General features: G+C 38.8%; 2 protein-coding genes across 3 annotated transcripts in view; one reads left to right on the forward strand and one right to left on the reverse strand.

Annotated features, from left to right (window-relative positions):
- Window positions 1–57,005: 57,005 nt before the first annotated feature.
- On the forward strand, window positions 57,006–179,352 carry INTS9 (integrator complex subunit 9). Its single transcript, XM_058550428.1, has 17 exons — window positions 57,006–57,277; window positions 91,304–91,431; window positions 100,073–100,133; window positions 103,660–103,722; window positions 107,519–107,658; window positions 115,667–115,753; window positions 137,500–137,620; window positions 138,416–138,550; window positions 153,660–153,771; window positions 157,196–157,376; window positions 161,267–161,327; window positions 165,560–165,731; window positions 168,823–168,947; window positions 171,017–171,184; window positions 175,129–175,227; window positions 176,437–176,574; window positions 178,607–179,352. Exons 1-17 carry the CDS (start codon window positions 57,269–57,271, stop codon window positions 178,781–178,783), a joined length of 1,977 nt encoding a protein of 658 aa, XP_058406411.1. The 5' UTR covers window positions 57,006–57,268; the 3' UTR covers window positions 178,784–179,352.
- An 11,467-nt stretch (window positions 179,353–190,819) lies between these two features.
- EXTL3 (exostosin like glycosyltransferase 3) overlaps window positions 190,820–288,358 on the reverse strand; it is a 129,000-nt gene continuing 31,461 nt past the window's right edge. For both annotated transcript variants that reach the window (XM_058550430.1, XM_058550429.1), the window contains exons 2-7: window positions 236,604–236,695; window positions 232,392–235,020; window positions 219,371–219,498; window positions 211,965–212,109; window positions 206,522–206,650; window positions 190,820–194,006 (exon numbers count right to left, since the gene is read on the reverse strand). In XM_058550430.1, the coding sequence (XP_058406413.1) occupies window positions 193,797–194,006; window positions 206,522–206,650; window positions 211,965–212,109; window positions 219,371–219,498; window positions 232,392–234,539 (2,760 nt within the window). In that variant the 5' untranslated portion in view covers window positions 234,540–235,020; window positions 236,604–236,695 and the 3' untranslated portion in view covers window positions 190,820–193,796. The remainder of the gene's footprint in view (window positions 194,007–206,521; window positions 206,651–211,964; window positions 212,110–219,370; window positions 219,499–232,391; window positions 235,021–236,603; window positions 236,696–288,358) is intronic.

Here is a 288,358-nt window from a genome sequence, read left to right on the forward strand (position 1 = left end):
CTCTTAAAAAGTGACTCCCCAAATTCAACACGAGACTCCTGTAAAGAGCCTAACCAAGGCAGGATACAGAGAACTATGAGTTTTCCTGTCCTGGACCTAAAATTATCTGACTTTCTCCCACTACTCCAAAGTTACTTTCTGTGTATATTAAATTTGCAGACAAAAGTCTTTTGCATACTCATTCAAGAATAAGTGATTAAACACCTATGATGTAACTGAACCAGGCTTCCATTTTTCCCAGGCTTCCCTTCCCTAAACTCAGCACTCTTTTTTTTTAAAGCAAAAGTTTCATTTTTGCTTTGTTTTTTCTTTTAAGCAAATATTACTATTTAACATATATTTATTTTATTTGTCTATTATCTGTGTCACTATTGTCTATTATCTGTAGCTGCTCCTAAAGTAGTATCTGGAACATAACAGGCACTACAGTATTTGTCAAACTAACTGATGAACAGATAGAAGAGGGTGCAACATTCATATTCTTTATGGCTTCTGGAAAGGAGTCTCTAGGCTACTATACTTCACTGCTACATGATCTTGATGTTTTATCAACAAATACGATTAATCAGAAGAGCCACATGACTGCCACATGCCCTCTAGAATTTACTATGATACTCTAATACGAGAATTATAGGTTTTGAACACTTTAAGATATGTGGTGGTTTTTTTGTCTTTTTCCTTTTTTTTGGTGAGGAAGATTAGTCCTGAGCTAACATCTGTGCATCTTCCTCTATTCAGTGTGGGACGCCTGCCACAGCACGGCTCGACAAGCATTGTGTAGGTCTGAGCCTGGGATATGAACTGGCAAACCTCAGGCCGACGCACTGGAGTACGCAAACTCCACCACTACGCCACCAGGCCGGCCCCTGTGGTGGTTTTCCATGTTACCCTCAAACTGTTCCCTACTTTTCTGCATTCTAAAATAATTATATAACTTGAAAATAAAAATACACATTTCCCTATTACTAATAGTAGGTCACTGGTAAACTCTATTCAACTTTGCTATGAAATGTTAAGGAATACTTATCCTTAGGTCAGAGGCTGAGCTACCATCTCTGCCTATATATGTGGCCTCAAATATACTTGACTCCAACCATGGGCACCTTTATATCATAGTCAGTTTAGATGCCACTTCCCTGTGGCTTTATTATTTCTGAAAGAGTTGTAGTTGTATATACTCTGTAGTTTTTCAGATTTTTGATTCATTTAAGTTCAAAACACATCTATGGAGCAGCTACTGTTTATACTATACTATTTAGCATTCCCTACTATGGAAGTCTCAGGGTACTCTACTCCCATGGGGTTGTTACTGTTAAGTTACACGTGACTCTACTCCATTCTGTACAAAAATATTATAGCATGCAACACTTTCTCTCCATGTCAGTGTAGGACAGTTGTTCCCAAACTGTTATGCATCAGAATCACACGGATGTCTTTTAAAAGCACAGAATCCCTAGCCAATTGTGTACCTACCGAATCCAAATAACTGGAGGCAGGGGTCCAAGGATATTTTTAAATAGCTCCTGAGGTAATTCTACTTGGAAACTACTGGTTTAGAGGAAAAGAAAGAACTCTAATAATGCAATGCCATCTCTCTTGTGTAAAATACAATGTTTAGGCACAGACAATTTTGAGCATGATGTCACTCAATATATCTTCTATTATTTCCCATACCAAGCTGAATACCTAAATAAAATAAATTTAATTAGTTATTCATAATTAAGGTAAATTGGATAGCACTTAAGATATATCTACTTCAAGGGAATTCATATAATTAACATTGGTCAAAGCAACTCATAAATATTCCCAAACTAGTCTCTCTAACCTCTACTCCTCATCTTACACAGTAAGTACTTGCCCCAGCCAAGCAATTGTCTTAGCCCTTCAGAAATGGAATGCCTTCCTCCCCCCTTCCTTTCTACCAGCCTCAGTGACTCTTCTTTATAAGAGAGCAAACATCCTTTACAAAACTCTCTGCTAGAAGAGTACCATAAATATATGTGTTATACTATATTATAATTTGTATACAAATCTGTCTTTCTCTCCTGGACTGTGAGCTTCTAAGAGCAGGGATTGTTTCTGATCCACTGTTGTAGTTCCAGCTCCTACCAATGTGGTAGCAACATTGGAAGCAGTAAATAAATCCTTGCTTAGTGAAGAAATAAAAGAAAATGCCTATTTTCAAGTCTCATTCAAATGAGATAATTTTAAGGGTTCTGATCCTAAAAATTAACACCAAAAGATTCTGTTACTAAATTTAAAAATAATGCAATTGGAACATTTTCTAAGACAGCTGATAAGCATTTATTATGTACTATAAGCCAAATGCTGTGCAAGTGCTAAGGACAAAAAAATCAGCTTTGCTCTTAATAGGTAAGTAATATGAGTGTTCCCAAGTCCAAAAAGATATCCTGTCATTGGTTTACAATCTACATCCACAGTGCCCTTGGAGCCAAGCTCTGTAAGGACTGCTGATGCCCTTGAGGTAGCAAAAAATATTAGACTGAGAATTCAGGAGTTCAACAACTCCATGTTGCTTAACCCATGCCTGTTCTCCAGAGTTCACTACAACAGGAAAACTTACAGTTTGAATGGCAGAGTCTCCTATCATCATCATAAAAGCATAAAAATGCTTTTAAGAGTCTGTGTGACTATCATTCAAAAAAGGAACTATCCCCTGCACTAAAACAAAAACACACAAAACCATTCCTACTGGCATACATCTAGAATATTCTGATGTTAAAATATAACAGTTTACTCAGAGAACCAATCTACATGCCCTGATCTACTGCTCAAACATACATATGGCTTTGAAGCCTCTACGTAGAGTATATAATACACTGATAATTTCCAGAGCAAAAACTTGTGGTTCTGCCATTTCTGGAAGATGCAATATCTTCTTCCTCATTTTGCATTTCCTCTATCCCAGCAGTTTCCCAATGTTTAATAAATGAAATAATTATAGAATTGGAGTAAGATTACATTAAGCTAGACTAAGGTGAGTCATAAAATCTTATATTAAGCTAGAATTGATGTTAACAATGTTTTCCAATCATCCAGTTTACAGATGAAAAAAAAATCTGATAATAGGAACCAGAAACCAAGACTCCCAGGTTAGTGCTTACACTAATTTACCAACAAATAAAAGCAAAAATTCCAGTCAGTCATTCAGAAACGTAGGGTCTATTTAAATGCATATCATTTGAAGGTTTTGTTGAGAGTTCAGAATTGTTGTAAATGTGCAAACAGAAGCTGTCCATAGTTGGCCCTAGGCAAGTATTTCCTCTAGCAGGAGAAATAAAATTTAACGTATTTCAGGAATTATCATCTTAAGAAAAACCACACAATGAGATAATTGTTTGGTATCCACTTTCCCTATAGGCACTTCTCTATACGCCTCAATCCTGCAAGACCTTGTATTCATTCATTTATGCTTTCAACAAATATTTACTGAGCACATATTACATGCTAGGCCCCGGGAAATACAGCAAAATCCCTGTTCACATAAAGTTTACATTCTTGTGGTGAAACATAAGCAAATTAAAAAAAAATGTCAAACATACAATATTAAATCACGATAAGTACAATACAGAAAAATATAGCTGGGAAAGAATTTAGGGACTGTGGGTGGTGGGGTTACAATTTTAAATAGGGTGCTCAGAGAAAGCTTCAGTGAGAAAGTTAAATCAGAGTAAAGATCTGAATGAAGTTAGGAAGCAAGCCATGCAGATATAGAGGAAAGAGCATTCAAGACAAAGACCTTTAGGCAGAAATTGTCTGTCATGTTCAAAGAAGAGCACTGAGGATAATGTGGCTAGGGTTGCAGAAGCAAAGGGTAACATTTTAAAACATGAAATCAGAGAAGTAGGGGCTACTGGGAGGGCCAGATGAAAGAGGAACCTATAGTTGAAAACTGCTATTAAAAAATACTAAATATTATCTTAGCTAGATAGGGATTAAATCAATAGACTCACTAGGGATGACCCAACTTAATAGGAAATTTAGCATGACTTGCTAATGGTAGAATTTCTAATAATATCGACAGGTTAGTAGAGACATTATTTTTGGACATTCCCAGCATCCATTAAACTGTACCTCAGAGAGCATCATCTACTACTCTTATGACTAGCTTTGAAGCATCCGCTTGTCAATTTACTAGGAGGTGAGTGCTATAAGGAGGGTAAGAAGGCAGAGGATGAGGGAATTCATACGCTCTCCATTGCAAGAGAAGTGGAGAAATGTTTTACCTCCCATATCTCAAGAGGATATGCTAATATATAATTCAAAATAAGTAGACGACCAATCAGATAAGTTGAAGTCAAATTCCAGGGAGCCAACTTATGCTTTACTCCAATACTCGTAATACTGTAACCATACCAAGGACAACAACAGTTTCTTTTATTTTCCACATTCCCCACAGCCTACAATAGTTATTTTAGGGCCTGACATTTTGTATTGCCTGACTGAAAAGACATAAAAAGTATCTCAAGTCATGAGAAAAGGTTCTCCACCTGAGTTGGGGAGCACACAGCTTTCTCACACTCCTGTCTTTAAAAACCTGGGGCTGCAGCTAACCATCACATTTTCTCTACTTCTTTTGTTTATGTTCCATGATCTGGCCATTCCCAGCAATATCATGTATTCTACTCCAGAATCATAATGGCTTATCTCAATTTTTATCTGCTCAAGTCTCCATATATTTCAGGTCCCTTATTCTGAATTATTTTCCTCAGGTATCTACTGACAAGCTCATGAATTCTGAAACTATAATGACAATTATAAAGTACAATACACCATACAAATATACAGTGTTAATATTTTAAATTATTTGTTATATGCTACCAAATACAACTAGCTCTCAAAAGGCACCCTCTGTACTATAGATTTATATCTAATTATAGGTGGCAAGACTTCTTCAATCTTTGAAAGAATTTCCAGACTCAAATCAGTTTTAAATTCTTTTATATGATGCATAAACAGCATAAAAAATGTGCTAAATCTGGATCTCCTACTCTTTATTACTTCTTTTATATGAGTTAATATATAAATAAAAGATTTAAAAATATCTATCAAGCATATTCATATTAAATATAATCCCTATGAAAGGCAGAGAATAATTCAGTCTTAAAATTCTGAGCTTATACTTTAAGCCATTATCACCAAATACTAAGTATTAGATAACTTCAACATATAATTGATAGGTTGTCATTTTAAACTGAAATTTATAGCTGGAAAAATTCACTCTCTTTATGGTGAACTAAAACAAAACACAAGCATGTGCTAAATCAAATGGTACCAATTACCCTCCTTACCAGGTTCTTTTGTCTGTGATCTTCTCTATCTTACTTGAGACCTCTTTCTGCTGTATTAATGCCATGGTTTCCAATTGCCGTCCCTACCTCCATTCTTATTCTTGTTACACACAGGTAACAAAGTAATCTTTCTACAGTGCAAAACTGGGAGTAGGACGGAATAATATAAAGAATAAGAGACTTAAAGCAAGACTGTTAAACCTCAGGTTCTACCGCTTGTTAGTGGTTTGTTCTTGTACAAATGTCTTAATCTTGCTAAGCCCCAGTTTCCTCCTCTGTGAATTGTAGACAATGATATCTACCTCAAGGGATCATTACGAGGACTAAATAAGATACAGTAAAAAGGCTCTTAAAGTTGGCACCCAGAAATGTTAGCTGCCTAGCCCCCTTGTAAGTTTGAACCATCAATCTTTGAAAAAAGTTATCATATCCTAGAGAAAAACTGATTTAAGGAGAGTATCAGAAAAACAAAGTAATGGCTGGTATTGAGAATACTTGCTTTCTAGCAGGGGAGTTTATATGGAAAACTGAACTATGATGAGAAAGTAGTTTTGTGAGTATGCAGAAATCCCAAGGTAGGCAGATAGCTCTCAGCCAAGAATTGCTTGGACAAAGCTTGCTTCCCTCAGTAACTGCAAGGACTCATTGTCTCAAGTTTTTTTCCATAATTCAGGTTTTTTTAGTGCCTCCAACGAACCTTTTAATTACTCTAATTATAAATAAATGACTTTGACTACTTGAGAAAAAGCATCAGAGGCAGTAGTTCTAACTATCTTAAATGAATTACTTTTTATCTCCCAAAAGCTGTGTAATCACCTTTGATGGATTGGGGTGGGAGCAACCGAAGTCTGACAAAAGAGAGGGAAGAGGTGATATTGACAACTATATACCCCTCTCCAGTGGGAAATTCTGAAAAATGGAATAAAGAAATATGCTGTAGCAGAGCTCCACCAGGTAAGAGTTTTTGATCCAACGGGAATCATAATCCAATGTTCGGAGACTTTGGCTCAAGCTGTTAATTCCTCTTTCAATACGTCACAGAACAAACCACATTCAGAGAATATCATGAATGACTTCAGACAGAAAAACTCTTCTTGCTAAGCTTTATTATTTTTTTTTTGACTTTTTTTTTTTATTGATGTTTTAATGGTTTCTAACATTGTGAAATTTTGGGTTGTACATTTTTGTTTGTCCATCACCACATATATGACTCCCTTCACCCCTTGTGCCCACCCCCCACCCCCACTGCCCTGGTAACCACAGTCCAGTTTTCTCTGTCCATGTGTTGGTTTATATTCCACATATGAGTGAGATCATACAGTGTTTGTCTTTCTCTTTCTGGCTTATTTCACTTAACATAATACGCTCCAGGCCCATCCATGTTGTTGCAAATGGGACGATTTTGTCTTTTTTTATGGCTGAGTAGTATTCCATTGTATATATATACCACATTTTCTTAATCCAATCGTCAGTCGAGGGACACTTAGGTTGGCTAAGCTTTATTTTAATACTTACTAGTATCTATGATCATGTCCCCCTTGTCCCTTCAAATTATGACCAAGATCTAGAAAGAATCCTGGTACAGATCATGGAAAGAACACAATCAACATCAGTATTTTCTGCTCCTGGTTGCTAAAATTCTAACAGTCTACACCTCTAAAATAGAAAATTCTTGTTGGAGTCATAGGATATGGTGACTAAATGAATAGAAATAAGATATTAGAATCTCACAATTCTATACGTTGTGACTGGAAAATATCAAGGGTGAAGGAAATTCCAAAGAAAAGTTTTAGGAAGATAGACAATGATGATATGCACAATTGAATATTTAAGAATCAACGGAACATCTAGAGGCAATATCTAGCTGATAGAAGACAATGAGGCAATAGAATACGTGGGAGTCAGAGCTAGAGAAAAAAACCAAGGAGCTGCCTCTGTATGTACAATAGCAGAGGGCATAAACTGGAGGCTTAGGGAGTTGGATCAATCCCATGGATATATTTTATTTGGTCTACACAGTATTTAAAAGTTGGGAGACTGAATATAAATATAGAGGCTTTTGTTTTTATAGAAAAACAAACTGCAGCATCTGTCACCACTGAGTTTGTAATCCCTCATGTGCCAACAATTGGCTGGAGTTGAACTGCACTGCCCCTCTTTATATGAGGCATGCACCCTCCACTTCACCACAGTCCCTACCATCTCTAGACACTAAGTATCAGCTGCCATTTATCACTGAGTTTACACTGAGGTTTATTCCACGATAGAGAAATAATCCTTTATACTTAAGTATCTACGAAAAGTGTGAAAAGAAAAACTAAATCTATTTTTTTTTTTTTTTTTACAACTTGTCCACATTTATGTTGCCTGGGCACTGCCTGAGCAATCAACAAATAAAATGAGGTGGTGATAAAGCTAATTTACTAAAAGGAGGAGTCTAGAATATAAGCTAGAAATCAAAAACAAAACAAACAAAAAGACTCTTCAGAATTTAGTAACTCAAAATGTAGCAGGTTCCAAATTACATAACCTTTAACCTAGCAATTTCAGTTTTAGGGATTTAGCCTACAGATACACATGAGCGAAATAACTTATGTTCAGTGTTATTCTTTGCAGTATTATTTGTAATAGGAGAAGATTAGAAACAACCTACATGTCCACCATTAGGGGACTAGATAAGTACGTTACGGTATAACCATACAATGCAGCCATAAAAAATCAGGAAATTCCTTATGTGCTAATATGAAAGTCTCCAAGCGAAAAAAACAAAGAAGAGCATAGGATATATGTCACGTATGAAGGAGAAGGAGGAGGAGGAAGAGAGTAGGATAGAATATATATGGAACTATAAATAGATTTGTTTATACATGCATAAAGTATTTCTGGAAGGATACAGAAGAAACTGGTAATACTGATTCCCTCAGGGTGGGGAACTTGATGACTGAGGGATGGAGGTGCTAGGAGACTTTTACTGGATATATTCTTGTATCTTTTGAATTTTGTAGCAGGTAAATAGGTACCTAACTCAAAAATCAGTTTTTAAAAATGTAACAGGGTCGACAGAGCTGATTCCAAGTATGATGAAGAATTTAGTAACTATCAGAACTAATGAGCCAGTGACCTCCCTCCACATGTGTGGTTTTTCACCTTTTAGTTTCACGGATGATGGAAATTTCAGCGGGAACCTAGAGGAGGTTGAGAGGGTAAGCACAAGGAGAGTGAGATGACATAAGGACAATGGAAGAAATGGCATGGTATCTTTTTCCATCTGGCTCTATGAACTGGTTGGGGGGGGCTGGGCGGTAAAAGTGTAGATCGAAAAGATAAGAAACCTTTTCAAGAGAGACTGAAGCTGTGAGCACAAACTCTGCTGCTTTGGGACTTGCGGGAGTGGTGGGTGGGAGGGGTCGGTGGGGGGCAGGGTGAGGGAGGCAGCTCTCTAATTCAGCCCTGTACCTCCTGGGTACCCTGAAGACTGGCAGCTCTGAAAGCACTCAAGACAGCATTCCTGGCACTGCTACTATCCCTCACAGAGGACCTAGCAGCAGTAGCAGTGATAAGGGACCACACTGGGGTGGCTTGGGGGGATGGACTTCCCAGGGAGGCTGTGAGAAAAAAATATTCACTTTTGTTCCTGAATACATGTTATATTCCACTCAATGACTCCCAGAATACTTAAAGGAACTCTGAAGAGGGCTAGGGGTTTGTGTGAGCAGGAGAGAACTAAAAGCTATACTCCATCTCTAGATAGGTGATGAAGACTAGAAACAATTACGCTACAAAAATATAAAAGTATTATGTAGAAGAGTGAAAGAACAGAAAACAATACTCCGGCAACAGAGTCAAAAAGAAAGTCCTAACGGGCTTTTTTTTTTTTTTAAATGTGGGCTATTGCTCACTGAACAGGAAGCAGAAGAGAAAAAACATGAGGATGGCTGGAAAGAAGTTACTCAAGGCTCTGCTGGGAACCAACACACTTAGTTATGCAGTACCTACTTTCCAAAGTGAAATCTTTCAACTCCTTTAAAATGTTTCTTTTCTAAGCCATTGAAAGCAATGAGATCATGTTCTTGATTAAGTGCCAAGTTTTTTTCCCTGCAACCCCGGACGTTGAAGTTAAAAAGAAGAAAAATTAGAGGAATGAAAAAGGGTGAAGGTAGGAAGAAATGGGAACAGAAAACAGAGAGGGGGTGAACATAAATATATTTTAACAGGCTACTGGTAGAAAATTATGGAATAACCAAATACAGAGTTTGTTTTGAAAGTTAAGGGTATCTTGCCCTATTCCAAAAATACAACAAAGTATCGATTCAATTTATTTAACTCATGTTTTCCTATCCATTTTATCCAGAGTTAAAGTAACATACACAATCCCTTTATGCCTCACAACACATAGTATTAAGTAATTATAAACACACAGGTAAGTAATTTGTGAGAGATGGAGTTTGTACTAATACCATAGGGCTTGCTGGACCATAAAAAGAAAGGGATTTGAAGGTTAGTCTTAGACAATTTTGGTTCATGTTTTTCAAAGTGGAAATAAATGATATTCACTACCCTAAACAATGGATAGTAAGAGAGAATTTCTAAAATAAGAAGTCAAATGTACAAGAACTAGAAGTTAAACTCCATCTCGAAATGCGACTCCTATGGTTTACAGAATAAATAACAATAACACAGTCCATGTATTATGCTTTGTATCCATGACAGCGCCTTCTACTTATATCGCTAGCTATGTAATGTAATTTTATTTTGAATAGCACTTTATACTTTTCAAAGTATCCTTACATTTCTCATGTGATGTTCACAACACCCTGTGAGGTATGTATGCAGATTTCATTCAGTTTCAGATACCAAAACCAACACAGAAAGGTTAAGAGAAAACTTACAAGTCAGTTGTAAACCAAGGATAGAATACAAGGGTGCAGAACTTCTAGTCCAATGCTTGTCAAAGTAATGTCTGTTGGCTATTATTCATCTACCCATTCCGTATTTATTAAGCCATGACTGTGTTCCAGGAACTATAGGCAATAAGCATATACATAGGCAACAGGATTACACAGAAAATAAGAACAGGGCCGGCTCAGTGGCTTAGGGGTTAAGTGCGCACGCTCCGCTACTGGTGGCCCAGGGTTCGGATCCCGGGTGGGCACCGACGCACCGCTTCTCCGGCCATGCTGAGGCCGCGTCCCACATACAGCAACTAGAAGGATGTGCAACTATGACATACAACTATCCACTGGGGCTTTGGGGAACGAAAAAAAGGAGGAGGATTGGCAATAGATGTTAGCTCAGAGGCGGTCTTCCTCAGCAAAAAGAGGAGGATTAGCACGGATGTTAGCTCAGGGCTGATCTCCCTCACAACAAAAAAAAAAGAAAATAAGAATATACATAGTTTCCACCCTCATGGAGCTTCCAGTTTACTCAGAGCCATTATTTAAATAATTATACAAATACATGGCAAAGCTTCACCTGTGGTAAGCTCTATGATGGGGTATTCAGTGCTGTGAGAACATATAACACTGGAGAGTTGACCCAGGAAAGGAATCACTAGGAATTAATGATAGGCTAGGAAAGGATTCTCTTAGGATAAAGCTCAGATCTGAAGGATAGGCATCATGTACACAAAGAAAGAAAGGAAACACTAATTCTAGGCAAAGGCAACACCATGTGCAAAAGACCTACTGTAGAAGGAGCTACATAAAATGCAAGAGACTGAAGGAAGAGCTGTGTGTTTGAAGCAGAAGGCCTGACCCTCAACTTCCAAGGGTGAAATCAGGATTCCCCATGTGATCTTAGACACATTCAAGTTTGAGTGAATATTGCTCTAGTCTAATGATTGTTTTATAATATCTAGATGTTTCACTCTGGAATAGCGGGTGGATTGAAAAGAATCCAAAAATAAGGGAACTGCTATGTCCATTAAAAAGTTGCCAAATTATCTGAATTCCAGAGGGTGATATCACTCTTAATTTAGGGCATAAAGAGAGAATTTATAAAGGTGCTGACATTTGCCCTAAGCTTTGTTAGAGGTGGATTAAATTTCCATAGATAGAGGATAAAGAGGCTACTAAAGAAAAGAAGTGAAGAGACTGAAAAGATACCCCTTGCTGCTTCATAGGAGTGTGAATATTTTATTTTAACGTAGCCTTTCCTAAGTGGTACTTCAGAAATATCATGCCCATAATATCTTAAAGTTGCAGCAGTCTTGTAGCTTACAAAGCTTTAATTTTATACTCACAACAAATTCTAGTAGGTTCAAGGGCACACATTAATTCTTTCAATTTTGCAGATAAAGCCAGCTGAATGAGGTTGACTTGTGCAAGGTCACATTGCAACCCCTTCTCTTTCCTCTTAACATTATAGATTTCTGATCATCAGGATGTGGAACAGATACCAAAGTTTGTTATCTGAAATATGGGGAACTGACTAGGCCTGGGATACTAGACACATGAGAATTCTACTATGATACTTCGAGGCAAAAGCCAGTTATCTTCGCTTTAATTAAATGAAGGTAATATTAAAAGGCAAGTGGTCTTCTCAGACAGTGAGAGAGAGAAAGAGAAAAATGACAGAGAGACAGAGACTCAAATGAGGCACCCCTGATGAGACCTAATAACTGAGGAATAAAAAAAATCAACTGTGGATAAACAGCTGGCAGGGAGGGGCGACAAAACCAAACAAGCAGCGCAATATACTGAGGGACAAAAACAAACATGTAAGGGGAGACACACATCACCTTCAAACAGTACTTTCTAATGCTTTAAAGTGATTTTTCAGTTTTTTCCCAGGAGCCACCTTCAAGAAAACTCCTGATAATCACGCTTTGAAAATCTATGTTGTTCTTAGCCATCAAACACATTTATTCCTCTTTTCCTTTTGCACCACATGGAGGTCTAAATGATGCAATAAGTCTTACTTGTATTAATAAATATTAAGCCTCTACTTTGTGCAAAGTATTATGGAAAATACAAAAAGACAAGGTCTCTAGTCTCAAAGGTTTATTTTTTTGGCAACATCAGTACGTACAATCACCAGATGATATTCAAGAAAATGTATTGGGCTTTACTGTATTTTCATAAACAGAAAGGACTTTCTATTTCTACAGAACAGAAACTTTCAAAGCCATGAATAAGAAGATCCCATGCCACACTGAGACACATCCAAGGAACTGGGTGCCTTTGGCTTATGAATCTATCTGGCCTATAGCAAGTACTCTATAAAAGTGATAATGCTGTACATATAAGAATAATTTTCCTTAGAGTTAAAGTTGGCATAAAGTTGGCAAGAACAGAGGTTAGGAATAATTGCTAACTGCTAATGAGAAAAACAATTTCAATAAGTATGCATAACAAACAATAATAAGTTATTACCACAATCCAAAGAACTTAGGATATTTGTATAGAAATATTGACAGCCACTTCAAAACCTCCAGAACCAGTTTATAAATCTTTCCACCTCACCTATACCATTCTCACTAACAATCTTACATCCTTCCTCTTGTCCATCTCTCTCATTCTGTCCCAGTGAGACAGTCTGTGTGACTGAAAAGATGGTGGACTAACAACCGAAAAAAGGAAATCCAGAAGGAAGAAAACAGTGTTTTCTTCTTTTGATCTCTTCACTACTGTCTCATCTACCTTAATATAAAATGAAGAATAATATTGTACTTTAAAGTAGAGTGACAGTAATGTTTTCTATTTTTCTTGCCCCCAAATCCCTTAATTTGGCTTTTTTGAAAGTGGCCTTGGTTGCTGTTACTTTTTAACCCTCTGGTTCAGTGGCCCTCGAAAGGAAAAAGGTTCTTAACCTCTGTAACACAGGAAGTTTAAATTTATAATGGATGAGTCATAGATGAGTCTCTACAACCTAACTTCTGGATATTAAAAAACCCATTTTCTCTGTGCCAAAGACAAGTGGATTTGTGAAGCAACAGAGTCTGTCTCATTTGACAAGAAATCATTTTCTTTTTAGCTCAAAGCGCCTAATATGTTCTTGGGAACCACTTAACTATCTTTCATTTCTCACAGTGGATAATTACATGTTTTAAAGTACAGCTGGATCTCACTACACTAAAAAAGTACATGGAGGAAGTTTTCAGGCAAAAAGTACATTAATGACCAATTAGTTATATTATTATTATTATAGTTTAAATATATAATACACAGTATACATTTATAATGTTATGATATCTAGTCATATAATAATAAATGATGATTATTACTTATTATCTCTACATCTCTAGAGAATGTTTTTTCAATTGTTCATGAAAGTAATGCTGGTAAAAAGGATTGGCTTGGCATAAAACTATAGGACATACACAACAGTAGTGGGAGCAGTTCTTCCCTCAAGAGAAAATGAAAAATATATGACCATACCCACTTTTGATTTCCATAGTCAACAGGATTAGAAGGATAAACTGAAGATTATAGATCTGTTTATACATCTATTGAAACATTAGGGGCCAGCCTGGTGGCACAGTGGTTAAATTCAGCACACTCCGCTTTGGCAGCCCAGGGTTCATGGGTACAGATCCCGGGCGAGGACCTACATGCTGCTCATCAGGCCATGTTGTGGTGGCGTCCCACATACAAAATAGAGAAAGACTGGCACAGATGTTAGCTCAGGGCCAATCTTCCTCAAGCAAAAAAGAGGAAGATTGGCAACAGACGTTAGCTCAGGGCCAATCTTGCTCACCAAAAAAAAAAAAAAAAAAAAAAATTTTAGACTCCCCTTAAGAGATGATAGTTGGTTATGTGAAAAAGACAGGTTCTTTCATATTTACCATTTGTTAAGGGGAGGAATTAAGGATCAACTAAATATAATAACAATAATGATGATGATGATACATTAAATAAGAACAGCAATAGCACTCTATGTATTTTCTTATATCTGTTTTTTTAATTTTATTTATTTATTTATTTTTCCCTCCAAAGCCCCAGTAGATAGTTGTATGTTATAGCTGCACATCCTTCTAGTTGCTGTGTGTGGGACATGGCCTCAGCATGGCCGGAGAAGTGGTGCGTTGGTGCGTGCCCGGGATCCGAACCCGGGCTGCCAGCAGCGGAGCACGCGCACTTAACCGCTAAGCCACGGGGCCGGCCCCTCTTATATCTATTTTTTTTTTTTGACCATCATGGTAATCCTATGAGGTAAGCATTAATATTACCATTTCACACACACACAAAAAGAAAAGCAAGGCTCAGAGAATGTAATAAAACACTAAATAATTTAGTACACTGTATCTTTCACAAGTGTCAGAGTTAGGATTATATATAACACGATTCCAACTCTAAATTCAGCACTTTTTCTTCCATACTATGCTGGAGTGATGGACTGTAAAATTAGTACTAATTACACCCATCTCAGGATGCACGGCTGTTTGTAATGTGACCTTATTGCTCTTTAGTCATGTCCTTCAAAGAAAGTTTTAAACTCTGATTAAGTAAAATTTATCAATATTCATTCTCTTTTTGTTCATGTGTGTTGGGTCTTCTCTAAGAAACGCTGCCTTAGCAAAGTCACATTTTCTTCTACGTTTCTTCTAGAAGTTTTATAATAAGTTTCACCTCTTAGGTTTAGGACTATAAATCCATTCAAATTAATTTCTGAATATGGTATGAGATAAGGGCCAAGGTTCCCCAACCCCCTCCATTCCAACCCATAAGGATATACAATTCCTCCAGCACCATTTGCTCAATGAATTGCCTTGGCACTTTTGTCAAAAATCAATTGACTATAAATGTGTGAGTGTAGAAAGACTCTGTTGTGTTCAACTGATCTATCCTCATGCTAACACCACACTGTCCTGATTACTATATCTTTATGGTAAGTTTTAAAATCAAACAGTGTTCATTCTTCCACTTGCATTCTTTTTGTTTTTAATGAGTTATTGTAGGTCTTCTGAATTTCCATGTAAATTACAGACTCAGCTTATCAAGGTCTGTAAAAAAGCTTCCTAGCGTTTTGATTGAGATTGTGTTGAAGCTATAGATCAATTTGGGGAGAACTGGAATTTTGAAATTATTGAGTCTTCTGATCCATAAACATAGTATACACCTCCATTTATTTAGGGCTTCTTTATATCAGCAGTGTTTTATGGTTTTCAGGATCAGGTCTTGTTTACATTTATTATTTATTCCTAAGTATTTCATTTTTGACATTATTGTAAATGGCACTGTTATAGAACTTCCACTTTCCAGTTGTTCATTACTAGTACCAGAGAAGGGTATACAGAGCTAATAACGATTTCTGTATATTGACCGTATATCCTGTGATTTTGATAAACTGACTTAATAGTTCTAGGGGCTTTTTAAAAAAATAGATTCCTTAGAATTTTCTATAAACATAATCAGGTTGTCTGTGAATAAAGACAGTTTTGTTTATATTTTTCCAGTCTATATGCCTTTTATTTTCCTACCCTACTGCACTGGCTAGGAACTCCAGTACACTGATAAACGGAAGTGGTAAGGGCAGAAATTCTCGCTTTGTTCCCAGTCATAGAAGGAAAGCATTCAGTCTTTCACCATTAAGTATGATGTTAGTTTTAGGTTTTTGGTAGATACTCTTTATCAGTTAAAGGAAGTTCTTTTTTATTCCTAGTTTGCTGAGTTTTGGTTTTTTGTTTTTAAATCATGAATGGTGTTTTTCTGCATCTATTGAAATGATTATAGTTTTTCTACTTCATTCTGTTAATATGCTGAATCACACTGATTTTAGAATATTCAACCAACCTTACATTTCTTGATATTACATTAGTCATGATATGTTAACTTTTTATTATACTGCTGGATTCAATTTGTTATTTTATCATTTCCTCATATTTTAATAAGAATTTCTGCATATGCTCCTGAGGGATACTGGTTTATAGATTTCTTTTCCTGTCATGTCTTTGTATTGCTATCAGAGTAATACCGGCTTCATAAAATGAGTTGAGAAGTGTTCCTCTTCTCTTCTATTTTCTGAAAGAGCTTATGTGGAATTGGTATTATTTCTTCCTTAAATGTTTAGAAGAATTCACTGTGAAGCCATCTGACTTGTAGTTCTCTTTGTGGGAAGGTTTTTAACTACAAATCTTAATTTCTTTAATAGGTATAGGGATTTTCAGGTTATCTACTTCTTCTTGAGTGAGCTTTGATAGTTTGTGTCCATCAAAGAATCTGATTATTTAAGTTGTCAAATTTATTGGCATAAATTTGTTCATAATATTCTCTTATTATTCTTTCAATGTTTGTAGGATCTGCAGTGATATCCTCTTTTTTATTCCAGATATTGGTAATTCTGTCTTTTCCTGATCAATCTGTCCAGAGGTCTGTCAGTTTTATGAATCTTTTCAAAGAACCAGCTATTGGTTTCATTGATTTTCTTGCTTGTTTCTATTTCACTGATTATCGTTCTTGATTCTTTCCTTCTGCTTACTTTGGGTTTATTTTGCTCATCTTTATCTAGTTTCTTAAGTTGGAAACTTAGATCACTGATTTGGTACTCTTTCTGGTTCACAGGTCTCTGAATCAAGAGTTCCTGCACCAGAGGAACTCAACGTGAGGAGCTTTATTCACATCTGGACCTGATGCAGATCAAGAGATCTTGGACTTAGTGAGTAAGGCTGCAATCACGTTAAGACTTTTGGGAATTTGGGGAGAGGATGAGTATATTCTGAATGTGGAAGGAATACAAATTGCAGTGGCCAGAGAGCAGACTGTGGTAGATTATTTTCATACATGGTCATAATTGCTCCTTTGCAATGTGACTTGGCCTATCTTCCCATCAAGAGAGAGGACTGAAATCTGACTGGACTTGGACTTGCTCTTACCAACAGAATGTGATGGAAGTGAGGTTATACAACTTCCAAAACTAAACCTTGAGTGTCTGATAACTTCTACTTTTCGCTTTCTTAGAGAGCTGCCCTGAGATTACTATGTAAAGAGGATGGCTCAGTTTATCGGAAGTTAAGAGGCCACACAGAGGAGAACCAAGGCATGCCAACCGACAGTCAGACTATAGGCAAGGCCACCTTGGACCTTAGGCCTAGCCAAACCTTCACCTAAGTGGAGCCACATGAGAAAGTCCAGGCAAAACCAACAGAGGAACAGCCCAGCCAACCATCATAATCATGAGAAATAATAAATCCTTGTTTTCAGTCACTAAATTTTGAAGTAGCTAGTTAGTCTGTAATAAACTGAAACTACTGAGAACTGATAGAAAAATAGACGAAAAGATTTTTCTCTTTAAGGGGTTGATAATAAGAGAAAAATATAAGGAAGATGAAACTCAACTGAAATACTGCTATACCTACTCTTTAAAAACCACAAAAGAAAAAAAAATAAAAATAAAAAAAGGAGGGGTATGAGTAGGAGAACTTAAATAAAGGATTCCCATAATTTATACATTAGCTTTACATCATCTGTCAGTGTCTGCTAACCTCTGTTCCCTTTAGAAAACAGAGCTTACAACCCATTCTCAATGGCAGCGAGAGTGATCTTTTAAAACTATAATGCAAATCATGTTACACTCCTATTTAAAACCCTGCAGTGGATTCCCAGTGTACACAGAATAAAATTTAAATTCTGTACCATGATCTACACTGCCTTATAAGATTTGGCCTCTGCCTTTCACTCCCCACATCCTAGGTACAGTTGCTTTCTTTTTGATCCTTGAATACCCTAAGCTCATTCCTGTTTTAGAGTCTTTAACTGTACTCTACCTAAAATATTCTTTTCACAGCGGGTTTCTTATTCAGGTGCTAATTCAAATGTCACCTCAGAAAGACCTTTCTTGACCACTCAATTTAAAATACTATATATTATCATAACCTTGACTTATATTCTTCTAGAACTTACTACTATCTAAAATTATTTACTTGTTTATTTGTATATCTGTCCTCCTAGCTCTATCAAAGTAAGGATTGTTTCAAGCTAGTTTATCATTATATCGCCAGGACCTCAGTGTTTTGCACAGAGGAGGTACTTAAATACTTGTTTTCTTAATGAATGAATTATGTAAAGCTAAGGTTTTAGTTTGGGACTGGCACCCCATTCTCACAGGGGAAAGGATGAGAAAGACCAAGTTCTCCATTAATGGAGAACTAAGTATTTTGAAAGGTACAAGAAAAGTATTAGATTATTCAATAAGTTGTCACCCTTAACTAAACAGGGTCTGTGCTAGCACAACCCCAACACTTTATGCTATAGACCAGGGCTATGTGTGAGCACATGACAGTAAACTAGTGTTTCCTAATTAGCTCCTATGACAGAGTTTTGACTGTAACTTTCTTCATAGGAGAACTGGAAACACAGTTTAAACCTGAAAGCGAAGTTTCAAGCTTGTTGGAGAAAACGAGGTAAGATACCTCAGAGCCTCTAAAGAGGACTCTTGAGGACTGAGATATCACTTTTGCTGGAAACAGCTCGAGTCTGATATGGTAACTCTCCCTTTTTTGGTGGAAGGCATGAGAAACTTATATATGTCCATCAGTGTGACAAATCCTTAAACATATTCTCAGCTTTGCTTATGTGATTGCTCCCACTGGAAATGTTACATGCAGGATTTTTCATCTTTTCAAAACCAATTCCACCTCTCAAAGTAATAGAAAGCACCACTCAAAATGGCTTAAACTACAAGGACATTTACTATTTCACGTAACAAGAAGTCCGAAAGATAAGGCAGCTTTGGTATAAGTTAATTTAGAAGGTAAATTTGGTACATTTACAGACCACTGCTGTAATGTTAGACATATGACTATTAGGAAACTAATCTACACACTACTCTTAAACTGATCTGTGCATGGATATATATTTTGTTAATTTTGAATGGTCTTTCCAATCATGTATAAACTCATTTCACATGAAAATGACATTGCTGACAAGAAGCTCACTTAAAAATCATTAAATTCTGAATTTCTTTCAAAAATATCCAATCTTTCAATAATATCCAATCTTTCAATCAAAAATAGTGAAGAGAGACAGATCACAATAACCAGAGAGATCACAGTTATACACCAACGTGCTTTTTTGATAAGATGTGCCTTCATTAGATAATGTCAACTAGCTTAGCTATTTCTTTAAAAAACAAAAAAACTCCGGGCACATTCCTTATTTAAAAACCAGAGTCTAAATTATCAGTCATTGGGTTTCAAAAGCAAAGCAACCATTTCAATATTTTTAGGTCATCTTAGAAGAAAGCTCCTAGGAATACTTAAATCAAAAGGTCTCCAGGAAATCCACCTGATCAAAAAACAGGTGGATTTATTTGTTATTGTTTATTTACTAAGATAAGAGTGAGTGATATATTCAAATGGCACTTTCTCCAAAAAAGCCAGCAGCAAGAACTAGGATTAATTCTTTGGGAGCGCTGCAATACTACTGGGAAAGAAGAGGATCCATTCCATTGCTGGGTCAAGCAGCCTAAGTAATTTTGGTCCCTCAAGAAGGATTTCCATCTGTGCCCACAGGGAACACCAGGAACATCTTTATTGTATTATGGAAAGAGAGGCAGACAGACTCTGTAATGAGAGATGTTCCATTCTCATGGGGATACACTGAATGTGACAACAATGCAGAGGTAAAAAATCATTGAAAAACTCTGTTATAAAGATGACACATGACATCATATTCAGTACAACACTATGTACTGAATATGATAACATTTCTAGCTGTGGGGAAATTTCATGCTGCAACCTGAATTTTTGAGAATTTTTTAATAAAAGGGTTGTCTGGAATGTGACATCCTGGACTGATGAGATCTATGTAAGTTCACAGGGCAGCAAAGCAGCTGTATTTCTTTTCTAAATCTTACTACAGAAATAATCATAAAGTGGAACTGAATATTATTTAATGGCCAAATAAATGTATGCATAAAACTTTACATAATTATATAACTTTTGGTAGACAGGTTAGCAGTTAGATGCAGAATGGCATCTAGGTTCACAGGAATTCAGTAAATGAAGCTTACTACTTTGGACATAAAAAATGTGATAATCACTTATACGTAAATATATGAAATTATTTAAGTGAAAAAAGGAAAAAAGCGCGACTATGAGTAGCTAAGCCAACCACAATTAGCCAGGATTCAGTAAGAACTCTCAGAAAGAAACTCAGCAAGAACTGAGTAAGAAACTGAATAAGAACTCTCAGTAAGAAAATTCAATATTAAAGTTATTTCAAGTCTTTCATGTGATCTCATCAACAATTATTTACAGTAAATTGTATTTAACTGAAAGAATCAAGGATGGGGTCCTTGCTAAATATTCTGGTTACTTGAGAATTAACTTGAAAGCAACAATATTGCATGGTAGCAATACTGTATCACTGACAATCTTTCTAAAGTATGTCAGTATATTTTCATTCAATAAGAATATTGTAATCTAGATCTTTTGAATATTTAGGTACTTGCTATTGTGTGTATCTTCAGAAACAGGTAAAATCTGTATCAATTCCTGGATCCCCTTTGAAAGTTCTTTGTCTCAGTTTCCTTCCACTTTCCCAAAAATTCCTAGTTTATCTGAATTTTCCTCTCAGTTTGCTGCTTTATGCTCACCCACAAAATTTCTTTTTGTCACCTCAAGGCTTACCATCTTAATTCTCCCTCTCTGTTGCGTCCTTCCTTCCTTTCCTGCCTCTGGTTTCCTTCTTTTTTTGCCATTTGCAGAAACTTAGTGTGCACATCAATCACAGAAAGCTAGCTAGATTGTCTCAATGTAGCACCTAACATACAATTGAAAACTTCTGGTCTTCACATCTTGCCCACTATGGCCCTGCCATTTAAAACAATACTGCTTATTGGGAGCTTTTAATTACTTGGGACCCAGGTGGGGATTCACTACACTTTTTGTATCAGAATTTCTCATGACTGAATTCAAACCAATTTCCTGAAGCAATTCATGAAAACTTTTAATATGATCGACAAAACTTGTATGTTGTTATTTTTCATTAGGGAAAAAGAGAAATTCATATTTTAGACATATATGTCAGATTCAAAGATTTTCATTTCTAAAAAGTTGTTAACTTCTGAGAATAAACAGTTCCACAGTATTTGGCAAGCATTCAACACACATGATTCTTCTTGAATTTCATTTACATCTACAATGCCAAGTGTATAAAAACACAAATTTGACGGTCATTGTTATTTCCTCTATTGGTATCACCTTGGTTATGGCTCTTTTAAGTAATTAAAAGCACAATTATAGAAGAATGTGGTGCTATCCTCATCCTAGCCAAATCTTAATGGAATGAGCAATATGGGACTACTTAAAGTGTAATACATCCACACAATGCAATACTTTGCAAATGTAAGTAAGAATGTGGAAGTTCTCTATGTACTGATATGAAAAAATTTCCATTATATAACTGTCAAATTAGATGATGAAAAGCATATATAATGTGCTACCTTTGTTGAAAAAGGAAATGAAATTAAGAGTATATATTTGCATAGAGAAATTCTAAAACGATATACAACAATCTAAAAACAGTGTTAACATAAGAAGGGGTGTAGGAAGAAACTTGGTGGTTGAGGGACAAATAGAGAGACCTTCCAACTGTCACTATATAACTTCCTACATTTGTTAATTTTTAACCATATGGAATATATTAGGTTTTGCAAAATAATCTAGCTTTACATCTCCTCACCTGAAATGAGATTATAAATTAATATCAAGTTCAATGGAAAAAATCACTTTTAGTTAAAATATCATGCTGAAAATCAATGTTCTAACAAAAAAGGGGGTTGGGAAGAAAGGGTAGCCAAATATTTCCTAAAAGGATTTCCGGTGACTCTCTCAATACCATATTATATTATATCATAATCATAAATCATTTGCCAATAATTTATATTCAAAATTCCCAGCTAGGTGCTGGATGACATATTCCCTACCCTCAAAACTTCTATAACCTAATTGTCAATATAATTAAAATACAGTTAAAAACAAACAAACAATAGTTTAAGGGAGACTATCCTAATGCCTAATGAGTGGCACAAACAATACGTGTTCCAGCTGATCCAAATAAGTGAATGATTACCGAGACTCAAGTAAATGAAGACTTCATAAAGAACTCAGGAATTAGATAAGCGGTAAGAAACGGAGAAGAGCATTCCAGGGAAGTGGAATTGCTGTAACAAAGATGCCAAGGGAGGAAAAAAAACACAAAGTATGCTCAAGGATACTGACTAGACCAGTTGACTGAAACAGGAGGCTGGTGAAGGTAATAGTGAGAGAAAAGGATGAAGTCTAATAACTATAGTAATACTTGATATTTGTACAATATTTCACTTATGTTATCTCATTTGATCACCAAAACAACCACATGAGAAAAGGTGGATTGTAGAGGGCACCTGAGTATCAGATTATAAATAGATAGCAGCAGTATCTAAGATGGTCTACTCCATCCATTAGAGAATAAAGAAACTGGAGGCAGGGAGATTTGTTACGCAAGTTCAGACGTAAGTTAATAAGGACCCAGGTTAAAGTGACAGCAGTGGGAACAGAAAGGAAGAAACTTATAAGACTATGGCGATAACTGTGGAAGAAGGTAAAAAGGCTACTAGGGATTAGACCTAAGTTACCAGGAGAATGATGGTATAATTGAGAGAAATACCTAAGTCCAGATGGAGAGAAGTTGTTTTTAGTAATAAAGAGTCTGGTTTCAGAAATATGAGAGTTTGAAGCAACAGCAGCACATCCAGTTTCTAGAGTCTCTATCACACATTCTGATGAGTGTATTCTAATTCCATCATCACCTAGCCAAGTGAGACATGTTTCTCTACCATTAGGCCCAAAGCCCATCATCCTCAAAAAGACTGCTGATATGGGAGGGAGGAATAGAGAGTGACTGCCTAATGGGTATGGGGTCTCCTTCGGGGATGATGGAAATGTTTTGGAACCACATAGGGGTGATCACTGTAAAACACTGTAAAGACACTAAATGCCACTGAATTGTACACTTTAAAATGATTAATTTATGCTATGTAAATTTCATTTCAATTAAAAAAAAAAGGCAGCTGAAACTAAAACCACAATGCCTTTTATCATGTTGCTAAAGGTCTATCCCCAGAATGCCCTGTACTTTCCTGCCAATTCACTCTACCTATGCCTCTCCAACTTCCAAACCATTCCAATGTGCCTCTAACATTGTCCTCAGCAATAACCAGGAAATTTTATCTTCCAACTTTTCTCTGATTGTATCTGCTTACTTTAAAACGAAGTCAGCTCTCCCCTGAGTATAATTCCTTGCAGCCCATTCACCTGGTGGCTGCTTTTGTGTGTGTGTTTTCTTTTTGTTGTTTTTCTCCTCACATGGTAGTTACCTCAGGGCCAGGAGGGGAAAATGGGTTTCCCTAGTCCCAATGTAACCTCCAGAAATCGCTCTTCTACCATCATATTAAAAAACAAATAAACAAAACAACACATTTCTTTGATGCTCAGGCCCTCTCAGCTATATTACCATCTCTCCCCTCCTCGGGGGGAAAAAAAGTACAGTAGGAAGAATCAACAGTGTGTGAGGCAGGAGATGGCAGTGTTTCACTGTAAAATGGGTAGTCCGAGTGCACCTCACTTCATTTCAGATCTCTCCTCTGAGTTTCAGACATAAATATCTAACAGCTCATGAAACTCAAACAGGTCCAAACGGAATGCATGAATGTTTCCCTCTCCCCAATCTTCCTATCCTAAACAAATAAGCCAAATAAAAACAATTGTCCTATTTCAGTATAGCAGTCCCCCACTTATGCACGATTTCGCTTTCCGCAGTTTCAGTTACTAAATGGAAAATTACAAAAATAAACAATTCGTAAGTTTTAAATTGCTCGCCATTCTGAGTAGAGTGATGAAATCTCGAGTCATCCTGCTCTGTCCTGCCGGGGACGTGCCTCATCCCTTTGTCCAGTGTATCCACTCTGTATATGCTACTTGCCCATTAGTCACTTAGTAGCCAACTAGGTTATCAGATCGACTGTCAAGGTATCGCAATGCTTGTGTTCAAGGAACCCTTATTTTACTTAATAATGGCCCCAAAGTGCAAGAGTAGTTACGCTGGCAATTCGGATACGCCAAAGAGAAGCTGTAAAGTGCTTCCTTTAAGAAAAAAGGTGCAAGTTCTCAATTTAATAAGGGAAGAAAAAAAATCACATGCTGAGGTTGCTAAGATCTATGGTAAGAACAAATCTTTTATTTGTGAACTTGTGAGGAAGAAAAAAGAAATTTGTGCTAGTTTTGCTGTTGCACCTCAAAGATGTATATAGGAAAAAACAAAGTATATATAGGGTTCGGTACTATCCACGGTTTCAGGCATCCACTGGGGATCTTGGAAAGTATCCATCAAGATAAGGGGAGACTACTGTAAATGGTAAAACCCTCCATGATGACTGTGAAAGCCAGAACTTGAAGTTATATTTGATACCCTACACTCTCTCACTCCCCCATTCAAAGTCTTGTCAATTTAATCTCCTAAATATTTCTGGAATCTGTCACTTATCTCCATCAAATGCCATCATAATCACCACCACTAACATCCAAGTGCAGGCTACCCAGCACCTTTATTTGATCAGTCCACATTCATCCTGCCACATTTCCCTTCCCACAATCATTCTTTACAGAGCAACCAGAGTAAGGTTTTTCTAAACATACCACTTCAGCATGCTTAAAACATTTCCTCTTAGGATAAAGACCAATTTCCTGAAGACATGTTACAAAAGTCCATGGGTAATCTGACCCCATCCTACCCTTCTAGCCTCACTTAGCAACACACCCATCAGATTTTTTTTTGCCTCTAATCATACTGACTGATCCTCATTCTTGCCAATCAAGTTACAAGGTTTCTGCTTCAAATGATTTTCTCTCCTCCCACAGACTGGTTAACTTCTACTCATCCTTCAGATCTCAGCTCAAGGGAAGCCTTCATTGACTTTCCAGACTATATCAAACTGGTACGCATAGTACCATGCAACTCTTCTTTACAGTAGTTGTTTACGGTAGTAGTATTTCTTTATAGTAGTTGTTTCAGTGGCAATTTTATATTTTTCATATGGGTTATCTGATTAAAGACTGTCTGTGCCTTGCAAAAACTGCTATTAAAAAATTAAATAGACTGTTGAATTCACAGTAATAAAGCCTTATCTTACAATGCGTACTCTAGTAAATTAAGAATTAAACTGAACGCCTCTCGTTAAACAGACAAAAAAAGAAGCAACATAATAAGGAAGAAACAGTCTAGATGGATGTCTGCAAAATAATGAGAGAAATTTTCACAAATAATTGTTAGGATTATGGGTGCTTTTAAGTCAAACCTCCAAGGTTGAGTCAACATTTCTGACTGGGTCAAGAAATACTTTACCTGAAATACTTTACTAAGAAACACATTTAATTTTCACCTATAGAACTCCACATGCTTTCAAAACATTTTTCCCATCACCACCACATAGCTGAAAGCAGGCAATAATTAATATAGTTTGCCAATAAAGAAATAAAAGAAAGTATTAAACAGTAACTATACGGCTCTAGTTTAAAAAGAACAAAACTAGGATTAAGAAGAACAACCTAGGGGGAAAAAGTCTTCTCTGCAAACCAGTTGGATCAAATATAAATTCTGGCTTACTCTATCTTTAAGGTATTACTCAGGGGCTCAGTTCTTAGTCACTGATGCAAAACACTGGACAGACTCTGCAGCTATCAACAATACATAAAGAAATTAGCAGGGCTGTGTTCCACTAAAATTTTATTTGTGGACAATGACATTTTCATGTTACAAAAAATTATTCTTCTGTTGACTTTTTTCAACTATTAAGAATTTTAAATTTAAAATCATTCTTAGCTCGTGGGCCAAACAAAAATAGGTGGCAAACCAGATTTAGCCTGTGGGCTGGTAGTGTATCAATCCATGGTCTAGAAGAAAAATCACTAATAGGACCGATGATCTGTTCTCTTATTTATATGTGATCCATGAACTTCACTGAACTTCACTTTCTTGAACTATCAAAAGAAAGGAACATTATAAATAAAAATTATCTCAAAATGGATCAAATACCTAAATGTAAAAGTGCTAAAACTATAAAACTCTTAGAGGAAAACAGGGGAAAATCTTTATGACACTGGATTTGGCAAGAATTTCTTGGGTATGGGGCCAGCCCTGTGGTGTAGTGGTTAAGTTTTTGCACTCTGCTTCGGTGGCCCCGGGGTTCACCGGTTCGGATCCTGGGCCTGGACCTACTTACTGCTCATCAAGCCATGCTGAGGCGGCGTCCCACATAGAAGAGCCTCAACTCTACAACTATGACTACAACTATGTACTGGGGCTTTGGGGAGAAAAAGGGAAAAAAGGAGGAAGATTGGCAATAGATGTTAGCTCAGGGCCAGTCTTCCTCAGCAAAAAAAGAGGAGGAGGATTGGCATGGATGTTAGCTCAGGGCTGATCTTCCTCACAAAAAAAGAAAGATCATAACCCATCATTTTGACATCAAATGATGACAAAGGAACTATGGAAATATATTTGGTTTAAATATGATCTAAACGTCTACAAAATGTTCATTTTACAGGGGTTTTTTTGTCATCACAATGTTATAGTCATTCAGAACCACTTAACTGTTATACATTACACTAGACTCCATAGTTTTCTTCTATATCTAGTCCTAGTCTAGTTTATCTATGACTAAGATATTCTTTAATTCAAGATAGGAAGTGAAATAAAATAAATCTCCACTTAAGTTAGTGATTTCATCTACCCTAGGTTCTCCATTATTATTATTTTATCCACTCATTATTTTATTTTATTTTTTTTAATTTTATTTATTTTTCCCCCAAAGCCCCAGTAGATAGTTGTATGTCATAGGTGCACATCCTTCCAGTTGCTGTATTTGGGACACGGTGTCAGCATGGCCGGAGGACCGGCGCGTCAGTGCGCACCCGGGATCCGAACCCAGGCCGCCAACAGCGGAGTGCGCACACTCAACCACTAAGCCACGGGGCCGGCCCTATCCACTCATTATTTTATAAAACTTCCAGTCTCGCAAGAGATAGATGAAGCCTTTTCTGAGACTCTCTTCTCAAAAATCAAAGCAGAGTAAAGCTTTCCTTCTCTTTGCCTCTATACCACCTTGGGCATATTTCTATTATGGAAATAATCACACTGCTCACTTCATTTACATTCCTATCTCCATCATCAGACAGTAAACCTTAAAAGGTTAGGAGATTGTGTTTCATCCATATTATCTTTCCTAAAACCTAAGCACAGTCTCTAGCATACTAGGTGCTCAATAAATGTTTGTTCATTAATTTCTTTGAAGAAATATTTGGGTGTGAGGGCAGTACTGATAAATGAATACATGATTACATAGAATCATTAAATAAGATAAAGCGCATAACATAATCCAACCATACAATATCTCTTTATATACTTTTTTTTCTCCCCAAAGCCCCCCAGTGCATGGCTGTATATCCTAGTTGTAAGTCCTTCTAGTTCTTCTATGTGAGCCACCACCACAGCACAGCAACTGATAGAGGGGTGGTGTAGTTCCAAAACCGGGAAACGAACCCCGGCTGCAGAACCAGTGAGAGTCCCGAACTTGAACCATTAGACCATCAGGGCTGGCCCAACCATACAATATCTTAACAGTTATATCTTTTCCAATATGTCAGCACAAAACAGTGATGGGATAAACTTCAAGGAGTGCCGAAATAACTTAGCCCCTTACACATATTTCAAGTACAAAGGATAGGATGTACTTAAACGATCCTCTCTCTCCAGAAAAAAAAGCCTAAGTTAAAATTTCACTGGCGTCAAGGTCACCTAATACCTATATCAAAGTAGCTACCAATCTTTGTTTATAACATCACTATGTCATTTAAAGAGTACATAAAAGTGGTATATGGTACATAATATACTTATAAAAATATTATTTCCAACTCTTATTTTGTATCAATCCTTTATTGTTTTGCTTAGAAAGGAAATTCCTGTTATGAGCTATAAAAACAAGAGAAAGAAAAATGATTCTTCAAAAAACAATTATGGTAGACATTGATAACTACTTATTCAAAATCTTTTTTCCTTTATTCTTTACTAACAAAACTCTGATGTTGTTTGTGGTGGCAATGGGAGTCATCAGACACCCTTTAGAGTAGAGGTGGCCACATAATATAGTTCTGGCCTATGAGATGGAAGTTAGAAAGAGCTTGTCAAGTCAGAATTGGAGAAAAAAGTCCAAATAAACATAACAGTTAAAATACGAAATAGCTCATTTATAGCTACCAGAGATTTCACAGGATTTATTCTAATTTTTTCAAATTAATAAACAAAATCACTTATTTTCTGACAAAATGTAGGTATTTGTCAACATAGTAATTAATATCACTCACAGAGCCCTGAGTATTTAACAGGTACTAAATCTATGTGCTTTTATACTAAGTAACTCATTTAACCCAACACTATGAGGAAGGTGACAGTATTAACTTATTAAAGATCACACAGCTTGCTAAGTAGCAGTTCCAGAATTTAAACTCAGGTAACTTAACTCCAGAGTATATGCTGTTAACCACTGTGCTCTGCTAATTATGTTCCAAACATGGCAATACATGTATGTATATAGGTATGGGTGTGAATTAATATGTGTGAGTATAACGAAATGTGTGTATATCACATCAGCTAATGTTGAATTTGAACACACAAAAAATTCTCATAATAATGAAATTGATAATATATTCAAATTTTAAGCAGATATTGCCTAGGGCTTTAATTTACCATAAATATGAAGGGCTTATTAGATTGGTATGACTAAGTCTGTCTTTGTCACAAGTGTATTCCAAGCCCCACCACAGTGCTTTGTTCATAGTAGGAACTTAGAGATTTGATGAATTACTGAATAAACAATATAAATAAAAGGTTAATATACAGATTTGAAACTAGACCTGTTGTCAAGTTTACCCGACTAATGTTAAATCCTGGAAGAAATATTTTTAAAATGCTGTATTTGTCCAAATAAACATAATTGTTTATTCATAAGCCAATTTTGTATGCAATACATCTCTAAGCCTTTAGAAAAAACACTTTGCTTGTTGTATACAATATTTAACATGAAAGATGTTTTTGCCTAAGGTTTTCATTTTTTTTTTTGGTGAGGAAGATTCGCCCTGAGCTAACATCTGTGCCAATCTTCCTCTATTTTGTATGTGGGATGCCTCCACAGCACGGCTGATGAGTGGACTAGGTCCGCACCTGGGATCCAAATCCACAAACCCGGGCCGCTGAAGCAGAGCTCGCAGAACTTTAACCACTCATCCACGGGGCCAGCCCCAAGGCTTTCAATTTTAAATTAAGGTAATGTTAACTTTCACCTAAATAAAATTTATATTTACAGTTACCTTTGAACTTTAAAAAAAAAGACCAGATTTTCCTAACAGTGATCTGTGAGTATTCATTTTACAAAAGAATTTAAAATGAGTTTTTTTAGCTTTACCTGTTCTCCCTTAGGGCATCTGCAACAAAATTTGGTATATAAAAATTCAAATTATTTACTACCTTTCAAGGACATGTTTCTGGCCAAAATAAAGTTAAACAGGTGTGTGTATTACTTTGACATCTAGAATTATTATAAACAGGTCATTCACATTGTGGATATCCTACAACTTTCTTTTTTTGTGTGTTGTTGCGCACCTGGCATCTGAACCTGCAAACCCTGGGCTACTGATGCAGAGCGCGTGCACTTAACCGCTGCGCCACCAGGCCGGCCTGACAGGGAAGTCTTAACAGGAACAATATGTATTAATAAAGAACACAAACACAGAATTGCTAAATATTTTGATTTACATTCTTGGCTCCACATTGCTACATTGGGAGAGAATTTATTATCTATGACTATCCCTCTGTCCTGAGGGGGTAAGAAATAGTATGCCTAAAGATGGTTCTCTTTGTGGCCATGAAAAGGTAGATTACCATTCTAGTGTTGTACTTTGCAAAAGAACAGCTGTACAAATTCAGGGATATCTTGTCCTACAACTTTCTTTTGCATCTATCTGCTACCAGGGTTAATCCTCCACTGTAAAAGGAAAGTTGGCTATGACAGGAACATTGAGCAAACAATAGTCTGTCTGTCACTTCTTTGTTGGTACTTTGGCCAAGAAAAATAAGTTCCTTATTTTTCATTTCCCTAATTTTTCAATTTAGAATTGATAGTATAAAGAAATGCTTTAAAAGTTGCTACAATGGATAATATCTTTAGAAGAAGCTCCTGCTATTTAAAACTGGATTATGACTTCAGTAGTCTTCACTGAATTCAGGTGCTTAAACGACTTGGTAACATATCATAAATACCATCAGCAGACCTTTTTTTAGTTATTTGTTATGTATCTGAACTCATGTCTCAGAAAATGACTATGTTTCTAAATGACCTTGACTCTACTACTTTTAGACACTTGATGCTAAGTGAAAGATGGAAGCATTTAAGCTTGGTGTGTGGGTGGTAAAATGATGTTTATACACTTGAAGCACAAACATGTCATCAGTTATGGTTTTTTGATAATGAAAGAGAAGACATCACTGGAGACTCTAAAGAGATTAAAAGAATAAAGTAAAAACAACTCTATGTCCATAAATTCAGCAACGTAGATGAAATGGACCAACTCCTTGAAATACATAAACTACTAAAAGAAATAACCTGAACAGTCCAACAGCTATTAAAGAAATTGAGTTCATAGTTTAAAAATACCCCAGTAAAGAAAACTCCAGGTCTGGCTGGTTTCACTGACTACAGGTGGCCAACTTGACGAAATGGAGAGAGTCTGCATTAAGATAAAGCAGAAACTTGAAAACCGTGTTGTTTACTACAGTAGCCACCAGCCATGTGTGGTTATTGAGCCCTTGAATTGTGGTTACTCCCAAGTGAGAGGTGTTCTAAGTGTAGAATATACAATGATTTTAAAGACTTGGCATGAAAAAGAATGCAAAATATCTCATTAATAATTCTTATACTGATTACATGTTGAAATTGCGTATTTTGGACATGCATACTGAGTTAAATGAAAAATACTATTAAAATTGTCATCTGTTTCTTTTTACTTTTTAAAACGTAGTTACCAGAATATTTAAATTTAAAAACGCAACTCGCATTATATTTCTATTGGACAGAGCTGCTCTAGGAAATCAACTTTTGCCCGAAGCCTTCCCTGACTGGATTTTTCAGATACATAAATGAATAAATTCCTTTTACAGTTTAAGTTAGCTTCTGTAGATCTTATAATTTTGCATCTTAAAGTACCCTAACTCACACTCTAATCCAGCAGTATTTCTTCTATTGCCACTTTTATATAAAAATATGTTCTCTAGAAATTTTCTTTGTAGTTCTTTCACTCTATTTGTATGTTTATAATGCACTCACTGGCTTTTACAAAGCACTTCATTTCCATTATAGGTATTAGAAGTATAACATTGTTTTCAAATAAAGTGGAATAAATTCTAAGCAAATAAGTAGGTTCTTACTGAAATAAGAAGAGAGAAAAAAGAAATTCTTACTGAAATGAAAACCACATATTCATTTATTAATTCAAACAGTACTAATCACCTGCTTAGGCTAGGGATATCAAATAGGTTTCACTGCCACACCATCTGTCATGGCTGTCTCTAGTGCTGTGGTTCAAAGGATGCTAGGCTGAACTTGATACAGATGTTTGTCATGATAAAGGAGAGGAGTGAAGGCATGTGTTCAGATATTCGCCTCCCCTGCAAAAACAGTTAATTACAAAAAATTAACTTTAATTAATAAGTTAAATTTCCCATTGACCATTCTTTAGTAGACAGGTTATATATTTGATCCCACAATCACAATTTAATTCTTAAGTTCATAAACATAGATTTTACTATATAACTTCCAATAATTTTCTAATATCTACTTTGACAATTTAGGTTTATAAAATTCTAGGTATTTTTAAACAGATTAATCTACGTCTAGGAATTTGAACTCACCTATCTCAAGTGGTTCTATGGATTTATAAGAAGGTTTTCTTTCTTTAAACAGATCTAAGAGTCTCTTATTCATTTAACAAATAGTTATTGAACATTTACTGTGTGTCAAGCACTGTGCTGTGTGCTATGAAGGTGTGTGTGGGGTGTGTGTGTGTGTACCTCTAAGCATGGTTCTTACGCCTATGCAGTTTGTAGTCAAGGGCGAAGAAAGACAAATAATTACAGTAAATTGTAATGAGTATTATTATAAGGAAAGAACAGAGTATTCCAGATGCATGTAAGAGAATGACCTAACCTAGTCCAGGGAATTATATTTAAATTGAAACATGAAGAATTAGTGGGGGTTGCCAGGTTGAAGAGTGGGAAAATGGGATGGTAAAATAGAAGTGGGAGGGAAAAGTGTCCTACTTAAATAGAATGTGGGATAACTGAGGCAAGAAGAAGTTTGCCCAACTGAGAAACTGAAAGAAGTTCAGTATTGCTGGAATATCAAACACAAGAAGAAAAGTAGAAATAAAAAATGCTAGAGATAAGTGGGTACAAATATCTTGGAGATCCTTATAATGCACACTAAAGAGCATGAACTTTATCCTAAGGGCAAGGGTTTACCATTGAAAGATTTAAGGAGTAACATTATCCATCTGGCTATCCTGTGGCAAAGGGGGCAAGACCAACACCAGGGAGTGTTATTAGAAGGTTTTACAGTAACCATTCTAGGCCATCATTGACCATGGCTTGGACCAGTGTGACTGTAGGAAGAAGAGAAAGAATTGGTGAATTTGGGGAGATATTTACAGTAAATAGAATTCTAGAATATGTGGCATGAAGAAGTGTCAGGGATAATCTCCAGGTTTCTGGCTTGAACAGATGTTTGATTTGGAGGTGTCATTTCAAGCAATAAGTAATACCAGAAGAAGAGAAAACTTGAGTGTTTCTAAAAGAGAAACCTTTTGGAAGTGCTGATTTTGAGATGCCTTTGAGACACCCAAGAAGAAATGGCTAGTTGGATATAAAGTTCTCTCTGGAGCTCAACAGAGAGGTCTGGGCTAGTCTATCAAGTGGTAAGTGAGGCTATGGGAATAGATGAGCTTGCCTACGAAGTGTGTAATGATAAGAATATAGGGCCTGTAGCAGACCTTTGAGGAACTTGAAGAATTTGGAGGGCAAGAGAAAGCCTCCAAGGGATTAAGAATAAAAGCCAAAAGACGGAGTTATCAAAGAAGTCAAGGAAGAACGTGTTTCAAACAAGAGGCATGATCACTGACAAAATCTTCAAACTAGAAGCCTGAAATTTCTCCATGGATTCTAGTTACATTGTGGAAAACAGTTTTGGAGATTAGTAAGAGTATACACCAGATTCTAGTGGATTGAGGAGTCCATGAAAGGTCAGGAAATGGAGATGAGAGTAGTGAATACTGTCTGTAGAGAAGAGAAGAGCTATATATATGGCTGAATTGGGATGAGAAAGTGAGATTGAGGGAGTTTTTGTTTTCTTTTTCTTTTTAAGATGGGAAACACTTGAGCGTCTTTAAAACAGCAATAAGAAATAGGATTTATCACTCATTAAGAAGCTTACAATGCCAAATATTCATTTCCCAGCTTCCTTTAGAAATAAAGCATAGGCAGATGTACCAGCCTCAGACTTTGAATTGGGAATTTGTGTCACAACAACCAGAAAGAACCTTCTTAAGTAGAGAGGACCACTGAAGCAAGATTAAGTTTAAGGGCAGCAACAAAAGTCAAGCAGTAGCATCACTGGTCCGGTGCCAGCAGCAGTAAGCAAGCAACAGTAATGCCGTCCTAACCAGCCCATACCTGTGGCTGTATCCTGGCTGTGGTTCCTGCCAGGGAACAGACCTTAACAGCTCTTCCCATTGTACAAGCCTGGTTCTCTAGTCTTCCTAGAAATGCTGAAAGCTTCCTAATATCTATTTAATAAATTTACTTTTAGCTTAAACAGCCAGAGTCAGTTTTTATTGCTCCAACTAAGAAAACTGACAGCTTGAGGAATTACAATAAAAGCTGATGTTTATGTCAATGGTATGGTGGCAATACAGCTTCCCCAACACACATACCAAGATATCTGGTTTGAAATAGTAACTCATTATTTAGCATTGCTCAGCAAGCATGTAGGGCTGAGGTACAGAGTTAAGGCACCCTGCCACTAATGAAACTGCCATTTCATTAGTCCTTGTGATTCTTTAAAATAAGGAACAATTCACCAAGAGTTGAAAGACTCCCACTTCAAAACCCATCATAAGGGAAAAAAAAGAAAAAAGCCAAAGATTAGGAGAAAATATCTGAAAATCGTATATCTGATAAAAGATGTGTATACAAAATATATAAAGAACTCTTTCAACTCATTAAGATGACAGAAAACCTACTTATAAGATAGCAAAATACCTGAATAAATGTCACAAAAGATATATGAATGACCAATAAACACATGAAAAGATGTTCAACATCATTAGTGAAATGCAAATTAGTACCACAATCAGATATTACTCCACTTCCACAAGAATGGCTATAATCAAAAAAAGAAAATGACAAGCGTTGGCAAGGATGTAAAGAAACTGCAACCCTAATACATTGTTGGCAGGAATGTAAAATAGTTTGGCAAAAAGTTAAACATAAATTTACCATCCAAGGGCCGGCCCCGTGGCTTAGCGGTTAAGTGCGCACACTCTGCTGCTGGTGGCCCGGGTTCAGATCCCGGGCGCGCACCGACGCACCGCTTCTCCGGCCATGCTGAGGCCGCGTCCCACATACAGCAACTAGAAGGATGTGCAACTATGACGTACAACTATCTACTGGGACTTTGGGGGGAAAATAAATTAAAAAAAAAAAAAAATTTACCATCCAAGCCAAGAATTCTACTCCTAGGTATCTGAGAGAAACGAAAACATGTTCACACAAAAAGTTGCATGCCAATGTTCACATAAGCATTATTCATAATATCCCCCAACCTGGAAACAACCCAAATATCCATCAGCTGGTGAATAAACAAAATGTGTTATTTCCATGCAATGGAATATTATTCAACAACAAAAAGGAATGAAATACTGATACACACTACAACATGGATGAGCTTCAAAAATATTATGCTAAGTCAAATGTCCAGAAAATCCATAATCACAAAAAGTAGATTAGTGCTTGCCTGTGGCTGAGGATCAGAATGGAAATTAACTATAGAAGAGCATAAAAGATCTTACTGAAGTGATGAAAATGTTCTAAAATTTTACTTACCCATTCATCAACTGATAGACATTTGGGTTGTTTCTACTTTTTCTATTACGAAAATGCTGCTATGAACATTTGTGTACAAATTTTTGCTTGAGCACCTGTTTTCAGTTCTTTTGGGTTTATACCTAGAAGTGATGTTTTGCATAAGGTGGCCTAAAAGTCAATGAACTGTGCAGTTAATACAAGTGAATATTATGCTATATAAATTATACTCCAATAAAACTGTTTTTTTTTTTTTTAAGTTCTCATGTCCCATTTTTTGGTCTTCATAGGAGGCCACTCAGCACTTTAGCAGGTCAGGCACCTGTATATTGTTGCAAGAGCAGTATTTGCTGTAAAAGAGAGCTTCCTAGCCAGGAATGATTCCTAATACACAGCTTTGGAACGTTTATATATTCTAGAACAGTAGTTCTCAAAGTGTGGTCTGCAGACTAACACCTATCTATGTGCACTGTTACTGTCTGAAACAGGTCCATGACTAGGTAATTAGAGAAGCTGAGAATACAGTCAGCCCTTCGTATCCGCCTGTGGGTTCTGCATCTGTGCTTTCAACCAACTGTGGATGAAAGGCCTACCATAGTTGAGTCTGCATAAACCATTTTTCTTGTCATTATTCCCTAAACAATATAGTATAACAACTATTTACATAGCATTTACATTGTATGAGGTATTATAAGTAATCTAGAGATGATTTAAAGTATACGGGAGGATGTGTGTAGGTTATGTGCAAATACTATGCCATTTTATATAAGAGACTTGAGCATCCATGGATTTTGGTACCCATGGGGTTGAGGGAGAAGTCCTAAAACCAATGCCCTGTGGATTCCAAGGGATGACTATATGTGTAGAAACTTCAGTAGCAATTTGGCAATGTAATATTATATCTACTGAATCTGATAATAAAATATTTGAACTCTTACCCTATATTTCTTTGGTTATTTTTTTCCCTTTAATTTTTCTAGTCATTCATTTTTATTGTATTTTACAAAAGAATCAGTCAGCCAATGATTAGAAACTTAAAAAAATGTGTTGCCACAGATAGCTTGAGGCAAAGCTACTTACAGGGCTTTTCCACTATTCTACAATTGCCCATCACATCCATCAGTGTAGGTCAAACTAATTTTTTTAAAAGCATGTCTCAAATGCTCCAACTACTCTGGTAGTATATTTAGCAATGCCAAATTTTAAGGCCTTCTGCATAATCCAGATTTTATTAGATGTTCATCTATTTTTCTGTTTTTATAAGTACATTTTCAAGTTTATAACGAAAAGACAAAAATTCAAACCATATATAATTAATGTCAACTTTCTTCCCTTTCTGTCAACTAAAAAATAGGTTTGAATTTGAAGAAAAATAAACTTCCTCTTTGAACTCAGATAAATTATGGTCCTAGGAAAGGTCTGTAAATCAAAACAAGGCAAGCTGATTATATTTTCATTTTAAAATAAAAGTACGAACCAAACCAAACAGCATGTTCCTATGGTCATTTGGAAAAAATTATATTTAAATCAGTATAAACCAATATCTGCACATTATACAACATGATGTCCCACATGTGTGTCAGTGAATTAAATCAGGCAATACAATGACCAAGCATACATATATTACTTAAGAGATCGCTAGGAGAAGAGATTCATAATGTAAGGGTCAGCAAATAGCTGAAAGACTCAGGACAAAAAGCAAAAGAGAAGCTGCCTAAGATTCCAACAGATATGGAGCAGCGTGTAGGCCTCCGAAGACACACAGCCAGGTACAGAGGCATATAACAAATCAGTGACTGCACAGATAATTTTTATACTACCTGGATGTGACTGTTTAGATAACGTATACTATGCAATAAAGTAATAATGAACACAAAAGAGAGAGAAATTCAATCTAGACCTATCTATAAAAAGAAAGTTATTCAGGGGCCGGCCCGGTGGCGTAGCAGTTAAGTGCGCACGCTCCACTGCTGGCGGCCCGGGTTCAGATGCCGGGTGCGCACTGACACACCACTTGTCAGACCATGCTGTGGCGGCGTCCTATATAAAGCAGAGGAAGATGGGCACGGATGTTAGCCCAGGGCCAGTCTTCCTCACCAAAAAGAGGAGGATTGGCATGGATGTTAGCTCAGGGCTGATCTTCCTCACATACACACAAAAAAGTTATTCAACTCCCCTAAGTGTCCATCACAAATTCACAGAATTTGAGCACAATGAATTAGAAAGTTTCAGTTGTCTTTGGTAACAAGTAGGACAACGGAGAGAATGTGAAACAGAGAGAAAGGAGATAAGTGACCTGAGTTCTACCCCAGCAATAAAACTTTAGAAAGAACATCTTTCTCCCTTCATTTCCTTATTGGACACAAGTGATAAACTAGATTACTTCTGGTCCCTTCCTTTCAAGGATTCTACATTACAGCTTGATGCAAAATGTCATCACCACATACCTACAATAAACTGCTTTAAAATGTTTACTATGCCTCTTCTAAATTGAACCCTACATATATGGTTCATTTGGAAAATAATCTTTCATTTAAAAGAAATTAATTTTTCCCCAAAAAAATCCCATTTAATTATTTTCCAAATAATTCTGCTAACATTTAAAATACATTTGAGTTAAAATTTACTATCTTGATCAGTTTGGAATTATTAATTTGATAATCCATTCAAAACCATCATTTTCAAATAGTTTTTCCTAAGACTCTCTACTTATGCCACTATGCTTAAAAAGGGAGAAGAAATGGATATGCAAAGTTCAAAAAGTTAAGATACTGAGTATTTTATAAATGTAACATATTTTATAAATGTCATGTAAGAAAACTACGTAAATACACAAATAAAGTAATTTTGATACAGTGAATTTTGTTTTCATGTAAGCTTGAAGGGAAAGAATGATTATTTTAAAAACTCTCATTAACTAAGAGTTAACCCAGTCATGCTGCTTTAAGGAATCTCTTATCCTTGTTTTACAGTTTCTCTAGATAAAGAAATCACGATTATTAGCACAAAGTACAGGGAAGAAGAGCTAACATTTTCTGCCAACAACCTCAAAAACAGTAATTAAAAACTTTAACAATCTATGCTAATTCAGCATAATCCTCTAGCTCTAAAAAGATTAACCATCTATTCAGGTTATACTGCCCACTGGGTGTTAGTTACTAGATAATTCATCTTGGTATCTAAAATGCTGGTTTCTGGATTTCTCTGATTAATCTCTGATTAAATTCTAAGTAACACCATTTTTATTAGGCAATGAGTCAGCTTGTACAAATTCATGTAGCCAAAATTACGCAGATATTATGAAAATTCATATAATCAAAGCTGAAAAAATGTGCTAGTAATACAGAGACTGGAAATGTGTTAGAATCAAGTTTTTAGTGAAAACTGAGATGCTGAGTTTCAGTATTTCAAAGAATTATAAGAAATGTTTTAGTAAAAGGCATGAGACTGGCTGATGAATTTTAATATGCAAAGGTCCAGATGAAAGTAATCCAGAAATACAGAGAACAATCATGGAAGTTAGCTTGCTTAAAACAGAGTTGTTAAATAGGATAGGGCCAGCTGGCAGTAGGCTTTGAAGCACAACACATATGATTTCATTAGACAGACTGGAATTCAGCAAAACAATTTAATAACTTCTAGATAGAAAGGGCTTCCTGATTATCCCAAATGCCCAAAGATCGCTAAAATCCTATCACCAAGGCACGTAAATCAAGAGTGAAGAACATTATTCTCTTTCAAAAGCCACCACTGGCATTGCCTCTGTCCTTTTTCCTCCAAATCCTACCACTTTGGAGCAAGACAAAACTCAATTGTAATATAACATTATCTTATGTTTGCAGGTTTTTTTGTCTGTTTTTGCTGTGTGTGTTTGGCTTGTTCATTTATTTAAGTGAGAAATAGTTTTCAGTGAACTTATTTTGACAACAGTTCTTTTAAATAACAAAAAAATTCTTCAGTTCTTTATTTTTCATATAGAAGCTCTTAGCCAACCTCCACTTAACCAACCATCACAATCAACCAATACCTTCTAGATTCCCCTTCTAAAACTGACATGGGATGCTAAAGGCTACTATCTCATACTGTGTGCCAACCAAGAGTAGATTGGCTTGTTCCCTCACTGCTCCTTATCAGTTGTTCTTGCAATTGTGGAATTTAATTATATATTATCTAAACCAACAAAATATGAGTATGAATAATTGTTTCTATGAAAATTAAGTTGAAATAGACGGAATATTTTGGACTAATAGATGATTTACTTTAAAAAAAGAAAATGCTATTGAATTAGGTGTGAGACTACTGTAAAAGACTTGGAGAAAATAAAATATTAAGATTTGACTCAGATTATATAAGTGTCTTTAAGGTTTCCCTTCATTTTAAAGAAATCAAAACTTGAAATCATAAGTAATACATTATAGGTATGGTTTATGCCTGGAAATCTGATCCAGAGTGCCAATCTGTGGATTCATACACCAAGAAAAGGCCTTGGCCCTACATCAGGGTTTCTTGACTGCGGCACAACGGACATTTTAGACTGGAGAATTCTTTGTTTGGGGGTGGGGAGGGAAGCAGTACTGTCCTGTACATCGAAATATGTTTAGCAACATCCCTGGTTTCTCTACTACCCACTAGATGGCAACAGCAGCACCCCACTCAGTTGTGACAAGCAACAATGTCTCCAAAACATTGCCAAATTTACCAAGGGGGTAAAATCATCCCAATTGAGAACCACTGCCCTGTATCAAACGATTGATCAATATGTGAATATGTACATTTACATATTTTCATTGAAGTAAAATGTTTAAGTGATCAGTTTTTAATGATTTTTACTATAACCAACTTTTCTGATTAACTGATCAACTACTAGCTCAAATTAAGTCATTTAAGATAGCTTTTTTTTTAAAATTTTTTGTTTATTGCAGTAACATTGGTTTATAACATTGTAAAAATTTCAGGTGTACATCATTATACTTCTATTTCTGCATAGATTACATCACGTTCACCACCAAAATACTAATTACAACCCATCACCACACACATGTGCCGAATTATCCCTTTCACCCTCCTCCCTCCTCCCTTCCCCTCTGGTAACCACCAATCCAATCTGTCCCTATGTGTCTGTTTATTGTTGTTATTATCTACTACTTAATGAAGGAAATCATATGGTATTTGACCTTCTCCCTCTGACTTATTTCACTTTGCATTAAACCCTCAATGTCCATCCATATTGTCACAAATGGCTGGATTTCATCGTTTCTTATGGCTGAGTAGTATTCCATTGTGTATATATACCACATCTTCTTTATCCATTCGTCCCTTGATGGGCACTTAGGTTGCTTCCAAGTCTTGGCTATTGTGAATAATGCTGCAATGAACACAGGGGTGCATGTACCTTTACAAATTGGTGTTTTCAAGTTCTTTGGATAAATACCCAACAGTGGACTAGCTGGATCATATGGTAGTTCTATCCTTGATTTTTTGAGGAATCTCCATACTGTTTTCCATAGTGGCTGCACCAGTTTGCACTCGCACCAGCAGTGTATGAGAGTTCCCTTCTCTCCACATCCTCTCCAACACATGTTGTTTCCTGTCTTGTTAATTATAGCCATTCTGACGGGCGTCAGGTGATATCTCATTGTAGTTTTGATTTGCATTTCCCTGATAGTTAGTGATTTTGAACATCTTTTCATGTGTCTGTTGGCCATCTGTATATCTTCTTTGGAGAAATGTCTGTTCAGGTCTTTTGCCCATTTTTTAATTGGGTTGTTAGTTTTTTTCTTGTTGAGGTGCATGAGTTCTTTATATATTTTGGAGATTAAGCCCTTATCAGATGTATGGTTTGCAAATATCTTCTCCCAATTGTTAGGTCGTCTTTTCTTTTTGTTGATGGTTTCCTTTGCTGTGCAGAAGCTTTTTAGTTTGATGTAGTCCCATTTGTTTATTTTTTCTATTGTTTCTCTTGCCCAGTCAGACATGGTGTTTGAAAAGATGTTGCTAAGACCGATGTCGAAGAGCGTACTGCCTATGTTTTCTTCTAGAAGTTTCAGAGTTTCAGGTCTTACATTCAAGTCTTTAATCCATTTGGAGTTAATTTTTGTGTATGGTGTAAGGTAAGGGTCCACTTTCATTTTTTTGCATGTGGCTATCCAGTTTTCCCAACACCATTTGTTGAAGAGACTTTCTTTTCCCCATTTGTTATGTTCTTGGCTCCTTTGTCAAAGATTAGCTGTCCATAGATGTGTGGGTTTATTTCTGGCCTTTCAATTCTATTCTATTGATCTGTGTGTCTGTTTTTGTGCCAGTACCATGCTGTTTTGGTTACTATAGCTTTGTAGTATATTTTGAAATCAGGGAGTGTGATACCTCCAGCTTTGTTCTTTTTTCTCAGGATTCCTTTAGCTATTCGGGGTCTTTTTTTGTTCCATATAAATTTTAGGATTCTTTGTTCTATTTCTGTGAAAAATGTTCTTGGAACTTTGATAGGGATTGCATTGAATCTATAGATGGCATTAGGAAGTATGGACATCTTAACTATGTTAATTCTTCCAATCCAAGAAGCACAGAATATCTTTCCATTTCTTTGTATCTTTTTCAATTTCTTTCAGAAATGTTTTATAGTTTTCAGTGTACCAATCTTTCACCTCTTTGGTTAAATTTATTCCTAGGTATTTTATTCTTTTTGTTGCAATTGTAAATGGGATGGTATTCTTAATTTCTCTTTCTGCTACTTCGTTGTTAGTGTACAGAAATGCAACTGATTTTTGTATGTTGATTTTGTATCCTGCAACTTTACCTTATTCGTTTATTACTTGTAAAAGTTTTCTGGTGGATTCTTTAGGGTTTTCTATACATAAAATCATGTCATCTGCAAATAGTGACAGTTTCACTTCTTCCTTTCCAATTTGGATCCCTTTTATTTCTTTCTCTTGCCTGATTGCTCTGGCTAGGACTTCCAGTACTATGTTAAATAGGAGTGGTGAGAGTGGGCATCCTTGTCTGGTTCCTGTTCTTAGAGGGATAGCTTTCAGTTTTTCACCATTGAGGATGATATTAGCTGTGGGTTTGTCATATATGGTCTTTATTATGTTGAGGTACTTTTAAGATGGCTTTTCTATGCTCAACAGGAAGAAAGAAAAAAATTTTCATCTTGAACTGGTTAAGTGCTAAATAAGATAGCTTTACTTTATATGTTATGATATACCCATTTCTTCCATATCTTTTCTGAGATCAAGGCAGAAGCACAGAATTACTGAATAGGTCAGAGTAGAGAGAGGAGAAGGAAAAAGCAGCAAAGGGAAAAAAAAGAAATTTAAGAAACAATTTCCAGATGGTTGGAAGAGCAACATAAAGAGAAAGCTTATTGCCTCTTGACTACATAGTCCTATTCACTGCAACACCAGTCAAGAGAGGTTCCTATGCATAAACTCCAGAAAGCTTAAATGTCTACTATTAAGTGAATGGTTATAGGAAATCATGATTCACTCATTTATGATGTTCAAAAGCAATAAGGTGAGTCTCTATGTACTGACACCACTCTATATTGTTAAATAAAAGTATAAGTTGGAGTATGATACAATTACATAGGTAGGCATTTGGGAATATGATTTGTGCATGCAAAGAAAAAGATGTAACAGTAAACCTACTTATTAATAGCATTTATCCCTGGTGTGTTGTATTTTCCATAATCACCACAACAATATTACCTTAATACGTGCTCTTCTAGAACCTTGCTACTCCCCCTATCAAGAAGGAGAGTCAGAGTCTGTGCTCCCTGCTCTTGAACCTGGGCAGGCCAGCATGACTGCCTCAATAAAGAGAATGCAGAGAAAGTAACATCGTGTGGTTTCCAAGGCCAGGTCATAAAAAGTGATACGTCTGGTTTTCTTTCTCTTTTGGGACACCTGCCTTTGGAGCCCTTAAGGTACCACCTAAGAAGTCCAGCTATCCTGAGCCACCTTACTGGAGAGACCACACAGAGACAGAGACATCTGCCTAGGAAGCCACAGCTGTCCTAGCCTTCAGCTGTTTGAGTTCTCCCAACTTGGGCATCAGACACATGAATGAGCTAGCCTTCAGATAACTCAAGACGACAGATCCCAAGTGAGAATCACTTAACTGAGCCAACTCCCAGAACCCTGAGAGAGAATAATAAAATGATTGTTGTTGTTTTAAGCTACTAAGTTTTGGGGTGGTTTGTTATGAGCAAGAGACAGAACACTGAGGTAGAATGTGTTGGGAAGAGGAGGCGGCATTTGTTATTTTATATATACTTTTTTGTGTGTATGTGTGTGTGAGGAAGATCGGCCCTGAGCTAACATCTGCCAATCCTCCTGTTTTTTTGCTGTGGAAGACTGGCCCCAGGCTAACATCCGTGCCCATCTTCCTCCACTTTATATGGGACACCGCCACAGCATGGCTTGACAAGCGGTGCATCGGCGCATGCCTGGGATCCGAATCGGCGAACCCCGGGCCGCCTCAGCGGAGCGCGCGCACTTAACTGCTTGCGTCACTGGGCCGGCCCCTTTATATATACTTTTTTATTGCTTGGATTCTTTTCTATGTAATAACTGTATAATTGCAATTTTTAAGCCCCTAGATCTCCTGCTGTTCTGGTAAAAAGAGGGAATAACTGAACTTATCTTCAGAAGACAGTGAATCTAAAATTCCTACCTATCATCTACTCAGACTATTCTTAACCATTGTCATTGGTACTAGCATTCTATAGCGAAAAGTATTTGTCAGAAACTTAGACTCGGCAATCTATTTAGTGCTAATTACTATTTTTGAGGGTAGATGAGAGAAATTACCGAACCAAGAATAACTCAGAGTTGAGTTCTCTTTCTGATCCTATCAAAACCAAACTGTGAACTTCCTAAACTCCAAGCCTATGTCTTACTCACATAATACGTAACCAATATTGGTTAGATAAATGAGAAGTAATAAATGAACTATGAAAATTAAAGAGGAGGGGAAAGAATGTAGAGAGGGATAAGCCAATAGGAGACTCAAGGACCTTACACCCCAACTAGGAATCCAATTCATACACATGAAACGAAAACTAAAATATTTAAAATGTGATATATCTTAAAAGTAAATACAAAAAAATTATCTACTAGTAACTGAATAAATAAGTGCAGCTTATATATGAAGTAAATGACTGATCCAAGTGTGACACAATTCACGGAAAAACATCTCCTCAGAGACAGAAGGCTTTAAATGGGTTTTGTTAAGAAGGTTTTAACTGGCAAGATAAAGATGTACAAACATATTAAGTGGGAAAAGTAGCAAATACCAAGAAATAAAGGCTGAAAACATACAGCAGGAAGAAAGGTAATTTACTTGAATGTAATAGAGAAAACATCTTTAGGAATAAGAAAATACGACGCTAGTAAGGAAGGAAAGAAAATGTTAGAGAACCTTAAAAAAGCACAGGGATGAAAAATTGGAATATAATGCGATTTGAACTGAGGTACAGTAACTTCTTCTTGACTTGATGAAAAGTGTTTGATGAAAATTCTTCTAACAGCTCTGTGCACCATGAAATAGAGTAGGGAAGAGGCAGGAAGGCCAGTTTTACTGCTGCAATCATCTCAGCAAAAAGTGATAAGGATGGCAACTATCAATGTAAAAAGGAAGAGAGTGATCTAAGAGATGTGACAGTGAAAGAATTAGCAGAACATTACTCATGAATTAAACGGGGGAGGAGGGAGAGAAGTCTGAAAAGGAAAGTACAAAAAGGGTGATTTAAACATTTTAAATCTAGAAACTCCAAGACCAGAGGTAAATTTTAACAAGAAGGGAAAAGGATGATGGAAGGAAGAAGACCTGGAGAGAAAATATTTTAACTACGAGGAAACAGGCATTTGCATCAAATGCAACTAAGGTCTACAAAAGGATAACTGAGGAAAAAAACAAATCAACGACTAAAAAATAAGTTAGCTAGGAAGGGATTACTTGCAACACATGAGAAGTCCAATGATTCAGGAGGGGAACAAATACTTTAGAAACAGAAGCACGGGGCCAGCCCGGTGGCGTAGCAGTTAAGTTCACATGTTCCACTTTGGCAGCCTGGGGTTCGCCAGTTCGGATCCTGGGCGCGGACGTACTCACGGCTCATCAAGCCATCCTGAGGCAGCGTCCCATACAAAAGAGCTACATCTCTACAACTATGATATACAACTACGTACTGGGGCTTTGGAGAGAAAAAAGAAAAAGAGGAAGATTGGCAACAGATGTTAGCACAGGACCAATCTTCCCCCCCCCCCCCCCCCGCAAAAAAAAAACAGAAGCAGAGGCCAACTAACAATAAGATAATAAGGTGTGCCTTAATCTGTGCCAACCACTTTACAAATATTGCCTAATATGCTCACAAGAATCCTATGATATGGGTACTATTATTTATCTCTAATTTATAGACCGAGAAACTGAGACAAAGCAAAGTTTACAAAAAGTTACAGAGTAAGTCAGTCGTGGAGGTCAGATTTGTACCTGGACAGTCTGGCTTCAAAGTCCATGTCCTTATCCAGCTCAGTACTCTAGGATTAACTAAGACTGAGAAGAATGATCACAGACCTAAAGGAAAGGTGAGGAATTAATTTAAAGGGCAAAATTTCAAGAGATGGCTGCTATACCAAAGTTCATACGGTGAAAAAAAAAACACCTCGCTTAATACATCCAGAAAACTAGAATAAAGGAGAATTTATTGACAAAAGGGGCAGGGGAGGATTGTCTTAAGAGTTGGTATGTGAAAATATAAAAGTTTAAGAAAATGAACTGATGATATAACCATAAAAGACTAGACATTTGGGGCATAATACTAACCATTACATATAACATCTAGAAAAACAGCCTAACCAAAACATATCCCATGGCACAATTTAGTGGCATAAGCAATTACAGCAGATGGATATGCAGTGTTTAACATAAGGCAGGCACATGTGAGGGAGGAAACATTCCAAGTGACAAACAGGCATTTAAGATTACCAAGCACTCTATCATAGAACCAAGCACACAGTAGGGTCTCAATAGGTATTATGCTATGTCTGTGCATTTTCCAAATGTTCTGAGGACCACATTAGTAGAATTACCTGGTATGCGTCTGAAGGACACATATTTCTGGGCCCATCTAACATTTTAGGATTTTGGGGGTGGAGCTCAGGAAAATAAAATGTAACACTTTTTCCAGGGAATTCTTTTACACAATAGTTAAGATGCACTGCCTTCCTCTGTTGGAGCCTAAGCATTAGAACTCTATGATTCCCCAGCTGTGTATCCCCTGTGGCTTTGTAACCTGACTCCTATATTCTAGGTTCTTTTGTTGCCTATGCTTGATTTTTGCTTATTTCTAAAATCTCAGTCTTGGTTTGGTAACATAGTCAAGACTTGGCTTTGGAGTCTTTAGCCCTGACGTCCATATCAACTCCAACACTGACATAAAAAAAAAATCTAGTTCCTTTCCCTGACATCATGGAGCTACTATTAAATATAACACATAGTGTTGACTGAATACTGGACTGACCCAATATGTCAATTCTTATGTTGCCAGATCTGTACTGAACAAGATGCTCACTACTACAGACTCCCCACCTGAATTCCTGTTTACTACCTCTAAAATAAGAAGGCGCAAACGTCCTGTCTTTGTCCTGATTTACCACAAAAGCCTATTAAAGATGAAAGATACTTTCTAAGAGAACAGTTGTCACCATATAGACAGTGTCTATGAGAATGTCCCAGTTTCTGGAATAGCAAAGGAGTGAGTTTTCTAGGACGTCCCCAATGATTAGACAAATGGTGGCCAAAAGGTTGTCTACTTGATATGAGGTAGAAATGAAAAAAGAGCCTCTCTATTCAGCAAGGGATACTCCTTGATAGCAGCAACTAGGATCCTGAAAGAATGGCTTTTGGGTACTTTCATGCTTTAGTAGATCTGTGATTCAAATTGTAAAGACAGAACATCCACGTCTCTAGTGCTACCTCTCTTTCCTTAATCCTGGCTAACGCTATAGTCCTACTTTGTCATCTTTCTGGTTTGCCTGAGGTGACTAACATAAAAAGCTAACACTAAATTATATTGGGAGACTTTTGCCATTTCCTGCAAATTACTTGATCCTTGAAAAAAAGGATTAAATTCAACTCATCTTTTTACCCACATAGTACCTAAACATGCACTGCTAGACTTGACATGCTTAACTGAGTGCCCTGTTCAACCCCCACAAGAGAATCCTCTTCATATAGAGCACCCAAAAGCACTGCCTTATATAAAAGGTGCCTTCCCCCTGTGTCCTACCTCCCAAGGTCATGGAATAGGTAAAGACATCTAATTTATGATCATGTAGTGCATTCAGATTTCTCTCTTGCCAAGTGAACTAAAAGAAATACACTGTCGCCACTAAGAGGGAAGCTTTACCAAAAAGAAAGAGCAGTTCAAGTGAGCACCATGGCAAACCAAATCCACCGGCAAGTCAAAGTTATGGAGAAGCAGAAACTATGAAAAACTATAGCAAAGCAAACAGAAGTGGAAGAAAGAAGTGACAAAGGTAGATGAAACAGATATGGAAAGAAGGTGAGACAAGAAACCATATATTCCCAGAACAAGAGGCAGAGACTAGCTTCTCAGATTCTTGACAGTTCTCCCATTTGCACAAGGTCTAGTTGTTCTTTATCAACCCAAAACAGCTGGATTCCCTACAACAACCTCTCCTTGAAGCCAAATAATTCCTGATTAAAGCGCTATTTTTTTTTAGAATATACACCAAGACAAATAAAAAGCTGGCAACAGATAAATCCAAAGAGAAAAAAAAAATTATACCAGGAAGCAAGTGAAATCTCAACTAACCAAAAAGTTCTCTAAATACGAATCTGACATCACGAAGTACCACGAATATCTATCATATTCTTGTCAATGAAACAAATTAAAATTTAATTGATGTCTTCAGAGTAAATTGTCAGTGTTGACAAAAAATTGTCTCAAACCCGGAGGAGACAAAAACCACATCATGTATCTTTTCTGTTAATATATTTGAAAATATTTTGTTAGCCTGTTTAAAGCAGACCTTTGTTGTTTGACGTCTGTAATAATCAGCAGGATGCTGGATTAATAGCCTCATCTTTGAAGACAGGCTTTATCACTCATACAGCTGATAAAGGGGAGGCAAAGGCCAGCCCTGTAACTAGCCTTTAAGCTAATGGTCCTTTCCTGTACCTAGACTAACAATTATATCCAGAACCCCTTTTTTCCCTGTAAAGAACCTTTCTCTGAGGACAATCTTTGGAGAGAGTTCCCTTATAACAAATCCAAAATAAAACTATGACATGAGCTCACAATCAATCTGACAAGCTTGCTTTAACACTGTCAGAGACCAAACCAATGTCAAATAACAATAATTTTGGTTATCTAATACAGATTCTAGCATACTTCCTCTCTGGCAAGAAATATATCACTTAAGTCTTGAATTAATCAATTAATTAATTTTTAAATTTATTATGTATGTATGTATGTGAGGGAGATTGGCCCTGAGCTAACATCTGTTGCCAATTTTCCTCCTTTTTCGCTTGAGGAAGATCAGCCCTCAGCTAACATCTGTGCCAATCTTTCCTCTATTTTGTATGAGGGTCACTGCCACAGCATGGTGTGATGAGTGTGTAGGTCTGTGCCTGGGATCCAAACCCATGAGCCTGAGCCACCGAAGCGGAGCACAGAACTTAACCACTATGCCACTGGGCTGGCCAAGGCTTGAATTCATTTAAACCCTACACATTTCATTTAGAGACATTTTCAATGTTATTGTTAACTTTTACTAAAAAAGTATAATAGTACTATTATAAACCTTCAATTAAGTAAAGCTTGCCAATTTTTAAATTCTCCTAACAAGACAGTTTAATTGGAATTTTCCATAAAAACTTTCAAGATATGCCAAAAGAATTTCTGAACTCTACAAAAGGCAAAAATAGTGAAATTACTGATCCAGTAATTGGTATCCTCCTTAGTTATACTGACAACAGAATTTATGAATAAGAGGTGAATTATTCAATCTCTGTGGTAACAGAATAGTTCGGTATCATGATTGTGGTAGTGGTTACAGAATCCACACGTGATAAAATGGCACAGATATACATACACACTGTACCAGTTTTAATATTGTCAAATGTCCATGTCACTTTCCCAGCTTTAATATTGTACTAAAGTTATGTAAGATGTAACCACTGGGGGAAACTGGGAGAAAGGTACAAGGCCCTCTCTACTATTCTTGCAACTGCCTATGAATCTATAATTATTTCAAAATTAAAAGTAAATAAATAAGCAAACAACTTATTAGTTTAATTAATGATAACAAAAATACCATATATAAAAAACAATTAACCTAAATACCTTGTTTAGCAGACTAGAAAACTGAGACCTAACCAGGTAATACACACAAACTTACACGGTCAATAACAGAGTGAACACACTTACTTAGCTGTCAACTAAGATATTCTATTTCAGAAAATGGAACTTAAAATTGGAAGTAACCAATAACTTGTGCTCATTAAATAATTACTTGTTTTAGGAAAGAAGATCAGATCAGTTGATGCCTGTGCTGCACCGAAATATAAGCAATATATTTTTTAAAAAATTATTATACTTTATTTAAAGGAAGGAATTTTTTTGAGGGGAAAAAAATCTCAAAGAAATTTATTTAGCCTTATATCTACCACCTTTGGAGGAAAATGACAGTTTATTGAAAAGCATGATACAGTATTCCAAATAAAGAAGAACATGCCATTTTTTCAGAGAGGTCTTCCTCAGACAATAGAATGTACAACAACTATTCTTGTCCTGAGTGGTTCTAAACTGCTACTATGTAAAACTAAATATAGGTTATCTTTGACTCCAGAAAATGGATTTTCAACCAAATATAGATAATATTCAGAACAGCTACTTTCAAGTTCTCCACAATGAACAATTATGTTCCATGAAGGCAAAGGCTGGTTAAATTAGTGGTTGGAAACTACAGTCATAATATAGCCTCCTACAAAAATTACATTCTTAAGTCTGGACTGATACCTTAGTTATCATCCTGCTACCTCTGTACAATAGTTTTAGGTAACATTTATCCTTGTGAGGCTCAGTTTGGGAAAAACAGGAAACTCTTTCTCCTCCTTGGGAGAAATGAGACACAGATATAAATCACCATATGGAAAACCACCTGAAGCAGCAGAAATAAACTAGCCACCCAATCTCAAGTATAAACATTAGTATGTAAATAAAACAGACGTTGGTCTCAAGTGGCTTCCAGATCATATAATGCAACTATTCATTTGTCCCAATAGTATTGTAAATAAACCACATACCTGAAATGGAGCAAGAATTCTGACTTGTGGGAAAAAAGTGAAAGAAACTATAGAAAGTTAATAGGTCTTTAATGAAGTTAGGTAAGAAGATAAGAAAAGTCATATTAGCAAGAGAAATCTAGGTTAGAAACATAAAAATGTATTAACAGGGATAGGAAAGTGAACTTTTAGATTATACACTGAATTAGGCAATAATCTAACTATTATTACTTTTTATTTTGGGAGAAAAAAAACAGAAGCCAGAGCAACAGAATATATTATCATTCTCTATACAGAAATATGCTTTAAAGTTCACAATTAATTCTTTACTTTTGACTACACTACTAACAACTAAAACCCTCATAGACTAATACCCACCCCTCCTTATCTATGCTAAAGAGTGCTTGCTTGGCCTACCGTAGTTTGGCATGCCTTTGGCATCGGGTCTGGGATTGATAAGGATAAAATCTTAGGCAGGAACCAGAACATAAAATATCTGATACAATATGATAATTACAACAGTTAACATTTATTATATGCCAGAAGCATTCTAAGGACCTAACAGCATTCTAAGGGCTCACAATAATCCTGTGAAGGATAATTTATTTCCATTCTATAGATGAGGAAACTGAGACACAGACAGATTAAATGGCTTAGTAAGTAGCAGAGTCAGGATTTGGACACAGGTGGAATGACAGTTTGGATTTATCTGAAAGACTAGGGACCACTGAAGGATTACAGGCAAAGTACGGCTGACAATCAAATTCGCATTTTATTTTAGCAAGATCTCTCAGGTAAGAGTGAATAATGACTAAGGGAAAAAAACTGAAAGCAGGAAGATTTGCTAACAGACTGATGTGGCAAGACAGAAATGATGAAGGCCTGAATTAAGAGAATAGCAACAGAATGAAAAGAAGTGAATAGATAGATACAAAAGATGTAAAGTCAACCTGACTTCATGATTGGAAGGGGAGAATGAGGATGATTCCAAGGCTTGACTGCCTAGGCCAACCAGACAGCTTCACATTTTAATCATACTACTTGAACAAAATCTTAAAGTGCAGAGCTTAGTCTTAAATCATCCTCATTTCAGTAACAGACTCAGCATTTGACTTTCCCCTCTTTGAAAAATGTGACTATACATATTAAAACTACTGTCGCTTGGCAACTCCACACTGTTTAATATGCATACAGTAAAGAGAGCTATTAAAATGTTTTTTGATGAACCACATTCAGATCCTCACTGCACATAAGATGGACAGAGAAGCTACAGGAGAATATGTGGAATTTAGTAAACATTCTTGTCATAATCTTCACTCAAATAGACTACAATCATTTTATCACTTAAACGGAGAGATCTGTGGACACCTGTTTTAAAATTCAAAAAAAGTAAAATAACTCATAACTTCAAAGCTAAATTGACTACTGCTCTTCCTTCTCCTTTTGTTTGTAAATGTAAAAAAACAAAAAAAACGCTATCCTTACAGCCCAAGTCAAGGATTTGTAAAATGCTGCATTAGAATTATAATAACCATTGGAAAAACTTACTGTAACTTCAACCTTATTACCACTGTAAGCGTAAAACTATGCTAAAGCCAGGGCCTTCCAGTAACTAAATGCTCTTGGAAAGTGTCCAAGACAATGTTATGGTAAATATCCAACTTGTTTCATCTAAAATCAAGAAAAACAAGTTACCTGAAGCACTAGATTATGTTTAAGTAGACTCTAACTAAAAGTTTTACATCAAATAATCACTTGGAAAAATCTTTACTCTGTACTTATGATGGGCTCTAAGACCAGTAAGGGTCATCTGGGGAGATAGCCACACCTAGGAATCTAAGTCACATATTACTTAATACTACTTTGAGAAACATTTTAATCCCAATAGCTTCCATTTTGAAAGAAATAGATTTTGGCAGAATCTGTTAAAATAATGGTGTAAAATGTGCTGGTGGTTCTCTGGTTTCTAGCTTGAGCCACTGCTGAGAGTCTCCTGTTATTTGTGGTTCAGATTCCTTTTTTACAGGTTGCATGTCTGATAGATATTTACCAATTTCAGCTATAAACAAACATAAAGGCGCTTTATATATGTGAGTGCATACGTGAACGTACATACATGACACTCTAGACAAGCTGTGATTTCTACTTAAAACAACTTTTTTATAAATTGAAGTTCTACTAAATTGAGAAGTAAAAACCAACAGTTAAGAGAAAAACCTAGCCAAATAGCAAAGGGAGCTATAAAATTAACTCTGGAAGCCAAAAAACCTAAATAAAGCAGGTTCATAAAACAAACCCGACAGATTTTCACTCAGCACTTACAAGTTTATAAATGTTTACGTTTTTAAAAAGTTGAGTGGTACACCAACTTTAATTTATGAAAAATGACATCCTGTGATAAATTTCTAATTCCCAAGAGAAATAATTCAAGTTTAAAGATCTGAATACAAAAGTAATTGAAGGAAGAGCTGTAAAGAAATGAACAGAAAAAGTAAATGTGGTTTTACAGGAAACATGGAAGCTTTCTGAAACATTAAAAGTGGAATGGACTGAATATAACACACAAAAGACCCAAAATGAACAAATTAAGCATAAATATTCCTAATGTGTTCAACATCTACTGAAATAAGCAATTCCATTCCACTCCATACTTGCCACAAAAATTGCCATAAATTGGTTACTTCTATTTTTTTAAATGATGAAACAATGAGAGATTTGTTGCAATATATTTTATAACTTACCAATAGTGAGCTATTAAGTTTCTATTAGTGATGCTTCAACTAAGGATTTGCACTAAGATGACTGAAATCTGTTCGTACAGCAGTGAAATTGAAGCCTCACTAAAGACATTCAACATAAAGCTGACCCCTAAAGGCTCCTTGATGCACATTTGCAACCACAGTAGCCAGGATATGCAGTACACTAAACTAGCAACAGATTGGTTAAAAACTGTTTGGATTTTCAACTTCCCATAATACAGGCAGCATTTTTAGAAGCAACTGTATTAAAATAAATACGTCTTTCACAGTTACGGGATGAAATTTTAAGCTGGACAGGCACCAATGCCCTGATTTTCTACTTTTTTCGTAAACCATATGACTTCCACATGCTGAGAATGTTTTATGCTTTAACCTGCAGTAAAGGCTTTACATCATTTTAATGCTCAGTGCTTAACATGCAACAGAATCACCTTCAATGAATGCAAGGAATATATTTCGTTTACTTTAATGATTTCAACCAGACTAGTAGTCAGAAAAAGTTTAATGAAAGCTTTGCTCAGTAAGTAACTTTGCATTTCCATAGAAGAAAACAGACAAAAAATCTGAGGTAACGTTGAGTGGAACAGAAAATACTCTTATATTTTTCCAACTCAACAAAATTTTAGTTTTTTAATTTCTAAAATAAATATTGAACATTTTAAAACTCTATGTCTAACAGAATATCTTTCAGCAAAAAACAAAACAAAACACTGTTATATAGTTACATAGGATTTTTCTCCAGTTTTTGCAAAGTAATGTTTCAAGCTGACACAGAAGGTTAAAACAAACCTAGTCTATAACAAACTAAAGGCTCAGCTTTGTACCAACATATTCTATATTCTAAATTCGAGATTCAGACGACATCAATTTTTTTTTATTCAGGTCAATCTAAATATATACGCTACCTCATGCTTATAGTTAGCTTATCTGTGTGAATGAACCACAGAAATTTCAAATCAAAGGTTATAAAACATATCATAAAATTACACGCTGTATCTACATCACTTTCAGTTTTCATGAAACCTAAGGTCCTTTACTGATAGGTTCAAGAATTGATAAGTTTGGAGCAGAATATGTAAATACATTAAATTTTCAATAGTCAAACAAGAAATTATGCCAATTTCTCTAGTTATTTAAAAGTCCATTACACTAAAAACTGTCACAGAAGAAGGGTTACTGAAAAACGTTATTTCAGACTAAGGGAAGTACAAAACATGATCCTAAATTCTCCTGGTGTAATGTTATTAAATATTAAAGACTGTGAGAAACAAGAGATGTTGCAATCCTCTTCCCTTTATAACTCTAATTGAAACTTGAGAAAAAAAATCAGAATTCAGATTTTCCGAACTTGGTTTTATAAACATAATTCAACTAGATCTAACAACTTAGTTGTGTGATTTTAAAATAAGTTTAACGCAAAGCTCTGCAATCCTGATTCGTGATAATCACCTGAAACATAAATGCAAAATAAAAACAAATGCAAATCCTTTTCATCTGATGATGCATTTTATAGTAGAACCACAAAAAAGCACAACAATATTAGCAGAAACTAAACAAACATACACAAGAGGCATTATGTCCATCCAGGAAGAGAAATGTACCATGCCAAGAAAGAAAGGAAGGACTGAAGGAAGGAAGAAGGGAAGGAAGGAAGGAAGGGAGGGAGAGAAGGCAGAGGTTTCTATACTTGGAGGATCCCAGAAAAATAAACTAGCGACATCAATCTACCCTATAGGATACATAAGGTTTTTTACAGCTTCAGGGTAAATAAAAATAGCACTTTATGCCATTCAACTTTATATAGTATAGTATCTTTAATGCCAACTGCATTCTCCCCTACACTCACCCAGTGCTTCCTCACTCTTCCATACCAGCTTTCAGACAAATGCGAGACAGAACAGGGTGGGGTAGAAGAAAAATACAAGAAGCGCCTTTCAGCTACTCCCCCGCCCCAATAATTTCCAACCGTTTTTCCTACTACGAAAATAAGTCGCCCTATCTCAAGATACACAACAGTCATTCTGTCTCTAGTAGACACACAGAGACACACACACATGTCAGCACTCCCGACCCCTACCCCACGCCCCCGAATCTTAAGTAATGTTTAATATGTTTAACACGAGACGACGAGATACCTCTACCTACTATTTCGGGGTGAGGGTGGGTGGAGGACTCCTTTCAAAGTAGCCCCAATAGTGTAACCAAAACACGGTTCCGGAATAAAATATTAAGAACACTTTTCCTTTCCCACCTATCTACCGACTTAAGGATGCAAAAATCCATCTCCACACATCTCCTGCCCGGAGTTTGGGGCGGAGATCTGGCCGGGGAGGGGGCGGGGAGAAGTAGTGGGAGCGGGCAGCAGGACACAAACGAGTTGCTCACCCCAGCTACCCCGCACCACGTCGCCAGCCCGAAGGGCCAGCAGCCGGACCTCATGCACACTTCTCTGCCCAGGCCCAGTTAAAAGCTATGGCTCCAGCTATCTAACTTCCTATCTATAGACATTTATTCAAGACTAACATATCACACAAGTACACGTCACACAGTTTAGCACACAGTTATACACCCCAAACAAACCCACACACCTCAAATTCACCTCACAGTTTCCCAAACTCCAAACAGGAGACCCCCACCTCCAGGATTCAAACCTTGCGCCCATAGTGCAGGAAACCAGGAGAAAAGAGTTGGGGAGCAGCCGACGCCTTTCAATTACCGCCCCCCACAAACTACCCCACCCCATACCCTGCGTCCGTGTTACTCACTAGGAAGCCCCCCGCTTCCTCCCTTCTCTCAATCGGGCCGCTTAAGAGACCCATCCCCAGCCCACTTACTTTCCCCCCAAAACCTCTCCAAAAAAAAAAAAAAAGTGAAGAGAAAGAAGTGAGGAGAGAGACTTGAGGTAGTCCGGCTTCAAAACCGCTCGACTCACCTCAGAATCCTTGCTGAGTTCTCTCCGCCCGGCACAGCCCCCTCCCCAACGTCCCAGTACGAAGGGCTGAGGTAGGGAGGAGGGGAAAACGGGAGGGGGAGGGGTGTCTTCCGCGTGGGGCGCTCGTCGGGATGGGTCTGGGGAGGGGTTGAGGCCGGCGCAGGAAGAGGAGAAGGGGGAGGGGAGGCCCCTATCTCCCAGTCTACCCCTGAAAACCTCCCTTGTCTCAATCACATCAGACTGACTGTCTTTGTCTGGCTGACAACCGCCATATTGATAGCAACAGCCCCTCTCCCACCTGCTGCAGCCGGGCGGCCCTGGGAGTTGTAGTTCTGCCTCCCTTGAGTAAAAGGGCGAGACTTGGCGTCCAGAGGCCCCAGGGAACTACAGCTCCCGGCAAGTCCCGCGCCCATCCGCCTCCCCAAAGGGAGGAGGAGACAGGGGCGCCAGAGCCCTGGGAACTACACATCCCAGAATACCATGGGTCCCAGGCCCAGAAGAGGGACATGATATCACGCTAGGGTGGAGAGGGAAGATGAATTGGCGGCAGGGAAGAATTTGAGCTGACGGAAGGCGGTGTTCGGAGAGGAAAGAGAGGAAAAGGAAAGATGACCACAGGTCCCATGATGCTTGGAGAGATGACTACATTTCCCATGATGCCCCGGGAAGGGGGCGTAGGGAAGAAAGACTGCGTGTCCCGCGATGCTCTCGGTGGGCCGGTGGTAGAGATTGAACCGGAAGACGCTTTCTGGGTTTGAGGGAGTCGGGTGACTGGAGTTAAACAACCAAAAGTCCAATATGAAACTGGTGAGTTTTCGCATCTAGGTCACAGGGCAAAGGTGATGCCATATCCTTTTGGACTTCGTCGTTTCCACCTTGAGAAGGGTACCGTCGTGGAGGAGGGGTGGCAGTTAGGGAACTAGAAAGTGGGGTGGACTGAGGAAAGCTGCTGTTGGTTGTTGAGGCTTTTTGAATCCCACCTCACACTCCCCCGCACGCGATTGCCAGGAGATCTTATTCATCCCTTGGCGGGTCCCTTTGGTAGCTAAGAGGTTGACTATCACCTTTCTTCACCTAGGAACTAAGGTTGGACTTGAACTAAGTTTGACTTGTTTCTCAGCTGCCACGTGAGTGTTACAATAGGTTGTTAACTTCTGTCCACGCGATTGGCCCTTCATTATCGTTTCCCTCTACCGTTGTAGAGAAGGCTTAGGTTAAATGTGAGCAGAGTAGAAAATAATTTGGCAGAGCGTTATCACTTATTAAATTTTCTTCTTTAGACTCCTAACTGCCCTTGGAATTCAGAGGAGGTCAGGGTGTGATCTTGGAGAATTTGACCAACCCTGTATAAGATGGGCTGAGAGGAAGTGTTGAGGCATTCCAGTCTAGGGCTGTAGCGAGTGCATGAGCCAAGGTTAGATGGAGCATACCAGTATACCTAGAGAAGTCTTTTCATCTCAAAACTCAAACGCTTGACTTATAGGAAAGCTTCTCAGACCTTTATTTTGAGCCATTTTACTCTCGTGCACACAGATCTAACTAGTTTATTCCAACTCTATGGAATTAGTAATAGCATAATTAAGAGTAGAAAAGCAGGTGTGAAATGCTGGTTCTCAACCTTTTAAAAATCCATGTTCCTGTGGCCACGTATTGTCAAGCTTTACTTTCTGTACCTGTTTTTTTTTTTTTTGGTGGGGAAGATTGGCCCTGAGCTAACATCTGTGCCAATCTTCCTCTATTGTTTATATGTGGGATGCTGCCGCAGCATGGCTTGAGGAGCGGTGTGTAGGTCTGTCCAGGATCCAAACCCCCAAACCCTGGGCTGCTGAAATAGAGTGCGAGAACTTAACCACTATGCCCTGGGGCTGGCCCCATACTTTCTGTAATTTTTATACAAAAACAAAAGGTTTATTTTCTTAATTATTTGAACATGCTTTTCCAGAGCACACATAAATGCTACAGGCATATACTCTGCAAAGTGTCAGCTGTTTTCTGAGGAATCAGAGAATGTATTAAAAGTAGATTCAACTACAAAACTGTCTCCATTTAAAGACGTTTGTGTAAGGGAAAGGGTACAGATCAGTAAACCTTGAGAGTATCAGTTTGATTCTGGGTGGTTGTGTGAAACATTTAAGAATGCAGAATTGAAAGTCAACGCCCTTGCCCTAAAGAAGCATGCAGTCTACTGCAGAAGATAGAAAAGTAAGCCAGAATTATAATTCACTGTATTCATGGTAAATGAAAGGCATGTTCAGGATTTGGGGAATTGATGATGACTGGGGGGGTGGGGGGAGTCAGAGACAACTTCCTGGAAGGGTAACTGTTGAACTGATAAGAAGGATGAGTAGGCTAGGGCTGTTCATGAAGACAGTTCAGCTTATAAAAGCAAAAGAGCTTGGCTCCTAAATGGTTGGAACACAGACCATATGTCCTCAATAAAGGACATGGAAGGGAAAAAAGTAGAAACTTTTTTTTCCTTTAAGAACCAAAAGATACCTCAGAGAAAGAGAAAGTGTTCTATCTATACTCCCTCCCTCTTTACTTTCAAGCCACGTATTACATACTAAAACTCATTTGGTAGTTGATAGATGATCTATAATGTGGAATTTGTATCAACATAGCAAAGTGGTTTCAAAAACATTGACGCTCACTAAGTTAGACTTCTGTGTGTCGTGCCTCCCATAGAGTTGGAATAAATCCTCCCAGGGCCTAAAATTTTTAACTTTGTGTACTGCTTCAGGAATATGTACTAAGCCATATTTTACATTTATAATCGTGAAATGCAGAAATACATTTTTTTGAGCACTTTCTTGTTTTTGAGATTATGACTTCCAAAATACCCTTCCCATGTACAATCTATGACTACATCTTGTTGATTCTACTTCTGTTCTTGAATAGATCTGTTTCTCTCCTGTCCCACTAATACTGCCTTTGTATGGGCTCTTTTCACATGACACTTGGAATTCAACAAGATCGTCTAACTGGTCTCTCTGCATTCAGTGTTAACCCTCTCCAATCTATTCTCTACTCTGCATCTCAGAAGTTGTTTTAAATTGCAGAGTTTCATAAAACCCTCAGTAGCTTCCTTTGCCCTTAGGATAAAGTCTTACAATTCTTAACTTGGCTTACTTGGTTCTGTAGAATATGACCCTGCCTACCTCTCCAGGCTTGTGTCTAGCCCTCATCTTGCTTGGTCTCCTTGTTTCAATTATATTGCACGTCTTCCAGTACCTTGAACTCACCCTACTCTCGTTTGCCTCTAGGATTTTAAATATGTTCCATTGCCTACAACACTTTTTTGCCTGCCTAATTTCTTCATATATTTCAGATCTCTCTTTAAATAGCACTTCTTCGAAGTCTCCTTGAATTAGGTACCCCTGTTATATACTTCCATGGCACACTTCCGTTTTGTTACACTTGTGATTATTGGTTTTATGTCCGTCCTCCCTCATGTAAACTCTGTGTATTCCCAGGGCCTGACATATAGTGTGATGCCACTAAATAGTAGTTGAATAAATAATTTCTGAAGGATTATCAAAGTCTGTGAATATCACTGAGAAGAGATTAAGGGGTGAGTTAAAACATTACAATAAGCAATAACCCGTTGTAATAAAAAAGAATAATTGCTACCTTTTATGGAGCAATTACTGTGCCAGGCACTGTACTAAGTACTTGCTATTTAGTGTCCCACTTAATCCTTTGATCTAGGTGATAGTATTCCCGTTTTACAGATGAAAAATCTAAGGTGAAGTAGCTCAGAGTTACACAGATGAAAACAGTGGTAGAGCCAAGGTCTGAACCCAAGATTCCTTCCTTAAGAGTCTGCAGGGACTCCAGTACCTCGCACAGGGCCTGGCATATGCTGGGTTTTCTCTTAAAGAAAGGAAGCCAAAGTGCATACTGAGAAGAAATTAATTCAAGGCTATTTTTAAAATTAGCTTTAGATGTGTTTTGTTAAATTAAGATCTTAAAAAAGACTTGGTAAAAAATTAAAGTTTGGAAACTTCCTTGATAATATAAACGGCTCCACATCAGATCATACCAATTGAGTGCCCAACTTAGTTTTTATACTACCCAAATCAGCCTCTGTGATACCATTTATAGTTCTCCAACTTTACACACCACTCTCTTTGTGGCTTTTCACACACCCAAAGGAAGACAATAGATGTCATTATAATGTAATTCTTGGATATCTCCTTCTTAGATAATAACTGAAGGGATTTTAATGACTGTCTATATTTATAATATAGTAGTATTCAGGCAGCTTTATTTAACTGAAGAAAATTCATTGGCACCTTCAATTAACCAGAATCATTTTAAGAACAGGAAAATTAGAAATGTATCCTCTAAATTAGCCCATTTTTGAGCATGTTCTTTTATTAGTATATTTTGAGCCTAATTGGGTACACCCTGATGGCCAATTCAGCTAAGGATAGAAACTAGAATTCACCAAGGTCCTTAACAAAAGACCATGGAACAAGAAAATGCTGAATACATTGACAGAAATTTAGTTTGAAACATCACGGCCAGGAATTTAGTCGTTCAAGTAGATGAAGATTAAAGTGAATAAAACAGTAAGAAGCAGTTTAAGGATGCAACATATGTCATACTTCCTATAGATAGTTCCAGAGATGGAGAGAATCTCTAGTTTATTCAGTCAACAAAGATTTATTATACAACCACAGTGTACCCTTGGCATTCAAAGTTTTAATACTTTCCATTTTAACCATTACATTTGAACCCTAAGATCAATGACAAAGAATTTTACTGAGGCTCAAATTTGAATGTGACTTTAAGATTAATGATAATCCTTAGTAAGTGAGCCTGGTTGCCTCAGAATCCATGGCTCTCTGCAGTTATTGTTGCTCTCTTGTTAAAAGTCTGAAAGAAAGGTCATTTAAATGCTTGTTATTTAAAGGTCATTTAAATGCTTTTTGAATTTGATGGAGGAAATTATATGCTGGAGTTGTATTTACAAATTTAAAAACTCAAGAAGGCCATGAGGTCTGTTCTTCAGTGGTCTATGATCTGTTGTACACAATGCTGTTTCATTACTACTGGCTTTTGGGGGAAGGCTCTCAAACTTTTAACTCGTCATTTCTCCTGGGAAAATAGATGGAGAAAAGAAATGGATTCAAGGACTTCTCCCAGTGAAGGACATGTAAATCACCAAGTAGAATTGTAGGTTATATAGAAGATCTTTGCTTGAAAGGGGCAAATCCTGCTGCAAGGTCAATTTAACAATTCATTAGAAAGAGGCGTGGTTAATCTGAGAGTGATGGGTCTGAGAGTGATGGATTATTTTTTCAATTTAGAGAATTGTAGGATCCTTTTGGCTTCTTAGAATTTGGATCCAGAACAGAAAATCTGTTGCTATAAATTACAAACACTGGCAATTTTACCAGTGCTTAATTCACCTATTGCCGTACGATTGTTAAAATGTCACCCTGATTTCACTATCTTTTTTCTATTTCTCTTTGCTGGTTGATTAGAGTGCCCTCGTGTGTCTTTATGATGTAATATCAGTTCAAGCTTTGGAAAGGTCAGGTTTTATCACCACCTCAGTATGATAGTTTTTTTGTTCCTTTTTGAATGATTTCCTCATACTCTAAAAAGCAATGTGTGACATAAGGCCAAGTCACATATCTTGTTCTGTAGTGCTCTTGAGATAAAAATGGATATTTTACTTTTGGGCATTTCGAAGTCCTAATCGTTACCCTGAAGATTAAATCTCTTATATGTACCGAGGCAAAAAAAAAGATACCAATGATAGATTTTTTTGTAATAGTAGTTGAATTGGAAAAAATATATATATACATATATATATATCTGACTTACAATACAAGCGTGACAGCACATTGCTGTTGCTTATAACTGCAGTAGCACATTTGTTTTGTGATAGTTTGCTCTGAGTGCTCAAATCCCTCTGCCATTTGCTCTGATGATCAGCAAAGTATGCTTAACGGACAAGGGCCAAGAGTGCGGCATGGCTGTGCAACTCAGTAAAACCTAGCATTCCAGATGGAAAATTTGCTCCTGGCTTGCAAAATGCTAACAGAGATCCAGGCGTAAACTGTCCCTCAGACCTCCACCATCATTCATTTTTTCATTCAACAGATCTTCCCGAATACCTGCTTCCTCTGTGCTAGGCATTGCTCAAGGTACTGGGTAAATTGCAGTGAACAAAACAGATTTACCCCCTGCCTTTATGGAACATGAAGTCTAGCAGTTTACTGTGCAGTTCAGACAATATTACAGTGAACTTCCTGATGTAGAAATATTGTTGGGCACTGGCTCAAGTATTTTTTTAATGTCATGGTCAAAAAAATATACAGTCCCATGTCGCTTAACAATGGGGATACATTGTGAGAGATGTGTCATTAGGCAATTTCGTCATTGTGCAACCATCATGGAGTGTATTGACACAAACTTAGATGGCATAGCCTACTACACACATAGGCCGTATGGTACTAATCTTATGGGACCATCATTGTATATGCAGTCTGTCGTTGACCGAAACATCGTTATGCAGCACATGACTATTTAATCGTATCCAAGAATATGTCGCCTTAAAATTTTAACAGGTATGATCAACTTGCCCACTAGTTTACCTTTCTACCAGTAGATTAGAATACATTTCCCCACCCTTGCCAACAATGCCATCTGTTTCTTTACTCTTACTATGTGTCTTTACTAATGTAACTTTCATCTATCATCAATCCTCACACCCTCTTCTCTCCTAGACTTCAGCCATATTTAGTAAAACGTCCTTACAGTAGTGATATATGGATGTGGGAAAATGTACCAGAAAGGGGAGCAAATTTCTTTAAATAGAAAAGTGGTGTCATAAGAATCTTTAAAAGGTATTTTTTAAAGAATCTATGGTGTTGCTTTGAAAATGCTTATGCATGGGTGTCATAATTAAGATGACAGTATTATGGGATCAAACAGATTGGAGAGGCCGCTGGGCCAAGTGTGCGTAAATGGCAGAGGAGATCCACCATGCCCCACAGAAAAGAGATGACCAGTGAGATGAAGCTAGGAGTTGACATATCAACATATCAGGAAGGGCTAAGGAAGAGGCAGATGTTGGAATTTGCGGAGATCATGAGAAAAGGCAAGAATGTGAACAGAGGATGAAGGGGAATAGGAAAGACTGTAGGAGAAAGGAGTCAGCTTGAAAGCCCCGAGGCCCTCAGTGATGAAGACTAAGAACTGTGTGTTGGGAACTTTGCTGTGAGAAAAACAGCAAGTTTAAATTGTCCCTGATTGACCATATATCTGAAGGAAATGCCTTAAAGGTCTAAAACATTTAAATTTATTGAAAGCACAACTGAATGAACTTTAGCTCTCCCAAGGATAGATAATCAGATAGATGATGTTCAAGGAAGCAATTCTTTAAAAGGAATTGCAAAACTAACACCCTTTTTGCCCTTAAGGTACAGTTTATTTTTCATCACTCATGTTTATGGAGGGGTGGAGGGAGGTGAATAATAAAAGGTCTTGCATAATCTATTCCTCAGATTTATGGCCTAATCAGAGATTCTCTTTTCCTAAATACAGTATTTTTCCATTTTTCTATTCCAGTAAAATAGAGGAAGGCATAATTAGATGTTTTAATTTAATGTCTTCCTTCCTATATTTTTTTCTGCATGTGGAAATATGGGTAAACAAGCAGTAATATTAATAATGTAAAGCATATTATTATTATAATGGTTACCTTTTTTGTTAACATTTTTAAAACAGCTTTATTGAGGTATAATTTGCATACCACGAAATTCATGCATTTAAAGGGTGCAATGCAATTACTTTTAGTAAATTTACAGAGTTGTGCAACAATCACCACAATCCAGTTTTAGAATATTTCTGTCACTCCAAAAAACGATCCCTTGTACCCATTAGCAGTCAGTCCCCATTACTACCTCCAGGCCCAGGCAGCCACTAATCTTTCTGTCTTGTAGATTTGCCCTCTCTGGTCATTTCATGTAAATTGAGTCATGCAATATGTGGCCTTTTGTTTCTGACTTCTTTCACTTAGCATAATTCTTTTGAGGTTCATCCCTGTTGTAGCGTGTAGTTGTCAATAATATTCCACTCTATGAATATACCACATTTTGTTTATCCATGTACCAGTTGACAGACATTTGGGTTGTTTCCACTTTGGGGCTATTATTATTGTGTGAACATAAGTTTTTATTTCTAATATCTCCATGTTTTCATTTCTTTTTCTTGCATGAGTGCACTGGCTAGAACCTTCAGTACAATATTGAATAGAAGTGGTGTGAGCAGATACATCCTTGCCAATCTTTTCCCCTTTCCCAATCTTAGGGGGAAAGCATTTGGTCTTTCACTACTGAATATGATGTGAGCTGTAGGTTTTTCCTAGATGCCCTTTATCAAGTTGGGGATGTTCCCTTCTATCCCTAGTCTGTTGAGCATTTTTATCTTGAATGGGTCTTGGAGTTTATCAAATGCTTTTCCTTTGGGTATCAAGATGATAATATAGTTTTTGACCTTTATTATATTAATACAGTGTGTATTACCTTAATTGAATTTTGAATGTTAAATCAATCTTGCATTCCAGGGATAATTCTTACTTGGTCATGATGTATAATCCTTTATATATGTTGCTGAATTTGGTTTGCTAATATTTTGTTGAGGATTTCTGCATATATATTCAAGAGAGATATTGGTCTGTAGTTTTCTTGTGATATCTTTGTCTGGCTTTGGTGTCAGAGTAATATTGTTCTCATAGAATGAGCTGGGAAATGTCCCCTCATCCTCTATATTCCAGAAGAGTGTGTGAAAAATTGGTATTATTTCTTCTGTAAATGTTTGATAGAATTCATAAATGAAGCCATCTGGGCGTGGGCTTTTCTTTGTTGGAAGCTTTTTGTGTGTGTGTGTGTGTGTGTGTGTGTGTGTGTGTGTGTGAGAGGAAGATCAGCCCTGAGCTAACATCTGATGCCAATCCTTCTCTTTTTTTTTTTGCTGAGGAAGGTCGGCCCTGAGTGCCCATCTTCCTCCACTTTATATGGGAGGCCGCCACAGCCTGGCTTGACAAGCAGTGCTGTCAGTGCATGCCTGGGATCCGAACCTGTGAACCACGGCTCGTGCTAAAGTGGAGTGCGCGCACTTAACTGCTTGCGCCACTGGGCCGACCCTGTTGGAAGCTTTTTAATTGACTGGTTGAATTTCTTTATTGTTGTAGGTATACTCAGATTTTCTATTTGTGCATTACATTTTTTTAAAAATTGTAGTAAATTATACACAACATAAAATTTACTATTTTAACCATTTTTAAGTGTACAGTTCAGTGGCATTAAGTGCATTCACACTGTTGTGTAATCACCACCACTATCCATCTACAGACATCGCTTAGCATATCTTCAAGGTTCGTGCATGTTGTAGCATGTGTCAGAATTTCCCTACTTTTTAAGGCTGAATAATATTCCATTGAATATATATACCACATTTTGTTTATCTGTTCATCTGTCGATGGACACTTGAGTTGTTTCTCCCTTTTGGTTATTATGAATAAAGCTGCTATGAATGGGGGTGTACAAATATCTGTTCAAACTGCTTTCAACTCTTTTGGATATATATCCAGAAATGGAATTGCTGGATCACATGGTAATTCTCAGTTTAACTTTTGTGGAACCAGCATACTGTTTTCCACAGCATCTGCACCTGCACCATTTTACATTCCCACCAGCAATGCACAGGGCTTCTGATTTCTGCACATCTTCACCACTCGCCAACACTTGTTGTTTTCTGTTTGTTTTGATAATAGCCATTCTAATGGGTGTGAAGTAGTATCTCACTGTGGTTTTGGTTTACATTTCCCTAATGATTAGTGATATTGAGCATCTTTTTGTATTTTTTTAGGTAGGTAATACATGTACATTCTTTTTCTTTTTTTAATTTTTATTTATTTTTTTTCCCCCAAAGCCCCAGGAGATAGTTGTATGTCATAGTTGCACATCCTTCTAGTTGCTGTATGTGGGACGCGGCCTCAGCATGGCCAGAGAAGCGGTGCGTCGGTGTGCGCCCGGGATCCGAACCCGGGCCACCAGCAGCGGAGAGCACGCTCTTAACCGCTAAGCCACGGGGCCAGCCCCAACATTCTTTAATAAAACAACTGTATAACAGGTTTTTTAAGAAAAACAAAGATCCCCTCCTACCTCTATCTTCCTCCCCAAGAGCAATCTCAGAGTTCAGTTTCTTGTATATCCTTCAGAGATATTTTGTGGACTTATACACGTTTATGTAGTTTCCATCCCTTTTTTATTTTTTACATAAATGATAAATTCTACCCACACTGGTTTTGTATATTCCTTTTTTTTTAAGTTAGAACTGCATCTTACAGATCATTTCATATCAATATCTAGAACTGCTTCATCAAAATACTGCATACCCGCACCTGATGAATCCGAGTCTGCGTTTAACAAGATCCTGAGTCATTTGTTTTCATGCTACTTTCATTCTAAACAACGAAATATTTTCAATGCTCCTTTCAAATATTTTAAAAAATATTTCTAAGAGACACTTGATAATTTCATTATCTAAAGAACAAGTTTAGAATTATGGATGTTAGGCTGGAAGATATAGTTCTACCACCCCCACCTACACCACCCCCAACTATTTTGAAAATCATTCGTTGTTAAAGTTTAGGGTGTGGTTTTTGTTATGAATATAAAATGTAACATATGAAATTAGTGTCAACATATCTCAAAAAAATGTTCATACTATTGCTAGAAAAAAATCAGTTGCATAGTGTTTTGTTGTTTAGATATACCGTAATTTATCTAGCCAAACCTTCGTTGATAAGCAGTAGGTTGTTTCCAGGCTTTGGCAATTGGAAATCATGTTGCACAGGTAATCTTTGTGAACATCTTCGGAAGTATATCTGTAGGATACATTTCTAGCGGTGAAGTTAGTGGTTCAAAAGGGTTCAGACTGATGTGCATTTTTTTTCTTTTTGTGAGGAAGATCAGCCCTGAGCTAACATCTATGCTAATCCTCCTCTTTTTTTTTTTTTTTTTGCTGACGAAGACCGACTCTGAGCTAATATCTATTGCCACTCCTCCTCCATTTTTTTCCCAAAGCTCCAGTAGATAGTTGTATGTCATAGTTGCACATCCTTCTAGTTGCTGTATGTGGGACACGGCCTCAGCATGGCTGGAGAAGCGGTGGGTCGGTGCGCGCCAGGAATCCGAACCCGGGCTGCCAGTGGTGGAGTGCGCGCACTTAACCGCTAAGCCACGGGGCTGGCCCCATTTTTTATTTAGTTTTATTGCCAGAATGCCCCCACAGAGACTTACCAGTTACACTCTTGCCAGCACCCTATCCCAGCACACCACTACAATGTTATCATCAAACTGTCTTATTTCTTTCTCACTGAAAAGTGAAAAAATGGTGTGTCATTATACTTTTTTATTTTTTTCTCATTATGTGTAAGATATGCAACATCTTTTCATTTGTTTATAAAAGCATCTGTATTTCCATTTCCTTCTCGACTCTCTTCTATCCCACTTGATCTATTAATATTACAGTACTAAACGATTTTACCTTATGTAGCTGTAGAGTGTGTTTTAATATCTTGTAGTACTTGTTCCCACTCATTGCTCTTCACTTCACTTCAGAATTTTCCAGACTGTTCTCAAACATTTATTTTTTCATATAAAATTTAGAATTATTAGTTCCCAGTAAAATCCTTTTTGTATTTTTATTGGAATCAGGTTAAATTTACAAAATTTAGGGAGAGAATTGACATATTTCTTTCAACGTATCATTGAGTCTGTCTAAGAACAAGAATCATCTTTTATTTCCTTTTTTTAAACATATCTTTATCTTTTTTATTGTTACTGTAATTAGAATCTTTTCCTATATAGTTTACATATAAGAAGGGTATGTTTTTTTCTCTTTCTATACAGACCCTTGTTGAATTTTCTTATTCTAATTTTTAGTAGTTTTTCTAGTTAATTCTCTTGGGTTTTCCAGGTGTATAACTTCGCAGATAATTTTTTTAAAGCTCATTTTTTTTCTGTAGTGTAATTACATTGGCTTATACTTCCAGAATAGGTTGGAGTAAGAGTAGTTGTGGTAGGCATCTCTGTTCTATTTCTGATGTGAGTGGACATGCTGCTTGAACTCAACATGTTACTGTTATATTGACTTTTGGCTTGAAATTTTTGTGTATTTTAATTTACATACTATAGCTAGCTGCTCTCTTGCTCCAAAATTTTCTAGTCACTAATAAAGTGAGATTCTTTCACAGAGCCCAACATTAAGTTTTTTTCGAAGGGGAAGGTCTGCTTGTGTTGTATTGTTTGTTCTAGGCAGTTAATTATACCTTGCAAGCCATTTCCAGACTTTTGAGAAATAATGGTTTTTATAACTTAAAGTCTTAGATGGTGCATAGCAGATTTATACAAGTAAAAGACTTCTATGACCTTAAAAGAAAATTGCAAGCTTTTCTTGGAAAACAGAACAGCCAGAAATACTTTCTGCATAGAATGTAAGGCGTAAAGGCAAGAAATCCAAACAAATCGGTTTGTTAAAATAAACATAATTACCACACCAAAAAAATCTCTGTAGAAACCAAAAGGGGTTGAGAGCCCTAGGCAGTAGCTTATTTAATTTAAGCTGTATTTGATTCAAATATGTAGATCCGGTGGGAGGAAACTGTTGATGAAAGGCTATGTCATAGTTAAAACTAACAGATAAGAGAAGCAATAACCAAAATCCATTGTTTGGCTATACAATCCAAAAATGTTATTAAATGCTTATCTTGTACAAAACCTCCTCGGTCCTGTGGGACATACTAAAGATGAATGAGACAGATCCTACTTATCAATAACTCACTATTTAACAAACCATAGACACAGTATACTGTGTATACTATTTATGTATGTGACTGAGTGTATGTAGTTTTAGTGATAGACTATGATAAAGGCAATAGTGAGGGATGTAAGATTGGGATTATGAAAGATGAATTCCATCCAGAGAATCAAAGTTTCCTAGAGAAGTAAAATCTGAGCTGGCTTTGAAAAGTACCTTGGCTGACAAATATGTCAGAGGAGAAGCGTTGTGTCTTATTCCAGGAAGAAGGAATGGTTAAATTAAAAAGGATATGTATCATGTTGAGTGTTCTTACCACACACAGACACACACACACACTTACTCACTTACAAAATAATAATAATAATAATAATAATAAAGGGAGTGAGAGGAAAATTTGAGACGTGATGGATGTGTTTATGGCCTTGATGGTGGTGATGGTTTCATGGGTGTATACTTATCCCCAAACTTATCGAGTTATATACATTAAATACATACAGCTTTTTACATGTCAATCATACCTCAATAAAGTGGTTTAAAAAAAGATTTGGAAGGGAGATGTTCAGTTTCCCCAAAAATGTACACGTACACTTTATGTATTTTTTGTTTTATAGTGCTCTGTAGCAGTGTGTACAAAAATGGACACATTTCTGTTCTCTCACATCTTCCTAATTCATTACTTCAGAATATCAACATTTTCATTATATGTGTTATTAACATCCGAAAGATTTGTACTTGTGGTTAGAGCACTAGATCACTGCAGGTGGGGCCAGGGGTGGCCTTGCTGAATGTATTAGGAGTGAAAGTTAAAAAGGTAGATTGAAGCCACGGTGGTGAACTTTGAATACAAGACTTAGTGGTTTGGACAGTAACAGAATAAGGATTTTTTTTTTAAGAAAAAGTTTCAAGGAAGTTTAGGAGTTGTAAGTAAGAATTTTTAAACACCTGGAGCCCTTATATTCATCCCTTTGGAAATCTAGGACAAAGGAGTTAGAAGAACTGTATTTTACATACTTAAGAAAAACTTTGAAATGCGAAATCAAAGTATGATTCATCGCAGTTACAGAAAAATATTTTTGAAAAGTGAAATATAATCAAAACAAGGAGCATTAGGGAGCTTAGCAAATGCATCAAAGCAAATGCAAAGTCAGAATTACCTACTTAGGACAAGATTTTTCTAAGCACTTTACGAGGACTTCATAAGCAGAAACAGAATTCATGAAGACATCAGAAGGTGAAAGGGGTTTGGAGAATCAACGGGACTAGTTGATGGGCATCATATGAAAAGAATGCCCAGATAGGAAAAGGAAAGAACAGAGATGCTCAATGAATTCCTTGACTTTTATCTTTATTGGGAAAGAGTTAGGGGAGTCTCATTCCTTCAGAACCCATAAATGCGTATAATATTCTCAGTCACATCAACAGGTTGAATATGGATAATTCACTAGAAAGTGTGATACTGTTCTCAGGGTGTTTTTCGAGGGAGGATATAATTTTCATTCAATAAAACTAGCATAAATTTCAAGTGTGCATACAGTTTGATGAATTTTTATCTAGTTATGCATTCATGTATGTTCTCATTTGTGTCTGGTTTCTTTAACTCAACATGGTTGACCTGAAAGGGATGAAATTGTTGACTTAACTATGTCACCCATCTATAAATAGCATCTCAGTAGAGTACTGGCAAACTTCCTGTGAGATTACCATCTCTGTGTAGGGTTCTTGAGAGGACCTTAGAAATTCAGCCTAGTAAAACCTATTTCTGGGCTAGGCAAACTGCTCTGATTCAGTGGGAGACTCTTGGGCAAAGGCAACATGGTTTCTTTTAAAAAGAAATCAATCTGACTAAACTATCCGAGTTCCTCCTTGGGACTAAATAAAAGAAAACTTGTTTCTTCACTTGATTTTTAAAATGGTTTTCTCAAAATAAAAATAGCTCTATTATAGAATCAATATATAAGTGTAAAAAATTTTTTTTCAGAAAATAATTGAAAGATATAAAGAAGAAAACAAATCACCTGTAGTCTCACCACCTGGAATAATCACTGTTTAACATTTTGGTGTGTAATCTGCTATAGTGGATGTGTGCACTGATAACTGCATCAGTCCCTCCTAAACTATAAATCTGTTAGGATTAGACTCAGCTCTGAGTGATATAGGAAGCCTGAAGTAACCATGGCTTAAACAGGATAGATGTTTGTTTCTCTCTTACATAGATGAAGTCCAGGGGTAAATAGTCCAGGGCTGATATGACAGGTCTGTGACCATTAGAGACCCAGGCTCTCTTGCTAGCTTGTTGCCCCACCATCTTCAATATGTGGCTTACTCTGTGAGCCAGTGTGACTATACCAGCTCAGGCCATCATATCCTTTTTCTAGCCAGCAGGAAGGAGAAAGGGGCCAAGAAAGACATGTTCTGTCCCTTTGATAGTTTCTCAAAGTTGCACACATCCTTTGAATTTATATCTTCTTAGGCAGAATTTAGTTATGTGGCTACATCTAGTTGCAAGAGAAACTGGGAAATAGTCTTTATTCCAGGTGGCCATAATTTCAGCTGAGATTTGGAGTTCTCCTATAAAAGGACAAAGGGGAATACAGATGATGAGACAACTGTCTCTGTCACAAGCCTTCTATTTTGAATATTTGTGTAGCTTATTTTGGTTATTTTTATAGTATTATTTTGTGTGGATTTATTTTACTGTTGAACATTTTGGTTTGCATTCCCTACTGTTCCACACAGTGCTGAAGAAAACATATTTTTATTTATAATTCTTCCACCCATCTGATTATTTGCATAGCGTAAATTCCTTAAGTAGAATTGTGAGGTCAAAAAAAAAAAAAAAAAAACAACAGTAGTCCCCCCTTATCCTCCGGAGAATACGTTCCAAGACCCCCAGTGCATGCCTGAAACCTCGGATAGTACCAAACCCTATACATCCTATGCTTTTTCCTATACATACCTATGGTAAAGTTTAATTTATAAATTAGGCACAGTAAAAGATTAACAACAATAACTAATAATAAAATAGAACAATTATAACAATATACTGTAATAAAGTCACCGTAGATCTTAGCAACCTCAGCATACAATTATTTTTTTCCTCATTAAGTGAAGAGCTTTCACCTTTTCACTTGAAGGAAACACTTTACAGCTTCTTTTCGGCATGTCCGAATTGCCAGCATCACTACTCTTGCGCTTTGGGACCATTATTAAGTAAAATAAGGGGTACTTAAACACAAGCAGTGCGATACTGATACCATGACAGTTGATCTGATAACCGAGACAGCTGCTAAGTGACTAGGGGCAGGTAGCATATACAGTGTGGATGCGCTGGACAAAGGTATGATCCATGTCCCTGAAGGATGGAACCAAGGGTGAGAGATTTCATCACTCTACTCAGAATGGCATGCACTTTAAAACTTAAGAATTGTTCATGTCTGGAATTTTCCATTTAATATTTTTGGACTTTGGATGAGCGAGGGTAACTGAAACCTCAGAAAGTAAAACCGCAGGTAAGAGGGGACTAGTGGATACATACACATTTTATTTTATTTTGTTTTTGGTGAGGAAGATTGGCCCTGAGCTAATATCTGTTGCCAATCCTCCTCTTTTTGCTTGAGGAAGATTGTCCCTGAACTAACATCTCTGCCAGTCTTCCTCTGTTTTGTATGTGGGACGCCTCTACAGCATGGTTTGATGAGCAGTGTGTAGGTCCGTGCCCAGGATCTGAACCTTTGAACCCCAGGCCACCAAAGCGAAGCACGAGAACCCAACCACTACGCCACTGGGCCGGCCCCTACATACACATTTTAAATGTTGAGCAGTATTGCTCTTCAGAAGCTCTTTCATTTTCACCCACCAAGAGTATATGAAAGTTTGCATTTCCCCACATCCTCATGATTAGCTTCTTTATTCTGTGCCAGTGTATGGACAGAGCATTTTTCTCTCAGTGTAGTTTTAATTTGCACTTCTGTTACTTGTGGAAGGTTGGACATTTCTGCATTTGGTTATGGTTTTTTTGGCCCTTTGTATTGTTTTGCGAATTTGCTGTTTTTGTTTTTCGCTCATTTTTCTGTTGGAATCTTTGTCTTTTTCTTACTCTTTTTTTTTGTGTGTGAGGAAGATCGACCCTGAGCTAACATCCATGCCAATCCTCCTCTTTTTGCTGAGGAAGACTGGCCCTGGGCTAACATCCGTGCCCATCTTCCTCCACTTTATATGGGACACCGCCACAGCATGGCCTGACACGCAGTGCATCAGTGCGCGCCTGGGATCCGAACCCCGGCCGCCAGCAGCGGAGCGCGCACACTTTACTGCTATGCCATGGGGCTGGCCCCTTCTTACTCTTTTATTAGAGTTCTTTATATATTAAGGATATCACTTCTTTATCTTGGTTTTATAAATGTTTTTTTCCAGTGTATCTTTTGCCTTGTTCATAGTAGTTTCTGCCATACCAAATTTTTTAGTATAAATAATCAGAGCTATTATTATTCCCTTCAAGTATCATGGCTTTAGGATGGTGCTTTAAAAGTCCTTTCTGGGCCGGCCCCGTGGCTTGGTGGTTAAGTGCGTGCGCTCTGCTGCTGGCGGCCTGGGGTTCGGATCCCCGGCGTGCACCGACGTACCACTTCTCTGTCCATGCTGAGGTCGCGTCCCATGTACAGCAACTAAAAGGATGTGCAGCTATGACATACAACTATCTACTGGGGCTTTGGGGGGAAGAAAACAAATAAAAAATATAAATAAATAAAAGTCCTTTCTTACTCCAAGATTATATCGAATATTTCCCTAAAGTTTCAGAATTTCTCTGCTCACATTCCATATGAAGATTTTCTTTCTTTTTTTTTTTTTTTTGTGAGGAAGATCAGCCCTGAGCTAACATCCATGCTAATCCCCCTCTTTTTGCTGAGGAAGACCGGCTCTGAGCTAACATCCACTGCCAATCCTCCTCCTTTTTTTCCCCCAAAGCCCCAGTAGATAGTTGTATGTGGCAGTTGCACATCCTTCTAGTTGCTGTATGTGGGACGTGGCCTCAGCATGGCCAGACAAGCAGTGCTTCAGTGCGTGCCCTGGATCCGAACCCAGGCCGCCTGTAGCGGAGCGTGCGCACTTAACCGCTAAGCCATGGGGCCAGCCCCGATGATTTTCAAACAAGTGTTTTATCATGGACCACGGCAAAGTGAAAATCAAGATCTAACTAATTCCTCCAGTAAGTGTGGATCTCCCTGCTGCCATTTCTATAGGATCAGTATTAATTAGTCAAAAAGTTGCTCTTCCGTTCTCTCCCAAGGACCCAGACCTTAGAGGCAAATGAAAGCTCTCTCCTTTACCGACCTCTGACTTGTTACTGGTGTGACTAGTAAGAAATTTTTCTGTTGAAGAGCCTCTTCTAGACCCTGAAACATAGGCAGGTTTTTGTCCCGACATAAATGCATGTGAAAAACCCAGCGTGAAATCCTCAATAAATGGTAGCTGATTTTAGAAACTTCTTCATTTAATCAATAGCTGTTTGTAAATCCATTTCTTTCAAAATCTGAAGTGAATAAAAGGGGTGTAAGGTTTTCCCCTGATCCACCCAGAAGCATATTTATTCAAAGGTTGATTTAGGCATGCTCTTCTCCATGCTGATATGCATTATATTGAGCATCTCCCTAAATAAAACAGTCTTATCAACATTGAAAGTCTGTTCAGTTAGGTAACAACCCTTCCTGATTATCTACACAAGTGCCCCAGGGAACTCCCTGCTAACCATGGTATCTATGCTCTCTCCTTCAGGGTTGACTCTGATGTCCAGATTTGTCTGGACCTTGAACCTTGAACCAATGCATTTATATGTGGCTTGAGAAAAAAAAGGCACACAACGTTTTTAACATGCCTAGAATAAACTAGCTTACTCTCAAATAAATATTAGATTAATAGTTCTCCTTGTTGATGTGATCCTCTTAGCCACTTTTACCATTTTCCTAACTGTTTTTTCTTTCTTGCTCAGTCATTGCTGCAGATTTTCAGTAATTTGTATAAATTCCATTGTCCTTAAACTGCCTCTACTGTTAAATAATTCATCCCATAAATGATACTTATTATGTCCAAACCTCTTTCTCCTTTTAAAATTATCTTTACCTTTATCCATCATAATCATATGTTGCTTTTTACTAGCACTTTTATCACCCTTACTGCCTTTGTTCTTGTAGGACATATTGGGTTAATAATGTTCATTAAACACCTGGAAAACAATCACAAATAAGACAAACGCTATAGAACAAAAGCGAAAAACAGTGCATAGGTCAATTGTATATGACCTTTAATGCAATTTCTTTTTGGTGGTGGTGGGGCACAGTTTTGCTCTGGAGCGTAGATTTATTCATAGTTTCTATGAAAGGTGAGGTTAGAGTAGTAGTTACTATTTTAATTTATCATTAGCTATTTCTACTCTTATTTCTATCTCCCATATTCCTTATTTCCTTTCCACCAAATGCTGTTACCTCTTTCCTTTCTACCTCTTTTAAAACTTTGTTGCCAATAGAAACCTCTATGGTAATTACTCTTTATTCCAGAAATGAAAAAAGTTTTTCTGATTAAAAAAAAAAATCTGGTTAATGTTTTAAAAAAGAGGAAGTCAAGAGTACAGAAGTATCTAAAGTGGAAAGTAAAGTTCCAGTGCGGTCAACTACCCTCTCCTCTGCAGTAACCACTTTTACAATTTTGGTATATATGTGCTTGCAGTCTTTTAATTTTTTTAATTAAAAAAAAATTTATGTATATTTACATAAATGAGGCCATTTACATAGCTCTGTGTGCTGTTTTTCCATCAACTATAATTATTTTTAACGTTTTAAAAGTTCTGGTGCCAGACAGTCAACAATGTTTGTTCTCAAGCCAACTCCTACCTATTTTCCCTCCCTCACCCTTAACGTTTACTGTCAACATTCCCACCCTTCCTGAGCTTCTGGTGTGTGGGGGTGGGGGGGCTGCTTTTTATGACTGCACTCTGCTTATTTACTCATTTTCACAGAAAGCCAAGTCAGAGGACAGAATAAGCAGGAGGGAGCAGCCATAAGTGTCAGTTACCCAGCTGTGTGTGATATCTAGCCACCCTTCAACCAGAAAGTGGCTTCTCTCATGGCTTCTCACCATGCATGCTACGGATTTTCTGCTCAAGTGGAAAATTATCCCTCTGTTTTATCCAGCTGTGTAGTCAGTTTGACAGTGAGTATGATTGGCATATTTAACAGTTCTCCTGCAAGGTAGAATCAAGATACAAAGTGGAAGAAAGTGAAAGATGACCAAATAAAATTGAAATGTATTTGTAGAAGTCTGTGAGTGTTGGAGGGCCTGGCCCAAAATTCTTAGCAGGGGTAGTAGTTCCAAATGAGGCAAATCGGGTTTAGTGGAAGCCAATTTAACTTTGGATGGTGTGGTATAAGACAGGGATTCTCAACAGAGTGTGCTCTCCGCTTTCCTTGCCACGCTGAGAATCTTATACACCCTGTTAGTGCATCAAGTGTCTCCTAGTGAGCTACAGTTATTGATGGCAGTGAATGTGTATACTCAGGTGTGTTGGTACAGAGAAAAGTTCACAAGCCCTGGAAAAGCTAGGTTCCTCATTTTTAACAGAGATTTTTGGACTAGATGATCTTAGAATCCCTTCTCAGCTTATAAATTGTGTAATTTCTTGTATTTTCAGAAAGTCAATTGTAAAAGAACACAGTGGCATAGACACATCCTGATGACAGGATATATAAAAGACAAAGGAGTTTTGATTGACCCAGTGAAATGATGGAATAATGAGAAACAATATTTTTGTATTAAAAGAGAACTTACAGGGCCGGCCCCGTGGCTTAGCAGTTAAGTGCGCACGCTCTGCTACTGGCGGCCCGGGTTCAGATCCCGGCCGCGTTCCACATACAGCAACTAGAAGGATGTGCAGCTATGACATACAACTATCTACTGGGGCTTTGGGGGAAAAAAAAGGAGGAGGATTGGCAATAGATGTTAGCTCAGAGCCGGTCTTCCTCGGCAAAAAGAGGAGGATTAGCATGGATGTTAGCTCAGGGCTGATCTTCCTCACAAAAAAGAAAAAAAAAAAAAGAGAGAGAACTTACAAATAATCTATTTAAGTCTCATTTGTCAGATGAAGAAATTTGAGGCCCCAAGGATTTAGAGATTCCTTTGGACTAATACCAGTTTAGAGGCAAAGTTAGAACTAATACTTCATGCCTAGGTTAAATGAGATGTTGGATGCTGTGGTGCACTGCCTTGCCATAAAATCTGACTTCGGTTTATTTAAGCTAAAAATAAGTTTTCACTTTGGAAAACAGTTCGGTAGGTTCTTATAAAGTTAAACATATATAACCCAGCAGTACCATTCTTAAGTATTTACCCAAGGGAAGTGAAATTGTATGCCCCTATGAAAACCTGTATGTGAATGTTTCTAGCAGGTTTATTCATAATTGTCAAAAACTGGAAACAACAACCCAAATGTCCATCTGCTTGTGAATGGATAAGCAAATTATGGTACATCCATATAATGGAGTACTTTTTAGTAATAAAAAGGAATAAGTACATTCAGCAACGAGGATGAATCTCAAAAGCATTATGCTAGTAGTGTAAGAGATTTCCATTTGCTCTGCATCCTTGCCAGAACTGTCAGTCTTTAATTTTGACCCTTCTAGTAAGAGTGTTGTAGTGGTACCTTATTGTGGTTTTAATTTGTATTTCTCTAAGACTAAGGTTTAGCACCTTTTCATTTGCCATCCATATGTCTTCTTCAGTGAGTGCCTCTTCAAATATTTTACCCATTTTTATTGCATTGTTTGTGCTCTAAGTTGTAAGAATTCTTTTTTTATTTTCTGTATTCAAGTTCTTTATCAGATATGTATTTTGCAAATATTTTTTCCCATTTTCTTGAGAGTGTCTTTTGAAGAATAAAAGTGTTAAATTTTGATTAAGTCCAATTTATGGGTTTTCTTTTATGGTTCTTGCTTTTTGTGTCTAACCTAAGAAATCTTTGCCTAACCCAAGGCACAAAGATTTTCCTCTGTTTTTCTAGAGTTGCCCTGCCCATTACAGTATCCACCAGCGGCACGTGGCTATTTAAACACTTACAATGTTACTAATGTGACTAAGGAATTAAGTATGTTTGGAAGAACTTGAGTATGTGGATCTGGTTTTTCAACTGTAAATTTTATGAAATCTAAATGCATGTCAGATATTTCAGATGAAAATGTAGTATTTGAATTGAAATACGCTATGTGTATAAAGTTCACACCAGATTTTGAAGACTTAGTGCAAAAAAAGTAATGTAAAAGTGTTTCAATATTTTTATACTGATTATATGTTGAAATGGTCATTTAGATATATTGGGTTAAATAAAATATATTACTAAAATTAATTTCACCTGTTCCTTTTGCTATTTTAATTTAGCCACTAGAAAATTATGTATGTGGCATGCATTGTATTTCTCTTGGGCAATGCTTTTCCAGAAGTTTTGTTTTAGTTCTTACATTTCGTTCTATGATCCATTTCAAATCCAAAGGCTCCTTTAGCCCTAATACTTTATGATTCTTATGGAAGCTAAGAGTCTGATGAGCATAAGCAAGACCATAGGGGTAAAAACTAAATTAAAAAAAAATTGTGGATTTTATCATTAGGAAATACCACATTTTAAACATTAAAATATGCTAGTGTACAACTTCTCCGGGATATGGAAATGACTGTGTCAGTAGTCTTAATGAACTAATTGAATAGTCTCCCATCTCCGTCTCTTCCAAGCTGTCTGCCTTAGAAGTAATCTAGCATGGGTTAGATAGTAGTACAACAGGGAAACAATGGTGAGGGAGAAGTTAAAGGTGACTAGAAAAAACTGTAGTCACTTTTATTCTATGATTCTGGGATTTTTTTCCTATCCAACTATCCTATCCATAATAAATCTGTTGTTCTTAGCATCGTACAATATCATAGTTTTTCTTATTCCTAATAGTGGAATGATTTAAGAGAAAGCGTTTAGAACTTCTGCTGGTTTGAGTGCAAATTCAGTCTATTATTAACTGTATGATCTTGGGCCTTGACAATCAAACGGGTATCAATAATATTTACTTTATTCAGTTGTTGGGAAAGAGCTAATTAAATATTGGATAGAAAAAATATTTGTCAATAATTCTTATTGTTAGTGAAGGTAATGAATACAATAAAATTTTCAATTCCTATTCCTGTCTGAGCTAGGGTCTACTTTTATTTTTAGCATTCCTTGTCAAGTGTTGGCATTGATGTGTATTTTTATGAATATATATATGTATTATAAATACACCTGTCATATTAGTATAACATTTCTAATAATTAGATTATCAATATAATTTGAAAAATTTCTCATAAAATTATGAAAACTCGCTGAATCTTGTTAGAGAAGTGTTTTGCCAAACTTCATAAGACTAGAAAGCGTCAAGGAGTTCATTAAAGGTACCAACGTAATTGCAAAAATTTAGACTAAAAATGTGGGAGCTATCTTTGCTTCTTTCCTTTCTGCCAAGGCCATATCTTGTTGAATTATCCTTCTCATGAGGTAGCATTCTCACTTTATTCCATTTCCATTGCCGTGTTAGTAGCTTTAAGTCTTGTTCACTTTGCATCAGGGCAAGTATAATATCAAAATGAAAATTATGAATCATTATCACTACTGAGCACAGTTCCTTGAAACTTAACAAGTATACCAGCAAATGCTATACTAATACTAAAATATTTATCCATTATGATCTCTTAGGTTTATTTTTGTACTTTGAGACTTTCGTCATAAGGAAAATAGCACTACAAATTTTGACAATAGTAGGAAAGGTATAGTTACATAATTCTGATGTCAGCGGAAGTGTCTGATAACAATACAGAAAAGACACTCTTGCCCTCATTACTAACATTAAATAGATGTTAATAGTTTGCCTCTTTTTTTTGGATCAGATCCTCCTCCCCTCCCCCACTTTTTAAAGACATAAGCTATATCTATAGCTAAGTTCACCAGCCTTCACTTTTCCTCCTTCTCCAGAGATTACTGCTTTCCTCAAGTCGATGCGTATCATACCCATGTATGCTTTTATTAGTTTAGTATATGTTAAGGTATATATATATTCAGCCTTATTGGGTATTGCCAAATTATTCTCCAGAGTGATCATACCAATTTATACTCCATTTTTGCTACATTCTCTCCAATATTTAGTATCATCAGTTTGTTTAATTTTAGTCAATCTAAGGTTTGCTCCTTATTGTCTTATTTTGCATTTCCCTGATTCTAGTGATATTGAGCTTCTTTTCATATCTTCATTAATCGACCACTCATGTTTCCTCATTTTTATTGGGTTTTTTAATCTTTTTGTGTTGTTGATTTGTATGAATTTTTTATACTGAAGAGGTTACCAGTGCTTTTCTTAATAACATGTATTGGAAAGATCTTCTCCCAATCTCTGGCTTGTGTTTTCACTCTGTTAATGATGTCTTTTGAAGATCTTCATTTTGAAGTACTGTAGTCAAATTTATTAATCTTTCTCTTATGATTTGTCCTTTTTGTCTCTTAAGAAATTTTCCACTGCCCCAGAATGATAAGGTATTATCCTTTTTTTGTTTTATTTTTTCACTAAAAGTTTTAAAGTTTTTATCTTCATATCTTAAGTGTTTAAGTCATCTGGAATTAATTTTTGTGTGTGGTGCGAAGTAATTTTTTCCAAGGGAGTTGCAAACTCTCCCAGCCCTATATATTGGTAATGCTACTTTTATCATATGTCAAGCTCCTAGATACGTGTGTGCTTTCTTTCTGGACTGTTTATTCTTTTTTTTTTTTTTTTTTTTTGATATTTTAATGGTTTCTAACATTGTAAAATTTTGGGTTGTACATTTTTGTTTGTCCATCACCCCATATATGACTCCCTTCACCCCTTGTGCCCACCCCCCACCCCCACTTCCCGGGTAACCACAGTCCAGTTTTCTCTGTCCATGTGTTGGTTTATATTCCACATATGAGTGAGATCATACAGTGTTTGTCTTTCTCTTTCTGGCTTATTTCACTTAACATAATACGCTCCAGGCCCATCCATGTTGTTGCAAATGGGACGATTTTGTCTTTTTTTATGGCTGAGTAGTATTCCATTGTATATATATACCACATTTTCTTAATCCAGTCGTCAGTCGAGGGACACTTAGGTTGCTTCCACTTCTTGGCTATGGTGAATAATGCTGCAATGAACATAGGGGTGCATAAGCCTCTTTGGATTGTTGATTTCAGGTGCGTTGGATAGATTCCCAGTAGTGGGATGGCTGGATCATAGGGCATCTCTATTTTTAATTCTTTGAGGAATCTCCATACCATTTTCCATAGAGGCTGCACCAATTTGCATTCCCACCAGCTGTGTATGAGGGTTCCTGTTTCTCCACAACCTCTCCAACATTTGTTGTTTTTTGTCTTGGTGATTATAGCCATTCTAACGGGCGTGAGGTGGTATCTTAGTGTTGTTTTGATTTGCATTTCCCTGATGATTAGTGATGTTGAGCATCTTTTCATGTGCCTATTGGCCATCTGTATATCTTCCTTGGAGAAGTGTCTGTTCATTTCCTCTGCCCATTTTTTGATCGGGTTGTTTGTTTTTTTGTTGTTCAATTGTGTGAGTTCTTTATATATTATGGAGATCAACCCCTTGTCAGATGTATGTTTTGCAAATATTCTCTCCCAGCTGGTTGGTTGTCTGTTCATCTTGATTCTGGTTTCATTTGTCTTATAAAAGCTCTTTAGTCTGATAAAGTCCCACTTGTTTATTTTTTCTTTAGTTTCCCTAGTCTGGGTAGGCATGTCATCCGAAAAGATTCCTTTAAACCCAATGTCAAATAGTGTGTTGCCTATATTTTCTTCTATGAGTTTTATAGTTTCAGGTCTCACCTTCAGGTCTTTGATCCATTTTGAGTTAATTTTTGTGAATGGCGATAGCACATGGTCCACTTTCATTCTTTTGCATGTGGCTGTCCAGTTTTCCCAACACCATTTATTGAAGAGACTTTCCTTTCTCCATTGCATGTCCTTAGCATCTTTGTCGAAAATTAGCTGTCCGTATATGTGTGGTTTTATTTCTGGGCTTTCCATTCTGTTCCATTGATCTGTGTGTCTGTTTTTGTACCAGTACCATGCTGTTTTGATTACTATTGCTTTGTAGTATGTTTTGAAGTCAGGAATTGTGATGCCTCCTGCTTTGTTCTTTTTCTTTAGGATTTCTTTAGCTATTCGGGGTCTTTTGTTGCCCCATATAAATTTTAGTATTCTTTTTTCTATTTCTGTGAAGAATGTCATTGGGATTCTGATTGGGATTGCACTGAATCTGTAGATTGCTTTAGGTAATATAGACATTTTAACTATGTTTATTCTTCCAATCCACGTGCATGGGATATCTTTCCATTTCTTTATGTCATCGTAGATTTCCCTCAATAATGTCTTGTAGTTCTCATTGTATAGTCCTTCACCTCCTTGGTAAGATTTATTCCTAGGTATTTTATTCTTTTTGATGCAATTGTAAATGGTATTATCTTTTTGAGCTCTCTTTCTGTTAGTTCATTATTAGCATATAGAAATGCAACTGATTTTTGTAGATTGATTTTGTACCCTGCAACTTTGCTGTAGTTGTTGATTGTTTCTAACAGTTTTCCAACAGATTCTTTAGGGTTTTCTATATATACAATCATGTCATCTGCAAATAGTGAGAGTTTCACTTCTTCGTTACCTATTTGGATTCCTTTTATTCCTTTTTCTTGCCTAATTGCTCTGGCCAAAACCTCCAGTACTATGTTGAACAGGAGTGGTGAGAGTGGGCAGCCCTGCCTCGTTCCTGTTCTCAGAGGAATGGCTTTCAGTCTTTCCCCGTTGAGTATGATGTTAGCTGTGGGTTTGTCATATATGGCCTTTATTATGTTGAGGTACTTTCCTTCTATTCCCATTTTATTGAGAGTTTTTATCATAAATGGATGTTGTATCTTGTCAAATGCCTTCTCTGCGTCTATTGAGACGATCATGTGGTTTTTATTCTTTGTTTTGTTGATGTGATGTATCACGTTGATTGATTTGCGGATGTTGAACCATCCCTGCGTCTCTGGTATAAATCCCACTTGATCATGGTGTATGATCTTTTTAATATATTGTTGTATTCGGTTTGCCAATATTTTGTTGAGGATTTTTGCATCAATGTTCATCAGCGATATTGGCCTGTAATTTTCTTTCTTTGTATTGTCTTTGTCTGGTTTTGGTATCAGGGTGATGTTGGCCTCATAGAATGATTCAGGAAGTGTTCCATCTTCCTCTATTTTTTGGAATAGTTTGAGGAGGATGGGTATTAAATCTTCTTTGAATGTTTGGTAAAATTCACTGGAGAAGCCATCTGGTCCTGGACTTTTATTTTTTGGGAGGTTTTTGATTACTATTTCAATCTCTTTACTTGTGATTGGTCTATTCAGATTCTCCATTTCTTCTTGGTTCAATTTTGGGAGGTTGTATAAGTCTAAGAATTTATCCATTTCTTCTAGATTGTCCAATTTGTTGGCATATAATTTCTCATAGTATTCTCTTATAATCCTCTGTATTTCCGTGGTATCTGTTGTAATTTCTCCTCTTTCATTTCTAATTTTATTTACTTGAGCCTTTTCTCTTTTTTTCTTAGTTAGCCTGGCTAAGGGTTTGTCTATTTTGTTTATCTTCTCGAAGAACCAACTCTTTGTTTCATTAATCCTTTCTACTGTTTTTTTTGGTCTCAATATCATTTGGACTGTTTATTCTTATTCCTTCGGTTCATTAGCCATCCCAGTGTGACATGCTATTGTTAATTACATTATAGTAAGTTGTAATATTGGAAAATTTAAATCCTCTCTAATTATCATTCTTTAATATTTTCTTAGCTAATCTTAGCCCTTGACTCTTCCAAAGGATTCTTAAGTTCCATAAAAAAGTAGATTAGTAAGAATTGCTTTTTTTTGCAACAGTTTATTTCCCTTTCCAATTAACATTACCTTAAAGTAGAGTTTTATAATTTTTTTGGTAAAGATTTTACATTTCTTTTTTTAGTTTTATTCTATGATACTTTTAATTTTTTGCTGTATAAATAATTTTCTAATTTTTAATTCTTATTACTTTTACTAATTGCTCATTGGTGGCATATAAGAACTCAGTTAATTTTGGTAAATTGATTTTTGTATCCAGCAACCTTGATGAACTCTCTTATTAGTTGTAATAGTTGGTCTTCAGAATATCTTCTAATCATATCATCTATGAACAATGACAATTTTATGTCTCCATTTCTAATCATTTTATCTTTTATTTTTCTTGTCTTATTGCATTATATAGCATTTCCAGTATAGTGTTGAATTTAAGCAGTCATAGTGGGTATCCTTGTTTTGTTCTAGACTTTAAGGTAAGTGTTTCTCATGCTTCATCATTAACTATGATGTAAGATTTGGTTAGGAACCCTTTATCAGATTAAAGAAATACCATTCAATTTATAGTTCGGTAAGAGTTTTTGCCTTGACTCAGTGTTCATTTTTTTTTCAAATACATTTTCTGAATCTGAGATTTGTTTTCCCTTATATTCATTTATGTGTGAATTATAGTAATAGATTTTCTAATGTTGTACCAGGAAGCAAAACCATTACACAAAAATCAATTTGCTTAAAGCATTTTTTTTTTTTTTTTGGTGAGGAAGATTATCCCTGAGCTAACATCTTTTGCCAATCCTCCTCCTTTTGCTGAGGAAGATTGGCCCTGGGTTAACATCCGTGTCATCTTCCTCTACTTTATATGTGGGACTGCTGCCACAGCATGGCTTGATAAGCAGTGGTAGGTCCACGCCCGGGATCTGAACTTGCAAACCCTGGGCTGCGGAAGTGGAGTGCGTGAACTTAACCACTATGCCACCAGGCCAACCCCCTTAAAGCATTTTTTTAATGCTTTATTTGAATTGGAAACAACCAAAGTGACTTCTTTATTCCCCTGCTAGGGAGAAAAGCAAACTGAATATATTTTCTTTTTGTTCATAGGTCTTCTCAGTAGATATATGATTTGGTTTTAAATGAGAAAGGAGAAAAGGGGGAAAAAATTGGTGATGTCGTTTACAACTTATTTCATTAATACTATTGCCTATAAAAAACAGTTACTTTATGGTACTGTGCTCTTCTCCCAAACAAGATTAAAGGGCTTTTAGGCATCAGCCTAAAGGTTATAGGTTACATTACAGATATTTAAAGGCGGTTTCAGCTGTAAAACTACTTTATAGTGAGAGAATCCTATCACCTTTTTTTTGAATGGAAGGGAAAACCCCCAAAAAATTACTGTTTATGATGGATTACAGACCAATTTAATAATTTAATCTACTTAGGACCTTTGCTTTACAACTTACCTCAGCCAGCAAATTAATTTTTTTTTGTTCGAAGCTAGATTATAAATTCAGTCTACATTCTTATCAACTTGAAGTGTGGCCTTTTAGAGCACATCATCGCAGCAATTATTTTTTTGGTCTCTGACAATTCCTTTCTCTCTGTAGCGTGGCATGCAGTGGAGGTTAAGTGTACTCTCTCTGGATCTCAATATCCTGGGCTCAAGTTCTGGCACAGCCCTTACATCTTTGGGACCATGTGCAAGTTTTATAATCTCTGCCTCATTTTCTTCATTTGTAAAATGGGAATATAGTTCCTACCTCATAGTGTTCTTGGGAGGATTAAAGGAGTTAAATGTAAAGTTCTTGCCGTGTGCCTGACACCTAATAAACACCATACATAATAACTATATGTATTATAATTATTTTAAACAAGACTAGGGGAAAGGCTAACATGTATGATGGTTTAGTCCATGGTTCTTTCTGCAAAAGATAGACTTATTCCCCAAAGCCAGTTCACTAAAATTCAGTCTGCCTTATGACCAAATTGCCAAGTTTACCAAATATACTAATTTGCCAAATTCTTGTGGTTTTTTTTTTTTCCCATGAAGTTTATAGTAATTCATGTTGGTTTTGAAGATTTCTTTGAGGTTAAGTTGGCTGGTTGTCATTTTTGTCTTGATAGCAACTTTTTAAAGTAGTAGATTTGCTGAAACCTGAGGTCAAAATGTGAGTCGTCTTAGTGATAGATATAATATTCAGAAACACGTGTTTCAAAATCAGTAACCAGAAATTCCAAAGAGCTATGTACCTCAAGGAAAAGAGTACTAGAAAAATATCGTTCGCTTGCTCATGAGGTCGGTAAGGAAGAGTGTCTCTGAAAGGAGCTTTGGCCAGTACTTTGAGTGTTGAAAGTCTGATTTGTATGCTCCCCTATGTAGTATATAATTTTATTTATTTATTTATTTTCCCCCCAAAGCCCCAGTAGGTAGTTGTATATCCTTCTAGTTGCTGTATGTGGGACGCGGCCTCAGCATGGCCTGACAAGCGGTGCGTCGGTGGGTGCCCGGGATCCGAACCCGGGCCGCCAGCAGCGGAGCGCGCGCACTTAACCACTAGGCTACGGGGCCGGCCCTCCACTATGTAGTATAGATATTCAAGCTGAGACATCAACATAAAAATTGATCTTAGGATGGTGATATTTCTTGGGAACCTGCCGCAACCTATTCTGCATAGAATTCCGACAGATATAGCCCCATCAAAGATGGACTCACCATCCAGAATTTTAAAATAACAGTAATGAAATCGACCATGAGTTAGAATCAGCAGGCATAACAAGACTCTCAAGAACTTCAGGCAATTGTACAGTCTGATGGAGATTCTAAAATTAATACGTTAAAGTAATTAAAGACACATATGAAGATATCAAACCTATGAAAAAAACAAGATGCTATTTTTTAAAAAAAGAAAACTTCTAGAAATGAAAAACAGCCATTGAAAAGAAAACTTCAGTACCTGAGTTAAATAGCAGATTTGACACCACTAAAGAAAGAATTAGCAAGCTGTAAGATAGAGCTGAGGAAAGTACCTAGAATGCGGTATACAGAGCAAAAAATTAAAATATGAAAGGACAATATAGTCACGGAGATGGAAAGTAAAATGAAACATTACAGATACGTTTGATAGACATTCCACTAGGAGAAACTGGAAAGAATGGGAGAGAGAGAATATTCAAAATGATAATGGCTGACAGTTTTTTTCAACAGTTGTGGCAGATGAGTCCTCATATGTTAGAAGCATAAACCAGAAAAAAAGGAAAAAGTCATACCTATGTACATCTTAATGAAGAATCAGAACCAATAATGCTTATATATGTTAAACATATATAAGTTCTGAAACCAGATTCCATTCATTCAGTGAAAAAAGAGATCAACAGGCACACAGGGAAATATAGATAGTAAATCATCACACAGAAAAACCTGCAACTTTGTTGTTAAGTGGAAATAAGATTAACATGAAAGCATTACTATGTGCTTGTTAAGCTAGAAAAAAATAAAAATTGTAAAGCCTTGTGTTGGCTAGAACATTCACTTCTGTACTTGCTAGTGAGTCTAACTTCCTGGAGGGCAAACTAGCAGTAGACAATATTTGTAAAATTGTTCATTCGTTTTACTTAGTCTTGTGGGACACAAATGTCAAAGACATTAGTGAATGCTACTACAGAATAGAATTTCTTCTCTAAAATGCTGTAAATTATTGCCCCCAAATTTTAGGTGGCCTCTTCAGCCCCTTAATGATTTTATAACTATAGCAGCTAACAGTGAGCACGTGCCATGTGTCAGGTGCTGTATCCATTCATTTAGTCCTCACAACTTGAGGAGGGCAGCTTTTATTACCACGTCTTACAGATGAGAAAACTGAGTTTTTGTGAAGTTAAGTAACTTTCCCCAAATCACACATTAATAATGAGCATGACCAGAATTTGGGCCCAGGCAGTCTTACTTCGAACCCCCTGCCTTAAATCATTTCTCCAAACTGCCTCTCAAAATTAAAGCCATTTATCAAGTAGCTGACTTTCTTGTTTAGAGCCGTTTAGTTGCTTCTAGATAGCTACTACTAACATTACAGCTGAATTTTGGTGTAGATTCTAAATGATTTTGACCATAATGCTGATGGGAATAAGCAACGAAATAGATCTTCTGATACATCACTGATGACACTGTAAATAGGTACATCCTTTTTTGGAAAGTATTTTGGCAGCGTATTTCAAGAGCTATAAAATGCTCATATTTTTTTGACCTAGTTAATGCCACTTCTGGGAATCCTCTAAAGAAATAGTCCAATATGGAAAAAGCCTTAAACACTAAAGTGATCACCACAGGCATGTTTGTAATAGAGCAACTGGAAGCAACCCTAAATGTTCACCAGTAGGGGGATGATTAAACAAGTGATGATATATTTACTTAGGCAGCCAATGAAAATGAAGTATAATGCAACATGGACAAAGAAAACATAGTCATGAGTTTTAAAAGCGCCATACAGAGTGGTATGTGCACTAAAATTCCAGCTTTTACAAATTATGCAAAAAGACAGGGAATAGAAAAATGATTATGGGTAATATTTTTCTTTCTGCTACTTTTTTAAACTTTTTGTAATATAGATTTATTTCTAATTTTAAAATTAAAATCACATGATTAGTGTTTTTGTGTGTTAGTCTCATAACCCTCCCTAGGTTATAACCTGCTTGATGATTGCAGCAGCATATTAGAAACGTGCAAAGAGTGTCCCTGGAGACAGGCAAACTTCAGGAACCTTGCAGGTGCCTCATTTACTGGTTGTGTGAACCTCTACCAGTCCCTCTACCAGTCACTCTGTGTTCAACAGACAATTGACTCAAAGTGAGTGGTGCAATTTGGGAAGCCTGAGCAGGATCTTTGGAGTCAGGGGACCTTGCTGTGTATCTTTGACTCTTCTCCGACAAGCCGCTCAAACTGTGTAAAGCTCAATTTCCTCATCCATAAACATGGAGCTAGTGAGATCAAGGTCTGCTACTTCTTTAGTTGATGCTCTGAAACTGCTGCTTCCATTCAGTTATGGCCCCTATAAAGTGTTCTTCACCTTTCTTTATCCCTGGATGACAGGAGCAAATGTAAATTCTTTCAGCTAACTTCTTTGGGCTGAAGTCTTTTGAGCAGCAGCTTTTACATGTCAATCTTCTGTCCTCGGTGTAACTTGTTATCTATAATTTAGAGTTAAAGACAAAGATAAAGATTTTGTCATTCAGTGTGGCTAAATTTTCAGTTTTGTTTTAATCATATTTTTTTTCTGATTATAAAAATGTAGTAAATGCTCATTGTCATATGTTGGCAAAATACAGAAAGCTGAAAGAAGTAAATTACACCATAACCTTTCCACCCAGAAATAGCCATTATATACATTTCATTTTTGGGTTTTTTTTTTCCCTAAATACCTTATTTTTTCTAAATGAGAAATATAGGAAAGCTCTTATTAGTTAGAACATTTGTTATGTTTGGGGTAAGTTTAACATGATGCTTTGTGTTTGTTTTGAGATAGTTTATCTTTAACAAGTAATTCTTAGATAGGGATAAAGACCAAACTAGCAATAGGGAGCCAGATGGAGAATGGGGGTAGGGATATCTCTGCCTTAATTAGTAGGAAAATTTTTTCTGTATTCCTGATATCTATCAAAGAATGAATTTGTGTAAAGTATTATTACCCAAATCATGCTTCCTGGACTTTTTTAGGACAATTACAATTTTCAATAATTTTTAGGACAATTACAATTTTCAATAATTTATACTGTTTTCGTCATAAGTAATCTTGTACCCTTTCAGACCATGAGTTTTGAATTTTGGTTTGGAAAATATAATCATCGTACATAAACTTGGAATAAAGAAGCAGCTTGCAAAATACCCACAATTTCTTGGCTCTTGGCCTTATCATTTTTAGAACATGCTGTTTTAAAAAATCATCAGTCCCTGTAATGTCTTCTGGAAAAAAGTGGGAAATTTATTCAGTGACAGAACCAACAGAGTGACAAATACCTGAAAAGACAGCCTGAGCTACTGTGGCCATGTGGGGCCAGACATTGATGTCGCATTACCCTGACTTGTGCTGAACTTGTACTTAAATCAGAAAGAAAGAATGTACTTGTTGAGGGATTCGGAACATTGATTCCTCTATTTTCTGGGCTTTGCTGTTCAAGGGAGACTTCTATGAAATGACTTTAAAAGTGGGGGAAAAGATCTTTTCCCTCTTCTTTATTTGTTTTCTTCAGAGCAGCAATAGAATTATGAAAGGTGACAGAGTACATTCCATATAAATAATTTTCAGTGTAGCATATCTGTCATCCCCACAACACTGAGGAGGACATGAGAAATGTTTGAGGTCAGTATATTGTCTTGCCTCATCACTCTCCTCTGAATGCGCTGTTGTGGCTTGTGCTCCTTTGACTTCTGAGGTCTGCTGCCACAGGCAAGCGACTCTTGATTGGTTGGGACTAGGTGTCCCTCACTCCTGCTTAGTATCTGCACATCAGGGAAGTCGCTTGTCCTTTTGAGTCATTTCTTCTGACAAGGCTGAGCCAGAGCCCCTTACTGATGTTTGTTGGTTAACCCTTCCCAACCATTTCTTCTTTGAGGAAAGTTCACTTGACTCATTTACAGGAGGAGAAAACCTAACCTATAGCACAGTTTGAGGATCCAGCTTAGAATTTGATTGACTTCCACAGCTTTAGTCAATACTTAGATATGATGGGATAGTGGAAATTTGAAAGTGTCATGTGAGAGTGGGGCAGATAACTATAGCCTGGAACCCTTCTATTTGGAATAGCTTTGGCCTCTCCAAAACTGTGCTCGCCTGAGATATAACTTGGTACCCTACAAAAAATTGAGTATGAAGTGACATTTTTGAGTATTTTAACTGCTAAGGGAAGTGGTATCCAGAGCTGTAAAAGGGAGGAAGTAACATAGAAAGTTAGCTGAATTTACACATTTTTCTTATGAGAGAAGATGATCAGTTTTACTTAATTCTCTGTAGTTTTTAGGCTTTTTCTATAATTGATTATTGATAAAAATGGTTTAATTTTTTTCAGTATTGCCTGTCGGGGCACCCAACCTTACCATGCAATGTGCTGAAATTCAAATCAACCACCGTTATGTTGGACTGTGGACTGGACATGACTTCCACCTTGAATTTCCTTCCTTTGCCACTTGTTCAAAGGTATGTGCTGATGCATCTGAGACAAAATGAGCTTTTCGTTTGCTGAAAAATGGTATCTATTAGCATAAAGATTACCAGTACCTTGTGTGTTGTCCTAAGTTTTCTTTGTTCCATTAAAAATGTTCTTCATCAACTTGAAAACACCAATGCGTACAGATACATGTACCCCTGTGTTCATTGCAGCGTTATTCACAATAGCCAAGACTTGGAAGCAACCTAAGTGCCCATCAAGGGACGAATGGATAAAGAAGATGTGGTATATATACACAGTGTAATACTACTCAGCTGTGAGAAACGATGAAATCCAGCCATTTGTGACAACATGGATGGACATTGAGGGTACTATGCAAAGTGAAATAAGTCAGAGGGAGAAGGTCAAATACCGTATGATTTCCTTCATTAAGTAGTAGTAGATAACAAAAATAAACACGTAGAGACAAAAAAAAAATGTCCTTCATCAAAATAATTTCCTTTGGCTAGGTTGATGGAAAATGTTGTATTGATTTATTGATTGACTTCTTTATTATAACTTCTTCTAAGCTTCTGTAAAATCTTCCTGCAACTGCTCAGTGCAAGTGAGGTCATATATATTTCATCTTTCTTGCTAATTCATACAAGAGCTGATAAATGGTCAACTGATGAGTCCAAGAATTGAATTTTAGAATCGTTTAACTGCCTTTGCAGGGATTTTACATCATAGAGCCCGACATTTCTTTTTGATAGGTATCTATGCATTATTTTCATACTGGTCAGCTGTAGACATCAGAATCATATATGAAGCCAAAGACCATGTCTTAAAGCAGTTAGATCACCCCAGGCCTACAATCAGCACTGTTGACTGTTACCTCGTCTCGGAAATTGGTTTTCCCAGCTCTCTGTTATTTAGAAGCAGCAATTTATAAGAGAAGTGAGTGACTTTGGAAGCAAATATACTCCCAACAGCAAAAAGTGATACCATGTATAAGAGGGGAGACAGAAAAGCTATTTAAAGTAGATTTAAGAGCTTACAAGCATAGCAAGCTAGGTAAACCATCTAATGTATCTCATTCACTGCTGAAAACATCAGTGTGTGCAATGATTTTTCATAATGATAACCCTGTGAACCATCTAGAAAAAATATAATTAAAAATCAACCATTGATTTTTTTTCTGAGATAAGGGATACAATAACATGATGGGGATAAGGTCAGAGATAATTCCAGCTTATATTTTATGCAAAGCTGATAAAATTCAGTTATAATCACACTCAGCACTTAGAAATACATTGACAATCCGTATATATATATATATATGTTTACAATTGGTTCAAGAACTGTAGGCATCATAAATATTTCTCTACAAAAATGACTGACAGCTTATTTCTTATTAAAATAGCCTGATACTATTATCTGTTTCCCCACAAAGATTAAAACGTTCATTCTTTTGGTGTTTATTAAGAATCTGCACTGCACTGGATCAGGGGAGGTAGACATGAACAAGATAACTTTCCTTTCCTCATGGAACTTATAGTCTGTCAAGGGAGAAAGGATTACACAGTTGAAGATTTTATTATACTTGTGTTAAGAAAATTACTATATACTTGTGATAATTGCTAAGAAAATAAAATACAAGGTACTGTGAGAGTTTCTAAAAGGGGGCTTACTTGCTCTGTGAGGTCATGAATTATCTAGTTATTCAAAGCCTGAATTGGGCAGACAGTCCTAGCTACATGTTTTCCCTTTCCTGTTCATTCTTGTCTTTACCTAATTCTGTCTTCTCACAGCCCTGGCTCAGCAGTGGTATCCACTCTCACTCTCTCTTCCCCTTGTCACCGTTTTTCTCTCAGAGGGAGGTTTTACTAGTGGGATGATTGGCAACCCATATAGTTGCTTACAAAGTGTCCTCTTTTGCTCAGGCCGGAAACCCATGAGATATACTTGGTTGAAATACTATCCCCAGTCCCTCTCTATCCCCTCATCCTGCTTTATTTTTCTTCATAGCACTTATCATTACTTTATATGTACATATTTGGTTTATATATTGTCTGTCTTCTCCCCTAAAGAATGTTTTTTTGGGGGCTGGCACCGTGGCTTAGCGGTTAAGTGCGCGCGCTCCACTGCTGGCGGCCCGGGTTCGGATCCAGGCGCGCACCAGCGTACCGCTTCTCCAGCCATGCTGAGGCCACGTCCCACATACGGCAACTAGAAGGATGTGCAGCTATGACATACAACTACCTACTGGGGCTTTGTGGGGGGGGGGGAGTTTAAAAAAAAAAAAAAAAAATGGGGCCGGTCCCGTGGCTTAGCGGTTAAGTGCGGGCCCTCCGCTGCTGGTGGCCCGGGTTCGGATCCCGGGCGTGCACCGATGCACCACTTCTCTGGCCATGCTGAGGCCGCGTCCCACATACAGCAACTAGAAGGATGTGCATCTATGACATACAACTATCTACTGGGGCTTTGGGGGGAAAAAATAAATAATTAAAAAATAAATTTAAAAAAAAAGAATGTTTTTTTGTTTTTTTTTTTTTGGTGAGGAAGGTTAGCCCTGAGCTAACATCTGTGCCCATCCTCCTCTATTTTACATGTGGGACACCTGCCACAGCATGGCTTGATAAGCAGTGCCTAGGTCCACGCCTGGGATCCGAACCTGCGAACCCTAGGCTGACAAAGCAGAACGTGCAAACTTAACCACTAAGCCACCAGGCCGACTCCTAAAGGATGTTTTATAAGGGCAGGGATTTTATTTGTTCTCCACTGAATCCCCAGTGCCTAAAATAGTTCTTGGCATGTAGTGGCTGCTCAGTAAATGTTTGTCATATGAATGAATTCTTTATCTTCTCTGGATTCCAACCCTTCTTACCATCTCAGAGTCATTTCGCTATTAATTGTAATCATTCCTTTATCTTGAACGTTTCCATCTTGACTTAGTCCTTCCCAAATTATACTCAGTCACTTCTAACTTAAAATGACAAAAAAAATTTTTAACCTTATCTCAATTCCTCTTTCCCCTTCAGCATTCATAACTCCTCTCCAATCTGTTCTTGGCCCACACCATGCTCTAGAACACCTCTCACTAAAGTCACAAATGACTTCTATGTCATTATCTGTGATGTACATTTGTGAGTCCTAGTCCTACTTGGATCCTCATCTATCGTTCAGCAACGCTCTCCTCCATGATAATGCATTCCTGGTTTTCCTCTTACTTCTCTGACTCTTCCTCTTCTGTTTACTTTGGAGATTCGTCTTCCTCTAACTTGCCATCATCTGTCAGAATTCTTCAATATCCAGTGCTTGGCCATCAGAGTCTCCACCAAGGGCATTTAATAAATGCTCAGGACTTCAATGACCATCCAAACAATAACTTGCAAATTTGTATCTTCAGTTAATAATTCTCTTTTGAGCTCCAGATTCATATATCCAAAATGTCTACTGAATTTCTGTCTTTGGATGTACCTTTGAAGGCACTTGAAAACTCAACATGCCCCAAACTGAGTTCGTGAGTAGACTTGGTGCAGAAGAGGAGAACAGACCCTAGCAGACCTGGTTTTCCTGCACATTACCCTATCTTAGTGAATGCCATCCTGTTATAAAAGCCAGAAAACTGGGAGTTAACTTAGTTATGCCCCTCTTCCTTGCTCTCCACATTCAATCTTGTATTAAGCCTTGTTGTTTTTACCTTCTGGATAGCTCTAGAATCCATTCATTTCAGTGCTTCTGTATTCATTATCATCTTTTACAGGCATTACTGCGAAAGCCTCTTAACCGGTTTCTTCAGTTCTGATCTTGCCCCTGTCTGAATTCAGGGTCATTTTTTTGTGTAACTTTATTTAAAGTCGTTTCAGATTTACAGAAAAATTCCAAGAACAGTACAGACAACTTGCAATTATCCTTACCAGTTGTTAACATTTTATCACATTTGCTTTATGATTTTCTCTTTACATGTATGCATATAGTTTTTTTCTGACCAGTTTGAAAGATACATACATGATGCTCCTTTACCATCTAAATACTTGAATGCCTACTTTCTAAGAAGAAGGACATTCTCTTACATAACCACAGTACAATAATCAAAATCAGGAAGCTTACATTAATACTACACTAGTTTCTAAACTGTATATTTTATTCATATTTCCCATGTTACACCAATTCATATTTCACTATAATGTCTTTTATAGCAAAAAAGAAAAAAAACGATACTGGTCCAGGATCCATTCCAGATCACACATTGTATTTAGTTGTCATGTCTTTAGTCTCCTTTAATCTGGAAGAGTTTCTTAGATCTCAGATCTTAGATCAGATTTCCTCAGATCATTTATGACTATAGTTTCTATATAGGAAGGACATAGAGATGGCATTCTAGTTGGATTGTGGGGGGGAGTGTATGGGACTCTGGTTGAAATTTCATTTGAATAACCTTTTATGTAAGATGTCTATGCCAAAGGCAGGTGAGAATGAATGGAGGAAAGTATTGGGCCTTGTAGCTGTCTTCTTTCTTTATTCCCTCCAAACCCTGCCCCTTGACCCAGTTTCCCCTTGACTCTGCTACTGTCCAGATCTCAGCTCAATCACTATAGACCCAGAGAAGTCTTTTGATGCTGCCTAGACCAGTCCCTCCCTCGGAAATTTTGTGGGACTTTGTGCTATACTGCTTCATCATTTTTAACATCTTGTTCTCTATTTGTGTGGCTCCTTGGTGTGTCTGTCTTTCCTACCTCCTCAGGAGGACAGATGTATTTTGCTCATGGTCATGTCACCAGCACCCAAGTGCTTGACACATAAATAAAGATTCATTAATGAATGAGTGAAGATGAGCACCTCATTCTCCTACAGTACTACACCAAATGATGAGGCTGTCCCCTGTTCCCTCTTTCTGGAAAGACCTCCTCCATCTTTACCTCATAACTCCTCTTCCCTGCTCTCCCACATCACTATACTCTGTCAAAAGTGCCCTTTCTGTGTGTGAACCCATAGCACCTTCTGCTTACCCCGTCATAGGTTTTATTCTACTCTGTTGTAATTGTTGTACTATCTCCCCATACTAGAGTGCAAACTCGTAAAATGCAAGGATTATTTTATTTACTGTCATGTCCCTGAACTTTGCATTCTTTGCTCAGAGTAAACGTCCATAAATATTTTTTGAATGAATGAATGTAGTCATGCCTCTTTCGTTATCATTTTCTGATTTTAAAAGTAATACATTTCAAACTAGGAAATTGGAAAAATGAAAAATATAAAGAGAAAATGAATATCATGTTCATTCTACCTTTCACTATTTTTCTAGGTGATAGATTACTTTTAAATGCATTAGATTATTTATTTATTTACTTATGGGAATATTTTACCTATTATTTAAAGAAAATAAGTACAAAAAAACCAGATCTTGTGTATATATGTTTTGTTCTTGACTATAACATTTTAATGGCATCCTTTTCTTCTAAGAAATTATTGTTAAGTAGTGGATGCAAAGATATGTTCATCTATAATCATAATTTTTCTAATATCATCACCTTCCATATTTTATTAACATAGGTTTCTGTGAAGAGACTTCTGTTTCCTTGTTTAAAAAATGTACACAAATTTTGTAATCATTAAGAGCAAAGTAGGACCGGCCCTGTGGCTTAGCAGTTAAGTGCATGCGCTCCACTACTGGTGGCCCGGGTTCGGATCCCGGGCACGCACCGACACACCGCTTCTCCAGCCATGCTGAGGCCACGTGCCACATACAGCAACTAGAAGGATGTGCAGCTATGACATACAACTATCTACTGGGGCTTTGGGGGGGAAAAAAAAAAGGAGGAGGATTGGCAATAGATGTTAGCTCAGAGCCGGTCTTCCTCAGCAGAAAGAGAAGGATTAGCATGGATGTTAGCTCAGGGCTGATCTTCCTCACAAAAAAAAAAAAAAAAAAAAAAAGAGCAAAGTAATAAGTCCCTTCCCCTTTGGTAGCTTAAGGTGTACTAACTTTATTGTTTAGTCATTAACTCATTGGAAGTCAGTAACCAAATAGTTGCATCTCTATAGTCAGCATCCCTTTGCCATTTGGTGACACATTTCTGTGGCCCTTCATCTTTGGCACTGTTGTTATAACATGGTCATGTTCTCCTTTGAGCATTCGGTCCCATCTACTAGCAATTTCTCAAATCCAAAATAACTACAGGAGTTTCATAGAAGGCTTTGATGTTATAAAAAAATGTTTACCAAGAGTTAAAATCACAATACTTGAAAATTTTACTTTTTAAAAAAATAATTATTCTCTGAGAAAGGAGTGTACCATTTCTAATCATTTGTTGAGGACAACTGACTGAATCAGTCATCTCTAATTTGAAGGCTGATTTGTGTGTGTCTGATGTGGAACAGACAGAATGCGTGTCCTTTGATCAGTTCTCTTTGTAAAGTGAAGTGGATATTTACAACCTTCTTTTAGAGAGTTAGCGTGCATGAAATGAGAGCGAAATTCACATTATCTTGTCATTACGCTTTTTTTAGAATGCTTGATTTTTTAATCTGATCTGACAGTAAATATATTTTTCAAGAAGTAAGAAATCAATAAGTGAAGACATATATGTGACTATGAAATGAGATGGGAATTAAACAGCTAACTCTAATAGCATATTTTCCTGAGAGGTTAGAGCAGAAAAATCCCAGAGTTTAAAAAACAAAGTTTATTCGGTATAATTTATACCAACTAAATTTAATTTTCCTCATAAAGTGCATTTCATTCTCAAGTATGAAATCCAAAATTCTCACTTTTTGATTAGTAAAGGGAAAATGTAAACAGAGAATCTAGGTGAAGGGTATGTGAGACTTTATTGTACTTATATTCTTACAACTTTTCTGTAAGTTTGGAATGATGTCAAAATTAAAATTACTTCCAAAATTCTCACTTTTTTTCTAAAATTAGATGGATATATATTTATTCAGGTTTTTAACCTTTCCTAGAAGATTGACAAATATTCACAAAATAAATTTATGTTTCTATTTGACTTTTATACCTGTCACCTAATTTCAAAGTCAGAATTTGATAAAATTATTTTGACAAGAGCATAAGGGACTATACATTAATTTGGTTTCTGATTATAGAGTCTTTTAATCCCAAACCCTTACCTTGCCCTTAATTTTTATTTCACAGACTAAGTTTGTGGTGAAGTGCAAAAATCCTTTTGTCATCCAGCTCGTTCTACTGATGTGCTTTTCTTCACACATCACCTTAGTCATTAAGTTTTTCTTTTTACCAATATTTTTTTTTCTCCAAGTTATTTGCATTTTCAGCCTCCAGTATAATTCTTCTGGTCAACTAATGGCACACAGTAAAATCCTGAGATTACCAGAAGTGAATGATTTCTGAATCGAGACTTTTTTAATGTAACATATATGTGAAATTAACCTTACCTTCTAGAAATTATGCACTTAGATATGGTGTCATTTTGTAACATTTAGGAAAACTAGCTTCGTTTTCCAGAATTGGAAACTCAAGCTGCAGGTGACAAGTGGCTAATCCTTTTGTAAGCGGTGAATCCAGAATGTAGACTTGCCTAGAATTGAGGTATTTTTATTTGTGGTGAATTCTGGCTGGTAGGCAGCTAAGTGTTCTTGTCAGAGCACCTGACCCCTCTGAGTCTGTTTTCTTTTTTTTTTTACATTATTTATTTATTTATTTCCCCCAAAGCCCCAGTAGATAGTTGTATGTCATAGTTGCACATCCTTCTAGTTGCTGTACGTGGGACGTGCCTCAGCATGGCCGGAGAAGCGGTGCGTCGGTGCGCCCCCAGGATCCGAACCCTGGCCGCCAGCAGCGGAGCGCGCGCACTTAACCACTAAGCCACGGGGCCGGCCCTGAGTCTGTTTTCTCATTCACAATATGATGCTCCCATTCGGCCTCCCTCAAGCTTTTTTTTTTTTTTTTTTTTTTTTGATTTTTATTGATATTTTAATGGTTTCTAACATTGTGAAATTTTGGGTTGTACATTTTTGTTTGTCCATCACCCCATATATGACTCCCTTCACCCCTTGTGCCCACCCCCCACCCCCACTTCCCGGGTAACCACAGTCCAGTTTTCTCTGTCCGTGTGTTGGTTTATGTTCCACATATGAGTGAGATCATACAGTGTTTGTCTTTCTCTTTCTGGCTTATTTCACTTAACATAATACGCTCCAGGCCCATCCATGTTGTTGCAAATGGGACGATTTTGTCTTTTTTTATGGCTGAGTAGTATTCCATTGTATATATATACCACATTTTCTTAATCCAATCGTCAGTCGAGGGACACTTAGGTTGCTTCCACTTCTTGGCTATGGTGAATAATGCTGCAATGAACATACTCCCTCAAGCTTTTGTTGTCAAACCCAAGCAAAGTGAAGTCGAGGGCAGTAATTGGAAAACTGTAAATGCTCTAGTGTCTCATCTTTCTTTTTCCTCTTTGTTAATAGCATTTTAAAAATTTTCCCAATTTAGTGCTAAACTATTTATCTTTTTATTGTTCCATTGCCACGTAATTCTTGAGCTTGATACACATGGTTATTTTTCATCTTTTTGATTAGTATTTTGGGTGAGGATTTGCTGCCAGTAATTTCAAACTGTTTTTAACTTTGTGGAGACAGTACACTCACCATGAAATCACTGGGGATTATAATCTATTTAGGATAATTTAATCTTTTGTTTTGCAGTCCCAGGCTGTCTAATCTTCCTGGCTGGTCCCTAAAGGATGGAAATGCTTTCTTGGACAAGGTAATGATTAACTGAAGTGTATCTACACCCAGTGGAAAGCCATCTTGTCATACTGGTGACACCTATAGTAATGTGACTTATGGGCTCGTGTTTTCCCCTGGGTATTCTTCCTAAAAAATCCCAAGATCAGTGTAGGGTCTTCATACTTGATGATGATTATTTTTAAGAGCCTTTTAGGGAATCTCATTGTTCAGATACTGGTCCAGTTTTTACATGTGTAAAAATCTAAGACCTTCTGCTGCAGATAGATTTTATCACCACAAAACGAAAACTGTTATTTTTAGAATTGTGATGAGAGTTTCAAAGGTGATGCTTATTAGAGAAGTCCATCCAGCTCACTTCATTTTGAGGCTGTGTAGACTATGACTGGAAGGAGTAAACTTTTTTTTTTTTTTTTAATAATATTAAAATCCTCACGTATGTGAGTTTTAAACTGCTTCTGTTAGGGGTTGGATCAGGAAAGCCTTTGTAAAAAAGTTTGGGTCTTATTCTTTGGGAGATGAGAGGCCATGGAAGGTTGCGGGAGGGCAGCGTCATCATCGTCTGACGGGATCACTTTGGCCACAGTTTGGAGAATAGACTGAGGAGCTGGGTGTTTAACTTCCCGGGCAGTGTGTTCTTGGGGGAGTGGGAGAGAAATATGTTCTTAGGTAAATTTGAGTAGAGGGCCTTCCAGCCTATGATCTGTGATTCCAGCCTTTTCTGGTAGCCTAGAATGGACAATCTTATAGGTTGTGAAAAAAGAACACAGTTCTAGGAATCTAAGATGTGGGGTCCTATTATGACTTCAATCACTGACTAACTAGGTAGGCCTAAAATAAATGACTTCAATTATTTTTTTTAAGGCTATTAAATTTTTGACATTAGATTGTCTTCACAGAATTTCCTTCCTCAGAACGGTATTTAGACAGTTAACTTATAAATGAGAGACCAAAGGTACAAAAAATGTTAAAACTATAATCTAGTCGAATTTTATACTTAAAAAATCATAGGTAAGGGAAGGTTAAAAACTGTAAAGCTCATCCATGCCGTTCTTAGTCCTCTAAATCATTCTTCCTCTCCCAAGTTTCACAATTAAAAGACTGAATAAGTTTAAAGATCCTTAAAACGATTCATCTGAATAAGGCATTTCCTTCCTGTAATAGATATTGTTAAAGAGGTGCTGTTTTTACAGAATTAATTCCTGTAACTGCACCCCAACCTCAAATGCAGCCAAATGCATAATTTGAAAGCAGATTTCCCTCATAGCTAAATGTAAAATTATGTGACATTCAGGAACCTGTGCACCTGATTTCAGCCTGACTCTCCTGCTGGCTGTAAATCATTGTTCCCTGAGAAAGGCTCAGAAGCATCGCATTACCAGTGCATTGTGAGCGAAATGGCTTGCATGTGTATGTGGGAGCATTTCATTAGAAGGGAGTGGTGAATAAAATACAGTGACATTGTAAGTGCGTAGAATGGCAAATATGCTTCTGCAGGCCAGGAAGGATGAGAGCCTCAGAGGAGGTTTTGTCATGTGAGGTAGACATGCCCTGATATGTGGCATTTGGGGGAAGAAGATTATATAGCCAATTTAAGACCAGGCAGAGCTTTGAAATTTCCCATGATTTGTCTTTAATCATTTTTAACCTCATCCTAAGGGAGTTGGGAGTCTTCTCCCATTAAACATAATTGCTCATTTGCTTTTAGCTGGCAGGTGCATTGTAATTAAGAATTGTTTTCAGTCTCTTTTTGGCTCAGCCTTTCGCTGGTTAAATTGTACTCATATAAGGAGAGGAACCAGAATTTACAGTGGAAGGCAAGAGGAGGGACTGTTCTGTCAAGGTTCTGATATGAGACTTGTAAAATTCAAAAGGAAAATAATATGTAGTTAATACTCTGTTTTCAGATAAGACTGAGAGTAAAATCATTCAGACTCAGATATATAAATATAGATATATATATGAATATATAGAAATAGTGACTAATGAAAACACGATGGAACAAAATTCTAACAGTATTTTTCTCTTTCTGGGAAGAGCAAACTGTGAACTAAGTTCTTTTACCAGTTTCGTTATAAAGTCACGGCTTTAACTTTGATGGAACAAAAAATCCTCCATAAATTTCAGTTTAAAGTGTCAGTGAGGGAAGACAGCAACTCTAGTGGCCTTATAGCAGACTCTGTTGGTGGCCCACTCATGTGTCTTCAGTGTCCTGTGTCATAATTCCAGCTGCCAAATACCTGTGTGGATTGGCAGGAGAGTTTTTTCCTGAAACTGCACAGAATGCAGGAGTTGCTATATGAATATCCCAGATCCCTTGCCCTTGGATAGAATAACTCCAAGGTGTATGTTTTCCACCATTTCTCAGAGCTTCCCCGTGGGAATAAGTCCCAGTTGCCCACAGTGGTGTGTAGCTCAATAACATAGCCATTGTCAGCCACCTTCCTTTCCCTTTATCGCTTGCCCATCCTCCTGCTGTTTTTTGAGCACCTCCCATATAAGCTTGTACCCACCCTTTTCTCAGGGTCTGTCCATGAGGGAATCCAAACTAAGATAGGCATATTAAATATGGTAGGTCACAGGCAGAGCGGGGAATTGTACTATGTTTCTTTCTTTATAAGTATACGTTTTCTTTTGAATGAATACGTTTGATTTATAATCCCAAATAAATTGTATGTTCTGCAAGGACAAAGATCATATTCATGAAGATGATGGTGGTGGTGGTGGTGGCATTTAATCTCTACGCTCTACATCTCCCTCCTCACTTGTCTTTTGCCCCTCAGCCTTTGGTAGGAGGAGAAAGAGGCTCTAAATCATTTGTCTAGGGCCAGGACTCCTATCCTGATTGCATAACAAAAACACTGGAGGTGCTTGTTATAAATACAGGTTCCATGGCCTCATCGCCAGAGTTTCTGATCCTTTAGGTCTTAGATAGGGCCCAGGAATCTTGACTTCCTTCAGTATTCCCAGATCATTCTGATGTTGCTGGTGTGGTCTATGTAACCATTATCTGGAAAGCATTAGATCATGAATTATGGAAGCAGCATGTGTCCGTGTATGGCTTCCTCGAAGAGGCATCAAGAAATGTGCATTCAAGTCCTGAGTCAGCTGTGAACCAGCATTTTTTATCCTGAATAAGACACTTAGGGGCCGGCGCCGTGGCTTAGCGGTTAAGTGTGCGCGCTCCGCTGCTGGCGGCCTGGGTTTGGATCCTGGGCGCGCACCGACGCACCACTTCTCCGGCCATGCTGAGGCCGCGTCCCACATACAGCAACTAGAAGGATGTGCAGCTATGACATACAACTATATACTGGGGCTTTGGGGGGAAATAAAATAAATAAATAAAATCTTAAAAAAAAAAAAAAAAAAAGACACTTAGCCTCCCTGAGTCTAAACAGGGAACAGTTGGCCTAAATGACCTACTTTCCTTCCAACTCAAGCAGTCTGTGATTCTTCGTGGTAAGTTTGGTTTGGGAATGAAATTTCTTTGGTGCTGTATATATTGGATATCTCTTCCAAGAATTTTTTCTTTTCATTTCTTTTAGGAGCTAAAGGAATGCTCGGGTCATGTATTTGTAGATTCCGTGCCTGAATTCTGCTTACCAGAGGTAAGATTAAAGTGAATCTTATCGTAGAAACAAAGCATATTTTGTCATCTCTCAAAATGAAGTCAAGAAATAATTTTAAGGAGCTTAGCTTCCTGTTTTCAAATTGAAATGAATCTGTTATTCCAGGTATATTGTTATGCAGCTAAAATACGATCATTTAGGAGCTTTTTATATTGTCTGTAAATCATTTAAGTCACTCTCTTCTTCCTAGGCTTAGCTCTTTCTATAATCCCCACTGACACTTGTACTAGGGCATAGTTTTGAGCAGGGTAAAGAAATAACTCAAGCCTTTCAGTTTTGTCATATAACGCCTTTGTCTTAGGTTAGCCATACTTTTCCTGGTCTTGCTTACAGTGGGTAATTGGGAATTGCTATTATTGAGCCAATGCCATAAACTGTAAAAATTCTTGTTGACCTGAAATGCCATATTGAATATTACTTGAAATTTATGGATTCTGAACCTTGTCATGGATATCTTTTGCTTACATATTATTATTACAGTGAGACTTGTAAGAATTTGAGGCCAATTTCATCATTTTAAAGGAAATGAAGACCAGTTTCCATTAGTTTTAAAGGAAACTAATCTCAGCTGACAGGCCTAATCCCCAGAGTGGCCTACATGGAGTTCTCAGGAGAAGATAAAGTGTAGGAAAGCCAGTTAGTTAGTCCAGGGTTCCCGAGGAAAACAATGAGAAGCTACCATCCTCTTCTTTCCATGCGCCCAGCAGATTACAGAGACTGTAGAAAATACTTTCACAATTCAGTGACAAAGAGAAAAGAAAATTTAGAGTGCTGTTTCTCTTATTTTTGTCCTCTCTTCCTCCCTCTTTTTCTTTTCAACACTTTCTTTGCTACTCTGTAGATAAACCTTTTTTCTCTCTTTGAAGTATGTGTATGTGCCCTTTTGGGGTACCAGAGCAAAAGAGAGGAAGGACATGATAATTGAAGGTGGCAGATAAGAGAGAAAGTTGAGATAAAATACTAAGGACAAGGGTGAAGGTAGAGAGTTACCAACAATCCTGAGCTCCCCCTAACTGCTATTAAAATCTTTTTGTCATCTTCACGTGTCATTTAGGAATTGGTGGGGCAGTTCCCCATCTGTTCAAAGATTACTAATCTCAGATGCTACATTTATTTTCAGTTTGCTACATATGGCACTGACTGCTGCAACCTTCAGTTTATGGACAACGATGTAGTATTTATGATTTGGTGTTCTGATGACTTTCTGACTTGCTTCATAGAGTACTAAACTTTGAAATTAGACAGTTACCGTTTCACAGTTCACGTTTTGCCGAGCTAAGGGATTATTGATATATTTAGGGTTCTAGAGCCATGTAAGGTTTTTCAACTTGTGTCATAGTTTGTAGTTTATGTCAAGTTAGTCGCTATTTTAAGTAATAGAGCTAGGGCATTTTATGGTCGGGAGAAAACAGGAGAATCAGAAAATCAAGAGAAAGGGACTTAATGCAGTCCAGTCTTCACTGACTTGTGGGTGAGCCAGACAGACCTAATCCCAGTTCTCATGGAATTTATGATCTGGTGCAACTACCTTAAATATCTTTGTATAAGGTCTAGGACAGTATAGTAAGCAACCAATAAATTATCGTTGTTTTAGCTCAATTCATGGTCTGTAGAATCCAAGTGTCTACATACAACAAGTTTAAAATTAAAATAATCTTTATTGGATTTCACTGAGTTAAAGTATGTGAATAAATATATAAATGTGAGTATATATATGTAGTTTGGATGTTAAATTTATTTCTCAGAGGAAAAATGTTTATGTAAGCACTCGATATATATACAGACAAAAAATATATATATATATATATTTTTTCTTCTAGCTGTTCTCACCAAATTTCTCGTCATTCTAGACTCTGTGGGCTTATTCTTATATATTAAAGAGAAATTTCAAATATCGTCACCCAGTTTCGATATGTGAGAGGGAAGGTGAGGGGATGCTTTTGAGCTTTATTGTTGCTTCAACTGTCATTCCATTGTTTTCTTCTGGATCTGTCACTCTGCTACTGTGTCTTAATTTCCTTATTTGTTTAAAAATGGTTCTAGAGCCAGCCCTGGTGGTCTAGTGGTTAAGACTCAATGCTCTCACCACTGCAGCCCAGGTTCCTTTCCCGGTCTTGGAACCACACCACCCATCTATCAGTTGTCATACTGTGACGGCGGCTCACCTAGAGAACTAAAACTGACAACTAGAATACCCAACCATGTACTGAAGCTTTAAAAGAAAAAAGAAAAAAATAAATGGTTCTAGAGAGGTAGCAGGAAATAGGACCAGCAGAATATTACATGACCCTTCATTTTGAGGACCGTGTCATGGAAGTGCATTGCACAACATGGAGTTAAGGGTGGTGTAAATTAGATATTATTGGCACTAGGCATTTTATTCACACAGATTGCCATTGCCCTAGCAGTGAGTGGCTTCTGACCTCTAGTCTACATGCTGTGCTCAGGAGCTGATTATGCCTTGGCAGCTTTATTAAATTAACTTATTTTATATGTAGAGTCACTCAACCAGAAAATACCCACAGCCAAAATGGCACACTGTCTCTATCATTTGCAAAGATGGCACAGACATCTTTGTTACTTCTTCTCTGTGGAGGACGTATTAGCTCAACGACTCATTCTGCTAACTAAAACACTTCCTTGACTTACTCCATGCTGTCTTTAGTGCACCATACAGGTTCCCAGAGGTGACTTCTGTGAGGGAGAACTCAGTGATTGAGATGATGTCTCTGAACCATAATGTCTCACTTTTCCCCACAGAGGGTGCTGCTCATAATGATGCATTCCTCCAACAACAGTACACCAAGGCCTGTTATGTACTGGCTACCACAGCTGGGAGGGGATAGAGATGAGTCACACAGGATTCTTGACTTCAGAGACATTTAATATTTGAGGAACAAAGTTATGCTTTGAGGTGCCTTGGTACAGAATAATAACTGCCATTAGAGAGATATACATAAAGTGCCTTGGGAATCCTGAGGAAGAAGTGGTTTCTTTCATCTGGAAAAATCAGAAAGGCTTAATGGAAGAAGAAAATTGAGCCTTAAAAGACAGGTAGAACTTAAATTTATGGGGAAAACATTTGCTTCTGCTAAAAGAGTTTTCATAAAATTTACTAAACATGGGTAGCATTTTCCCTCACCTGCCAACCTGTCTTTGCCCTTTTCACATGACCTTAATAATGGAGTAAAGGGTAGATTTGGGTTTAAGATTAGGGTAGAATATGAGAGTATAATTTCCTTTTATGACTCTGCCACTACAGTATTTTGGCTTTATATCCAGCACTAGTGGTCAAAAGTTACCTCAAAAAAAAATTGTCTCCCACATTTGACTTTTGAAGAGCTGGTTTCTGCGTGCTGCACACTCTGTTCCCAGTAACCCATAGCAGTGGTGCATTACATTATAGTTCCCCTCACAGCTTATATTGTGCTCTCTCTGCTTCATGTTACCTGGTTTCACTTGCCAGGCAGCAGCTGCTGAAGTGTCCTGTTGTCATTTGTCCTCGTTTGTCTAACTCAGAACTTTGTTTTAGTAAAATCAGAACGCTATTGATGGACTGGCTGCATTCTCGTTTTTAGCCATCCTGTCCTGCTATTTAATGTCAATATTAGGAAATATACTAAAATGAGAAAATAGAAGTGTTGCAGGAAAGGCATCATTATTCTGTAGTACAAAGGCTACTTCTCTGCATCTTGACAACATCATTTTTCAGTCAAATCATGTTGATCTGTGTGCCCTGAACAGATATGTATCATTCCCTCCCCTTTCTTTTCAGACCGAGCTAATAGATCTGTCTACGGTAGATGTGATCCTCATCTCTAACTATCACTGCATGATGGCACTGCCCTACATCACTGAGCACACTGGTTTCACGGGCATGGTATATGCTACAGAGCCTACCGTTCAGATCGGCAGGTGAGCGTTATTTATTCTTATCCCATTAGAATGTGGCTGGAGAACTTCCTTCAGTGGTGACTGTTTAATAGATTTTGTGCCAGGTATTTCTTTCTGAGCAGCTGACCCAAAGAATAGGCAGGAATAGACAACTCTCTAGATAAAACAAATATTCACTGGAATTGCCTAGAGATTGATACTGTGAAAATTCCTCATTAGTCTTTTTTTTTATTGATGTTTTAATAGTTTTTAACATTGTGAAATTTTGGGTTGTACATTTTTGTTTGTCCGTCACCATATATATGACTCCCTTCACCCCTTGTGCCCACCCCCCACCCCCACTGCCCCTGGTAACCAAAATACAGTTTTCTCTGTCCATGTGTTGGTTTATATTCCACATATGAGTGAGATCATACAGTGTTTGTCTTTCTCTTTCCGGCTTACTTCACTTAACATAATACCCTCCACGCCCATCCATGTTGTTGCAAATGGGACGATTTTGTCTTTTTTTATGGCTGAGTAGTATTCCATTGTATATATATACCACATTTTCTCGATCCAATTATCAGTCAAGGGACACTTAGGTTGCTTCCACTTCTTGGCTATGGTGAATAATGCTGCAATGAACATAGGGGTGCATAAGCCTCTTTGGATTGTTGATTTCAGGTTCGTTGGATAGATTCCCAGTAGTGGGATGGCTGAATCATAGGCATCTCTATTTTTAATTCTTCGAGGAATCTCCATACCATTTTCCATAGAGGCTGCACCAGTTTGCATTCCTACCAGCTGTGTATGAGGGTTCCTGTTTCTCCACATCCTCTCCAACATTTGTTGTTTTTTTGTCTTGGTGATTATAGCCATTCTAACAGGTGTGAGGTGATATCTTAGTGTTGTTTTGATTTGCATTTCCCTGATGATTAATGATGTGGAACATCTTTTCATGTGCCTATTGGCCATCTGTATATCTTCTTTGGAGAAATGTCTGTTCATTTCCTCTGCCCATTTTTTGATCGGGTTGTGTGTTTTTTTGTTGTTCAGTTATGTAAGTTCGTTATATATTATGGAGATCAACCCCTTGTCAGAAGTATGTTTTGCAAATATTCTCTCCCAGCTGGTGGGTTGTCTGTTCATCTTGATTCTGGTTTCGTTTGTCTTGTAGAAGCTCTTTAATCTGATAAAGTCCCACTTGTTTATTTTTTCTTTAGTTTCCCTAGTCTGGGTAGGCATGTCATCCAAAAAGATTCCTTTATGACCAATGTCAAATAGTGTGTTGCCTATATTTTCTTCTATGAGTTTTATAGTTTCAGGTCTCACCTTCAGGTCTTTGATCCATTTTGAGTTAATTTTTGTGAATGGGGATGGCAGATGGTCCACTCTCATTCTTTTGCATGTGGCTGTCCAGTTTTCCCAACACCATTTATTGAAGAGACTTTCCTTTCTCCATTGTATGTTCTTGGCTCCTTTGTCGAAAATTAGCTGTCCGTATATGTGTGGCTTTATTTCTGGGCTTTCAGTTCTGTTCCATTGATCTGTGTGTCTGTTTTTGTACCAGTACCATGCTGTTTTGGTTACTGTTGCTTTGTAGTACATTTTGAAGTCAGGTATTGTGATGCCTCCTGCTTTGTTCTTTTTTCTTAGGATTGCTTTAGCTATTCGGGGTCTTTTGTTGCCCCATATGAATTTTAGTATTCTATTTTCTATTTCTGTGAAGAATGTCATTGGGATTCTGATTGGGATTGCATTGAACTTGTAGATTGCTTTAGGTAATATAGACATTTTAACTATGTTTATTCTTCCAATCCACGTGCATGGGATATCTTTCCGTTTCTTTATGTCATCATCGATTACTTTCGATAATGTCTTGTAGTTCTCATTGTATAGGTCATTCACCTCCTTTGTAAGATTTATTCCTAGGTATTTTATTCTTTTTGATGTAATTGTAAATGGTATTATCTTTCTGAGCTCTCTTTCTGTTAGTTCATTATTAGCATACAGAAATGCAACTGATTTTTGTAGATTGATTTTGTACCCTGCAACTTTGCTGTAGTTGTTGATTGTTTCTAACAGTTTTCCAACAGATTCTTTAGGGTTTTCTATATATACAATCATGTCATCTGCAAATAGTGAGAGTTTCACTTCTTCGTTACCTATTTGGATTCCTTTTATTCCTTTTTCTTGCCTAATTGCTCTGGCCAAAACCTCCAGTACTATGTTGAACAGGAGTGGTGAGAGTGGGCAGCCCTGCCTCGTTCCTGTTCTCAGAGGAATGGCTTTCAGTCTTTCCCCGTTGAGTATGATGTTAGCTGTGGGTTTGTCATATATGGCCTTTATTATGTTGAGGTACTTTCCTTCTATTCCCATTTTATTGAGAGTTTTTATCATAAATGGATGTTGTATCTTGTCAAATGCCTTCTCTGCGTCTATTGAGATGATCATGTGGTTCTTATTCTTTGTTTTGTTGATGTGATGTATCACGTTGATTGATTTGCGGATGTTGAACCATCCCTGCGTCCCTGGTATAAGACCACTTGATCATGATGTATGATCTTTTTAATGTATTGCTGTATTCAGTTTGCCAATATTTTGTTGAGGATTTTTGCATCAATGTTCATCAGCGATATTGGCCTGTAATTTTCTTTCTTTGTATTGTCTTTGTCTGGCTTTGGTATCAGGGTGATGTTGGCCTCGTAGAATGATTTAGGAAGTGTTCCATCTTCCTCTATTTTTTGGAATAGTTTGAGAAGGATGGGTATTAAATCTTCTTTGAATGTTTGGTAAAATTCACTGGAGAAGCCATCTGGTCCTGGACTTTTATTTTTTGGGAGGTTTTTGATTACTATTTCAATCTCTTTACTTGTGATTGGTCTATTCAGATTCTCCATTTCTTCTTGGTTCAGTTTTGGGAGGTTGTATGTGTCTAAGAATTTATCCATTTCTTCTAGATTGTCCAATTTGTTGGCATATAATTTCTCATAGTATTCTCTTATAATCCTCTGTATTTCCGTGGTATCCGTTGTAATTTCTCCTCTTTCATTTCTAATTTTATTTACTTGAGCCTTTTCTCTTTTGTTCCTAGTAAGCCTGGCTAAGGGTTTGTTGATTTTGTTTATCTTCTCAAAGAACCAACTCTTTGTTTCATTAATCCTTTCTACTGTTTTTTTGGTCTCAATTTCATTTATTTCTGCTCTGATTTTTATTATTTCTCTCCTTCTGCTGACTTTGGGCTTGTTTGTTCTTCTTTTTCTAGCTCTGTTAGGTGTAATTTAAGGTTGCCTATTCGAGCTTTTTCTTTTGTTTGTTAAGGTGGGCTTTTATCGCTATGAGTTTCCCTCTCAGGACCGCTTTTGCTGCATCCCATATGGTTTGGTATGGCATATTTTCATTTTCGTTTGTTTCCAGATAGTTTTTGATTTCTCCTTTATTTTCATCAATGATCCACTGGTTGTTCAGTAGCATGTTGTTTAATCTCCACATTTTTGTCACTTTCCCAGTTTTTTTCCATGCTTCATTTCCAGTTTCAAAGCATTATGGTCTGAAAAGATGCTTGTTATGATTTCAATCTTCTTAAATTTATTGAGGCTTGCCTTGTTTCCCAACATATGGTCTATCCTTGAGAATGTTCCATGGGTGCTTGAGAAGAATGTGTAGTCAGCTGTTTTTGGATGGAGGGCTCTGTATATGTCTACTAGGTCCTTCTCGTCCAGTTTTTCATTTAAGTCTACTATTTCTTTATTGACTTTTTGTCGGGATGATCTATCCATTGATGTAAGTGGGGTATTAAGATCCCGTACTATTATTGTGTTGTTGTTAATGTCTCCTTTTAGGTTTGTTAATAGTTGCTTTCTGTACATTGGTGCTCCTATGTTGGGTGCATATATATTTAAAAGTGATATGTCTTCTTGGTGGAGTGTCCCTTTTATCATTATATATTTCCTTTCTTTGTCTGTCTTAACCTGTTTTATCTTGAAGTCTACTTTGTCTGATATAAGTATGGCGACACCTGCTTTCTTTTGTTTGCCATTAGCTTGGAGTATTGTCTTCCATCCTTTCACTCTGAGCCTGTGCTTGTCTTTAGAGCAGAGATGTGTTTCCTGGAGGCAGCATATTGTTGGGTCTTGCTTTTTAATCCATCCTGCCACTCTGTATCTTTTGATTGGAGAGGTCAATCCATTTACATTTAGGGTAATTCTTGATATATGAGGGCTTAATGTTGCTGTTTTGTCACTTATTTTCTGGTTCTTTTGCGTTTCCTTTGTTTCTTGTCCCATTTGTTTCGGACTGCCAATTCAGTTTGGTGGTTCTGTCTTATGACTCTTCTAGTTTTCTCTTTGTTTATCATATGTGATTTTGTTTTGATTATTTGTTTAGTGGTTACCTTGAGGTTTGTGTAGAAAATCTTGTGTATGAGATAGTCCATTATCTGATGGCCTCCTATTTCCTTATACTAAGTCAATTCAGTCACTTTCCTTTTCCCCTTCTCAGTCGTTCTTGTTATACCTTATTCTATCTTGTGTTGTGGCTGTGTGTTTACAGTGATGAGGTTAAATTTATTTTTGGTGAATTCCTTCCTTTGATCTTTGATTTTGGTATTTAAGTGGTTGCTAACCTATTCCGGTAAAGATCTACTATTTTTCTGAGTTTATCTACCTATTTTTCTCCTTGCTCCAAGCTTTGTATTCCCTTTCTCGTCTTTTTTTCAGGTCTGAGGGCCTTCTTGAGTATTTCTTGTAGTGGGGGTCTCGTGGCCATGAATCTCCCTTAGCTTTTGTTTATCTGGGAGAGTTACTATTTCTCCATCATGTTTGAAGGATATTTTTGCTGGATAGAGTATTCTTGGCTGAAAGTTTTTGTCTTTCAGTATTTTGAATATATCATTCCAGTCTCTCCTAGCCTGTAAAGTTTCTGTTGAGAAATCCACCGAGAGCCTGATGGAACTTCCTTTGTACGTTATTTTTTGTTTTTGTCTAGCTGCCCTTAATATTGTTTCTTTGTCATTGACCCTGGCTAGCCTTACCACTGGGTGTCGTGGAGTGGGCCTTTGCCTGTTGACATATTTAGGTGACCTGTTGGCTTTGCTTACTGGTATTTCCTGCTCCTTCGCCAGATTTGGGAAATTCTCAGCTATTAGTTCCTTGAATAGGCTCTCTGTTCCTCTTCCCCTCTCTTCTCCCTCAGGAATACCTATAATTCTTATGTTACATTTCCTAATACAGTCAGATATTTCTCAGAGACTTTCTTCATTTCTTTTTAGTCTTAGTTCTCTCTCCTCTTCCATCTGGAGCTATCTGTATTTCTGTCCTCTAAAATGCTAATTCTTTCCTCCATATTGTCAGCTCTGTTCTTTAAAGATTCCAGATTCTCCTTTATCGCCTCCATTGTGTTCTTCATCTCCATCAGCAGTGATTGGTTTTTCTTTATGATTTCAATCTCTTTTGTGAAGAAACTCCTAATCTCATTGAATTGTTTGTCTGTGTTGTCTCGTATTTCGTTGAGTGTTTTTATGATAGCTATTTTGAAATCTCTGTCATTTAGGTTATGGATTTCTGTGTCTTCAGGGTTGGTTTCTGGGTGCTTGTCATTTTCCTTCTGGTCTGGTGATTTCATGTATCTTTGCATTGTGGTTCCTGTGTTGGCTTTGTTTTTCCTCATCCTGGAAATCTCTGGTTGTCATTTCTACCCGCCACCAGTGTGTGGGGGTAAATGGCTGTGTAATCTGAGCCTCCTGCGCTCTGCCCGGGCTGTTCGCTGCGATCCGCGGGTCGCTTGGTCTGGTCTGGTCAGCTGAGCTGCAGGGTCTGGTTTGCGGGGGCAGGGGGGGGCTCTCTCTTTTGCCCTCTGGGTCCCTGGCGTGGGGGGCTTCTCGTTCGCCCCTCATTGTCTGCTCTCTGAGGTGTTCAGATGTTCATGGTGCCCCTGTAGCAGTTCTGAGTCCTCTGTGTGGGAGTTTCCCACTGGCTGAGAGCGCAAAGAGCTACGGTTTCCCCACAGAGGGCTGCCCCTGCCCCCTCTCTGGGAGCCACAGCGACCGGGATCACTAATCTGATGGGGAGGGAGAGGAGTTCTCCTTACCTCTCCCCACTTCCTCTGGGGGCCCAGCACAGTCCACTCTCAGATGTGTGGCAGTGTGGATCTTTCCGATCTTGCTTTTCACTGTCTAGGATTCCATTGTTGGTCTGTGACTGTTCCTTTTGTTGTATCGGGTGAAGAGTTTACAGGAAAGCTCACTCCGCCATGACGCTGACGTCACCCATTAGTCTTGTTTTTTTGTTACAAAAACTAGAAGGAGTTTGCAGAGACATCTCCTCTGTGCAGATGATACTAATTAGGGGAGGTAACATTTAATAAGATGCCACAAAGATGCAATGCAAAGAGCTTCAGGAGAAAGGAACATAGCATATTTAAGAAGAGAAGCAGAAATTTTATTACTTTGCTTTCAAAATATCCCCCCCTTTTTGATTTAGTGCAGACTATAAATGGAGACAGCTTGTAGAAAACAGGATGAGTAATTAGATGGTTAAGTTGTCTGTACTGTTGACCGAGTGAAACTCAGGACTCCAACGAGTGAAAACCGCAGAGCCTTCCTCTGACTCTGAGAATGCTCTGCCCTTTCTTCCTCTGGTCCTCCCAAGCCTTCGTGATCCAGGTGGTTGCTGCAAGTAACTGTAGCATCATTTAGTGAGAAAGAAACTATATGAAGAAAATTACCCCAGAAAAAAGAATTGTGTTGAATTAAAGTAACAAGTATGGTGTAAGGTGAAACCATCAAGACCCAAAATATGGGATCTAGGTGTCGATATAGACTGTGATCTTTGGGTTTTAGTGTCTTACAGAAGTCCAACAAGATAGAATTACCAGAAATGAAACGAAATATGTCCTTGTTTTTATGTCAAGTCACATTACCTGCAGTGTGTACAGAAAAACCTAAGGGATCTGAGGAAGAGACATTATAAAAAAGTAAAGCACTCAAGATGATGGGTCATTTTCAATGAAAGGATAAGCTGAAAACATTAGACTCTAGTCTAAAAAAGTTTGAGTATGGATGCACCACATTGGTCTCCTGAAAGCTATGGTAAGAATGATAATGACTTTGGAACCCAGATCTTAGAATGCTGGAACTAGTACTGCTCCTTCAGGATGAAAGGAGGAGATGGTATTAGTAATAAATAAATAAATGGAAATGAAATGAAGTTGTTCACCATTAAAATGCTAGTAAATTTATGGCTTACCGTATCTGTATTTTGATTGGGAGAGGGTTTAAGTCAATATGGATCATCTATACTGGATTATGAAAGGGAATTCAAGATGTTGAAAATCTGTTGCTAGCTTTTTGGTCATCCTCTAGCCATTCAGGATTCTAACAGTTCTCTGTCCCTTATATTCCTCAGAGCATGTGGAGCCTTGATCCAATTGAGTGAGGCATTTCTTAGATGCCGTCAGTTGTGGCTCTGTAGTCGTAATCCATCTTGTGATCTGCAGAGCCTGTCCTTTTGCAGGTCCTTGAGTTAGGTTTTTAGGAGTAGTCCTTAGAGTATTCTTCCACATGGAATTTTGTTAATTCCTAAAACACACGTCAAGAAAATTTATTTTACCAGTTTAAAATGTCCACTTAATATTGTCATTAAGAAAACAACCCTACCTCCACCCCTGCCACCACCAAAATCAGGTACTTCACAGTCGTTTAACTTTTTCTCCTTTCGTATTTTTAGTTACCTTAAGACAGAGATCTTAAAAGTGAGAGTTAAACCGTAGGCTTATATATTTCAGTGTTTAGAGACAAGAAACATGCCAGACTTGTTTTAAAGGTGAATTAAATCATTTACATTCAGAATTTTTAACATGGAATTTAATGAGAAGGCTAGGTCTTTGTTCCACATTATGTAAAATGGTACCCAAGTTTATATGCAAAAGAGCGAAACGTGATTGGGAAGGGGGAAGGTGGACAAACCCATTTCTCTTGGCTACAGTGTTACTGTGTGGTGTTTTTCTAATTATTTTATGAGTGTTCATCACTTTTTTTGTTTAAACTCAGGCTTCTCATGGAAGAGCTGGTGAATTTCATTGAAAGAGTGCCCAAGGCTCAGTCTGCCTCCTTGTGGAAGAACAAGGATATTCAGCGGTGAGCAATAGGCCTGTCTATTCCCTTGACAGGAGAGCCTTAAGCTTTGCAAAACAGTCTCATTTGTTTTATTTTATGCTTAAACGTTTATACTGTTAGAACAAAAGATTCTCTTTTCTCTATTTTATGTAAGAGTTATGTTTGATTCAACCATCATATTTTGAGAGAAAATCATGCCATGTGCAAGATACTATGCTGGGTCTGGGAGTTTTTAAAAATTAGTGAAATAGTTAGCTCTACCTTTCAGGTGCTCAGGGGTTAATGAGAAATCAGGAAAACAGGTAAATTACAATCTTGGGTGGCATGTATTATAAGAGATGCTTGATCACAGTGGTGTAGGTACTCAGAAAATGAAGAACACTCTCTGCTTAGGGAATCTGAGGAGGACATTCCTTAGGAGGTGACAATTAAGGTGGGTCTTGGAGGAAGAAAAGGACTTTTCCAGCTAGAAAAGGTCAGGAAGTGGGGTCCAGACACAGCATCATAAGATATAGTATATTCAGGGAACAGTGAGAAATTCAGGGTGAATTAGAATGGGTAGAATAAAGAGGTGAAAGATGAAACTAGAGAGGTACATTGGAGCGAGATAATGAAGAATCTAATGTATAAAGTTTGAATTTTATATTATTGCAAGTGGGAAGTCCATCAATGTAGTTTTATAAGGAAGAGAATAATGTGATCACATTTTTGTTTTGGGAAAGTAACACTGGGTGCAGTGTGGAAGATGAATGTGAGTGCAGAGATGGGGGCAGGAAGTGGTAGGACTGTTTCAGAAACCCAGGGGAGAGAACAAAGGCCTGAACTAAGGCAGTAGCAATGAGCATGAAGAGTCTAATGTAAAAGAAATTTCTGAGATAGAATTTAAAAGAATTGGTAAGAATTGTGACAGAGGCTGTGAAGTTGTAATTAGGAAGTTCAGAGGAGAACTGAGTGGAAGCCAAGGTAAAAAGGAAGTTTCCCAAAACCCGGGCTTGTCAGTGGTATCAGATGCCGCAGAAATGTCGTGATGGAGATGAGGCCTCTGGTTATGGAAATCCCAGAGAGGTTAGTTTCAGTAGAGCACTAGGATCAGCTTATAAGAGGTGAAGTAAATAGAAATATAATAGAGGAGGCAAGGAGACAGCTTGATTCTACTTTCATGCTCTCATATTTAATTGGCAGTGGAGGACACCAGTCAGTCTTAACATACTGCAGTCTCTCTAACCCTACCAACTGCTGCCCTCACCTCCAGGCACCACAGGAGTCCCAGCCTTCCAGACCTAGCATCCAGAGTTGGGAGTAAAAACTCATTTTGTGACATAAGTAGCGCATGTTCCATATGCTCCTACCCAAGTCTGCTCTTTTCTAGTTACATTGCCACTGAGTTCTCATGCGCTCTAGGTCAGTGATTTGTTAGCCATCTGGTTATCTAAACTTTAGACTTAGTATTTGTGAATATTGTTTCTACAAGAATTTGTACGTGTAGCTAAGAGAATATGCTTTTATACTATAACTGTTTGAGACTTTGACCATGGGAGTCTCCCCTAGGCATTCCTTTGTATACATGTTATTTATTTTATTTAACTTATATAGCACTTGCTGTGTGTCGGACATTATTCTCAATGTTTTGATTCATTTAATTCTTTAACATTGTCTTTTACAGAAGAGAAAACAGGCACAGATAGGTTAACTAACTTGCTCAAGGTCACCCAACTGGTGAGCGGTAGGATTTGGATTCAAACGTAGGCAGTCGGGCTGGTCTGGTTCCACAGTCCGTGCTCTTAACCTTTGTGCTGGGCCACCTCTTGGGCACACACACGCCTCTTCTCGTGTGCATGTGAGCCCCCTCTCATGTGACGGGAGGAGGAAGAATGTTTAACTGTGCACATTTTCTCCTATGTTTTATGGATTTTCTTTATGTCTCTATTTCCCTGATTGGGGATGTGATGTCTGTATGGCTTCACGTTAGAAAATGTTTTCTGGACGCGCACACATCTGGGTGTTCTGTATGTAACATGAATTGCTTCCTTGATCTGACCGCCCTACCCAATTAGTACAGGGTCCCCTCCCCTCCTCATTTGCATTCCTGTTCTCAGCTCCCTTTCCTCCTGCCCATTGCTATTTCTCCTTTCCCTTTTCTTTCTCCCATGTGCCCACTGGACCACATTGGACCCAGTTCTCTGTATCTCCCTCCTTAGAAACCTTAGGACTTTGTTTTCTTTCCCCATGGAACACGTACACCTTTGGCTTCCCTTACTTCCTCCTTTTAAATTTATACCCTTTATAATATTCTGCCACAAATAGTTTTGGCACACCAGAAATGATGTTCAAAGGTCACCGTTTCCTGACTCTCAAGTCCTGGGCCAAGTCTTAGGAAGTTCCAAGTCCTTATTTTGCCTTTTCTTCTGTGACCTTGGGTGGAGTCCCTGGCAGTTTTCCTTTACCTCCCATTCTTTGTAAAATACAAGGTAACTGGCTCACAAAAGAAATGCCATTGTATACTAGGCAGAAAGGTGAGGAACTTGAAGGAGCAGAGGGCTAGGGAGGAGCTGAAAGTTATTTTGTAAGATACTTAGGAAATCTCCCTTTTTAAAAAAGTGCTAGTTGAAATAAAACCTTGAATTTGCTATCTCGCCACCTGGTGGGCAAAAATCAGAAACTGTTGAAAGCACTTGGTAGAGGAGCAAAGAGAATAGTTTGCAATATTAGCAAAGACAATATTTCATTATTTCCTGTATTGTGACCATATTTCTGGTCCTGGTCAAGTATTTTGTTTTGTCTTTTGAGTGTGAGATGAGCCATTGTTATTGACAGAGAAAGAGAAGAGTCTAATTATTGGAAAGAGTATGCTGAGGTGTTAGACAAACCAAAAAAGCTGTGTCCTCTTTTTCTTCTCGATAGACTCAGCATAAATGTTAGAAGCGGTAGAAAAATTTGAAGAGTTCTTTTGAAGTATTCACCTAGAATCTAACCTTGGGCCAGAATACTAAAAGTGCATCATTAGGGCAACATTTGTGCTGAAGGATTAACGTCACTTGTAAATTTCTGTCACAAGCCAGTTGATATCTAATGTCCCAAAGTACTGTGACTTACTGTATTGAGAAACACTGTTTTTTGCTGTCTGCTACATTAACATTTTTCCCAAGTGATATGGGCTGTGTCTTTTCTTTATTTCTTCGTTCTTTTTTTTTTTTTTCTTTAATTCCTGCGCTCTCCTTGTCCAGTTCCTCTAAAGTAGGGTCACAAACTCAGATGCCTCCAGGGATGGAGAAGATAATAGGAGTGAGGTGGATTGCCAAGAACTATGGACCAGCGACCACACCCCTCTGAAGGGGCAGCCAACACTCAACTTCGGCAGATTGTGGCCATATGGGAACGTGAGCCCGTCGCTGCCAAATCTTCCTTTTCTTAAGAGAGGCTCAAAATCTGGATGTTCTAAATGTGATTTTTTAAAATCTTTTTAAAATATTGGCTCACACATTAAAATAAAATCCTGTGTGATCCAAGCAAAACACCTCAGTGAGTTGGATTTGAGCCTCAAGCCCCCAATTTTTGACTTATACTTAAACCTTATACTGTCAGTCTCTTCATTAAGTGCCAAAAATTAATGCATCTTAGTAGCTTAAGTTACTAATAAGACCATCAACTAAAGAAAACAGTAAATTAAAATCTTTCCAACTCATTGGTCAAAGGAATCTGACAAATTCCCTTAAATCATTTGAAGTTAGTTTGAATCAGCATTTGATTTAGTATTGGTATGTATAACAAAAAAAAAACAATTACTCTTGCTTGTTGGCAGCTGTCTGACTTCCTGCCTCAGTTGACACTGCTCTTTGAGATTTATTTAGAAGTGAGCCATCCTTCTTCCTCATTTTGACGTTGCAGTTTATTCTTCTTGAAAAAGAGATTTTGAAGAGTTGGAAAAGGAGAATCCCTTGCAATATAATTCTTGAGTCTCTGACTTTCCTACACTCACTTCAAAGTTTAATTTCTTAATGGGAAAATTTAAAGCAAAATATTCTACTTAAGAGACTAACTCAGCCTCTAGTATTTTTTGTATGAGGCTAGCATTTTTTGTATAAGACTATAAATCTACAATTATAATTAAGGATAAATCATTACAAGATACTGTCATAATCCTCTCGCAAGCATTAAGGAATTATGCACTGGTATATTCCTGGCTGAAGTGTTATGGCAATTTTCAGTACTCAGAGCTTAAAATATGGATTCTTACCTTATAGGACACACACAAAAAAGCATATCCTGGTTGAAGTTTTTCTGCTTTGACACTCCTTGGGTATTTATAGAGGGATTTATCAGGTCTAACTATATAGTAGGAAGAAAATTCAAGTTATGGGCTTGGAGATCAAATAGACTAGTGTTTGTATTTCCGATCTGCTTCTTAGTAGCTGCAGCAATTTATTTCTTCTAGGCTCTGTTTCCTCGTTTATAAAATGGGAATAATATTAGCGATTTCACAGGGTTGCTCTGAAGACTAAATGAGTAATGTGAGTCAAGTCCTTAAAATGCTGCTGGGCACACAGTAGGTGCTCAGTGAACACCAGCGTCCTTTCCCTTTTAATGATATATGCTTGGCTCACATAACCCTGTTCAGTATCCGGCACACATCTACCTTCCCCTGCCTAATTATCTTTAGACACTGCCTTTCCTGATGAAAGCAAGGTAGTATAGTAGAAGGAAAACTATTTTCTTATCCCACTGTTGCCTCTAGTTGGTTAGCACTGTCATTCAGGTTCTGGGACTCAATCTCCTTTTCTGTAAAATAAGAGAATTGAATTAAATTATCTCTAAGTTCACTTATGTTACAGTTTTTAAAGATGTCCAAGGGAAAGGCTCCTTAATTACATCCTCATAGTGTGGCAGTACTTTGATGAAGTTATCACAGCTTGTTCTTCAGCTTTGCAATTCCAGAAACTTAATCATTTCATTTCACTCAGAGTAGATTAGCCTCTGAGGGCCTGGTTCAGGCTGACCAAACTGCCAGGATACTGACTGACAAACAAAAAGTCCATTTAATTAGTTTATATTGAGACATCTGCCCGGCTCCAGAATTAGAATGGTTCATCTATCTAAGACACCTTCTGGTCGGCAAGCCCACTTAAGAGATCAAATTATAGATAAGAGTTTTTTTGATAAGCATAGAATTAAAGCAAAGATAGTACTCTCAAGAATTCTTTCTGTCGAGCTTTGGTAGCGTAAGCTAATGCCTTTGTCCTTTTAGAGATAAATTGATCTAAAACAAAATCAGGAATTATAATCTAGTTTCTGGTTAATCTTGAGAAATGCTTGATTTTCAGGCTCCAGTTTTGGTAAACTCCAAATAGATCATCACTCTGTTCACACATCTCCACTCCACCCTACCCACGTGTACGTTAAGCACAGTTTGCTGTAATGAGAGGAAGAAAACTTTTCTGCTTCTTATATTCTTTGTATTCTGTTCTTACATTCATTTTGTTCATTCATTCCTTCATTCCTCAAACAATTAAAAAATCCCAACCCAGGGCCGGCCCCATGGCTTAGCAGTTAAGTGCGTGCGCTCCGCTACTGGCGGCCCGGGTTCGGATCCAGGGCGCGCACCGACGCACTGCTTCTCTGGCCATGCTGAGGCCGCGTCCCACATACAGCACTTAGAAGGATGTGCAACTATGACATACAACTATCTACTGGGGCTTTGGGGGGAAAAAAAAAAAAAGGAGGAGGATTGGCAATAGATGTTAGCTCAGAGCCCGTCTTCCTCAGCAAAAAGAGGAGGATTAGCATGGATGTTAGCTCAGGACTGATCTTCCTCACACACACAAAAAATAATAATAATAATAATTTGTCCCATGTCTTTAAAAAAAAAATCCCAACCAATGTTTTATTTATAAGCTTTTAAGTGATCCCTATGGACTTAGTCCATAGTCTTACCCTTTAACAAAAACACATGATCTTGTGCTGCTTATTGTGCTGGTAGGATGCAAGAAGAGACAGCAGAGCTCTGGCATGATGTCAGAGCACTGGGAAAAAAGTTTATTAAGCACTCAAGTGTGATAAGAACAAAACAAAACAATTAAATCTTTTTGAAAGTACTTATGAAACATTTAGACTCTGAGAACTTGACATTGATAAATTAGAAGGGCAGAAAAAACAAAACTAGTTCCCAGTGGGTTTTCTTATCCGACTTATCCTAAATCAGCCAATAATCCTAATGACTTTGAATGGCTCTGTAAATGCCTCTATAATTATGGCCTCATGTAAGCATAAGGAGAGTTTTAGGGAAAGCTAGGTTAGACAAGATGTTAGGATATAGAAGGAAGTAATGACAAAGTGACTACGTATCTTGAAAAATCAAAAAGGCTGTTTGCGAAAGGAATTTGTGGGTATAAATATGGAATTCAGAGGACTTTAGACTTATTTGTTGATGCCAAGTGCCTGGCATTATGATAAGTTTGTGGGAAAATGCCCCCAAAAGTTTAAGACATACTCCCTGTACTCAAGGAGCTTGTCAGGCAAAGATTATGTACTAAGTGGCAAAACTTAGGCTGGGCTTGGCAGGTTAAGTAGGGTTTGAAGGAGGGAAGAGATTATTCCAAGATAAGGGAACACTATGGGAAAAAACATGGCAACATGGCATGTTTGAGAGGTGACTGGCTGGGTTAAAATGAGCCAGTGCACACCAGGAAGGAGAGAGAAGGATTTAAAGTTAACATTGTACAAAAGAATATTGAAACTTTGTTCTTTGAAAAATCCAACAATACATTTGACTAATTCCTAATCTAAATCTTTTGTCTAGCTGAGAGAATATTTACTGATATTGTTTATTTGTGAAATTATAGTTGGGAAGCCTATATGAAAAAGGAAACCTCTAGACATTTCCAAATAGAGAAATGAAAAATGATTAGTTGTAGATCTGAAAGATGTAGTCAATATATAAGGTACCAGAATAAGATATCCAAAGAATTTAAGCATAAGGGTGAGGGGGGAATTAATATGCACTTCATATATATATTTTTTAACATACTGATATTTTATTACTTATTTGCTGTAATCCTCACAAACAATTTGTGAGGAAAGTATTTTTTACCCTAAGTTTAGAAATGTGGAGGGAAAAAAGGAGGTTAAGTAGATTGCTCAATATTGCAGCTAAAAGAAACAAAAATCAAGTTAAATGTGACACTAAGAGGAGCCTTCTATGAAAGTTCTGTACAATTAGAGTTTGTAAAAAATTCATTGAGGAGACCTGAGAAAAGCTCAAACTTAGTTAAGGTATTAAAATGCTGCCTCTGTACTAGAACATGGCCCAAAAAACTTTATAATTTATTAATAACACTAGGTCATTTGGCTCTGGGTCTACCACAGGCTCCTTTTATCTCAAGCTCCACTGAGAAGGATCCTCTTCTTGGGTCACTCACATAGTTATTGGCAGGATTCAGTTCCTCAGGGACGTTGGACTGAAGCCGCCCCTGGGCCCTTGCTGTGTTGTCCTCTCCACAGAGCATCTCACAGCATGGCAGCTGGTTTCATCAGAGCGAACAAGCAAGAGGGCAGGAGAGAGTGTGTGGGCAAGATGGAAGTCAGTCTTTTGTGACCTAATCTTGGAATTGACATTCCGTCACTTTTGTCATATTCTCTTCACTAGAGACAAGCCATTAGGTCCAGCGCACACTCAGGGAGGGGCTCACATAAGGGGTTGAATACAGGAAGGCGGGGATCCTGGGGAACTATGTCAGAAGTTGCCTTCCACAAAACCCTAAACTGAGCAGGCCAGACTCGAGACAAGAGTTGTTGGGACCTGCTTAGCCTTCCTCTTCTGGCTCGCTGTTTGGTTCCTTCCATATGCTTTCGCCACCTGGCCCACTGTCATACAGCTCAGTCTACCCAAGCTTACTGGTGCACTGCAGATAGGACGCATTAATAATTGACCGGCTGGTTGTTACCTTTCCTGGAGTAACAAGTGAACAGACATTTTTCCTTTTAAGAGTCTTTTATGTTGGGCACTGTGCCCAGTGCTGAGGATACAAAAATGAAAAACATACTACTATGTGAGTAATATGATGTAATGGGATAAAAAGATGTATTGTTTTTATTATTGTGGGTATTTAATAAGACTCTTCTCCCCCTTCCAACAGTGCTCTACTAAACCAGTTATCAAAAATCATCATGAATGTTTCTCTATAAACAAATGCTTTCTTCAGTTTTTCTGGAACATAAGTTTATGATTTGCATGCTTTTTACCCTGAAGGGGTAGATGGGAAAAGATCCAAACTGAAATATACCTTAATTTTTCACAAGTCTTTTGTTTTGCTTAAGGAAATTTTTTCCCCACCTGAAACACTCCAGTAATTTCTCTAGAAATAGGTTCTGGGCTGTTGAGGGCAAAAGTAGTGAATATTTCATATCTTCAGTCTTCCCTCTTTCCCTTACCAAGGGCTCAGAGCATTTGCTAGCTTACTCCAGAGGCTGAATATATGATTGTTTAATCTCCAGCAGAGATGGAAACATTAAAGTAACCAGATGCCTCATTTTGAGAAAGACTGGTCCAGATTTTGTTTGATTTTTTGTTTTTTGTTTTTTTGGTAAGGAAGATTGGCCCTGAGCTAACATCTTTGCCAGTCTTCCTCTATTTTTTGTATATGGGACGGTGCCACAGCATGGCTTGATGAGCAGTGTGTAGGTCTGTGCCCGGCATCCGAACCCACAAACCCTGGGCCGCCAAAAGCAAAACGCATGAACTTAACCACCGGGCCGGCCCGGTTTCAGATTTTAATCTGCTTAATTTTTGCAGGACATAGTCTAGATGGGAAGGGGAGAGTTTTCTGGGAAGGGGAGAGTTTTCTGGGAAGGGCCATCAAGGGAAGAAAGTAAAGCCCAGTGTAGTTTTGGGTAAAGGCAGTAGTGGCCGTTACCAAGGGATGGGGAAGGAAGTGCACAGTAAAGAAAGTAGAGGAGTTCTAATCTAGCCTTGTGTATGAGTTTGTAGCTCAACCTCTAAGACAGATGACTCAGTGCAGGGCCTTGGCAAATCTGAGGATACTGTAAAATAAATTCAGCTGGGTTGAGAGATACGACTGGGCTGGAAGTGTTATTTCTCATCCTCCCCACTCTCTAGCCGCTCCCATGATAGCCTTCCAGCTCTGGCATAAAGTTAAGAAACCTTTCTGCTCCTACCCAGCCCAAAGTGAGAAGTCTTTATTTTTTATCAAGGGCAGCCCAAGGAGGCCTAAGCCATGGACTCTGATCCTGAAGAATTTAAAGAAGGAGCTAAAGCAGGGGAGTAGCTTGGGTTCTTCCTTGGGACTCTCTAGAGCAGTGCCTAGACCACTCAAGTGCAGAGTCATTGCTCCTCATCGAAGTAAATCGCCCTGGGTTGAAGTCCACTTCTATATTGTTGGTAAATGCATATGCTCCTGGGGCTGTGATGACAGTGTATGTTGGGGAGGATTGGAGACAGTCTTTATTCAGTATCTGTTCGGTGCCAGACACACACATTGTATCATTTACTTCTTGCAGAACAAGTCCAAAAGGAAGGTGATGCTCTCCCTGTCTTACAAATGAGGAAACTAGGGGCCAGAGGTCAAGAGGTAACAGAGGTGAAGAGGTCTGTTTTTTTCCAGTATGTGACAGTGCCTCTGAGAGAACTCTCCTTCCTCAAAATGGTTGGCAGAGAGTTACAAAGATACGGAAGGAGAAGAGAATCAGTAGCCTTAGCCCCTGCCAGTAGCCTCATCCAAAGGTAGCTTCTGTACCACTTCCCTGTGTCTGATACTCAGGGTCAGGCCATCTTCCCAAGGAGCACATAGAGTATGTACCTGGCCTAGACTGGTGTCACAAGACTTGAGAAAAAGTGACCAATGGTCCAGGTTTCAAAGCAGGAGTAAGTACGTATTGTCCACACAAAATGTGATGACGACATTGGAGGAGGTTAGAGACTTGAGGGAGCCTGACCCTGAGAGAGCCATTTATAGCTCAGTATATAAAATATAGGCTGAGGAAAGACCCAGAAAAGAAGGGCCTTCTGAAGTCATGCTGAGAGCCTTGGGTTTTGTCCTGAATGTATTGTGAGCCATTAAAGTGGGGAGAGGGGAGGGTGTGTATGTGTGTGTGTTGCGATTTGCATTTTTAATATATCATTTAGGCCCTTCTGTGAGGGAAGGCAAGTCTGCAGGCAAGGATGACTCATGACTTTTGACATCTCTTTTATTGCCTTGTACTATTGTAAAATTTTCTTAGCCTTAAGCTCCTTGTGAGCAGAGGGCTTTATGTTGTACCTGTTATACCCCTTACAGGACTTAAATGTTATAGCCATAGTCAGGGCTAAGTAAATATTGAATAAATAATGTAAAACCTAAAGCAATCCAATATACATAGAACAGATGAATGAAATAAAAATCTTCATGTGTCTTTATGCAGAAGGTAAAGAGAAGGATTATTGATTTTTTATTGCTGGAGAAACAAAAGTAAAGAGAATTGGAACAACATGATCTATATACGATTTTGATCTAAATCTCTATTCAGTGTTTACATTATCATGACTGTATAAATGCAATTCACTGGCCATATGATGTTAGGATTATTTTTGCTTTCTTTAACAACTTTTTGTTTTCCCTTGAGTTAGTAATTATTTTGTTTGCTTATTTGCTTAGTGTTCTATGTACTTATTCATAATTTATCTCTAACCTCTCCCCAATTTGTCTAAGTCTCTCCTCAGTATGTGCAAACTCAATAGGTATTCTAACAATTTTATCTTCTTGAAAACTCCTGTCCCAGAACCTTCTCTCTTCCTCTGGTCTGAGTCAGCTGCTCTCGGGCCTGCTGCACAGCTTCAGTTTAGAATTTTCACCACCATTTTCCTGAAGATTTCTTCACCTCTTTTTTCTGTTAGAAGCTGTTTTCTGGGCCTTTCTTTTTCTTGTTACACCTTCATTTTGCAGGGCACATCCTCCAATAACTTCCTGAGAAAGAGTGCATGGGAGGTAAATTTCCTGAGACCTTGCACGTCTAAAATGCTTTTTTTCTAACCCCACACTGATAGAAATACAGATTAGATATAATTTTCTCTTAGAATTTTGAAAGCATTGCTCTATTTTCTTCTAGCTTCCAGAAATGCTGTTGAAAAGTCGAATGCTATTCTGAGTCTAGATCTTTGGTATGTATCCTGTTTATTCCTCTATGGAAAGTTTTAGAACCTTCTCTTTGTTCCTTAAGTTCGTGATGTGTCTTACCACAGGACAGTTTTCATTCATGTGCTGAGTACTTAGTGGGCCCTTTCAGTCTAGAACAGAGGTGGCAACTATGGCCAAGCCCCTGTTTTGTGGGCCAAATCTGGCCCGCCACTGTTTTTTATAAATAGTTTTATTGGCATACAGCCACACTCATTCATTTACATATTGTCTGTGGCATTACACGGTTCAGTTGGATAATGTGACAGATTGTATATGGTCTGCAAAGCTTAAAATATCTGTGTCCCTTCATAGAAAATGTTTGCTGACCACCACCACCCTCCCCCTACCCCCATCTAGAAAATCAGGGACTTCAATTCCGGTAAAAAAAAAAAAAAAAAATTTTTTTTTTCCTTTATTCTGGTATAAATTTTTTTCTCTCCTCTTTTCCCTCTCTTTGTTTTTATTTGTTCTTTTGTCTGGGAAATTCTCTTAACTTTATCTCCCAACCTGTCTACAAGTTTTTCATTTCTGCTATATTTCTTATTTTGACATAAATTTTTCTATTTTTTTATTGATGTTTTAATGGTTTTTAACATTGTGAAATTTTGGGTTGTGCATTTTTGTTTGTCCATCACCATATATATGACTCCCTTCACCCCTTGTGCCCACCCCCCAACCCCACTGCCCCTGGTAACCACAGTACAGTTTTCTCTGTCCATGTGTTGGTTTATATTCCACATATGAGTGAGGTCATACAGTGTTTGTCTTTCTCTTTCTGGCTTACTTCACTTAACATAATACGCTCCACGCCCATCCATGTTGTTGCAAATGGGACGATTTTGTCTTTTTTTATGGCTGAGTAGTATTCCATTGTATATATATATACCACATTTTCTTAATCCAATCATCAGACGAGGGACAGTTAGGTTGCTTCCACTTCTTGGCTATGGTGAATAATGCTGCAATGAACATAGGGGTGCATAAGCCTCTTTGGATTGTTGATTTCAGGTGTGTTGGATAGATTCCCAGTAGTGGGATGGCTGGATCATAGGGCATCTCTATTTTTAATTCTTTGAGGAATCTCCATACCGTTTTCCATAGAGGCTGCACCAGTTTGCATTCCCACCAGCTGTGTATGAGGGTTCCTGTTTCTCCACATCCTCTCCAACACTTGTTGTTTTTTGTCTTGGTGATTATAGCCATTCTAACGGGCGTGAGGTGGTATCTTAGTGTTGTTTTGATTTGCATTTCCCTGATGATTAGTGATGTTGAGCATCTTTTCATGTGCCTATTGGCCATCTGTATATCTTCCTTGGAGAAGTGTCTGTTCATTTGCTCTGCCCATTTTTTGATTGGGTTGTTTGTTTTTTTGTTGTTCAATTGTGTGAGTTCTTTATATATTATGGAGATCAACCCCTTGTCAGATGTATGTTTTGCAAATATTCTCTCCCAGCTGGTTGGTTGTCTGTTCATCTTGATTCTGGTTTCATTTGTCTTATAAAAGCTCTTTAATCTGATAAAGTCCCACTTGTTTATTTTTTCTTTAGTTTCCCTAGTCTGGGTAGGCATGTCATCAGAAAAGATTCCTTTATTTTTTTATTTATTTATTTTTTTAAAGCTGGTTTCTATTTTTTTAATTTTTATTTATTTTATTTTTTTTCCCCCAAAGCCCCAGTAGATAGTTGTATGTCATAGCTGCACAGCCTTCTAGTTGCTGTATGTGGGACGCAGCCTCATCCTGGCCGGAGAAGCGGTGCGTTGGTGCCCGCCCGGGACCCGAACCCGGGCCGCCAGCAGCGGAGTGCACGCACTTAACCGCCAAGCCACGGGGCCAGCCCTGAAAAGATTCCTTTAAAACCAATGTCAAATAGTGTGTTGACTATATTTTCTTCTATGAGTTTTATAGTTTCAGGTCTCACCTTCAGGTCTTTGATCCATTTTGAGTTAATTTTTGTGAATGGCGATGGCAGATGGTCCACTCTCATTCTTTTGCATGTGGCTGTCCAGTTTTCCCAACACCATTTATTGAAGAGACTTTCCTTTCTCCATTGTATGTTCTTGGCTCCTTTGTCGAAAATTAGCCGTCCGTATATGTGTGGTTTTATTTCTGGGCTTTCCATTCTGTTCCATTGATCTGTGTGTCTGTTTTTGTACCAGTACCATGCTGTTTTGATTACTATTGCTTTGTAGTATGTTTTGAAGTCAGGGATTGTGATGCCTCCTGCTTTGTTCTTTTTTCTTAGGATTGCTTTAGCTATTCGGGGTCTTTTGTTGCCCCATATAAATTTTAGTATTCTATTTTCTATTTCTGTGAAGAATGTCATTGGGATTCTGATTGGGATTGCATTGAATCTGTAGATTGCTTTAGGTAATATAGACATTTTAACTGTGTTTATTCTTCCAATCCACGTGCATGGGATATCTTTCCATTTCTTTATGTCATCATGGATTTCTTTCGATAATGTCTTGTAGTTCTCATTGTATAGTCCTTCACCTCCTTGGTAAGATTTATTCCTAGGTATTTTATTCTTTTTGATGTAATTGTAAATGGTGTTGTCTTTTTGAGCTCTCTTTCTGTTAGTTCATTATTAGCATACAGAAATGCAACTGGTTTTTGTAGATTGATTTTGTACCCTGCAACTTTGCTGTCGTTGTTGATTGTTTCTAATAGTTTTCCAACAGATTCTTTAGGGTTTTCTATATATACAATCATGTCATCTGCAAATAGTGAGAGTTTCAGGTCTTCATTACCTATTTGGATTCCTTTTATTCCTTTTTCTTGCCTAATTGCTCTGGCCAAAACCTCCAGTACTATGTTGAACAGGAGTGGTGAGAGTGGGCAGCCCTGCCTCATTCCTGTTCTCAGAGGAATGTCTTTCAGTCTTTCCCCGTTGAGTATGATGTTGGCTGTGGGGTTGTCATAAATAGCTTTATTATGTTGAGATACTTTCCTTCTATTCCCATTTTGTTGAGAGTTTTTATCATAAATGGATGTTGTATCTTGTCAAATGCCTTCTCTGCATCTATTGAGATGATCATGTGGTTCTTATTCTTTGTTTTGTTGATGTGATGTATCACGTTGATTGATTTGCGGATGTTGAACCTCCCTGCATCCCTGGTATAAATCCCACTTGATCATGGTGTATGATCTTTTTAATGTATTGTTGTGTTCGGTTTGCCAATATTTTGTTGAGGATTTTTGCATCAATATTCATCAGCGATATTGGCCTGTAATTTTCTTTCTTTGTATTGTCTTTGTCTGGCTTTGGTATCAGGGTGATGTTGGCCTCGTAGAATGATTTAGGAAGTGTTCCATCTTCCTCTATTTTTTGGAATAGTTTGAGAAGGACGGGTATTAAATCTTCTTTGAATGTTTGGTAAAATTCACCGGAGAAGCCATCTGGTCCTGGACTTTTATTTTTTGGGAGGTTTTTGATTACTATTTCAATCTCTTTACTTGTGATTGGTCTATTCAGATTCTCTATTTCTTCTTGGTTCAGTTTTGGGAGGTTGTATAAGTCTAAGAATTTATCCATTTCTTCTAGATTGTCCAATTTGTTGGCATATAATTTCTCGTAGTATTCTCTTATAATCTTCTGTATTTCCGTGGTGTCCGTTGTAATTTCTCCACTTTCATTTCTAATTTTATTTACTTGAGCCTTTTCTCTTTTGTTCCTAGTAGGCCTAGCTAAGGGTTTGTCGATTTTGTTTATCTTCTCGAAGAACCAACTCTTTGTTTCATTAATCCTTTCTACTGTTCTTTTGGTCTCAATTTCATTAATTTCTGCTCTGATTTTTATTATTTTTCTCCTTCTGCTGTCTTTGGGCATTTTTTGTTCTTCTTTTTCTAGTTCTGTTAGGTGTAATTTAAGTTTGCCTATTTGGGCTTTTTCTTGTTTGTTAAGGTGGGCTTGTATCACTATGAGTTTCCCTCTCAGGACCGCTTTTGCTGCATCCCATATGGTTTGATATGGCATATTTTCATTTTCGTTTGTTTCCAGATAGTTTTTGATTTCTCCTTTAATTTCATCAATGATCCATTGGTTGTTCAGTAGCATGTTGTTTAATCTCCACATTTTTGTCACTTTCCCAGTTTTTTTTTATGGTTCATTTCCCGTTTCGTAGCCTTATGGTCTGAAAAGATGCTTGTTATGATTTCAATCTTCTTAAATTTATTGAGGCTTGCTTTGTTTCCCAACATATGGTCTATCCTAGAGGATGTTCCATGGGTGCTTGAGAAGAATGTGTAGTCAGCTGTTTTTGGATGGAGGGCTCTGTATATATAGTCTACTAGGTCCATCTCGTCCAGTTTTTCATTTAAGTCTACTATTTCTTTATTGACTTTTTGTCTGGATGATCTATCCATTGATGTAAGTGGGGTGTTAAGATCTCCTACTATTATTGTGTTGTTGTTGATGTCTCCTTTTAGGTTTGTTAATAGTTGCTTTCTGTACATTGGTGCTCCTATGTTGGGTGCATATATATTTAAAAGTGATATGTCTTCTTGGTGGAGTGTCCCTTTTATCATTATATATTTCCCTTCTTTGTCTGTCTTAACCCGGTTTATCTTGAAGTCTACTTTGTCTGATATGAGTATGGCAACACCTGCTTTCTTTTGTTTGCCATTGGCTTGGAGTATTGTCTTCCATCCCTTCACTCTGAGCCTGTGCTTGTCTTTAGTGCTAAGATGTGTTTCCTGAAGGCAGCATATTGTTGGGTCTTGCTTTTTAATCCATCCTGCCACTCTGTGTCTTTTGGTTTTAGAGTTCAATCCATTTACATTTAGGGTAATTCTTGATATATGAGGGCTTAATGTTGCTGTTTTGTCACTTATTTTCTGATTCTTTTGCATTTCCTTTGTTTCTTGTCCCATTTGTTTCAGACTGCCAATTCAGTTTGGTTGTTCTGTCTTATGACTCTTCTAGTTTTCTCTTTGTTTATCATATGTGGTTTTGTTTTGATTATTTGTTTAGTGGTTACCTTGAGGTTTGGGTAAAAAATCTTGTGCATGAGATGGTCATTATCTGATGGCCTCCTATTTCCTTATACTAAGTCAATTCAATCACTTTCCTCTTCCCCTTCTCAGTCGTTCTTGTTATACCTTATTCTATCTTGTGTTGTGGCTGTGTGTTTACAGTGATGAGGTTAAATTTATTTTTGATAAGTTTCTTCCTTTGATCTTTGAATTTAGTATTTAAGTGTTTGCTAACCTATTCCAGTAAAGATCTACTATTTTTCTGAGTTTATCTACCTATTTTTCTCCTTGCTCCAAGCTTTGTATTCCCTTTCTCGTCTTTTTTTCAGGTCTGAGGGCCTTCTTGAGTATTTCTTGTAGTGGGGGTCTCGTGGCCATGAATCTCCCTTAGCTTTTGTTTATCTGGGAGAGTTACTATTTCTCCATCATATTTGAAGGATATTTTTGCTGGATAGAGTATTCTTGGCTGAAAGTTTTTGTCTTTCAGTATTTTGAATATATCATTCCAGTCTCTCCTAGCCTGTAAAGTTTCTGTTGAGAAATCCACTGAGAGCTTGATGGAACTTCCTTTGTACGTTATTTTTTGTTTTTGTCTAGCTGCCCTTAATATTGTTTCTTTGTCATTGACCCTGGCTAGCCTTACCACTAGGTGTCGTGGAGAGGGCCTTTTTCTGTTAATATATTTAGGTGACCTGTTGGCTTTGCTTACTGGTATTTCCTGCTCCTTCCCCATATTTGGGAAATTCTCAGCTATTATTTCCTTGAATAGGCTCTCTGTTCCTCTTCCCCTCTCTTCTCCCTCAGGAATACCTATAATTCTTATGTTACATTTCCTAATAGAGTCGGATATTTCTCGGAGACTTTCTTCATTTTTTTTGTCTTAGTTCTCTCTCCTCTTCCATCTGGAGCATATCTGTATTTCTGTCCTCTAAAATGCTAATTTTTTCCTCCATATTGTTAGCTCTGTTCTTTAAAGATTCCAGATTCTCCTTTATCTCCTCCATTGTGTTCTTCATCTCCATCAGCACTGATTGGTTTTTCTTTATGATTTCAATCTCTTTTGTGAAGAAACTCCTAATCTCATTGAATTGTTTGTCTGTGTTGTCTCGTATTTCGTTGAGTGTTTTTATGATAGCTATTTTGAAATCTCTGTCATTTAGATTATGGATTTCTGTGTCTTCAGGGTTGATTTCTGGGTGCTTGTCATTTTGTTTCTGGTCTGGTGATTTCATATATCTTTGCATTGTGGTTCCTGTGTTGGTTTTGTTTTTCCTCATCCTGGAAATCTCTGCTTGCAGTTTTCACCCCCCGCCACTGTGTGGGGTAAAGGGCTGTGTAGTCTAAGCCCCCTGCGCTCTGCCCCAGTTTTTGTGCCCCGATCTGCCGGCCCCCTTCCTGTCCCTGTCCCCGTCCCCCCCCCCCCCCCCGCTGTGATCCGCGGGTCGGGTCTTTTGATCTGGTCTGCTGGGGATCTCTTGGTCTGGTCTATCGTGGATCCCTTGGTCTGGTCTGCCGTGGGTCCCTTGGTCTGGTCTGGTTGGTTGAGCTGCAGGGTCTGGTTTGTGGGGAGGGGGGGAGCTCTCTCTTTTGCCCTCTGGGTCCCTGACGTGGGGGGCTTCTCGTTCACCCTTCTTTATCCGCTCTCTGGGGTGCTCAGAGGTTGATGGTAGCCCTGTGGCTCCTCTGAGTCTTCTGTGCGGGAGTTTCCCACTGGCTGAGAGAGCCCGAAGAGCTTCGGTTTCCCCGCGAGGGCCACCCCTCCCCCCTCTCTGGGAGCCGCCAGGCCAGGGATCGCTGATCTGATGGGGAGGAAGAGGAGTTCTCCTTACCTCTCCCCACTTCCTCCCGGGGCCCAGCCCGTTCCACTCTCGCATGTGCGGCAGTGTGGATCTTTCCGATCTAGCTTTTCACTGTCTGGGATTCCATTGTTGGTCTGTGACTGTTCTTTTTCTTGTATCTTGTCGGGGGAAGAGTTCACGGGAAAGCTCACTCTGCCATGACGCTGACGTCACTCTTCTCTCTATTTTTTTAATTAAACTTTTTTATTGTAATATAAAACACAAACACCAAAAACACACAAGACTAATATATAGTAATAAATTATTTTAAGGCAACCATCCTTATAACCACCACCCAGGTCAACAAATAGAAAATTTCCAGTAACTCAAAAGCCCCTTTCTGTGCCCCAATCTAATCACAACCCACTCTGAAACATATATCATGGATTTCAAGCCTATTGTCTTTTTTGCAACTCAGATTGTCCCATCTTTGGACAGTGAAAGCCCCTTCATGTTGTCCACTGTGTCCTTTTACTATGACCTTTATAGTCTTTAATTGTTTCCTTGCTATCTAGTGTAGCAGGATATTTAAGACACCTTTTGTACATTCCCTGCCATAAATTGGGAATCACCCATTCCTCCAAGAAACTCTGGATTCTTTTAGTGGAAAATGGAATTCTAAGCTCCCATTTTGGTTTTAGCAATACTTATTGCTACTGGATTGGTCATTGTTTCTAGGCCTTTTTAGAGGACAGAACATATGTTTTTCCTTCCTTTTTTTTTTTTTACTTTTACTATATCTATATTAGCAGAACATATGGCCATTACATGCTATCCTGTCTCCATTTTAACCTTTACTCTGCCTTACTTCTACAAGTAACTTATATATTTAATGCTCACTACCAGCCAATATGTTGATGTTTCTGTAGTCATTTTGGTTTTCTGAAACTCATTCTTCGGAAGATATCCTGGGATGGGATCATGAGAACAATATTCCCTGAGTTTTTGCAGGTTAGTAATTGTTTATCTGTGCTCTGTGACTTTGAAAGTCAGTTTTGCTAGATGTATAATCCTTGACTTGAATTTTCTTCCTTTGAATATCTTAAATATGTTACTCTGTTTTCTTCTAGTAAAACAGCATTGCTGTTGAAAACTCTGATATAATATATTTTTTTCCCTTGTAAGTCACTTGCTCTTTTTGCCTAGATGCCCAAAAGTTTATTTTTCTGTTTTCTTTATAGTCTAAATATTTTCCCAGAATATATCTGGTGTTAGTTCTTCTGGGTCAGTATTCTCAGGTATGCAGTATGTTCTTTCAGTATATAGTTTCAAACCTTTTTTTATTTTAACAATTATGGTTTTTATTATTTGTTCTGTTTCTTTGCTTGGATATCTGTTAGGGACTCATGTTATCTATATGTTGCATCTTCCTTGCCCGTTTTCATTATATGCCACTTTCAAATTCTTTTTCTCTCTTCATTTCTTTTCAGTGTTTAATTTTTTCTTCCTATGTTTTTCTTACAGCATTACCTATTATGTTTATCCACACTTGTGTTTCTATTAGTTTAGTCTTCATTTCTGAAAATTTTTTTATTTCTAATTCTTTATTGAGTTTTCACCTCATTTTTAAGCTTTTCTGATATTTCTTTTATGTGGTTCTTTCATGTCTTGTATAATTTTTTAATGTTTTTAGCTTATTTTGAAACTTTGATATGTTTTTGACATGCTTTCATTGTCTATATGCTATCATATTTTTATTTCCAAGAGCTTTTTTTTTTTATAATTTTTATTTATTTATTTATTTATTTCCCCCAAAGCCCCAGTAGGTAGCTGTATGTCATAGCTGCACATCCTTCTAGTTGCTGTATGTGGGACGCGGCCTCAGCATGGCCGGAGAAGTGGTGCGTCAGTGCACGCCTGGGATCCGAACACGGGCCGCCAGCAGCGGAGCGCGCGCGCTTAACTGCTAAGCCACGGGGCCGGCCCCTCCAAGAGCTTTTTTATTCTCTTAATGCTCCCCTATTTTAGTACAAGTCGCTTCTCATTTCTTAGATATAATATCTTATTTATCTCTCTAAGGATGGTAATGACAGTAATTTTTTAAAGTTTTATTCTACAAGCCTAATTTATTACTTCTCCTCCTCCTTCCATTTGTTTTGGCCTTTATCATTTTAGAGACTTTTATCAAATGTGTGGTAATCCTTTGTTATTGGCTCATGTTTAAGAGTTGGACATTAAAAGACTGATTAGAAAGTCGGTGCACCATGAGTAAGTCTTGTTGAAGTCTAGACTTTACCATAACCTTATCTGTTTGGGCCATTTCATCGTGAAGCCCCGTGTTTGATATCTTTCAGTTGATTTTTTTCTTTGGCACTGACCAAATTTTTCAGAGAAGGTTCTTTCAGTCTCCTACTCTGGAGGATATAAGCCTAACTGATAGTGTTCTGGAAGCCATATGAGGAGAATAAAATTGTTAATGTCAGTGTATAAACTTTTACTTAACAAACCTGCCTCCAGTTGTTGGTGGTCTAGTCCAGACTTGTTTTTACTCTCTCTGGAGAATAACCTCTGGTGACATGCCTGGGAGGGGAAGTGTAATTGCTGGGCTTTAGGGACGAGGTGAGGAGAACTGGAAGGTTCTATTTCTTAATCAGTTTTTTTAACAAATCCTCTTGTATTTAAGCCCACCTTCATCCTGACTTCCAGACACACCTGTTGTTTCCAATTGCTGAGCTTTTTGTGGATTCTGCGGTATAAATTAAGTTCCTTGAACTTTCCTGGGTCTGCTAAGTCAGTTATCATTTGTCTTTCTACTTTCCACTTTCTAAAATACTGTTGCTATTGTCTCTTCTCTCATTCTCTCTATCTTGAGGGTGTATGTGTATGAAGCCCTTTACTATTGTTCAGTGGTATTTCAGGAGAGAGAGCAGAGCTAATGCACACTTTTAATTTACTGTGAGTTCCTTGACCTGTATTGTACAGAGAATCTCAGGGAAGTCACTCTTCAGGTCTCTTCTTGATTCTATTAGAGCAAATGATAAAATGTTTTTCTAATGACAAATTTTTGTTGTTTGGTTGGTTTTAAGGGATACTACTGATGCTGGTCTGAAAGGTCACAAATCATGTTTTATTTTCCCCTTCAATCCAAGCCTCATCCATGTTTAACCCAGTCTTTTGTGTAGCTGAAAAGTTTGTTTCATTTATCATTTGTGAACAGGGAACAGAATGTGAAATGTCATATAGAAATGCTCCATACTAAGGTGTATATGGTAAGCCCTAGAACAACCACTAAAGAAATAACTAAAAAAAAATAGTGAAAAATCATGAAAGAAAATTGAAAGGCTACATCAAAAAATATGCACTTAGTACCAAAAAAAACTAGTAAAGGAGGAACAGAGAAACAAAAAAGACATGAGACATATAGAAAATAACAATTAAATTGGTAGTCATAATGCAGCTATATCAATAATATTAAATGTTAATGGATTAAACAGTTCAATCAAATAGCAGAGATTATCAGACTGGATTAAAAAAAAGCAGATAGCTTGATAAACAGAATAGAGAGTAAAAAAAAAAAAATCAGTGAAACCAAAAGTTGGTTCTTTGAAAAGATCAACAAAACTGACAAACCTTTAACTAGATTGACCAAGAAAAAAAGAGAGAATACTCAAATTACTCGAGTCAGAAATAAAAGAGGGGACAGTACTACCAACCTTATGGAATAAAAATGATTATAAAAGAATTCTATGAACAATTATAAGCCCGTAAGTTGGACAACCTTGATAAAATGGAAAAATAGCTTATAAGGAATCCTCTATAACATAAAGAATTGGCATTGTGGTGCATTTACAGGCTGCTGCCTTCTCCTCTCAAGGATGCAGTGGAAGTGTCAACCTGGAGAAGATGCTATACAATGCAAGAGGTGAACTCTGCCCTTAGTAAAATTCAGCTGGTGGGATATTCTCAGAAAATTGTGAGTATTACTTTGGTTTTAAGTGATTTCTGAATGTTTTTGATTCATATCCTAGTTCCTTGAAGGACCTTATAGTTCTCTTTTTTAAGCCATTCAGTCACTAAGAATCTTGTACAAGGTGAAAAGACAGAGCATCTGTCCTTTCCCTCTATCCCTCCCAGGTTCTTATTAGTGCTCTTTCCTAACCCTCACGTTCCCCATCACTAGCTAGCATTTGATTGGCCAGCATTTAACAAGTGAGGAAAAAGGCATCTCATCCTATTCACATTAGAACAGTGGACACTGCTTTACAGATTTTGGACAAGTGAAATAAGAAACAGAGAGCATAAAAGAGATCAAGAAGAAATTTGGCAAGTATAACTTTTGAGCTCTTACCTGATAATGATAAGGGTGCCCATTTCTGTTAACTTGTGCCCAGAGCCACTCAGTAGAGAATGACCGAGAGATTAACACCTAACCTGAAAAGGAAAATAGAAAACCCTTGTATTTTTCTGTTTGTTCTATTTGGTAATATATCATCTCTGCCTTTTAATGTGGGACCCCGGGTGCCTGGTGACATGTGGATGGGCTGAAACTCTCACAGCGGTGACAAGTAAAGACTATAGGATTACTTTCTGTGTCTACCATGTGATTTCCATTGTCTTTCTGTTTTACTTTAAACTTTCTGGTTTACTTTAAAATAGTCTCTGTTTCTAAGTGGAGAAGAATATTTCTGTTGTTTTTTCCTACAAACTTGTCTGGTATGACTGCATCGTTGAAAGCTCATCACACATTCTTAGTGTGGTTCTCTTCTAGGAGCTTTTTGGTGCAGTCCAGGTGACTCCTCTCAGCTCTGGCTATGCCCTTGGAAGCTCCAACTGGATTATCCAGTCCCATTATGAGAAAGTATCTTACGTCTCTGGATCTTCCTTGCTTACCACACACCCCCAGGTAATTCTAAATTCTCTTTTAACAACTCAGCTTTTTAATTATTTAACCCAAATTCATAGTGTACCCAGAGTTTTGAAATCAGCTGTTTTTAAATCTTCCTAATTTTGGTTTCTACAGATATTCTTTTTTTTTTAATTTTATTTTATTGTGGAAAGTACACTTTAGCATGAGATCTACCCTCTTAATAAATTTTTAACTGTATAGTACATTATTGTTGACTATAGGTACAATGTTACACAGCAGATCTCTAGAGTTTATTCATCTTGCTTAACTGAAACTTTATATTCTACAGATACTCTTTATCAAAGTTAGATTATGCGTGTCCCAACATTTAGGATTCCAAGTTCCTCTGTAAGATCCTGCTGCCTTTAGGGTCATCTCTAGGATTCTGAGATTTCCCAACACTTCCAATAACCATAGCCTGACGTGAAACAGAGATGGTCACTCGTTCACTCAGCAAATATTAATTACTTAATAGTTACTAACAGCTTACTGTGTGCCAAGCACTCATCTAGGTGTAGGAGATTCAATGGTGACCCACAGGCAAAGTCCCTGCTTATGGATCTACGTTCAGTTGATGTATGGAGAGGACAGTGTGCAGAAAATAAGTGAGCAAAGTAATTTCAGATTGATACAAGTACTGAAAACAACAAAGCAGGGTTATCTGTAGAGTATGGAGACTAGTTTAAATTGAACGGTCAGAGAAAGCATCTGGGGGAGATCTCATTGGAACTGAGACCTGAAGAGATGAGCCATGTAAAGCTGTGAGGGCAAAGCACTACGCAGAGATGGCAGATGAAGGCCCTCTAAAGCAAGAACAAGCTGGGCATGTCTGCAGAGCAGAGAAGACCATTGTGATTGCAGCATACTAAGTGTAGTCTGCAGAGATGTCCGAGAGGTTAGCAGAGGCCAGGCCGTGCAGGACTTTGTAGGCCATGATAGGAATTTGGATTTTATTTTAATTTGTAGAAGGAAGCTACTGGAAGGTTTCAAGTTAGTCATTCCTCAACAGTCATATTGGCAAGAAGCTAAGTACATAAACATTGTTATAAATGTATTATTTATTCCATTTTAGGTATTTGTAAAGAATTTATTGTTCATAAATCCTGGTTCTTTCCATGATTGTAAAGGAGGGCAGGGGAGATTAGATAGTTAGCTGATGTATTGATAGATAACTTGGGGCAGTCCATATCCCATTTAATATGGGAGAAAGAATGACTGTTGTAAGTCTAGAACAATAGGATGCTTCTGAGCTGCCACTCTGCATTGTTTTTTTCATACCTTCTTTTATAATCAAGTTTCATTTCAAGGTCTAGAGGGGACAAGCTGCAATTTTTTCCTAGAGCTAGCAGAATTCTGGGCCTTTCCCACTTACCGAAATCAAAAACCTATCAGTGTCATCTTAATCTGCTTCATTGAATCAAAATTTTTTATTGGCAGCTTCTATCCTTCCTGATATATTCCTGCATAAAAGATAGAAAGATTACTTGGCTGCCAGCTCTTCCAATTTGTCCTGCTTAGATCAAAGCCCTTACAATACTATTGATGTAATTTCCAGTAAATTATTCTTACAAGGTCCATAAATTTAAAGGGAAAACAAGGTCTTGAAAGTAATGAGCAACATACCTAAGTAATTAATTTTAATTTCTAGCTGGCAACCAGTATTGTATGTAAAAAAGAAAATAAATTAGATTTTCTTTTAGCCGGATAATTGGATTCTGTATTGAATTAGCAGAGATAAGAAAAGTTGTGGTTTGAAAAAACTTGATAGTCTGCTTCAGAGGTCAGCAAACTATGGCACATTAAAATAAAATCCAAATTTGGCCCCTCACCCCTTTTTGTAAATAATGTTTGTTGGAATACAGCCATACTCATTTGTTTATGGATTGTTTACAGCTGCTTACATATGATTACGGCAGGTATACTTGAAAGTTAAACTTGACAGAAGAAGGCCAACCACTAGTCTACTTGAATGGAACCCTCACTAGCTAGGAAGACTATAGCAGGCTGCTGTAGTGATCTAAGAAGCATAGGGGAATGAGGCTTTGGATTAATCCTGAGGTGGTAAGAATGGAAAGATAAGTTAAAGAAAACATTGGCACGTCTTTAATTCAACAAGCATTTGTTGAATGCCCACTGTCTTCAGGGAAGGAAAAATACAAGTCAAAGATTTCGTGCCTGGATGACACTGAGAATGGTGATAATGACATTAATCCACTTGACAAGGAGGAGTTGGCAGGGGGGTCATTGTTTTCAGAAGGAGGTAGTGAGTATGATGAACAGGAATTTGAGAGAACATTGGACAGATGGAAATATGGAGCTGGAGCTTGGGTGTGAAGGCAAGCCTAGAAACAAATTGGAGAGTCATCAGATTTTTTAAAGTGTATAAATAAAGGACTGAGGGCGAAAGACTAAGCTCTGGGGAACATTTACCAATAAACAGTGAAAGGAAGAAAAACAGTCTTGAATAAGAATGTTTGGAGAGTTAGAGGAGAATTGAGGCCAAAAAAGGACAGCATCCCAAATGGAAGAGAAAGACAATTAGTCTTTACTGAGCACAAGATCTCAGTAGTAATTTTTTAAAATTGATCTGATAGTTAACAACCATGCTGAATTCTCATATTAATTCTAATGTTTATCTATTGATGATAATATTGTCTGCAAAGAAGTTAAGAGTTTTGTCATTTCTCTTCCAATCCTTATATCTTTTATTTCTTTTTCCTGTCTTATAACTAAGCTCTGTAGTCCCATGTTAAAGAGAAGTGATCATAGTGACATCCTTGTCTTGTACCAGATTTTAAAAGGAATGCTTTTTTAGTTTCTTCCTTAAATATGATGCTTACAACGTTTATGAAGTTAAGGAGTTTCTCCTCCATTCCTAACTTTCTGATTTTTAAAAATCAGATATAGATGTTGTACCTTATCAAATGCTTTTTATGAGTCTGTGAGATAATCATGTGATTGCTTTCCTTTAGACCATTAATGTAGTGAATTGTAAAGTTAGCTTTTCTCACATTTAACCATCCTTGGATTCTTGGGATAAATCTTATTTTGTCACAATTTATTCTTTTTAAAATACCTTCCTGGAATCAGTTGGTCAGTATTTTATTGAAGTTCATCTGTATTCATAAGTGAAAAAGGGATGTATACATTATTTTCTTGTACTGTCTACATTTGTTTGGAATCCAGGTACATTAGTCTCATAAGATGATTTGGGCACCCTTCCCTCTTTTTCTAATGCCAAAAATATATAAGATAGGGATTTTTTCTTGAAGGTTAAATTCCCCATAAAACTCTCTAGGCCTGGGATTACCATTTTAATTTTTTTTCATGGTTATTGAAGTATATTTTCTGGGTCCATGTGCCAATTTTAGCAGAAATTTGTCCATTTTGCCTAGGTTTTCAAAATCATACATATGGAATTGCTTTCATTACCCTTTTATTTGTTTAAACTTTTTTGTGTAATTCTATTTTCATTCTAAATTTTTTTTATTTTGATCACCTCTTTTTTTTTTTTTCTTGATCCGACTTGCCAGGGGTTTGTCTACATTACTGATTTTCTTGAAAGAAAAAGTTTTTCCTTTCAATGTTTTTTGTTGTATTTCCATTCTCTATTCTGCCCTTTATTATTTCCTTCCTTGGGTTTACTCTTTTGCCTTTGTTTTAATACTTATCTCATTTGTTTTAGTCTTTCTTTGCATTTTAATAAGTATATTTAAAGGTATTAATTTCTCTCTTATATTGTTTAACTCTGTTAAATTTTTTTTGTGAGGACGATTGGCCCTGAGCTAACATCTGCCAATCCTCCTCTGTTTTTGCTGAGGAAGACTGACCCCGGGCCAACATCCATGTCCACCTTCCTCCGCTTTATATGGGACGCCGCCACAGCATGGCCTGACAAGCGGTGCGTCAGTGTGCGCCCAGGATCTGAACTGGCAAACCCCGGGCCCCCAAAGCGCAGCACGCGCACCCAACCGCTTGCGCCACTGGGCTGCCCCCAACTCTGTTAAACTTTTGATGTGAAGTGCTCTGTCATTTATCTCTAAGTATATCATAATTTCCTTCATAATGTTCATGATTTAAATAACCAAAGGTTATTTTATAGTCCTTTTGTTTGTTTTTAGTCCATCCAGTATGGTTAGACAGGACTTGGGTCACGTCATACTTATGTTTCAGGACTCTAATTTTTTTTGCATTATGGTAAGAGAATACTGATTCATTGAAATTTGTTTAGGCTTACTTGGAAACAAAATCTGTTTTTGTAAATATTCTACATATGTTGGAAAAGACTGTGTATTCACTGTTGAATGAAAATTTTTCTATTTTTCTGTGTATTTATTCATTTGAGTTTATTGTGTTATTCAGGTCTTTCATATCTTTGCTTAGTTGCCAGTTTCTGAAAATGACGTTATTTGTTGATTTATCTACTTTTCCCATAGTTTCACCAGTTATTGCTTTTTGTATTTTTAAGCTGTATACTCAGCAGTATATGTGTTCATGGTTATTATGTTTTATTGATCAATTATTCCTTTTATCAGGATATTTTCTTTTCTGTATCAAAACTGCATTAAAAGCCAAGAGACTTTTTCCCCCTCCATTTTTGCCTGCTATTATTTTCCATCTCTTTCTTTTTACTCTATGTCCTTTTCTAGTGAATCCCTTGTAGACAACATAGTAAAGGACTTTTTCTTTTTTAATCTGAAGAGTCTCTTTTGATTGGTGAACCTATTTATGTTTCTTGTAATTACTTTTGTATTTGGGGCTTATTTTGCTGTCTTATTTCATGTTTTTTAGTTTACTTCATTCTTTTCCCTATCCATTCTTGCCTTCTTTTAGAAAGCTAAATTTTTTCTGCAAGTTTAAACATATATATTATATTTTTATTCCTCTGTGTTGTTCCTTTGTTTATTTTTCCTGTGAGTATCTTAAGCTTATCAATATCTGTATCTTTCCCTCCAGAGCCACACCTTCCTCTTGTCTCTCCCATCTTTTTCCTCTTCCTTCCTCCCACATTCCTCCCTGTCCACCTTGTTGATACTGTCTGGAATTTTAGCTCTGGGTTATTTAGAATATACAGAGGGTGGTGAATATATTGCTTACTGAGACAAAGTGAGCTTTATTGAGGTGTTTTTTTTTTCAACCTTTCCTTATATTTCATAATCCTCCAAGATTTACTCTTCTTCCAGGAATACTTGGAGAATGTTCACCATGAGGGTCTTAAAATGGTAAACCTTATGGGGCCTTGAATTACTAAGAATATCTTTAATTTTTCCTCACATTTAAAGGATAGCTTGAATAGATACAAAATTAAAGGAAAAGAACTCTGAACCTATAAAGCTTTGAAAATATTACTTTGTTTTCCACTTGTACCCTTGTTGCAGGTAAGAACTGGGAAGCCCTTTAGATTTATGTTCCTTTATGTGATCTGTTTTTAGAATTTTCACTTTATCTTCAGTGTTCTTAAATTTTACCATGATGTGTCTTAAATGTGTAGTTTTTCCTATCCATTAGTGTAATACTCTATGAGATCTTTCAATTTCCTTTAACACAGAAAAATTCTTAATCATTTTTTAAATTATTTGCTCCTTCTGGTTGATTTTTTTTTCTCCTTATAGAACTTCCAGTATATGGATACTGACACTTCTATGTTTTCTATATCACTTTTCTTTTATATTTCCCGTCTCCTTTTGAAGCCTCCTGAAAAAATTCCTCAACTTGATCTTCCAGCCGATGAATTCATTCTTTGACTATATCCATACTGCTCTTCAACCTATGTATTGAGTTCTTTATTTCAATGACTATACTTTCATACACAGTATTTCCAAATATTTCTCTTCATACTTACTCATTTTTATTTTACGTACTGATTTTTATTTTATTTGTGTGTGGACTTTTTAAAATGCACATTCTGTTATTCCGTCTGGTTTGTTAATTCTCCATGTGGGGTAGGTTTTTACTTTCTGTGTTTAGTCAATGTTGCATTCCTCAGTGGTCTTGTTTTATTTCTCCGTCAGCTCTTACTACTTGCCCCTCAGGAAAATCCTCTTGTACCTCTGCTCCAAACAGTGCTTTTTTTCCCTAGAATTTATCTCCCTGACTTGTTACCACTTAACCTCGTAGTGTGAGGGAACAAGCAAGGGCTGGTAGGTCTGCCTGCCAGTACCTTCTATGAATGCTCAGCACACTGTTCTGGTATTTTCTTCCTCACAGTATGTTGGAGCAGGCCACAATCTGCCAACAGTAGGATGAGAGAAAAAAAGACAGAGTTCTTTTCCTAACCTCTACTCTTCCTGCAATGCCCAACCCTCTGTGGTGCTTGCTTGCCATTTTGTCCCCATTCCAGGACTCATAGGTTCCCTGGGAATTTATTCTAGTTTTTCAGTTTCTCAAATTTGTCACTTGCCTTTATTTCTATGCTGTCGTTCAGTTAGATTCTAGAGGAGAGCCAGCAGCTTGTGTTCACTCTCTGTCTTGTCAGGAAATGTAGTGGTGTTTTTGTTTTGTTTTAAAATAATATTATTTCTTTATATTTCTAATTAGAACATTAATTTGTATTTATTGTAGTAATTTTGGAAAATACTAAAATATCAGAGAAAAAATAAAAATTGTAATAATATTAAGAGATAACTATTTACAACCTGCTTTTCTGCTCTTTCTGATTAACAATTTAATGAACTTTCCTTAGGTCATTAGCATCCCATCATATGGATGTGCAATAAATTGTTTACCTGTTTCTCACTGTTAGACATTTAAATTATTTTAAGTTAAAAAAACTTTTTTTTCGAGAAACATCTACTCCAAAAGATGTGCAGTCTGCCAGGAAGGAGAGCGTAGGACACAGTTTAAAAACAATAACACTAATAGAGCAAAACAAACAGTAACCATTTGATAGATCCCATAAGTGCATTAGCAGTAACTAGTGAGCACTTTTGGTTATTAGAGCCAAAGCCTTTCTGGCCTTGGAAATCAAATTAATGGATATGCTTGTGGGTTGTGAACCTATATTTGAACACCAGTTTTTCTATGATGGTGGTTTGAAAAGGCAACTTAATACTCATTATTTCAATAGCTTCCTGGCTATTCTGCCTGACTTCAGGGGTAGGACCTGAGTGTTAGAGCAAAAGCTACATGTACCTGGACGTGGGGAGCTACAGAATTTTTGGTTAGTTTTAGAAACTGATCTAGTACAGGACACTGATACCCGTGCAAGGCGAAGATTTGAAGTATGGAAAATTGTAGCGTGTGGTAGATATTTTGTTATTGTTGTTACTATTAGTAGTGGGGTTGGGTTTGGTTTGTTTATTGTTTTGATTTTTTCCCATCCTTGTCCTGACCACAAAAGGGACCTAGAAAGGTGTCCATCCCTCACTTCAGCCCTCATGGCCTTGAGGACTCTCCCACACCTTGGTCTCTGGCCTGGAACAAGTTTGAGAGACAAAGCTCAGCCAGTAAACAGGCAATTTCCTTCCCCTTTAACCTTTGGCCTTGAGGCTAAGACAGGTGGTCCTCTGGTTTGCAAGGCTGGTGGTGGTTATGAGGGAGAATGAGAGGAGAGATGTTTTGAAAGCAAGGGCTCCGTATGGGAGCTTCTGCCTTAGGGCAGTGCTTCTTTTTTTTTTTTTTTTTATTTATTTTTCCCCCAAAGCCCCAGTAGATAGTTGTACGTCGTAGCTGCACATCCTTCTAGTTGCTGTATGTGGGACGCGGCCTCAGCATGGCCGGAGAAGCGGTGCGTTGGTGCGCGCCTGGGATCCGAACCCGGGCTGCCAGCAGCAGAGCGCGCGCACTTAACCGCTAAGCCACGGGGCGGCCCAGGGCAGTGCTTCTTAACATTTTGTGGGTCATGGACCCAAAGCCTTATGGCAAGAATCTAATCAGAACTGTTAAAAAATGTCTGCCCACCTACACAGGATTTTGCATTGACATTTTGGAGACTCTGTTGAGTTTAGAGAGTCTTCAGAAGCGCATTGTTAATTATCAGGTTAAGAATCTCTGACTTAGAACTTTGGAAAGAATTTTTTTTAAGAAATAAAATTAATTTTTTTTGATTAATTGAGAATTTATACCCAGTCAATTCCCTGAAGCTTATGATCTTCACAGTGGGAATTCTTTCTTGCCAAAGAGGTTGGTAGCTGCCCTGAGAAAGTCTCCTTCTAGCACACACTTCCAGCATTTACTCTGCCTCCCCGTCCTGATCCTTCTGCCTTTGGAGTTCAGGGGGGAATGCTCGTATTGGTTTCTTTTCCTGACGTGTTAAAGACTTTGGCAGTAATATGTGTAGATTCTTCTCTTAAATCTAAAGAAAATATCTTAAATTTGGATTCCTTGAATCAGGTTTTTAGAGCTAAGGCAGTTGCTTGGGTAGGTTTGTTTGTCTGGTCTGTTTTGTTTTTAACATTTTTTTCTTCCCTTTAAATTCCCCAAATGTTTTGTTATTTATGCAGTGCTTTGATCTGAATGCTCTACAGTAAAAGGTTTTTTTTAATGTATTTTATTTTATTGTAATAAATCTGTGACTTGCTCCAAATCTGCATGTGGATGTACATGTCATCATTTTTCAGTCATTCTTTAGTCTTCTGATGTAAAATTAGTTTCCTTGAAGAAATCCCTGGGAAATAGCTGTAGGCTGCTGCTTCTCCCTCCAGGCCTGGCCTTATGGGGATCTTACAGTCTAGGCAGTCCTTGGGAATTTTTTGGGAGTGTCTGTCTTTCCCTGGTGCAGAACTGGGGGATTAAAGCCACATGGTCACCCTCATACACAAGGCAGATCTGGGTATGTGGTGTCAACACAAAAACATTTTCCTGCATCGACAAAACTCAGACTTCAGTACAGCTGGTTGAGGCTTCCGTTGCTCTGCTGGTCACCTGGCTCCCATGGAACACCTGCGCTTCAGTTCTCCACTCTCTTCTGTGAGGCGTCAGAGCCAGGCCTGGGCCGAGTGCTGATGACTCTTTCAGTCCAGAGGGGGCAGCATGAAAGTAGTCACTTCACTTCTCTGGGCCTCACTTCATCTGCGGAGACCAGGTGACTGATGTGCTCCAGCATCGCATCTCTGTACAGCTTTTCCTGGGGTATGTCTGGGAGGCCCCACTCTTCGTGGGTAAAGGACATAGCCACAACCCCAAAATGTTATTTAAAAGAAATGTCCGGGACAAGCCGCAGCACCCAGCTCCCTCCTCAGGGCCACAGACAGGAAGCTTTTTCCTCCCCTTGGATGCAGCCCCAAGTTTTCCCACAGCCACAGCGGTGCCTCCTCGGAATGGTCCCGAGGAAACGAAGCTCTTGTCCTTGCTGTGGAGATGGTGCCAACCAGTAAAAGTTAAACATAATATATTTGGGGGCAGGGACAGCAGGGAAGCTGAGCTACAGATGGTTCCTGATTGGTTTGTAGAATTGGGCTCAGTAAGCATATCCCATGAAGGAAGGAGGGAGAGACTGGACAACTTGTTGGACTCTTGTCTGTTTCTCTCCACACTTGCTGTTTTGCTTCTTATCTGGCAGCACAGCTTCTCTCTGCAGAGTATTTCCTTCTCTAAAAAATAACGGACACTACTATGTACATTCATTTACTTGTTCCTTCATTCATTTCCCTCATTTAGTCAGTGGTATTTCCTAAACCCCTATTTTGAACAGTGGAATGTGCTAGGATGTAAGGGGAACATGGATGGGTAGGTGTTACATTTACAGAAGTTATAATAGGGGAAGAAGGTAGGTACATACAGGACTTTGTGTCCTGCAAGTGATCAATCCTGTCAGATTAGAAATCCGCTGAAGTCCTACTGGACTCAGGGTACATCACTTCCCACTGGGGATTAGGAGACCTCATGGAAGAGTGGGCTCTGAATTGGCCCTGGAAGTCTGGGTATGATGTGCTTCGTGATCCCAAATGTCTTTCTTCCTTTCTCTCATCAAAGAAGTATAGGTCATTGGGTCATTAACTTTTTCACTGATTACTTCTTTTCTACCTTTAAGCAAATCTGAGGGTTTTTAATATGGAAAAAGGCTTTCAGATGACTGCCTCATTGCCTGACTACCGTATTCTCTTTCTCTTAATGGTGATGAGATTTCTCCTGTTCGCCTTGTTCAACTTAGTCTGCACACCTCGCTTTCCCCCCCTTTCACCTCATGGATTTGGTTTCACATCTCTAATTCAACAGTGATCAGCTTCTGGCCAAACTTTTATGTTTTCTATTTTCCAGTTGGTGCTGTTCATCAGTCTCCTGTTGAAATTCTTTTTCGGGGCCGGCCCAGTGGCGCAAGCGGTTAAGTGCGTGTGCTCCGCTGCGGCGGCCCGGGGTTCGCCGGTTCAGATCCCGGTTGCACACCGACGCACTGCTTGGCAAGCCATGCTGTGGCAGCCTCCCATATAAAGTGGAGGAAGATGGGCACGAATGTTAGCCCAGGGCCAGTCTTTCTCAGCAAAAAAAAAAAAAAAAGAGGAGGATTGGCAGATGTTAGCACAGGGCTGGTCTCCTCAAAAAAAAAAAGAAATTCTTTTTCGTTTTGGCTTCTGGAGCAATCTTTTTGTTGTTGTTTTCTTCTTCTTCTACTTGATCTTCTGCTGTATTATAGGGTGAAAGTGCCATAAGTTGTCTTTCCCAAGCTCCTTATTTTCACAGGAAGCTCTTCACTGCGTTATGTACGTCCCTTATTTGCTCCTCTCCCATTGACTTTATGGTGTTTCTCCAGCCTTAGTCCTAGACTCGCTCCTCTTTCCTCGGAATAAACTGACATTTCTATTAACTACTTCGATGAAGACACTTGGCAAATCTCCATATACTTCATACTCCATCCTTTATTTTTTACTCTCAGAATAAATCCATTTTGCTACTCCCAAGACGCTTGCAACTTGCCAGCACTTTGACTACATTTCCAAATTTCCCTTTGACTACGTCTGACCTCAGATTTTGGAGCCGTCTTAAATCTTTCTTTTCTCCGTTGTCTGTCCTATATATCCAATCCATTCGCAAATTTTTGTTAATTGTTTTCTATGAAGTTGTGTAGATCTGCTGCTTCTGTCTCCTCAACTGCCATCAAATTATATATATATATTTTCTCTTTATATCTGGGCTGTTATAGGGGCCTTCAAGGTCTTCCCCCCTGTTTGGTCTCACCTCCTTCTTCAGCATCGTCTGTAATCATTGTTACCAAAATGTCATTCTCTTGCTTCAGACTATTGACTCTATTGCCCACCCTGTCAGTCTTCATGATTCTGATTTTTCTGGCCCTTCGCTAATAATACTTTCTCTGTTTTTACTCATCTCTCTTCTCAGCTCCAAAGTAGACTTTGCATTCTGGCAAGTAAATTCATTTGGCATCTACAGGTAGCTTTCCCCTGCCCTCTGCCCTTCCCAGCCTTCCTCCCACAGTTGACATCTTATTCGCACCTTCCTGACTTATAGTGCACTATTTCCCAGTGTGGAATGCTCTCACATTTCCTACCGGTCCATGTTCTTGTCATGCTTTCATTTATTCAGCAAATGTTTATTTAGTACTTGCTGTGTGCCAAGCATTCTGCTAAGAATTAGAGATACAAAGTCCTTGCCCTCAGGGAGCTTCCTAAAGGGGCAATTACGATTCGATGTGATTAGTGCTGGGATGGAAAGTATGGGAGGCCACGGGGCATATGTATGAGGGACATCTTGGTGTGGGGAAGGGAAGCGGTGTCACAGGGGCATTCCAAAGGCAGTGACCTGGGCTTGTCTTAAATTGAGTCTTAAGTTCCTTAGGCAAAGAAAGAAAGAAAATTAGAACCAAAACTTCATCTGCCAAAAAACAGTATGCAAGTGACCTCACCTGGCCTGGTGCAGCTCTGTAGTCTGCATTCCTCTTGGCGTTTGTATACTCAGTGCAAACTCTTGAAATTTGCCTTCTGTTCTCTATGGCTTTTTAAAAAATCCTGTTTTTTGATTATATATATATGTAAGCTTCTGGGGCCTGGAGACTGGGTCTCCTTTTTCTTATGCTCTGTGCAAAATGTCCAGTAAAAATTAATGAGCAATGTGACCAACACAGTGGCCACAGCATCCATGAGCTTAAGGTTTTTCAAAATTTTATTCCATAAGCTTGACTGTCAACTTTGTAAGGTATTTTTGTTTGATTCTTGGACACAATAGAATTTTCTGTTTTCGTGTGTTCGAGCAAAATGTTCCAACTTGAAGCGCTTGGTGAGTGGCCATTGACGCCAGCAGTATATACATTTGCCCTTTGGTGGTGAAATGGAGATGTTAGTGGTGTCAGCTTGGTTTGGAGGATGTCATTAAAAGCCTTTTAAGCCTACTTCTTTACAGTAGCTCTGGGAATCAACAAGAAATGTCTCCGAGTTATAGGGCTAAAATTACGAACATCTTGTCTGACCTGATCATGCAGTATCTCATAACTTCCAGCTCAGTGGTATCATATTATAGTGCTGCCTTTGTTATTTATTAAGGGCATTTAATTTTCAAGAGAAGGCAATGGTAATGGCTGAGGTTCAGAGATAATGTTGTTTTCAGGGCCAGAGTTTGCTCCCCATTTTACGTTTTCACTTAAATCAGTAGTTCTTAACCTTTTGGGAGTCATGGCCCCATATGACAGTCTGTTTAAATTTATGAAAAAATGTACATAGGCACACACAGAATTGTAGATAACCATTTCAGGGGGTTCCTAGGCCCTCTGAATTCCCCCATCCCTTATCAGCCCTGTGAATTGTTAGTGGCTTAATTTAATATAAGCCTTATAAAATTGGTGTGATTTTAAGCTAAATATGCTATCCAACGAAACTTCATCCCTTTTTTCACCATTCCGGTTTCCTTGCGTTTGATGCATGCGCACAGTGAACATTCCCAGGCTTGTTACACATCTGCTACAGTAAAACACTGTACTTTACTTCCCCTTCTTTCCTTCTGTGGAAACAATGAATGCATATGTATTTGTGGGAGAAGTGCAAATAGATAGATGGGTCCTGCCTAAGCAGAGGGAAAGCTCTTATACACATTGGTATCTGTCTGTGCAATAGGAATTAGAAGCTATTCAATATAATTGTCACAACTGTACTTTTTCTGTGTCCATATTAAAGAAATGTTTTTCAGGTTATAAAGCAGCATATATAACCACAATCATGTTATTTAAAAAATAACAAATCTCATATATCCATGCTTATATAAAATGCTAAAGGGAAATACATCAAAGAGCACATATACTCAGATAACAACGCAAATGGTGGGTCTTTGCTGTGCTACTATTTGGAATTTTATTTCTTTATTGGGAAATCTGGGTGGAACAGAGAAAGGATGGATATGGCTTCTCAGTAAGTCATGTTTTTTGCTTGTTTCTTCTAATGTTCCAGTGAGTATATTAAATGAAATGGAGGAAAAGATGTGTTACGAAATGAAAACATTTATGAGTTCTCCAGCATCTCAGTCCTTGGGCCTTCATTTTTGTTTTGTTTCCAATTTGAATCTCAATTTATTTAGAAATGATAGTATTTTTTTGAAATTCTGTGACAACAATCAAAATTAAATTCAAATTGTTCTGGGTAAAAAGAAAAAACAATGGCCTAAGGATCTTATAATAGTGCACCATAGGACTTCATAGTTCACAAGAAGATTACGTATGTTTGCTCATGAGACTCACAGAAATCATGGAAGGGAGATGGGTCAAGAAATATGCCCATTTTACGAGAAACCCAGCTCGGAGCCTTGGCTGGCGTCAGATGGCTAATAATGGAATTGGAAGGAGACTTTGTGTTTCTATTTCCTAATCCAGTGTTCTTCCTGGCTCCTCTGCCGCTGAGACTTAGGATAAATCACCTTGGCTCTTTGAGTCCCAACTTCTGTACTTTCACACTTATTTCATGTACTTTGCAGAGTTGTTTTGAGAATGAAATTATACTGTGCAGTGGTTCTCAAGTTGTGATCCCCACACGAGCACCAGGAGCATCTCCTGGGATATTGTTAGAAATGTAAATTCTCGGGCCCACCTGAAACCTGAATCAGAAACTCTGGGGATGGGCCCAGTGATCCATGTTTTAGCAAACCCTCAAGGTGATTCTGATGCACCCTCAAGACTGAAAACTGCCAATGATATGTGTGAGATAGCATTTTGAAAGCAGCAAAGCATTATAGAAATATGCTTTTTTAAATTGAAGTAAAATCTGATATATTGTGTCTGTGTAAGTACACTCTATGATGTTCACACAATGACGAAATCCCCTAATGACGCATTTGTCAGAATATGTCCCCATCATCAAGTGACTCATGATTGTACAGACAAAAAAACCCTGACCACAACTCAAAGGGGAGGAAAAAATGTCCTTAAAAAAGGTGTGTGCAGGGGCAGCATATAGGATATGTTATGACAGAATGATGTACAAATTCCTTTTACATCCTAATTAGAAATTTAGGAGAATGTTGTGTCCATTAGGCCACCACACCACGAAAAGGTTAAACACACCCTATATACGTGTGTCATAGCCCCATTCCAAGGAGTTATTAGGTCTACCGTAAAAGTTCATCTATTTCCCCCATTCCTCCCTTTCTTTGGTCTGGTGAGTAAGATTCAAACATGCATCTAAACAATCCTAAAAAAGTTCACTGACTTCATATTTTGTAATAATTTACCCACCCTAGGATTTGATCAAACAATTTCCTGCTGTAATGAAACTATTCAGTGGGTACCAACAAAAATGATAGTCCTACAAACAAACATGAATAATATGCACATGGGATGGAGAAGCCTGTCTGAATCTAAATACAGTCATGTGCCACATAACGATGTTTCAGTCAATGACAGACCACGTATACAATGGTGGTCTCATAAGATTAGTACTATATAGCCTAGGTGTGTAGTAGGCTATACCATCTAGGTCTGTGTAAGATCTTAAATGTATAATTCTATGAATTTTGATATCACGTGCTCACCACCCCAGTCAAGACATAGAACTTTCTCATCAGTCCGCATCCCTCTTGGGCAACACTGTTCACTGACAGACTTTTCATTAGAAGAAGTAAGAGGACTTGATGATGAGTTGGAGATATAAAGCACAATGTCTGTATTCTCTTTCTCATTTACTACTTGTAGATAACATTCCTTTGTAAATTACTAAGCATAGTTCTCTGTGTTTTTCAGCCCATGGACCAAGCTTCTCTCAAAAACAGCGATGTTCTCATTCTGACAGGCCTTACCCAGATTCCCACTGCAAACCCAGATGGCATGGTGGGAGAGTTCTGCAGCAACCTGGGTATGTGTGCTGCTCACATCTTAACTTGGATGATCTGTTTTAAATTTATTTTTCCATATCTTGCTTATATGGTATTTTTTGCCCCTTCTCTTCACATTCATACCCTCTGATGGCTCTATTCAAGGCCTTTTCCCCCATTTACTCCCATGCTTTCTGCTCATCCTTCAAAACCTACTGTGGTCAACAAAAGCAATTTTTCTTTTTTTGTGAGGAAGATTGGCCCTGAGCTAACGTCTGCCAATCCTCCTCTTTTTTGCTGAGGAAGACTGGCTGTGGGCTAACATCCATGCCCATCTTCCTCCACTTTATATGGGACGCCACCACAGCATGGCTTGCCAAGCAGTGTGTCGGTGCGCGCCCGGGATCCGAACCGGTGAACCCCGGGCCGCCGCAGCGGAGCACGCGCACTTAACCGCTTGCACCACCAGGCCGGCCCCAACAAAAGCAATTCTTAAGCAACTTAAATCTGAAAGTGCAGTAAGAATGGTTGTTGTAATGGTAAATTTGAATTTTTAGCACTTTATACAACAAATACTCAACATTCTGCCACTTGATTTGTATAGAAAATTCTTATTTGATCTCCTTGCTTTTGGGTAAGATTTGGGGGCAGAGCAGGGGTGCTTTCAGGGTGGCACTTGTCAAAGAAGGTTAGACTTACATCTTTGCTTTGCAAATAATGGCACAGAAAAGACTGTATATTTTGAATTCACAACAGTGATACACTGAAGAGCTATATTTTTTCCCCACTAATAATTGGTTGATGTTATTTTTTCTTCTTTTGAGAGAAGACTAAATTGAGAGACTTGTGGGCTGTTTCCTACCTGGAACAAATTTATTTTTCTTTGGATATAATTGTCAATAAAATCTAGAAATCCTGCCTTTTTTAGAAAAGTGTCGGTTGGTTACTGTCTTAGTCAGTTTGGGCTGCTATAACAAAATACCATAAAATGAGTGCCTAAACAACAGACATTTATTTCTCACTATTCGGGAGGCCGCGAAGTCTGAGATTAGGTTGCCAGCATGGTCGGGTGCTGGTCAGGACCCCCTTCCTGGCTTGCAGATGGCCACCTTCTTGTTGTGTCCTCATATAGCAGAGAGAAGCTCTGGTGTCTCTTCCTCTTCTCATAAAGGCACTAATCTGGTCTTGGGCGCTCCACCTTTATCTAAACATAATTACCTCCCAAAGGCCCCACCTCCTAATACCATCACATAGGGAGTTAGGGCTTCAACGTGTAAATTTGGGGGGAAAGCAAACATTCAGTTCATTCGTAACGGTTACCAAAGAGGAGTTAATGAACTCAGACCCTACACCCCTGGCAACCATAAGTGATATTACCTCTGCTCTGGGGGAAAGAAACAGTCATCTTCTTATATTTACATGGAAAGCACTGTCCTTTAAAATTTCACTTGGCCGTGCCAATAATCATAATCTTTTTTTGTTCTTTGCTGTTATTAAACCAAAGGTAATTTATTCTTACCTTGGAAAAATTATTGGACTAGTCTCAAATAGAATCTTTGGTTTTTTATGTTTGTTTGTTCATAATCTAGAATCATAGACTCAAAGAACTTTAGGTCTGAAAGGGACCTCACATCTAATCCACTATTTCTCAAAGTGGAGTCCACTAACCACTTGCCTCAAGATCAATGAGGCCACTTATTTTTTCTTTTTTTTTTTTTTTTTTTTGTGAGGAGATCAGCCCTGAGCTAACATCCGCCAATCCTCCTCTTTTTTTGCTGAGGAAGACGGCCCTGGGCTAACATCGGTGCCTATCTTCCTCCACTTTATATGGGACGCCGCCACAGCATGGCTTACCAAGCAGTGCGTCGGTGCGCGCCCGGGATCCGAACCAGCGAACCCCGGGCCGCCACAGCAGAGCGCGCGCACTTAACCGCTTGTGCCACCGGGCCGGCCCCCACTTATTTTTTTTTAATAGTCTGATACAACTTTAATTTCTCTTTTTTTAATTGAGGTAACATTGGTTTATAACATTATATGAATTTCAGGTCTACATCATTATATTTTGATTTCTGGGTAGATTACATCATGTTCACCACCCAAAGACTGATTACCATCCATCACCATACACATGTGCCCAGTCACCCCTTTCGCCCTCATCCCTCACCCCTTCCCCTCTGGTAACCACCAATCTAGTTTCTGCATCTATGTGTGTGTTTGTTGTTGTTGTTTTTATCTTCTGAGTGAGATCATACAGTATTTGACTTTTTCGCTCTGACTTATTTCGCTTAGCATAATACCCTCATGTTGTCACAAATGGCAAGATTTCCTCTTTTTTTATGGCTGAGTAGTATTCCATTGTGTATATATACCACATCTTCTTTATCCATGATAGGCACTTAGGTTGTTTCCAAGGCTTGGCAACTGTGAATAATATGAGGCCACTTATTAAAAATGCAAATTCGGGGGCCCTACCACAGACCTAGTAAGTCAGACTCTCTGGGGAGGGGAGAGGCCCAGAAGAAAAGTTGTATTTTCACCATGTTCCCCAGCAGTTTTCACTCAAACTAAAGTTTGTAAACCACTGATCTAGTTCACTCCTCTCATACAACCAATAAGGAAACTAAGGCCAGCCAGGTTGTAGTGGCTTACCTGAGGTCCTGTAGCTTGTGGTGAAGGCAGGACTAGAGCCAGACCTCTTGAGCCGTCACCACTGGTTTTGTCTTTTTCCACAGTACCACGCTCTGGTAATCATGAGTCAGCTAGTACTCAAGGTACAGCATCTAGGTGAACCTGGATGTCAGAGTTGGGAGTGGAGGAGGGTATAAGGCACCAGAGACTTGAAGTTCTGTACCCCAGAGCTGCTTGTTTCAGTTTGTTTTGAAAACTAAACAAAAAATCAACTTGAGAGGGCACTTAGATTTTTTTTAAGCCAGTTATAACTTCTAATGTGATTTTACTCATATGTTGTAATTCCTCATTTGATAATTTGAGTATTTAAAGTATGGAGGATTTTCTTACAGACAAAACATTAATGAAAGAAAATGCCACTAAAATGTGTCAAATGGAAAAACTTGGCCTTTTTCCTTATGGGTCATTCAGCAATGGTCAGAGATTTAACAGAGACAGATCCAGCAAAGTTTTGAGCAGGACCTAAAAAAAGAAGGAGTTTGGAGGGTTTGTCCTGACCCTAGCTGCCATTGGTAACCTTTAAAACCCACACCCTTAATTGCATATCCTATTCCCAGGGACTGAGACATCAATTAAAAACTCAGCTGATTGTTAGCCTCTGGATTCTCCCACTCTGGTGTTATTCTTCAAAAGAAGCAGATTATTATACATGTGAAGTGAACTGTACGAACAGAAGTAGGAAAATGAAAGAAATCCAAATATTAAAAGTTCCATTCTACCTTCATTAAAACTGTTCTTTTGATACTATTGTTTTCCTTCTGGCTTCAACTTTTCTAGCACTGACAGTCCGGAATGGAGGAAACGTGTTGGTTCCCTGCTATCCTTCTGGAGTAATCTATGACCTCCTGGAATGCCTGTATCAATACATTGACTCAGCTGGCCTCTCCAACATCCCTTTCTACTTCATCTCCCCTGTGGCTAACAGTTCACTTGAGTTTTCTCAGATTTTTGCTGAGTGGTATGTCTGTGTTCTTCTCTATAAGTTGTATTTTGATTCAGCACATTCAAGCAGTAAAAATAGAAATGATCCTGTTTTTTCTGACATTATTATGAAACTTTCATTTTGTTGTTTTTCCACGTCTGTGAGGTGAAGATTGTATTAATGAAAGCCAAATCTGTTATATTGCTAGAGTTGAGAAGAATAGTTATCAAGGAGGGAAGGATGAAAGTTAAGCCAGCACTTTCAAAATCAGTTACAAAAATGTTTACATTTATCTTCTCACATGCTATCCTCTCTCACCGTTACAAAGCGAAGTTATATTCTAAAAGCTAAACAAATTTTAAAGCACAAGCTCACCTTGTCTAATATTTATAGTACCAAATCTGATAAGAAAAACTATATATTTTTTTCATTTCAATAGCATGATATTTGACAAAATAGTTTCATTACAGCAGGAAATTGTTTGACCCTAGGGTGGGTAAATTATTACAAAATATGAAGTCAGTGAACTTTTTTAGGATTGTTTAGATGCATGTTTGAATCTTACTCACCAGACCAAAGAAAGGGAGGAATGGGGGAAATAGATGAACTTTTACGGTAGACCTAATAACTCCTTGGAATGGGGCTATGACACACGTATATAGGGTGTGTTTAACCTTTTCGTGGTGTGGTGGCCTAATGGACACAACATTCTCCTAAATTTCTAATTAGGTTGTAAAAGGAATTTGTACATCATTCTGTCATAACATATCCTATATGCTGCCCCTGCACACACCTTTTTTAAGGACATTTTTTCCTCCCCTTTGAGTTGTGGTCAGGGTTTTTTTGTCTGTACAATCATGAGTCACTTGATGATGGGGACATATTCTGACAAATGCGTCATTAGGCGATTTCGTCATTGTGTGAACATCATAGAGTGTAGTTACACAGGCCTAGATGGTATAGCCTACTACACACTTAGGCTATGTAGTACTAATCTTATGAGACCACCATTGTATATGTGGTCTGTCATTGACTGAAACATCGTTATGTGGCACATGAGTGTATTTAGATTCAGACAGGCTTCTCCATCTCATGTGCTTTTTTTTTTTTTTTTTTTTTTGTGAGGAAGATCAGCCGTGAGCTAACATCCATGCCAATCCTCCTCCTTTTGCTAAGGAAGACCAGCCCCGAGCTAACATCTATGGCCAATCCTCCTCCTTTTTTTCCCTTTTTCTCCCCAAAGCCCCAGTAGATAGTTGTATGTCGTAGTGCACATCCTTCTAGTTGCTGTATGTGGGACGCCACCTCAGCATGGCCGGACAAGCGGTGCATCAGTGAGCGGCCGGGCTCCGATTCCCGGCTGCCAGTAGCGGAGCATGCGCACTTAACCACTAAGCCACAGGGCCGGCCCCCCATGTTCATATTATTCATGTTTGTGTATAAGACTGTCATTTTTGTTGGTACCCACTGAATTTTATCCTTTGCATCCCCAACATAGGAAGGTAATCTTGAAGAATTAGTATTTCCACCTTAAGTATCATGTGCACAGTTAATCAGCATGTTCTGAATTTCTTCATCCAGATCCTCAGTAAAAATATTGAGAAAGCAAAGTCCCGGGGCTGGCCCTGTGGGCCCCTGTGAATGGTGTCCTAGCCAGTGTGTGCTCTTCAAGTCCACTCTCCACCCCGTTACATACTGTTCTTATTGTCAGAACATCTGATCGGATAGCATTCAAGACTACTAAAATGAGAGTAGGCTGTTTTTGTGTTTCTGTTTTTTGATATTTGTTAATTTCTAATATATGTGTAATACATGTTTACTATAGAAAAATAAAAGTTACAGAAAACAGCAAAAAAACTGAACCCATAAGCCCGCTATCCAGAAAAGATATCGCTGTTAGTTAGCATTCTGATAGATTTCTTCTTTGCATATAGGGATCATGCTGAATATTTAATTCTGGATCCTGCTTTTAAAAATTTTAATATTAGAGCATTATAAAATCTTTGAGAATATAACTTTTGCATGACTGCTTTATTACATCATTTGTACATCATTTGTATATGGTATAATTTTTTTAACTTTTCTTACTATTGGACAAATAGGCTTTTCCTGATTTGTTTCCTTTTAGTAATCTTCAATTAATATCATTCTTTGTATATATGACTACATCTTTTGCTTTAGGTATTACTAAAAGTGGAATTACTGGAACAAAGGGTATAAATATGTTTTAATGTTCATTATACAAATCTAAATTGCTTTCCGAAAAGATCTTTGTCTTCTGCAAACTGTTCCCTTTTTGCCCATTTACTTATTAGAGGTGTTATACTTTTCTTATCTATTTATTTGAACCCTACTCTTTGTTATATTTTGGCAGACATTTTTTCCCATTTTGATACTTCTTATCGAATTTTGTCTTTGATTTTGTTGTTTTAAAAAGTTGTTACTTTGGAATAATTTTAGGTTTACAGAAAAGTTACAGAGATACCACAGAGAACTCCCATATGCCTTCCACTTAGATTCCCTGATGTTAACATCTTACACGAATGTCAAAACTAAGAAATGAACATTACCACATTGTTATTAGCTGAACTCCAGTGTTTATTCAGATTGCACTAGTTTTTCCAACAATGTCTGTTTTCTATGTCAGGATCCAGTCCAGGATACTACATTGCATTTAGGTTTTCGATTTTTTTTGACAAGTATTTTAGTTTTATATATTGATGCTAATTGATGTATCATAATATGCTTTGCAACAATCTAAGTAACTTTTTTTAATTGATGTCATAGTAGTTTATAACATTGTAATCTAAGTAACTTTTCAGTTAAGCTCTTCTATTTGTCTCTCTGCCTGAGTTTGAAGTACTAGTACTGTCTACCTGAGACAGTACTAGTGTCTGTTTAGATATTGTAAAGTAACCCTCCAAAAGTATCTTCCATATTTACGTCTTCCTCTGAAAAGGATATAAAGTGATGTTTTTTAAGTCAAGATTAAACAAAACTAAGGGTAGAAAAATTAGATATTACATTGTACTAATGAAGTTAATACAAAATCCAAGCCCTGAAGTCCTGAACTACTCCCACAGAGTAGTCTCTGCTAGAATTGTTGAAATGTTGATGCTATTTTAGTAGAATTCTTAGAAGTAAGCTCTAATAAACATGCATCACTACATATATTTTTCTAACTTTTAAAAACGTCAAACCTACAGAACTCCCGTGTACCTTGATTTATCAGTTGTTAACTTTTTGCCACATTTGCTTTATCCAGACATCTCATATTTTAAATGTCATATCTGGCTAGGAAAAAACACAGACTACCTAGGACATCCACAGGGTCTCTAGGTTGAGATAGGTAGGTGCTCTCCAGTTTGAGTTGCCAGTGCTGCTTAGTGGTTATGCAACACAGGAAGTTATATCTCTGAGGAAGGGTATCACTCTCTCCTCAAAACTGATCACAACTAATGCAGTGTGGTATCCTGGATTGGATCCTGGAACAGAAAAAGGACGTTAGTGGAAAAACTGGTGAAATCCTACTAAAGTCTGGAATTTAGTTAATTGTAATGTACTAATGTTAATTTCTTAGTGTCATGGTTGTGTAAGATGTTAACATTAGGGGACACTGGGTGAAGGGTACACGAGAACTGTGTACTGTCTTTGCAACTTTTCTGTAAATCTAAAATTATTCCAAAATAACAAGATTATTTTCTAAGAAAAAATGTATTGAGGAATTCTAAAGGTTAAAAAAATGCTCACAAGAGACTTATTTCCAGAATACTCTTTAGATGTTGGCTTTTATTCACAGTGAGATTGATTGGCAGGAAAGTTTTAATCAACTTTGTTATTTAGTATTTGTGATGCCACCACTAGCTGACAACAAATGATACTGTGTGCCCTGCCTAACATGCTGATCTATTTTTCCTCTTTAAAAGGCTTTGTCACAACAAACAGACTAAGGTGTATCTCCCAGAACCACCTTTTCCTCATGCAGAGGTAAGAAAATGGAATTATTGGGTCAGAGCAAGAAAGAAATGTAGATAAATGGATGTGGATGGAGATAGCAGGTCATCAGATAAAAAAATATCCTTATGTAAACTCACATAAGCCCCTTGTTTCCCATGTGAGATGACAGTGAAGTACTCTAACTCAAGATTCATTACTTTCTCTTCTTATTTACACGTTATATTACCAGTATGTTTATACGGTGAATAACCTACCTCTGTTCTATTGACTGCCTGAGGGATTTTATCTAATATCTACTACTAACTTTTTTTTTTTTTTTTTTTTTGTGAGGAGATCAGCCCTGAGCTAACATCCGCCAATCCTCCTCCTTTTTTGCTGAGGAAGACGGCCCTGGGCTAACATCGGTGCCCATCTTCCTCCACTTTATATGGGACGCCGCCACAGCATGGCTTACCAAGCAGTGCGTCGGTGCGCGCCCGGGATCCGAACCAGCGAACCCCGGGCCGCCGCAGCGGAGCGCGCGCACTTAACCGCTTGCGCCACCGGGCCGGCCCCTCTACTGCTAACTTTTTTGCATAACAGATTTATTAATTGTCAAAGTCTTCTTTCCAGTTAGTTATGTTGATCATAGAGGTAAAGTTTTAATGATGAACATAGTAACATTTCAGTTTAGAAAATTGGGGGTCAAAAGATACAAACTTCCAGTTATAATATAAATAAATCATGGAGATATAATATATTGCCTATTTGAAAGTTGCTAAGAGAGTAGATCTTTTTTTTTTTTTTTTAAAGATTTTATTTATTTATTTTTCCCCCAAAGCCCCAGCAGATAGTTGTCTGTCATAGCTGCACATCCTTCTAGTTGCCGTATGTGGGACGCGGCCTCAGCATGGCCAGAGGAGCGGTGCGTCAGTGCGCACCCGGGATCCGAACCCGGGCCGCCGGCAGCACAGCGCGCGCACTTAACCGCCAAGCCACGGGGCCGGCCCAAGAGAGTAGATCTTAAAAGTTCTCATCATAAGAAAAAAAAAAAATTTTGTAACTGTGTGATAACACATGTTAACTAGATTTATCGTGGTGATCATTTCATAGTATATACAAATATCGAATCATGTTGTACACCTGCAACTAATATAATGTTATATGTCAATTATACCTCAATTTAAAAGAAATAGAAAAATTCCTCCTCCCTCACAGAACTGATAACTGTTTTTATATAGCTACATACCCAGTTTTGTTTCCATTGTTTTTTTCACCAAACAGGGTATCATGGACATTTTTTTGTGGGCCTCATATCATTATATTGCTGTCTTATATTCCATAGCATATCATATGAACATACTATAATGTACTTAACCGTTCTCTTACTCTCAGACAATAGAATTACTCTCAATTTTTTTGTATATTAAAAAAAAGGATGTTTAAATTGGCATAACCACTTTAGGAAAGTAGTAGTATCTACTAAAGCTGAAGATATAACCCACACTCTGCCTCAGCAGTTTTGTTCCTGAAGTATACACTGAACAGAAACGCATAGGTATGTCACTGAAAGACATGCACGGTAATCTTCAGAGCGCTCTTGGTAATGGTGCTGAAATATACCCAAGTGCCCATCGACAGTCTCATGGATTGTGTGGTATATTCACACTATGGAATACCTTACATCAATGAGAATGAAGAAACTCCAATTGCACACAACAGTGTAGATAAATTTCACGAACATAACATGAGTGAAAGAAGCCAGATATAAGAGAGTAGATACCGTGTGATTTTATTTATATAAAAGTTCAAAAACACACAGAACTAATCTATGGTATTAGAAACCAGAATAGTGGTTATCCTAGAGGCAGGGGTGGGGGCAGTAGTAACTGGAAGGGGACAAAGGGAGATTTCTGAGGAGCTGGTAATGCTGTTACTTGATGTGCATATGGGAACATGGAAGTGTTAAGTTTATAAAAATTTCACCAAGCTAGGGATGTCTGTACGGATACATACGTATAGGGATTTGGTTGGTTTATTTGTTTTACAATTAACTATTTGACTCGTAGAGTAAATTGCAACAAATGTCCTCCTAATTATTTTAAATTTCACTGTTATTTTCTTTTTTCAAAGGAGGTCTTTTATGAACCAGAATGTCAAGTGGAAGGTTTTGAGAAAGTTATTTTTCAGTCCTCATGCTCTATTACAGCAGCCAAGGTTTTGGCAAGCTCTGTCATTACCACAGTGAAATTCATGCTAGAAATGTAATAATGTCACAAAATTAAGTGTAGCAAAACATATTTTGTGGTGGATTTTGCCGCTCCAAGTCTATTTTCCTCTCCCCTAATAACAATTAGGCTTTCTTTAGAACTTGTTTTCTAAGAGTCTTACCACATTCTTACCGTAACACACATCTGTCATGGATGACGTTTGTCCCATTTACAGTTAGGAATGTGAAAAGATTGTAGTTACACCGTCAGGATTCTTGAAATTCACTTGTCAGCATTAGGGCATGATGGAGTTGACACTTAGTGTTGTCACCAGTTCCCATGAGAAAATATAGTTCTGCCCTTAATAGTGATAAGAAATTACTATACAGAATCCCTACCCTACAGCTTCATTGCCTGTATGGTTTGGACCTTAAATCAGTGCAGAGGTAATTCTGGATGGTCAAATGTAGTAAGTCAGCTGGAGAGGTAGATCCAAGTGGCAAAAAAAGAGATGACTTTATCTTAGTTTCTATGCATTGATTAGGAGAACTGCAGGAACTGCAGGTAATGGCTAAAAAGTGACTTAAGTTGTGTGCAAAGACCTGCTGCTATTCTTAGAGACCCATTCATCTCCCTGATGTCTGTGGATAGACTTAGCCTTCGAGACAGCTGCTCACCCATTTAACTGGGGCAAGTAATGATTTTGGCTAGATAGAATATAAAAGAATGTCAGTTTTATTTGTATATAACTTGGAAGGAAGGTGGGAAGTCAATGTTTCTTCCATCTTTACTCTTCATATCCCATCTAAGCATGTGACACTGGATTAAGATCTCCAGGGTAGTATTTGCAATCTTGCTAATAAAAGCAGTCTTCCTGAATTAAAGATTAACTCTTCAAAGTGAAGAAAGTTTGGCTTCCATTTGGGGACTGCCCTATTTAGGCCACATCCTCACTATTGGATTGACTTCAGTTGGACTTGGAGTTGTTGCCTGGGCTCCCCTCTTATTATGGGTTGCTTCAGGATTGAGCTGTGTCACAGACTGTTTCTTTATCCATCAAATAGCATCTCAGGGCAATACTCCCTTTGGCCTACCTGTATTTAGGGTCTCTGAGGTCTGGATGTTTGTCATCTGACCTTTTGGTGCTAGAGTGGGGAGGTGGGGGCAGGGCCGTGGCAGCAGGCAGAATTTGTGAGAGTGTCACAGAATGCCATTTGTGGTTGTAGCTGTATATGGTGTTGCCTTGGGTCGGGGCTGACGTTGGGAGAGTGTTGTCAAGTGTTATGCTGGAAGGAAGACCTTTTTGGTTCAAAACATACACTTTTGAGACAGGTGTGGGGCTGAGCGTGGCCTGCTTCTTGCTACAGCTCTCTGTCATGAGGACATCACGTCTCCCAAATTTCTCAAAGCCAAGTTGTTCTTGGTCTTTATTAAGTCACCTCGATAACTTAATACAGTTATACCTTTTTAAGAGGAGGTCCTGTGCTAGTAAACAGTTTTTCATGTGGGAGGTGTTTGTTGTTGATAGAACTTGGTGATTCACAGATTTTGGCAAAGTTACTTATACTTCAAACAAGAACTCACATTGGGGACTTCTAGTGTCAGGAAGCTGTAAAGAAAGAGTTCCACAAAATCAGGCGGCAACAACCTGAATAAAAGTTTCCATTAAGTATGTTAACATATTATCAAAGGGTCCCATCTGTTGAGAAAGTCACATTGTAGGTAAAAAATTGGGATCTTTGGCTAATTATAGTAAGATTTGTTTGTATTTTTATTTTTTATTTATTTTTTCCCCCAAAGCCCCAGGAGATAGTTGTATGTCATAGTTGCACATCCTTCTAGTTGCTGTATGTGGGATTCGGCCTCAGCATGGCCGGAGAAGCGGTGCGTTGGTGCACGCCCGGGATCCGAACCCCGGCCGCCAGCAGCGGAGCGCGTGCACTTAACCGCTAAGCCACGGGGCCGGCCCTATTTGTATTTTTAATTTCATTCTACTCACCCTCCCTTGCTGTGATTCTTCATTCTGCCTAGACAGGCTAACATCTCTTCATGTGCTCTTGATATGTATTCTAGCTCATTCAGACCAACAAGCTGAAGCACTACCCCAGCATCCACGGAGACTTCAGCAACGATTTCAGGCAGCCGTGTGTGGTGTTCACTGGGCACCCTTCCCTCCGGTTTGGGGACGTGGTCCATTTCATGGAGCTCTGGGGAAAATCTAGTCTCAACACTGTCATATTCACTGGTAAGTAAACAGACAAACAAAACCCTGCCCTTTCCACTGGGACCTTCATTGAGTGCACCAACCAGGTGGAGACCCAGGGAAGAATTTGATAATACGGCATAAATATGAAACTATTCTATCATAAATACAAAAGGATAAAGAAACTGCAAGGTAAAGAGAGTAAAGCAAAATGTGCTGTTACATGACTATATACTGGACAAAGCTTTTACATCTGATTTTTTAGATTTTTCCCTGAGACAGATTTCTACTGCATTGCTTGGGGTAGGATTTTGTAAGCTCTTTCAAGAACTGCAGTGATTCTAGTAGCAGTCTTGTTTCACCCTTCAGGAATTAGTTACTGAGATGGCATCTTTCTCCTTTGGTTGTAGTTTACTCTGGCTTCCAGTTTTTCTTCTGGACACGAATCCCTCAAAGTAAAACAAATCCTTTGATGAGGTCACGTAGGGGTTTTACTGAATCACTATATTATTTTTGCAATTTAAGGTCTTCATTCAGTATTGGGATTTGGAAATCTTATGGGCAATGAAGTAAAAAACCTTGATCTGAAATCTGGTCCAATTTCCTGAACCTAAGCCAAGTTACTCACCTCTCTGAGCCTCACTTTCCTCATTGGAAAATGAGATAATGGCTCCTCCTTGGGCAGCTCTGTGCATTTAGTGACATGTTATAAGAAAGCACTCTGCAACCATGACATACAGCTATCTACTGGGGCTTTGGGGAGAAAAAGGGAAAAAAAAAGAGGAGGATTGGCAATAGATGTTAGCTCAGGGCCGGTCTTCCTCAGCAAAAAGAGGAGGATTGGCATGGATGTTAGCTCAGGGCTGATCTTCCTCATAAAAAAAAAAGCACTCTATACAGTGCCTGGCACATAAAGGCCATTGAGAAAGTATTGGTTGACTTCTTAGAGTTTTCTAATTACTTTTAAGACTTGAGGAATGGAGTAGACCCAAAGCTTCAGGGTCAGGGACACTGGGCCCCTTCCCTGTGCTCAGCCTGTTTGTGAGGAGTACCGGTGCCCTCCAGCCAGAGGCTACCAGGACAACCAGTAGTTGAACAAAGCTGGGTGCAGTGACTGGCTGCAGCGGTGGGGGGAACGCACACCATGGGGAAGTATGAGACATCTCAGAGCGTGTTAGAAAGAACTTCTTGTGGATTTGGGCCTGTATTAGGTGATTTTGAGGTGGGTCCACAGATGTGGGACATTGCTTTGGATTGGGAGCTGTCAGGAAGCAGGAGTAGTTCTGTGATTGGGTATTGTAATGATTCTTATCTAGAAGGCAGGAAGAATGGAAGCAGGATAGGGTAATGTTTCTCATTTTGTGGTTTAGACAGTGTTGTTGTTTTGTGTTCAGGCATGATTACAGAGGGGTCTTGTTTTTGTCTTGGTCCATCGTGGTCAGTGAGTGGCCTTATCTGATGTTGGTGTTCTGTGAAATTGTGTGTGTCTGACAGGAGAACACCATGGCCTAGCCAGCCCAGCTCCTGCTAACACTAAAGCCTAGCAGAAAGTGCCAGCAGAGCTCAGAAAAGCAGCTATCAGGGGCCACGCTTCTCTTTCTCAGTCTCCCTTTTGGGCAAAGGCAGAGGAAATCGGGCCACAAGATGATTCACTGTACCCAGAACCTCACCATTGCCGAGTTTTGCTAAGCAGGAGGTTGTCCAGAGAATGTTGTATGTAGTAGGACTGAGGGTGGTCTCTCCTGTTCTTTTTGAGGAGATGTTGACTCGGATGTAACAGTGGGTACAGTATTTACATAGGCACAGTAAGAAGTGTTTGCTGTGGTTTAAATTTTCCCTTAACCAGCTAAGAAGAAGTTGAGGGCTGTGATTGTCCATGGACAGCTCTGGGTAATGAATTTAAATTTAAACTGGTCCGTTGGACTTCCAGAGCAGAAGTTGTGTCGTTCGTGATGTCTACTAGTGTCAGAGATAAGTTTGGGACCACTTTTTCCGATTGTATTACAACAACTGTGAGAATTGTAGCTCACATGGTACACGGTAAAAAGGTGTCAGTTATCCCTCCCAGGCAGCCTGTGCTTGCCTCAGCTGGGGGCTCCTGGGTGTTCTTCTTAGAGAAACAGGATCCACTGGAGGGGTGGTAATTTAAAAATCTGGACGTTCTATCAGTTATCCTAAATACATCAGATAAGTTAGTGTGAGTGTCAGCCTGAGGGCTGTGAGAAGTTGTGTCCTTGTGGGGGCACAGACCGTGGGGGGAATCTTTAAGTATCGTTTTTCACACCAGGAGTGAGCCAGTTTTTTTGGCTCAAGGTGGGCAGCATCCTCGAGTGGAGTAAACAATCTCGGCCAAGTAGGCTGCAGTGATGGCTCTTGAGAGAACAAACTGGCCGTTATGGCAAGGATGTTCCTAGTCATGATGCGCTGAGCTTTGCTGATAGAACTACAGTCTCAGCAGAAGCATTTTGTTGATATGGGCTCAAGGTCCTTTTTGTTTTCTTCTTGGTGCATCCTGTCAGGTAGGTGATGTGGGATTGGTCTCATACCTAAGTGTTAACTTTGAGCACTTGATTTGAGTGGTCTCTGCCAGATTTCTCCACGCTGACAGAAGTCACTGTTTTTGTAGTTAATCAGTATCTTGTGGGAGGACACTTTGAGACTATGTATATATTTGGTTTTCCCTAAATTTTTATCTAATTTTTTTAGCATCTATTGATGATTCTGGTCTGAATAAATTGTGACTGTGATGGTTGCCAAATGGTGATATATTTTTTTAATTTCATCTTTTCTTTTACATTTATTAGTTGGCATTTTGTTGCAAGGAAGAGCTTTCCCTTCCCCCTCATTTACTTACATATCCCCTCGTTTATCTCATCTCTCTCTATGTTAAACCTCGAGCTCACACCCAGACCTCCAATTCCACATCCATCCTACAGTGTTCATCCTAGCCTCTCCCTGTCCTCTCTCCGACGATAAGGAACCTGGCTCCCGCCACCGTCAGTGCACTCACTCACTGGCTCAGCCTCCCGACTGTGCTGGCCATCTGCGTGGCCTTGACCACACCAGCCGCCTCCTCGCTTGGCAGCTCCTCTGTTGCCTGCATTTTAAATATTCTTTTTTGTGCTCTCCTTAGAACCTGACTTCTCATACCTGGAAGCTCTGGCTCCTTACCAGCCCTTGGCCATGAAATGCATATACTGCCCCATTGATACACGACTGAATTTCATCCAGGTGTCAAAGCTGCTTAAAGAAGTGCAAGTAAGGAAGGAAACGCTCATGTCTCCCGTGGTCCTGTCACCTCTCTGTGGTTTGTGTGTCTGTGGTGTGAGGGGGCTATCTAGCTGGATTTCTTGTCCTCACTTCTCAAGCATTTGCAGAGTGCTGGGACGTGTACTGGTTACCCTTCAGACTTCAAAGTAGTGAGCTTTACACACTGAAAGAAGTTTCCATTCTAAAGAAATCAAAAGTGGAAGGAAAAGAAAGCATCAACAGTCTATTATTTTTGATGAGAACCATCTGTGTCCAGTAAAAGCAAATTGCCCCCCTCCCACCACCAAAAAAAGTCATTCTAGAAACACATTTATCAAGCTGAAAGACAGTTGAACTTAACTGACACGTGTATTGGGCCTTTGTTGCACATGTGGGTTAGTCCCACAAATTGTTCTGCCTTTTGTTAGAGGTTTGTTTGGGTTTGCTTTTGTTATTGCTTTTGTTTGTTTTTCATTTTGCATTTTCTGCCATAGAGAACAGGAAGATGTAGTTGGGGTAAAGTGGTAGAAAAAGGAAGCATATCTGCACAGAAGGAGAATGTAGAGGGAGAGCAGGGAATAAAAACCACTGCCCTGGGTGTGTTACCACTCGGGTGGTATGTGTTTGGGCAGTTGGGGGTGGAGGAGGCCAGCTGAGCGCAGGCCAGAGGAAGAGTTCTGATTTCCATCACCTCAGTGTTTCCAGGACCTTACAAGCACTTCTTGTCTCTTCTTCTAGCCATTTCGCAAAGGGTGATTAGCTCCCTTCATTTCTTGGCTTAGGTCAGAAGTTCGCTTTCCTCCTCTTCACACAATCTTTGATCTCAGAGGTGCTGACACAGAACTCTAAGGAAGGGTCACAAGAAAGAGAAACCGCTGGAGAACCTCAGGACTGCAGGGATAGTGGATTGTGGGGATTACTCACTTGCTGGCCCTGCAAGGAAAGAATGTGGGCTTTCTCTAGACGTGATTAGAGTAGTTCACCAACTTTTGGCCTAGTGGGGCAATTTGATACCCCACTGTGTACACATCAACATGCTGGAAGAAACCGTTAAGAGATTCTTGTTTTCATTACTAAGTAACTTCATGCTGCAGTCCCTAAACCCACAGTGTACTCCTCAAGCCCCCTAGTCTTGTGCTAATATTGGAAACTGGAGGCCACTTGGTCTCCACTGTAGGAGAGGAAAACCTAGGGAAAGTCCTCAGGCTGTGATTGTGGAGTCAGATGGCTTTGAGACAGTTATAAGATGCTAACCAGGCCAGGAAGAAGAAGAACAGAAGGCAGTCTGCAGAAGAAAAGTATTAGCCCTAAAGAACAGGTGCTGTTTTAAATGCTTCCAGGAACTCAAGGCTTGGTCCAAACTCTTAAGTAAGAGCAAGGACAATACAGTGAGTCTGTGGGCTGCCAGGATCAGTTTGCAATTGGATGGTATTTGTCCAAAGTAAACATTGGTTTACTAATTTTTTTCTCTCAAGATAACAAAAAGAGACATTTTGTAAAAAAGTTCTGTCTGAATAAGTCCATCATACACACTTGAGTATGTGACCTAACCATTGCCCACTGTCTAATACCAGTGGACCTGCAGATAATCACCAAAAAACTCCAACCCCAGAACACCAAACTAGCACAAAAAGTCAGTTCTTGCTCATCAGCCAGTAGCTGTACCAGTCAGTGATGGTAGTAAGTGTGACAAGAAGACTGTGCCCTCAAGGGGCTTTGAGACCAGTGAGGAGTAGACCCATGGAATTCACCCTCAAAGTGACTTAAATATAGTGAAAAAATAAAAACAAATGCAAACTGAGGCAGTAAATCCCTTGCTCATCAACATGGCTGGCAATTCAGGGGTTTGCCCTGAAATTTTTATTCTTGCTCCCGCTATGCTCGTCTCTGCTCTCACTTGTTACTTGGATTTGAGGGGATGAGAGTTCAAAATGGCCTGAAAGTGGTCAGCCTGAGCATCCATGAAGATAAAATTAGATAAGGAATGGGCCTTCTTCTGAATAGGCTGCTCTGCTTCATGGCCTCCTCTTGTTTCTTCCTTGTCCCTTCACCCTGTCCCTGTCCTGTTGGTTCCTCAGCCCCTCCACGTGGTCTGTCCTGAGCAGTACACCCAGCCACCCCCAGCGCAGTCCCACAGGATGGACCTGATGATTGACTGCCAGCCGCCCGCCATGTCCTATCGGCGGGCCGAGGTCCTCGCCTTGCCCTTCAAGCGTCGGTATGAGAAGATCGAAATCATGCCCGAGGTGAGCCATTCTCTTTCTCATGGTTCCACATGAGTCTCTGGAAGAAGACTGTCCCAGAGGTGGCTTTCTTTTGGGTTTGTGTCAAATATGGATGAACCAAAGAACACAGACCCTTAAGCAAGTAACTGGGAAGAGAGGTGGGATTTTCAGAGCCTTCTCATTTTTCCAGTAATGCAGTAACAGCTGTTAACATCAGGACTTCTGGCCTGCTGCTCATATTAACATGTAGTGTGTGATCGAAGAGGTCAGGGCCTCGGAGAACAGAAATGCTGATGCCAGCTCTATCCTTAACCACCTTAGGGCTGTGGATTTTCTTGTCCTTCCTGGACCTCATTTATGAGCGAGGGTCAAGTTGCACCGAATTCAGAGAGAGATGGAGGAGATAGGAGTAATCAAAAAATAAGGAATGCAAACTTGATGATTATTAGTATGCATATGGTACGTGTGGGACAGTTGGGGTATATTGTGCAAGAGTGACTGGTCTGAGGGGAAGACAGCAAGAGTCACATGGCCCAGCTCCCACAATGACAGCATAGAAAACTCTACAGGAAGCTACTTCTGGCTTCCTTTTGCCTCTTGAGACAGCTTGAACATGTCCTCAAAATTTTTGGTATTGAGACTTCTTAAAACTTAGAACTCCAAAGAGCTTTTGTTTATACAGGTTATATCTTCTGATATTTGCTATATTAGAAGTTAAAATTAAGACATTTTAAAAATATTTATTAATTTTAAAATGACAATATAAACCCATTAGATGTCAACATAAGTAAAATATCTTTTATGAAAAATTGTTTCTAAAGGAAAGAAAAAAGATAATGAGAAGGGGCCGGCCCGGTGGCGCAAGCGGTTAAGTGCGCGCGCTCCGCTGCGGCGGCCCGGGGTTCACTGGTTCGGATCCCGGGCGCGCACCGACGCACTGCTTGGTAAGCCATGCTGTGGCGGCGTCCCATATAAAGTGGAGGAAGATGGGCACAGATGTTAGCCCAGGGCCGTCTTCCTCAGCGAAAAAAACAAAAAAAGAGGAGGATTGGCGGATGTTAGCTCAGGGCTGATCTCCTCACAAAAAAAAAAGATAATGAGAAGAGGGGCCCTGTTTTACATTTGTAAATCTCTTTAATGTCTGCCTGTGGAAGACAGCTGGACTCTCCTATCTCCTTTTGCTTTCAATCTGTTGTAATAATACATGTCACGTAGCCTATAGAAAATTCCAGTGAACACTTGTGCGAGGATGAGAGTGAAAAGGCAAAAACACATCTTATTATTATGACAATCGTACTGACCTTGATGCCTCTGAGAGAGCCTCAGGAGCCCCGGGGGGGGGGGGGGGGGGTCCCTGCACCACACCCGAGAACCAGCACTCTGGACAACCTCTTTCATTCTTAAGGCCCCTGTCTTCTCTTGCTTTTATTTTTATGACTCTATCGTAAGATTCACTTTTCAATAAAAGCATGCTTGTTCATTCTAGAAAATTTGGAAAATAGAAAAAGAAGAATAAAGACAAAAAAACTCAATCCTAGTCCCAATACCAGAGATAACTACTATTTAGATTTTTGTGTATTTGCCTTGTCTGTTCACCGTGTGTGTATAGTTGAATCATACCTCATATACTATCTTAGTCTTTTAACAGTAAGGATATTTCAAAAGCATCTTAATGGCTGTATAATGATCTGTCATAAATGTGTCATAATTTAACTGTTCCTTTATTGGTGCATATTTATTATTTCTGCATTTTCCATATTGTAAATAACAGTTTCAGAAACATTCTTTTTTTTTTGGTGAGGAAAATTGGCCATGAGCTAACATCTGTTGCCAAGCCTCCTCTTTTTGCTTGAGGAAGATTGTCTCTGAGCTAACATCTGTGCCAGTCGTCCTCTATTTTGTATGTGGGATACTGCCACAGCATGGCTTGATAAGTGGTGTAGGTCATGCCAGGGATTCGAATCCATGAACCTGGGCCACCAAAGCAGAGCGCACTATGAGTGGTTAACTATGCCACCGGGCCAGCCTGTGGAAACATTCTTTTATGTAAATCTTTGTCCATGTATGGAATGTAAAGATAGAACTAAAAGTATCATCTGGTTTTGCCTAGGAAACGCATTTGTGAGATGAAAGGGTTAAAATCTGTGCTGTTCTTTAGGTTCTGCTTCTACTAAAGGATGCTTGTTTCTCCCCCAAGTGAAAGTATGTCCTCTGCAGCTTCCTTATAAATCCTCCTTCTTTGTCCTTATAAGTGTAAAGAGGGAGATCTGATATGTCAGCCTTCACGGGCCTGTTCCAATAGGAAAATTCTATTTCTGGGGTGGCGAGTGGACGCCTCCTCCCTCCCAGGGGTGTCTGGGCTGAGTTGTGGTTGGTGTGGGCTCTGGGCAGACTTCCCTGTGGCAGAGCTGCCACTTCAAAGAGTCTCCTTGGAAATAGAATTCATCCACAGGGCTGCCCAGAGAGAGTCTCCCACCTGCTCGGCTGCCGTAATGCCATCCCCAGACCTCCCAAGCCAGTTCTTTGGCTTTAAAGTTCTGCCAGGGAACCTGACCTGTGATGGGAATAATTGCAGTGTAGGAAGGAAAAGAATATTTGTGGACGGGCTTTGCCAGGAGACTGGAGCATCCATATATCTCCTGCCGCTCATTTCGTATGTTTTCTTATTCATGAATCAGTCCTCACATTCCGTTTGCCAGTCCTTTTAAGTATCCTAAGCTGCTTCCTCGGCCCTTTCGGTATTAATCTTCATGTTTACATAAATGGCTTCTTGCATATTTATTTACTTTTGTTTTTAAATAAAAGAGGCTTGGATAGGTCGAGGTCTACATGTGTGTAAGGACAGTGGTCAGCTAAACCCAAGTGTTAGGCTCCTCATGAGATCACACGTCACTGCCAGTAGCTGGTGGGGGGAGCTCTGAAGTTGCACAGGAGAGAGGGTGCGCGTCAGCCTGGGTGTTAGGGAGAGAGATGGCCCCCAGGGAAAAGCTGCATATCCCACCTTTGGGAGAAGTCAGACTTCCAGGAATTAGAGAGCTCACTCAGTCCAAAGGCTGCTGTCCCTGTCCTTCCTTCCTGACAGTGTCACCTGGAGAGGTGACAAGGACGAAGGCAGAGGCCGCATGAAAAGTCGGCACTTGGAATGTATTTTGAGTAAGGAGAAGCCCTTAGAGATGTTTGAGAGATGCCGTAAAAGGGTGTTATGAGTTGTCTGGAAGACCCCTGCGAGATGGATATGAGGCTGTGGCGGTTCAGATGATGAGCCTTGGCGAGGTGTGGGCATTTCATCGTTTGGGGATTGACTTACAAAAGGGAGAAGCAGAGGGGTCAGCACCCCAGGGTCCCAGCACGCGCTGCAGGTGCTTGTGCTGGATGACTCTGCTGGAGTCTCAGGAGGCCTCCAGGAAAAGCACCCCAAAAGACACTATCTCGGAACATTGGGATCAGGTTCTCTTCCTCTTCTCAGCCCAGTTTATCTGCCACACCACCCCCTTTTCCTCTCTGTCTTCTCTTCCTTTCTTTACTGTGATTTTTATATATATATATATATATCCGTATGTGTATGTGTGTTGTGTGTGTATATATATATTTGTGTGTGTGATATATTTTTGATTAAAAATTATCTTCTTTCTTCGTTAAAGCGATTTGGTCATTTTAAACTGTAATGATGTAAATAAAAATTCAAAAGAAAAGAAAATGAATGAGGGTCATCATTAAAGGCCCAGCTTCATGACACTTGATGACGTACCTTGCCCATCAGGCTGGCAGGGGTGTGCGGTGCTGCCAGCCTGGTGGCCGCAGTCAGCTGACCCTTGGGCATCACCGTCCATCCCTGAGCCCTACATGGAGGTGGAGCTGCAGCCCAATGTGGCCTCCTAACTCCTGACTTTGGGCAGCACAGCTGCAGCACCCTCTTCCCCCACACTGAGAGTGAGTCTGACTGAAACCCCTCTGTTTGCCTCCAGCTCGCAGACTCACTGGTGCCCATGGAGATTAAGCCTGGCATTTCCTTGGCAACGGTTTCGGCTGTGCTGCACACCAAAGATAACAAGCACGTTCTCCAGGTATCGTAGGGGAGGGTGGGCTGGGCTTGAATCCATGAGGAGCCTCTGAGGCCTGTGAAGACTAGAACTACCCCCTGCCCCAAGGAAAATCCAAGCATTCCAACCAGCCCCCAGGACATTGCTTCCTAAACCAGCAAAAAGTAGAGACCAGACTACTTCAAGGATTAGATTTGAAACAAAAAGGGCCTGCATGTAAATTCTTCACTAATTTCTGTGGCCATGTGCCTCAGAGGGATAAAAGGGAAGAGAAACTATTATTCCTAGAGATGGGGCCACACATCATCCCGAGTGCTGTGCACAGCTCTGAAAGTGTCGGCGTCACTCAGGGCTCCTGCGGCACGTTGTTCAACAGTGCTTACCGAGCACTGCAGGGTGTTAGGTGGGTGCTGTGGGGGAGACTTAAAAGGAGCCGGGGCAGCCCCTTCCTGTATGAGGCCTGGAAATACAAAACACAGCTGCGTGAAGCATTCAGGGCCCGAGGGTCTGGGCAGCTGGAAACAGACTCCATGCTGGGCAGACGGCGCCTTTCTCCCGGTGCTGTGTGCCTCCCTCTCGTGGTTAGCTTACTGCCTGTGCTGTAGCTGTGCAGGCACTCGGCTCAGTCCCCTCAGAAAGACTCCTTTCAGATTTGGACTGTGTTGCTTTTGTACCCTGCATCATTTGCTGATAGCTGCTGCTTAAAGGATGCTGGACACCAAAGGATGCTAGGTCCTTACCAGGCATTGTCCTATTTAATCTTCACGAACTTCTCATCACCATTTTATAGGCAGTTTCTCTTACCTTTGTTTTCATGACAAAGGTTCCAGAGTCACAAGGAGTTGAACCTTTGGCCAGTGTCCTTCACCACTGTGCCATTGCTAGGCCTGCAGGTGCCGACTGTTTAAGAATTGACTCAGAAAATAGTGAATTTAATCGATTAACAATTAAAATGGATCTTGATAAAAGGAAGATATCTTTGCCAAATATGATGTTGATGCTATGTGGATAGCTGAGCATCAGCTTGTTTGTGTTGTGAAGAACTCCAGATGGAGCCTCCAGCTGACAGTGACCCTGAGCGCAAATGCCAGCTAACTGGTACACCACGGATGACGCAGGCCAGGCCATGGGGCCTCTGTCAGGGAGGATAGATTCCCTCGGGCTCTCGTGTGGCCTGCACTGACTTCTGCTGTCAAGGTTCTGAATGACATCCGTGCTCTCCTCCTGCTCTAGCCCCCGCCCCGGCCCGCCCCGCCCACAAGCGGTAAGAAGAGAAAGCGGGCAAGTGACGACATTCCAGACTGCCAAGTGTTGAAGCCTTTGCTGAGCGGCTCCATCCCTGTAGAGCAGTTTGTGCAGACCCTGGAGAAGGTGAGCCCATCGAGTTCACACTGTCTCAACTGTACGGGAGCTGTCCTTTCTGCTGCCCCTTGGGGCCCCTGCTTCAAGGAATGTATGTTGCTGCTTTTTCCTTAGTCGCCACAGTCTGAGCCACTGTCCCTGAAGCATCTGCTTGGTCTGAGGTCACGCAGGGACAGAACCAGGGGGAAGTTAGAGTTGAGAGAAGACATGCCTTCCTCCCCGTAGGTCTCCCAGTTGCTTCTCTGCGGGCCCCTTCCTTCCCATCAAGTACCAGGTAGCTAGATGACCGCCTCACCAAACCCCAGTTCTTGTGGGAACTAGACCCAGGAAAGGCCTTTCTTCAGAAACGTAGCCGTGACAGAATGGGCAGAGTGGGAAACGCCAGGCTAGAGAAGGGTCCGCCCCCTCTAGAGAGAGCCTCACTCTTCCACAAGAAGACCCCTTGCTGTCGGAGAGCCCGCATGGCCGTGTCATAGGAGATGAGAGTCTCGGGGCTGAGTGTCAAGACTGAGGGCCGTGTGGGCAGAGGGCATCAGTGTTGCTGGATCCCTGGGAGTTCGGGAAGCAGGGCCAACAATTCCCAGGCAGGACAGGAGGAGAGAGAGGAAGTAGGCAGTCATCTTGAGGACACTGGTCCTTCCCCGTCTCAGCAGCGATCCCACACCCTTGTTCCTGAGGGCTGCTCCTCCCAAGGAATAGATTTCTTGACTACAATTACAAGAAAAAAAATTTAACCTTATGTAATTTTGGCCTCAGTCTACATGACTTCAGAGATCACTGTTTTAGCGTTAGAATTATAAAATCCTTGATAGAAAGAAGAAGGAATTGGCTAAAGATAAGATTATTCATGCTGCTTCTTGCAAAGAACTGCAGGTAACTCAAATAATTCCAGGAAGAGAGATTTTATTCTGCTAAACTATTAGTTGCTGCCTTTTGTCCAAACTAAATAACTCAATTGCTGAGTTGTTTCAAATCTTAAAGGCTTTTCCTTTATTAGGATTTGTTTTCTCCATTAGTCGTTTAATTTTCCTTGAAGGAAGGGCTTCAGCCAAGTTGTACAGCTCTCCTAGTGCCTCGTAACGTGAGATTACTCCACCGGAATTAACGTGGGGGAGTTAACGTGATGTAAACTTATCAGTAACTGCTTCCTCGTGACTTTGCAGTGCTCCCTGCTCCTACTGACAGGACTCAAGCTTGGATTGTTTTTTAAAAACTTGCAACAACTTGCTTTCCCAGAAAGCCCTTTACTTAGTTCTTCTGCCTGACTCATCTGGAATTGACCCCTAGGACCTGACCCTGACTATTCCCCTCTGTCATTTTTGCCTCATCTCCTTCTGCAGGAGGAATATCAGTACCTGCCCCAAACTACACATGAGCTTTCTAGAACTAAGTGTAGAGAATCTCCCTAGGTCATGTTCTTTACCTATCTTGTGTCCCTTTCCGGCAAGTCAGTCTTCTTTCCACTTCTTTTCTTCTTTCTCAACTTTGTCTCATGTGTAAGAAAATTCCATAATTGGCGTTAGAGATAGCTAGAGAAGTATTTGCTATGCTGCCTTATCTCCTTCTCCCTTGAGAAGGATTTGCCAAATCTAAGGTCAGTGGTATATCGCTATGAGGAATGGCATTTTTCTGGGACAGGATGGAGCTTTTTCACCAGGGATCATGGGCATGGTACGGAGGCGGGTGACAGACCAGATCTCAGACTCCTGAACCCAGGTGCTTAGATGTGCTCCTCGACTTACAAAAGCTTAAGCAGGTTGTAGAAATTCTGTTGTGTTTTGCATGAGATTTTGCATGTTTGGGGGCTCCTTTTAAAGTATTTGAAACTGTGCTTGAACTCTATTGCTGGAGTAGGTCCTGTGACTAGTCTGAAAAATTGTACTGAGGAGTGTCAAAAATGCCAGTTTCTAGAATGCTCACTTTAGCCAAGTCTAGGAAGTGTCATTTTTAGTTCAGTTGCTGAAATATCCTCCTGCCTTTCAGTCAGTCCCTTGCTTTTCTGAGTACCAATCATCCTCCTTTCTGTTTTATTTTGGAGCAGCATGGCTTCAGTGATATTAAGGTGGAAGACACAGCCAAGGGCCATATCGTCCTGCTACAGGAAGCTGAGACGCTCATCCAGATTGAGGAAGATTCAACCCATATCATTTGTGACAATGATGAGATGCTCAGGGTACGACTGCGGGACCTTGTCCTCAAATTCCTACAGAAGTTCTAAATGGAACATCTAAGCCATTTCCACTTCCCTGAAATTTTACAGTCCTTCACTATGGCTGCCCAGCACAAGGCCACTGAGGAAGGGCATAAAAGGTTGGCCATGTCTTTGTGGTATTCTCTGACTTAAGGAATAAAGAAGTGGCTCTTAAGAGACATTGTCAGAAGTTATGGCCGGAATCTCCTGATCTGGATTCCTGGAACTGTTTTAGGCAAGAACTTTTTTAAACTTCAGACTCATTTTCTTCCCAATTCTGCTCTCTTGGGTAGCCAGGATGGTAAGGCAATGAGCTGAGTAGTAGCATATGAGTGATGGAAGCAGCTTTCCAATAGGTTAATGGTGGAAGAGGAGTAAAAAGATGACTGACTTGTTGTCTTAAGTGACCTATGCTTGTTTTTCATCATTTCACAGGCTTTAAGGGAACTAGTCTTTGCTTTTGTTTTATTTACTTGTCTATAGTGCTGTACCTAATAAGAAAGATGATCCCCCAAAATTAGTAAAACGAACTCATCTAACTGTATTTTATATTGTGAGCCCATTTTGTTAATAAAACCTATTTTTATAGAAGTATCTGTGCTCTGTTGAACCTACAATTTATAGATTGATTTAGTATGTGAAAAAATATGAAAATACATAGAACAGGATAAACTTAGAAAACACCACAGCAGGGGCCAGCCCGGTGGTGTAGCAGTTTTAAGTGCGCGTGCTCCGCTTCGGCAGCCCAGGGTTCGCAGGTTCGGATCCCGGGCACGCACCGTTGCACCACTTGTCAAGCTATGCTGTGGCGGCGTCCCATATAAAGTAGAGGAAGATGGGCACGGATGTTGGCCCAGGGCCAGCCTTCCTCAACAAAAAGAGGAAGATGGCATCAGATGTTAGCTCAGGGCTAATCTTCCTAAAAAAAAAAAAAAAAAACACCACAGCAAATTTTAGTCTGGTGTGTGCATTAAATCATTTAACCCAGCATTGTTTATAAAACTCAGGTATATTTTTCTTAAATTGTACGAAAAGGTGCTTAATTTTATCTGTGCTGTGTCTGTATGAAAAACACGAACACAGATTGACAACACCAGCCCTTCACCTTCTGGAGAAGGGTCCTAACAAGTAGCCCAGGCTCCACTAGTGGGTGTTTGCCCATCACTGCCTTCCCACAGATGATCAGGATTCTCTGCATTAAACGCTGAGCATTGGGCTGGCCCTGTGGCTTAGCGGTTAAGTGCGTGCACTCCACTACTGGCGGCCCAGGTTCAGATCCCGGGCGCGCACCGACGCATCGCTTCTCTGGCCCTGCTGAGGCTGCGTCCCACGTACAGCAACTAGAAGGATGTGCAGCTATGACATACAACTATCTACTGGGGCTTTGGGGGAAAAAAAAAACGAGGAGGATTGGCAATAGATGTTAGCTCAGAGCCGGTCTTCCTCAGCAAAAAAAGAAGAGGATTAGCACGGATGTTAGCTCATGGCTGATCTTCCTCACAAAAAATAAAAAGAATAAAATAAAAAAGCTGAGCATTAAACTCAGCTACCACATTTGAAATAATACTGCTTCTGAATTGTTTAAAACAGATATTTACCAGATTACATCTAATCTAAAATAGCATCAGTTGTAACACACATGCCAATTTTGCAAGTATTAAAATGGGAGATGGGGTACAAGTCTCGGAACTGGTCAGTTATGGAAGTAGGCCCAGCTCAGCCTGCTATTCTTAAAATCTTTTTAGACTGGTTGAAATTCAGTCGGAAGTCAGTCCTCCAACTCAGCAGCTAAGCATCACAAAGAGATTTAGTGACCCAAAGATAAATAATATATAAAAATATAAATATATATATATATATAAAATACTAGAGAACTACTTGCTCAGGTTTTATGGAAAGTTGATTTGTCCATTCCAGAAAGAGAATTGAAAATCAATGGGAAGGAGTTCTTTAGAGGAAGAAAAAGGCAACTTCATTTTTGCCATCTCCAACTTTGCCAAACTCGGGCACAGGAATGCTTACACGGGTCTCTGTTTTCCAAGGTACAGGTCATGCCAATCAAGGGGCCTAGGATGTGTCTAGAGAATAAACTGGAGGAGCCTACAACCATGAGAAAGGATCAACACTACAAGAGATTGACATGCCATGGCTATGAAAACTTAGTTTTATTTTTAGGAGGAGAATTATGCATCACATCTAGGCATACTTCCTAATAAAACTTTTGAGAAAAATGAAGTTAAATTAAAAAAAATTTCTTTAACATCTTGAAAACTGCAAAAGCAGTATGAAACAGAGCTCAAAAGAAATCAAAATGGTTATTTTACCTAAATGTCCTAACAATGACATGTCCAGGAATGACTTGGATTTGACCAAGTTTGATTTCTGTTAAAAGGGCTTGATCAGAGAGCCCAAGGCACTGATCCCTTGAGAGGTAGTTACTAAAGAGACAAACAGTGTGTAAATGTAAATGAGTCAATAAACTGACGGGCAGAGAATAATTTAGAAATTATGAAGATTTTAATCAAGTTATCACCACCTACTTAGTGGCAGAAGCCAGAGGCAGGAAGAAGCAAAGAATCATTCATTAGAGCAGAAAGAAAATCTAGAGCTGGCCCTTCCAAGTATGAGAGAGCAGTTATGAATAACGCCACCTAGAGTTCAGATATTTGGATACCAAACCAGGTTGGTGTGTAGAAAACCCAGAAGAAATGGCAGAACCTGCCTTCAAGGGCTATAATTATACCATTGATGGTGGCTCTATTGGAAATGCAGCCCACTGACTACTGACACCAACCTATTAAAGAGTGTGACATCTAGAAAAATTTCTCCTCAAGCCCAACAAAATTCTAATAATTAAATATTAATTGAAAACCATTAAAAATAGAAGGAAACAGATTTTATTATTTCTTTTAATCTTTCTAAGAAGTGGTATATATGTTATTGTGTAACAAATTACCCCAAAACATAGTGGCTTAAAACAACAAACATATTATCTCACCATTTCTGTGGGTCAGAAATCTGGTGTGGCTTAGCTGGGTGCTCATGGCTCAGGGTCATCTCTCCACAAGGCTACAATCAAGGTGTCGGCTGAGGAAACTGAGGTAGAGAGGTTAAGTAATTTTCCCAGAAACACAGAGCCAGTAAGTGGCTCCTGCCTTACCATAATGTCCTGTGCGAGTATCAGGGAAGAGGAGCTGGCCAGGAATGGGAGTCATGCCTGTTAGTCCATTTCTTTTCAAGTAAAGGTAACAACTATTTTCCTTGATCCCTGGAGAGCTTGAAGCTTTTAGCCCTCACAGTTGTCCTATGAAGGCAGGAGTTGGCTTTTCCAAACTACAGTGAAGTATCACCAGAAATAAGAGTGAAGAAACTCCAAAGCTATATGATAATATATTCATAGGAGCCAAGCAAACTGGTGGGGAGGAACGGGAGACACTTCTTTTCTCTGGCTCTGAGTCCAGGTTTTCCCCTACAGCCACAAGGAAAGTTGAATGCTGTCTCATTGTTTCATGCCACACTGTGGGAAGGTAGAAAACATCTGATGTTCTCAAATTCTCTGCAGTGGAACAATGGGTAAATAATATTACTCTTCTTTGAACCTAGAATGAGGTAGAAATAACCAACTACAATTCTGGAGGAAGTTGCAACTAAATGGTAGGCAGTGTAGAATTGAGCCAAAAATGTCTAGTCTTGCTGGAGGCTAGAGCCAACATCGATCATAAGTTTATTCTCTAAGGATTAAGTACCACAGTTTCCACTGCTTTTGGGTAGCCCATAACAGGTTTTAATCACATCATAAAAACATTATTTTACCATGTATAGATTCAGTGCAGTCCCTCTCAAAATTCCAAGGGCATTTTTTCACAGAAATAGAAAAACAACCCTAAAATTCATTTGGAACCACAGAAGACCCTAAATAGCAAAAGCAATCCTGAGAAAGAAGAACAAAGCTAGAGGCATCACAAAAGCTATAGTAATCAAAACAGTATGGTACTGTCATAAAAATAGACACATAGACCAATGGAACAGACTTGAGAGCCCAGAAATAAACCCACACATGTATGGTCAATTACTATTTGACAAGGGACCCAAGAATACTCATTGGGGAAAGGATAGTCTTTTCAATAAATGGCATTGGGAAAACTGCATAACCACATGCAAAAGAATGAAATTAGACCCCTATCTTAACCACTCATAAAAATTAACTCGAAAAGGTTTAAAGACTTAAATGTAAGTCCTAAAACTGTAAAACTACTAGAAGAAAACAGAGAGAAAAAGCTCCTCCTTCACAATGGCCTTGGCAACAATTTTTTGGATATGACACCAAAAGCACAAGCAACAAAAACAAAAATCAATATGTGGTACTACATCAAACTAAAAAGCTTCAGCACAGCAAAGGAAACCATTGACAAATGAAAAAGGCAACCAAGTGGGAGAAAATATTTGCAAACCATTTATCTGATAAGGGGTTAATATCCAAAATATATTAGGAACTCATACAACTCAACAGCAAAAAGAAAATCTGATTAAAAAACGGGCAAAGGACTTGAATAGACATTGTTCCAAAGAAGACATACAAATGACCAACAAGTACATGAAAAGGTGCTCAACATCACTACTCATCAGGGAAATGCAAATCAAAACCACAATGAGATATCACCTCATACCTGTTAGAATGGCTTTATCAAAAAGAAATAAGTCTTGGCAAAGATGTGGAGAACAGGGAACCCTTGTGCCCTGTTGGTGGGGATGTAAATTGGTGCAGCCTCTATGGGAAACAGTATGGAGGTACCTCAAAAAATTAAAAATAGAACTACCATATGATCCAGCAATCCTACTTCTGGGTATGTATCCCAAGGAAATGAAATCATTATCTGGAAGAGAGATCTGCGTGCTCTGTGTTCAATGCAGCATTATTCACAATAGCCAAGACATGGAAACAACCTAAGTGTCCATCAGTGGATGAATAAATGAAGAAAATGTGAGACAGACAGACAGACAGACAGACACACACACACACACACACACGAATATTATTCAGCCATAAAAAAGAAGGAAATCCTACCTTTTACAATATGGATGGCCCTTTGAGGGCATTATGCTAAGTGAAATAAGTCAGACAAAGAAAGACAAATACTGCATATTCTCATTCATATGTGGAATCTAAAAAAGCCAAACTCAAAGAAATAGAATAGAAATGGTGCTTACCAGGGGCTGGGATGTGGGGGAAATGAGACTTTGGTCAAAGTGTACAAACTTGCCGCTTTAAGACTAATAAATTCTGGTGATTTAATGTATAGCATAGTGACTATAATTAACAATACTGTATTATATACTTGAAAGTTGTTAAGAGTAGATCTTAAGTTATCACCACAAAAATGGTAATTATGTGAAGGGATGGAGTTGTTAACTAACCTCATTGTGGTAATCATTTCCCAATATATATGTATCAAATCATCACGTGGTACACCTTAAACTTACATATGTTATATGTCAATAATATTTCAGTAAAGCTGAAAAAAAACCATAATTTTACATGTATTAAACTTAAGCATTTTTTGATTCATAGAATCATAGGTCTTTGAAAGGTATTTTGCCCACATCTTATCATTAGGCATGTAGAATATTTCTTCATTCTCTTATGTTGTTATCTGAGGCCACTGAAAAAATGGAGATGTAGCCTCTGCATAATAATTCTTGTGTTACCAGGATTTATCCTTTAGCTTTCTCTACATTAAACCATAGTAATAATTCCTAACCCATTTGTTAGGTTAAGTCTTCCTGACATACAAGTATGAAATCAATCACAAATAAAAAATAACTTTAATTCACATAATATACAATAAAGTTTGGGTTACTAAACACATTATCAACTAAAAGTTTGCTAACATTTTTTAGATTATCTAATATAAATTTTTAATCTAGTAACTAATTACAGTGTTCACAATACTTTGAAAATAAGGAACTTTGATTTTACAAAATATTTTCCAGTCATCAATAGGCCCTTCAATCATCAAATGAGCATTTATTAAGCACCTATTATATTCTATGCATTGTGCTGTCTCTGATGACTTTAGCTCACTAGAAAAACAGACAAAATACAAGTTTCTCCTGAACTTCTCACAAGTATAGAGGAGCAAATTTCCAGGACCATAAGCAAAAGATTATTTATATGGAAAATCCTAAGAAAACAACTACTAGAATTAATAAGTGAAATTAGCAAGATTGCAGAATACAAGATTAATATATGAAAATCAACTGTATTTTATATACTAGTAACAAATAATTGGAAAATTAACTTTGAAAATAGCAGTTCCACTCATAATAGTGTGAAAAGACATACTTAGGAATAAATTTGTGAAAAGATGTGTAAGATCGCTACACTAAAAGTCTCAAAACCTTGCTGATAGAAATTAAAGAAGATCTGTAAGCATAGAAAGATACACCATGTTCATGGATTAGAGACTCAATATTATTAATATTTCAATTTTACCCATTGATCTACAGATTCAATACAATCCTTTCAAAAATCCCAGTGGATAACAACAAAAAAAACAAACAACCCAATTTAAAAAATGGGCAAAGGACTTGAATAGACATTTCTCTATTCAATATTCTCTATTTCTCTATTCTATAAGAATATATACAAATGGCCAATAAGCACATGAAAAGATACTGAACATCATTAGTCCTTAGGAAAATGCACATCAAACTCACATGGGGTACCACTTCACACCTACTAGGATGGCTATAATAAAAAAATTTTGAATTAAAAAATGAAACAAAACAACAAGTATTGATAAGAATGCAGAGAAATTGGAACCCTCATGTATTGCTGGTGGGAATATAAAATGGTGCAGCTGCTATGGAAAACATTTTGGCAGTTCCTCAAAAAGTTAAACATTGAGTTACCATGCGATCCAGCAATTCCACTCATAGGTATATACTCCAAATGAAAGCTGGGACCCAGACTGATTTGTACACCTGTGTTCATAGCAGCATTATTTACAATGGCCAAAAGGTGGGAGTTACTCAAGTATCCATTGACAGGTGAATAGATAAACAAAATATGATAGAATATATATACACACAATGAAATGTTATCCAGCCATAAAAAGGACTGCAATTCTGATACATATTACAACATGGATAAACCCTGAAAACATGCCAACAAGCCAGATACATAAGACTCAATACTGTATGATGCCATTTATATGAATGTCCAGGATAGACAAACACATAGAGACAAAATAGAGGTTATCAGGGGCTGAAGGGAGTAGGAAATGGGGAGTTATTGTTTAATGGGTACAGACTTTCTGTTTGGGAAAATGAAAAAGTTCTGGAAATAGTGGTGACGGTTACATACTGTGATTGTACCTAATGCCACTGAATTGTACACTTAAAAATGGCTATAATGTTCATTTTTAAGTTACGTATATTTTACCAGAATATTTTTTAATTCCAGCGGTTTTTAAAAAGAAATTGACAAACTAATTCTAAAATTTGTATATAGAAATACAAAGTACCTATAATACTCAAAGCAATCTTGAGAAAAATAAACAAGTTGGAGGACTTACACTACTTCATTTGAAGACTAACTAGAAAGCGACATTAATCCAGACTAGCAACAGGGTATGGATAAATCAGCATATGGTACTAGCAACAGGGATGGATAAATCAGCATAACAGAACAGAGAGCTCAGAGGTACCCACGCTTACACAGTCATTACGTTTTCAATACAGGCCCTAAAGCAGATCATGGAGAGAGGAAAGTCCTGTTAACAATCGGTGCTGGCATGACTAGATATCCATGTAGACAAAAAGAATTAGAACTTTGACCCCTACTACACACGACACACAAATATTAATTTGGGATGGATCCTAGACCTAAGTGTAAAAGCTAACACCGTAAGCTTTTAGTGGAAAATGTTAAGAGAATATCGTCATTATTTGGGGTAGGCACAGGTTTCTTGAGTCACAGAAAGCAATAAGAAAAAAGAAAAAGTTATAAATTAGACCTCATCAAAATTAAAAGCTTCTGCTGATCAGAAGATAACCATAAAGAAAATGGAAAGGCAAGCCACAAATTGGGAAGAATATTTATAAAACATATATTTAACAATGGACTAATATCCAGGGTAAAGAATTCCTGTAACTTGACAATACAAAGACAGACAATGGAATATTATTCAGCAATAAAAAGAAATGAGCTATCAAACCACGAAAAGATGGAGGAAACTTAAATGCATATTGCTAAGTGAAAGAAGCCAATCTGTAAAGGCTACATACTGTATGATTCCAACCATATGACATTCTGGAAAAGGCAAAACTATGGAGACAATAAAAAGGTTAGGGGTTGGAGGGAGGGAGGGATGAATAGATGGAGCACAGAGGATATTTAGGGAAGTGAAACTGTTGTGTAGAACACTATTAATAGTGGATACATGTCATCATACTTTTATCAAAACCCACAGAGTATACTGCACAAAGAATGAACCCTAATGCAAACTATGATTTTAGTTAATGTGTCAATACTGGCTTATCAGTTGTAACAAATGTGCCACACTAATGCAAGATGTTAATAATAGGGGAAATGGGGAAGAAGGAACTTGGTGCTTTCCACTCGATTTTTCTGTAAAACTAAAACTACTCAAAATTAAAAAAAAAAAAAAGCAATACAAAAAAAAAAGACAAACCGAATTTTTTTAAATGGGCTAATGATTTGTCCAGATACTTCACAAATACATATAAATGGCATAAGCACATGAAAAAAGTGCTTACCGTCATTAGTCATCAGGGAAATGCAAATTGAAACCATTAGATACCATTACTCACCCACCATAATGGCTAAAATTAAAAAGACTAGGGCAAGGCTTCCCACCTTACTTTAAAGATCTCTTCTGGAATCCATTCTCTGTCTTTAATTCTTGGCATGCTGTCTTATTCCCTTTGTCAATGAAGATTTAAATAATAAAAATAGCAAATATAAGACTTCTCAGCCATTGTGTGCTAGGCCTCCTTAAACTATCTGGTAATACCACCTTAGCTATATTTCAAAAGCACTACGGTACTGATCAAGTCAGCTTGTTGCCAACTGATTTCTATGTGACCCTCTTTAGTTTTTTTGTCAAATCCTTCATTCATCAGAAAACTCTTCAGCACTTCTGATGTGCTCTGTTCTCAAGAGGCATACAATCTGATATGGGAAGCAGAGCTATAAACCATTAGAGTGCACGGTCAGGTAAAAGACAGGTCAGGCTGCTATCCTAGAAGATGGAGCAAGGGGTAAGCAGTGACTTCTGAGAAGGGGAGGTTTCCTAAAAGCAGTGCCTCAGCTGAGTCTTGAACAATGAGTTGGCATTAAAACACATGGAATGCAGAAAGAGCCACTAAGAAGTTTACAGTATGTTACCCCAATGATAGTTCATTTCTATTGTGTGCCAAACAGTGGACTCTTCACATTAACTTTCAACACAGCTTTAAGATGTGGGCACAATTTTTGCTATTTTACAGATGAGATTAAAGTTTAGATAACTTGCTCCCCACCAGTTTAATGGGTGACTCAGGATTTGAACCCATATAGTCTACTCCAGAGCCCATACCCTTAACTGCAACATTATCCTTCTTAACCACATTTTTGTCAATATTGTGGAGCCTTCAACTTCAGTGACAATAATATCAACTGCTAACACTGACCACTTTGGCCTACCTTGTTAAGTCCAAGCCAGAACTAACAGGAACGGAACCTAAGTAGACATGTTCTCTCTGTGTATAGTGATACCCATTTCTACAGCCTCAGGCAACTTTCTCAAGTCTTTCCGGTCCCAGGACAAATTGGAACAAGGAGATGGATGGTTGGAAGAACAGGGGCTTGGCAGCCAAAACTCCAGACCCACGTAGGCATTCCCACCTATATGACATTATTTCCTTCTCCTCATCCGCCACAAACCTACCTGATCAATTGTCACCGTACTTTAGTAACACTGACTTATAGGTCCCATGCATTCTTGGGACTGTCAGTGTGAACCAAACTCCCAACTGCAGAGCCCAGGAGAGGAGCACCCCCAACTCAGCTTTTCTCTGGCTTCCCATCTTCTTTCTTATCTCCATCCGTCTCCTCCAATGCTCGGTGGAGACTTGGTGTTCTCTCCCTGAGGATGGCTCTGATCCCATCGCCAAGCAGAAGTCTAGGACCACAGACACCAAAAGGATTGGGCTCTGACAATTAAGAAGCATCAACTATTTTTTCTTTCATTTCCTTTGCCTGGTGAGACATGGTATTCGAAAAGATGCTAAGACCAATGTCAAAGAGTGTACTGCCTATGTTTTCTTCTAGAAGTTTTATGGTTTCTGGTCTTACATTCAAGTCTTTAGTCCATTTTGAGTTAATTTTTGTGTATGGTGTAGGCTAATGGTCTACTTTCATTCTTTTACATGTGGCTGTCCAGTTTGCCCAACATGGTTTATTGAAGAGACTTTTCTTTCTCCACTGTATGTTCTTGGCTCCCTTGTCAAAAATTAGCTGTCCATAGATGTGTGGGTTTACAAATGAGACTACAGATGAGATTAAAAAGCTTCTGCACAGCAAAGGAAACCATCAACAAAACGAAAAGACAACATAACAATTGGGAGGAGAAATTTGTAAACCATGTATCTGATAAGGGGTTAATATCCAAAATACGTAAAGAACTCATACATCTCAACAACAAAAAAACAAGCCAATTAAAAAATGGGAAAAAGATCTGAACATGTTTCCAAAGAAGATATACAGAAGGCCAACAGGCACATGAAAAGATGTTCAACATCACTAATTATTAGGGAAATGCAAATCAAAACTACAATGAGATACCACCTGTCAGAATGGCTATAATTAAGACAAGAAATAACAAGTGTTGGAGAGGATGTGGAGAGAAGGGAACTCTCATACACTGCTGGTGGGAGTGCAAACTGGTGCAGCCACAATGGAAAACAGTATGGAGATTCCTCAAAAAATTAAGGATAGAACTACCATATGATCCAGCTATTCCACTGCTGGGTGTTTATCCAAAGAACATGAAAACACGAATGTGTAAAGATATTTGCACCCCTATGTTCATTGCAGCATTATCCACAAAAGCCAAGACTTCGAAATAACCTAAGTGCCCATCAAGGGAGGAATGGATAAAGAAGATGTGGTATATATACACAATGGAATACTACTCAGCTATAAAAAAAAAGATGAAATCTTGCCATTTGTGACAACATGGATGGACCCTGAGGGTATTATGCTAAGCAAAATAAGTCAGAGAAAGTCAAATACCATATGATTTCACTCCTAGGTAGAAGATAAAAACAACACCAAACAGAGATTAGATTGGTGGTTACCAGAGGGGAAGGCTAGGGGAGGGCAAAAGGGGTGATTAGGGCACACGTGTATGGCGATGGATGGTAATTAGTCTTTGTGTGGTGAACACGATGTAGTCTACACAGAAATTGAAACATAAAGATGTACACTTGAAATTTATATGATGTTATAAACCACTGTTAACTCAATAAAAAAAAAAAAGTGAAAGATAAAAAACAAAAACAAAGGAAAAATGGTATTAATAAAAAAGAAAAAAAGAAAGCATCAACTGGATGTAAGTGCTTTTAGTGACTCCTCGTAGGTCAGCAGAATAACCTCTAGACTGACTCAGGCCATTCTAAGCAAGCCCTCTCCCCTGGACTGGGGACACATGCACACACAAGATTCCCAGCACCACACCACACATAATTTTCAAAATTACCATGAAAAAGTAAAGGTGGCATGTATGTGCCACATGTCATCCCACATCCCACTCAAATCAGTTAAATGACTAATCCCAGAAATGGACGCAGGCAAGGCTGCCGTGTTTGTGCACGTGGACAGCATCACCTAGGTTCAGGTACAAGGCTGCTCCAGGACCAAATCACACAGCCCAGTCTCATGGTGGGAGGGGTCCCAAATGGCCGTGCACTGGTGGCTCCCTGGACTCAGGCAGGCATCTTCTCTCAGCTCACTCTTCTGTCCCTGCAGAGGAAAATCACAAAAGACCCCCAAGCTGCTTGAGTTAAAGTATCCATTTATTTTATTTTATTTTTTACAAAAATCCAACATAAGACCATTGTGCTCATGACTGGTAAAGGGGTGGGGTGGATGGACATGGCATGGATATCAAAGAGCTCCCCCTTCAAAATATCACTTCAAACCAGGAGCCCCCTGAGCACACACGCAGGCAGCTCCTGAAGAGACTCTTCCTGTGCCCCCAGACTGGGCCCCACCAACTCTGCGCAGGCCCTGGCTTGAGGCCCAGTCCACAGCACATGGAGAACACTGTCAGGGGTGCGGACACTCAGAATGGCCTGCTGAGCACCTTGGGGGGCTCTCACTTAGGCGGATGCCCCTTGTGGTGAGGAGCAAACTGGCTAGAAGGAGAACAATGACCTCCTGGGCCCTGGGAGCAAAGACTAGGCAACAAGGTGTTACCTGTGGACAGCCAAGGAAACTCGTGGGGGGCTGCGGAGCTGTTTTCACGTTCCAGGTGAATCACAGTTAGGTGGTGTGGACGACATCTGGGTTTCCCAAGGTGACTGACCAGCATCAAAGGTATTCTAAGCACGGAGCTGGGCCTTTCCCTACTCCACCTTGTGAAAAGCAGCAGCCATCTCCAGGAGCACCTAACCAAGCAATCAGAAAGGTCTGACTGCCCTGCCTCTCGCTACTGAGGAGTGTCCTTTAAGAACATGGCCAGTGTCCACCAGAGCCTGCTGTCTGGAGTCCTTCAAGTTAGTGTCCTGGTCAGGTCCAAATAGTGCTATCCTTGTTTAAAACACTGACATCATAACCCTCCCTGCAGTCCACTTTGATGTTAGCCATCACCTCAGACCAGTCAGCTACTCCTGGATCTACGGCAGCATTCAGGGACCCAACAATCTGCCTCCACTAAGAGGGTCCTAACAGACTGCTCCTTGCTCACCAGGTCCCAATGAAGTCAGTTCATGAGTTCCCCATATTAAAATGAACAAGATAAACATAGCAGCCACATATATAGCTCAAAACACCACACTCTGGCTCCCCAGAGGGAAGAAGGCTACTGCTAAAAAGAAGAAAGTCAGAAGTCAAGGAAAGGGTGTTAGAAAGTTAGGATGCAGGGAGTCTGGACCCCTTTGCTGGGTTGCTGAAAAGCATAACTCAACTTCCTAAGTAGTTGCCTCAGCAAGAGAGCAACAAGAAGATGCTAGTGGGAACCTCTGGAGGACACAAGTCCTAGGAGCAGCCCTGGTCCTGTGTGCTGATGAGGAGAGGTCCCTTAGGTCGAGCTAGCCCCACAGTTGGGTGGTATCTACAGGACAGAGCCTGGCTTCAAAACGATACTTGACGAGAAGCCATTTGGTACAGGCAGGTCAGAGGAGAACGTGCCACCAAGAAATAGAAGCACAGGATGTCAAGGTCTGGGGCAGACAGAACTGGCTTAAGGCATGTGCATGACCAGGACAGACCTGAGCTTTTGTTCAGATGCGGGAAACCACCTATACTCAACCTCGCTGGAAGAAAGTGGGGTCCAGAAAAATGGTAGAAGTCATAGGCTAAATCCCTGCCAAACGCCACTAACACCCTCTTCGGTTCCCCTACCACCACTGCCACAAAGTTAGCCTATTTCCATTTCAGGCCAGGGAATAGAAATTTAAACCAGAAGTGGAAAGTCGTAATGAGGGGTGTGAATGCCTGTTCAATTTCAGACTAGATTTGAGCTTAACATAAAATCATATCCTCCCATTGTTCTGACACATACCAAACCTCAAGGGGTCCTGGAACCAACCTGGCATGAGGGACCCCAAAACTATGAGTAACACAGGATGTAGGTCCAGACTAAGGTGGAGGGGAAGGTGAATTTCACCAAGGTATTTATCCCAAGGCTGGTGCCTTGCTGTAAGACTTCCCGGCCAGCCGGGTGGGGATCCACAAAGGATGCTCGCTAGTTCTATGCCAGAGAGCAGGACAACCTGCAAACCACTTCAGACCACACCTCGAAGTGCAGCCTGACAGTTTTCTGTTCTCTTATATAACAGGTAACCTTCAGGAAAACCTGAAGCCAAAGCACAACATGTTTTTTAAAAGGAGGGCTGGACAAAAAGCCATATGGGTCTTTAGGTCTCATTCTTCCTCATTCTTCTCTTTCAAAGGGGGGAGAGAACGGGAGAGCAGGGACAAGTACTGGGACAGCACAACCTGATGAGGAATCCTCACGAACACCAAATCCAGCACAAGGAAGCTCAGCTGTTCCCACACGTGCAGGTCCTCCCCAAGGACTGAAGTGCGAGGAGAACACGAGTTACAGAGGGCTAGCTGGCAACAGAAAGGGGGAAGGAACAAACCAACAGGTCTTAGCTCATCCAAGGCCCGACAAGAGGGCCAAGCCGGGCCCTTTTGGTTTCTGCACACAGATGCGCCTTGGGAGGACAGAGATGGATCTTGAAGGATGAACCAGATACCATAGGTCAGGATCCATCTCCACCAAAATACAGAACATCAGGAGCCTTGGTGGGTCCCTCACTTTGTGAGATAGGCAGAAATTTCAAACTCCCCCCTAAATATATATATGTATACGTATGTGACTATGTGTGCATATATATATACACATATATATACACACATATATATAAATAAGCCTTGAATGGCAAATCTGAAACTTTATCTCTTTAAATAATAATAGTTGTTACTGAATTTAAAAACCACTAACCAGCTGTTCTGGGCTTATGAACTGTGTGAGTGACTCTCCAGAGTCCCCATGGTCCTCAGTGTAAGCTATCAGTCAGTGCCCTGTGTAGGGAACCCCAGTGACCTCCAACCAGGGTTCCAGGCCCAGTGTGGCCGACTTCAAGAGAAAGGCAGCTACTTCCTTTTCACTCTTCCTGCCATTTCTGCCAGCAGAGGGTCTGGGCCACCCACCCAGCGAATGTGCCTGAGGTCCTTCAACGTCTAGCAACCTCAGGAGCCATCTCCCTCACTCTGCTCATTCTCTCCCCACAAACTGCAATGCCCCTAGATGAACTTGAAGCACTTGGTCTTGTCATGGGGCAGGCGGGTCTTGAAGAGCACAGAGTCCACCCTGAACTGGGTGTACAGTAGGGGCATATAGCCATACACCTTAACAAAAAAGTTGATACATTTGTGCCGCTCGTGAAAATGGGAATCATCATGTGACAGGGCCTGAGGGCATCCTGGGCATCGGAAAGTCCACCGTGAGGTCACCTGGGAATAAGGGAGAAAAAGCACAGAGTGAATCACAGATGCTAATACTGACAGAAACTCTGCAGCTTACCCAATCCGATGCTTCCATTGCCACAGTGAAGACACTGACCCCGGATGGCTACATTCACTCACACAGCAAGTCAGAAGCCAGAGCCCAGCGCTCTCTTTCTGCCACGGATGTATCTACGTCATTCGTAAGGGTGCTCTTTCCAAACGGCCTATACTTAGATATCAAAAGCCTTAAAATGTTTAGTGTTGTCTCTGTAACTCTAATTCTAGTACTCAGCTTGGTTGCACAGCAAGATATAGGTATAAAGTTGTTCATTTCATCAATGTTTTTAATAGCAAAATACTGGAAAACTACCCATCAAAAGGGGACTAGTTAAATAATTATAAAATACTACACATCCATTTAAAATGGTGTTTAAGAAAATTATATTTAAAAGCATGGGAAAGTGGTCATTTTATAGTTTAGTAGTTATTATTATTATTATGAAATGTTAAGCAATTATAAAAGTATGAAGAATAATATAACAGCTTCACTATCAACAATGTGGCAGACCAAATAACATAAAAACGTCCTCAGCACAGAATACCTGAAAATGTAGGCTAAAATACATAGACCATCTCTTTAAATATATGGCTGAGCTTGTAAGGAAAGAAATGAAATGAAATGTAACAAAAGAAATGAAATCCTCAGACATCAAAATAACGGAAAAGCCTGAATCCAGGGAGATAGCCAGGGGCTTTGGCTTTTATTGGGTTGGGGAGGCAACAGAGGCAAAATCAGATTGGAGACTTTTTGAAACACTGAGGCCAAACGGAGGGCTGCATGGGCTGGAGGCAGCCCCACACAGAGATGGTAAAGAAATGTGTTCTTCTCAGTCTTAGCTCTAAGGGAAGGAGGAAACATCATCTTTGAGAATTTGTAACCACAAGCTGGCCCTCACACATCTGAGACTAGAATTTGTGTTACCTGTGTGTTCTGAAAAGCCCCAAGATACTAACTTAGCTTAAATAGGTCTCAGGTAGGTAGTGACCCCAGGCACATGGAAGAAGCAAATGCAAATCCCCTTGGGGGTAAATTCAGGCCTCAAAGAAGTGCCATAAGTAAAATCCCAAAGGACACGATCTCACAATGAAAAGTCACAAAAAAGGGAATGAGTCAAATGAGGGAGAACCTGCAGAAACAAACAACAGAATCAGATCCCAAAACACTGCAAAATAGCAGGATTATCAGATAATGATTCTAACAATAGATGTGTGTTATATGTACAACGAAATTTTGAAAGATTAAAGTTTGATTGAAGAAACAAGGGACTATCAAAAGAGTCCTAGTGGATACGAAAAAGAACCAAATAGAACAAAAGAAATTAAAAATATATTGAATTAAATCAGACAAACAATGGTTGGGTGTGAAGAGAAAATCAGTGATGAAAAATATACTAAAATTATTACCCACAATGGAAAATACTGACAAAAAGCTTTAAAAAAATATGAAAGAAAGGCTAAGAGACATGGAGAAGAGATACTGTATGACTCCATTTATACAAAGTTCAAAACACGCAAAACTGATCCTGGAACAGAAAAAAGATATGGACTTCCTGTCATTCTTCCAGCTGAACTCTCCTTCCTGCTCTCAGAGCTGCACCTTCTGCCTCCTGGAACCCAGCACCCTCTTTGCCCTGCCCTACCATGGTGGTGGTGTGGAAGAACCTCATGTTCTCGAGAAGACTGCCTGCTCACTCTCATCAGAGAGCCCTCTGCCTCTGGCATTTCTGCTCTGTGTAGGCTTGAGGCTGGGAGGTTTAGGCTCAGAGAAGTAAGAGCCCTGGGCCAGGAGAGGGCAGATCCAGAAAGCTGGGAGGAACCATACAAATTGGGCCAGAACAGCAGGACAGAAGTGTCACAACAGTGACCACGGCAGAACATACACATCTCCCCCTCCCATACCCTTCCCCCTGTCTCCTTCCGTGCTGGGTACTAAATAGGGCTTGGGAATCTTTCACCTGCTATGCTCAGCTCTGTTCAAGCTCACTTGTGGAACATGTTTTGTACTTATCCCTGTTTACTGAAGACTAAACATCAGCTTGGAGGCAACTCGCATCTCTCATTCCTCTACCTCTCCAGTTAGTAGGAATTTGGATACGGGAATTGCAGGGCGTACACTAGTCTAAGGTTTTTATGTTCTGGCCACAGAGGAACCATCTCTAAGCTCTCTGCGGTGCAGTGGTCCCTGCCAGGGCTGGAGCTTTTGTAGAGAGCACTTCTCTCTTACGGGCCGTCAGGGGAGCAGGTGTAATTCATGTAACTCATCTGGCCTCATTCCACGTGCTTGGCCTGTGCCCTGGGCATGGACCAGTTATGCAGTCAGCAGGGAGACCCTTGTGCTCCAGCCAGCCTTTCTGCCCCAGAGAGTCATGCAAGGTGTTCCAAGAATATGGGAACTAAGAGTTACCACTCCCAGGCTTGGGAGCACACAATTTTCTCACATATGGCTCTTTGCTGCATTTTGTATTATTCTGCTACATGATCACTCTAGTTAAAAAAAAAAGGCACTAAGCAAAATAAGGAAATCTGAATCAAGAATGGGCTTTGGTAAGACAAGGTATCAATATTGGTTCATTAATTGGGAGAAATGGACCACAGTGATGTAAGATGTTAATAATAGGGGAAACTGTACTAATGTCACAATTTTTCTGTAAATCTAAATCTATTTTAATATGAAAAGTTTATTTTAAAAGTAAGCCATAGTGTTCAGGGATGTATCACTTAGGTGATAAAAGTATGAAGAAAAACAATGATGTGACATACCCTTTTTTTTTTTTTTTGCTGAGGAAGACTGGCCCTGAGCTAACATCCATTCCCAATCCTCCTCTTTTTCCTGAGGAAAATTGGCCCTGAGCTAACATCTGTGCCCATCTTCCTCTACTTTATATGTGGGAAGCCTGCCACAGCATGGCTTGATAAGCGGTGCGTAGGTCCACGTCTGGCATCCAAACCTGTGAACCCTGGGTTGCCAAAGCGAAGTGCACGAACTTAACCACTACACCACCAGACCAGCCCCTAAATAATACTTTAAAAAGGAAAAATATAAGCTCACTTCACTTATGAACACTGATTCAAGCATTCTAAACAAAATACTAGAAAACCAAATCCAGAAATTTATAAAAAAAAGAATTGTGACCAAATGTGTTTATGCACATAAAGTGTGTATGTCAACACAACAGACTGAAGATAAAACACAACTATATCAATGGATAACAGGAAATTCACTGAATAAAATTAAACATTCATAATAAAGATACTTAGCAAACTAGGAAGAGAAAGAAACTTCATTAAGCTAAAATTTAAAAATTTAAAGCAAACATCACACCTAAAAGTGTATTATTTAAAACATTCCTTTAAAATCAGGAATAAGAGCAAGATGCCCACGATCACCACTTCTGTTCGATACTCTCTGGAGGTCCTGGCTACTGCAGTGAGAAAAAAAATAAAATAAAATAGCTTATGAGGATTGGAAAGGAAGAAACAAAACAATCCTCTGCGTGGGCAATATATGACTGTCAACAGAGAAAACCAGTATCAATTAACAAATTTTTTAATTGAGTTTTAGCAAGTTTCCTAGAAACAAAAATAAATAATTCTATAAAAGGAATCCAAATAGGCAATGAAGAAGTGAAACTCTCGCTGTTTGCAGATGACATGATCTTATACATACAAAACTCTAAAGAATCCACTGGAAAACTATTAGAAATAATAAACAATTACAGCAAAGTTGCTGGGTACAAAATCACTTACAAAAACCAGGTGTATTTCTATACTCTAATAACGAACTAACAGAAAGAGAACTCAAGAATACAATCCCATTTACAATCGCAACAAAAAGAATAAAATATCTAGGAATGAATTTAATCAAGGAGGTGAAAGACCTATATAGTGAAAACTATAAGACATTATTGAAAGAAATCAATGATGACATAAAGAAATGGAAAGATATCCCATGCACATGGACTGGAAGAATAAACATAGTTAAAATGTCCATACTATCTAAAGCAATCTACAGATTCAATGCAATCCCAATCAGAATCCCAATGACATTCTTCACAGAAATAGAACAAAGAATCCCAAAATTCATATGGGGCAACAAGACTCCGAATAGCTAAAGCAATCCTGAGAAAAAAGAACAAAGCGGGAGGCATCACAATCCCTGACTTCAAAATATACTACAAAGCTACAGTAATCAAAACAGCATGGTACTAATACAAAAACAGACACACAGATCAATGGAACATAATTGAAAGCCCAGAAATAAAACCACACATCTACAAACAGCTAATCTTCGACAAAGGAGCTAAGAATATACAATGGAGAAAGGAAAGTCTCTTCAATAAATGCTGCTGGGAAAAGTGGACAGCCACATGCAAAAGAATGAAAGTGGACCATCTGCTATCGCCATTCACAAAAATTAACTCAAAATGGATCAAAGACTTGCAAGTGAGACCTGAAACTATAAAACTCCTAGAAGAAAATATAGACAGTACACTCTTTGACACTGGACAAAGAGGGATCTTTTCGAATTCCATGTCTACCTGGACAAGGGAAACGAAAGAAAAAATAAACAAGTGGGACTTCATCAGACTAAAGAGCTTCTGGAAGGCAAATGAAACCAGGATCAAAATGAAAAGACAACCCAGCAGCTGGGAGAAAATATTTGCCAATTTTATATATCCAACAAAGGGTTTATCTCCACACTATATGAAGAAGTCATACAACTGAACAACAAACAACCCAATCAAAAAATGGGCAGAGGATATGAAAAGACATTTTTCTAAGGAAGATATACAGATGGTCAATAGGCACATGAAAAGATGTTCAACATCACTAACCATCAGGGAAATGCAAATCAAAACTACACTAAGATATCACCTTACACCCGTGAGAATGGCTTTAATCACCAAGTCAAAAAATAACAAATGTTGGAGATGTTGTGGAGAAAAGGGAACCCTCACTCACTGCTGGTGGGAATGCAAACTGGTACAGCCTCTATGGAAAACAGTATGGAGATTCCTCAAAAAATTAAAAATAGAAATACCTTATGATCCAGCCATCCCACTACTGGGTATTTATCCAAAGAACCTGAAATGAACAATCCAAAGAGGCTTATGCACCCCTATGTGCATTGCAGCATTATTCACCATAGCCAAGAAGTGGAAGCAACCCAGGTGTCCCTCGACTGATGACTGGATAAAGAAGATGTGGTGTATATATATACAATGGAATACTACTCAGCCATTAAAAGACAAAATCATCCCATTTGCAACAACACGGATGGACGTGGAGGGCATTATGTTAAGTGAAATAAGCTAAACAGAGCAAGATAAACACTTCATGATTTTACTCATATGTGGAAGATACACTAACACACAGACAGAAGAGTTTAGTGGTTACCAGGGGAAAGGAGATTGCAGGATTGGGGGCACAAGGGGTGAAGGGGCACAATTATATGGTGACTGACAAATAATGATGTACACCTGAAATTTCACAATGTTATCAACTATTATGACAGCAATAAATAAATCAATAATTCTATATTATAACAATGAAAGAAAATGTAACTTTTAGAAAACACCATTTATAATAGCAACAAAATATATAGGGTACCTAGAAATAAATCTAACAAAAATGTTCAAAGACTTTTATTGGAAAATTATTATGGAACTCTATAGAGCTTGGGGATTATACAATATTCTTTACTAGGAAGAATCAATATTTTTAAAAGATATCAGTTTTCCCCAATTCACCTACAGATTCAATTCCTATCAAAATCCCAACTCTGTGTGTGTGTGTGTGTCTTGACAAGCTAATTCCAAAATTTATATGGGAGAAGAAAGGGCCAAGAATAGGCAAGACACTCTTAAAGTAAAAGATTAAGGCAAGGGGACTTGTCTTAGCAGATATAAAAAACTATTCTAAAGATACAACAATTAATGCGGTTTTGGCATATGAACAAATTGAGCCAAGCGAATAGACTAAAGAATCCTTAAACAGATCTATGTATATAGAGACACTTGACTGATGAGAGAACCAGCACTGTAGATCACAGGGGCATGGATGGAACTAAGTGTGCAATGAAAACTGGGTATGAGAAAAAATGAAAGCAGGACCCTATCTCACACCACACACAAAAATCACTTCCAGAAGGATTAATGATTTAAATACAAAAGGGCAAAACCTAAAACTTTTAGAAGAGTATGGAGGAGAGCATTTTTAAGACTTGGGGCAGTGAATATTAACGAACAACAACTACAAGCATCAAAACTGACTAAGCTCAAAAACAGATTATTGAGTTTTAAAAAAGCTAAATGCAGAGGAATGCTTATAGTTTGATTTCATTTACATAAAGTTAAAAAAAGCCGATCATTTAGGGACACATATGTTAAAACCATCTTTTTAAGGGGGTAGGGGAAGGGAATTTTTAAAACAAAAATCAGGATAGCAATTATCAATAAAGGGAGGAAGCAGGATGGGATTATGGAGGTGCATATACAATGGGTGGGTATCAAAAATGTTAAACTTTATTATTTTGAGTATAATTTTTATTGCAGGGGTGTTTGTTTAAAGACAGGGTATATATTAAAAAATTATATATGGTTATACATATATAAATAAGGTACTTACATACATATATGAAACACTTGCTACTACTGGTTTAAAATATATGAATGAAATGTTATGTTTTAAAAAAACAGAAGAATATAACAAACATGCATACCCACCAGTTTTGTCAAATATTAACATTTTGCCCTATTTGTTTCAGATTATATATTTTTTTCTTCTTCTTTTTTAAAGGAACAAAACATTACAAATAGACTTGATGCCTTGCGTCACCCTCCCTCCTTCCATTCCTCTCCTGCTAAGTCATGGGGTACATGCACCTTCAACTATACCTGATAATACCAAACTTTCTTCAAAACAGATGTACCAGTGTACCAGTGTATACACCCACCAGCACTGCATAATAGTTGCAATTTCTACACATCCTTACTAACATTTCGTACTATCACACTTTCATTTTTGCCCATTTGATGGGTATAAACTGTATCCCATTGTTTTAATTTACATTTCTCTGATTATTACAGAAGTTGAGCATCTTTCCATGTGTTTATTAGTCATTTGGATTTCCACTTTATTAAACTGCTTTTTTATATACATACTAATCTATTGAGTTGTCTTTTTTTCTCACTTGGAAATTCTTTATTCTGAGTATTAATTCTTTGTTATTTATAGGCATTATAAATATCCCAGTCTGTGGCTTGTTTTTTCATATATCGAGTTTTGTTGAAAAAGTTTTTAATTTTACTATATTCAAACCAATCAATGTTTTCCTCTATATTTTGGACTTTTTGCTTCTTAATATATTTCTCTTTGGCTATGATCACAAAAATACTCCTGTACTTTTGTTTTTATTAGAAGTTTTAAAGCTTGCTATTCACATTTGGTTCATTAATTGATCTGGAATTTACTTTGGGTGTGTTATGAGATGTATTTCTTTTTCATATAGACAAGCAATTATCCCACCACTCACTCGTAAATGCCACCTTTATCATATATTGAGTTTCTATACATGCACTGGTCTGTTCCGACTCTACTTTGTACCATTGATTTGTCAATCCCTGTGCCAATATTACATTGTCTTAATTATGTATTTTATTACCATGTCATGATTTCTGATAAGGCAAGCCCACATCTTCTTCACTAGTGTCTTGGCTATTCTGGTCCTTTGCCTTTCAATACAAACTTGAGGTTTTGTCTGTCAAGTTCCACACCAAAGCAAATCCAACATCTTTCTAAAAGGATGTAATTAGAGTTACATTGGAATTTTAGATTTCGGGAGAACTACCATCCTGAGTATACAGTCTCCTCTTCCATGAATATGGATATGATTTCTATCTCCATTTACTTAGTGGATAACTTTGTCTTATTACTGACTTGAATGGGACTTTCTAAAGTTTCATCATTAAGTGTAATGTTTGCTGTAGTGTTCATGTTTGTAATTCTGGAAAATTCTCACATTATTTTTTTCAAAATTGCCTCTTCCTCATTCTATTCTTCCCTTCTTGGTTTTGTGTTGGACCTTCTGCTTATATCTGCCATGTCTCTTAACCTCTCTTTCTTATTTTCCAACTCTTCATATCTCTGTAATACTTTCTCAGAAATTTCTTCACATTTATCACCTAGGTCATTAATTTTCTCTTCAGCTATGTCTGATCTTTTTATCCCATTCACGGACATCTTCATTTTAATAACTATAATTTTCATTTCCAGTAGTTCTATTTGGGTCTTTCAAATCTGCTTGTTCTTTTTTCTTAGTAATTTGTTGTTTTTTTATGTTTTCAATTTTTTAGTTTTTATCTTTGGTCATTTTAAACCTACTTATTTTACAACTGTTTCACTATCCAATTGTTTTATTATCTGGAATTCTTAGAGAACTAACCTTACTGTTTGTCATCTCTGTTAACTCTTGCCCATAGTCAACTGTTTCCTCATGTGACTGGTAATTTTGGATTTCAAGCTCATCTTCAATGAAGCTTTATCTGTGGGTATCCTAAGTGGCTGGAGGTGAAAGAATGTCTCTTTATAGAAGTTTTTGGTCTTATTCTGTCAAATAGCCAAAGGATATCAATGGCTAGGGCTAATTTTCATACAGCATGAGTCCCCAAACCCATGGAGATTCAGACTATTTTAAAATTCTCAATCTATACTTTTTCCCCTCTACTCTCCAAAATCCAGGTTAAAACAAACAAGTTGCCTGTCATCTTCCTGGGGCAATAAAGGAAGGAGATCTCGGTTCTAATTCTCTGCCAATTTAAAAGGCCCAAAGGTTCTTCACTCTTTTTCACATAAGTGATAAAACCCAAGCCTCTAGAAGACTAAGTTAACAGCATCCCACCCAGGGTAGCCACAGTGACACCTCACATGCTTGCCACTCTGACTTTTAGTTACCCCTTCCTGTCTGGCAATTCTTTTACTTCTTTATAAGCCCAACTATGCAATGAAAAAAATGTTTGTTACATGTAGTAAAGAGGTTTTTAGGTTATCTAGTCCACAATATTGCCAGAACCAGAAAATTTACTGTCAAGTTTTTAAAAAGCAAACTACAAAAAAAGTATGTACATATATTTTTTTCATCCCCCAAAGCCCCAGTACATAGCTGTATACTCTAGCTGTAAGTCCTTCTAGTTCTTCTATGTGAGCCGCCACCACAGCATGGCCACCAAGAGACGACTGTTGTGTTTCTGCGCCCAGGAACCAAACCTGGGCCACTGAAGTGGAGCGTGCCAAACTTTAACCACTAGGCCATTAGGGCCAGCTCAAAAAGTATGTATTTTTAAAAAATAAAAATAAAACAGCCACCACCATAGGCAGGGAAGCAGAGAACTAAAAGAAATATGCCAAAAGGCTTGAATAATTTTTATTTCTTTTTGAATATGTCTGTCTTTTCCCAAATAATTTTAAAATTATTACTATTAAAAGCTGAGAGAAAAAAATCTAAATTGAATGGCCCATCCTATAATTTATAGCTAAAGAGTAATCATCACATATAGCCAATACAGCCATCAGAAACCAGGGCTCCAGAGTTGAAACTGAGGGGTGAACACAGGCCAGTGCCCAACAGAGCAGCTCACCTGAGAGCCAAAACTCTGAGGGAGTCATGATTTCCACAGGTCCGTTTGAAGGACACCATCAGTCTCCTCACTTCCTCTCACTCACTGGCAGTTCTCCTAGAACCCTTCTGGTTTACTGTCAACAGTGAGTTACTATTCTTCCCCACCCCCCACTGAAACAGGAGATGGGTGTCAAGAATTTAGAGAAGGATATTATCGAACAGCATCTATGTCCAGTCCTCTACTTTGTCCTTCCTGTGTCTAAAAATCTTCCTCATCCCAGATACCAGATTCAACCTCAGGGAAAAGCCTCTTAACCTGTAAATGACTCCATTTGATACAAAAAGTTATTTTATACTGTTGTTTTCACTGAAGCAGTGGTTTCCAAATGTTTTTTATCATGTAACCCATCAGTAAAAAAATTCTGTGACTGCAACCCCACTGTATTTATAATAAAATTATATGAACACACACATATATATAACTGCATTACAAAATAAAACATACAAAAAAAAAAAGAAATTAAGAAGAATGAAGTAACAACTATACTACAAACTGAAGTTTGAACATTTACTTCACCAATACTGTGAACTATATTTTACATGAGAACACTCCAGGTAACTCAGTTTGACTGAGAAGTATCAGTGTTATGCTTAGTAACAGTAAGGAAAGTCCTTAAGAGATGTTGAGAATCTGGTATTGCCAAAGAGAATTAAGATGTTTACTTATGCTTCCTCTCTCTACTCCTTATCACCTAAGCCACCTATCTTCTCAATGCTTTGTGAGTTTTTGTTTTTTTGTTTTTTTTAAAGATTTTATTTATTTATTTTTCCCCCCAAAGCCCCAGTAGATAGTTGTGTGTCATAGCTGCACATCCTTCTAGTTGCTGTATGTGGGACGCGGCCTCAGCATGGCCGGAGAAGCAGCACGTCGGTGCGAGCCCGGGATCCGAACCCGGGTCGCCAGCAGTGGAGCGCGCTCACTTAACCACTAAGCCACGGGGCCGGCCCCTGCTTTGTGAGTTTTTAATCTTTTTTTAAAAAAAAAAATTCTTAATTGAATAAATTTGACTTGTAACATTGTGTAAGTTACAGGCATACAGCATGTTACTTTGATACATTCATATACTGTAACATGATTGCCGATGTAACAATATTTATCACATTGCATAATTATAGTACAATATTATTGTCTGTGTTCATTATACTGTGCATTAGATCTCTATGGCTTATTTTACTACGCATTACAAGTTTGTACCCTTAAACACCATCAATCTTATCCCTCCCCCATCCTTTATTCTGAATAAAGCCTATTTACATTCTAGCTCTTTCTCCTCCTCGAAAAGATAATAGTACATTATCCAAAGCAATATGAAATTAATTCCTTGTTCTTTTACTAATTACTCTTCTTTTGTGAGGCTTTAACAGAAGGCTCAAGAATAGAAGAAGCTATGGGGTAATCAGAAGTTAAGTTATAACTCTGAGCCATACTTGGGAAAAAGGTTTGATTAGGTATACATGGATGTATAGGACCCCCAAATGCTTTTCTATCTTTCTCTGTTATGCTTTGTTACATGGACCGAGTGTTCTCTCGTTACCACTCTGCTTACCACTAAAGATATGATTTCACTAGCGTTATTAGTACAGGCTGGTGGTTACTTAGTCTAGAACTTACCTTCAAAATGTAAAGAGAAAGAAATATGCACTCGTTTATTATTCACTCATCACACTAATGATATCCATGAAGAGGTAAACTTATTATTTTATAAAATTAAATAATAAGCCTTTCTAACAATAATGAAAGTAAGACCTTAATTAGCTTGTTAACCTTTCTAAGGACATCAGGTACGAATCCGTAACATAAATACTGACAGAGCATAGTCATAAATTCTATTAATTTGAATTAACACACAGATGCTCTAGTTTTGTTGCAAGGCCCTTACCAGGCCTACCCTAACCCTTGCCAGGAGAGCTTTCACTTGTTGTATGAACCTGCAATAACGACACAAAGGGTGATGGAACTGATCTTTCCGTGTGCATAGTATGAAATTGGTATATTCTGGTCAAATCTATTCGGCAACTCAAAGACAATAAAGAACTCAAATTTCTAGAATTCTGAGAGTACTTTTGTTTTTGTTTTTGAGTAAATACCTAATATAGTACTTACTTATGTGCCAGGCACTATTCTTAGAGCTTTATATATATTAACTAAAGAATTCTTCAATTTTTTGTGCCATGGACACCCCCCACTCTGATTTGGCAATCTGGTGAAGCCTGTGGACTCCTCCTCAGACTGTTTTTAAATGTATAAAATAAAATACATGTGATTACAAAGGAAACAAATTATACTGAAATACAGTAATGTACATGCTCTTTTATTAAGGCATTAAGTAACAAGATCTAGGGGAAAGTTAATAACTACCATAATTTAAAAGCAGTGATGAACATAATACTTTGAGATGTGGCAACAAATGTAATGTGATATGAAAATATCTGTGACTTCTACTGGTGACAAATCCGTTACTGCAAATACTCTTATGAACTGTAGCCTGTTTCATAACTGATGGAAATGCTAAATTCCACTAAGAGATTAGTAAAAATTAAAGATGCAACATTTTTCCCATCCCAGTTCCAAACCCTCTGAATTCTATCTATTCTATTAGGAGTGAAAAGCCCCTATATTAACAACTTATTTAACCATAAGACAATCCTGTTTGATTGGTTGTATCATTATCCTCATTTTATGGATGAGAACTCTGAGGTATGGTGAGTTACATACCACACTACTGCAAAATAAGTGAATTAAGTATGCATGCACCCCCAGTTCCATAAGTAGTGGGACCCTCACCTTGATGGGGGGTTTCCGAGTGATGTGGGAGACAAGGAAGTTCATGGCAATGTCCTCACAGTTGATGTATTCATCCACCATATCTCGGATGGCCTGGGGCATCACGTAAGAATACAGGTAGGCATAATACTGTCAGGGGTAGAAAAAGAATCACATACTCTGTTAGAGGCCACAGTTCTTTGGCTTTGAGCAAAAATATGCATCGATCTAGGGGCTGAAGTTCGGGAAGGGGGGTAGAGGATGGCTGTGGCAATCACTGGGAAGCACCACTGGCATTTAGGGAGTTGAGGCTAGGGATGCTAAACATCCTGCAAGGTACATCTTCTGCAATTAAGAATTATCTCATCCAAACTGCCATTATCACCCCTTTGAGAATCAGAATTTCATTTCATCTCCTTGGTACCTCAGTGATTTTGCAACAATGTCAAGATTCATCAAATTAGGTCAGACTGGTTTAGCTGAACAAGATTCTATCTCTGACAATGGCAATAAGGGATAAGTGAGGGGGAAAGCCTGGTTATCTGCTAAGACCTCAATAAGTCACTGAGCCATGAAACATCCAATCCCTCAGTGCCCCACTTGCGGATTCTAGAATCTGATCACTTTCCACCATCACCACTAGCTACTCCCTGCTCCAAACCACCATCATCTCTTGCCTGGATTACTCATATGGCCTCCTAAACAGTCTCCCTGCTGCCATATTTTCCTCCCTACAGTCCAATGTCAGCACAGCAGAGTGATCATGTTAAGACACAAGTTGAGCTGAGCATGTCACTCCTTTACTGCAAACCCCTCAATGGCTTCCTATCTCACACAGAGTGAAAAAAAGCCTAAGTTCTTACAACGTCCTGCAAGGGCCACAATGTAGTGTGTTGAAGCTGGCTCACACCTGCTATGAACGTCTACTGCTAAACTTTCAGTAATTTTCTGAGACTATTTAGGAATTTTGTGAGCTTGTTATGAAAAAGAGTCATTATTAAAAATATAATTACAGGGGCCGGCCCGGTCGCGCAAGCGGTTAAGTGCACGTGCTCCACTGCAGCGGCCCGGGGTTCGCCGGTTCAGATCCCGGGCGCGCACCAACGCACCGCTTGTCAAGCCATGCTGTGGCAGCGTCCCATATGAAGTAGAAGTTGGGCATGGATGTTAGCCCAGGGCCAGTGTTCCTCAGCAAAAAAGAGGAGGATTGGCAGATGTTAGCTCAGGGCCAATCTTCCTCACACACAAAAAAATTAAAAAATATATACATATAATTACATAAACTTAAGTTATATTAAAAACCAATAAATACCTAAAGCTCATCGCTTCTTAATTAATTTGTTACATTTTACTATTACTTATTGCATTTTATTGTTATCTTCAGATTATTCATGTCTATCATATCTGTATGGTGAAAATACTTTATATAATGGTGTCCAACTGCCCATCTCTTCAGAACTCCACGTTCAGTGACTCATCATTTCAACCTGAAATCAGCCACAGTAAGAATATTTACACCACAGAAATGGGCAAATGCTATAAAAAAGGGCACATGTTAACTGTGATATGTTGCAATATACTGCTGATGAATGAACAGGTGAGGTGCTGAATAAAAATGATTTGTGTATTTTATTATCTTAAGTAGTAGAATGTATGTAGTGAAATAATGACCATAAAATTTTTATAGCACACAGTGGTTTGCTGGTTATCTTGTGGCAAGGTACTTAAGAGATAGTGAACTTCCCAAGATGAATTATACTTTTGTCTTTTACAAAAAGACAGGTGATTGGGGACCACCCGGTGGTGTAGCAGTTAAGTGCGTGTACTCCACTTTGGTGGCCTGGGGTTTGCAAGCCATGCTGTGGCGGCGTCCCATATAAAGTCGAGGAAGATGGGCACGGATATTAGCCCAGGGCCAATCTTCCTCAGCAAAAAAAAAAAAAGAAGAAGAAGAAAGAAAGAAAGAAAGAAAAAAGAGGAAGATTGGCATTGGATGTCAGCTCAGGACTAGTCTTCCTCACCAAAAAAGAAAAAACCCATGGAGAGGGGCCAGCCCCATGGCCTAGTGGTTAAGTTCAGAGTGCTCCGCTTCAGCAGCCCAGACTTGCCATTTTGGTTCTCAGGCGCGGACCTGCACCACTCGTCAGCCATGCTGTGGCGGTGACCCACATACAAAATAGAGGAAGACTGGCACAGATGTTAGCTCAGCAACCATCTTCCCTAAGCAAAAAAAAGGAAGGTTGGCAACAGATGTTAGCTCAGGGCAAATCTTCCTCAGCAAAAAAAAAAATGGAGAAAGTATTATGAAAACAAATTTTTAGAAGTATTTCCACCATTACGTGATTTTGATGCCAAAAATTATTTATGAAAATCTATAAAAACTTTCAAATCTGTACATTTTTAAAAACATAGAAAAACTTCTGTAACCTGTTTAACAATCTTCTAAATGAAAAGTTTCAACGAATTTAGAACCTACTCTAAAACATAAAAATGTAACACCTTCTCATTAGTTTGCTAAAAAAACTGAATGGCCTCCATGAAAGATGAAAATTCTAATCCAATTTCAACGAAATGCTACCAAATTGGTGGAGGAGCATCCTGACATAGTAAGCACAGCAATAAGGGATTTCCTCCAAGGACAGTGATTAAAAACCAAGTATTAAAAATACACTTAATTTAGAAATAGACCTCTGATTTGCCATAATCCAGTGTCAAACCAAGATTTTCAAAAATAATGAAGCATATTCGATCATACTGCTTTCACTAAAATTTAAGAATTTAATATTATTTTGAAACTTTATTTCACCTTTATCTCAACCTTATAAAAATTTCTACAAATATAGTAGTATACATAAATATAATTAATAAATAAATATACATATTTCTGGGGTACAGGTTCAAAAATTTTTATTTATAGGCATTTATAATCAAAAAACTTGATTGCTCTAGATTAGGGATGACCAACTTAATTATTTTCAAGGACCAAACAAGTGAGGCAAATAAATTAAGTGGCATTTTAAAGAAATGGGTGTAAGAAAAATAAAGAGTCGTGGGGCAAATAAGTGCACACATGCCAACCTACAGGGAACAGTGGCTGCGCAGCTCCAGCCAATTGGTAACTGGCAGGAACACGGCCCCAATATGACTTGATCTTCGTTTTCATTGAGGTCCAGATCCTTCTGTAAAATCCTTTGATTTTCAAAACCTGGCAGTGTATAGGATAGCACTGGGGGTGCTAAAGAAACATTTCTGTAAACCACGGAAGACTTGAGGGCTGCTAGTTTGTAACTTTTGCTCCAGATTCTCAAATAGAAAAAAACCTAAGTTTTATTAAGTAAATTATTACTTGAAAGGAAAGGGATATGACTATTGTAACTTTTAAAAAATAATCTGAGAATTTAAGAAGGCAGACTTTTCAGAAGATGAGTAAATTCTCAAGGTGTGAGTAGACGCTGATAAATCGGTAGCTCTTTCTCGGAGGACGAGTGTGAAAAAAAATGGCTCCTAGTTGGGTAAGGTTTCTCGGCCAGATGCTCTCTAATCCTACTTGCAACCCCTAGCCCAACCAAAGCCCACTCAAGTTTGGAAAATAAGCACGAGGGCGAGGGTGAAGAATGGGATGTATACCAGCCTCACACATTAAGTTTTAAAAAGGAAAAAAATGCTGAAAGTTTAATGACTTCTTAGGCTGGTTCAAAATGTCCCTAGTAAGATGACTTTCAAGGTTCTATTTGAGGTGACTTACAAAACGCCACCATCTGAGATATGAAATATATGAGGGACAAAAGATTTGAGGGAGTTGGGGGAGAGATGATGGGCTTTTAGGGGAAAAGTTTAGTTTGAAGTACCTGAAGGACATACAGAGAATGTCCTGAAAACAATTAAATACACACCAAGTACAGATCTCAGGGAAAGGTCTAGACTGGACTACAGATACAGAAATCACCAACTTGTAGGTGCTATGAAAAGCCACAAGACCTTGAGAGAATGAGAGAACGTCTAAGGAAAACACAAAGTAAGAAGAGCACTAGGCAGAAGCTAGAACCCTGGGATACTTCAACATTAATGGGGAAGACAGTGTGGTGAATGGGTGTTTCACAAGAGCAATGAAGTCATCCAGAATGACAGAGGGCCTGGAGTGGAGATAAGGAAGATGGGCCAGGTGCCCATGGCCTTTGAATACCATGAGGGAATGATTAGGAAGTTGGTAGATGGCAGCAACAAGACAAATGACATGAGCTTCAAATGAGATTTTATATGACAGTTGAGACATAATTGTCTAGAAGTGTCATTGGTAAGCAATGAAAATTGTTCTCTACACCTTCCCTGATCCCAAGTACAAATCTGAGAAAATGAGTAGCCTCAATCATTGTCCCTGGAAGAAATACAGAAACAGGCTAAAGGGAAGCACGGCCTTCAGAGAAAAGTCAGGTTTCTATCACGTCAAGGAGATAGAGGAGGTATTCTGTGAAGCAGGCAGGGGGTGTAGGCGATTTGGCTATCTCAGAATAGGGATTCTTCAGAGCCCAAGGGAGGGACTTGTGGGGGACGGTATAGAGCAGCACTATCCAATGAAAATATAATGTGAGTCACATAGGTCATTTTAAATTTTCTAGTAGCCACATTTTTAAAAAGTAAAAAGAAACAGTAAAGTTAACTAGTAATAAATTTTATTTAACCCAGTGTATCAGAAATAATTGCATTTTAACATACAATCACTAAAAAAAATTGAGATAGTTTACATTAGTTCTTTCATGCTAAATTTTCAAAATCTAGTGTGTACTTCACACTTACAGTACAGCTCAGTACTGACCAGTCATATTTCAAGTGCTCAATAGCCACATGAGGCCAGTTGCTACTTTATTGAACAGACAAGATACAGAGGGAAGATGAGTCAGAAGCAAAAAAACAGAACAGTTTGGCAATAACAGTACAGGAGAGGAGTAACAACTGGAGGGGTTTGCATTTTGGATATGGAATGAAAATTGAGATGTGAGGCATGGTGAAAGTGACAAGCTCTAAGGAATCAAACAGAACTTGAAGAGCCACAATAGGCAGAGGCTTGTGGTGGGGCTTGGGATAGTAGTGGTTAGCCTGAGTCAGAAGAGTGCCAGGTTCAGCCTTCTGTTGGCCAGACCGCGTGTGGGATGGCAACGTTGAAACTGGACAATATCTTAGCCCGTGCTCTCAGTTTTACAGAGGGAAAGCCAATGTCCAAAAAGATGAATTGATTTTCGTAATGGCCTAGGTGCAATTGTACAGTCAGCCTTCTCATCTTGACTTTTTACTCCAGAGTTTCTCTAAGCATCATGATTACTATCTTTAAAAACAGAAATAACTTACTTCTAGCATAGAGGGGACGTATAAAAAGCATTAGGAGAGCTAACTTGAGGGCAGCATTTCACTACCACACAAAGGCTTACACTTACCAAGTTCAGGCCATTCTTACCAAGCTTTTTCTTACCTTGTGAAAGAAGGCAGCACCTGTCAGCACCATGGACAGCTCACAGGAGTAGTTGGAGTTGTAGAGCCAAGACTGATGAGGGATGTCCCACGCATGGTAACGGCCAGGGAAACCCACAATGCGGTCCCGTGCTTCTCTCCACACCCTCAAAAACACAAGTATATGCACACACCTGAGTACAAAGCTCTAAGATTATCAGAAATGTTTAAAATTATTGCCTCTAGTAAACCAATGTTACAATAAAAAATAAAATAAAAATAAAATTATTGCCTCTAGCTTGCAGGCTCTGGCCCTTGGGCTGTTACTTCCTTTTTCCTTTTTTTTATTTTAAATAACAAAATCCATCACAATCCAAACAGGATAAAAACAAATAAATGGTGTCACACATAGCTTCCTTAATAAGAACCTGCTTATTGCTCCTCCAACTTCTGGCAGCCAGCATCTCTCCAGCCCTTACAGACAGAACAAGCTGGAATAACATGCGAAGGAGCTAAGTCAGGGGTCTCCGAAGTGGGGTATGTACGGCAATCTGCTAAGCAGCAGGACGAAGATATCAATTTCTATTTCAATTTATTTTTAACCTTATTTAATTTCTTTAAAGAAGTTTTGTTTTTAATGAGCATGATATATTAGTACAGTAGGACTTGGATATAATATATGTATATTGCATACTTAACTTTTCTTTTACTGAGAGGGTACACCATAAAAAAGGTTAGAGACCACTGGTCTAACCACAGAAGACTGTTACCTGGAGTAAGGTACAACAGTCTTAACTCCTGATTTGAAGAGACATGAGGGAGAAACCTGCACCATGAAAAGAATTGGTCTACAGGACCATATACAAATGAAAGATTTCATAAATGCAAGAAACGAACTGAGAATTCAATATGTTTCCAGGATAAACTTTTATATCATCTCCAAATTTACAGGGAAGGTAGAACAAATAAAATCAGTTCCCCAGCTTCACAGGCTAAAATCGTAGAGCTGACAGCACTTATGCTCCACAGAACCCTACAGCCCTGTAGAAGTAATTCGGGTGTCCCATAAACAATGAACCTTCACTTCCCCACCCCACCTCGCCCCCAAATGGAGATTTAGACTGCCTGAGAAACTCCCTCATCACTTACACGGAACTTTAATTTGTAAAACACATAAGATTTCACGTCAAAAGAGTTCCTCTCCTATTAAGTTTGAAAGTAACTAATCTAGTCCAATAGATGAGAAACCACAATTTCTATCACAACATAGCCTTCTAGATGAGCTTTCTGATACTTCCTACCCAAATCCCTACCTCTATCCTAATTTATCTCCTAAAACTGACTCCAAATTACTAACCTAAAAAGGTGTAATATGTTTTCATAATATATTTTGACATTTATAGGATGTAAGAATTGATAATAAATACCATCGGCATATCCAAATGTTATATCAATACTCCTAAAAATACTATCTCTTCAAACGTCTATTGCTCCTACTAGTCCTGAAATATTAGCAGAAGAAAGAATGGAAAACTGAATATTTCAATTATCTGATCTTGCTGATTTAAGTCAATATAATGTAGACAGTTCTTAATAAGGCAGAGTCTCATTTGCTATATGATATCAAAAGGTAGCATTTCTAATTTGTTCAAGGCTGTCAACCAAGAGATGATCCACTGGTTGATGGGTGTTAAACATCTATTAAACCATAAGGAAAAAAAATCAATGTGGAAGCACTGGTATGAGATGAACACAACTTAAATAAAGGCTTTAATAAATTCCTGGGACGATGCATCAAGAGTTTTAGGGCCGGCCCCGTGGCTTAGCGGTTAGGTGCGCACGCTCCACTACTGGCGGCCCGGGTTCGGATCCCGGGCACGCACCGATGCACTGCTTCTCCGGCCATGCTGAGGCCGCGTCCCACATGCAGCAACTAGAAGGATGTGCAGCTATGACCTACAACTGGCTACTGGGGCTTTGGGGGAAAAATAAATAAACAAAATAAAAAAAAATTAAAAAAAAAAAAGTTTTAGATAGCATAGTCTCAATGTGTATTTGAAAGTTAAGCATTTAAAAATATCGATTATAAATAATGCTACCAATATACATATAAAAGTGTTGCACATAATCAGTTCCTTAACATTATATTCAAACTTATGCTGAAGTAAATATTTTTAATCTATGTACCATATTATAGATCATGCTTTGGCATACTTTACCTTTAATGAATTATTCTTTAAATGTGTTAATGTTCTAATTACCTACACATTATGTTAGGAAAAAAGTTCCAAAGGTAATATTATAGCTCAAACTTAAAAACAAAGAAAATTCACCAGATAAATTCGACTTTGCCAAACAACTAAAGAGAAATTTAAAAATAATGAAATCAAGACACTATTCCTATGAAGAATTTGAATCATAAGTAATATTCTTCTGTTAACATTTCAAATTTAAATACTATTACCTCTGAAATGAGTGCGTCAGTTAAACATTCTCATGGAATGAACTTTGGCACATCATTTCCATATAACTATAGTGAGTTAAGTAAAAAAATAAACTATTGACAGCCCAAATACCACATATTTTAAATAAAGTTGACATATTTTTATGTAAGTCTATGTGACTCACAACAATTTTTTAATGACTTACCTGAATGAAAGCAAAAGGTCATGTTACTATTAATGTTTAATTTAAACTGATTTTCTGATCTTCAAAACTTTGGCAAAATGGTTTTGAATAAAGATCAGTAAATATTTAAGATATTACAGTAAATTAAAGTAATATGGACTTCATCACACAAAGAGACATTCTTTTCCTTGTTGGTTATACCATCATGTTTTCCCCCCTGGTTCATTAAGAACCAAAGGATTTGAAATGCAATAGGAAAATAAAGTGTAAAATCAACTAATAATCAAAGAACATATAAAAAAACATAAAGTGACATTTTGCCTCCTATCTAAAACAAGAGTTCTTTTCCAAATCCCATGTTTCTTACATTACAATAGTATGTAAGCCTTTTCCTCCTCTCCAAAATATTAAGGAACCTATGCCAAATCACGGTAAAAGAAAAAGGTTTTTGTTAGCTCCCTTTGAAAAAGAAAACTCATAAAGCAGAGCCTTGAAGTGTAGAGAAACAGATCAACATCAGATCCAGTTGTGGGATTCTAAAGTTCTGGGTCCAACATAACAGACATAATTCGCATACAGGAAGAGAAACCTACCTTCCAGTCCACAATCCCATACCTCCTCTTAAGCTTACACTATCACCTTTTCTTTTTTTAAAATAAAATTTGAGATATAAATCACATACCATAAAATTCACTCACTTAAAAGTGTACAACTCATTGAGTTTTAGTATATTCACAGAGCTGTGCAACCATTACCACTATCTAATTTCAGAATATTTTCATCACCTCCAAAAGAAACCCCATAACCATTAATAATCACTCCCCATTTCCCCCTCTCCCCAGCCTATGGCAACCACTGATCTACTTTCTATCTGCATGGATTTGCCTATTGTGGACATTTCATATAAACAGAATCATACAACATGTGGATTTTGTGACCAGCTTCTTTCACTAGGCCTGTTTTCAAGGTCCACCCATGTTGTAGCATGTATCAGTACTTCATTCCCTTTTACTGCCAAATAATATTCCATTGTATAGATATATCACATTTTGTCTATCCATTCATCAGTTAATGGACGTTTGGGTTGTTTACACTTTTGTGTTTTTTGGACAACTGACATTTTTGTGTGGCAAAATATATGTAACATAAATTTTACAATTTTAACTATTTTTAAGTGTACAGTTTAGTGACATTAAGTACATTCACACTGTTGTGCAACCATCATCACCATCCATCTTCAGCTCCAGAATGTTTTCATCTTCCCAAACTGAAACTCTGTACCCATTAAACACTAACTCTCCATTCCTGCCTTCCTCCAGCCCCTGGCAACCATCATTCTACTTTCTGTCACTATGAATTTGATACTCTAGATGCCTCATTAAACAGAATCATATAATACTTATCCTTTTGTGTTTTTTATACTTGTTGACTATTACATTGACAATGCTACTATGAACATTCAGGTACTGCTTTCCGTATGGACAATTCTCTTAAGTTTCAATTTTAATTCTCTTAAGTCCTCTTTGTTTTATCTGCCCCTTAAGAACATATCTGCATCTTTGCTACATAAGCTGAAGTTAGCCAAGATCCATTATTATCTTTTGCCACAGAGAGGAACTCTTGTTACACTTGCCCTTTCCTTTTGAAACTAAGTCTGTTTCACTCCCACTCAGGTAATTTGGGGAAATAAGCAAATTGGGGAGATTTAGAGAAATCTTTCAGAGCGAAGGATGCCCAAACAAATGAGAAATGAGGGTAATAAAAGGTTAGGATGTGCAGCCAGAGATAATGTACCAGTTCCATAACCAGAAGCTAAACCTCAAATTTCCAATGATTGTTAAGAGAGACATTAAAAGGCTTCCCATTATTCTCGCACCACTTGGAAATCTGTTGACAAATGGAAAAGGTCAAAAGTCTTCCTAAATCAAGAGCCACAGAAGATAGCAAATGCCAACTATCTTAATAAGCTTCCAACTCATTAAAGCAGGACCCCTTATCTAAATCATCCTTGGGATCTAGAGGTGATTGGCAATTCTCCTGTTAACATCCCATGACTCTGGTCACAGCTCCCAGTCCTTTAGCATGCTCTAAACTGCATCACGCTGTGTCAGAAATACACTGCCTCCCGCCCCAGGCCCCTGGCAACCAGCACCAATGACAACTGTAATAGCAAAAGACCATTTCTGGAATCACGACGTGGCTTTCTTCCTTTCATAAAAACAAACAGAGGGAGCTGGCTATTTATTAGCATGGTACAAAAAAGGAACACACTCCAGTCCAGCAGGATTCTTATCACAGCTAACAACAGACTCTTATCTCAATAATATAGGAGGAGGAGGTCAAAGGGTGGGTGGAGGAAAGGAAGAACAGATGTTCTAATTTGTCAGAAATGTATCACATCACTCTTGATAGACGGATTAAAGACACAGACAGCAATAAAGCTGCTGGTCCTTTCATCTGAGCGTCTGTGCTTATCAACCTAAATAAAGCAAAGAAAGCCTGAAAGCTAGGTAGGACACATCAGGCTTTCAGTGAGTGGAAAAAAGCACAGAGAAAAAGAGTTCTCCATCCTGGATCCATATTTAATTTGAATAAGATCTCTAAGGAAATCTATTCCAGTGCTTCTCAAACTATCTGTGGTGAAGAACTAATTTTCCCCCAATTTATGGTGGATTAATCTTCTTGTAAAATACAATAAAAATGAAGTGCACAGTTTCCTAAATATGACACCAAAAGCACAAGCAACCAAAGAAAATATATATAAATTGGTCTTCATCAAAATGAAAAACTTTTGTGCTTCAAAGGATACCATCAAGAAAGTGAAAAGACAACCCACAGAATGGGAGAAAATATTTCCAAATCAAATCTCTGATAAGGGACTTTTATCTAGAATATATAAAGAACTCTTAGAACTCAATAATAAAAAGACAAATAACCCAAACAACAAAGGGCAAAGGACTTAAATAGACATTTCTCCAAAGAAGATATACAAATGACCACTAAGTACATGAAAATCGACATCATTAGTCATTAGGGAAATGCAAATCAAAACTATATTGAAATAACATGCACACACAGTAGGATGGCTATAAATAAAAAACGGAAAATAACAAGTGTTGACAGGATGGGGAGAAATTGGAACGCTTAGATACTGCTGGTGGCGATATAAAATGCTGCAGCCACTTTGGAAAACAGTCTAGCTGTTTCTCAAAATGTTAAACAAAGAGTTACCATATGATCCAGCAATTCCACTCCAAGGTATATATCCAAGAGAAAGAAAATGTTCATACAAAACCTTGTACATGAATGCTCATAGCAGCATTATTCACAACAGCCAAGAAGTAGAAATGACCCAAATGTCCATCAATGGATAAACCAAATGTGTATATCCACACAAAATGAAGTACTGACACATACCACAAGATGGACGAACCCTGAAAACACTGTGTTAAGTGAAAGAAGCCAGTTACAAAAGGGCACATATAGGAATTTTATATAAAATGTCCACAATAGGCAAATTTATAGAGACACAAAGTAGATTAATGATTGACTAGAGCTGAGAGAGGTTGGGGGAAATGGGGAATGACTGGTAATGGGTACAGGGTTTCCTTCGGTGGTAATGAAGGTTTCTAAAATAGATTGTAGTGATGGTTCCACAACTCTATAAATACGCTAAAAAGCATTGAGCATGGCTGAAGTATACCACTTAAATGAGTGAACTGTATGTTTGAATTATATTCAGTAAATGTTACCCAAAAATGAATTGCAAGAAAAATGATCACACACTTGGATGTCACGGTAAATGTCAAATTGCTTGAAAAGTTCCTAAATGCTTACCCTCAATTCTTGTACTCACCTCACTGTGGACAGACGAACTGCCCATGAGCCAGCATACCAGTCCATCACACACTCTGAGTAGCCCAGATCTACTCCATTCTCTTACCTGTAACATTCCCTCAACTTAGATATTTAAGCTCCACTAAGAACTACTAAGATTCAAAAGAGTACAGTTTAGTGGTTGAGTGGAAGTTCCGGACCAGGCAAACCTGCATTTGAATTGCAGCTCTGCCACTAACTTTCTAGCTTCATGGTTTTGTTCTCTTGGATCTCAATTTACTCCTATATACAACTGACGTCAACAAGTTTCAGAAGGATTAATGATAAACCAGACGAAGTGCTCAGCTAGTGTCTGGCGCACAGTATGGGTTCAACAAATGTCATGTATTATCATCATCACAACCATCTCCTGCTCTTTGCCCTCTTTCTCCTCTTGGATCTTTGCTTCCAACACCATCTTCTTTCCCCAAATCTTTCAGGCCCCAGGATTCTGGCATTGTTCCACTGCCCCAAGACACGGCAACATTTTGCCTCTAATTGCCTGGGAGTTATTCCCCATTCCTCTAAACACAAAAACTTCAAGTTTCCTTTAGAAAACTACCCCTTGTCTCCACTCTCAGTCCAAGCTTGCAGTTGGAGGATGATCTACTTGCAGGCTCCAGGGGCAGGTAACCTCTATCTAGCCAATCACAGAATGCCATCTCTTTGGCCTCAGAGGAAGAGCCTATATGAGAGCAAAGGCAACACAGAGGAAAGCAGAACCTAGAGATGAAGAGAAATGGAGTTCTCCTGCACCAATTAAGACCCTGGATCCAGCTATGTCTTAAGTCAGCCCTTACTTCCTCTCAGGATTTCTCAGTTACCATCAGCCAAGAAATTAATTTTGCTGCCTAATCCAGGTTTGAGTTGGTTTTCTGTCATTTGCAAACTAAAGTGTTTCTTGATTGAAAATCAGCTCCTCACCGAAACCCAAACATGATTTCATCATGGCGGAGATGAGCATCATCATCAATAGACAGGATGGCCTCTGTCTCAATTTCATTCCAGGGCAAGAATCGATTGTTCAAACTGTTCTTTTCAGTACGGACCACCTGTAAGGAGGAAAGAAAAACAGTAATGATCAGTGCTGCATTATAGAACGCAAAACCAAAAGTACCTTTAGGTCAAAGGAGACTGTAGCTAAATTTACTGAATAATTGTGCCTGATTACCTACCACTTGTAAAATCTAGCATATGACTTTCAGGAATAAAAACTGCCTTATAGCAAATATATAGGGATTTCACATTTTAAGCTTTATTTATTTGCTAACTAATTTTCTTGTGAAATAAGCTAAAGCTGAGGATTATTTTACATACGTGATCAACAGAGTCTAAGGAAATTAAAAATAACTTTCCCAAGAGAACACAAGGTGGCAGAGTAGAACTGAGAGTATGATTCCCAGCTCTGGAACCCCCCAATCAGCTCATAAACGTTAAAACTGAACTCAAAGATCCCTTGAGTCTATGTCATTTCTGACTCCCAATTTTAAGGCCTTTTTTTGGTATTAAAAAAGGTATCCCATCCAGTTGAGGATAACTATTTCACTTTTGCACTTCCTACCTGCAGCACTGACTACACATATGAAAGCTTTTTCTTTCAAAGTGTACCTAATTCAGTAAAACTATCAGCTTCTGTGTCCACAGCAAATCCCAATTCAAAGAATCTCTATCCAAAGTGACCCATACGTGCAAAGCAACAGTTCTTCATAAAACAAAGATTAGTGCCCAAACAGAACTACATTATAATAAAAAAACATTTATTCAGGGGCCGGCCCGGTGGCGCAAGCGGTTAAGTGCGCGCGCTCCGCTGCGGCGGCCCGGGGTTCGCTGGTTCGGATCCCGGGCGCGCACCGACGCACTGCTTGGTAAGCCATGCTGTGGCGGCGTCCCATATAAAGTGGAGGAAGATGGGCACCGATGTTAGCCCAGGGCTGTCTTCCTCAGCAAAAAAAAGAGGAGGATTGGCGGATGTTAGCACAGGGCTGATCTCCTCACAAAAAAAAAAAAAAAAAAACATTTATTCAAACCATATCACAGATAAGCATAGTTTACTACAATGTAGGTAGTAGCTTTGTTAGGCACCTTGCCCTCTGATGCTCGATAAACAAGGATGACCATACTCAGTACTTTGATAGCTCATTTTATTTTTATGGTATCTATATCTAATTAATCCAACTAATGAGGAGCCATCATTTTATTCTCAAAAACCAGAAACAAAGGAACTTTTATAGAGAAATTATCTTTTTAGAATCATCTTTTTAGGAAGGGTCATCTTACCTTCGACAGAACATTTTACTTGTACAGAGGATAACCTCCACCTAGCATGATGAATGGCAATTATATCCAGGATCTAAGTTTATGAATGGTTTCACTCCCATGACCTCAGGGAGACTGTCTCTTGAGCTGAAAATATTCTGTCTCCTAATCTTCTACCCAAATTATTCTCCCCCTGGAGACTCAGCTCAGTGCCTCCTATCACTCCCCTCCTTGTCAAAATTGATCACTTCTTCTATGTTCTTAAAGCAGAATCCTTATACTTCAATTAATTCATTCTAGCACACTAAGAATCCAATGAGTTCAGAGTTAGAAGGGCCTTAGAGATCATATGGTCTGACTCGCACTTTATACATGGACAACTGGCAAGTGGCAGAGCTAGACTCTAACTCATACCTTCTAACTCCAAATCAGTCTTTTTCTGCTAAACTTACATCAAACTGATAAATCTAATCAAACCAAAGCCCCATAGAAAATGCATTATTAATCTGTGTACCATCAAGAAAGAAAAATGCTGCCAAATAAGAAAGCACATGAAATAGTTTATCACTTAGAATGTTTACTTTATTAAAGAGCTTTTTAAGACTTTGCCTCAGCCCCAGAGGAGTTCCTCCCAAGTCAAGAAAAGGAAGAATCTGTAACAGATTTGCTACTACAGAGAACAGACGTCAGCCAAACAACACACGTAGACAACCATCTTGCCCTGCAGCACGTTTGACCAGTACAAAAATCCCTGAGCTTGTAGCCTAGGTCTCCCAACACCAGATTCAGCAGTGACAGAACAAAAGGACTGAGGCCTGGGTCAGGGAAAAGAGAGGAGCAAGGAGGGGGAGATGGCCAAGTACTCACCACAGTAGCTGCTGGGCTCCATCCCCATGCAGTAGGAGGGTGGCCAGAAGTCACAGAGCCAAGTGCCAACCTCGGCAGTGGTAAAATGCCATCTATTTTAAGATGCACCCAATTTCACAGATGTTAAAATGTAAAATAATGTCCACCTTAGAATCAATGGAATATAGGAGCTGTTCACTTAAACGCCGCCAACAAACTACCCTCGGACATTCATTTTACTTTCCTAACAAGGCTGGCATTCACTTAATACAGAACTGCAATTCTGCCAGTTCAGATGAACAAAGCTGCCCCTCAACTCTAGCAGTGAATCCACACAGCTTACAATCTAGTAGTGAATCCACAGAGCTTATAATGAAGAAAAATTAATAGAAAAATCCAACTCTTGAATATTCAATTGTAGGCGAACAATTTTGTGGGTTAATCACCAGGAGGATTGTCTATAGCAAAATTAGTAATCCAGGATCATAGCACAGAGCTTTAATACTCAAAAGTGTGGTCCAAAGACCAGCAACCCAGGCATCACCAGGGACTCCCTTAGAGATGCAGAACTGCAGGCCTACCCCAAATCTACCAAGTCAGAACTTGCATTTTCACAAGATCCCCAGGTGATTCCTACGCACAATAAATTCTGAGAGGCACTGGTACAGAGGAAAAAGCATGGATCTGTAGTCAGTCAGAAAAGCTTGAGTTCAAATTCCAATTCCAGCACTTACTAGAGGTGTGAACGTAAGTAAGCACCCTCTCTGCTAAATCAACACAGCACCATGTTGTGTGCAAAAACTGAAGTTGTTTATCAGCTAAATTTAATCCTACAAACAGCCTAACACTTAATCTAAAAATAAGAAATGACAAAAACTAAAATGATCATGATTTGATACCTAGAGCTTATCCAAAACTTTTTGTACAATTTACAAAGTAAATCAAATCAAAAGGACCTGCTTTATATATGGTGATGGACAAACAAAAATGTACAACCCAAAATTTCACAATGTTAGAAACCATTAAAACATCAATAAAAAAAAAAAAAGGACCTGCTTGTCCTTTGGAAGACTTAGAGCTGAAGGTCTAATATCAAATGTGCTTTGGCCTAGATTTCACGCATCGGTTTTGTTTTTGTGTGTGTGTGTGTGTGTGAGGAAGATCAGCCCTGAGCTAACATCTGCCAATCCTCCTCTTTTTACTGAGGAAGACGGGCCCCGGGCTAACATCCATGCCCATCTTCCTCTACTTTATATGGGACGCCGCCATAGCATGGCTTGCCAAGCGGTGCGTCGGTGCACGCCCAGGATCCAAACCGGCGAACCCTGGGCCACAGCAGCAGAGTGCGTGCACTTAACCACTTGCGCCACCGGGCCGGCCCCTCATACCTGGTTTTTTGAGGAAGTTTATTAAAGTCCATTAAGAAGCAAGTCCATTAAGAACAACTACTATGGATTCCAGGAATATAGTGCGGGTACTACCTCTGCTCATCCTGGCACAACTTCTCTGGGCGGGATGACAGGAAGATTTTCAGGATTGCAGAACTGAAGCAACAGCCATTCGAATAAAAGAAAAGCTTTGAAGGATTCAGAGAAACACAGCATCAAGTACTGCAGCAGCTTATCTGTGGCTGGCTCACAAACAACCGTAGCCAGTGAGTCTGCTTGAAGAATTTAGAGCAGTGGCTCTCAACCAGGAGTGATTCTGTCCCCCAAAGGACATTTGACAATGTCCATGGACATTTTTGGTTGTCACAACTAGGGCGGTGGGTGGGCTACCTGCATCCAGGGGGCAGAGACCAGGGATGCTGCTAAATCCTACAATGCACAGGACAGCCCCCCACAGCAAAGAATCATCCACTCTAAAATGTTATTGGTGCCATTGTTGAGACACCTGATTTAGAGTCAACCACAGGAAACAGTAAAGCAAACCTCAGAGTAAATGTAGTTCGTTATTTAAGGACCTTTCCCTCATAACCAAAAAGAGACTTCTGCCCTTATAAACTGCAAATACAAACTAAAATTAAGGAGGGAAAAGAGAGAACTTTCTTCTAACAGTTTGGTTCAAAGCTATAGTGCTCAATGGCTAGACAAAAGCTCAGCAAACCAACATTTATCCATTCTGGCACCGAAATCAGAAGGACAAAAAGACTCAAATATTTGTAATGCAGACATGCAGATCATCATTGGCCTCTAAGAGTCTGAAGAATGGCAGATCAAACATGAAAGAAATGAGGCTACCAAAAGTAGTATGTCATGTTTAGGAAATATTCTTTTTATTGTTTGCTGAGGAAGATTTGCCCTGAGCTAAAACAACTGTTGCCAATCTTCCTCCATTTTGTATGTGGGCTGCCACCACAGTATGGCCACTGATGAGTGGTGTAGGTCAGCGCCTGGGAACTGAACCCAGGCTGCTGAAGCAGAGCACGCTGAACTTAACCACTAGGCCACCGGGGCTGGCCCAAAATATTCTCACTTTTGTTGATGTTGTTTTGTTGAAAACCATGCTCCCTCCTTCCTCAACATTGGCCATTTTTTCATACCTTATGATTACACCTTAGCAACTTGTGAACATGAGGCCTGACCTTCAAGTTAATGATTTAATTACTGGTATCCCATTGACCAGAATGTAGAGCACAGTGCCTGGCATACAGTAGATGCTCAACAAATGTTTCATAAATGAATGAATGAATGAACAAACAAATGAGTAGGAAACAGGACCTAATGCAGCCCTGTCCATTCTATTTTCAGAATATGAAATAAAAGATTTGAGAAGTTTATATATTAAAACTATAAACATTCGATACACTGAAACCTCTTAGTATCTAATCTAGTTTTCTATAGCAAAAAATCCATCAACCTACAAAAATCAAGAGCAAAGCTCACTAACATTCATTTTTCTCATTTCATGTAAAATGCTCCCTGATGATGCTTCACTAGTTCTTCTGTTCATCATTCAGTTCATCTGTTTATCATTCATAAAAGCCTTGACTTTCTCTCACTACACCTTTTTTCTCATCACAATGCAACAGTACAGCAATTGTGGCCTAAAATTCTACCATATGCAAATGTACGCAAGTGTATGCATGATCAAAAACTAATTAGTAACTTCAGTTAACGTTCAACTTGGTTCTTGAGGAATTCTGGAGTTTATGATTGATAAAAGAACTACTACTATGATAGGGTCCTTTCTTCTAGTATGTTAACAAGGCATCTGGCTTCTAAATCCAGGCAGAACTAGCAAATCCACATGAATTAGCAAAGTATCAATTCGTATCACAAATTATTTAATTAGCTACCATGATAAGTTTGATTCCCAATTAATAGTTAACAAATATCTCTTAGTATCTAAGGGATGGAAATGTAAGTAGTTATTGCCATTAACAAGAAACAATAAAACAATTTAGGAAGTGATAGTTGCTCAGGTGAAGCACAATAATCAATTTGGATTCAAGCGGAAGAACTACCTAAATATGGAATATTTTATGAAAGCAGCCATGACTAGCCATAGGCAGATCTTTGAAGTTGGTAGGCAAGAAAAATAGGACATGAAGAGATTAAGTGAATTAAACCAAGTCATAAAGTAGACCAAGAATAGAAAACGCAAAAAAGTAGAACATATCTGAGAAGTATAAAATTAGAAAATGTGGAAAATATAAAGCACCATACAACGACATAACGCCACTGACTAAATTCAGCAATTTAAATACACTTATAATGTGCTTTTTAAGATCAAATTTTGCCCAGCCAAACCCAGCAGTCTCCAGTCTCCAGCAATACATCCATATGCATAATGCACTTCTGTAAGGAATCCATTTCTCAGAATGAACCTTACGTCAAGCCTCATACGGGCAATAAAGGTAAACAGCAACTACCTTTTGTCCTCTATACTCCTCTTTCCTCTAACTTAACAAGGTAACCGATCATAGAGCTCGGGAATCAAGAAAATGAGGTCCAAAAAGAAGCACACAGTCATGTGCACCTACTTGTGAGGACCATGGAAATAGAGCTTGAGGTGATTGGGTGGAGAGCTGATCAACAGAGAAAGGACAACTGAAAACGAAGGAACATTTAAACTTCTTGATTTTCCAAGGGACTCACTCATTCAATAAACATCAAGTGGTGGGGCAAAAAGCTAGGAAATGCAAAGAAGGAAGGAAAAGGACTAAGAAGATAATACAGTGAATTGATTTTCTGTTTATAACTTTAAATTTGGGTCTAACGCAGTATAAAAAATAGTATGTGTTTTAGGTTATGAGATACGTCTGTTTTAACTTATAAGAGAAAAAGTTGCCAATGATCCCTGTGAAACTGAAGGTAAAAGAGCACAGGTTAGAGGTTCACCATCAAATGAGAGAATGCATACAAGGAACATGACACAGTGCCTACCTTCCTAGCACATAAAAAATGCTCAAAATGGTTAGCAATTATTATAACATGAGATTAGTACAACCTCTTCCTATTTTAATTTGTAAATATTTTATTTATACATAAATATAAATATAAGCTGTGCCTTTCCAAGAGATTTAGATTCTGATTTAGTAAAAGAGAAAAATATGCACTCAAGAAGTGCAGTCAGAAGTCCTAAGACTTAAGTTCTAATTTAGGTATTAATTAGTCAAGAGACCTAAAGCAATAAAATTCTCTCAGTCTCAGATTCCTTACTTTGAATTAGTAAAAAGAATACATATAAACTAAGAGGGGGAGACATTACCTAAACAATTGATTTGCTGCAATTAGTAAATCATTTATGCAATGTCACTTTTCAGCAATTCCTTTATACATCTATAATTTTTGCTGTTAATTTCTGATTTCTGATAGCTTTGTTTTATATGTCTCCTTCACTGCCATGCAGCCGATTCTCACAGAAAAAGATAGCCATAGCTATAGCCACCAATTTATTAAGTAAAATAATGTCAAAAAAAAAAACACACTCAGATACACTAATACCTAGTGAAGTCTACCAAACTTTGTAGTCTTGGACCTAGTGAAAATAGACAAAGTTTCTTCCTGTTAGCTTCTCTTAGAAATCACAATTTTAGGAAATTGTCATCTGATACATTCAAGTAATATTTTTAAAAGTAGGGGGCACAGATAAAAAATAAAGAGTATCAACTTTCTAAGGACTAGGCCTTTAGAATTCTCTCTACTCCTGCCTAAGGTCTAGCCAGAAGTAAAGCCTTTTAACAGCCCGATTGGCAGAGGCCCAGCCTGAATATTAATAATGCTGAGTTTACTACATAGCCAGTTTCTCTTCCAGTCTTCTTTCTTTTTTCCATAGTAGACTACTGGGGAAACAGTATTAAAATAACTACCCTACCATGACATGAAGTTCCCAAAACAGAATTCTCCTTGTTCAATTCTAATATCAAGGGCTTGGAGGGAGGGAAAAGGGCAGTGAAAAATAATCTTGCATCTCTTTAGTTTTCATTTGGAAAAAATTGGTGCATTCTGGCCTTACCACTTCCACAGAGACCTTGGAGTCTTCTAGGCAGTGTGATATGCTTATCTCTGAACTCTCCATCGCCACCACTACTGCCTTGGTCCAAGCCACCAACGCCCCTCACCTAGGCTACTGCAATAGCTTTTGAATTGTTTGTTCTTTTCCCCATATTCCCACACATATCATACTACTCCCTGCTCAAAACTCTCCAATGGCACCCTAACACACTTAAAATCTAGAATCCTTACCATGGCCTAAAGTGCTGGCCTCTGCCTTCTCCAACCTCCTTTCAAACTCACCCCTCAAATTACTCCACCCCAGATATGCTGAGTATTCTTGCCATATCTTGAACAAGACAAGTTCCTTACACTTGCCATTCTCTGCATATTCCTCCAGAATTTACATGGCCCATTCTCTCACTTCATTCAAGCTTCTGCTCAAAGGTTACCTCTTCAAAGAGGCCTTCTTAGGCACCCTGTGTAAATTAGCTGCACCCTTTATGGAGAAGAGAATTAAAATTAAAAATGAGGGACTAGCTGTCACAAGACTGTCTGAGAAACGAGTGAACATAACAGTGTGAAGATGAGCAATGTTTTGAGTGAGGAAGACTACACTGTTAATAACTAAAAGATGTCCCCTTCATAATAGCCCAAGTTTTAAAATTCCCAAAGAACAGATTTTGACGTTCTCATTTCCACAGAATGCTCCAACAAAGCCACTCTATTTATTACTATTTTCCAGAATATAAAGCAGAGTGAAGACAATGTGTTAACTAGTCAGAACAAAGTAATAACTCAAACCAAAAGTTTAGGTGGGACTATGTATCAAAAAGAGATCACTTGGAGGTTTCTGCCTCCAGGATGGCTGAATAAGCTCCTACCAGACCCAATCCTCCTGCAGATGGTAACTATAAACTCCAGACAAAAATACCAAAAAAGCAATTCCCTGAAGGCAGAACAAATTACGGAGGGGAGCTGATATTTAGAAATGAATTACCAACAAGGGGAGAATCACTGTTACTTTTATTCTGAGAGTAGGCCAGAGTCAGTACCATGCAATATAGCTTAAACTTGCACACACTGCCCAAGTCTTTCCGGCCTGAAGAATAAGAGGAAAGAGTCTGGGGCAACCACAGACCCCGGAAAGAAAGAAGATTCCAGAAAAAAGAGAGATAGTTAGGGGGAGCTCCAAGTTCTGTGTATAAACTGCCTAGCCTCTGGCCCACCCCTAAACCAGGCATAGCTGGTACTGTTTGTAAGCAGACCAGCTAAATATTACAAGGACTGAACTCACATTTGAGTTGCCACTCAAGAGACAGAGCTTACAGTTTGAGTCCAACCAGATTAATTGCCTGCTAAAATTAAAATATCAACACTTTTCAGAGAAATAGAACAAAATCCAGTCTTCATAACATAACATTCACAATGTGTAGGGTTTAACACAAAATTGTTTGAGGCACCAAGAACCAGAAACACATGACCCAGTCCTCAAGAAAAAAGAAAATCAATCAAATCCCAAAATGACCCATATGTTGAAATTAGCAGACAAAAATGTTAAAGTAGCTATCATAAAGTAGCTATGCTAAAGTAGCTAGCATACTTCATATGCTCAATGAAGTAAAGTATACTCAGAGTGGAAAAAAAAAGAGACAGGAAATCTCAGCAGAGAAACAGAAACTATTATTTTAAAAAACATGGAAATTCAGGAACTGGAAAATAAAATATCTGAAATTTAAAATTGACTGGATAAGCTTAACAGTAGACGCAAAAGTCAGTGAACTTGATAGATCAAAAAAACTATCAAGGGGCCGGCCTGGTGGCACAAGTGGTTAAGCGCGCATGCTCTGCTGCGGCGGCCCGGGGTTCACCGGTTCGGATCCTGGGTGTGCACCGACGTACCACTTGTCAGGCCATGCTGTGGCAGTGTCCCATATAAAGTGGAGGAAGATGGGCAAGGATGTTAGCCCAGGGCCAGTCTTCCTCAGCAAAAAAAAAAGAGGAGGACTGGCAGATGTTAGCTCAGGGCTGATCTTCCTCACACACACACACACAAAATTATGAAAACTGAAGAAGAGAAAAAAATATTAGGAAAAATGAACAGAGCCACTGAGAACTGTGGGACAATATCAAAACATCTAATATACATATAATGGAGTTCCCACAGCAGAGGAGGGAAAAAAATGGGACATAAAAAATATCTGAATAATGAATAAAAACTTCCCAGAATATGATGAAAAACAACCTGATAGATTCAAGGAGCTTAGTGAACCCTAATCAGACTACAAATCAAAGAAAACCAAGCCAAGGCACATCACAGTTGAACTGCTGAAAACCAAATATAAAGAAAAAAATCTTGAAAGCAGCCAGAGGAAAACAACACATTACATACAGGGAAACAAAAATTTGAAAAACTATTGACATATCATCAGAAACAATGGAGGCCTGCAAGCAGTGGAACATCTTGAAAACGCATGAAAGTGGTGGTCCCCACTGTATTGGAGAGGTTTTCAAAAGACTAGACTTCAAATCCCTTGGCACAATACTTCTGTACATTTGACTCCCATTAGATATTCTCTGTTGTTACACTCCAGGAGCTAAGGAACCTGATTCAACTGTTTATAAAGCAGGCAAGAGACAGAGAGAGAGGAGTTGCCCACCATCACCACCTCTGTTCAGAGTCCCACACCATTCAGATGAGAGATCTAGTTCAACTGATAGCATTTATTCCATCTCTCTGGGTGGAGTCCTGTCACCTTGCCCAGGCCCTGCCGATTTGAACTGATATTCTTTACATAAAGCATTTGGGGCAGAAGTGTCCAAGAATGGTGGCAGTGAAGATCACATTTACTCTAAGCCAGATCCGACGTAGTTTCCCCTTTTTGAAAAGAATCCCTCTATACTTAAACACTTAGGGCTCAACAGATTTCATAGCCCACAGATATCTAGCATTTATGCCTATGGCTTAGATGGGATCCTGAGCATAAGAGAAGCACAAATTGCCCAGCATTTTCTGAAATGGCATGTAGGTTCCTGGGTTGATTCATTTAGCCAATATGCTTAATTCATTTTCCCTGAAGGACTGGTATCTGAGAGACTGCCTGGGAACCACCCTCACCTTGCTGCTAATTTTATAAAGACGTTTTAACTATAATGTAATGGATAGGGTAAGTCTGCATCCTAGGTGGAGAAACTACTCTGAGATGTCTCATAATAGCGTCATTTTTCCACAGGGGAGACAGCTGCCAGCCTCTCTTAACCCTGATACCCGGGGAAGCGCCGGCTCTACGCCCAATAGATCAGCAATTCAACTGCTGCCCAAAAAACCTGTCTCTCTTAAATAGAAAGCATAGTCAAAATATTAGAGAATGGAGTAAAATTCTTCAACTTGAAACTGTTTCCTCTTTTTCAGAAGAACTAGAAAAAACTTGTATCACTAATATGAGCAAGCTATTCAGAATGGCCTCCTATTTGGAAAGTTTCCGGCAATTTCCAACAAGGCATTGTATTACTGCAATGAGCTGCCCAGTAATCAAACAGGACTACTTATTTCCCACCAGAGTTAAAAGAAAAGATTAGTTCTGGTAATTTCTCTGATGAATTTCAGTCATTGTTAATAAGGGTGGCATCAGCTTCTCTACATCCCTACCAAATTCAAAGAAAACTCAGGAAAAATGGAAAACAAAGGCTGCTTCATTATTCTACTTGAGCAGCATCTACCTTTCACAGAACAAATGCTTTTTTTTTTTTAACTTCAATAACATTCAAAAAGTAATTGAGAAAGAAAAAAAGTGAAATTTACTTAGGAAGAAGTCTTAGAAGAAGGGAAAGAAACCTCTCCCTTTACAACACTTTACTTAGTATACAAGATAAATTCAGGGATCAAAAGTTTTTGGAACCCTATAGTCTTTGAATAGCCTCAGATTACAAATTCAATTAAATGAAACACAATAAAAGATTAGCAGCAGTAGTAAGCAAGTAGCAACAGTAGTAAGAAAGAAAATTTAAAACAAAGATTTGTACAGGGGAAAGTAAGTAGGAACAGCTATGACACAAAGGGAAATTATGTAGAGGATACAAGAAGCCTTTATCAGTGAAGTAAGTGAAAGCTGTTCATAACACAGGCAGAATATCCATACTGCCTTCCATCTCCTTTGACATGAAGGGATAAGTAGGAATCAATTATTGGGCAACTTTCTAGATTCCTTACTTGTATTATCTTAGATTCCTCTTTAATCCTGAAGTCAAAGAAGTTAAGTAACTTATCAAAGTTCACAAAGTGATTATTTATTCCCAGGTCTGTATCACCCCCAAACTCATAATTTTCTATTATGCCGTGCTGCTGCGTAGAAAATATTTTGCATGAATTAGTTCCTCAATGAAGTAATTTTTTTTAAAAAACTGGTCTAGCCCAAACATTCCCCTTCCAAATTCTTCCTAAAAAATACGCTAATTTTCTTAAGCAATGCATGGCCCATCAGACCTTGCCCTTCTTTGCTACCTTTTTCTGTAAAGTACCTATGCTGCAGGTTTAAGTGGCTGGCAGTTTGCTTAAGACTTGCTCTAAGGCCTCACATTTAAGAGAAATGGGTAATCTCACAGATTGTCAAATTTACATCAGAAAGTGGATAGACAAAGTATTCAGTACTAAAGCCCCATCCTGCATAATTGGCTATTATTTTTCCTGCAAAATACAGCATCCTAACCATAACAGATGGAATGAAGAATAAGAACCTGCAAGAGACTATAAAAAAGGTTCAGGATCTCCAACTCCCAAATATCAAACCCTGACTTCAGTGTTCCAAAAGACTTCTATGATATCCTGGTAAATGAATGACATAGGTCTTCCTAAATCCTTTGGGAGGTGATTAAAACTGCAGCTTCTGGAATCAGACATACTACAGCTCAGCTCCTCCATTACTAATCATGACCTTGGGCAAAATAATTAACCTCTCTAAGCCTCAGTTTCCACAGATATAAAAAGAAATCATAATAATGATATAAGTTCTATAAATGCTAAATTATAGTGCTTAGATTGTAAGTGCTTCTTAAATGTTAGTTTTTCATCATAATTCTCATCATCAACATCTTTATTATAAGACAGAAGAAGTCTATGGGGTCACTAAAGGGGTTATGTAAACTTTCTGGGGCGACTGTCACTTTCAGTTTTGGAGAGTCTTAGAAGATTTAGGAAGTGAGTAGAAGAGAGGGAACTGGCAAGGCTTGAGAGAACTGAAAAAGAAACAAGCAGAAATTTCATAGGGAAAGATTCTGTATAGGTTAAAAAAAAAGTATGTGTGTGTATATATATACATCCATATATACAAACACATACATATATACATATGGAAAAGAGATTAAGAGTGTAATAGTATCTCATGCAATGAAACTCATTTTTCTATTACCATGATGGGGACGCCAATGTCAGGCCACAGAAGGTCCTCTGATGGTAGCTTGGGAGAATTCCACACCACCACTACCTTATTCAGGTAAGGGAGGCCATTCAATCTCTCTAAAGAGTTCATAAGCACTTCCTCCCGCTCATAAGTCAACATCACTACCGTGAACTGCTCTCGTGGAACATTGCCTCCAAGTGCTGCCTGAAACTCCTTGCCAGAACCCCCAGATCCACCACCAATAGGCCGAAATCCAGTCCCTGAGCCCAAGAATTTGGCCTCTGAGGGCAACACAGGGTCAAAGGGTGTGTGGGGGAAAAGATGGAAAGGCCCTGGAGCCGAGTTCCAGCTGCGGTAAAAGTCAGTGACAGTCAAAGTAAAGTTGCGGAGGTATTTTGGTGAGGCATAAGGTGGCTCCGTTTCTACCGGCCCCAGGTCCAGGTCCCCGTTGTCAGCCATGTTGGGATCAGTTCCAGCCGCCTTGCCTGACCGATGGGGGATCTCAGCTGCTGCCTCTTCCCGGATGGGTGCAGCTGGGATCTGTATGCGAGTCCTAACCATAGCCAGCACGGTATTAAAAATACTGTCAGCAGTCGAGAAGTAAGTCTCCCAGAGAAAGCGGCCTTGCCGCCTCATAGCCAGTAGGTCACTATCCGAGAGACTTCGTAACAGGAAGTGAACCTCTGTAACACGTGGCTTGGGCACCACCAGGGCTGCCTCATTCCACTGCAGCATGTCCTGGTAAGGAAGCTGTACTTGCTCCCCCAGCACAACTGGGACAGCACCGACTTCCAGGGCTTCAAAGAGCCGTGTTGCACACCCAGACGAAATAACCAAGTGAGGGTCCCCAGGAGTGATAATGAGGGCAAAGGTGGAAAGCTTCAGTAATTCTAAGCGGTCTTCCCGCTCCCCACACAGTGCCCACTCAGTAGGCAGACTGGGTTTAGGCTGGTTTTTGCAGGTAAATTCTACCAGGACCTGATCTAGCTTGCTATCCTGTACAGCCTTTAGGGTGGCAATGATACGATCGTCATAGTCAGCTGGAGGGTCACCCTCCATTTCTTCTTCAAAGGAGCGGGCCTCCTGAAGGCTGGATCTCAGTGACTCAATCTTCTCACCCTGGAAGGTGAAGAGATATTTCCGCTTAACTGGCACCTGTGGTGGGATTTCCATGAAGTTGGGCTCTGACATGGCATGGACTAGTGGCGATACTACCAAGTCAAAGCCAGGTCTGTACTGGGCAGAATAGAAAGTGGACTGGGCCACCATGGCACGGCCTGTGCTGACATTATATAGTAAATTCTGTGTATCTGACTTCCGTGACAGATTGATGATAACGTGGTTGTGTCCATCTGTCCGCCAATGTGGTAGAGAATACAACTGCTTCTCAAGTTCAGCAGGCCGCAGCACTACTGGCTCCTGCATTTCTCCCACTAATATCACATAAAGGCAGGCAATGTCCGCATTTTCTGTAACATAAACATTGGCTCGTGCTGTAGCCTGAAAAGCTTGCTTGACCAAGGGATCCAGGTAGCTGCCAAAGACAAACTGGTCACTGTCATAAACATAGACTGGAAAACCAGAGGTGAGAGGGCAACGAGAATAATCAAAACAATTGTGCAGCCGGCAACCCCATATGACCTTTGGGGGAGGAAGGCCAGCATCATCCTTCTCTGGGAGCAATCGGATGGGCAGAGAAAGTTTGGGCTGATTTTGGGCCATCAGCTCTTTGTAAGAATGCTCAGTCTGGCTAATGACATTCTTAAGCTGAAGCAGGTCCTGCTTGGCATTCTCAATACTCTTCTTACAGGCTTCAATCTTCAGATTCAGCTTGGCAATTTCACTGTTCAGCTCTTGCCGCTTGGCTTCCAGTTGCAAGAGCTCTTCACTTACAGACTCTCGAATTCGGCAAAGATCCAGCACATGCTTTACTTCGCATAGCTCATTACCAGCCCGTGGGCCAAAAATCCGCTTGCCTGCCTCATCGGCCTCATCCAGAGTGGTGAGATAATAGTGAGCAATGAGGGGGAAGAAAACCAGAATGATGAAGAGCGTAAAACTGAGCCATGTGAGTCGGATACGGTTGGACCATCGTAACATACAGGTTTGACCTCCATTCCCCACTCCCCCATTGCGCAACATGGTATAGCCCGTCATGAGTTCCTCTGTGGTTCTTGCCCCCTCTGATCACGTTGGGTCACTCGCCATAACCATGAGTTTCTGTTAGACAAAACTCAATCTCTTTTCACTCACACGTTTCCGTAACAGTTAGTGTGCTCCCTGCACAAGGCACCAAATAGAATGGAAATTTCATTTTCCTCAGCTGTAATTGAAATGGTCTCTGACCCTATTCCAGCAGATTTTAAGTTCTGGTTGTTGACCAAAGAACATGTCTTTAATCTTTATCAAACAGTAGAAGGTACCACATTGCTGATGAGATGAAAGGGAGGAGGTCCCTGATGATGAAACCCAGGAAAAATACCCTGGAATTAGACAGACTTTTTCAACTGCCATAGCTCTTGTTCCTTGGTTTTGCTGACCAACAAATATGCATAGTTACTATCCACAGTTATAAAGTAGCTGGTTAGAACAGAAATGAATGCCAGCCTCTTAACGATGTCATTGCCAACAATCAGGTCTGCAAAAGAAAGAGAACCATGTCAGTCTTGAAGAGATTATGTTTAACAACCCTGCCCTCCCCCAGTACATTTCTAGAAAATGCTTAAATCTTATAAGATGGAACAATGGTTGGAACATTGATGTGTGTCTCACAGAACATTTTAAGTCCTATGTAGGTTTTGTCTGGTATGGATATTTGACTTGTGCTTAATAAGAAATGGATAAGTGTCCAAAAACAGCTTCAGTTTTTACACACACACACACACACCTTCTTCCTATTTAACTGGATATAGAGCAGCATTAGAACCCTACAAAATGATGATCAACTACATTTAACAGAGGGCAAAGATGTTTGCAACTATTTTTATTCCAGATTTAGGCATCATCTTTAGAGGAAGAGAAACACCTTCCTCTCCAGCCTTAATAGCTATGTTCATTCCTAACATGAAAGTCTCCTTTTGAACTACTTAAAAAAAAAAAGAATCTGTGAGAAGCTCAATTTGTTATATTCAGTGTTGAAAAGAGTTGAAGAGAACTCTTTTGATTTTTACCCAGTAGTAGAGGCAGTAATCCAGAGACAAAATGTATTTCCCAGTTTGCTTCTCATTTATCTTCTGTTAGCAGACATCATGTGCTCCTTCTTAAAATATAAATAGTAACTTGGTCTCTTAGAAAGAACACTATACTTAGAAATGAGGGGCATTATTTCTTATCCTTTGAAGACAGATTTGCTATCAGACCTTACGCCTCAGATTCCTAATCTCCCAAAACGGAGATAAGTGCATGGAGATAACAATAAATTTTGTTGCTATGAAAATAAAGGATAGAGGATGTGAGGGTACTTTAGGCTAATAAATCTTGAAACAACATTCCCAGTCCTGTTCTCTTACCACACTTCACTATGACAGACTACAAAAGCTCTTCACTTGGCTTCCACCTAAAACCCAACATATTCAGAATTGAATTCATAATATTCTGTGCCAAAGAGTACTCTCAATTTCTTTCATTCATTTCCTTCAAAAAGTATTTACCATACTCTTAACATGCCTAAGACATGCTAAGTGGGAGAATGTAGAATGTAAAATAATCCTTGACCTCATGGAATGTCCTTTAGCCAAAGAGATAAGATATAAATAAACAGCAAGGGTACTACTACAAGGCAGTACAAAATAAGTAGTACTTCACAGATGCTCATTCACTGTCTCTAGCTTCTACTTTTGTCAAAGAGATACAATTGTTAAAGGTTTGATAGAGTCTTCTCTCCCTTTAAATAAAATAAAAAGTTGACGACAGTGTCCTGAAAAAGCTTGAGTAAGTAGAGCAAGAGCTAAGGACAACAAAAAGCAAAAAATATCAATCATGGAAAAGCCTAAATTTGGATGATCTAAACTTTGATAATTAACAGCTGACCAAACATCCCAAAGACTGTAGGTTAATATTTCTAAAGCATTATCCTATTAACTCAAATGTTAAAATCTCTCTTTTTGTTTTCAAAAGAATATTCTCTGTACTTACGATTGAATCATAACAAAGAAAGAATTGAGTGGAGCAAAAAAAGGAAGGCATAATCAAGGCAATCCAGCTGATTCATTCCCTCCTTACCATATGTTTCAGGATCCTTCCTTTCTCTGACTCACGCAGCTTTATACTTCAGTATACAATTCTTGAAATAGTGAACTCCATGGCTTGCTCTCCTGATAGAAAACAGAAAAGTGACGCGCTATTAGAAAAATATTCAAAACTGAAGGTGCTATTAAAGAAATTATTTACTGTCCACTAGGAAAAGGCTTCCCTTATGTCTATAAGGTGACAACAGAATTTAATGTCCAAACACAGACACTCTTTTAAGTGAAAAGAGGTACTATTAATAAACACACTGGGACAACAGACATAAACTCGAAGGTACTGGCGAAGGAAAACCATCCAGATATATGGTTACCTATTTATGTGCTCTAAGACAGAATCAACCAAAACACTAAAATGTAGATATTTAAAGAGGAAACAACTTATTTGGAATTTGCTTAAAAATAAACAGAATGAGAGTGGTGAGCAGTATTTGGAGGTATAGATGAAAGAAGATTAGCCATGAGCTAACTGTTGTTGACACTGAATGATGGGGATACATGAGCGTTTATTATACTATGTTCTTTGTTTTTATATATGTTTGAAACTTTTCTTATTAAAAACTCAAAAATATATGACACAGAGGCTAAACAAATGTTTTTAAAAAGTCACCTGGAGACTGACTATACTTAATCTAATATTGCTAGTGCTACCAACTTATATGTGAACAGAGTTGGGAACAGAAACAAATATTCTCATGGAAACTAATAATTCAACAATGATTCAGAAAAACGTATCCCCATCAAGTTCCATCTCTTTTACTGGAAGAAAGCAAAAGTGTCACCAATGTCCAACATCATGAACTTTCTTTCCTAAACAGCTAATTAAATTATTTCAAGCACACACACAAAAAAGAAAACCCTCAGAATCTCTTCTGTCATTCTCTGGAAAATGACAATGAAGGTACCAGGATCTAGAAATAAATGCCACTCAAACATTCACAAGGAGCAATCTCCAGAGATTTTTACTCCAAATACAATATACCTGCCTTATTAATTCTCAGTCATCTGCCACAGGATTGAATGCCTAATTTGTCAGCCTGCCCCTACAATGCATTCTACACACAGCAACCAGAATCATCTTTTTTGTGTGTGTGTGAGGAGGACTAGCCCTGAGCTAACATCCGGTGCCGATCCTCCCATTTTTTCTTGAAGAAGAGTGGCCCTGAGCTAACATCCGTGCCCATCTTCCTCTACTTTATATGGGACGCTGCCACAGCATGGCTTACCAAGCAGTGCATCAGTGCGTGCCCGGGATCCGAACCTGCGAACCCCGGGCCGCCGAAGCGGAGCGCACGCACTTAACCGCTTGTGCCACTGGGCTGGCCCCAGAATCATCTTTTTAAAACATGAATTAGACCATGTCTCTCCCCTCCTTAAAAATTTTCAATGGCTTCCCATTGTACTGCCAGGTGCTTCATAACTAGCTCCTCACCAGCTTTCTAATCTCATTTGCCGTCACTGTTTTTGCTCACTCCACTTTAGCTACACCGGCCTCCTTTCAACTCCTCAACTACACCAAGCTCTTTACTGCCTCAGAACCTTTACACTTGCTGTTCTTTTAGTCTCAAATGCTCTTCCCCAGGCTTTTCTCCACGTGGCTCTTTCTCATCTTTCAGATCTTAACTTTCATGATAGTCCCATTTAAAGTAGCCTTTCTTACCCCCTGACACTTCCTGGCACTGACCTATTGATTTCCTTCATAGTATTTTTTCATTTATTTATTTATTACTTACCTTCCCCGACAAAACCTGATCCTTGAGGATAGGAACCTTTCTTGGATCACTGCTATATCACCAGTACTCAGCAAAGTGTCTGGCACACTGTAAGTGCTCTATAAATATCTGTTAATTAAACTAATTATATCACTGATCACTTCCTCATTCTACAAATTCTCAGCTTTTCCCTTGATTTCCCATGAAACCATGCTTTCTGGTATTCCACCTATTTCCCTGACTTATTCTCCCTTTCTACTTTGCTGGTACCCAGTCTTCCTCCTACCTCATAGAAAATGCTCCCCAAGGTTTTCAACATAATCTGGTAATGAATCCATCCACTAAAATGGCTTTAACCCCCAAAGCTACTAGTCCAACCCTAGCCTTTCTGCTTTGCACTAGTAGATCAGTATTTCCAACTCCCAGAGGATTACCTCTCATAGGGTATATCATGGTCACTTCAGGATTCCAAATACTTCCTCTTTCTAATAACTGTCACTTCTGCCCATGATACTACATTCGTCCAGTCTTACAAGCTAGAAACAGTGTGATATACAGGACAGTACAGCTAGATCTGGATCAAATCCCAGCTTTATAAGCTATTAGATGGTCACTTAACCATTCTGAGCCACGCTTTTTTTCATCGGTATAAAGGTAACAACACTCATGTTCAGGATTGTTACAAAAATTAGAGATACTGAATAAAAAATACCCTGCACAGCATCTGGCATACAGCAGGCTACTGGCTACAAGTCTTAGAGTTATTTTTAATTCCTCTAACTGCTTAAACATCCACATCAGATCTTGTACCAAACTGTATCCATTCTTTTTTATAATAATAATAATTATGGTAATATATTTATAATAATAATAATAATTTACAATAATATTTATATGTATCCCTTCCTTTTATTCTACTGCCTTCACCCTAGTACTGGACCATAACAAATCATAATGCCTAATCTCACATTCCCCATCAATTTATCCTGTGTATTACTCTAAATTAATATTTTTTATTTCATCTAATAGTGCTTCAGTTTGAATAATTTCAATGGACCTATCTTTGAGTTCACCAAACCATTCTTTTGCTATATCTAGTCTACTGTTAATTCCATCCAATAAATTCTTAATTTCAGGCATTATATTTTTCAGTTCTAGAACGGCCATTAGGCCTTTTTAAGAGGTTCCATCTCTCTACTGAAATTCTCCACCTATTCATTTTTTCCATCTTTTCCTCCATTTTCTTTAGCATATTTATAAGAATTAAATTCCTTATCTGCTAATTCCAACATCTGGGCGACCTCTGGATTTGATTCTATTTATTATTTTTTTGCTCTTGATCATGGGTCATATTTATCTGCTTCTTCGCAATCTTATAACTTTTTATTGTGTGCTAGATATTGTGTTTAAAAGAACCATAGACACTGGAGTAAATAAAATTGTCCCAAGAGATGGTATATTTTTTCTGTCAGGCATAGTGAATATAATTATGTAGAGAACTTCACTATCTCTACAAATACTTTTTGCCTTAAAGTTTACTCTGGTTAATATTAATATCAGTCACTCAGCTTTTTAAAAAAATTTTATTGTGGTAAAATACATATAACATAAAACTTGCCATCTTAACCACTTTTAGGAATACAACTCAGCAGCATTAATTACATTCACTATGTTGTACAACCATCATCACTATTTCCAAAACTTTTTCATCATCCCAAACAGAAACTCTAACCAGTAAGCAGTAACTCTCCATTTCCCTCTCCCTCCAGCCTCTGGTAACCTCTAATTTACTTTCTGTCTCTAGATATTCATATAAGTAGAATCATACAATACTTGTCCTTATGTGACTGGCTGATTTATAATGTTTCAAGGTCCATCTATGTTGTAGCAGGTAGCAGAACTTCATTCCTTTTTATGGCCGAATAATATTCCATTGTATGTACATACCACCATTTTGTTTATCCATTCATCTGCTGATGGACACTTGGTTGCTTCCACCTTTTCAGCCACTCAGCTCTTAGTTAATATTTGCCTACTTTAACTTTTTCCATTCTTTTTCTAGCAAACATTCCATATCCTTGTGTTTTATGTACCTCTTATAAATATTTAAGAACATGATTTTTTTAATAAAAATCCAATATAGCAATCTTTTTCTTTAAACTATAGCATTTGATCCACTTACACTTATTGTTATACATTAAGATTTACTTCTAACAATCTTATTTTGTGCTTTTTATCTTTTTTTTTTTTCTATGCTCCTCACCTCTTTCCTGACTTCTGTGCAGCTGATCAAGTTTTTTATTCCATTTTTTTTTTTTAACCCTGTACCAGTCTGGAAGTCACATATTCAATTTATCTTCTTCAGTGGTTATCCGTAACATGTAACATGCATTCTTGACGTAAGTCACAAGTTTAACATTATCTCTGATATTTCCTCCCTCTTCTCAATTAATAAAAGATCTTTATCTCTGATGACTTATCTCTTGACTTTTATGTCATTATTGATGGATATTTTAGCTCCACCTTGTTTTTATGCTCTCAATATTTTCCCTTATTATTATTAATAGAATTCATGCTTATTTAGATTCACCCACATATTTTCCAATTTCCTTACTCAGAATTCCATTTCTTTTTGTATTTCATTCCTTCCTCTGGTTGTTTCCTTTTTCCTTAAGTAGTTTCTTCAGTAAGAGTCTCTTGGTGGTAAACTCTGTTTTTATGTGAAAACACTTTATTTCACCCTAAATCTTGAATAATGATCTAGCTGGATATATAATTCTAGGTTAACAATTCTTTTCCACCAACAATGAAGAATCCTCTGGATTCCATCGTTGCTGTTAAGAAGAGAAACATCAATCTAATTGTCGTATCATGTGGATAATCTGACTTTTCATTCTGGTTGTATTTAAGATCTTTTCATCTTTGGACTTCCGCATATATCTACACGTGGAATTTTAGGAATGCTCAATACTCACTGAACTTTCCAATTCTTAAGATTAATGTCTTTCACTAACCTAGAAAATTCTCAGCCATTATTTCTTTGAATATTGACTGTCCCTCATTCTCTCCTTCTTAAACTCCTATTAGATGACTAGACGTATGTCAGACCTCCTCATTCCATTCTCCATGTCTTTAAACCTCTCTTTTATATTTTTTATATTTTCTCTCTTTGTCCTTTGTGCTACCTTCTAGAAATTCCCTCAGATCTATCCAGTTTAGGAGTCAGGAAATTTTTTCAGTAAAGAGCTAGAGAGTAAATATTCTAGGCTTTGGGAGCCACATACAGTCTATGCAGAATATTTTCTTTTGTCTTTTTTAATACAACTCTTTAAAAATTAAAAACCATTCTTACTATGCAAGCTGTACAAAAACAAGCCACAGCCCAGATTTACCCTACAAGCCACAGGCTGCCAACTCCTGATCTAGTTCATTAATTCTCTCTTCTGTGTTTAAGCTGCTTTTTATCCCACCCAACGGGTTTTAATTTCAATGACTATTTTACACTTCCAGAAGTTCGACTGGCTCATTTTTCTACTTGCATTTTTTTAATGATAGCACTTATTCTTTCTCATGTTCTCTATTCCTTCTCTTCATGTGTTTAGTCTGTGCTATCTGCTGATTCTTGCTCAGAGAGGAATGGTGGATTGTTTCCTCACAAACTTTATAATTCTGTATTGAGTTCATTTTTGGTAGTGCTTTATTTCTGGGAAATCTATGTGGTCTGGGTTGAGGATATGTCCCTCTAGAACAGTTTGTGTTTTCTAGATACTTTTGTCATATTATCAGCCTTAGACCACTTTTTATGTCAATTCTCAATGTAGAGATTCTCCCAGACCCCACAGGTACCGTAAATTTGAACACAAAACCTATATGAAGGGAAACTCATGGTCATGAATTCTCAGCAGACATTCCCTTCCCCAACCAATCCAGGATGCATGCTAAGAGAAACATCTCTGTGTGCGCACAGGCAGATTTTTTCAAGTCTATCTACTCCTTTAGTAAAAATTCAGCCCTTTGAAGATCTATACTCTTATCTGGTATCTCAATTCTGATATTCACAGGTCCAAGGCTTCTTCTCTTGTCTCCGTGGACACTAAAATTCAAGTTACTAAGACTGGCAAACACTTTAAGAGCCTGAAGCATCAGACTGCTCATCAGATGTTTTTCAATCCCCAACCTCCCCTGCCCCCATCCCACTTTTTTATTTTAATGAGGATTTACTTTTCTTTCTTGAGAGTGCAATACACATTTTGTAGCAGGAGTTTTTTATATTTATCTAGTCTGCTATTTTGCAAAAACCAGAAACCTCTTCCAGTCTTTTGTCTATGCATGAATAAACATGCTTACAAAAATGGGATATCATATTTTTTTTTGTAATCTGATTTTTTACATTTATATCAGGAAAAGTCTAATGTCCCACATCATTAGACATTTTTCTACATGATCATTAATAGCCAAATATCATCCCCCAATACAGAAAGACCATAATTTATTTAACCAATTCTCTTTTGTTACACATTTAAGTTGATTCCAATTTTTCATTATCATACTCAATGCTATAACAGCTATTCTTGCAGCTATCTTTGCATACATCGATGATTATTTCCTTAGAAAGAATTTTTTAACATGAAATTGCTGCATCAGAACACGAATATCTTACCATTTTAAATTACTGTCTACTAGAAGGATGATCATTTATCCTCCCACCAGCAATACAGAGAGCATCCATTTCCCGACAGTTCGCCAATTACGGTGTGAAAGAAAGGGTTATTACTCACCAAGTTTCTATTTGTTCCCCTACATTTCCCATTCTGCCTTACAGTTTGGTTGAAGCCATGAGACTAGGTCTTGCCAAAGGGAATGTAAATGGAAGTAATTTGTCATTTCCAGTACCAGGCACTTAAGAACAGGTATGGATTCTTTCTTCCTCCTACCACCTGCGAGACTGAAAGCAAAAAACTCTAAAACTATGAAGTGGCAAGACAGAAGCAACCCAGATCCCTGAGTCACCATCGGAGGAGAGCCACTAAGGAAAGCCACTTGACCCATATCAAACTGTGAAATGAGCAAGAAATAAAGCTTTGTTATGTTAAGCCACTAAGATATCAGAGTCTGTTGCTATAGTTAAGCATTAATTAACCTAACTAATCCAACTGAAGGACATTTTTTAAAAACCTGACAGTTTAATAAATAAAATGTCATTCTATTGTTTTAATTTACTTTTCTTTAGTATTAGAGATAGAACAATTTTTGTTCATTGAGTATCTATATTTCTCTTTTCATGCACTGTAAGTTCACATGTTTTGACAATTTTTCTATTTTTAAAACTTTTTCTATCACATTAGTCCCCTGCTCATATCACCCTTCTACCTTACTTTCAAGATCCTCTATAATCAAGATTTGCTCTACCTATCCACCCTAAACTATTCAACATATGTTCAAATCATGAATCTTGCAAGTACTATCTCAATGCAAAGAATGAGCTGGTTCAAGTTGTGCTCTTTCTCCAATCTTCCCCATCTCACTTCCCCAACAAACTCAGACAGACACTTGGAATGGCATTCTTCCTTTTTTTCATTTATCCACTTATTCTCTGGGGCCATTTTAAAGTCTACCGCTTTCATAAAGTTTTCTCCAACTACACTGGGATTTCTCAACTCTCTAAACTCCCACTGTACTCAATAACAGAGGATTCAAAACTTAATCAACTGTTTATTAGTTTAAGTAATTTACTTCTCTCCAGCTAGATTAAAAAACTCCTTACAGAAAGAAACTATTTTTCTCACCACTTTTATGTCAAAATTGACTTTAGTGGAGCCATTTTAAAATGGTGTCGGAGATGCCTTTCCAGAGTAACTGCCTTGTTGTCTTGAACCACGGACTGGGCCAAAACAGCAATTGTTTTACAGGCAATTGTTTGAGAAATCAGCAGCAGAACAGACATCCTGATCATAAACACTGATGATTATGGACTTGCTGAAGACAGAATCAACAATCAATGTTTAGCCAAAACTAGCTCTCTGCCTCCAATTCCAATGAAAATTCTTTTTAATACAACCTCCCTTCTTTGCCTTTAAAAGCCCCTGACTTTTATTCTCTAGTGGGACACTATTTGGGTTTCTATCTGAATGTGTGCTCCCCGAATTGCAATTCTTTGACCCCAAATAAATGCTTGCCTCTTAAACTGGTTTCTGTTTTTGTAGGTTGACATATGCTGTCAGAAAGCGGGGCCTGAAGCGCTCTCATCTTCCGCAGCCTGGCGTCCCCTGGAAATGGGTGTTGTACCAACACAAGTCCCACTGTGTGCTCACTGTTTCCATGGACAGCTCCATTGGCTCCTCTAACTGTGGGTCCTCTCAGATTCTGACCTCCCTCCCTTTTGGTTGAGGTCATTGCCTTTCTTTGGGATTCTGCAGCAATAGCCCAATCTGGGGTGGACTAACCAGGAGACAATTGTCTCCAAGCTGGCTCACGGCTATCGCCATCTGGAAGGGTTTCTCTGTTTGAGCTGGGTCATGGCAGCTCATAGCTGTTGCCGTCTGGAAGCGTTTATTCCCGATCTGGTGAGTACTCAAATTCTGTCTTTAATGTCATTTGTCCAAATAGCAGTGGTCAGTAGGTCAGAAGCAGGTAACAATCTGGGGCTTGCAACTGGTATCTCTTTGTCAGGCCGTGCTTTAACATGGGAATTGAGAAGTTCCTCCCTCAGAAATTCAGCTGGGTTTATATTTAAGATCTACAGTCTTTCTTCTTATAAATTTCTGTCTCAGTGGACCGATAATACAAAAGATGATTTAAAATTACAGTGGCCACTTTGGGGCTCCTTTGAACTTCCAAAACTTGTCTTTTTGCCCACTAGATTTGAGAACCGCAGACCAGACAAATTGAATGTAATCTTTAACTTCTAAAGAATCAAGCAGGCCACGTTCCAGCACACCTGCTTAAAAGCTACAGTCCAGAAACTGTAAATATTTACAAAGAACAGCAAAATCTTACTAAGCTTGTTTTGTGTCCTGAGAGCTTGGCTTGGTAACCGTCAGGTTGAGGGCCCCAAAATATGGTCAGATAGAAATGTGGGTTACACCCCATTTGCAGCCAGATATGGCTGGGCAGAAATGGGAGTTAAACTCCATTTGCAGCTAGGGTCTTACCAAACTGCTACCAGCCCTCAGGGGGAATTACATTGACTATGAGAAAGAATGTATCAATTAGATAAGATCATTTAAGAAATACCCTTAAAAGCAAAGGCTTCAAAATTCCAAAATAGCCTTATTGAAAGTTTCATTGCAAAAAGCTAATGAAAAGTTAAGATATGAGAGGTACCTAAAAGACTATACAAAAGTCCATTAAGTTAATGGCTTTACAGACACCCCCATATCTACTACCTTTGAAGAAGCACCCCATATGGGCCCCTCCCAGAGTTAACAAGACTGAGAGATTTTCTGGTAACCTGCTATGTTATTCCCTTAAACAGTCAAGGGGAAACTAAAATTAAAATTAGTGGAGTTGTTCAATATTGCCAGAAATATTTACTGTTTGCCTGGCTGAAACCTGACAAGGTATCTGAAAGGATTTAGTAACTTATGATCAGAAACTTGGCCAAATTGGAAGCTAACAGTCAGAGCCTGGCAGGAATTTTCTTTAGACTTTCCCCCCTAAGCTAAAATAAAGCTATATACCCTGAGAGAAAGAAACAAATGAAGGATAATGTAATTGGATAGGTATGTCAGTCCTTGATAAGCAACTAACCCCCCCTGTTTATCTCAAAAAGCTTGTAACCTCTCTGGGAACTATTATGTAGATCATCCTTGATTCCTAACACTGAAGGAAAAAAAAAAGAGGGAGGAAAGCAGCTTTTGGAGATGCAGACCGCTACAGAAGCACCGTTGCCCAAAACTCGAAGGAAAATTTTAAAACGAGGCTGTAAGATCTCTGTTTGCATCTGTGTATTGATGCATGTGTCTACACAGGTATGTTATAAATATGTGATATTTTTCTACATCCAGATGGTATTATCAAGACTAATTTATAAGAGAGCTCTCTTTAATTGGCTTAAAAACAAACAAGCACTATATAAATTGAGTACACTCTCAAAAACATAACGAACCCAAATGAATTTCAAAATCACATGATCTAGGAAAATATTTGGTATTAAAGCTAATTTAAGTTTGTTGGTTAAATTAAAATAGGCATATCTTTAGAGTTATCAGCATTAAAAATAAATCTTCTGTTCTACCTAGGTTTACTGAAAGTCATACAAATTCAGGTTCTCTCTGTTACGAAAGTTGGCAGCAAAAAAAACTGATGGCTGATTTTGTCTAATGTCTCAAGAAGTTTTTGTAGGTAATCTAAAGGTAAGTATTGGGAACAAATAAACTTAACAGATGTAAGTCAAATAAAAGGTTTTTAGGTGAACTTTTTAACTATGTGTTAACTTAAAAATAACTTCAAAATCTTTTTTTTTTTTTTTTTTTGTGAGGAGATCAGCCCTGAGCTAACATCCGCCAATCCTCCTCTTTTTTTGCTGAGGAAGACGGCCCTGGGCTAACATCCATGCCCATCTTCCTCCACTTTATATGGGACACCGCCACAGCATGGCTTACCAAGCAGTACTTCGGTGCGCGCCCGGGATCCGAACCAGCGAACCCCGGGCCGCCGCAGCGGAGCGCGCGCACTTAACCACTTGCGCCACCCGGCCGGCCCCCAAAATCTTTTGGTAACTTGAAACAGAGTTTTGCTAAATTAAGTTAAATGATAGAAATTATTGAGTATCTAGATAATTTCCAAATAAGTTAAAATATTAGACATTAATTACTAAACAGGTTTATCTACTTTTTGCTTACTATAGAAAAACTAAAAGATGTTTGGGTCTATTAGTAAACATATCTTGTGCCACATTAAAAAATTTATGCTATGAGAAAATGTATGTTTTCAGTAAAAGAAGGTATAAAAAATGGACATATTTCTGTTAAGAAAGTAAATCTGTCCTAAAGTAAAATTGATTATGGGAAAGAAAAAAATGACAAATTCTGAATGTAAAAAAGAAAGTTATGGAAGATTTGTGGAGGAGGAATCCTGAGAAAAGAGTTTCGTGCATCGTCAAGCTGGCTAAGATTGGAATGAATTTAATTAAGTAAATGAACTTTGATATCAAAAAGATTCATGGAAAGGACTCTGACACTTACTCTAGAATATAGTTTCTGATAAACTTTCAGACATAAAATTGAACTGGGTAAGAAATTACAGAACTCTAATGGAGAGACTGATGGCTTCGTAAAACTGCTAACAAAAGATCAAGAACAAATACTAGTTACATGGGACTACATGAACTGAGGCGGATGTTCTAATGTTTTCTTTTTCTAGATTTAAAGAAATCTTTTCTCTTAAGGTTTCAACAATTTGGTAAGATATACCTTTGTAAACAACGATGAAACATTTACTTTTTCTCCCTACCAGATCCCTCCAGAATTTAGAAATTCTTAGTGAGTATTCTTATTTTCACTTATATAAATAATTTGGCCAAGTTTTTAATATAAACAAATAAGCTTTACTGTGATTATCTTTGGTAAAAAAAAAAAAAATTGAGGTTATTGTAGAGAGAAGAAATATGCTTACACCTTCATAGATATTAGATTCCAGTACTCTTAACTGTCTTTGAGGTTTTATTATATACCTGTAGACTGGACTCCCCTGGCCTAAGGTATTGCCTTTGGTCTCATCGACTGTTCTCAGTGCCCCCTTTGGAAAACATAAACTCACTCCACGTGACAGTCACCAGCAGATCAATGTCTATTGGTATATAAACCTTCTGCTGATCCCTTCTTGTCTTATGCTGGTGTGACCAGTTACTGTAAGTCTCTAATGTCTTATACTCAAGCCTATCATCAACAGGTTAAAGAAGCTTTCTTAGATTCCAATTTAAAGGATTCTGTTGGTTACAGTCTAGAGCCTGGTGACTGGGTATTCTGGAAGCATCATCAGAGGAAGAGAGCCCTTGAGCTCCAATGGAAAGGACCTTACCAAGTGGTCCTAACCACTGACACTGCTGCAGAACTAAAGGGCACTTCACCTCTCAGCTAAACAAGACTCCACCTGACATCTGGTCCTATACAAATGCTGGAGGCCTCCAAACCAAATTGACTAGGAAGAGAAGCAGCCAAGATCTGAGGCAGACAGCTTTCCCCAGAGAGCCGGACCTGGCCTGTACAACTTTTACTCACTGTTGCTTCTTACCTTATTTTCTCCCTCTTTCTTGGAAAGACAATACTTTTATCTGCATCTTCCAATCTATTACAAAAAGGGGAACCTTTCTGACCATCAGGTTTGTCATCAGAAGCCTTGTTCTATACATGAATCTAGAGAATCCTTTAGTACATTTAATTACCAATCTCTCCACCATTCCTCCCCTAATTCCTCGTGTTAAGTGTCTAGAACTTTTTGTTTAACCAATGAAACCTCCAGAGATTTAAGAGGTAACATTTGTAGCTGTTGTAAATATCTCTTGTACTTGGATAAACACCTCTGGCAAAGTAACAGCAGAACTAGACAGAATTTGAGCACTAGCCAGATGGTTAATGCAGTGCCCACTGACATCCCATAGTTCTTCGATCTTTTTAGCTAGCTACCCTCAGGAATTGCCTTCTGGTTTAGATCTATTCTCAAATTTGAACTTAGCATTTTGTGTATTATACAGGAATTCTCCCTGTCATAAAACTTGTGTCTCCTCAGCATGGCTTGATGTTATAAAAACACCATTCAGTGCTTTAAAATTGTTGCTAAGGCTTATGAAGCTGCGTCTGAGAAACTTCGAGAAACTACAGACAATGTTTGCTCTTAAACGAACTTGATGGTAAGGCTTTTCTCTGCTCTGGCACTCTTGTTGCTTAAATGTGGCCTAAGGCTCCTAAGGAAACCACCTTCCCTCCTACATGGGACATGACATACTAGGAATGAGCCTTCCTGGCGATGCGGGACCAACAATACTTTGATGCCGAATCAGCAATGCTTTCCAATAGTCAATCAGCAATGCTTTCAAATGGTTGATCAGCGATGCTTTCAAAGAAAGATCTCAAACAAAAGGGGGAAATGTCAAAATTGACTTTAGTGGAGCCATTTTAAAATGGAGTCGGAAATGCCTTTCCAGAGCAACTGCCTTGCTGTCTTCAACCGTGGACTGGGCCAAAATGGCAACTGTTTTACAAGCAAATGTTTGAGAAATCAGCAGAACAGACATCCTGATCACCAAGACTGAGGACTGCAGACTTGCTGATGATAGAATCAATAGGCAATCAATGTTTAGCCAAGACTAGCTCTCTGCCTCCGACTCCAATTAAAATTCTTTGTAACACAACCTCCCTTCTTTGCCTTTAAAAGCCCCTTTTACTCCCAAGCAGGATCCTATTTGCAAAGGTTTCTACCTGAATCTGTGCTCCTGAATTGCAATTCTTTGATCCCAAATAGACACTTGCCTCTTAAACTGGTTTTTGTTTCTGTAGGTTGACATTTGAAATTCCTCTACAGAACGCTACATTCTTCTGGGTACCAGGTCACTGCTCAATAAATAACGATACTAGTTGCAAGTTTTAGTTTACATTTTCATTCTCAATCAAGTTTGAGATTTAGAGCCTATATAGTTTTGGTTTAAGGAAAATAAAAGAGAGAATTTCACAGTTAGGAGGAGGCTTGACTTGCAGGTAGACTATCTGGCTCAAAACTTAGCACAGCTTTGAGAATTTAGGAATGTTACATAATTTCCTCCATAACGTGATTTTGAAAATCCCTACCTACCTCCACGGTTATTGTGGGGATTAAATAAGATATTACAGATTAAGAAATTCGTGGGACACAGCTAAAAGAGTGCTGATAAGAAAATCTATACATGAAATGCTTATACTAGGAAAGAAGGAAAGTCTCAAATCAATAACCTAAGTTCTTACTTCAAGAGCCTAGAAAAATAACAAAATAAACCCAAAGTAAGGAGAAGAAAAGAAAATACTAAAGAGCAGGAATCAATGAAATCAAAAACAGGAAAACAAAAGAGAAAAAGCAATAAAACAAAGAGATTTGTCAAGAATTTTGGCCAGACTGACAAAGAAAAAAAGAGAAAAAGATATAAATTACCAACACCAGGAATGAAATAGGGATATCACTACAGTTCCTGCAGACATCAAAAAGATAATAAGGTTGGACTATGAGCAACTTTTACACACATAAATTTGACAATTTAAATGAAATGGACCAATTCCTTAAAAAACACAAACTACCACAACTCACCCAATATGAAATAGATAATTAGTCCCATAACTATTAAATAAATCTACCTCATAATTTTAGAACTTCCAAAGAAGAAATCTCCAGCCCTGGATGCTTTCACTGGAGAATTCTACTAAATGTTTAAAGAAAAAACACCTATTCCACATAATCTCTTTCAGAGGAGGGAACACTTCTCAGTTCATTTTATAAACCTAGCATTATCCTGATACTAAAACCAGACAAAGACGGGACCAAAAAAGAAAACTACAAATATCTCTCATGAAAATAGGCAAAAAATGCTTAAAAAGATATTCGTGAACAGAATTCAGTAATACATAAAAAGAATTAAATTATATTACATTTAAGTAGGGAAGTGTTGGTTTAATCAAGGAAGTGTTATTTTAATATAGTTACTCTTATCCAGAAGCATGAAAATTCTCTCCATTTATTTACACCTTCCTTTATTTCTCCTATCAAAGTGTTTTGCCATTCTCACTTCCCCCCATATCTCAGATTAAGTTAGTTTGTATTTTATATTTTTTACTTGTCCATTCTCCTGGTTCTCCATTCCAATAGCTCTTTCTCTGCTTCCTTTCACTACTCCTTACAGTTGTTCCTCATGGGTTTGTCCTTTGTCCTCTCTTTCTCTGTCTTTACTAACTAGAGCTTGCCAATTAGCTTCAACTAGCTCCCCAACTGGATGACTCTCAAATTTACTTCTCTAACTTTGACCTCCCTCCTTGATATCTCTTTTCCAATGGTCAGCAACATAGACATCCACACCTAAATGTTCCAATGGCAGCAAGGGTACATCTCCTACAAGTATAAGGAGGTTGTGGTAGTCAGTGTCTTCTACCAGCAAAGAGGGGAAAAAATTTTTCAAAATACTGTATATAGCTAGAGATTTATCATTCAGATCATGGCCAATGCCCCACTTTTTACTCTTTCCCTAATCAAAAGTTTTTGCTGATAAACAGAAAGTAGAAATTCTGATCTGCTAGCCACTCACGTGAGGGCTTGAAGCAAGCTGTATTTCAAGCCCTGGAAACCTGAAATGGTAAACAACTCAATTCAAAAGTCTAAGAGGTGAGCTGAGAAGTTTAGGTGGGGCACAGAGTTTCAATTCAGAATTCTGCGTGTACTTGTATTCCCCATCCATCTTCTCACTCCTAGACCTCAACATACCAATGCCCTCTATTATCTCCTCTTCTTTGCAGCATCTTCTCTTCTAACAGTCCTTATCACAACGGCAAACTCTAATTATCAGCAGGGATATTACCTATGATCAGGACCTTGCTTTCAAGAGTTTGTTGATATAACAACCATCCTACTGACTCGACTTTTAAAACTAAAACATTCTGACATTGAAAATTCCTATCATGGATTTGGGATATCTCTCTGTTTATTTAGGTCTTCTTTAATGCCTGTCAATAAAGTGGTATAATTTTCTTCATACCAAAAAAAAAAAACACAAAAAACCTGAACTAAAGTAAAACATTCAACAGAAGAAAGAAAGCAGAAGGGAGGAAAGAAGGGAATAGCTGGTTCAATCTGGGCTGTTATTATGCATTACATCTGAAAGGTATGAAAGGAGAATGGGGCAAGTAACAGAGAAGCTAGACACTTGCCTGACGTTCCCAAATGCAACCTTCAACTGACTTTAATATTTTAAATAATTATAATAATAGCTAACATTTATTGAATGTTTACTGTGTGCCAGGTTAAACCTATTACGTTCCTTAAATACTTAATCTTCACAACAATCCTATGAATGAGGTACTACTATTATTCCCATTTGTACATGAGGAAACCAAAGCACAGAGGTTAGGTAATTTGCCCAAGGTCAGCCATATTGACTAAAACTTGGATTCAAATCAAAGCAACTCTAACTCTATGGCCCACACTCTCAATGTCTTAACCATTATGGGAAACTGCCTATACCATTAACTCAAGGAACACAGTGCACATGCATATCACATGTAAATTATTTTTAAATTATCCATATTACTACTGCTTTACTATAACCATGGATAATGATTAATTATAATTAAAACACATGGTAATACTACTGTGAAAATGAATAAAGGAAATCTCATTTAAATTGGAGTCAAGACGCCCTGAGATGGGAGCTCTCACACACTACCACTCCTTGCCATCTGCAGACACTAAACAGAAAGAGACTTACCTTTCACCTCCAACAGAAAGAAGCTTGCTTTGCCACCCCAACAGAAAGAAAGAAGAATTTTCTCCTTACCCAGCAACAGCCCAGCCAATGAGAAACCACCACATTCAGCCAATGAGAAGTTTGAACTTTAGCTCTCCTCCAATGTTCTTCTGTTCAAAACAGCCTCTCTCAACTTCCTCCTTTCCTCTATAAAAGCAAGCCCCTCTCCTTTGTTCTCTGGACTTGCCTATGGTTCCCCATAGTTTGCATTTCCTGAATTGCAATTCCTCTGCTATTCCCAAATAAACTCATTTTGTTGGTAAAATAACTGGCTATTTTATTTTTAAGGTTAACATTACTCCAGAACCTAAAGCCAATACTATATTCATATTTATTTACCTGCTACACAAGAAAACAATATACTCAGAGCAAAATATCTTTGCCAGTGTACCCATGACCTAGCTGTGCATCCGTGCATGTAGTACTATTTTCTCTTCTTCATTTAAGTTAAAATTGGCCCATCAAGCAGGCAGAATTCCATTACAATCCAGGTGCAAGTTCTACAGAACTGTTTGCACATTATTGCTGTTATTGCCAGCACCACAAGCCCTTCACATTAGGGTAAAGATAGTTCTGTACAGGAAAGCATTTCAGTAAGGTTGTTGAAAGCAATATTCAGAGGTTCTGTTTTATTTTTAAATACTAACAACCCAAAAGAACATCATTTCCTGATTTCCTGCCATGACAAACAGCCTGTTATGGCAAGGTAGTATCTAGTTCAAAACTGAGGAAGTACGGTAATAAGCACTAAAACAAATTTCCCAATACTATCACTATTGTTAAGATTTTTTTGTCTTCAAAATGTCTTTATTGTACCTCAGACATGATTAATCATTTAATTAGATATAGAAATCTAAGTTAAAAATAATTTTCCCTTAGGATTTTGAAGGCATTGATCAGTGTTAAGATTCTGACTTCTCGCTTCAATTGTTCAAAGTAACAAAAGGCACTTTCCAGGGAAGGTAACTGTAGATAAAGAATGACTTGTAAGAACTGAATGTGGACAAATCACAAGTTAAAGGAGATCAAGGCCCTGTGTTTTCCACTATACAACAAATGAACAGTAGTTCATTTACTAGATAAACTTAACCTGGGTATAAAATAAGGGAAATAGAAAGTTGTGAGCAATTAAAAATCAAAATCAGGTGAGAAAAACTGGTTGCACGCTGACATACCGAGTCCAGAGTACGACAGAGAACCACAGAGCTGAGCCACCCTTATAGAGGGCTTTTAAAAAGGGGAAAACAAGTATTCTTTGGGCTCAAGGGCAGATTTCCAAGTCCAAAGATATTCCACAAATGCCACTAGCAGACCAATCACAAAATACACAAAAGGAACTCATCAATAAGTAATAAGCATTCCTTCCATTGCTCAATTGCATATAGGTATTAATAAGTAAACTAAGATTCTTGATTCACCCAGGTCAGCTGTATAGTCAGCAATAAACCTGAACCCAGAACTCTCAACTCCTAGGATAAGTCTTCAACTTGAAACTTATGCCATTTCCTATATCTGTTTCCCTTTCCACCAGTTTGATAACATTCCACAAATCAAAATCATATTGTCTCACCAGCTTTTAAGCGGGGTTACAAATCAGATTCACAACTCACCTGAGAATTTTTTCAAATGATAAACCCAGGCCCACCTAACATTAACTGAATCAGAATTCCTAAGTATGGGGCCCAGACTCCTGTAGTTTGACAAGGCTCCCAAGTGAATTTTAACATGGAGCATACAACTCTAACTCAAAACCATTGGTCTAACAAAGAACTGATGACAATTCCCATTCAGATTGATGACATCTGAATCAATGTAATTATAGACAACTACGACAAATGGCAGTATACCTTATTCACGTAGGAAGTCTACAGACTACATCATACACCTTTGGAAGACGTGGGGAGTAGGGGGGACCTTTCACTTTTTATAACTATAGTTATTTATATTTACAATGTACTCTAGATAACACACTTTACACATATTATCTTATTTCATCCTCATATCAACCATCTGGGGGTAGGTATTGTTATTTCTACTTTACAGGTAAACAAGTGCGAATCACTGAGCTTAGGTAACTTGTTCAAGGCCACACAGCAAGCAAACAGAAACAAATCCAGGTCTGTCTGACATGTACCCTGCTACTCACATGTTTACTATTTGTTTCCTTAAAAGACTCATTTTGTCTTTACTCACTTTATAGTAAGCATGTATTACTTTTGTAATTAAAAAAAATATCTTGCTGCAGTCACTTTAAAGTACACCACACTAGATTTTTCAATAAATAACGTGACAATTGGCTTTTTGGAAAAAAATAAAGTCAGATTCCTGTATGACAAACCAAATACAAAAATAAGTTCCAGATGGATTCAACAGATAATTGTAATAAATGAAACTACAAAAAGAACAAAAGGAAAACATACATATAATTTCTTTTATTTTTTTTGTGAGCAAGATCAGCCCTGAGCTAACATCTGTTGCCAATCCTCCTCTTTTTTGCTGAGGAAGACTGGCCCAGGGCTAATTTCCTTCCCCTCTTCCTCCACTTTATGTGGGACGCTGCCACAGCAAGGCTTGACAAGCAGTGCGTCGCCCGGGATCAGAACCCTGGGCCTCCGCAGCTGAGCACACACACTTAACCACTAGGCTACCAGGCCGGCTCCCATACCTGTAATTTCATCTCAAGTACAGCCACTTTTATAGAAATCCAAAGAAAAGCGGAATCCATAAAAGCAAAGTTCAACTACATAAGAATCAAAGGCTTGTATATATTTACAAGAAAAAAAGTTTAGATTCAATGAAAAGCCTGCGGGAAGCATCTGCAACGTGACATTAATGGAGGTATAGGCAATACAACAGCAGTCAAAGGAAATAAACAGGAAGTTACACAAAAAGTAGGGGCCCAAATGATTAAACACTTTAAATGTTTAATCACCCTAGCAATCAAAAAAACATACATTTAAAACGAGAAAAAGTGACACTTTCCACCAATAAATCAGCACAGAATTGTAAAATTATAATACCTGGTGCTAAACAGGAACAAGGGTAACATGCCCACAGTCTGCTGCTGGGAGTGAAAACTGGCACACCTTTCTAGACCACAACTTGGCAGTAAGTAATAAAAGCCCTGAAACTGTGCCTATTCTTTGACCCTACAATTCCACTTTCAGAAATTATTCTTAAGAAAGAATCAAGAATGAGAAAAAAGATTTAACTTCAAGAATGATGGGCCAGCCCCGTGGCTTAGTGGTTAAGTGCGTGCGCCCCGCTGCCAGCGGCCCGGGTTCGGATCCTGGGCGCGCACTGACGCACTGCTTGTCCGGCCATGCTGAGGCCACGTCCCACATACAGCAACTAGAAGGATGTGCAGCTATGACATACAACTATCTACTGGGGCTTTGGGGGAAAAATAAATAAATAAAAAAAAATTAAAAAAAAAAATTTAAAGAATGTTCACACTAAAACATTACCAAGTATACCACTTAATACAGTACATCTCTGTACTATGCTGGCAGCTACAGTGTGACAGATACTCTTATATTGTATTAGTAGGAACGTAAACCAAACAGTAATTTCCCATTTTAACAAAAGTCTTTAAAATGTTCACATCTTCGACTCAGCAACTTCACTTTCTAGGTATGTATTCTATGTGAACAAAGATTTGTATTATAAAGATTTAATCACCACAGCATTCTTTATAATAGCAAAAAAATATATAAATTAAATGTCCAAGATTGGGAGCAAGGTGAAATATAAATGACAAATCCAGGGGCTGCCCAGTGGGGCAAGCGGTTAAGCGTGTGCGCTCCGCTGTGGTGGCCCCAGGTTGACCGGGTCTGATCCCAGGCGTACACCAACGCACCGCTTGTCAAGCCATGCTGTGGTGGCGTCCCATATAAAGTAGAGGAAGAGGGGCATGGATGTTAGCCCAGGGACAGTCTTCCTCAGCAAAAAAAAAAAAAAAGGGAGGAGGATTGGCAGATGTTAGCTCAGGGCCGATCTTCCTCACAAAAAAATAAAAATTAAAAAAAAGTATGACAAATCCATGTCATTAATACGACTATCATGCTGTCAATAAGCTTTTCAATCATTTTAAATAAAAAGGGAAAATGTTCACAACATAATGTTAAGTGGCAAAATACAGACTCCACTACATGGGGGTGGGGCCAGGGGTGAATAAGGTCTTCAGATGGATTCTGCTAAAGTATCTTCCTGGAAAAGTCAAATTGATAGTGCCTAGTATGTAAACTAATTTCTCTACGGTATCGGTTTCTCAAGAAAACATGATTTTAATTTTAAGGTGTGGAGGCATACAATTGTTATCATTAGTGTCCTAGGCCTTCCTAAATGACACAGAAAACTGAAGTACATGGTTGCTAAGCCATACATAATAATCAGCTTTACGACCCACGCATCCTACTTCACCCTTCATGAGTGAATTCAACTTGAGACTCCAGTTTTGCGGTCCCTTTATCATTACCATCTTTCTGATCCATCAGGTCCCCTAACTTCACAATTCCTGTTCTTCTTGACTCATACGCTCCTTATCCTTTTGTGTGTGTGTGTGTGTGTGTGTGTGTGCGCGCGCGCGTGTGTGAGGAAGATTAGCCCTGGGCTAACATCCACTGCCAATCCTCCTCTTTTTGTTGAGGAAGATCAGCCCTGGGCTAACATCCCTGCCCATCTTCCTGTACTTTATACAGGACATCGCCACAGCATGACTTGATAAGCGGTGCATAGGTCCGGTTCCAGGATCCGAACCTGTAAACCCTGGGCCACCCAAGCAGAGCACAGGAACTTAACCACTACGCCATCGGACCGGCCCCTCCTTATACTTTTTTAACTCATAAATTAAAGGGTTGGACTAGATGACCTCAAAGATCCTTTTAGAGTCTAGGACCCAGTGACTTGCAACTGCCAGGCACACAGAAAGCACATACATACTTTTGGGGGGGGGGGTGCAAATATTACCAACATATCAACTGAAGGCAGCAAGGCTATTTCCAAGACCTACTTATGTTTCACTTCCAAGATTTCTAGCATAATGCTTTCTTTTAAGGCCCCCCTTAATTTTCCATTGAATCCATTAATAATAGTTAGGGTCCTCATCAACTATTTTCTCCATTCTAAGCCACAGTGCTTTTATATTTTACAGCTCTACTTCAGAAATAAAGAAAAGAAGTCATGCTGGGAAGAGTAAGTCAAGGTTGGGAAAAAACCCAGGATACAAAAAGATTTTATCAGCTTGGGATATCTAAGCAGATGAAATTTAAGAGAGATAAAGGCAAAGTTCAGCACTTAGATCCCAAAACCACATGGAAATGATTTAGTTTAGTAATAGCACGCACACACACCGAGTTGTGATTTCAGCTGATTATAATTTCAGGGAGTCAAGAATATATGACTGCTTAGCAAAAAAAAAGCTATCACCTTGTTTTCTTGTTGTTTTTTAAACAAAGGATAGTGTCAAAAATGAAGGAGTAACGGTTGCTCTCTGTACACTGTCAGACAACACTATACACTGAATACAGAATTCTGTGCTGAGTGCCACACTTTAAGCGGGACATTAACAAAGTAAATGGAGGGCAGAGGACTAAGAAGTTGGTGAGGGGATTTGAAACTGCCAAATAAGAAACATCTGAAGGGAATGGGAATATTCAGCCTGTGCAATGGAAGACCTAGGAAAGCGATGGCAATCTCAACGACTACAGACACCATGTAGAGTGAAGTAAATGAGTGAAGCCGGCAGGTAGAGACTTGAGCAAAATGGTGAGTATATTTACCATCTTACAGAGATCACTGCCATCAGAAATGTAAGCTCTGATCTGATATCACCGAATCCTCTAATTTTTTCTCAAGAAAACCCAGAAATAGAGATTTTTATGTGAAATCTTCCCATTTCTAAAAGGTGGCTCCCAATTTAAGTTTTTGTGTAAGCTGAACAGCCAAATGATATGTACACAGGCCTTATTTGATCCATGTGCACCAGTCTGCAACTCAAGTCTTGGGGAAACATGACAGCTGTCTTCCAACATCTGAAGAAATGTCATAGGGAATAGGAATATACTTGTTCTATATAGCCCTAAAAGGTGACAATCACAGAGAGGCAAACTGCAGCTCAATAAGGAAAAGCCTCCTAAAAACTAGTCTACAAATTAGAATGGGCTGCCCAGGGAGGTACCCATCATTGTACGTATTCAAATGGGGAAGGGTCAGTAAATATTATTGGCCAGTTCAAGAATTCTGCCTCTTACTACATCTGGCCTTGGTCAAATAACTAAGCCACCCCAAGTCTGTTTTCTTTCCTATCCTCCATCTCCCTCAAAAAAAGGAATATTGTAACATTTAGTCTCCTATCCCTCAGAGTTGCTGTAAAGATCAAAATCGATGTGAGGAAAAAATATATGCACGTACTATATGATGGCAAAGAACTATAGTAATTTAGAACATTATTGTAATCTACCATCATAATGTATTTATGTATGTCTTATCTCTCTTATTATACAGGCTAAGGGCATCATTCCAGTTTAATGCATTTTTTTATTCCTCCCTCAGCGAATCAAATATTTGTTGAAAAAATGTTTAAAACAAAGTCAGAGAAGAAGGTTAAAATAATGACAATATAAGAGGATAAGATAACAGAGAAAACAGTCAACAAAGCAAACAACCAGGATGTTAATCATTAACATCACTGACCAGTCTAAAAGGTACTAGGCACAGTCAAATGGAGGAAATATACTGAAGTCCTGACGTGTGTGAGGGGGTGATCCCTAGGGCAAGCACTGGCAAACTACAGCCAGTGGCCTGTTTTGTAAGTAAAGTTACATTGGGACACAACCCTGCTCATTCAGTTATGGATTGTATGTATGTCTGATTGTGCGGATGTACTGTACCATTATGTATTACATATATGCTGCTTTCACTCTACAACAGCAGAGCTGAATAGCTGCAAAGCCTAAAACAGTTACTATTTTGCCCTTTACAGAAAAAGTTTGCCTAATTTTCTGTAAAAGTACTCTCAGGTTACAAACCACAGAGGTGGCTGAATGCTGAGGCATAGTTCATCTTCCCATGGCTCCACCCCTGGGATTTTAATGGGTCATTTTGGTGCATGTGATTAAAATACTACACTGAACACTATAGCTTAAGTGTAGGATAGGTAAATATGTCACTAAATGGAGTCTCCATAGTCCTCTTACCTACTCAAGATCACAAAATTTTTTTTTTTTTTTTTGTGAGATCAGCCCTGAGCTAACATCCGCCAATCCTCCTCCTTTTTTTTTTTGCTGAGGAAGACGGCCCTGGGCTAACATCGGTGCCTATCTTCCTCCACTTTATATGGGACGCCGCCACAGCATGGCTTACCAAGCAGTGCGTCGGTGCACGCCCGGGATCCGAACCAGCGAACCCCGGGCCGCCGCAGCGGAGCGCGCGCACTTAACCGCTTGAAGATCACAAAATTTTTAATCCTGCTTCTTTTCCACCTAGTAACATCACCAAAGAGATTTGAAAAATTCCAAGTATACAAGGAGTGTGGGACTGGTTCAGGCAGGAAAGGAGCACGCTTATAGGCGAGCCTACTTCTGTCCTTCTTGTGTTCTCAAACTGTCTGCCTGAGCTCCACTATGTTCATGGAACCTAAAAATACACGAAAAATCCCTTCTTTCCTCTTAATTACCTTTTCATTACAGATTTTCAAAAGAAACGATTACTGAAAATTAAGAGGAAACAAAAATAAAATGGAAATAAATGTTAACAGAAGTCTTCTGAGCTAAACTTAATATCCAGCAGAAATTAGTGCACAGTTTTAGGACTTTATGAAAGGTTCACATTCCTTACCTCTCTCTGCAGTAACTATATGCAAACACATTCAAATCTCTACCAACAGATCTGGAGGGATCTTCATTTTTATCCTAATACCTGACTCTACTATTTCAGGTAATACTTCCAGCCCTCCTCCAACACACACTGCTGCCACAGACTTCACTCCTGCACCACCCTTCAATGACTTTTCACACACCAGCTGGCCTAGTGCCCGAGGGAAAGGGCATGTCCTGATCTAGGCCCCAAACATTCTTCTGATGACTTCAAACCATCCTTTGAACCTTGCCCTCTCTCCTAGAAGTCCACTTCTCAGGCTTAACCTTGCTCCTGACTCATTTCTCTTGAACCTGTTCATTTCAAGTCATCTTGCTCACAGGTTAAAACTCTGTGGCCTAATCATTAGGAGATTCCAATTGCAGAGCAAACATTTAATGCCAGTTTTTTTCCCCCTAGAAAAGCGAGGGGTGGGGAAATGAAGATACACGCTTAGTAGGTATGCCCCTTGAGGGCAGCGATCATATCTTCATGTATCAAATAAATGATGTTTCAAGTATTCTGACAACCCATGATTCTAATTATCTTCCAGAAAGCATTTTAGCTAGTTCTCTCATATTTATGAGTACTTATGACTTCTCAGGCTCCTCACAGGCAGAAGATCAGGAAATTCCCACAGGACAGGGTATTTTTAACACACCAAATAGAGTTTAAGAAGATAAACTATTTAAAATTCTGCCTGCTAACTAAGTTAAGAATGCTTAGCTTCACTCAAGACTATGGAGGCCCCACAGGTTACTATCCCAGGCACTCTGGATACAGTAACTGTATCGCGAGTGCAAGACTAATAGACTAAAACACGGAAAAATGCAGACAGTCTGGATGACTGCAACACACAAAGATTTTTAAAAGACAAGAAAACATGAAGACCCCAGCCTTCAAAAGAGAAGCTACCTACACCGGAGGAAAAATAGGACAAACTGAGGAGAAGAAATGCGAAAAATGTCCCTTAAGTAAATCACATACGGGGGGAAAAAAATGAACATGTGCTGTTCTGTGTTTCCTCCTCCTCCTCCTCCAAAGGGGTCGAACCAAGAGGACTTGATGAAGCCCTTAGAAATTTTGAAAAGGAAAAAAAAAAAAAGTCCAGGTTAAGGGGTGGAATCCCCCAAATTCAAATATTTTGAGAGCCACAGATACCCAAAGAGAAACTGAACCACTGGCTCAATGTGGAGAAGAGATAAACACCCTATCCTCAGCCCGTCAGCCCTGCCTGATCTCCAAAGGGCTCCAGATTCGTACCGTCCCCTGCAGCGCGGGTCGGGTCACTAGACTAAGATTTCGGGGGTGCAGACATGCCCTTCGCAGCCCGTCTCCTGCAACAGCGCGAGGCCCATCGCTCCGGAGCCGCAGCGCCAGAGCCTGACATGCAGGGAACAGCGGCACCGGGACCCTCGGACAGGAAGCGGCTACTCTGACTGCGGGCTCCTCGTGAAAGAAGGTGAGCCCGGGGAAAAGAGCCCGAGGAAGAGCAGCTGCAGGAGACTGTGTCCGAATGCGGCGCACAGCAGATGGGGGAGTGTGTGCACGGGCAACAAGGGAAGGGGGCAGACCGGGGCTGCCCCTTCGTCTACAGGGGATGCCCCACACAAGCAGCTGGACAAACAAGAGGGCAAAGAAAGAGGCAGAAGAGGCTGCAGAGCTGAAGCCGGGTTTCCAGAAAAAGCAGTGAAGGTGGGTGCAAGGCAACCCAACTGGGGCCATAGGGGGCATCTGGGGGTGGAGAGATCGGTTTAGAACCCCACGGAGACCCGCTAACCCTCCTCGCTGGAGGCTAAGGCCCTGGAAGTCTCTTCCCAGGCCCCCGAGACGTCGGGAGGCCTACTCCGCGGCTGCACGCCCCCGCCGCTCTGGGCAGCAGCTCCCCGCGAGCTCCCGCGGCCTCAGCACGGCCGGACCCGGTCCCGCACGCCCGGTGCCCGGCGCGCGGGGCAAGCCCCGAGATCCCTAGCGCGAGCGCCTTCCGGGCTCCCGCCCCCGGCCGCTCGGGGCTCCCGCCGCCAGCAGTCCTACCGGCTTCCCGGAGCTCAGGGACGAGCCGCCGCCGCCGTCTGCACGAAACTCGGGCTCCCAAGAGCCGCTCTCTCCGCCTGCCGCCCGCCTTCCAGGCCGCGCCGGATCCTCCGCTCCCCCTGCCGGCGGGCAGCCATTTCCGACAAGTGACTACGGAACTTGCCGAAGTGCGACGGGCCGGAAATGGCCGAACCCCGGCGCTCGGGAGCGGGGAGCCGCGGGGACGCGAGGCGTTCGAGCCTTTCCGGACAGCTCCCGAAGGGCCGCCGAGGATTGTGGGAAAGGCTGCGCGGGGGGCGCGGGCGAGCGGGCGAGCGGGCGGCGGGAGGAAAGGACGCGGCGGCTCCCTTGCGCCCGCAGACCCGCGTACCCCAGATGCCGCTCACCCTTTCAGAAAAACCTACCCAGGGAGTGCGGAGAGAATGCTCCTGGCAGCTCTGGAACGGGTGCCACTCCCGAGCTTCAGCCGCTGGGAGCCGGCGTGTGAAATTCAAGTCTAAAAATAAACCCATCCCCATAGAAAAGGCCTTCCTAAATGAGCTGACCCGTCTCCAGCCATGGTCTGGTGTTCTGCAACACTGAATATTTAACAACAAAGAAAAGGCCGCGCGGCATGAATCCTTAGGAAAGAAATCCCGGGGCTTTGTAAAAACAGTAGCTTAATCCAGTCATGTGGCATGATCAACCAAAACTAGGAGGAAAAAGGAAAACCGTTTGAAATACTTAAGAGCCAACCCCGGTGAACTGAAAAGTGCACTTATTCTACAGTCCTAAGAGACGTGACTGTCGACTTCCACACTTGCAGAGTCAGGACAAGATGTTTTGGATAACTGAAACGATGGCGGTGGGCGAAGGAACTCAACAATCCTAAAAGACACACCCGATGATTATTGTTAACTCAAGAATGAGTTAAATGCATTATTTAAAATGTATAACTGCAATATAATTTAAGATCAAATTTGCTTCAATGTATATATATATATTTTTACATGTTTTTAATCACCAAAGGGCAGGGCTTCTACTCCAGGGTTTCCTAACCAGGGAACCCAAAACACACCAGAACCTGGAGAAGCTGGGGATGGCCAGGGGCTGGCTTCTATCTCTGTGCTTGGGTGGTCTCGTACTTTAGACGAACTGCACCCCTGAGACGGCTCCACAGCTGCCTTATCCCATCCACACACCATTCCTGGTGGACCCGGGCCCCTGCTCTAGCTAGAAGGCTGACAAAATACTGAAAATTGATTAGTTTCCCACAGGGGACAGCTGGGGCTAAGAATTCCGTTTGCAAAACAAAACTTTAAAAAAAAAACCTAGCAACCTAATTTTCCAGAGCATACTCTTCATCTCTCCATACCCATCAGCCCCTCCTCTTTCTGATCTTCCTTTTTTTCTCTTTCCTGACATCTCCTTACTCTCCTCTCTCCTATTTTCCTTTCCCCTCACCCCTCACTCCTGTCTCCTGTCCCCTTTATTACTATGAACTAACTTAAATGTTCAAATCCTACCACCATCATATATGTACAAAAACAACCCCTTTCTAACTTTAACCAATTTTGCTGAGGAAAGTCAGAAAGAGGGAAGCAAATTTTTAAAAATCAAAAGCATTCCAAGAAATGGAAATGGGGGAAACTGTTGCCCAAATATCAGGAATAGCCTATAGTTATCCTCTTTGTTTGTTTTAAGTTCATCTGCTTGGCTCTCCCCCAGAGGTCTGTGGCAGCAGGCAGAAATCTAGCAGTGTGGGAGGAGACACAACAGAAGGCCAGAAGCCGCAGTAAGAATTACCAGGTGTTGGTTCATCGCCACACTGACAAGAGAGGACCTGCAGATAGCTGCCACCTGGAGGACTCAGCTTCAATGTCTTCTTATACATCTGAGTGACTTAGAACATTGCTGCTCCTAACATTGATTTATTTGATTCTAATGATAGTCAAGCTTTAGGAAGAAAAGGGATAGCCAACCAAAATTTGGTGTACCCTTGACTTCACTGGAGCCCTGGGTACTGCTGACCACCCTCCTCCTTTGGATCTTGTGAGCCTGTCTCCTGCTTCTCCTTCTTCCTCTCAAACTGTCCTAGCTCAGTCTCCTCTTCTGGCTCCTGTTCCTTCTCCTGACTCCTAAGAGGTGTTCACTGCAAAGATATGACTTGGGCTACTTTCTTTTTCCTCTCCACACTCTTCCTTGCCAATGTCAATCAGCTTCCTTGCATCATCTCCTCCTCTAAGCAAATCGCTCACTGCAGCACTCCAGTCCCTGTTTTCTAGCTGCACTCCAGATGTCATCACATGGTCATCATCCTATTATTACATATTTTATGAATACTTAATTGCCAGGCAATAAGCTAAATCCTTTATAGGCGTTGTCTCATTTTAATTCTTACAGGGAGGTATCAGCTTATAGAAAGAGAACTGAGATGTGAAGAGGATAAATAAATAAGGTGCCTAAGATCACAGAGTGAGGTGCAAAGTACAGATGGAACTCCAAGTCTTCAAACTCCAAAGCCAACAGTCGTGACCAAAACAATGTGGTTGTCTCACCAGGACCTTAAACTTAATATATCCCACACTGAACTCATCATTAGCCCTTCCCCCTTTGCTCTTCTCAAATGTCCTTATTTATAATAGTGTTACCCTTATCTTTCCCAACACGGAAACTCAAAACTTAGCACCATCCTTGACTTCTCTCTTTACCCCACATTAAATCCTTTCCAAGACTTAAAGCCTTTACCTGTAGGAGCTCTACCATCCCTCCTCTGCAGTCCCACACCTACTTCCCTCGTTCAAGTCCTCAAAACTCCTCTCCTTGCCTTAATACAGAAGTCCTCCTGATCCACAGGGGATACATTCCAAGACCCCTAGTGGATGCCTGAAACCGCAGATAGTACCAGACTCTATATATACTATGTTTTTTCCTATACACACATACCTATGATAAAGTTTAATTTATAAATTAGGCATAGTAAGAGATTAACAACAATAATGAATAATAAAATAGGACAATTCTAATATACTGTAATAAAAGCTACCATAGTCTTAGCAACCTCAGCATACGATTTTTTTCTTTCCCTATTGAGAACTTTTTTTTTTTTTTTTTTGGTGTGGAGATTGGCCCTGAGCTAACATCCGTGCCCATCTTCCTCTATTTTGTATACCGGATGCCGCCACAGCGTGGCTTGATGAGCAGTGTGTAGGTCCGCACCCTGGATCCGAACCTGCGAACCCTGGGCAGCTGAATCTGAGAGTGCGAACTTAACCACTATGTCACTGGGCCAGCCACTTTCACCTTTTCACTTAAAGGAAGCACTTTACATCTCCTCTTTGGCATATCCAAATTGCCAGCATCATTACTCTTGTGCTTTGTGGCCCTTATTGAGTAAAATAAGGGTTACCTGAACACAAGCACTGCCATACTAGGACAGTCGATCTAATAACCAGATGGCTACTAAGTAACTAACTGGCAACCAGATGGCTACTAAGTAACTAACTGGCGGGTAATGTATACAGCATGGATACGCTGGACTAAGGGATGATTCATGACCCTGGTGGGATGGAGCAGGATGGCATGAGATTTCCTCATGCTACTCAGAACAATATGCAATTTAAAACTTATGAATTGTTTATTTCTGGAATCTTTCATTTAATATTTTTGGACTGCGGTTGACTGCAGGTAACTAAAACTGCAGAAAGTCAAACCACGGGTAAGAGGGGACTACTATACTGCAATTTCTGGCTTGGAAAATACATCTGGCTCAGAAAATACAATCACATTCACATTAGTTCTCCTCAAGAAAGCAAGCCAAGGGAACAGGATACACAATGAAGCTAGTCTTTGCTGATCTCTCCATATTGTGACCTTTTATAGCACTTATTGTCTCTACTTTGCATTTTGGAACTTAATCGAAATAGTTTTGCATTATTATTTAACAGTCATATGTAGATCTTTATCCACTTCAAGGAAGCAGAGAAGAGCAGAAACTAGTGTGCCTTTTGGTACCAAACAGCAGGAGCCTGTGGGTCTGCTCTCTAGAGCACAGTCACAGGGACTCAGCAGTGCCCAGTCTCTTACTTGCAGTTCCAAATTTTAAATTCCCAGAAAGGAGACATGATTGGCCTGGCTTGGTTTCCGTGTCCACCCCTCGATCAATCAGCTTTGGCTAAGCAGCAGGTCAACCTTAGAGCCTCTCCTGTAAATAGGGCTTGTTCCCAGAAAAGAAGGAGGCATACACCATTCATTCATTTGTGTTTATTCATTCATTTCAACAACAGATAGTTGAGCACCTATCAAAATATATGCAAGGTTCTTTCATGTATGCAAAATGTTTAAAACATGACGCTGCCCTCACACCATGAAAGTCACAACATAAAAAGATAAGAAATCACCAGATAAAAAGCATAACAATATTCACCCATTAGAGACCATCAATTCAATTATACGGAATGAAAGATAATTCACCACACCGTGTATGGTAAACCTCTGGTGGTAAAAGTAATCAGTAGTAATGTGTACATGTTCAACAAAACAAGTTCACAGCAGCACCATTAGGAAGAGACAAAAACAGAAAACTACCCAAATGTCCATCAGTGGTAGACTAGATAAACAAAGTATGGTGTATCACCTAAGTGGAATACTTTACACCAATGAGAATGAATTCTGTACAAATATGCACAACAATATTGATGGATCTCACAAACAGTGTTAAGTAAAAGAAGCCAGACACGAAAAAGTATATAGGGTATGATTCCATTTACATACAGTATAGAATCAGGCAAAACGAATTTGCCCTTAAAGAGCAGTGACTAGAGGGGAGCAAAAGGGGCTACGTGGGTGCTAGTAAGGCTCTGTTTCCTGAGCTGGGTGCTGGTTACACAGGCGTGTTTAGTTTGTCAAAATTCATCAACCTGTATACTTACCATATGTGTCCTTTTCTATATGTATATTATCCTTCAATAAAAAGTTTTTTACGATAAGTAATTAATGGTCAAAGCAAGGAGCCTTTAGTCACCCCTGAACATTGTCACTATGATTATCCTAGAGTTGCCAATTATTGCCGCCCCCACCTCCACCTTTACACCACCTTCTTAGAGGCCCTAAACCGTCATCTGCCTTTGGAAAGAGCCACCATTCTTACCCTGTGGCCTCATCCCCTCCAGCCCAAGCTGACTGGACTTCCTCTTACCTGGAAACTTGGGAGCAGGACATCATGAAGCTGAGTCAGGTGATGGAGAGTGCTTCATCTAATAAGTTGTATAGATCTGGGGGAAAGAATTTCTGCACATATGCACAGTGATAAGCCAAGAAAGCTGGTCTGCAGAAAACAGAGCCAACACACAGAAGGAAGCAAACAAACCTGTTGGAGACGGAAGGAGAAGCCCCAGAGGCTGCTCACTTTCCAGCTCTGGTGGGCATGTGTCCCAGCTGTCACTGGGTATCCATGAGATTGCTCATGTAGCCATCCTGTTTAACTAAATGGAAACCTTACCTATTTAAGCTAGTGGGAATAGGTTTCTGTTTGTGGCATGTATTATCTCATTTAGTCCTTACAACAGCCCTTTTGACAGTACCGTTTGACTCCCATTTCACAGATGAGAAAACTGAAGCCCAGAGAGGTTAAGTAACTTGCCCAAATCACACACCTGGTAAGTAGTGGTGCCAGGATTTGGACCTGAGCAGTCCGACTCCAGAACCTGAAATCTTAACAACTATACTACACTGCAGTGCAAGAGAATGCTGAAAACGGCAATGTGCATTGCATGTTGCATTAATGAATTTGACCAAGGCATCTGATTCTGCTAAATAAGTTCAAATATAGAAATGATACAAAAGATTAAAAGATTGCCTGTCTAAAAAAATTGATAATCACTTATTTCTTTCACAACGGAATTACAGTTTGAGTTACAGATGTTAGAAAAACATGAAATGCATAAAATGTGACAAATTATTAAACAAGATTGTGTTCTTATACCCGGAAATTGCTTACTTTACAGATTTCAGCAAAATACTCTCTTAGAGGGTCCCCACTGATTACCTACTTTTCCCAAAATGTTAATATCCAGGAGAAGGGAGTTTTAGTCCTATGGAAGGAGAAACTGATGTTAAAAGTTACTTCAAGTCTTATGGAGGGAGATGCCAGTGGTCACTTTCCATGATGATGGCTGCCAGACCCCCAATCCACTCAGCAAGGCTTCTAGATCAATCACAACCAAGCCACTGGTGACCCTCAGCAACCTTCAAAAGGTATGATTCAGGAATTATCAGTGAGTTAAGTTAGATGAGAACTTGTTGTATCTGTAAGGCTTTGATTTTAAAAGAAAGTGCTGACAGCCACTATTCAAGATCTTTTCTATATATAAATGATTGAGCAATTTTGTGGCTTATAATTAGAACAATGCATGACAATTTGTAGATTGGAGTCCCAAGGTTACTCTTCTCCTTCGTCCATCAATGCCAAAAGGACAAAAGGTCATCTTCTAAGGCTCCACGAATAGCACTCATTAGCCTGCTAAATGGCTCACTCTGAAAGTCCTGGCTTTGATGTTACCTTTTAAAAGAGGCTCTTTTTTATCTGGCAAAAGGTAGGACAGTTTGGGTGGTTTGCAAATAATTTGTAGTAAGAACACTGAGCTAACATCAGCTCCAAAACAAAGCACATACTTTTGTCAAAAAGGGATTTGTTAACTCATTACCTCATGTCATAGTACTCCCTATCTTGCTGTGTGGCTGTGAAAAATAAATTTTGTACTAGTTTCACATCAGGAAGCTTAGCCTGATTCAAACCTGCTATCTATGTAAGATATCTAATCTGTAATGACCAATTAAGAGTCTAAAAACTAGCTATTGTCCCTACAATATAATGTATCTGTCTCTAAAGTCCCTTCTTTCTTCCAGAGCTCTCCCCCTGTAAGTCTTTCTTCTCTGCCCACCAACCATGTCAGCACAGCTTTGCAGAGGCAGTCATGTTTGACGATCGGTAGATATCAAAAGGCCATCAAAATTTCCTAAACTTGCTCCTGGACGTTCCAAATAATGATACAAATGTTCCCGAAAGGCAAACACAGAGGCACCTAACGACAGTTACCCTAAATTATGCCCGGGCATAGCAAAAATGTGCTCAGTTAGACACAACATGCCACAACATGGCATGTCTGACTGTTTGAAGAACTTAGCATAATGAGAGCCAGAACCAGAGAAAAGAAGACAAATTAGGCGGAGCGCTGATGGCTGAGTTCCAATGTCATATTTGTATGCAGCTCTATAACTCCAGAATTGTCCTTACACCAAAAAAGTTATCCATAGATTCAAAAAATCAACTGCTTACTACTTTCACTTAAAAACTGTCTGATGTAAACAAGGCAGTCCAGTGAAAATTGGCAAAATGTCATAGAAGTACATAAAGAACATCAATTAACTTCTTAGTTAACCAATTTGGCTGTAAAATCAAAATTAAAAGAGCAATTTCCAAAAGTAATCACGCTAAACACTTTTAAAATACACATAACTTGTTAATAACACGTGGAGTTTATGTATTTTAAAAAAACAGTTGTTTCTATCAACCAGATTTTCAAAAGAAAAATGTGTAGGTTTTAAATCAATTCATGAAAGTTTGCAACAAGAATTTATTGAAGAGAAAGTTTTTCTCTATTTTCCTAAATATTGCTCAGGAATAATTCTCAACCTAAATGGTGAGAGCATGATTCTAGTGGGACCCAGTCAATCCCAGAACAAAAGAATCATTGATCCCTTCTCCAACCCAAGCCTTCAGCCTTGCAAATACTATGCCACAGGTCAAAAATGGAACCAAATGAAGATGTGACCACACTTCTACAAAACCATCAATTCTGGGGGCCAAAACTAACAATCCAAGGCTCATCTCTAATGGATAGTGTTGGATATTTCATTGTCATGTAACAAGGGACATGTGTAATTATATCATGTAGGTTATGAAGAAAAGCATATCTCAAAAGTAAAATGATTATTTATAAAAAGGATGGTTGACATAAATGATGCAAATAATCCAAAATATGTTAACTATATGTGGAATATATTAACTAAATATGAAAGTGCTTTACAAGTTCAAATATCCCTATGCATTTGTATTACTTTTATGTACATTTATGCTCTATTATGCTCGATATTTATCTTATTTCATATTTATTTAGCTTTAATAATAAACATCTAAATATTAGTAGGAACACAAATAGCAAAAAAAAAAAGAAAAAAACCACAAAAACTGATAAATTAAATATTTGCCAACTCCGTGGCTTCCTTCCAGCTCACGAGCATAATTTTATAAAATTGCTATCTCTACGCATCAACCACTTCAATTTCTTCTTTTTTCACTTACTTTGAATGGACTATTTTGTGTTTCTAAATGATTCTCATAGTCATCTCTAAAGGTACTAGATCATTCCATGTCTGTCTCAGTAGTTCCTGAACGACTGTTTGTGGACCAAGATAGAATGAAGTTTTCATCAGTCCACAGTTAAATGAGAAAAGCAAGACAAGCTAGTGAGTTTTTTATAAAGGTAATTTATTCAACTGAAAGGATTGTCCGTTATTTTGAGATTATGTCCTTCCTCCTTTCTTGTGTTAAAATATGTTTTTATGAAATGATGATGATGATAAATGGCTTTTTCTTTGTCTTCCATAGGTGACAAAATACCAAAACATACCTATTTTGCCCCCTCAAGACCAATTATTTTTTATTTTGTTGGTCCATTAAATCCAAAAGTCAGCTAACTACCAGTCTGTCTAACTATACCCCTTAATGGCATTTTAAAGTACAAGCCCACACAGACACACACACACTCAAAAAATGTTTTTGGAAAGACTCCTGTGGTAGCCAGCATCCAAAATGTCCCCAGTGATCCCTGCCCCCTGGTATCCACAGTCTTGTGTAGTCCCCCTCCTACACTGTCCAGGGTTGGTCTGTGTGACCAATAGAACACAGCAAAGTGATGGTATGTCAATCCTGAGATTAAGTTATACAAGGCATTTGATTTCACCTTGGCTGCTCTCTCTTTCTTCAATCACCCTGGAAGAAGCTAGCTGCCATCATGAGCAACACTATGGAGAGGCCCACCATAGAGAGGTGAGGAACTGAGGCTTCCTGCCAACAGCCACGTGAGTGAGACTGGGAACAGATCCTCCAGCCCCAGTCATGACTTCACATGACTGCACCTCACACAGACCCTGAGCCAGAACCACCCAGCTAAGCCGCTCCTGAATTCCTGACCTACAGAACCTGTGAGATAATAAATAGTTGTGTTTTAAATGACTACCTTTGAGGTAATTTGTTATGGAGCAATAGATAACTAATGCAACTCCTTTATCCTTTTTCAGCTGCAAGATGAACAGCTCTCTAGCGCCAGTAGTGCAATGCAGCAACTGCTCAACAGGTATTCATGCACATATTGCGAGAGAGAAACGATTAGCAGGACCGTGATCTCCATTACTCTGGCTTTAGTTTACTTACTCTGACTTTTTCCTTCTTTGTTGCTTTTTCTACTTTTCTCATATTGACCAGAGTACTCAGTAAACTGAATAATCCATCTCTAGCAAGGGAATCAATTCTACAAGTTTGTAGGCTTAGTTAAAGGAATCATTTTATGTAAACATGGTATTTTATGATATTTTAGAAATCTAATAAATTTCTATTGACAGAATCCCTCACCTCAGCTGTCCAAATCTTTACTAGACCCATCCCAACCTCAACAGAGGAGCATATCTCACATTCACTGAAAAAACAGAAGCAACAGGACATGATCTCTCTTAAATTCCCTCTTCCCACATTTAAACCTATCTATAAGTACTGGGGTGAGAAATTATTATTTAAGCAGCTGATGCCAGAGTTCCTCTTAGGGATAGGAAATGTGTTATTGAGGAAACTACCTTGATATGACACTTGAAGGATGGAAGAAGAAAGCTTCACTTACAATAAAACTGTGAAACAAAGAGAGAGCTAAACAGATCTACATTAAAAAAAAAAAAAAGGCCAAGAATATGAGGGACTGAAAGAGTGCAGAGAGGAGACGAAATGGGAGGGGACTGAAGACATGGGCTCAAATAACAGCGTGGGAGGTTGAAGCTTGGGGAGAATTCCAGTGATGGAGGAGCTGAAAGCATGTTGATAATAGAAATATCTACTATTGGATGTTACATTGTTTATGTTGCTAAGGATATAAAATCCCCTAAGCCTTCAGTAATGTCTGACACATGCACAAATGCCTTCTGTGAGTGATTTGGGGGAAAATCAAGGAAACGAGATGGGGGTGAGGACATGGGTCAGAGTTCTACAACTGGGTCAGCATGGAACCAAGGAATAAGAAATTCAGAACTGAGCTACAAATGAGATGAAGAATTTAATGGAAGTAGAAACTCAAAAGCCAAAGAAACTATAAAATGAGCTCCCAGGCATTAACAGAAATCTTGGAGTAGGCACTGAACTTCCCAATGGATGTGCAATGGGGACTGAAGCCAATTTTACTTAAATCTCAAAAAAGAAAGCTACCTTAGCTGACATCTGACTACACAGTCACAGATTCTTTTCTCATCTGTTCTGGCCTTTGACAAAGAGATGTCCAAAACTTAGCACTTTTTTTTGGTGAGAAAGGTTAGCCCTGAGCTAATATCCGTTGCCAATCTTTCTCTTTTTGCTGGGGAAGATTGGCCCTGAGCACATCTGTGCCCATCTTCCTCTATTGTGTATATGGGATACTGCCCCAGCATAGCTTGATAAGCAATGTGTAGGTCCACGCCTGGGATCCGAACCTGCGAACCGCGGGCTGCCGAAGCGGAGCGTACAAACTTAACCACTACGCCACCGGGCCAGCCCCTTGGCACTCTATTTTTTAAAGTGACCTAATAGGCCGGCCCCGTGGCTTAGCAGTTAAGTGCGCGCGCTCCACTGCTAGCGGCCTGGGTTCGGATCCTGGGCGTGCACCGACGCACCACTTCTCTGGCCATGCTGAGGCTGCGTCCCACATACAGCAACAAGAAGGATGTGCAACTATGACATACAACTATCTACTGGGGCTTTGGGGGAAAAATAAATAAATAAAATTATAAAAAAAATAAATAAATAAAAAAATAAAGTGACCTAATATATCCTTCCTTTAGATCTTGCTCCATCAATTATTCTACCTTTGCTACATATAGTCAATATCCTCCTCACTACAGGAGTTTTCCCCCTGCTTATACACAGACTCAGGCCCCAAACTACCACCATCTTACAACACTGGCTTTGAACTCAGTAAGATTTAGATTTTGAATCCTTGTTCCACTATTTATTAGTGTTATAACATTGGGCATATTACTTAACCTCTCTACACTCTCTCAGCTACAATTTCCTCATCAGAAAATGAGGATAATATTAGCACCTACCTCATAAGAGTATTATAAGGATTATCCTGGATAATGAGTATAAATTGTTAGCCCAGTGCCTGGTAAAGAGTAAGTCCTCATGATGTTCACTGCTATCATCCTCATCAATCACCAAAATTCTTAAAGAGTAATCTCTACTCTGTGTCCACTTTCTCTTCCTCTACCACCATTCACTCTTTAATCCCAAGAAGGCTAGCTCCTGCCAATCTGACATTGCTCTCATTAAGGTAACCAATGACTTCCTCATTCATGAATCCCAATGAATCTTTTCAGGCCTCCTTTTGGAATTTCTCTGCAGTACTTGGTAGTCCCAGTCACTCACCTTCTTGAAATGGACCAATCTTGGCTTCTCAAGACATTGCTCTCTCACTACTCTTTCTCTCTTCTTTCACTGACTTCTTTCTCCACCACTCTTTAAGTGGTAGCGTGCCCAGGATTCCACCCTTAGCCATCTTCTGTTTTCATTCAGCATTCACTGGGCGAACACATTCATGACATCAGCAGTAAATCTCTGTCTTTAACCTAGACCTTTCTTCTGAGCTCTTGAGCCAAACTGCCCACTAGGTATCTTACCCTAGGTTTTTCACAAACCCAGCCATCCAAACCAAATTTATAGAGACTGTTAACAAAATCATTATTTTCACTACTTTCTCCAATTCTTTCCCTTCCCTAGTAATCATTTTCATCATTAACATCAGCTGTTATCCTTCCATGTCTCCCTCGCCCAGTGTTCAACTGGTTATCAGGGCATGACAATGCTCCCTTCCTCCAGAATCCTATGGCTTCCCTCAGTCCTGCTACATCCCTCCTGACCCCCTTTAGTTGAGAGGGGGCTTTAGAATCACATAGGCCTAAGATCAAATATTGACTATGCCACAAACTTACTATGTCCGTTCTTGACTAAGCTACTTAATATCTCTGACCTCAGCCTTTTGTGATAATTAAATGAGATACCATATGCAAAATAGCCAGGACATAGTAGGAATTCAGGAAACATTCCCCTTTATCTCCTTCCTTCGGGTCTTCCTCATCACCTGGTATAATGCAATATCCACCTAGTTGGTCTCTCTTGCCCTTTCTCCTTCAGATTGCCCCAGACTTAATTTTTCTAGAAAATAAATCTGATGCTATCATCTTCTTGCTTAAAAATCTTCAATAGTTTCTTTTTTCCTGTGGAACAAAGTCCAAATTCCTTAACATGATAAGTTCCAACTGCCTTTCTGGTCCCTTCTCCCCCAGCCCAGTTAATCTGGAAAACTGGCCATTCAGCAGTTATGCCATGTACATACTGGCTTACATCATGATCTGTATATACTGATGCCTCTGATTGTAATTCCCTTCTCACACCCAAGTTCTTTTGTCCAAGCTTCTTCATCCCCCTCAAGACCTTCTTTAAAAGCTGTCACTTATAGGACAACAAAAGCTCAGGCAACGAAAGCAAAAATAAGCTAAAAAGCTTCTGCACAGCAAAGGAAACAATAAAATGAAAAGGCAATCTAACGATTGAAAGAAAATATTTGCAAACCATCTATCTCATAAGGGGTTAATATCCAAACTATATATATATATATATATATATAAAACTCCGGCAACTCAGTAACAAACAAAACAAAAAATAGCCCAATTAAAAAATGGGAAAAGACCTGAATAGACATTCCAAAGATGACATACAAATTGTCAACATGTACATGAATAGATGCTCAACATCATGAATCATCAGGAAATACAACTCAAAACCACAATGAGATGTCACCTCACACCTGTTAGGATGGCTGTTATCAAAAAGACAAGAGATAGTGTTGCCAAAGATGTGGAGAAAAGGGAACCCTTATGCACTGTGGTTGAGAATGTAAACTGGCTTGGCCCTTATGGCAAACAGTATGAAGGTTCCTCAAAAAATTAAAAACAGAACTACCGTATGACCCAGCAACCCATATTCTGGGTATACACCCAAAGGAAATAAAATCAGTACCTCAAAGAGGTATCTATACTCCCATGTTCATTGCAGGATCATTCACAATAGCCAAGACATGGAAACAACCTAATTGTCCATCAACTGGTGAATGGATAAAGAATAATGGATAAATAAATTCAAAGAAATTCAAATATTATTCAGCCTTAAAAAAGGAGATTCTGCCATTTGTGACAACATGGATGAACTGAGAGGATATTATGCTAAGTGAAATAAGCCAGACGTAGAAAAATAACCTGCATGCTCTCACTTCTATATGTGGAAGCTAAAAAAGTTGAATACATAGAAGCAGAGAGTTGAATGGTGGTTACCAGGGGCTATGAGGTGAGTGAAATGAGGAGATGTTGGTCAAAGGGTACAAAGTTACAGTTATGTAGGATGAATAAGTCTAGAGATCTAATGTACAGCATGACGACTATAGTTAATAATACTGTATTGAACACTGGAAGTTTGCCAAGTGGTTAGATTTGAAGTGCTCTCACCACAAAAAAAGAAAAAAATAGTAACTATTCTTGGGTGAGAAAATGGATATGTTAATGAGCTTGACTGTAGCATCATTTCACTCCATATATCAAATCATCATGCTGTACACCTTAAATATATACAATTTTTATTTTAAAAAATTAAAACATTTTTAAAAGCTGTCACTTAAAGGGTAACACCTATTCTTAACTGATTCAGATTTTTTTTTAAACTATTCTACACACATAATACACGCAAACACGCATAAAGGAAGAGAAAGAGGAAGAGAGAATGATAAAACAAATGCAGATGTGGCAAAATGTTAAAAATTGGTAAATCTGGGTAAGAATCATTTTGAACTTACAAAACAGTTGCAAAACTATTTAATTCTGACTTTCTGTAAGTTTGAAATTATTTCAAAAGAAAAAGGAAGCATGAGGCAATCTAACCACGAGGTAACAAACAAACCCAAGTTGAGGAACATTTTACCAAATAACTGGCCTATATTCTAAAAATGTCAGTGTCACAAAAAAAAAGAAAGGAAGCTAGCAGAGAGGGAGAGAGAGGGAGACAGAGAGAGGGAGGAAGGGGCAGGCTGAGGAAATGATGGAGATTAAAGGAGACTAAAGAAACATAACAACTAAATGCAATGTGTAACCCTGGGTTGGATGTTAGATTGGAAAAAAATTGCTATAAAATACCCTATTGGAACAAGTGGTGAAATTTGAAAATGGACTCTTCATTATATAATAATATTATAATAATATTAAATTTCCTGAATTTGAAAATTCCACTGTGGTTATATAAGAGAATATCCTTGTTCTTAAGAGATACATCCTGAGGTATTTAAGGGCAAAGGATGATGATGTCTGCAACTTTAAAATGTTTCAGCAAAATTAATAATAATAGTAGTTTGTGTGTGTGTGTGTGTGTGTATTGAGAGACAGAGAATAAATATAGCAAAATGTTAACAATTGGTGAATCTGAGTTAATGTTTTACCATTCTTGCAACTGTTCTGTATGTTTGAAAGTTTTTCAAAATAAAAAGTTTTAAAAAATCTATCACTCATGTGAAACCTTTTCCCACTCTCTCAGGTAGAATTAATGCTGCCTCCTCTAAGCTGCTGTAAATGTTTTTATTTTTACCCTAAAATGGTCAGTTTGGGTTGTAATTATTTGTTTAAGCATTTCTCTTATTCTATCAGACTGAGAAATTCTTGAGGCAGAAACTTAAACTGCCTTTTGGTGTTTAACAATGGGAATACTGTAATTCAGGGCGATTTTATGTTTCCAGCATGGTAGTATTGGAGTACTCTGATGCTACAATTTGGGCTCACGGCAAAACATGACTGGACGTTCTTGAACTAAGAACTAGAATACAAAATGAACCTTTGGTTTCGAGCACAGCATAGTGCTGGAGTTAATTTAATCAATATACCATTCTGTCTCTTTATGGAACCTTCTGCAGGCAAGCTGGAAAGCCCACCACTGGTCCAGGCAGATACACAAAGGTGCTGTATTTATGATGGAGAGGTCCCATGAAAGTTGGAGCCGAACTGCCCTTGATGGCTGGAATACAATCCCCTCTCTGATTGTATCTTATCAGTTCTAACACGTTATCTCAGGAGGGCAGCCCCATCCTCGGTTGGCCAGAGGTCTGATTATAAAACCCACAGGTTAAGAAATCAAACGGTTGGATGGGCTGGACCGGTGGTGTAGCGGTTAAATTCACGTGCTCCACTTTGGCGGCCCAAGGTTTGCAGGTTCGGATCCCAGGCGCGGACCGACTGCCACTCATCAAGCCATGCTGTGGCAGCATCCCTTATAAAGTAGAGGAAGATGGGCACGGATGTTAGCCCAGGGCCAATCTTCCTCAGCAAAAAGAGGAGGATTGGCTTGGATGTTAGCTCAGGGACGATCTTCCTCACAAAAAAAAAAAAGAAAGAAAGAAATTAAACGGTTGGAGAACGTAAGAGAAACCATGCTCTTCCCCTCTCCCCATGCTTGCTCTGATCAAGAATATAGGAAACATTCTCTCTCCACAGTACTGAGGAGATAGTTTCCATCCTTCTCTCTGCCCACTTTCCTTACTTACTCCTCAAGGAAGAAAATAATTACTTATATGATTGATGAGACTAGGTACAGGGTCATGACACACTCACTGCCCAGGCTCCTTTTCAGTTTCTCTTTCAGAAATGTCTGCCCCAGGCCATATGCATTCTTCTCTCCTTCATGCAGTAACAAACTGGTGAAGCAGTTTCTAGCAACTTTGCCTATATCAAGGGGGAAAGTTCAATTCATGGAGGAAGACATGAGAAGCCCATCTTGGCCTCGGGTCCAAGCTACATTCTCCAGACCAGCTTTAGTAGCAAGAAAGATGATATTTTAATCCCAGTCTGTTTCCTCTAACTATATCATCTGCTTCGGAACTCAGAAAAGAAAGGGACATGAAGGGCCCCCTCAGAACCTCAACAGTATTTCACTCATCTTTGGATCTCAGTGCCTCTCATGGTGCTTGTTCTATGACAAACCCTCAATAAATTTTTGTTGTCTTGAACTCAAATAGTGTGACATACACACAGGCACAGAGCTGCTCACAGCTATCATTGGGGTGGTGGTTGTTTTTTTAATTGTACAAAGCAATTTTTGAAGCTTTTCTAGTTTTGTTCAGGGCTCTGAGGCTACAAGGAAGCAGGCTTTAGTTAGCAGACAAGAGAGCTGTGTCTTTGTGCTTCGCGGTGACTGCAATGCCAGGGAGTGATGTCCCAGGGGAGCTGTCAAACAGCTTGACAGCAATTCTAGCAAGAAGGTGGTAGAAACACAATTTTAGCAATAATGATCAAACATTTTATGAAATTTTCCTTTATCCTTGAAATGCCTTATGTTGCTGAAAGTCTATTCATTACTGATCATTCATCTGTAGCAAGTCATCTCTTTATGTATCTGTACACGGAAGCGACAGCACTGGGAGGATTTTGGCAGAGAGACAAAGGCTCCTAGGCACCATGGGAGAGTCCAAAGGGTAAAAGTAAACAGCAGCTGAAGGAGGTAGGAGATAAAAAACAGGAAAAAAGAATGCTACAAGAAAATCATCTTACTCAAAGGGGCTTTGGTTTTTAAAGTGGACAGCACAGCCCTTTAATATTTTTACTGTAACCATCTCTGGTGCCTCCATCTTCTTTTTGTATCATTCCTCATCTTGTCCATGAATTTCCTTCATTAATCACCCCCCTCTCTCCGGGATGTCCAACTTCTCCCTGTCTCTGCTACCTCCTTCACCTCAACTTATAAACATACCCCAGGCTCTCACATCCCCAGAAACTTCAAACTACCTCCAATGACTACCGTCTTGCCTTCTCCTCCCAGCCTGTTCCAGTGCCACCCAAAGTGTGGCCTGTGGGCCAGCAGCATCAGCACTGCATGGGAGCACATTTGAAAAGCAATTCCCAGGCCCACCCCAGACCTACTGAATCAGAATCTCTGTGGGTGGGGGTCCAAGAATCTGTGTTTCAACACACTCTCCAGGCGATTCTGAGGCACACTTGAGTTTGAGAAGCGCTGCCCATACTTCATGCTCTGCTTCCTCACCACTGCGGGTTGTCTTCCTCTGTCCCTCATTTTGATTCCCCAAGGCATCTTTATTCACGCTTTAGCCTTTCTCTAAGTGATCTCAGCCACCCAAAGGTTGATTGGTTATTTGTTTGTTTAAACAGAGGTATGCATAAATTTGAGAATCGCTCCATCCCTGGCTTCTTCTCTGAGTCCTTGGAATGTCCACTTCCGTTCTGGACCTTTCTGCCAAAATGCTGCACAGTTTTCTAAACTCAGTATGTCTAACATGAACCCAATATCTCCTCCTACTCTCACTCTGCATCTATTTAACAATCCGGGTTGTAAGGTAGCCCTGCCACCCACCTAGTCACTTTCAACTCCTCAGCATCCTTCTCCCTCTCACCCACTCCTGGTCAGTATCCAAGTACGCACAATTCTGTGTCCACCACTGCCCCGCTGCAGACCCTGTCAACCCCCATCTTTCCTAATCAGTTCATCCTTCATGCTGCCACCTCATCACCATCTTGGTCAAATTCCTTTAATGAATCCCCACCGTTTATATGAAAACTTCTAAGCTCTTTAACCTGGCCTCACCTCCAAATGTATTTCCCACCCATTTCCCCCTCCATAAACACACAACTGATATTTCAGTAATATCGAATTACCTCCAATTCTTGGAATGGCCCACGCTGCTTCACAGCTTTGTATCTTGGCATGCACTAGTGCTGCATTCCGATATGCCCTTCCTTCTGCACACCTTCCCACCTCCCCTGGTCTTCCTGGCAAACTTCTGTTCATCCTCCAAAATCCCACTCAGATGTCAATTCCTCTGTGAAGTCATCCTTACATTATGAGCACTTACTAATGTTTATCCCTTCTGTAAGACTATCATACCTCGATGGCCAGAAGCTTGCCTTATTTGCCTTCGTAGAGCCAGCACCAAGCATAGGCCCTGACACCTAGGGGGTTTAAAAGAATTCTCCTTACTTTAATTCATTCACTCAACAAAAATTTACTGAACACATATTATGTGAGGAGCCTTGTGGATACCATGAGCAAGACCAAAAAAAACTCTGCCCTCTTAAGAATTTATCATCTAATAAGGAAACTAACAAGTAGGCAGATAATTTAAACAATGTTCTCAAGCCTTTGATAGGGATAAGCTTAGGGAGTTACATGGAGGAACATCTAATTCAGTTTTTGGGTAATCTTATTGTGCCTTTGGTAATATATGCAGAGTCTTTGGATCTGCAAGGAAAAATTATCACATGTATTCTTGAAGAATATCACAATATCAAATTGTTGATATTATTGCCAATAACAGGCATACGTGTCCTTCTTGAGTAAATCTCCCTCCCTTTACTTAATTCTGAGAAGGCAAATTGTGAAAATAACTCTCTCCATGTGATTCTTCTCCACAGCAGCCACATGCAGTTAAGCAGGGGCCCCTCTGAAGGTTTTTCTTTTAAACAGAGCTGAGGAGGCAGTAAGTCCTTCGGTTGCTGACAGTCACAATAAGTGAGCTCAACCACTTTTCACATTTCATAAGCTTCTTTAACCTAATCTTCAGAAGCTCTGTCAGCAGACAGAGAGGTAACAGAATGCTAAAAGGCACAGCCACAATAGCAAATTTACCTGCATAAGTCTCTTCTCCCTCCTCCATTGCACACCGTTTGGACCACAGGAAGTATAACTTCAGTTTCAACCATTCAGGAACCTAGGTTCACCTGTCCATACTTTTCAAAGAACATTAGATCTAATCTTCTTTAATACACTACTAAAGGACATCAAGGTATGACAAATTCCATTTGTGGGTGATCCTGCCTTCTTCAAACTGATGACCAATAAAAATACATAAAAGGACATATGAGTAATTGAGCAAGGCCTGTATTCACCATTCAGTGATGGAAATATCTGCTGAAAGGAAGAATGCTATCTGTACAGTTCTGAAGTTCTCTGGGATTATGGTTTGTTGCCTTTCTAGCTTTTTGCTCAATTTCAAGATCTATGCATCACCACCAAGCGACTTAACTGCAAATGTACTAGATCAGTGGCTCTCAAATTTTAGTTATGCGTCAGAATCACCCGGAAGGCTTGTTCTAATGCAGATTTATGAGTCCTACCCCTAGGGTTTCTGATTCAACAGGTTTGGGGTGGGACCCAAGATTTTCTAGTTCTAACAAATTCCCCGGTGATGCTGATGCTGCTGATCCAGACACTACTTTGTGAACCAGTCAAGTCAAGAGTGTAATTGCTATACCTGGCAATCTTTACCACCAAGAGAGACTAATCTGATCTGCCCTAAGAAAACCATATTGTAAGGAAAGCAAATAATCATTACAATTACACACTTCAACAGCCTCCACCTCCTCCATGCTACTTAACAGAGGAAAATATCAGCAGGGTATATAAAAGCAAGTGTTGGAAAAGCAGGAGGAACACAGGCTCTAACCCTCTAAATTCTGCTTCCCTCTGAAACATAACTGCAGGAAAGGAGAATACAAATCATGTACAATAAGGAAATCCCCATAACCCCTATTCTCCTGGGGTTCCCTTCTCCTCACAGAAAGGTGCCAGTGGAAAGAAGAATTTTAGTAACTACGACTTTTATCCTAGTTCAGTGACCGATGTGCTAACATCCAGTGAGTTTGAGAAGAGTCCAACCAACATTTAAAGCAGGAGCTGTGGTGCTGTCAGGAAGAGGATTAAGGATTTGCTCTCATACTATTCTCTCCTCCTTTACTTTTCCAAAAGTTGAAGGACTAGCCAAATACTGTAACAGAGGGTCCTCCAGGACCAGTTGAACTGACCCCATCTCTTATCAACAGAGTGATTAAGAATTGCGTTTCAGAAAATCTGCAAACTCATGTAGCTAGAGCATGTGCAAAAGAAGAAATCTTGACCTGAAATGACCGCGGAACCAAAGATCCTCCTTCCCAAGGAACCCAAGGACCAGGACACTACGGGAGCCTGAAAGTCAGACTCTTATCAGAAGCAAGGGGTTCCTCACTCAGGAAGATCTGGTGTTAAAATTCCTTCCCCACCTCATCAAAAAGGTGGGGTTTAGAACCCTATCATAAAAGTTTAGAACCTTGTCATAAATATTTAAAACCTTACCATAAATGTTTGAAGCCCACCAATCAAAACCTGTGCCACCAGCATGTCCATGTGCCTGCTTATTCTCCCTAACCTCTTAAATTTCTCCCCAAATCCTGAATTGGGGAGAAAGCTCTGAGGGCATGCACCCCCTGTCCTCCCTGCAGATCAATCTGGCAGAATAAAGCTGATTTCTCTTCCAAAGACTGATGCTGTAATTAATTGGCTTATTTATGTGCATCGGGCAGAGAACCCCAATTTTGTGCAGTAACAATACCAAAATCATATAAAGGAGGAGGCACTTGTGATGGTTAGTTTTGTGTGTCAACTTGACTGGGGCCAGGGGGGACAGGGCCCAGACATTTGGTCAAATATAATTCTGGACGTGTCCTTGAGGGTCTTGCATGATGAGATTCACATTTGAATCAGTAGACTGAGTAAAGCAGATTGCCCTCCCTCATGTTGGTGGGCCTCAGTTGAAGGCCTGAATGGAAGGAAAAGGCTGAGTACTCTTTCTGCCTGACTGCCTTGAGCTGGGACATGGGTCTTTTTCCTGCCTTTGGACTCCAACTGAAACACTGGCTCTTTTTGGACCTCAAGCCTGCCAGCTTTTGGACTAGAACTTACGCCATCAGCTCTCCTGGGTCTCCGGCTTGCTGACTGCAGATCTTGGGACTTCTCAGCCTCCATAATTACATGAGCCAACTCCTTATAATAAATCTCTTTGTGCATATGTATGCATATTTGTATATATACATTTTTATTTATTTATCTCCTCTTGGTTCTGTTTCTCTGGCGAATCCTAATACAGTAATGAATAAACATTCCTTTCTAAATCACCTGTTTTCTGCTTTTATTTCTACTTCACTAAAAATCAGCATTATTCCTAGCAACCTCTACCAAAGTCCCTTTAAAGGACGTCTGTAACTTGACATTTCAGTAGAGGTGATTCAGATTCAATGACTCACTGGTGATTTCAGCCCTGTTGTGCTGTCAGCCCTAGAAGTGAAGTCAAGGTTGAGACTTGCAGGAAAGGGAACAAATGCTCATTTAGATACCCACTGTAATTACCGTAGGTAATGCTGATTTTCCTCTGTTATTATCTGAGAGTAGAGAAGTTAGAGTTGATATCAAAAACAGAAACATTTGCAGTTTCCATAATTTGCAAGGATCCTGTTCCATTTCTGTCCTTTGTCTTGAATCTTCTATATGTTCTACTACAAAAATGACAGAGTATTCTCCTCTCCATTTCCCCCTAATTTCATACAACACACACACCCTTTCTCAAACTTCTGAAAACTTTTAGATGTACTCTTGAAAGTAAAGAGGCTATGGAGGACATATCACTTAATCTAATAAGAGTAATAGCATTTTGCAGGAGACGGTAACTCCAAGAGAAGTATTTGATAAGCATGAAAGAGCAGACAATCTGTATGACATTAACACTCCACTTCACTTTAAGTACTAATGTAGGTAACTACTTTAATAATTATGCCATGAAAAGAATGCTCCAATGGCCTTGATGCACAATGCTATTGGAATAAAGCTAGGACGCTTTCCTTATAGTTAGTGCAGTGCAAGTTGAAGGAACCCCAGAATACCACTCAGAGTAAGACAGCTGCCGTAGAGGGCCTCGGGGATTCTGCTTCCACCAGAGAAACAGGGTTACTCTACAGATTACTGTAGATATTTGTACAGATAGTAGATGTTTACCAATCTGCCCGGCCCAGGTAAATCTGTATATTAGCCATGATATAGGGAATACTGTTGGGGCAAGCTTGAGGAGATCCAGATGATGTGAGTGTGGTTCAAAATAATACTGATATTAATGGTAGCTTCCATTTAATGAGCAACGATAATTACATTAATAGTTAACAACTCAAGGAAGAAGATATTTTTAACTGACTAAAGTCATACAGCTAATAAGCAGCAGAACTGGGATCTGACCCCAAGTGCTTCTGATTCCAAAGCGTGTTCTCTTAACTACAATTCACTTCTGCCTTCTAAAGTGTTATGAATGACTAATCTTTAAGGAATTATCACCAAATAAAAACAAACAAAAAGAGATATCACATTAGGCCTGGGCTATCAGTCCAATCAGGATGGTAGCCACTTGGCCAGGAGGCCAAGAATCTCAGTGTTGAACAGAGATATTCACAGTACCCTGTATGTAGAATGAGGGAGGGGCTGACAAGAATCCCTTCTTTGACCAAACTTTGGTCTGGCCCCTCTGAGCTCTCTTCTCCACTAGGCTGTGTCCTGGGCCTACCATCCTCAGCCTGCCTAAGCCCAGTTCAGCAAGAATCCTGTCAAGCCAGTTTAGCAAGGATCCCCCAACTCTTGGTATCTAACCAAGGTCCTCTTGGTAACTTTCCATCCATTGATGCCCCTCATCCTGCCCATGGGCTACAAACTCCCAGCTACCTCTGTTGTATTAAAACTTGAGTTCAATCCCTATTGCAACAGTCTTGACCCCTACTGCATTAGTCTCGAATAAAGTCTTCCTTGCCTATTTAATTTGTCCAATGCAATTTGTCTTTGACAGGGCATAGGTAAACACTGGAACCACTCTGTTAGTACAACTGTATTCTCTCATCCTTGCAGCCCCAGAGGACCTAGTGATGAGTCAACAAACCTACCATTACAGGGAGCTCCCAGGTCTTCAAGTCCAGCTTGTCAGGAGAATTGTCCAGAATGCTTGAACCTTTCTGCAAACTAAGGAGATAAGCTAGAGTGTGGGCCGGGGGAAGGAGAGGACCAGGCTACAATTTTAAGAAAGAAAAGAGCCAGGCCCAGCCCCAGTGGCCTAGTGGTTAAATTCAGTGTGCTCTACTTCAGCGGCCTGGGTTCAGTTCCCAGGCGTGGACCCACACCACTTTCTTGCTAATGCCTTAAAATCCCCGATTCTCTTTCAGTGCCTCTTATTTTTGTATATGGCAGTGGCTCACATACAAAAAGAGGAAGATTGGCAACAGATGTTAGCTCAGGGTGAATTTTCCTCAGCAAAAAAAAAAAAAAAAGAGCCTTTCAGTTTAAACTGGTGAACTGAGTACAATATCCCTCTCCTCTCTCATCCAAGGGCCCACTGAAATACTGAAAAAGATATTTTGAGAAAGAATGAAATAATAACAGCAGTACAAAAATAAGAAAGGCAGCCATCAGCAGATGAGAAATCTTGAGAACTCCTAGAGAGCAGAAAGCATTAGAATGGGATTGACAAAGAGCAAGCTAAGGAAACTACAGCTTAAACACTTCAGGGAGACATAGGTCTTGAAAAGAAGTTCCATGGAAGCTTCAAACTGGATGGCAACAGATAGAAAGTGCAGAAGTCCACCCCAGACAATCATTAGGGTAATTCCTTAACAAACAGCATTCTGAGCTGCCAAGAAAGTTGGGACCTCCAGTGCTCTCCACCTAAACAAATTCAGCTTTTTCCTCCAGCTAAACATGGAAAACTGATCTAGAAAAGAAAAGGAAAAAAAAAAAAAAAGAAAAGAAAAGAGTGCTTGGTAATTAAAGTATGATTACAGGGGGAAAAAATCCAATAGAAGGATTGAATCTATTAGAATGTACACAGGCAAAGATTAAATTTGTGATCTGGAAGTAAAGGAGAACTTTCAGAATAAAGAGCAAATAGATAAAAATATGGAAATATGAGAGAAAAGATAAGTCTCATGGATGATAGATTCAGGTAGTCCAATATTCCTTTAACAGGAATTCCAAAAGGAGAAAAAGATATAAGGAAGGTGAGGAAATCATCAAAGATATTAGAGAAAGTGTCCTTGAGCCAAAGAGACCCAAGTCTTCAGATTCAAAGGGCCAACTGACTGCTGTGCAGAATGAACCAACAAAGACCCAACTTAGTTACACGCTTGTGAAATTTCAGACTTCAAGAAATTTTGAAAGTTTCTAGTGAGGGAGAAAATGTACATAAAGAGGACAGAGAATTAACCTTACATCAAACTCCATCAACAATACTAGTTGCTGGAAAACAATGAGGTAGTATCTTCAAACTCCTCAGGGAGAGAATATTTTGAACTCTGAGTTCTACAGTTAAAAATCATTCCAAATACGATATTCAGACCCAAAATAGACTCGAACAGTTTACAACACTCGTCCTTTCTGAAAAAATTACTTCATGTGTTTGCTCACACAAATGAAAAGAATCCGAGAAAAATCTGTGTCGGTTACACGAAACCCTGGCAGGCGATTTATGAATGAGATGCTCCGCGTTCTTCTGCTGATCATTTGCTCTTTTTTTCTACCCCAGTGCTGGCTGAGCGACCAGTCACCAAACCCCAACTCAGACTTTGGGCTTATTCCTTTCTTGAATCACTCCAACCCTACACAGATTATTTCCCTTTTTGTCATACTTTAGGTGCTGGTGTACTATGAAACCCTAGTTATCCAGAGGCTCTCTGGAAAATTGAACTTTTCTTGCTAATGCCTTAAAATCCCCGATTCTCTTTCAGTGCCTCTTATTTTAAAAATAGTTTTCTGGTGCGGACTGAGGCACTGCTCATCAAGCCATGCTGCGGCAGTGTCCCATATAAAGTAGAGGAAGATGGGCACGGATGTTAGCCCAGGGCCAATCTTCCTCAACAAAAAGAGGAGGTGTGGCAACAGATGTTAGCTCAGGGCTAATCTTCCTCACAAAAAAAAAAAAAAAAGGAATGATATAAAATTTCTGTGTTTAAAGGAGCTTGTTCCGGGCCTGCCCGGTGGTGCAAGCGGTTAAGAGCGCACCCTCTGCTGCGGCGGCCCGGGGTTCGCAGGTTTGGATCCCGGGCGCGCACCGACGCACTGCTTGTCAAGCCATGCTGTGGCGGTGTCCCATATATAGTCGAGGAAGATGGGCATGGATGTTAGCCCAGGGCCAGTCTTCCTCAGCAAAAAAAAAAAAAAAAAAGAGGAGGATTGGCAGATGTTAGCACAGGGCTGATCTCCTCAAAAAAATAAATAAATAAAAATAAATGAGCTTGTTCCTTTAAACATCCATTGTGTTAATGGATGATGGTGGGTATCAAACACTACTAGATTCCTCTGTATACATTTAAAAGAATAATTTAACAGTTTCAGTGTGTGTGTGTCACACACATACATATACATACACAAATCTGGATCTATATATATATTTGTGTTAAGGCTCTATAGTTTAGCATCTATAGTTTATATAAATATATTTATATTTTATA

Source organism: Diceros bicornis, chromosome 11 (assembly GCF_020826845.1).
Source record: "Diceros bicornis minor isolate mBicDic1 chromosome 11, mDicBic1.mat.cur, whole genome shotgun sequence".
Classification (NCBI taxonomy): Eukaryota; Metazoa; Chordata; class Mammalia; order Perissodactyla; family Rhinocerotidae; genus Diceros; species Diceros bicornis.

What these genes read in the sequence shown, in the direction of transcription:
- INTS9 (XM_058550428.1), top strand. An exon ending in CCTACCGTTCAGATCGGCAG is followed by an intron (nt 107,659 to 115,666) that starts GTGAGCGTTATT and finishes GTTTAAACTCAG; the next exon opens with GCTTCTCATGGAAGAGCTGG. An exon ending in ATAACAAGCACGTTCTCCAG is followed by an intron (nt 175,228 to 176,436) that starts GTATCGTAGGGG and finishes CTCCTGCTCTAG; the next exon opens with CCCCCGCCCCGGCCCGCCCC.